The 288358-nt window shown below is 45.0% G+C and overlaps 3 protein-coding genes across 5 annotated transcripts in view; 1 reads left to right on the forward strand and 2 right to left on the reverse strand.

Moving 5' to 3' along the window:
• Positions 1–15109: 15109 nt before the first annotated feature.
• On the reverse strand, positions 15110–117169 carry LOC141130073 (uncharacterized). 3 transcript variants are annotated; one of them, XM_073618039.1, is made up of 5 exons: positions 117050–117169; positions 64837–65220; positions 35454–35555; positions 19599–19658; positions 15110–15295 (listed from the first exon to the last, which is right to left on the reverse strand). In XM_073618039.1, exons 1-5 carry the CDS (start codon positions 117132–117134, stop codon positions 15240–15242), a joined length of 687 nt encoding a protein of 228 aa, XP_073474140.1. In that variant the 5' UTR covers positions 117135–117169; the 3' UTR covers positions 15110–15239. The 3 variants fall into 3 exon arrangements, with proteins under 3 accessions (XP_073474140.1, XP_073474141.1, XP_073474142.1); XM_073618040.1 differs by lacking the exon at positions 117050–117169 and adding an exon at positions 92562–92704; XM_073618041.1 differs by lacking the exon at positions 35454–35555.
• Positions 117170–123051: 5882 nt separating this feature from the next.
• On the forward strand, positions 123052–224655 carry TTC19 (tetratricopeptide repeat domain 19). Its single transcript, XM_073616882.1, has 10 exons — positions 123052–123350; positions 132484–132572; positions 146262–146372; positions 147817–147855; positions 148532–148588; positions 148688–148749; positions 174489–174583; positions 214635–214789; positions 218648–218810; positions 224319–224655. The coding sequence occupies exons 1-10, from the start codon at positions 123122–123124 to the stop codon at positions 224468–224470; spliced, it is 1152 nt and encodes a 383-aa protein (XP_073472983.1). The 5' UTR covers positions 123052–123121; the 3' UTR covers positions 224471–224655.
• Positions 224656–253803: 29148 nt separating this feature from the next.
• Positions 253804–288358, reverse strand: part of NCOR1 (nuclear receptor corepressor 1) — a gene marked incomplete in the record, with an annotated part of 219411 nt that continues 184856 nt past the window's right edge. Inside the window, 8 exon segments of the mRNA XM_073616883.1 lie at positions 253804–254758; positions 257981–258184; positions 260214–260267; positions 262089–262231; positions 264750–264884; positions 265050–265267; positions 266802–266932; positions 286180–286305. Of these exon segments, the coding sequence (XP_073472984.1) occupies positions 254580–254758; positions 257981–258184; positions 260214–260267; positions 262089–262231; positions 264750–264884; positions 265050–265267; positions 266802–266932; positions 286180–286305 (1190 nt within the window).

Genomic DNA, 288358 nt, shown 5'->3' on the forward strand with positions numbered 1-288358 from the left:
AGTCAAAAATGCCTGGGTCTTTTTTTTGTCCCAGTCCCTGGGTGACACTATTAAGAAGGAAATGATATCTGACAGTGATGGTGTCACCCCCATCCGTGACAGTGCATGGATTGGCGCACTGGCATAAACCACAACATTTACAGGGCCGATTTGGGGTGGGTGATCGTGCACTGCCATCCCGAAACTAGCCTGCCCAGCGCCATGCAGAGCACTGTGGCAGGCTAGACAGAAGAGAGCCCGATGCACTAGCCTGCCCAGTGTCTGCTGCTCTGTTCTATTCCTGCAATCACTCCGCAGAATAGAGCATTGCGGCAGGCTAGAGGGGAGAGCTATGCTAATGCGCTAGCCTGCTCAGTGCCCCGGATTGCTCAGTGAATGGGGGGGTGGTGGCACCATATTTTACAGCACCAGGTGACACCAACCCTAGTGACGCCACTGTCCACAAGAATCTTTATTGGAGACTGCTCAGACAAAACATAGTTCTGCCATGGTGTTCTGTCTGAGCAATCTCCAATAAAGTTTCTTGTGGATGATACCAATGGTCTCCTTTTCAACCGGCATAGAATTGTATTATGCCGCGTACACACGGTCGGACTTTTCGTCTACAAAAGGCCGACGGACCAAATACAATCCGATCATGCGTGGGCTTCCCCGGACTTTCGGTGGACTTTTCCAGCCTTCAGATTTGGAACATGCTTCAAATCTTTACGTCGTAACTCCGCCGGACCCAGAAATCCGCTCGCCTGTATGCTAGTCCGACGGACAAAAACGGGCAGCTATTGGCTACTAGCTATCAACTTCCTTATTTTAGTCCGGTGTACGTCATCACATATGAATCCGTCGGACTTTTGTGTAATCGTATGTAGGCAAGTCCGTTCGTTAGAAAGTCCGCCGCAAGGCCGCCAAAAGTCCGTCAAAGTCTGTCGGACGGGCTGTCGGACTTTTGTAGCCAAAAAGTCAGACCGTGTGTACGCGGCATTATTCTCATAATAATTACAAGCAAAAGTCCAGAGCACTCCACCTCCCCCCCCCACATCAGATGTCAACAGCCCCCCACCATCCGAAGTCAAGAGTCCCCCACCCTCCTTTACGTTGCAGTGCACCTCCTTACCTTGTGCTACTGCTGGGAAGAAGCTGGGGGCGGAGCTGGATGGTGAGCCGTGACAATGCATGCATCAGCGCCATAATCCCTGTTGTATTCCTGCTGGAGCAGACTCTGCGTGACATTATGGACAGGGCACTTAAGGCAGAGCAGCGGGAGGAAGAGGAGGACTTCCTTTCCTCTTAAGGCTCACTTTATGTAGACACCATTGTTCCTATGCCACAGAACACACAAGAAGAGAGGGAGGAGGAGAAGGAGGAGGAGGAGGATTCTGTCAGTTTTGGAGGCATTGAAGCAGAGGAAGACATATGTCAAACAGTAATGCCCCGTACACAAGGTCGGATTTTCCGATGGAAAATGTCCGATCGGAGCGTGTTGTCGGAAATTCCGACCGTGTGTGAGCTCCATCGGACATTTTCCATCGGACACACAAAGTTGGAGAGCAGGAGATAAAATTTTCCGACAACAAAATCCGATCGCGTCAATTCCAACCGTGTGTGGCCTGTTCCGACGCACAAAGTGCCACGCATGCTCAGAAGAAATTCCAGCACGGAACAGCTCGTTCTGGTAAACTTAGCGTTCGCAATGGATACAGCACTTTTGTCACGCTGCAATGTTAAAAATGGTTTAATACAGCGCACTCTCTTCTTCTTTATAATGTGACAAGAATATAGTAGTTTTGCTGCTCATATTCACACACACTTCTCACAAACTTATTTCATTACTATTTATCAGGATTCCCTCAATATATTTTGATTTCTCATATCTGACAACTTTTTTTTTTTTTTTTTTTATTGGTTTTAATGTAGATTCTTTTTTTGTGTTTGTATTTTTTTGAAGGGTGTTTTTTTGGGGGGGGGGATTTTGATTTGTACTCCCGAAAATGTTTGTGTGTGTTTTTTGTGACAAGTTCCCACAACGCCATTGATATGTTGTTCTATTTAATCTGTAGGAGCTTGTTTGGTGTTGTTGTCCCTTGTTAATTTCACATTTTATGTTAGAAATGTACCTGAATCGTCACCAACAAACTGTCCTTTTTGGATGAAAACACACCCAGGAGAGTATACTTTCCCTAAAAAAATTTTATAAGGGCTCACAACTAAACAAAGAGGGAGGCAACGCTGGAGAAACTGCAGAAGTGGGTGAAGCCTTGGACCCCCAGGGCAGACATCAACTATTTCTAAGCAAAATTGATGGCCTGAGGAGTCCTTATCTAAGGGAGGGCAGTCTGGTCCAGAAGTCCCAGAGATCCGGAAAGCAGCAGATGACATCTGTGTCCCCAGGCTGTGGTCATACGAGAGACTGCATCTTCTGTCAGACCAGACTGAACCCAGGGCAATCACTCTCAGGTCTTCTTTCCACGCTTCCTTCCACGCGGTGGCTGTGGTGGTGTTGTGGCAGCAGGAGGAGGAGGATGGTCCAACTCAGCCACGTCGGTCTTGGGTGTTAGTTCCCCACTCACCCCCTTACGTAGGACTTTATACAGAAGGTCCTCACAGAGCTTGCGTTGATCCTCCTGCATCCCCTGCAGTTTGGTGGCAGCCATGCAGGCAAAGGCCTCTTCAGGAGTGGGTAAGGCTCGTAGGGACGCCGAAGCCTCCTGAATCAGCCTGAACGCAGAATCCTGCACGGAACTCGGAGTCGTCTTCCTGGCTCTTTTATATGGAAGGCAGAGGGGAGGAACCTAAAATTCAGTCAGGCTGCGACTTGTCCCAGGCTTCTCCTGGCTGACACTTAGCCCCGCCTCCTCCTGGCTGCCACTAATCACCGCCTCCTCCTGACTGCCACATTCCACAGCCTCCTGGCTGAGGTCTTCCTGGGTATGAAAAAGGGACATAGTTTTAGTATTTTATTCATCAATCACACACAATTTTCACCTCCTGACTGTTGCAAATTGAATGTTAACAAATATAACAGACTAGCATTCTGAGCCCAGCATTTTTCATTCTTGTCCCAATTATTTTTGACCACTACTGTCTATTGATATGTAAAACACTTTTTTCAATCAGCAATTAGTGATCAATAATAACATCTAGTAAACATCATTTATTTATTGACCAGAAATCTGTAGAAGAATGCTATACCTGACTCCAGCTGGGCTCCTCCATTTCTTCCTGGCTGGAAGGCCCAGGTTGGACATCGTAAGCCTCAGCTGGGGTGGAAGGAAGAGTGGAAGGAAGAGTGGAGAGGGATTCCCTGACTTCAGTGTGGTCTGTCAGAAATCGCAGTCTCTCATAGTACCACAGCCTGGGGACATAAACGTCATCTGCTGCAGCTCTGGATCTCTGGGAATCTGTGACCTTCTTGCGCTCCCTAAGATACGTGCTCCTCAGGCCACCAATTTTGGCTTTTAAATAAGGGATGGTTGCTGTGGGGACCACCGGCGTCACCAACTCCAGCAGTTTCTCCAGCGCTGCCTGCCTCTTTTGTTTATGGTTATAGTGGGGGTGTCTCACTTGCCACAGACAGGGCAGCTCCCTGTATTTGTCAATGAACAGGGGGAGGAAATTGTGGTCGTTGAACCCATCCATTTTCTCTGCAAGACACAACCCAAGACAAACCCTAATGTCAGGCCAAACTCCCCTAATCTTGTTACAATATAGGCTTCCATTTCGAAGCAGTATAGGCCCAAGTTTAGATCCTACCTTCGTTATCACGAATCTGTACGATCTTGCCAGCGCAAATGCTTCATCAGCAACGAACACAAATGGGAGTCCTTCCACATTGTCCTCTGGAGCTGGCAAGTCCAAGCTGCCATTCTGGAGACGCCTGTAGAACTGGGCAATGACTCCACCATCGGACATCCGGCCATTCTTCCCCACGTCCACATACAGGAAGTCGTAATTAGCCGACACCACTGCCAACATCACTATACTATTGAACCTCTTATAGTTGAAATAGTACGACCCCGAGTTGGGTGGTGGGACGATGTGGACGTGTTTCCTATCAATTGCCCCGCCGCAGTTAGGAAAGTCCCACCGCTGGGCAAAGTGGGAGGCCACAGTCTGCCATTCCTGTGGTGTGGAAGGAAACTGTTGAGGGAAAAAATAAAACATTTACTATTTTGGCTCAGAAACATGGCAAGCAGATTAGGCACAAACATTATGGGTCAACCTCCAGATAGCATTTATTAAGGGGAATTTAACAACGCCAAAGTATAAGGTACACCTATCATATTCCCCCTCCCCCCCTCTCATGGGCCATTTCTAACATTATAGGGGGGGGGGATCTTGGACAGGTAACCCTCTTCACTTCATTGAGAGATGAATGGCTAAATAATGGGTATTACTTGGAACAGCCCCTCCCTCCTTAGTTACACTATTGGCAGCCCACTGGACAGGTAAGAAGTGTAATAATACAAAGATATAAATACACATTGTACACATTTGAGGACATTTGGACATTCTGCTATTACCTATCAAGATAATAATAAGGATACAAAATCTTTAAACAGTACCATTTGAAAGTATACAGGCAGGCCCTTGCACTACATGCTTTGGGTAATTAATTCATCCATACATCTGACCACAAAAGAGGTGGGTATAGTGTGTATGGGTTTGGCAAAGTCAGCAAATAGATGATTGAGGATAGAGAATTGGGATCAGCTGACTTAGCAGTTGGGGAAGGGAGAGTTACTAAAAATTATTTGGGGACACCACCAAAAAAAAGCCTCTGCCACTCTGCCTGAAGTTAAAGCAAAAATAACATTTCTAAACATTTTAGGGGGTGTTTGGGGTAAAACACTACTATGGAGCAGAAAAAATACATTGTTAAGTGACTACATGAGGTGAATATAGGGCCAGGAGACACCATGCTGGGGAGGTTATTGAAGGGCAAATATGTATGAAGGACCAAAAATAATAATTACATAAAAATCCAGCATGCATGAGAACAAAGGGGACATTCACAGCATATTACAATCATGGTAATTAGGGAATGAGGAAAGAAATACAATATATTAGCAAACATTCAATACAATAAAATGTGATATTAAAGGATAAAAATCTTACCTTCCTATACTCCTTCTGCAGGACCTGAATGATGGCAGAACAGGTCTCTGGGATTATGATCCCCAGAGCCTTGGGGGAGATGCCTGTCGAGAACTTTAAGTCCTGCAGACTTCTCCCTGTCGCCAAATACCGCAGGGTAGCGACCAGCCTTTGCTCCGGAGTGATGGCTTGCCTCATGCAGGTATCCTGCCTGCTAATATAAGGGGTCAGCGAAGCCAACAGACGGTGAAACACGGGGTCCGTCATCCTGAGAAAGTTCCTGAAATCATCAGGATTATTCTCACGGATCTCACGGAGCAAAGGCATATGAGAGAACTGGTCACGCTGAAGCAACCAATTCTTGGTCCATGAACTCCTCCCCACCCTGTTCATGGACTGGACTTGTGTCAAGGTCAGGACCCCAACACCAAGCCCCCGCACAGCACGAACTCTACGAAGAGTACGCATACGCAACATGGCTAGAAAACGGTCGGCTGCTCAGAACGAAGTAACACAACGCACTGAAGAACAGCAAGGCCTGTGAAGAGCGACCTGAAAAACAGTAACGAACGAACAAGAATACAATGACTAATTAAAGTCACGCGGAACTTGCTTGCACGCACTGAAGAGCAGATACAAACCCACAAGCACAAACTGAACGGCAGAAAACGTTCTGAAAGCCACGAGTCTGAAAAAGCGCGAATCGTCTCTCAAACTTTTACTAACACGAGATTAGCAAAAGGAGCCCAAAGGGTGCCGCTCTTGGTTCTGAACCGGCCTTTTCTAGTCTCGTCGTACGTGGTGTACGTGACCGCGTGGTTGGCGATCGGAAATTCCGACAACTTTGTGCGACCGTGTGTAGACAAAACAAGTTTGAGCCAACATCCGTCTGAAAAAATCCTAGGATTTTGTTGTCGGAATGTCCGAACAAAGTCCGACCGTGTGTACGGGGCATAAGAGATGGTTTTCAATCCCCAGAATCCTTTGGAGTAGTACATAGACATGTGCAATTCGTTTAGTTCCCAATTTGTTTTTTAACAAATTTAGACAAATTTGTTAATTCGGAAATATCCAAATTTTCGAATTTCCGAATATTCGAAAATTCAGAAATTTGAAAAATTCGAAATTGCGAAAATCCGGAAATCAGAAAATTTGGAAATCCAAAAATAAGAATGAAAATCCGAAACTTCAAAAGAACAAAAATCCGAAAATAAGAATGAAAATCCGAAAATTCAAAAATCCGAAAATTCAAAAATCCGAAAATTCAAAAACCCGAAAATCGTAACGAACGTAACAAATCTATCCAAATTTTAAATTTTGAAAATCTGAAAATTCTAAAATTCGTAATTTGTAAATTCATAATTTCCGAATTTTCAAATTTATGAACTTTCGAATTTCCGAAAAATACTATATACGAATTAAATGAAAACGAACACATTTTTCGTCAGTGCACATGTCTAGCAGTACGTGGCTGGGAGGAGGCAGTTCCAGATACTATGAACCTCGGTGACCCTGAGGAGTCTGTTTCTCGTGCCTCTGAAAATTTGCGGTGCATGGGCTTGCTCACGCTTCAAAGCCTGCGAAAGGACCCAAGAATACGTGGTGCAAAGGAAGGGTCACTATTGGTTGGCAACCCTTGACCACTGGTACAAGGGGAAAGTCTTAGAACTCATCCCGTCCCCACAGAGAGTGCAGAAGATGAAATATCTTGAGGACACCTTAAAGAGCAGTTTATCTAATGTATTTCCCAGCTCTGGTAGGTTACAGTGTCGTGAAAAACATAGTTTTGAGGCTTACAAAAAACTATTCCTGAGAATTGACACCAAGGTGGGCAATCCAGGGATACAGACAGTTACTAATGGTCAGAGAGGGCAATGAGAGAAAGTTATGTAAAAACCAGTACTAAATTTTATTCTTAATTTACCAAAAACACATATTAAATAACAACCAATTGCTTCTCAAGGAAGCCAAAAAGGCATCAACGGTCTCCTGTCACCAACCATGAAATGATACACCACGGGGGGGGGGGGCACAGCAGGGCTGTGTTTTGGCCTAGGCCGTCAAGGCCTAGGCCTAGGGCGGCACTTTGCGGGGGGCGGCAAAAAGGGCCGCCCCCCCGCATGAGAGAAAGCCCCCCCACCCGTCTTGCCGATTCCCGGCTCCCGCTGCCGCCTCCCGCACACTTGCAGCCCACGGCGGCCGGCTTTCTGTAGCGGCGCCGTGGTGTATGGGCGTGCTTGGCAGAGGGTGGAGGCATGTATCTCACGCCCTCCTACTCTCTGACAAGCACGCCCATACACCACGGCGCCGCTACAGAAAGCCGGCCGCCGTGGGCTGCAAGTGTGCGGGAGGCGGCAGCGGGAGCCAGGAATCGGCAAGACGTGTGGGGGGGCTTTATCTCATGCGGGGGGGCGGCGTGTGTCACTCGCACCCCCATAAGCAGGAGGTGACAGGTGGAGCCTTAAGCTCCGCCTACTCTCCCCTGCACTGCTTTCCTGCAGTGAATCTTCTCCTCGGCCCTGGGGCGGGATCTGGCTGTGACGTCAGGAAGAGAGAGAGGAGCACGAGGGAAACCCCAGGACAGCAGGTACAATGATTGAAAAAAGTATATCAGTGTTATGGGCACTGGCAGAATTTGATGGGCACAGTGGCAGCATTTGATGGGCACAGTGGGAGCATTTGATGGGCACAGCGGCTGCATTTGATGGGCACAGCGGTTGCATTTGATGGGCACAGTGGCTGCAATTGATGGGCACAGTGGCTGCAATTGATGGGCACAGTGGCTGCGTTTGAGGGCACAATGGCTACGTTTGATGGCACAGTGGCTGCATTTGATGGGCACAGTGGCTGCGTTTGATGGGCACAGTGGCTGCGTTTGATGGGCACAGTGGCTGCGTTTGATGGGGCACAGTGGCTGCAATTGATGGGCACAGTGGCTGCGTTTGAGGGCACAGTGGCTGCATTTGATAGCACAATGGCAGCATTTGATGGGCACAGTGGCTGCGTTTGAGGGCACAGTGGCTGCATTTGATGGGCACAGTGGCTGCATTTGATAGCACAGTGGCTGCGTTTGAGGGCACAGTGGCAGCATTTGATGGGTACAGTGGCTGCGTTTGAGGGCACAGTGGCAGCATTTGATGGGTACAGTGGCTGCGTTTGAGGGCACAGTGGCTGCATTTGATGGGCACAGTGACTACGTTTGATGGGGCACAGTGAGGCTGCAATTGATGGGCACAGTGAGACCCCCCCCCATGATAGCATTAAAACTCAGCAGCTAAAAATACTGTAGCTGCTGACTTTTAATATTAGGACACTTACCTGTCCAGGGATCCAGCGATGTCGACACCTCAGCCGATTTTCGGATTGGCTCTCGGGTTTTGCCACTATCATTCATGGTAAGGGAAACCGACCGGTTCCCTACTGCACATGTGCGAAGCGCGTTGCACTTTCTGAATGGCCCAGTGGAGGAAGGAGGAGGGGGTGCAAACTTCAGAGGGGGCAGCGCAGTCTCCCGGAAGTGGGGAAGGGTACCTGTCAGAAACAGGTACCCGTTCCCCCCTGAAAGGTGCCAAATAAGCCTAAAGAGGAAGGGGTGTTGTTTACAGATGATAGGGTGGGTCTTAAACAGGAAGGGGTGGGTCGTATTTAAATTAGGGGGGTGCATGCGTTTAGTCAGGCCTAGACCCTAAATACACCACTGGGGCACAGACTCCCTCTGATAGTGTCCTGACAAAACAGACAGACTAACAAGGACAAACAAGACAAACCAACCACAATAAATAACACATAAGATGAGCATGCGGTGCAGGCGCCTGCAGTGATTCACACACACTTGGAAACCCCTAAGGCAAAAGGCCAATAAATCACAATAAAAAAATTTGAAAATTCAGGCATGTACAGGGGTAACCATGTGAGTGTGGTCCCCGGGGATAGCAAGGAGGCTAAAACTGCCTGATATGATGACACCATGTATGGTAAGGCCAAATAGATGGAATATTGTTGGTATAGTTGCTGTCACCAACTAAACGTCTATTCAATATGTGTTGCGATTTAGAAAGTCACAAGATTGATGTATTGGAGATGCACATCCTATGAATAGACAAGATCAAAAAATGAACGCTTTATCGTTATAATGTCCACACCAACTTTATCATGGGTCTCGTCAGTAATTAGGCAGTCTGTACCAATATCACAATATTTGTTGGATTGGTTGATAGAGTTACTAGGGTATAGGTGGTATCTTATCGCTCACTTTCCAGCCATCATCACCTAATGTTGTACCCTGATTGTACCCTGATTGTACGGCCAACAAAACAAACTGTCATGGGACTATAGATTTAAGTGCTAGTGACCTTCCTATGTGGGAGTGAAGAAAGATGTGTGTCCACACCGTCAAATAACATTACCGCCTTCCGTGCCGATATGGGAGTCCAGTTGAAGCTACGTAACGATATGTTGCGAAACGCATCAACGTAACTGCGGTGCTTTGATGCCGGTGCAGTGAATCCCCACACTATCCAGGAAACAGTGGAGTGGAGTACCTTCCATTGAGGTTCCTATCCATACCGCCGAAGCCGCCACGAGCAGGACTATTAGCGGCCGCTGGACTTGTCTGCAGCGTGGCTGCCTCTCGGATCGGCGGTGAGTGAACACCAGAGTCTGTGACATCCGCCGGCGTTGATCCATCCACTTCAAACAGACGGGTGGATATATGAGAAGCCTGATACTATTCTGAAACAACTCCCATATGGGCACGGAAGGCGGTAATGTTATTTGACGGTGTGGACACTTTCTAAATCGCAACACATATTGAATAGACGTTTAGTTGGTGACAGCAACTATACCAACAATATTCCATCTATTTCGCCTTACCATACATGGTGTCATCATATCAGGCAGTTTTAGCCTCCTTGCTATCCTCGGGGACCACACTCACATGGTTACCCCTGTACATGCCTGAATTTTTTTTATTGTGATTTATTGGCCTTTTGCCTTAGGGGTTTCCAAGTTTGTGTGAATCACTGCAGGCGCCTGCACCGCATGCTCATCTTGTGTGTTATTTATGGTGGTTGGTTTGTCTTGTTTGTCCTTGTTAGTCTGTCTGTTTTGTCGGGACACTATCAGAGGGGGTCTGTGCCCCCCCCCCTGTGGTGTATCATTTCATAGTTGGTGACAGGAGACCGTTGATGCCTTTTTGGCTTCCTTGAGAAGCAATTGGTTGTTATTTAATATGTGTTTTTGGTAAATTAAGAATAAAATTTGGTACTGGTTTTTACATAGCTTTCTCTCATTGCCCTCTCTGACCAATAGTAGCTTTCTGTATCCCTGGATTGCCCACCTTGGTGTCAATTCTCAGGAATAGTTTTTTGTATGCTTCATGTGGGCTACGGTTAGAGCCTCCTAACTTGAGGATTGGCAGGGAGTGAGCAACCACTACCTTTCAGAGGTGAGTATTATATGGTGTGGTCACTTTAGCAGTATCTTATTATAGTTTTGAGGCTCCCTTTAAGAGAGGAGTGGTGGAGAAGGCGGCCGCCTAATCAATGCATTTCACAATTTTTTTAGTCCTCGTCGCCCAGGGCTGTCAGCTTCCACATCCCATTGGCAGCGTCTGCATCACATGGTGGACGAATATCTAGGGGTGAAAACAGAGATGGAGAGCATTCCAGTCGACTATTCACTGGCTTACTGGGTCATGAGAATAGACCACAGGCCAGAACTTGCCCAGTATGCAATTGAGCTGCTGGGCTGCCCTGCATCCAGCGTGCTTTTTGAACGGGCATTCAGTGCTGCTGGAGGTTTTGTTACCGATAATAGAGTCTGTCCACAGACTCGGTGGACCGTCTGACATTTATCAAAATGAATCAGTCCTGGATTACCAGCAGCTATAAAGCCCCGATGCCAATGTCGCTGATTAAGTGTTTTTGGGATGTGGAATCTCTGCAGGACTTCTAGGCTTCCTAGCGTTGTGGGTGTTGATTTCAACTGGAAGAATTTTTTTTGGTGTAGGTTTCATGGGCACAATTAACACCCAAAGAAAGACCAAATTGTCTGCACCTGTTTGACAAGTGCATATCATTGCAATCTTTGAAAGCAAGGCCAATTCTTGCTTTCATCAAGAGCACCTCTATAGGGCTATGGTGTGAAGGCACCAACGACACCCAAAGACCAATTTTTCCACACCTGTTTTACAGGTGCATATCATTGCAATTTTTGACAGCAAGGTCAATTCTTGCTTTCATCAAAAGTACCTCAAAAGTACATCTGTAAGGTTACGGTGTGAAGGCACCACTGACCCCCAAAGACCAATTTTTCCATATCTGTTACTTCTATCCAAAGTCTGTGGAAAAGATATCAGAATTTATCCAAAAAATCTCTAATCTTGTTCCCAGTGCACTACATTGTGGCCTCGTCATACAGACTGGCTCCGCAAGCCGTTGCTTACAAAATAAAGAAAACTTTCAGGGAAAATGTCTTTTTTTTTGGCTTTAAAAATGCAATTATCACTGCAGCAGCTTCTATATACAGTACAGATGTGCCACTTTACAGGTAGACAAAGGGGACCCCCCTGCAATTTTTTATTTTAATGCTTTCACTTTAAGCATCAATAAATCATTGCTCATTTAAAAATTAAGTTTTTTACAAACTTTTTTTCATTGATATATTTCCCCCAGGGCAGTAGTTTGACCCCCATAACCATTGTATGTCCAATTACTTGCATATAAACCTTCAAAATGGGCATTTTTCGATATTTCACGTTCGGGTCCTATAGACTTCAGTGGGGTTCGTTATTCGGTTCACAACTTTCGCAATGTTCGAAAGTCCTGGTGCGAACCGAACAGGCCCATATCTACTAAAGAGATTACGGCATTGATTTTGAACAATACGCAACATCCACAATATGGATTGCATATAGTATAAAGGCAGAAAGTCATATGTTGTAACTGCATTAGTACAAAGCGAAAGACATATTACAACAATCCGCATTGGCAAAGGGCCATGCCCCCTGAGACAACTGTACTTGCATATATTTTAGAGGTATATAACCATAATCTGTAAAATTGATGCTCAGTTAACCGCTTCAGCCCCGGAAGATTTTACCCCCTTCCTGACCAGAGCACTTTTTGCAATTCGGCACTGCATCGCTTTAACTGACCATTGCGCGGTCATGCGATGTTTCACCCAAACAAAATTGACGTCCTTTTTTTCCCACAAATAGAGCTTTTTTTGGTGGTATTTGATCACCTCTGCAGTTTTTATTTTTTGCACTATAAACAAGAAAAGAGCGACAATTTTGAAAAAAAACGCAATATTTTTTACTTTTTGATATAATAAATATTCCCCAAAAATATATAAAAAAACTATTTTTTTCCTCAGTTTAGGCCGATATGGATTCTTCTACATATGTTTGGTAACAAAAATCATAATAAGCGTATATTGATTGGTTTGCGCAAAAGTTAAAGCGTCTAAAAAATAGGGGATAGTTTTATGGCATTTTTATTGTTAATTTTTTTTTTCTAGTAATGGTGGCAATCTGCGATTTTTATCGGGACTTCGACATTTGGGCGGACACGTCGGACAATTTTGACACATTTTTGGGACCATTGGCATTTTTACTGCGATCAGTGCTATAAAAATGCATTGATTACTGTAAAAAGGTCACTGGCAGGGAAGGGGTTAACACTAGGGGGCAATCAAGGGGTTAATGTGTACCCTATTGTGTGTTCTAACTGAAGGGGGGAGTGGACTGTGTAGGGGAAAAGATAGATCGCTGTTCATACTCTGTATGAACAGACAATCTCTCACTTCTCCTTTAGAGAAGCGGAAACTGTGTGTTTACACAGATGGCGGTTCACCATATGCCCCGAGTGATCGCGGGAGCCCGGCAGTGATCGCGTCCGCTGTGCACTCGCATCGGCTCTGTGGGTGAGCTGTGGGTGAGCAACCCCTAGTGGCCACAGGGCGAAGCGACATTACATAACGTCGTTTTGCCCAGGAGAGCCATTTTGCCGCAGTACAACTGCGGCGGCTGGTCGGCAAGTGGCTAAAAGAGAAGTATGGGAATTTTTTTTTACCATAATCATACTTACCTAGGTGGATGCAGCATCGGACTGATGTCTCTGCACTGAGAACCAAGCCATTGAACACCGCCGACAGCTCGGTTCTCTCGGCTCCGCGAGCAGAGAGCTGCTGCCTGTCATTCAGCAGTTCTCCTACTCTGCTCCTCCACGTTCACTGGATCGTTGAGCTGTGGAGGGGCGAGGAGCGGCCGTCTCGGCCTCTCAGCGGCTCGCTGAGAGGCTGGGACGGCCATCAGTCCAGGCACCTTTCGGATCCAGACTCCCAGAGTCAGGATGACACGGTGCCTGGACTGATCTGTGTGACGTCAGCAGAGAGTGGACTTCAGACCGCTCTCTGCTGAAAATGGGTCACAGGAGTGCAAAACGGGTTGCACTCCTGTGACCCTTAGGAGAAGTCCAGCCAAACGAGCTCAGGCTGGACTTCTCCTTTAACCACAGTCTAATTTTCTAGTTTACAAATAGACTGCAAAACAGACTAAAATTATTTATTGGGGTTCAGAGTACATCCTTCATGTTAGGGAACGCAAATCCCATCAACCAACTAGAAGAGCACGCTCTATCGCCCACAACTGCGGAATTGCACAGTCCGAATCCCTCAATCACAAAATAAAAAAAAAGAACCAAAAAGAACGAAAAAGGATGAAAAGAAGAGAAGGGAGGAGGGGAATGGGGAAAGGACTCCGCGCTCTGGTCCACTTCAGCCAGGAGGGAACCTAGTCAGGGATAGTCCAGGGATCATTAGTCAAATATTTGATCCAAGGGCCCCATACCTTTTCAAACACCTAAAATGTATCCTGTAGGGTTGCTGTCAGTCGTTCATTTAAAATAAGCAAGGAAACTTTGTGTTTAAGCTGGTTAAATTGTATAACAGCCGACTTTCAGTTTCTGGCTATAGTAATTTTAGCAGAAACAAATACAAGTAAGGAGTCATCTCTGGATTTTTGAGGCGGCCTCCACTCAGTAATGCATGTTTTGGAGACTTGGTCAGATTAATTTGAGTAACAGTTAAAATAAAATTCATTCATTTTTTAAATTAATCTCCTTGTGCCAATTTCCTAGAAAAAGAAGAGGTGTGATTCGAAAACATAGATATCAGTGCCCATCCCAAAATTCAGTTCAATCAAAAAAATAATGAGTGGCTGAGATTTTAAAGGGCACAAAACTCAAATGTTTTATATAAAAGCATATGACAAAACTTTATTGAATAAAGATTAAAAACACAGGCCTAAAACATTCCATCTCATATGATTGGTGATAATAGTGTGCCCTTTAAAAATCCCTGCCACCCATTATCCTTTTGATCGTATTGTACTAATTTTTTCAACATACAGTGCCTGGAAAGGTAAAATATAAAGATGGTGAAAGTTGGGATATGTTATTTATGCTATATGGCCTAAATGTATCATGTCATGGACAGATATGGTATTTGGTAGTTTCAAAAGTCCTTACTCTTGAAGCAGAAAAACATTCAATATGTTGTTGGGTTAGTGCTCCTACCATGTGGAGCAATCAGAAATGTTGCAAATGTTCCAAATGTTGCATTCACCATGTGGGCCACCATACAGCAACACCTCACCTATACAGAAACAACAGCCAGCCACAGCCCAAATGCCCAATTCAATGGTTAAGCCATCACAATTTCCCAATTGTGCCTTTCAATTCTTGACTCATCAGGGGGATTGGGGGATTCGAACAGAGTTTTTTCAAGGCAATTTTGGACTACAGTAATAATTTCAGAAGCAGCTTTAAAGCTGGGGGCTCCAATGCTGTGAGGAGATGGGGGTGTTTTTTTTCCATACAGTAAACTTAATTTGATACTCAACAGTCGAAACCACCCCACAGATGGAGCTGCCCATCATGAAGTACCCAAGAACAAAGCAAGAACCACAAGGAAGAGAAGATGACTCATCTGTTATTATTAGCAAGAAGACACAACATTCTGAAGTATCAATGTTGTTTTATTGTTGTACGTATAGTATAGTCCTTCATGTGTTACAAAGGGACAAATAGGCATTATACAATGTCCTTTTCTTTTTGCCAAGTTTTTTGCATAATTCACTGCAGTATTCAGTCATGCCAAATCTTGTCATAGATTTCATTTTCTTTCATTACTCTTTGATCATCTGTAATAAAATAACATTATATTTATTCATTGTGGAAGTATATTTGTACTTGGTAAAATAATGTTCAGCTGAAAGAATAAGTGTATTTTATTACAGTTTAGTTTCTTCAACCCTGTCACTGCCAGGTCCATGCAGCACTGCTTCCAGCTGACCAGGTCAGTGCAAAAAAAAAAAAAAAAAAACATCTCCCCCTCCTGCAATGCATTTGCAGCGCTTCCCCATTAATTTGAATGTGTAGCATTCAGCGGGTGCCATTTCTAAAAGTCAGGTCAACTTTGCTCTGGGCACAAAGCATCGTAGCCCCAGCATGTAAACCCCCCTGTCTGGTGCCTATTGCAGATGGATGGGTTTGGTTGGCGGGTTCCAGGAACACAGCTCAATCTTGCATTTTTGCTGCTCCCCACCCCCCCGACCATAAGTCTAAACAAAGCCTAATGCCGCATACACACGACCAGTTTAGCGGTCGCAATAAACTCAGACGGTTTCTCCGACGGAATTCCATTCAAGCGGTCTTGCCCACACACAGTCAACACAAAGTCCAACCAAAGTCTGACCATCCAGAATGCGGTGACGTACAACACTTACGATGGGACTAGAAAGAGGAAGTTCAATAGCCAGTAGCCAATAGCTTCCGTCTCGTACTTGCTCCAGAGCATGCGTCTTTTTTGGTCCGTCGGACCAGCATACAGACGATCGGTTTTCCCGATAGGAATTGGGTCCATCGGAAAGATTTAGAACATGTTCTATTTCTAGGTCCATCAGATTTTTCGAAAAAAAAAAAAGTCTGATGAGGCCTACACACGATCGGTATATACGATGTAAAGCATTCGTCTGACTTTTTCTGTCGGACAGTCCGCTCATGTGTACGCGGCATAAGGCCTCGTTCATGTTGGGCATATAACTACAGGGCTATGTTTAGCTGCAGAGGGATGCACAGGTGTTCCATACATCCCCATGCAGGCAGTCCCATTCATGTCAATTGGAACGCAGCAGCTGCAAGCACACAGCCACCGCTCCCAACTTGACATCCTGTCAGGAACCATAAATCAGATTGAGACAAAAGTGCAGTAAAAATCACACTATTTAATAAAATGGTAAAATGGTATAAACAGAGCAAACGTAGTCAAAACATAGCCAGATTTCGGTAACCAGGACGGGTAGTCAGAACAAGCCAGAGAAACAGGAGTCCAGAGATCAGTGAAGTAGGGTGCAGCAAACAGAATAAGGAACCAGAAGGGAAGTCAGTCAAGCAAAAGTCTTTCAAGGAAAACAGAGCAGAGAGAGTCCGGATATGTTGAGCAAGACAAAGGCACAGAAGATCTGATCCAAGGAGTTTATATAACCATCCGCTCTAGCTGGCGAGCAGGAAATGAAGGCCAGGTGAGTCACTTAACCAACAGCTGACCACAGAGCTCAGAGGACCACCAGATTTGAGGGGAAAACGTCAATGGAAGGTACGGAGGAGGACAGGAGCATGTACGTCCGAGGATGAGACCCCTTCTAATGAACCAGGTACTGTATTCACCCCCGGAAGCAACGTGTCAGAAACCATGAATCAGACCGAGACAGAAGTACAGTTAAATCATACTTGTTTAATAAAAAATAAATAAATAGAACAAACGTAGTCAAAACATAGCTAAAGTTCGGTAACCGGAACGGATAGTCAGACAAGTCAGGAAGCCAGAGAACAGCGTAGTTGAACAGCAACCAGGATCTGGAGCCAGAAGGAATGTCAGCCAAGCAAGTCTTTAACAGGAACGCAGGAGATAGTCTCTGTTATGTTGACCAAGGCGCAGGCAGAGATGCTGGACGGCTTAAGTAGGCAGGAGTGACGAGCAGGATATCATAAACAGGTGAGTCACTATGGAGAGATAGGAGCTGGCATTTAGCAGACAGCTGAGCGGCCAGCTCAGAGAAGCAAGGGCTGAGCCCAGCCCTGACAGTACCCCCTCCTCATGACCCCTCCCCCTTGGAGGACCACCAGGCTTAAGGGGAAAACGTCTTTGGAGGAGGACAGGGGCATGTACGTCCGAGGATAAGACCCAAAAGTGTTCCTCCGGACCGTATCCTTTCCAATGCACCAGGTACTGTATGCACCTACGGAACCTACGGGATTGGGACATCTGATGTAAAAGGGGGCTCTGATGAGGACACCTTATGTTAAGTGGTTTTATTTTCTTTTACTTGAAATGTGGATGTGATTGGCCTACTGTGATGGGCACAGTGAGGCTGCAATTGATTGGCACAGTGAGGCTACATATGATAGGCACAGTGAAGCTGCATATGATGGGCACAGTTTTATCTAGCAGTAATGATACATAATCACCTGATAAATGGCTATTTACAGTCCTGCATTACTTATGCCGTGCACACACGGGCGGACTTTGCGGCATCAAAGGTCCGACGGTCTTTCCGACGAATTTTCGACGGACTTTTGTAGTAACGGACTTGCCTGCACACGATCACACCAAAGTCCGACGGATTCCTACGTGATGACGTACGACCGGACTAAAATAAGAAAGTTGATAGCCAGTAGTCAATAGCTGCCCTAGCATCGGTTTTCGTCCGTCGGACTAGCATACAGACGAGCGGATTTTTCGACCGGACTCGAGTCCGTCGGAAAGATTTGAAACATGTTCCAAATTTAAAGTCCGTCTGATTTTCGATTGCAGGCTGCAGGCCTGATGAAGCCCACACACAGTCGGATTGTCCGACGGATTTGTCCCGTCGGACCAGTCTGGTTGAAAAGTCCGCCCATGTGTACACGGCATAACAGTTTAATTTTTCAGTTTTGTTTGCGCCACCCCAAAAAAATTTGGAGCACCAGATGCCACTGGTGTGGACATGGAGCGCCGCTGAAAGCTGGAGGATAACAGGTGTCTTTACTAGTTTTCAGAAAATAGGAGCAGGCATTAGGCATCAATTCAGAAGCGTGGACATATGTGGGGTAAGACGCCACAGCTCAAAACCGATTCAGTGCTTCAGATGTGGATATGGCTGTGTATGGCCTCAGCCAGCGCTGCTCCGGCCATGCCCCCTGACATTTTTCGCCCCACCTACCTGGGCTTGGTCACAGAGGTAAGCGGGGCAAAACATGACAGGGGGCATGGCTGCAGCAGCGCTGGCTGAGGCCATAAATAGCCATATCCACATCTGAAGCACTGGGTCAACAAAAGTGCAAAACAGTGTGAATGAGACATATGCATTTTCTTCTAACAAGGCAAAAACAGTCAGGGCCCATTCACACTATTGCGTTGTAGCAATGTGCCAGTTACAAGCGTTGGTGCAATGGGTTCCATTTATTCTGAATGGCACTCCCACACACCTTGCCGACAGATGTGTGTTGCAGCCCAGTGCAACACATGTCCAAGCACTAACATGCATTGCAGTACTTTGCGCTGAATAAAAACATACATGTGCCTTTTTGGTGCATGCGGAAACATTCTGCAACCTATTTAAATGAAAGGCCTGCTTTAAAGGAGAAGTACAGCCAAAGCTTGTTTGGATGTAACTCTCCTGTGGATCACAGGAGTGCAGTATGTTCAGCACTCCTGTGACCTGTTTTCAGCAGACAGCAGTCTGAAGTCTGCTGTTGGCTGACATCAGAGAGCAGGTCCAGGCTCAGGAAATATTGTGAAACTAAAGACAGGATCCGCCCACATGCCTTGACCGGCACCCAGCTCAGCCTCTCAGAGCCTGAGCTGGCCCCAGTAAGTGTGGGGGCAGGGCAGAGAGCCGGTGACTGACAGTCACCGGCTCTATGCTTATGGAACTGTGAGAACCTAGCGATTGGCAGTCTTTGATCGATGTTTTTTTTAGCCTTAGAGCTGGTGGAGGACAGATGCAGCATTGGACCAATGCTGCTACCCCACCTAGGTAAGTATGACTTTTGAAAAACAAAAGCCTAATTTCTCTTTTAACAAAATAGACCTTAGTGCATAATACAGACCTAAGCATAGTACAGGTCAATGTGAGTGAGTTTGTGCACTGCAGTAGTGTGAGTGCCCTCACTAGTACACGTAATGCCAACTCAGAGAGATAATTGTGGGTGGCTGACTAATTACAAAAGGTGAATAAACCTACTCTGCTAAGCCTCAGTTTGTGCAAAGGAAATGCTGCAACCACTGGTGAGGATGGTGACTCAGGGTAGAGCTGGGGCATTGCAATGCTGTAGTTCTGGTTACAGTTTCCACCAGGGCTGCCTTCATGGTTTCTCTATACTAGTGATATACAGCAAACTGTAATTTCCACAGGGACTGATTTAGTATTCTGATATATATGATTATTAAATAAATAAACTTACAGACTATTGTAGAATATGTAGCCGTATCTGTGCGTGTTTCACAGTTTTGAGCTCTGCGACCTGATGAGAAAAAAATAATCATCTACATTACAATAATTGTAAGTTCAAAGTGATTTATAATAATATGACAAGCCGTGCATCTTCACTTTTCAATTCTTCAATGCTGCCACCAAACATAGCTCCCAGCTGTCCCTGATTTCGAGGGACTGTCCCTGATTTGGAACAAAGTCCCTCTGTCCCTCTTTGACTCTCATTTGTCCCTCATTTTGGTCTGATCTATATAGTTGTATATAAAATGCATTTTTTTATCTTTCAAAAAGTTAAATTTCAAAAGTCAGTATAAAGGAATAGTAGTGGTAAAAAAAAAAAAAAAAAAAAAACACTTGTGGGTTTAACTAATTATTTTTTGTATAATTCTCCTTCAAAAGGGGTGTGGCAGGGGGTGTGTCCTATGCCTTCATACTTTTTCTCATAGTTGTCCCTCGTTCCCATCTCAAAAAGTTGAAAGGTATGCACCAAAGCATACCTTCCAACTTTTTGAGATGGGAACGAGGGACAACTATGAGAAAAGTTGGAAGGTATGCACCAAAGCACCCAAAGCTGAGATCACTTACCAGCTGGAAATTGCTCTGTGGGGAAGATTTACTAAATTTACTAAAACTGGGGAGTGCAAAATCTGGTGCAGCTCTGCATAGAAACCAATCAGCTTACAATTGTCAAAGCTTAATTAAACAAGCTGAAGCTAAAAGCTGATACATTTGTGCATATGTTAAGCTGATCCATACTTTTAAGCCTCGTACACACGCCTAGATTTTCGGACGACCGAACATCCGTTTTTTATGGCATGCTAGTCTCATGTCGAAAGTGAAGAGGTTACTCACAATATGAAAATTTTTATATGACAGAATACAACGTCAGAAGTGACGTCATGTGTTGAATAGTTTTGTATATATTCTTTTGTTTCTAAGCATGCGTAGTCATGCGAAGTTTTAGGCCCGTTTCAAACTGCTGCATCGGAAGTCGGAACCCATGCAGTGCAATGGAACCATTCGACTTAGAAAAATTTTCCTGCACTACTTTTGTTCCGACTTTGGTACAGCTTGCATTGACTTCTGTTAAAGAAGTCGCATGCAAGTTGTGCTGAAGTCGCAGCCAGTGTGAACTCGGGCTTAAAGTAGCATTTTCTCCGAGACAGGTGTTTTAGGGCTCCTAAAATTAAAGGGAGCAAGACGGAAGGGAGGGTTATTTGGCTTTACATCTGCTTTTTTACCTATTAATGCACACATAATTTCTGAAGCTCTAGTAATTGCAAAAATGAACAAAACTGAAGAATATGGGTGGGTTTTATTCAAACTGGTGTACACAGAGTCTGGTGCAGCAGTGCATAGTAACCAGCTTCTAGGTTTTATTGTCAAAGCTTAAGGCTCCATTTACACTTGTGCGACTTGTCATGTGACTTTGAACACATAAAGTCACATGACAAGTCACAGCTCATGTATTTCAATGGAAGTTCAAATCTATGCGACTTAAAGTCACAGCAACTTTAAAAAAGTTCCTGCACTACTTTGATGCAACTTGAGTCCCATAGACTGCAATGTAAACTCTCATAATTCACATCTTAATGTTATCAATGCGGCAGTTGTACAACAGTCAAAGCCAAAATCAACAGCCAAAGTCGCATCCAAGTCGCACCCATCTAAAGTTAAAACAAAGTTACATCAAAGTCGCAATAGAAATCCCACGACTTTGGAGTAGCACAAGTGTGAAAGGCGCCTAAGGGCACTTTCACACTGAGGTGTTGGCCTCGGTAGCGGTAAAGTGCCGCTAATTTTAGCGGCGCTTTACTGTCGTTTTAGCGGAGCTTTTTGGCCACTAGCGGGGCACTTTTAACCCCCGCTAGTGGCTGAAAAAGGGTTAAAAACGCCCTTTTAACCCCCGCTAGTGGCTGAAAAAGGGCACTTTAACCCCCGCTAGTGGCTGAAAAAGGGTTAAAAACGCAGGTACTTCGGCATCGCTGGCTATTGATTTCAATGACAGGGGCAGTTTAGAAGTGCTAAATACAGCGCTCCCAAAAGATGCTGCTTGCAGGACTTTGTTTCCTGTCCTGCAAGCGCACAGCTCCAGTGTGAAAGCATTCGGGCTTTCACACTGGGGCTGCAGAAGAGGCAGTTTACAGGTGCTTTTCAGGCGCTATTTTAGCGCAAAGCGCCTGTAAAATGCCTCATTGTGAAAGTAGCCTCAATGAACAAGCTTAACCCCTTTTACATCTAAGAGTAAATCAAACCTTAACGCCTAAGCACAATTTTGCAACTTTAACATGTTAGTAAAACTGTACATATCATCACAACTATTTTGTGCATCCAGGTGGATTATACCACTTTTTTTTTTTTCAGGACAAACTGGGCCTTCATTTGGTGGTAAATGGTAATGGATATTGCCTGATTTTTTTTTTTTTATCATCAAAGAAAAACTAGCCCAAAATAGAAGTAGTTAAATGTAGCTGTATTTTTCTTGTTACTACCATAACCTACTACTAAAGAACAACCCAAAATAAATTATCCTGCTCCGGACGATTGCAGCGATACAACATATGTGTATGTTATTTGTTTGTACCTGTAGTACAGACCAGAAACAATAATTCACTTTTTTTTTTTGTCCTACCTAACACACAAGACTAACTGACACTGATACTAATAAAAAAAAAATCCTACCCAAAACATACTGACCCTGACCTTGACCTTTGACCGGTGCATGACTCAACCACTAAACCTGGCACTGACTTAGATCAAAAGGTATTTTTTCTTTATTTTTTCTATGATTTTTATTATTTATTACACACACATTTTTTTCTCTCTGCGAGGAGAGAGAGAAAGATACAATGTATCTCTCTCCTCCATTCACAGAGAGAAAAACACAGGGGTGGACTTCACAGTGACTGATCACTGTGGTAGCCAATCAAACGCTACCACAGCGATCAGGTGACCCAAAATCGAAAGTTCCGGTCCCGATTGTTAGTACAGGGCCCAGGGCTCCCGGGCGAGACCCCTGTGTCTGTGCTGGGAGAATGCTATGTGCCACGATCTCAACACAAAGGAAGATGCGCATATATGCGCCCCCACGGAAAGAAGCTCACTTTTGTGAGGACGCATTTATGTGTTACGTCGGCGCGAAGGGGTTAAGTTAGAAGCTGATTGGTTACTATGCACAGCTGCACAAGCTTCCGTGTGCACCAGCTTTAATAAATGTCTCTCTATGCTTCTTTCAGTAACTTGGTATGTGTTTTTGTCCAGATGTGCATCCTTCACATTCTCTACAGTTACTTAAAAGAAAAGTAAAATAGAACGTGTAAAAAATGTATTTTAAATATATTTTAAACAATGCTACCATAACTACCTGAATGTTCCTTTAGCAACCTATGGATCTCTTTGCACACAATTCATATACTTAATCAGTTTTTCTTGCATTGCACAGTGATAAGTTGGCAATTGTGAGATTAGGCACTGATGTTGGATGAGAAGGCCTGGCTCGTAGTCTCCGCTCTAATTCATCCCTAAGGTGTTCTATCAGGTTGGGGTCAGGACTCTGTGCAGGCCAGTCAAGTTCCTCCACCCTTTATGGACCTTGCTTTGTGCACTGGTCCAAATCATTTGGCGGAGGGGGGATTGTGGTGTGAGGTTGTTTTTCAGGGGTTGGGCTTGGCCCCTTAGTTCTAGTGAAGGGAACTCTTAAAGAGTAAATCCACTTTTGTTGAGAGAAAAAAAAACATTTCTCTCTGGATGATCTATGTACATTACAAGGATTTTAACAAACTTGCAGATTCCTACCTTTTGATATTCTGAAGAAATCCATGTGTGTTTGTCTGTGTCCATGTGGGAAAGTGAATATAATGGGAGTGGTTTCCTAATTACCAACCAGCTGCAGCACCTGCAGGGCACGGATGAGGAAAATTGCAGGGCCTGCATCCCTTTAGATGTAATTTCCTATTGGGAGTATCTCACCAAAAATATATTATTTTTTCTTTTTTTGCTATTTTGCCATTTTTTTCCCCAATAAAGTGGAGTTACCCTTTAAGGCATCAGCATACCAAGACATTTTTGACAATTTCATGCTCCCAACTTTGTGGGAACAGTTTGGGGATGACCCCTTTCTGTTCCAACATGAATGTACACCAGTACAGAAAGCAAGGTCCATAAAGACATGGATGAGTGAGTTTGGGGTGGAGGAACTTGACTGGCCTGCACAGAGTCCTGACCTCAACCCAATAGAACACCTTTGGGATGAATTAGAGCGGAGACTGCGGGCCAGGCCTTCTTGTCCACATCAGTGTTAACCTCACAAATGCGCTTCTGAAAGAATGGTCAAACATTCCCATAGACACACTCCTAAACCTTGTGGACAGCCTTCCCAGAAGAGTTGAAGCTGTTAGAGCTGCAAAGGGTGGGCCAACGCAATATTGAACCATACAGACTAAGACTGGGATGCCAATAAAGTTCATGTGCGTGTAAAGGCAGGCGTCCCAATACTTTTGACAATATAGTATATATGTTTACATGTAGTTAAAATAAGACAATGAGTAATAAAAAATAAGTCCACAGAAAAAAAAGCCCTTGTAGGGCTTCTATCTTGAAAGGAAGGGGTTTTGGATTTTGGTGTCTCCTTTTCTCTCTCTCCTTTCCCTTTTCTATTCCCCTACACCCTTTTTTACGTCTTCCCAATTACTTATTCATTATTCTTTCCTTTCTTACAGACCATGCCTCTCCCATCCACAACGCCAGCACTTCCATTTACATTTCCCTACCAGATAACGGAAAATTGTATACTCACCTTTCCGTAATTTTCCTTTGTCGCATATTCATGGCAGCATACATTTGGGTTGTGACTCTGCCCCCACAACCTGATAGGACTGGATAGCTATAAATTGTAAGGGAGGACCCACCGCAGCACTCTCTGTATCTATCACCTCAGAAGGGTGGGCATTTGTATGCTGCCATGAAGATGCGACAGAAAAGGAAAATTACGGAAAGCTGAGTATACAATTTTCCATTTTCCTGTCACATCATAGCAGCATACATTTGGGAAATAACTCACCAAATGGGCAGGTTAAAAAAAAATATATGTTTATTTAACAAGCAACTGAGGTATTGGCTTGAATGATTGACCTTCTGAAATCCACAGTCGACAACTGTGCGGAATCTTTTTTGTAGTGGGTCATAAAGGTATTTTTGGATGACCAAGTTGTGGCTTTGCATATTGTTTCTGCAGATACTCTGCAGTATGCTGCCCATGAAGTTGCCTCTGCCCTGGTGGAGTGAGCTTTTAGGCCCTCAGGTACTGTACTCCTGGCAAGTTTGGTGTTATCGCTCTCATGCTCTCTTACTGGTCACTGGAAGTTCAGCATGGCACCTCATGGCAAAGAGCTCTCTGAGGATCTGAAAAAAAGAATTGTTGCTCTATATAAAGATGGCCTAGGCTATAAAAAGATTGGCAAGACCCGGAAACTGAGTTGCAGCACATGGCCAAGACCATACAGTGGTTTAACAGGACAGGTTCCACTCAGAACAGGCCTCAGCAAGGTCGACCAAAGAAATTGAGTGCACGTGCTCAGCGTCATATCCAGAGGTTGTCTTTGGGAAATAGACGTATAAGTGCTGCCAGCATTGCTGCAGAAGTTGAAAGGGTGAGGGGTCAGCCTATCAGTGCTCAGACCATATGCCACACACTGCATCAAATTGGTCTGTATGGCTGTCGTCCCAGAAGGAATTCTCTTCTAAAGATGATGTACAAGAAAGCCCGCAGACAGTTTGCTGAAGACAAGCAGATTAAGGACATGGATTACTACAACCATGTCCTATAGTCTGATGAGACCAAGATAAACTTATTTGGTTCAGATGGTGTCAAACGTGTGTGGCAGCAACCAGGTGAGGAGTACAAAGACAAGTGTGTCTTGCCTACAGTCAAGCATGGTGGTGGGAGTGTCATGATCTGGGGTTGCATGAGCGCTGCAGGCACTGGGGAGCTACAGTTCATTGAGGGAACCATGAATGCCAACATGTACTGTGACATACTGAAGCAAAGCATGATCCCCTCCCTTTGGAGACTGGGCCACAGGGCAGTATTCCAACATAACGACCCCAAACACACCTCCAAGACGACCACTGCCTTGCTAAAGAAGCTGAGGGTAAAGGTGATGGACTGGCCAAGCATGTCTCCAGACCTAAACCCTATTGAGCATCTGTGGGGCATCCTCAAACAGAAGGTAGAAGAGCGCAAGGTCATCTACCAGCTCCGTGATGTCATCATGGAGGAGTGGAAGAGGACTCCAGTGGCAACCTATGAAGCTCTGGTAAACTCCATGCCCAAGAAGGGTTAAGGCAGTGCTGGAAAATAATGGTGGCCACACAAAATATTGACACTTTGGGCCCAATTTGGACACTTTCACTTAGGGGTGTACTCACTTTTGTTGCCAGCGGTTTAGACATTAATGGTTGTTTGTTGAGTTCTTTTGAGGGGACAGCAAATTTCCACTGTTATACAAGCTGTAGACTCACTACATTGTAGCAAAGTGTAATTTCTTCAGTGTTGTCACATAAGATATAATAAAATATTTACAAAAATGTGAGGGGTGTACTCACTTTTGTGAGATCCTGTATGTTTATAATTTTATATTGTTACATTGTTAATCCTTTCCTGTTTTCCCCACCCATCCCAGTTTTTGCCAGAACACTCACTCTCATGTTTGAGAAATTTAAAGCGGGGTTCCACTCAAATTTTTAACTTAATCTTACCCCATTCAGTTAATTGCATAGATGTTCAAATGCCGCACAAAAATTTTTTTATCGCTGTAATTACCTTTATATTGTACTTTATTGTGGCACTTCCTGTCTCTCCTCCCATGGGAGTAGGCATGTTTATTGCCTTTCCCCGGCGCCGCACTGTCTCCTAGGAGCTTAGTGTCAGGCTTCCAAGAGTCAGTGCGGAAACAATGATCATGCGCATGAACAAGCTGTGAATGAACAGCATTCACCGAATCCCGGAAATCAATGCTTGTGGGTTTCACATGCCCACAAGCAAGATGGAAACAGCCAGCACCACATTTTTTAAGTTATTCTTCAGTACGAAAACAGACAGAGGCGGAAATATTACACCCAAACTGTGAGTATTATTTTGGGATTAGCAAAGTGTCTCAATGACCTAAAAAAAAAAAAAAAAAAAGAAGAAGATTGGTCGCCGGACTCCCGCTTTAACAGAAATAATTTTTCTGCAAACTCCGAGGCTTAGTTTTGTGGGCAGGGGGAGGATGTAGCACCCTGGAGTTTAGGCAGGGTTGCTCCTCACAAGTTTACTTGCCAGGAATAATAATCCTGGTTGATTGTTAGAGATCTATTGATTTCTCCTAAGTTTGGCCTTGTTGCACTTTTCTCTTCTACCACTAGGTGGCCGGGTACTAGATATGAGAAGGGCAACGCAAGGTCAGGTTATGGGTATATGGGGTATCTCAGCCAATGGGCAGGGTTTTTTTTTAAAAATCAACATGCAGTTGAGCATGAAAAAAAAGGATATGCATACAAGTACAAAGTGCAACATGCGCAGAAGGATGAAGCATTTGACATAACCTTTGCAAGTGCAGAGTATATAACAGGTCATATTATTTAGGATATTCCTAAGAACTTACCCAATTGAGCCTGTGGTGCCCAAGTGAGGAACTAACATATTACTTAAGAAAACCGCAGAGAGCGTAGCACAGATCATCACGTGGAGGCATACAAAATGAGAGCGAAGGGCGATATCATGAGCTACATCAGAGACCATACCTTATATAAGAGTTATTGCTCGTCTGTGCAAGTGGAGGAGTCCTCCAACCACCTGTCCCAAATTTTGTTATATTTAGTTGGCAGCCCCTGTGTGAATACACCACTTTTTTTTATGGGGAAGTGTAACGTTCACTGCCCTGATCCATTGTGAATGGTAGGGAGAGACACTTTGATCCAAGAACGGGCAATCTGCATTCTGTCCATAAAGAGAGACTCTTGCAAAAATATATTTAGGTACTTTTCCTCTTCTTCAGGGATCTTGAAGATGAGGACAAGTCCACAGTAGGTGGTAAAATGTACCCCTGGGGTCCCCACACTTGGGGCAGGCTGAACTGTAGCCACTGTAGCCAGGTTTATATTTAGATAGGTGAATCGGGGTAAGGTAAGATCTATCAAAGATATAGAGGAGTGTGAGTCAGTCTGATAGTTTAGGGGACACCACCCTACAGGAGGCCAGCACATCCTCCAATTCCTCATCTTCCACCACCCCCAGGTCAGTCTCCCACTTGGATTTCAATAGGTAAGCTTGTGAAGTGGCCGTAGGTAGCATGAGGTGGTTATAGAAAAAGGAGATCAGTTTCTTGGGGTCCTGACCAAGAACCACATCCACCAGGAATAACGACTCCAATTTGGGAACAAAGTCTCTGAATTGGGAGTTTAGGGCATGATGGAGATAGAGGTAGTGGAAAAACATGCGATTAGGTAGACCAAAATCATCCTTAATGGCTTGGCTTGGAATGACCTAACCGTACCATTGTCCAGGACCTGTGAGAGAAACAAGACCTCCTTGGCAATCCAAAGACTATGGTCAGGAACGGTAAGCAGTTCGGGCAATTGAGTCCCACAATGGTGTGTGGGTGTGGAATGTAGGGGCCTTGGTGATATCCATGGCAAGCTGCCATACCTTGCAGTGGTGGAACGCCATATGGCTTCTATTGCCCACATGTGGGGACCCGTGGGTGCCACTTAGTAGAACCTGAAATGGATGGGTAACCAGGCTAGCAACAGAGGAGCACACCAGAGTAGAATATCGATCTCTATCGACTTGATTATAGTAGTAAAAATGGGACAGTTGTGAGGCAGTATAATAGAAGGCAAGGTCGGGTAGGACAGTACCGCCCAAATAGACAGGGCATTTCAGAGCTCGCCATGAAAGTTTATGATTGGAGGAGCCCCATACAAACGTGTTAAGGATAGATTCCATAGACTTGAAGACACGAGAGGGAATATATAAAGGAGCGTGCCAGAACAGGTAGAGCAACTTGGGAAGGAGATTCATTTTTACTAAATTATTATGGCCCATAATTCCAAGGGGTAGTCGGGACCAGACCTGGGTCTTGGTTTTAAGAAGGTCAAAAAGGGGCTCTAAGTTTAGGCCTATGTAGTCCGTGAGGGTTCTCGGGTATTGCACACCCAGATATTTGATCCAGCTTGCTTTGACCAGGGGAGTGCTGCTTAATCTGCCGTAGGAATATTTACATCCAATGGAAGGATTTGGGATTTAGACCAGTTGATCTACAGTCCAGAGTATGCTCCAAACTGATTTATCAACTGTAGAGCCGCTGCAAGGGAAAGGCCGGCATCCTCTTAGTAGAGGAGCATATCGTCCGCATAGAGACTGAGGACCTCGGTCACCCGTCCCATGCGGAGGCCTTTGATGTGGGGGTGTGCCCTAATTGCAATGGCGAGAGGTTCCACGGCTAGGGCATACAATAGAGGGGATATAGGGCAACCCTGGCGAGTGCCTCTTGATAGTGCAAATGAGTCAGAGATTCTACCATTGACTTGGATCCGGGCAGCGGGGGCCTGGTAAAGAAGTTGGAGCCATTTGACAAATTTTGGGCCGAAGCCAAACCTGCGGAGACACTCCCACAGGTAGTTCCACTCTACGGAGTCAAATGCCTTGGCGGCGTCCAGTCTTACCACTATCCTGGATCCAATGGTGTCATGAGTGGCCTAAAGATTCATAAAGAGCCTCCAGAGATTGAATGCTGTGTTCTTACTGGGCATGAACCCGGTCTGATCCGGGTTTATTAAACTAAGTATCACTTTATTTAGCCGCAGGGTGAGAATTTTAGCAAGGATTTTGACATCTGATTGTAGAAGAAAGATAGGGCGGTATGATTCTGGGAAGAGAGGGTCTTCGGACAATGAGTGCTTCACCCATGGATGATGGGAGTGTAGCAGAATCGAAGATATGGGTGTACAGAGCTTGTAATTTTGGGATAAGGATTTTAGAGGCGAGGGTAGTTTGGCACAGGGAGACAGCCTCGAGGATTCTGGCAGTGAGGGTAGCTCTTCTACTTCCTGAATGGGAGCGGCACCATCTTCCTGCGCTTGTTCTCGCCCCTCATGGCGATATTTGTCCAGCTTGGCCAGAGCCTCAGAGACCCGCTTCGGCAGCAATATAAGTGTGGGAGTGCAAGGAGACACTGCGGGCAGTTTGTCAGTGTATTAAAGGGAGGATTACCCCACAGGATCGATGTTCCTCGGCCTGTTGTAGTACTAGCTTGGATGAGGCTTTATGTCTTTTAATGCGTGCGGATAGGACCATGCGGGCATATAGCTTAAAAGCCTCCCACACCACCCTGACCGACGCAGAACTCAGATTGGTGCGAAAAAAAAATAGATCTATTCCCGCTGGACAGCATCCAGGTCCAACATGATGGTGAACCAAAACGGATTCAGCGGCCTCATACGGACCGAGGGGACGGAGGGTAGGCATAGAGTCACCCAGTACAGGGAGCGATCAGAGAGCACCCTAACAGGGGAGATCAACAGCAGATCAATGCGGAACATGGCAGACTGTGAGGGGGTAAAGCAGGCGTAGGCTATTGTGGTTGGATGCTTGTGTCTCCAAGTGTCCATCATGGCAAACGCTGAAAGAAACCTCCTAAATATGGTGAAGGATGGCTGGGATGATATCTGGGCAGGTGAACTAAGTCTATCAAGGCTGGGGTTAATTGTCATATTAAAATCTCCCATCCAGATAGCAGGCACTGTAGGATGTTTGGCCATGAAGGCTATTCCCTCCTGCAGAACAACAAACTGAAACGGAAGTGGGATATAAAATGCCATAAGGAGAACCTCCAAGCCACCCATGGTGGTGTAGAGAAATAGAAACCGACCCTGCGGCTCCGACTGCAGGTAGTGGCGTTGGAACTGCACTGATTTAGCGATCAGAATAGCTACTCCGCAGGAATTAGAGGTGTAGGGGGCGTGATAGACCCAGCTGACCCAGGGTTTTTTGAGCGGCATCTGCATCTGTCCTGTGATGTGAGTCTCAACAAGGACAGAGACGTCCACGGGCAAAGATTTGAGGTGGGAAAGGACAGCCATGAGTTTGGTTTTAGCGCGTAGTCCACGCACATTCCATGTAACTAATTTGAGAGAAGCCATGGCAGTTTCGGGGGTATCTGGGCATGCAGTCAAACCCATAAGGAACAGCCTCCTATAGAGCAGTCAAACATTTCAAATACTGTGCAGAACAGCATGCAGTACAAAAAAAGTATTACTTATGTAAGCGCGGCAGGTCTGTGAAAGCAGATGCCAGGAGTCAGTGGTCTGTTAGTACTGGTTGCACAGAGGGCCAGGGAGGGTAGTAAATGACCATGAGAGTTCAGTATCCATTGAGTACAGTGAGGTTGAGTTACGAGGCAAGGCAAATGAAGGTAACCTAATACATATAACACAAGAACATTGCCTACACTGGACCAGCGTGGCAGAATAAACAAATGACTACCCACCAAAGCCATGGGGGTAACGGCTGGCCAGGGTAACAAAACTTGAAAGAGCGTCAGTGTTCACCAGGTCAGATAGAGGAACATGTGTTCAAGTGTGACCTTGGCAGCCTCAGGGGGATGGCTAGTAACTGTGCGGGGTGGAAAGTTTACGACAGTTCAGGTGGGTGCAGACGGTGCGTCTGAAAACAGTTAGGATCAATAAAGTGGGGAGCAGAAGGGGATAGGGTGGTGATCCGGGCTACAAAACTGGCACAAGGGGCATGGATAACTCCAGGACTGGCCGAGAGGGATAAAAATGGGTGAGGGGGGCAGAAATAACAGGCAATGCCTGACTCACGGTTTGTGGAAAATGGACTGGTCCAGAGCTGAAACTGTGGGGCCATAACCGAGAAGTGCCGTTCATATGCAGAGGAAGAAGGGAGTTGACTGGAGACTTAGGCAGGTGCAGGGCCAGCTGCATCGCAATGATCCAGCCATGACAGGACTGCAGAGGGATCCTCAAAGAATTGCGCCTTGCCATCACAGACCACGCGGAGCCTCAGTGGAAACAGCATTGCAAAGGTTATGTGGTGGATGCGGAGTTGTCGTTTAGCTTCGGTGAACTGTGCCCTTCTTTTGTACTTCGGTGTAAAAATCCGGGAACACAGCAACGTTTACATTGCCGAATGGGTTAGGCGCAGAACAATGTCCCGGTCCTGGTAATTTAGAAGCTTTGCAATAAAGGTGCATGGGGGGGTGCCAGCTGGCAGAGGGCGAGCAGCCAGGCGAAGAGCACACTCCACCATGAACGTTGTCGAGAAGGCCTCTCTGCTGAAAGTTTTTCTAAGCAGGTTCTCAAGAAATGTGGGGGGGGGGGGAGCCTTCTGCTCTCCTGGGCAGACCAACAAATCGGAGATTGCATCTGCGGAGTCTGTTCTCCATGTCGTCCTGCTTACTCAGAACGACACTGAGTTGATGTTGCAGCCATTCATTGGTTACTTGCAGTGGTGGGATTTCAGTCTCCATGTGACCTACCCTGCGTTCAGTCTCAGTGACTCTCTCCCTCAATTTATGGATGTCCTGTTGGATGAGAGAGATGTCGACCTTCACCTCCTCTATTTTAGATGTGAGGGTAGTTTGGCACAGGGAGACAGCCTCAAGGATTCTGGCGGTGTCTCCGGAGGGTAGCTCTTCTACTTCCTGAATGGGAGCTGTGCCATCTTCTTACGCTTGTTCTCGCCCCTCATGGCGATATTTGTCCATCTAGGCCAGAGCCTCTGGGACCCGCTTCGGCGGCCACATAAGTGCGGGAGTGCAGGGAGACAGTGCAGGCAGATTGTCAGTGTATTAACGGGAGGATTAACCCACAGTATCGGTGTAAAGGATACGTTCCCAGACGGAGCGCTCACACCCTACGCCATGCAGCTCCAGGCCATGCCTCATGGGCAGGGGTTTTCTTGAATCCCTTGGCCTGCTGGGAGGGCCTATATATTCCGGTGGAGTCAGGTGATCTAGGTTCTGTGCCACCTGGATGGCTGTCTGGGTGGACGTGTGTTGTATTGCCCGGGCTGCTAGGCCTGAGATTGGGCCTATCCCCGGCACATCTGGCTGCTAGGCTGTCTGAGGGCCTATCCAGAAGCAAGAGAGCAACGCAGAGTTGGGACTGCTTCTTGCAGTCCAACCAGAAGTGATGGTTCTGCTGGCCGGAGAACCTGTCGTGGTCGAAGGTAGAGGTGAAGCTGTCACCAGTAAGGGACTATCCGCCTTATTACCAGGGACCACAGTGATGAGAGAGAGAGAAAAAAAAGAGAGAGAAAAAAAAGAGAGAGAGAGAGAGAGAGAGAGAGAAAAGAGAGAGAGAGAGAGAGAGAGAAAGAGAGAGAGAAAAAAGAGAGAGAGAGAGAGAGAGAGAGAGAGAGAAAAGAGAGAGAGAGGAGAGAGGAGAGAAAGGACAGAGAGAGAGAGAGAGAGAGAGAGAGAGAGAGAAAGAGAGAAACCGACCAGCTTACCTTGATGGGGAAGAAGGAGCAAGGATGATATTATCCAGAAAAGGAGCTGACAGGTGTATCCCGGTTGGAATATAGTCTAATACTGCAGTATCAGGGAATACAGGCACTGGGGGGCTTTTAAAATCCCCGCCGTTGCGCCGAAAGTGATATCACGCTCGTGCATGCACAGACGTGCGCTGAGGAGTCCCTTGCCATATTGGAACCTGGAAAACGAATTCCTCACAGCGTCACTTCTGCTCGCGCATGCGCAGAAGCGGTTGGACGCTTGGGCGCCATCTTGGGATTGGCTGTATGGGACTACAGAGCCCAGAGAAGCCTAAGAAGTGTTGGAAAGCAAAAATGGAGATCGCTGTAGACAAACTAAGTCTGTTTAAGGCTTGTATGATGCCAGGCAACATACCCCTGAGACCATCAGAGTGTGGTTCCTTCCATCTAGCTTGTTTAGAGGTTGTACAGCCAAGGACTTCCACCCAGGAGAGGTTTGAACCTGGCTGGGGTGAGAGCGGCAAGGGATGCTGAGCGTTCCATCCAGTTCCTGGACAGGTGAGAAACAAAAAGGAGAATGCTGCGGTGGGTCCTCCCTTACAGTTTATAGTTATCCAGTCCTATCAGGTTGTGGGGGCGGCGGCGCAACCCAAATGGTTGCTGCCATGATGATGCGTCAGGAAATTTATTTGCTAAAATGTACATTCTCATAAATTTCTAAAAAGACACATGGACCTAAGATAAATCAACGTGCACTTTAGCACATCACAAATATCATTAAAATTAGCCTGTATGCTAAAAATTGCATGTCTGTTGACCTACTATGGCTGCTAAATTACTACCCATGTTGTAAAGGCCATCGTTCAATTAAAGTTTTGCTAGATCCGATAACCCACTTTCCTTTATTCTCTTTTGAAAATATGTCACTGAGTGTGGTTGTCATAAATTGTGGTAAAAGAGTAGCTATATGCTGTTTTATGAAGCTTCACGATAACCCTATTTGGCTTGAGTGATATAATACTTTCAGGATTACAAATATTACACCAAACTGATTTCAGCTACAATTATCTGCCAAACAAATCAGATGATGAAGCAAACCGAAAATGTTAAAACAGTAATGTGTAACCGCAGTGCTGCTAGGTTGGGTTCATAAGCAGAGAAGGAAGGAAGTGTGTTAAAGTGGAACTCCAGGTTTGGAATGTGGAAAGATGGAAAAATGGAAGCCACTATTAGGTTTTTGCTGCAATATGTGTACCCATTAGGGAAATTTTCCCTCAGTTCCTTTTGTGTTGCTGGGACAATATGTGAATAGACTCTTTTTGATAACACATACAACAATAAAATTACTTTTACAGTGAGAAATGGTTAGAACCTTTGTCTGGCTTTTTTCTGTGACCTAGTTTAAGAACTAAATGCTGATTTGTCTATAGTTCCTCTTTAAAATTACACTAAACTCTGGTTTTAAAAAAAGCATGTATGTAACTCAGTATAGTCCCTTCTATTGCTCTCAGCCTCCTCCAAAACTCTAAATTCCTTTATTTTTGCTAATGTGATTTGGCTTCTTGTTAGAGGGTGGCCACCTTCCCTTGCTCCCTCCATAGATGGACTAGAGACTAGGGACTATGGGATTTATGGTGTGCATAACACAGTGCATATGACTGCAGTTAACCACTGCTCATTCCAAATTTGTAAATTTACACATTTTAAATTTGTAAGCAAAAAAGAATGTTACATGTTTGTCAAAATTATTTAACTTTTCTTAAGGCGCTTTTGGAAATCATTCATGTGTAGAGTAAACAATTGAATTGGCCGGCAAACTATTATGCCACGTACACACGACCGGTTTTGCCGTCAGAATTAACTCCAAAGGTTTCTCCGACGGAACTCCGACGGAATTCCATTCAAGCGGTCTTGCCTACACACGGTCAACCCAAAGTCCGACCAAATTCCGACCGTCCAGAACGCGGTGACGTACAACACTTACGACAGGACTAGAAAAAGGAAGTTCAATAGCCAGTAGCCAATAGCTTCCGTCTCGTACTTGCTTCACAGCATGCGTCGTTTTTGGTCTGTCGGAAAAGCATACAGACGAGCGGTTTTCCCGATAGGAATTGGTTCCGTCGGAAATATTTAGAACATATTTCATTTCTAGGTCAGTCAGAATTTTCAAAAAAAGAAGTCCAATGAGGCCTACACACGATCGGAATTGAGGATGAAAAGCTTCCGTCTGACTTTTTCTGTCGGACATTCTGCTCGTGTGTACGCGGCTTTAGTGGCAGTAAAACAAGGTTGCTTTCAAGTGTGTGAGTAATGTCAGGAAATTCTTACCACTGATCTTCAAAACACAAACCACAACCACAGCAACCAGTATAAACAAGAGGCCACCGCCGATGGTGAGAGGTAACAGCAAGTCTTCTGCAAGACCCTTTTCTGAGATAAAAGACATAAGGGTTAATATACGAGCTTTTGGCTTTTGGGTGTAACTAGATTCTCATATGATGAAGTCTGAACCCATGCTTACAGTACAACCAATATTACCACATAGATATACTGCATATACTATATATATATATATATATATATATACATACAAACACACACACACAAATGTTGAGGGTGAAGTGCACTTGATCCAGCGTTGCAGTGCTGAGCGCAATCAGGCCCTTCCACAGGCCATATATACTGTAGAAAAATGAACAAATGAGATTGCTAGACTTAAAAAATGTATTGTAGAAAAGACATCAATTCATGTTCTGTTCAGTGTCAAATGCATGACAGTTTCGTGCTATATAGATAATGCCCACGCCCTTCTTCAGAGCAAGACAGCTATGTGTCTTGCTATATAGCTAGCCCGAAACTGTCATTGATTCATTAAATTGATGATATATATATATATATATATATATATATATATCTATATATATATAGAGATATATATATAGATATATATATATATATATATATCTCTATATATATATATATATATCTATATATATATATATATATATATATATATAGATATATAGATATATATATCTATATATCTATATCTATATATATACCGTATATATAGATATAGATATATAGATATATATATATATATATATATATATATATATATATATAGTTGAAGCCCTATGGCCGATACGGATATGAACAAGATAGACTTACCATGAGACTTTACTTTACAACATGAAATGGACCTGAAGTGTGCCCTGGTCTAATGGACGGTATACCAAAATAAGGGGGCATACTTAAGATTAGAAATTAATATTTTGTGAAGAGAAATGATTTTGAGAAATGCCCTGAAAAGGGGATGGGAGGGTGGGTATCGCGCACAGGAAACCGACAAAGACCACAGGCGAGCGGGCTGGTTAAATACCACCCCCCCCGGCTCCTCCCATAAATTCAGGCCACCATAATGGCCTTCTTACTTATGGTTGAAGCCCTATGGCCCATACGGATATGAACAAGATAGACTTACCATGAGACTTTACAACATGAAATGGACCTTAAGTGTGCCCTGGTCTAATGGACGGTATACCAAAATAAGGGGGCAAAAACATTCAGGTAGGGGTGAAGTTTCTATTAGTTTTTGGTCTTATTCATTGAGCAAGTTTGGTGAATGCTTGTGACATTTCCACCTGAGGATTGGGGATGTACCGGGCGAAGCAGGCAGACTTCCACCTGCCTAGTCTCTTAATAACATGTTCTGGGACCCCATGCCGAGATGCGGTCGAGGCTGCTCCGATACTGAAAGAGTGACCGGAGTACTGACTGGGGTTGAGGTGTAGGTTGCAAAGAAGAATCCTCACGTTTCACGAACTGGCAACCGCTCAAAGGTTTGACCAGAAATGGTAGAAGGGGACTAGAGTCTGACTGTACGGGCAGAAGTGACAGTAGATGATTGAGCACAGTAACTGGACACCAGATATTGTTAGTCTTATAGAGATGGATGTCTACCCCAGAGCCTGATTGCTGGGTCTTAGATACCGTGAGGTGAAGAATGAAATGGTCTTGATAGCGAGCCAAGTGACGTCTATGTGGGACTTGGCCGGCGGTGTTGTTGCCGGTGAACTCACTAGGCCGCAAGAACCCGTAGTAGGCTAGATAGATGCTTGTATGACCAGGCTGGGGAGAAGACCAAATGGAGAACTGGCAAGATTAGTAGACATATCTCTGAAGATGGCACTTGTAATAGGTAAATGTTTGGCCTTGACTATCGGCTGTTGTTTCTGGATGCCGCCTAGGATGGCTCGGATCGCATGGGATGCGAACACGGATGGTTTTGCGGGATCTCGTAGAGCCAGAAAGTGTTGGACGCCGGCTAAGTATAGCTGGATAGTATTATGGTATGTGCTTGGCGTCTGTTGGTGTTCCCACTGTGTAGGTTGCTAGGAATTTGTTAAACACTTTCCAAGTTGTATGGTAAGCTTTGAGCGTGTTGTGGGACAGAGACTGGTTGATGAGCTGGGTCGCTCCGTGCAGATGCTGTTTTAGTCCAGGGTCAGCTGAGACCAAACTGGGATAGGGGCTGATACTGGATCGGCTCTGGGAACCTGCTGAAAGAAGGAGGTGAAATTAAAGCGTGACAGTGCATCTGCTGCACGGTTGTACTTGCCCGGGATGAATGTACAGTGGACATTAAATTGATGCTGCAGAGATAGCTGTACCAGCCTGCATAGGAAGGACATAACCGAGAGCGACTTGGACCTGCCTTTATTAATAATATCGTCCGTGGCCTGATTGTCGGTGGTGAAGGCTATTGTTTGTCCTGTCCAGATATGACCCCAGAGCTGGGCGGCTGCCACGATCAGGTAGAGCTCGAAGAGGGAGGAAGTCTGGGTAAACTCAGGGATTAAAAGTCTCTCTGAAGGCCAGGGTCCTGCAAACCAATGGTGGCCAAAAATTGCAGCAAAGCCTGTGGAGGCTGCGGCATCTGTCACTACCTGTGGTGATAGGGATGATATAGAAGGTATAAACAAGGATATACCATTCCAGGTGCGAAGGAACTCCTCCCACATTGATAAGTCCGCTATTGCCGCGGTGTCCAGTTTGAGGATCTGATCGGGGTTCTGTGCCTGTGAGAGATAGACCAGGAGGCGTGACATGAAGGATCGACCCCGGGGAATGATGTGCATGGCAAAATTAAACATGCCCAACAGAGACTGGAGCTGCTTTTTAGTTCACCCTCTTGTATGGGTGAAATCTTGGAGGACTGACCTGATGCGGGTCAGTTTGTCGAGGGGGAGGCTGGCCTGCATGGAGCAAGTGTCTAGGTTGACTCCGAGGAAGGTGATGGAGTGTGTTGGTCCGTCAACCTTGTGTTTGGCAATGGGGATTCCCAAAGACGACTCTCAATTTATTGAGGTCTCCTGGGGGCACAACGGGCTGTTCGATTAACAAGAAGTCATCCAGGTAATGGATAACTTCTTGACACTGAGCTTTATGTAACAGTATCCAAAGTGAGGGATTGTGCAAAAGTGTCGAAGAGCCGGGGCTGCTCTTAGAGTCAAAGGTCTGCTCTTAGAGCCAAAGGTCAGCTTGGTAGCGAAGTAGTACGCTTCTTTCCATTTAATACCATGCCAGCACCAGAGGGACGGGTGGATAGGCAAAAGTTTAAAGGCATCCTGAATTGCCATGTCTACGGAGGCATACTTCAGGGAGAACTCTTTGGAGGGAATTAGGGAATTTAGGCTGGGAATGTGGGAAGAATGAGGCGCAGACAGGTCGTACACAAAACGGACTTTATTCGAGAACTTGCCCTTGACAAGCCCAATAGGGCTAACTCCCCAAGTGTTGAAAGGGGGCTGAGTGAAGGGACAAAGCCGCGCTCTAGTTCGGCCTGTAACAGCTGGTCTATGGCCTGCTCGTTGGTGGCTGCTGAGCGGAGGTTCCTGCATTCAGGTTGTGTGGGGCAGAGAGATGAGGCCGGTGTGAAACCCTGCTGTAAATCCTTGAATAAGGAAGGTGACCAGTGAGGGAGAGGGGTGTGAGGTGAGGTAGAGTCCCAACCACAGGACATTTACGCGGCCTAGTCATGACTTCTTCTGTTTGACCTCACATAAATTTCTCGGATACGCCCTGTGGCATATGATACAGAAATGGAGCAGGCGACATTGGCTAAAATTGCATGAGCCATATTTGAAGCTGTTGCAGATAGCTGCTCCTCCTACGGTCCGAACAGAGCGTCTGAACTTGTCCACCTGGGGCGTCTGTACCGGGGCCGACGGGCCTTGAACTGCACCGGAGGTGGAGGGGAACTCAAAGGAGCAACTGACTGCCGCGTTGGCGCACCAGGTGGCAGTGTGGGTGGAGGACTGGCAGATAGCGCACAGTGGTGAGCGCAAGCCGGCAAAGTGACGGCAGAACAATTCAGTGTCCATGAGGCTCCAATCCATGCCTATCTTAAATTGTGCAAGCCTGACAGCTGCCTTGACAGAGAAGGAACGATGGTAATCGTAGAATGAAAACCCTCCGAATTTATAGCCCTGGTCCACCACGGTGTGGAGATATAAGTCCAGCTCTTCCCTCCTGCTGGGGGGAGGCTGAGCATAAGACATCCCTCAGCATCCTGAAGGCTAATGTAAACTCTGGGACGGACAACTTGCGGTTGAGCCTAGGATCTTTAGCCTTGAGGAACACTGACACATCTCCCCAGGTATAAGCTTTGTTCTCTGCCAGGTCGTGGACCGAAATGAGGAGGGAGGCAAGGTTGATATCTTTGCCGTCCAGGATGTCCTTCCTAATGCTGGCTGGAGCCAAATGTGCTGGGCAGACAGTGGGACTTGTCCCTGTGGTACCTGCAGGATAGGGTGTCAGAACCTGAATTGTGGCTGGGTCAGGGATAATCATGGCCGGGCGAGCCTCCAAGAGTGCTTGGATGTCCGTGACCGTGGTTGACAAAGATGACACCATGGAGTGGAGTTGAGATATAGCGGCGGAAATTGATTGGAGGGAGGCCGGTTGGGTACTGGGCCCAGCTGTGGCTGGCGGGGGGAAGAGGAGCCTAAAAAGCTATGCCTTCCTGGCTGTAGCAGGGAAAGGCACACCCCTGCACCTCAGTTCTGCCGTCAATTTGGGAATGGTCCATCCCCTAAGGGACTGCACACTGCCACTCTCTGACACTGGAGAAGGTAACAGAGGGGCGATGAAGTCTTCACTGTCAGCTTGAGACATGGCTCTAGGTGGCTTGTGCCCTAGATGTGATGTCCTGTCTTTTGGGGTCACAAGATGGTCGACTGGAACCTACTGAGGGTGACATGAAGTCAAGATTGTTTCTTTTTCCTATATCAGCATACGTACCCAGCTCCTGTCCTTTTAGGGGTTTTTTCTACCTGGAGAAATACCGTCCAACCTGGTGCAGGGTGGACCTGTTGAACTTGACTGACCTGGGGAGAGAAATGACAGATGACAACTGGTGAGGGGTTTGAGTCTGAGTTGAAAAGGTGACTTAAGTGACTGACTTGTGTAACATTGCAGTGCGTTTAGGTGACTTTGTTGGTTGAAGTGGTTTTGACTTGACGCGACAGGTGCATGAAATGAAATGGGTGAAATTAGTTTATGCCATGATGTAGGCACGAATCGGTGCCGCGACTGCAACAAGCAATGAGTCGGACTGTGGAGCATGAAATGAAATGAAATGAGGCCAAGCCAACTGGGGCACGCCGAGACGAATCGATGCATCGCGGATGCCACTGGATTCGAATTGGAGCGCGGTACGTGACAGTGAAATTAATGAAATGTTTTGCCATGACAGAGGCACAAATCAGTCGTGCCGCGACTGCGACTGACAACGAACTGGACTCTGGAGCATGTACTGCAATGAGGCCAAAACAACTGGGGCACACCAGAACGAATCGGTGCATCACGGATGCGACAGGATTCGAATTGGAGAGCGGCATGTGACAGGGAAATGAATGAAAAATGATTCGCCATGACAGAGGCATGAATCGGGGTCAGCCGCAACTGCGACTGACAGGGAACCAGACTCTGGAGCATGTACTGAAATGAGGCCAAAAAACACCTGGGGCACGCTGGAACGAATCTGTGCATCACGGATGCGACTGGATTCGAATCGGAATGTGATACGTGACAGTGAAATGATTTGCCATGACAGAGACTCAAATCGGTGAGCCGAAAACTGCGACTGACAACGAAGCGGGCTCTGGAGCATGTACTGAAATGAGGCCAAAAAACAAACTGGGGCACGCCAGGACAAATCGGTGCATAAGGATGCGACTGGATTCTAATCAGGACGTGATGCGTGATAGTGAAATGATTTGCCATGACAGAGGCATGAATCGGTGAGCTGAAAACTGCGACTGACAACGAACCAGACTCTGGAGCATGTACTAGAATGAGGTCGAGAAAACAACTGGGGCACACCGGGATGAATCGGTGCATCGCGGATGCGACAGGATTCGAATCGGAGCGCGGCATGTGACAGTGAAATTAATGAAAAATGATTCGCCATGACAGAGGCATGAATCGGGGTCAGCCGCAACTGCGACTGACAGGGAAACAGACTCTGGAGCATGTACTGAAATGAGGCCAAAAAACACCTGGGGCACGCTGGAACGAATCTGTGCATCACGGATGCGACTGGATTCGAATCGGAATGTGATACGTGACAGTGAAATGATTTGCCATGACAGAGACTCAAATCGGTGAGCCGAAAACTGCGACTGACAATGAAGCGGGCTCTGGAGCATGTACTGAAATGAGGCCAAAAAACAAACTGGGGCACGCCAGGACAAATCGGTGCATAAGGATGCGACTGGATTCTAATCAGGACGTGATGCGTGATAGTGAAATGATTTGCCATGACAGAGGCATGAATCGGTGAGCTGAAAACTGCGACTGACAACGAACCAGACTCTGGAGCATGTACTAGAATGAGGTCGAGAAAACAACTGGGGCACACCGGGATGAATCGGTGCATCGCGGATGCCACTAGATTCGAATCGGAGCGCGGTAGGTGACAGAGAAATGAGTGAAACGATTGAAATGATTTATCCATGACAGAGGCACGAATCTGTGTGCCGCGATTCACGACTGGCAACGACCTGTCTGTGGCGCATTGTACAGGGATGAAAATACATTTGAGACAGGCCTGAACAAAGCGGTGCGATGCTATTGGGTTCGAATCGGAGTGAGGTACGTAAACTGAAGAAATGTTTGTTATGATAGCGGTGCGAGTGAGTGGCTAATGCTACGGCTACGTGTAGGGTTTCTAACAAATTACTCGTAGTTTCGATATCGAGGTTGGGTGACAAGATATCTAACAGAAACGCATGAAATGAAAGGTCAAACGAAAAACCCTACCTGCGACAACCGAGCCAGACACGTTGTACAAAAACCAAGAACGGGAACAAAAGCCTAAAGAACTTCGAAGACTGAACTCACGGACGCTAACGAGATTCGAATAATCGGCCTAGTGACATAGTATCGCGCACAGGAAACCGACAAAGACAAAGCGGGCTGGTTAAATACCCCCCCCGGGCTCCTCCCATAAATATCAGGCCACCATACTGGCCTTCTTACATATATATATATATATATATATAGATATATATATATAGATATCTATATATAGATATCTATATCTATAGATATCTATATATAGATATCTATAGATATATATCTATCTCTCTCTCTCTCTCTCTCTCTCTATACAGTATCTCACAAAAGTGAGTAGACCCCTCACATTTTTGTAAATATTTTATTATATCTTTTCATGTGACAACACTGAAGAAATTACACTTTGCTACAATGTAAAGTAGTGAGTGTACAGCTTGTAAAACAGTGTAAATTTGCTGTCCCCTCAAAATAACTCAACACACAGCCATTAATGTCTAAACCGCTGGCAACAAAAGTGAGTACACCCTAAGTGAAAATGTCCAAATTGGGCCCAAGGTGTCAATATTTTGTGTGGCCACCATTATTTTCCAGCACTGCCTTAACCCTCTTGGGCATGGAGTACACCAGAGCTTCACAGGTTACCACTGGAGTACTCTTCCACTCCTCCAATGACGACATCATGGAGCTGGTGGATGTTAGAGACCTTGCGCTCCTCCACCTTCCGTTTGAGGATGCCCCACAGAAGCTCAATAGGGTTTAGTTCTGGAGACATGCTTGGCAAGTCCATCACCTTTACCTTCAGCTTCTTTAGCAAGGCAGTGGTCATCTTGGAGGTGTGTTTGGGGTTGTTATCATATTGGAATACTGCCCTGCGGCCCAGTCTCTAAAGGGGGGGGTTCTTGCTCTGCTTCAGTATGTCACTGTACATGTTGGCATTCATGGTTCCCTCAATGAATTGTAGCTCCCCAGTGTCAGCAGCACTCATTCAGCCCCAGACCATGACACTCCCACCATGCTTGACTGTAGGCAAGACACACTTGTCTTTGTACTCTTCAAATGGTTGCCACCACACACGCTTGACACCATCTGAACCAAATAAGTTTAGCTTGGTCTCATCAGACCACAGGACATGGCTCCAGTAATCCATGTCCTTAACGTGCTTGTCTTCAGCAAACTGTTTGTGGACTTTCTAGTGCATCATCTTTAGAAGAGGCTTCCCTCTGGGCCAACAGCCATGCAGACCAATTTGATGCAGTGTGCGGTGTATGGTCTGAGCACTGATAGGCTGACCCCCCACCCTTTCAACCTCTGCAGTGATGCTGGCAGCACTCATACGTCTATTTCCCAAAGTTAACCTCTGGATATGACGCTGAGCACATGCACTCAACCACTTTGGTTGACCATGATGAGACCTGTTCTGAGTGGAACCTGTCCTGTTAAACCGCTGTATGGTCTTGGACACCATACTGCAGCTCAGTTTCAGGGTCTTGGCAATCTTCTTATAGCCTAGGCCATCTTTATGTAGAGCAAAAACGATTTTTTTCAGATCCTCAGAGAGTTCTTTGCCATGAGGTGCCATGTTGAACTTCCAGTGACCAGTATGAGAGACTGAGAGCGATAACACCAAATTTAACACACCTGTTCCTCATTCATCTGAGACCTTGTAACACTAACAAATCACATGACACCAGGGAGGGGAAATGGTTAATTGGGCCCAATTTGGACATTTTCACTTAGGGGTGTACTGACATTTGTTGCCAGCAGTTTTGACATTAATAGCTGTGTGTTGCGTTATTTTGAGGGGGCAGCAAATTTACACTATTATACAAGCTGTACACTCACTACTTTACATTGTAGCAAAGTGTTATTTCTTCAGTGTTGTCACATGAAAAGATATAAAAAATTTTTACAAAAATGTGAGGGGTGTACTTACTTCTGTGAGATACTGTGTATGTATGTATATATATATATATATATATATATATATATATATATATATATATACACACACACACACACACACACACACACACACACATATACACATACACATATATACATACACACAGTATGTACTGTCTCTTGAAAAGTTATTCTCTGGTAAGAGTACAGCCTTTATTTTGGTGGTGGTTATCACAGGGTGGAGGAATTGAATGAACAATCATTCGTGCACTTTTTATCAAAGTGAAGGCATTACACTAAAGTCAGTTGGAAGACACACAGACTCATTGTTTTACATTTATATTTATTAATATTTTTGTACAGCGCAACACTTTTGCTATACATTCATTATTTATGTGATCATATTTCACATCAGTGGTGTTGCTATACACAAGTGCAGTTTACTTTCATTTTAACACATGAATATACTTTGATCAAAACCATTCCTTTGTAGCTCTGGTTGTATGTTTAGGGTCGTTATCCTGCTGGGAGGTAAACTTCACCCCAGTCTCAAGTCTTTTGTATACTCCAACAGGTTTTCTTCTAAGATTGCCCTGTATTTGGCTTCATCCACCTTCTCATCAACTCTGACCAGCTTCCCTGTCCCCGCTGAAAAAAAGCATCTCCACAACATGATGCTGCCAACACCATGTTTCATGTGGTGATGGTGTGTTCAGCGTGATATGCAGTGTTAGTTTTCCACCACACATAGTGTTTTGCTTTTAGGCCAAAAAGTTAACTTTTGGTCTCATGTGACCAAAGCACCTTCTTCCATGTTAGCTGTGTCCTCCACATGGCTTCTCTCAAACTGCAAATGGGACTTCTTATGGCTTTATTTCAACAATAGATTTCTTCTTGTAACTCTTCCATAAAGGCCAGATTTGTGGAGTACATGACTAATAGTTGTCTTGTGGACATATTCTCCCACCTGAGCTGTGGGCCTGCTTACCATGGGCCTACTTCTCTGATTAATGCTCTCCTTGCCCGGTCTGTCAGTTTAGGTGGACGGCCATGTCTTGGTAGGTTTGCAGTTGTGCCATACTCTTTCCATTTTCGGATGATGGATTGAATAGTGCTCCGTGAGATGTTCAAAGCTTGGGATCTGGTAGGTTAGTTGGCTTCTGCCTATATTGGCCCTAGTATGTATTATCGGAAATTTATTCGTAACTTCTTGTCTCTGGTCAAGCCCCTGACTGATATGACCAGAAAGGACGGTAACCCACAGAGTTGGTCTCCGGAGTCCAATAAGGCCTTTGAGAGTCTGAAGGCTGCCTTTGTTTCTGCTCCTGTGTTGGCACATCCTGATCCTATGTTACCTTTTATCCTTGAGGTTGATGCTTCTGAGACTGGAGTTGGCACCTTACTTTCTAAACATTCTACCTCTGAGAGTGCTATGCGTCCTTGTGGCTACTTTTCCAAGAAATTGTCACAAGTGCAATTATGAGATTGGTGACAGAGAGCTGTTAGCGATCATTTTAGCCCTAAAAGTATGGAGACATCTCCTTGAAGGTACCACTGTACGGATTCTCATTCTTACTTACCATAAGAATCTCACATTCTTGTCTGAGGCTAAACACCTCTCTCCCAGAAGGGTGCGATGGGCTCTTTTCTTGTCAAGCTTCAATTACATTGTCTCATTCTTACCCGGTACTAAGAATGTAAGGGCTGACACGACAATTTTCCTCCACTTCCAACATGGAGTCAGTTACGATTCTTGTGATTCCTCCTGATCGTATTCTGGCTACAGTTCGCACCAGTCTCACTTCTCCTTTGGGTGACAAAATTCTTGCTGCTCAGGTCCATGCTCTTCCTGAGAAACCTTGTGACCGCTGCTTTGTCTCAGAGAGTCTCAATACTGCCGTGCTCCAGACTTACCATTCTCCCGAGGCTCCTGGCCACCCTGGGAAGAATCAACTCTTTTGGGCCATTTCACAACAATTCTGGTGTCCTAGTCTACGTGCTGATGTAACCGCCTTCGTAGCTGCTTGTTCCGTGTGTGCTCAGAGTAAGACTCCACGACACCTTCCAGTGGGCCTCCTACAACCCATACCCAGTGGAGAGAGGCCCTGGATCCACTTGTCTATGGATTTCATTGTGGAGTTGCCCAACTACCAGGGCAACAGTTATCCTTATGGTGGTTGATCGGTTCTTGAAAATGTCTCATTGTATTCCACTTAAGAAGTTGCCCACTTCTAAGGAACTGGCCTCCATTTTTGCTTGGGAGATCTTTCACTTACATGGGCTACCCAAGGTGATAGTCTCGGACAGGGGTAGTCAGTTTGTGTCCCGGTTCTGGCGAGCCTTTTGTGCACAGTTGGGAATTCAGCTTGCTTTCTCTTCTGCGTATCACCCGCAGTCTAATGGGGCCGTGCAAATCAGTCCTTGGAGAAATTCTTACGTTGCTATATTGTCCCTGTTTATGGCGAACTATGGTTTCCAACCTTCCATGTTGCCAAACTCTTTTGTTCCACAGAGTATTCCTGCGTTAGAGGAGCATCTCCGTGGTCTTCGTTTCACTTAGGCACAAGTCCAGGAGGCTTTGCGACATGCTAATGATAGGTACAGACTCCATGCTGACCACAGACGCCTGCCTGCGCCTTCCTACCAGGTTGGGGACAGGGTCTGGCTGTCATCTTGCAACCTCCAACTTCGTGTTCCCTCTCTGAAGTTCGCAGCTCGGTTTATTGGGCCTTTCCATATTCTTCGCAGGATTAACCCAGTGGCTTAGACATTAGACCTTCCTTCTAATATGCATATCTCAAATGTATTTCATGTCTCCTTTTGTCCTCCTCTAGATTTTCATAGATGTTTTCCCCTCAAGCCTGGTGGTCCTCTGAGGGGAAGGGGTCGTTGAGGAGGGGGTACTGTCAGGGCTGGGCTCAGCCCTTCTTTCTCTGAGCTGGTCGCTCAGCTGTCGGCTAATTGTCAGCTCCTATCTCTCCACAGTGACTCACCTGCTGATGATATCCTGCTCGTCAGTCCTGCCTACTTAAGCCGCCCAGCCCAGATGATCTCTGCCTTCGCCTTGGTCAACATCACAAAGACTATCTCCTGCATTCCTGTTAAAGACTTGCTTGGCTGACATTCCTTCTGGCTCCCGATCCTGCTTGCTGTTCCACTACGCTGATCCCTGGCTCCCTGACTATGTGTGTTCTATTTACTTTTATTATTAAACAAGTGTGATTTAACTGTACTTCTGTCTTGGTCTGATTCATGGTTTCTGACACCATTGACATTGACGCGTTGTATTTGTGCATCCCCCATAAGAAGGGTGCGGACGGATCATTATACACTACTCTCTATCGAAAAGAAACAGTCGGAAACACTATATTGCATTATACTAGTGCCCATTCTCGCTCTCTGGTACGCTGTATACCATTCAGCCAATATTTGAGGCTGCGTAGAAACTGCACCAGAGAGGAGGACTTTGAGACAGAGGCTAAAGCCCCTTATAGTCGATTGTTAGCCCATGGCTATAGTAAGAACGTTCTAAAACGTGCTTAACAAAAAGCAAAATCTAATAAGAGAGAACACCTAATTTTTACCTCTAAAACTTGTAAAAACATCAACACTACCAAAGTCATTACTACATTTAGGGCTCAGCACAGCACAGCAGCAAGAACAATTTTGAGATATCTTGGCTCGAAATTGGCATTTCCTGGATGAGGATAACATAATTTCCAAGTATGTACAGAACCGCCCAGAGATAGTGTTTCGTAGATCTCGTTCAGTCAGGGATAAATTTGGTCCACAGTCATTATTCATCCTCAGAGATGGTGAAGGGTGCTGTGGGAGGTATGGGCACCTACCAGTGTGGAGGATGTGACCAATGCCCTTGGATTATGGAAGGTGGCACGATCCCACTTCTGAGAGGTGGCAAGCATATATTAAAATATACAGGGGGCTGCACATACAGAGGGTTCTTCCAAAGAAGTGCGGTTCTTTAAATAAGTGGCACTTCCGCTCTTAAACCATCCATCTGAACATTTTCTTCTCTCTTCGCAGGTAAATCTGTGTTTATACTCCCATCTCATTCAAACTGAATATTGACTGACTGCTCACATGCATATTTGGTAAATCTGTTTGTCACCGCTGTTTCAACTCCATCTGTAGCCATGCTCACATTATTTCAATGTTTATTTAGCTATTAAGTCTTACCTAAATTATGGGTTCCCTTATCTTTACAATTTCGCCTTTTAGTCCCCTTGCAGTTTGATTGTGGTGTGAAAGTTTTGCTCTGCTAGCTGTGTGCCTAATATCATGTCCTGATTGATTAACTGCCAGATTCTATCTGTGACAGACTCACCCGGGATAGAGGCTTTTGGAGGGGACTGAATGTGAGCCTCTTGCCTACAGATTATAGGCCCTGGCATTTGGGGTTGTTACTTTGGCTTCGGGTCCTTGTCCCCCAGGACACACAGACTCTGGGGACCCTGTATTTGCCATAGTAGCAATAGTGACTGAGTCATACTGTTGGGACTCATACTGTGAGAAGATGCTAATGTCATCAACTCCACTCACCTGTCTGATGTCAGCTATAATGTGTTTAATGTAAATGAGTTTAGTCTGGCTTACCACAGGTCGGATTTTCCGACGGAAAATGTGTGATAGGACCTTGTTGTCAGAAATTCCGACCGTGTGGGGGCTCCATCACACATTTTCCATCGGATTTTCCGACACACAAAGTTTGAGAGCAGGATATAAAATTTTCCAACAACAAAATCCGTTGTCGGAATTTCCGATCGTGTGTACACAAATCCGACGGACAAAGTGCCACGCATGCTCAGAATAAATAAAGAGATGAAAGCTATTGGCCACTGCCCCGTTTATAGTCCCGACGTATGTGTTTTACGTCACCGCGTTTAGAACGATCGGATTTTCCGACAACTTTGTGTGACCGTGTGTATGCAAAACAAGTTTGAGCCAACATCCGTCGGAAAAAATCCATGGATTTTGTTGTCGGAATGTCCGAACAAAGTCCGACCGTGTGTACGGGGCATAAGGGTATTCAACTCATTGTTGTTTGTTCTAATTAACCCTGTGTTGATGTTTATGGTAATGTGTGTTGAATAGTCAATGAGCTAGGAGACGTAGTCACTTAGTCTGGGTAAAAGGATTAGTTAATTAGCTCATGTTAATTAGGTTAATTAGGTTACATTTGTATTGTTAGAGTAATATGAGCAGGAGGGGGGAACCTCATCTTCTCCTGTATATAAGACTGTATTTTGATTCTAAATAAAGTCAGTTCATGTTAGCATCTAAGCAAGTGTCGCCTTGTTTTGTGCTTGGAAGCATTTGGAATATCTGATATCTGTATACAGACTGGGAGGAAGTGGTATATGACGGAAGCACTCAAGTGGAGTGTGGGACGTTCCGTGACACTATCCACACCCAATACAGTATAAAAACAAGGCCTTCTTTAGGGGGGAACACATACAGGGGGCTGGACATACAGGGGGTTCTTCCAAAAAAGTGGGGTTCTTTAAATAAGTGGCACTTCCGCTCTTGCACTTCAGCGATTTGCACATATCAAACCAAAGCAGACTGCAGGTGACCTCATTTTCATATTATCTCACCTTCCTCTCGGAAACATGCCCTCTTTGCCTCTCCTCCTTTTCACAATTGCAGCCTCTCTCCTCAAACTCTCTTTTCTTCACCCCACAATCTGTAGATATCACCCTAACTTCTCCCCTCCCCCTATTACTGCACTCATCACCTCTTTCTAACTCTAAGGCCACTTGCTAACAAACCCCGAAGGAGACTGAAGCATGTCCCCTCATACAAATCATATTCTCATATTACTTCCCTTACTCTTCTGCTTCTCCTAACCACTGGAGATATTTCCCCAAACCCTGGGCCTCCCTTATTTAACTGTACCCAACACACCCATCCCCACCATCCTACACCCTCTGGCAGTAGTTGCAATCTACGCAATTTAGTCTCCATTCCTCCTCTTCCCAATGCCAGCCTCCCCCTCTCCTGTGCCCTCTGGAACGTTTGCTCTGTCTGCAACAAACTCACCGCTGTTCATGACCTCTTTGTCACTAATTCCTTTAATATACTTGCTCTCACCGAAACCTGGCTCCACGAATCTGACACCCCTTCTCCTGCTTCCCTGGCCTTCACTGGACTCACTCCCCTAGGCCTAATGGACGCAAGGGAGGTGGAGTGGGATTCCTTCTATCCCCCCAGAGCACTTTCCAGGTTATTCACTCTCCTCTCTCTTATCATTTGAAGCCCACTGTATACGTCTATTCTCTCTAGCTTCCCTAAGAATTGCTGTGATCTACCGGCCCCCTGGACCATTATCGACTTTCCTTGATGAGTTTTCTGCCTGGCTACCCTACTTTCTCTCTTCGGAAATTCCCACAATCCTTCTTGGTGATTTCAACATCCCTGCTAATACAAACACTCCTGCTAATTCTAAACTTCTTAGTCTAACCTCTTCATTTGACCTGAAGCAATAGGTACAGGCTTCTACTTACTCTGATGGCAACACCCTTGACCTTGTATTCTCCTAGCTATGCACTCCATGCAACTTCTCAAACAATCCTTTTCCTCTCTCCGACCACCACCTTATTATTAGTTTCTCTCCCCCCCCTCCTCCACCACCTTTCCCTCCAATCGCCTAACCATCACCCATAGAAACTTTCGTAACTTCAACTCCTCTCTCCTCTATTCTGCTACTGACCACCTCTATGACAAAATCTCTCCCTTGTTCTGCCCCAACCAAGCCACGTCCATCTACAATAAATCCCTGTCCTCCACCCTGGACAAGCTCACTCCCCTCACTACACGCAGAATATGGCCTTGACCCCTACAATCCTGGCAAACAGATGACACTAAAATTCTCAAAAAACATAGTCGCGCTCTTGAGCGTCTGTGGCACAAGACGAAGTCTCTCAAAGACTTCAACCAATACAAATCTACCCTCCAAAAATACTATTCTTTCCTCCACACTGCCAAGCAAACCTATTTTACAACTCTTATTAACACTTTCTCATCCAATTCCTGTAAAATCTTCTCTACCTTCAACTCTCTACTTCGTCCTCCACCGCCTGCATCCACTCACTCACTGCCCAGGAGATCGCTAATCACTTCAAAAACAAGATTGATACAATCCGTGATGAAATCTCCACTCTACAGGTATCTCCCCCAGTTGAGACCCCATGTCAACAGGTACAACTGACACTCCCCTTATTCAAATCTGCTACTACAGACGAAGTTGCTAAACTCCTTTCTATCGCCCACCTATCCACCTGTCCCCTAGACCCTATTCCCTCTCAAATGCTACCATCGCCCTCAGACTCCATCCTACAATCTCTAACCCACATCTTCAATCCCTCCCTCACCTCTGGCATCTTCCCCAATGCTCTAAAACATGCACTGGTCACCCCCATACTTAAAAAGCCATCCTTGGGGGGGCGCATGTGCGAGGCTTTACATGGCGGACGTCTCCCTGTGAAGCTCCGCACTCCCCGCCGCACACTTGGGACCATAAAGCACCTTTAACGCAGCGATCCGGCTCCCGTTTTCCAGGGATTACCTCCCCCGAACATCAGTACCTCCTCCGGTATGGTACTCACTGATCATCGCGGCAAAACAAAGCCGAAACCCATAAAAGAAGCGCTGGCCCGCGCTTCTTCCAAGATGGCGGCGAAGGCCTGAGCCCTTGCTGATCAAGCAGCGTCCTCTCCTGCACACTCAGAGATGCTGGAGAGTGAAGACGAGACAGACATGCAATCTAATTCAGGCGGCTCCCCCCCCTTACCGCAAGCAGGTATGTCACAGACAGCTTTCATAAGGCTGATGGAAACCATGCTCCATAAGGCGCTGAAAACAACCTCAGATCAAATCACTAACAATTTGACACGAGAGATCCGTGAAATAGGCCAACGCACAGCAGACCTTGAGACCAGGGTCGACGACATGGAACTCACATTGCAGGAACAGGCCCATGAACATATTGCCCTCCGTGAGGAAAATGCTATACTGTTATCGCGTCTGGAAGACGCAGAAAACCGCTCTCGCAGGTCCAATTTGCGTCTCAGGGGTATACCGGAGGCGATTGACGATCTACAATCATTTACCACTGCTTTATTTCAAGAGCTTGAACCCTCCATACCCATCGAACGTCTGGAGTTTGACAATTCACAGGGCACTAACCCGCCGTCAAGCAGACGGGCCACCGCGAGATATCATAGTCAAACTACACTTTTTCCGCACGAAGGAACAACTACTAACAGCAGCACGGAATAAGAACTCCCTTCAGTTTCAGAATCACGACTACCATCTGTTCACGGACTTGGCGCCCCTCACTATCGCTAAACGGCGTGCTATGAAACCGCAGCTGCAAATATTACAACAGCACCAACTCAAGTACACATGGAGATTCCCATTTGCCTTGCAATTCTCCTATCAAGGACAACAACATACCTGCACCACCCCTGAGTTGCTGCAACGCTTGCTAGAATCTCTGCACCTGTCGCCCCAGACGCGTCAACCTGAAACGTCCCTGCCTCGCACACCAGCCAGATCAACCTCCCAGCCATACACCATGACCCCGAAGAGGAATAACCCCGATCCACAGTCCATCCGGAAAGGAACCCCAGCACGATCATCTGGAAACTACCACCCCAGCCCGAAATCTCAAGCCCTCCGCTGAAAGCTTGACAGACATATATTCTTTTTTCTCCCCCTTTTTTTTTTTTTCCTTCTCCCCTTGTCTCTTCCAGCATTCAGCTCCTCGGTTGCATCTTCCATGACTCTCTTCGCATAGAACGCTTCAGTGACCAGAAGCTGCTGGACGACATCGGTTGGTTTAGGAACTAATACAGCTTCCTGCAAGCCTTCTCTGCAGGGCTTCTAGGCCTTTTAAGGCCTACTCAGGTTCAGTTACTTTACCCTTTTCAAAGGTTTTCTTTAGGGGTTTTTTTTTCCTTTTCTTTTTGTTTTCTCTTTTCGTTGAATTGAAATGTTTAACCTTAACACTATATTTCTACCTGCCTGTATAATGTATAATATATACACATACTGTATTATGGCTCATACGCTTAAACTGGTATACACAAAGTGTGCCAGGTTAACCCTAGTATCCTGCCATTCCTACTCCTATACCATCATAATATAGCAACCATAATTCCACGAGACTTTACCCTGGATACAAGTCATGTCAGGGGTAGAAAAAAGAGAAAAATTGACTGATTATATTGTATGTCCCAATTCCCTTACTTCCCTTATTCCCCCCCCTTCCCCCTTTCCCATCCCCCCTCCCTCCATTCCCAATTCCCCCCCCCCCCTCCCTCATGTTCTGTGTTGGGTTTATGCCTTAATATATGTTGCAACATTGTGGGCTTTGACTTTAAACTGTTTTGATTAATCCCGACTGCGGCGGGGAGCTGTCATTGCGCTCCCTCTCTATGGTGCACCCGCTCTCTGATTGGTCTTCTGATCGCAGAGATGGCGCACTTACTGGTCGGGCGCCACTGACCGTTTGCCTCCCTGATAGGGGGCGATCTCGGTGGCGTACCCTACACCATATGCCCTCTCCCCCTTTTTTTATTCCCTTTCTTTCTCTTCTCTCAAACTCTCTCCCTCTACTTTTCTCCATTTCCTTTGTCGGTCGGCTCGCACGGGCTCGGTATCCCATGCTAATAATTCTCCACATACCTAACCATGGCACCACTTAATGTACTTACCCTAAACGTTAAAGGGCTTAACTCTCCACATAAGTGGGTCAAAGCCTTTCAAACGTTCGCATCCCTAAAAGCCAACGTAGTGGCTCTTCAGGAAACCCACTATTCAAAGCGCCACACCCCCAACTTCTTTAGCTCTAAATATCCACAAGTTTTTACCGCCTCAGCAGACACTAAACATCGAGGGGTCCTTCTAGCTTTTCATCACACCACACCAATCACCCCCTTAACTGAAATAAAAGATCCGGAAGGTCGTTACCTGCTTCTTGTAGGTCTGTTGCAAGATGTTACAACAACTTTTGTTTCTTATTACGCCCCAAACTCAAACCCAAACCCCTTTTTCTCACATTTATTACAAATAGTGAAAACCCACTGTAAAGGAACCCTGTTCCTATGTGGTGACTCCAACTCTGTACTACAACCACATACTGATAAATCCCCCTATGCCCCTGAACATCACACCCCCTCTATCCAATTCCGCAAACAAATACTTAAGGCCTCCCTTTTAGACACATGGAGAGAATCCAACCCCACTAAGAAAAATTTTACGTTCTATTCACACCCCCATAAATCTTTCTCTAGAATTGACCACATTTTTATTCCTATAGCATCCGCCCCGCTCCTCCTCCATTCACATATCCACCCAATCACATGGACAGACCATTGTGCTGTTATCACTACAGTATCTTCTTTATTACCACAGGCCTCTCAAAGGTGGTGGTCCATGAATGACTCCCTCCTAATCAACCAATCATACTGCTTAGATATCCAGACAGCTCTCAAAGATTACCTAACTCACAATGCCACTCCCGATATCTCCCCTATACTACTCTGGGAAGCCCATAAGCCAGTCATACGAGGCACATGCATTTCAGTGGCATCACACCTCAATAGAGATAAAAATCTCTGACTACACCAACTTGAATCAGAATACCAGAACCACTTCCTAAAATTTCAAACTAACCCAACTGAAGCCCATAAAATAACTCTAGAAAAGACTAAACTCGAACTTGACCTACTTTTGGCTGAAGCGGCTGATAAGACTATCCGCAGGTCTAGTCACACGATCTACACCAAAGCCAACAAACCTGACACATATCTGGCCTTACGCCTTCGTAGGCCGGACCGTGTTCGTGTCCCTATCAGACTTAGACTGTCTAAAGATAATGTGATTAGCAATCCGGTTAAAATTCTCGCTGAATTCCGCAAACAACTAGCAAACTTGTACGAGCCTAAAACGGCATTTTCGCCGAATCAAGCGGAAAAGCTTTTTAGCAATCTTCCTATTCCTACATTATCTAATGCTAGTGGTGAACTTATGGAGAGCACGATCACCACGGAGGAAGTCTTATCAGCCATCAAGTCACTCAAACCCCATAAACGTCCAGGCCCGGACGGTCTACCGAGCCTTTATTATAAAAAATTTGCAACTGAATTAGCCCCCCTCCTTACCAACTCCTTTAACGCTATACTTAAACAACACTCCTTCGGAGATACATTGACGGCACTTATATCGATGATCCCGAAACCAAACACGGACACCACCTCGTGGTCTAACTACAGACCAATTTCACTCTTAAATGTCGACATCAAGATTCTAGCCAAAATTTTAGCCCTACGTCTCAACCCTATAATTGGAGGATTGATTCATAAAGACCAAGTAGGTTTTATACCTAAACGACAGGCGAGTGACAACATTCGCCGAGTAATTCTCCTCCAACATTTAGCCCGCTCCCGTAAAATCCCGATGCATCTCCTTTCTTTAGATATCCGGAAAGCTTTCGATACTGTCTCCTGGCCCTACCTATTTTATATTCTCCAACGTTGAGGCTTCGGCCCAGATTTTCTGGGGTGGGTCAACGCACTGTACAATCAACCACAAGCATACGTGCATTACTCAGGCTTCCGTTCAGACCCCTTTCCCATTTTACGAGGAACTAGGCAAGGTTGTCCTTTATCCCCCATTTTATTTTCACTCGTGATTGAACCTTTAGCTGCCCTGATAAGGAGTAACCCTGATATTCAGGGCTTGGAGATTGCTTCTACCTCACATAAACTTTGCCTCTTTGCTGATGATGCTCTCATGTTCATCACATCTCCCCATACTACCATCCCGATCCTATTGCACACCCTAGATAGATTTGCCAGGGTCTCGGGGCTCGAAATCAACCAAACTAAATCGAGGGCTCTTAATGTGTCTTTGCCGCAAGCTGACTTAGTTAAGATACGCCAAAACTTTCCCTTTCAATGGTCCACTACATCTATTCCCTATTTAGGGATTAAACTGACGAATGACCCATCGCACTTGTTCCAAAACAATTACCTCCCAATGCTAACCCAAATAACTTCCCTTCTTAACCTTTGGTTACCCTTATGTATCTCCTGGCTCGGCCGCATTGCGGCTGTTAAGATGTCTTTGCTTCCGAAACTATTATACCTATACAGAGTTCTCCCTGTCACAGTCCCTTCATATTACCATAGGATCATACAAAGTAAAGTTTTTAAATTTATCTGGGGCTCTACAAGACCCAGAGTGGCTAGATCCGTTCTTCTACGTAACAAGCCCAATGGAGGCCTTGGCATCCCAAAATTTCAACACTATTACCAAGCTGCAAGGCTGGCCCAGACGGCTCTCTACCACTCGAAACTCGAAATACCACTCTGGGTTAGCCTTGAAGCTATTGACTCATTCCCGCTTACTATAACTAATTTGCTATGGCTTTCCCCAGCATCACGTGGTCCCATATCTAACCCAATCACACAACACACTCTCAGACTTTGGGATAAACTGAAAACACCCTTCAAACTGATTTCCCCGCACTCCCCCCTCTTGTCATTTCTAGGTCACCCACAATTCTACCCAGCCTATACTGAACCATTATCATTTCAGTCCTGGGAGCGAGCGGGCCTGACTCGCATATGTGACATAGTCAATACTGACGCTATTAAATCATTTGCCAGTATCCAAGCACAAACACAACTCCCCAATAGAGAATGCTTCCGTTATCTCCAAATTGCGCACTTCACTCAATCAATAATAAAATCTCTCTCTGGATTGGATACTTTGACAGAGTACGAGACTATGTGTGACTCGGACCCGCACGCTCCAGGCATTATCTCCCGACTTTACGCCCATTTCACTACACCATCCTCGCGCCTTCCCGCGTATGCGCAGAGATGGTCAAATGATCTAGATATTAATATTGAAGCGGAGGACTGGGTGACTATCTGGACCAACACAAAAAATTCTTCCCAAAACGTGATTGCCTCAGAGGCAAACTACAAGGTGTTGATGCGGTGGTACCTAGTCCCAGCTAGAATTGCTAAATTCTTACCTGAATTTTCCCCAAACTGTTTTAGGGGATGTAGCGACAGAGGTACACATCTACACATCTGGTGGACATGTCCACTGGTGCAACGCTTTTGGAAAACTATATTCCAAATGGCGTCCACCCTACACCAAGTCACCCTAAAACCCAGCCCAACGATAGCCCTGCTCAGTTTAATTCCCCAGGACTACACAAGAGCACAGCTTCGTCTCCTCCTCCAGCTATTCACCGCAGCTAAGCAAACAATCGCTAAGGCTTGGAAAACACCCACGCTCAGTATAACCGAAACTAAAAACCGGATCACACAAGCAATGGTACATAGCAAGATCGAGGCGAAAATTTTGGATAAGGTCCCCCAACATGTCAGAATCTGGCAACCATGGATGGATCACTTCCTCCCGGCTGGTATTGATGAACATTTGTTGGGACTCTGAATCTATTCGGTCCTAAACCTGAGACAACGATACCACACCTCTGCCCGTGCGACCCGGCTGACCCACACACTCCCTTGCTCCTCTCTTCTCTATCTACTTTTACTCTCCCCTTCCCCCCCTTTTTTTCTCTCCTCTCTTTCTCCCTTCTTCTACCATTAATATCTATTGGTATTGTACTCGGTCTTAAACAATGGTCCTGGTGACTCCCAGGTTTGTTTTCTGGGGAGAAACCCGGCACCTTTACATACTTATTTTGGGGACCCAGTTCCCTCTAAATTTCTAGCTACCCAACCTTATCCGTTTAAACTCACGATTTGACTGAGTATTCACTTGTTGGTATAATCCACTATATTCCATTTTGTTAATGATGTAATCTATGACAATGAAAAGCACTGTCTTATGCCACCCTGCTATCTCCAATGTAATATATGGAACAGTCGCTTGTTAATTACCAATAAAATATTTGAAAAGAAAAAGCCATCCTTGGACCCTACCAATCTTAACCTACGCCCTATCTCCTTGCTCCCCTGGTTTACAACCAAGTGATTGACCACCTCATTAAGAACAACCTTCCTGATCCCCTTCAATCTGGATTTCGCCCTCAACGCTCCACAGAGACTGCTCTTTTAAATCTCACAAATGACCTACTAACTTCAAAAAACAACGGACACTATTCTGTACTCCTACTTGTGGACCTTTCAGCTGCCTTTGACACAGTTGACCACCCCCTCCTCCTCAAAAAACTTTACTCCCTCAGTCTCTGTGCTCTTCAGTGGCTCTCATCCTACTTATCCCAACGCACCTTCAGGGTCACTTACAATTCTACTTCCTCCACTCCTCTTCCCTTCTCCGTCGGGGTCCCCAAGGTTCTGTTCTTGGACTTTTTTTATATTCAATCTATACCTCTTCCCTGGGTCAGCTGATAGCCTCTCATGGCTTTCAATATAATTTCTACGCTGACGACAGACAAATCTATCTCTCCATCCCTCAACTCATGCCATCAGTCTCCTCTCGCATCACTAACTTACTAACCGACATATCTGTATGAATGTCACACCACTTCCTCAAACTCAACTTGTCCAAAACTGAGCTTATATTTCCTCCCCCACGTGCCTCTTCCCCTGACTTGTCTGTCAAGAGCAATGGCACAACCATCCACCCATCCCCACGTCAGGGTGCTAGGTGTTATCCTGGATTCTGAACTCTCCTTTCAGCCCCACATCCAATCACTTTCCAAAGCTTGCCGCCTCAACCTCCGCAACATCTCTAAACGATGTCCCTTTCTAACCAATGAAACCACAAAGCTCCTGAATCACTCCCTGGTTATCTCTCACTTCGACTACTGCAACTCCCTCCTCATTGGCTTATCTTTAAATAGACTTTCCCCCCTTCAGTCCATCATGAATGCTGCTGCCACACTCATCCACCTTACAAACCACTCAGTGTCTGCTACCCCTCTCTGGCAATCCCTCCATTGGCTGCCACTGGCCCAACGAATTAAATTCAAAATACTAACAATAAGTTACAAAGCCATCCACAACTCTGCCCCCAGCCACATCACTAGCCTAGTCTCAAAATACCAACCTAATCGCCCTCTCCATTCCTCCCAAGACCTCCTGCTCTCTAGCTCCCTCATCACCTCCTCCCATATCTGCCTCCAGGACTTCTCCTGAGCTTTGCCCATCTTCTGGAAATCCCTACCCCAATCTGTCAGACTGTCTCCAAATGTATCCACTTTTAGGCGATCCCTGAAAACTTTCCTCTTCAGAGAAGCCTATCCTGCCTCCATCTAACAACTGCACAATTTTCTCCATTAGCTCATCCCCCACAGCTATTACCCTTTTGTATAACTTGACCCTCCCTCCTAGATTGTAAGCTCTAACGAGCAGAGCTCTCTGATTCCTCCTGTATTGAAATTGTACTGTCTGCCCTAAGGTTGTAAAGCGCTGCGTAAACTGTCGGCGCTATATAAATCCTGTATAATAATAATAATAAATAATAATAAAAATCATATGTCAATTGCCAGACAATACGAGTGGTGTATATAGCACTATGCAAATGTGGAGCATTCTATATTGGAAAGACTAAATGTACCTTTGGCAGGCCTATTCAGGATCACTTATACTATATAGATGTAGGTCTCCTGTATATGCCTATGTGCAAATATGTAGGCTTGAAACATAGCTTTGATCCTACAGTGATTTCCTTTTTTGCCTTGGAAAAAATTTTTCAAAACCTATTTTGGGGGGTTTTGATAAAACTATTCTTAAACAGGAAGCTAAATGGATCTATAATCAAAAAGCGACAGTACCGCCTGGGTTAAATACAGCATTTACTTTCAAGCCGTTTCTATAAAAGAACAGAAAATAAATATGGGGTAGGAATTCCTAGATGGGGCGACCAAATAATGACATTAACATGTTAATGATATAGATTTCAGCAAAAATTTTGTATATAGATATTTACCACATTAATGTTATCAGAGATATGATCATCCAAAATTTGCACATAGGGATGCTCTGTTTGTGTTCATAATATATGTGTGTTCACATTTTTTCAGCATTGGTGGAGGCCTGACCATTTGCCTGATCCAGTCTTTTGGCAGACGTTCGGGCGCCCCTGATAGACGGGGAGTCCCATCGGGTTTTCTTGTTTAAATCCTGCTGTATTTCGTTGTTCAGTGGGATGAGGGCACTGTGCGGGTCCTCTCGCTCCTTTGGATGCCTCTGGCTTTCTGGAGGGGCGGTGATGATATTGTGTTACGCATGCGCCTTACAGGGGCACCCGCATCGGACATGACGTCAGGGGGCTGAGCGCGGCCCAGTCATTTCCGGTGGGGACCATATTTAGGATGGTGGCGGTTGGGCACTGTCCAGCTGTCATCCTCGGCAGGCGTTCGGTGGTGCTGGACGGTGCTGTGTGATTGCGGTTAGGACCTGGTGAGTCCATACTATACGTCATACCATGTGAGTATCTGATGATTGGCCCTGACTGGGCCTGGGAGGAAATGTGGGAACTTTGGAGTGCCTGGCAGGGGGTAACTTTGTTGTTGTGTGGGGAGGGGGGGGCTCCATTGGAGGCGGTCAATGCTTCTGATGGTGTTTGTGGTTGTGTGAATATTTGTTAATTTTTTGGCACGTGTGCGAGCTTGTATGTTGGTTGCATGATATGTAATTTCTTGGCATTACATATGTGTGTGTGTTGTGGGGGGTGTGTGTGGGAGGTGGGGAGAGAGGGGTTGTGTTGCATGTAAATGTGTTGATTGTGTGTTGGCATTTGGCAGCCCTGCCCCCACCTTGGTACAGGAGCTGTTGGTGTGGCTGGGATGGATGGGATGCTGGGATTCTGCTCCAGTGTCACGTCTGTGTGGCTGGTGTATGTGAATATGCGGCCCCAGGGGGAGATCATCTCCTTTCCTTGGGGGGGGTTTGAGTGTAGTATGTCCCCACTCCGTGTGTATGTGGGGTAATGTCAGTTTAAAGGTTATGGATGTACTATTGGGCTAGTGATTGAGCACCTTCTGTCCCTATAACCTACACTTAATATGTGTGGGTGAATCTGAAGTATAACCCATATCTAGGATAAAGAGGAATACTAACTAATTATGTAGATAAATAATGTAGGCTGTTTGTACATTCTGTGCAAATGATATTACAGTAATGTCAGAATTGCTGAGACAGGTTCCCTGTTTTTCAATATCCTGGACTTGCCAATGCTATCTGCCCGAATCCATCTAAAGTGTGGTCCAGTGTCTGCCAGACTATTCCTTTAGGTTCTGACATCATGGAACATAGGGTTGGGCCCCGGTCTGACCTTTTTCAATGTTGGAAACTATGCACAGCTATTGTTTGATGAAATTGATGAGCACAATACTGATGTAATCATTTCTTTAGAATTATTTTTGCTATTGTAAAATGAAGAAAAATTATATGGGTGATTGCAATTATATCTCTTTGAATTTAAAGCTTAGATGCATAGTGAGTTTCCCTGAAGAAGCGGGGATTGAGCTCTGCGAAACACCATGGACAACTCTATGCTCAAGAACTTCCTTGTTAATTGGGACTTCACACGTACTTCAGGCCATGTGCCATATGTTAAAGCATACATCAATATGTTTTTATTGATGTTTATATTATAATAAAATTAACTTTTGTATATAACTTGGTTCTCACCTCAGTGACAGCCTCATATCCTCTAAAATCCTAATCCTTCATATGGGAGGGAACTCCCACCCAATTTTTCTTCAAATTCAATGTAATACTAGGATGTGGATGTGATTGTCTGTCCCTAGAACTGGTCAAGCCTCAATTAAAAAGTATTGTATTTATCACCGATTTTTGATTGTACGCCTCAATTAAAAAGTATTGTATTTATCACTGATTTTTGATTGTTTTATAGTAAGTCAAAGTGCACACTTTTGTGGTTACTTAGCGTGGTGATGGTATGGAATAACATTTAAGGATTACTTATATATTTCACACCATAAAGAGCACATATAATTTAATATTTATTTATTAGCACTGCCATCTCACTCAGGTTTCACCAAATTATTTTAATTTTTTTCTTCATTCACTATGGATTGCCCCAACATATCCATGCTAATCAGGAAAGAGAGTCGACTCATCAAGAAATTGCTGGATGCATTTGGTTTTCAGAAGTCAAGAATGACCCCCTACCACCCACAAAGGGATCCACAGCCTAAGAGGTTCAACCACATCTTCTCGATATGCTTGGGACTCTTACAAGGGAGATGCTCATGTTTGGGAGAGAAGCCCAACTGCCTGATGGCTTAACTTTTGGCATGCCGCTTGATCAGAAACCTGTTACATCCCACAGAGGGTATGAGGGTCATATCAGAAAACATTTCAACGTGGCTTATGAGAAGGCCCAAGTGCTACAATAACAGACACCCAAATACAGTAATTACAATCTTCGGCGTCTATTCCAAACATAAGGGATGCCTGAACTGCTGAACTGTAGGAACATGTAGCCTACCACTACTGACCTCTTACTCTAAAAATGTTAGTTGCTTGGCTTGCATACTGATGTCGCATTTTGCTTCACTGACAGGGAACAACTATGCAAATTCTGAGTTTTGACTTACTTACTGTCCGCTTGTTCCTGGTCAGTGGCTCAGAGGGGTGTTTGATGGATGCCGGTACTGAGGCTGAGTAGATCAGCCATTACTGCTGCCTTGCTTCCGAGCCCCTGTAACCCAGTGATTATATGCTCCAAGCCCACCCAGTTACTAGCCGCAACTCATTGTAGGCTGGTAAGAAACCTAAGAAGAGCAGACACAAGTACTGTATATATACCCCTGGGGACAATCCCCCTTCCTCATTTGCATAGAGACACAGGGCAGGGTAAACATTCAGGTACAAATATTTCCACAAATCTTATAAACAAAAACTGGGCATACAGCCAACTTTGTCAGTGGGAAGGACACTTGTGGAAACTTTCCCTTTTCTTACTCTACCTCTGGTCTTCATGCTTGGAACATGCGTAATACAAACAGTAAAGAGGGTGGGGTAGCGTTATTGACTGGCATTAACCCCTTGGCTCTGCTGGAAGAAGTGTGACTGCCTGGTACCTTATGAACATGGTACAGCGGTCACACTTTATATCTGAGAAACTTAATGCTGTATGGCCAGTGACTGCAATGTTATGTCCAATGTCAGTGTTCTAAGAATAGACAACCTGGCTGGTTCAGGGGGTCGGTATCCCGGTGAAGAAAAGGGAGTTGGGACAGATGCTAAATGTACCTGGTACTGTCACAATATTATGGATACATTTTACTGTCCCAAGTGAAGGAGCCTCACAAACTTTCAACACAAACCACACATATAAGACCCAGGATAACAGGGGTAAAATTAAATGCAGAGTCCGGTGTGGTTGTACGATTAGTCTGGTTAGGGCAGACCAGACTTGGCTTCTCGGTCACCCTGTGCCCCTAATAGACACAGGGTAACTTACACATAAGAGGGGCCTGGGGAGCTGAAAAAGGAGTTTCCTGACCTCTCTAAGGTAAGCTGGGTTCCACGGGCCCCCCACCCAAAGTGACGCCCGTCGCAGGGTGTATGTTTAAAAAAAAAAAGCTGCATAGCAATTCACACAGTGAAAGTTTGTGTACATTTAATGGGGCGAAAAATGAATGTGGTTAGGCTATTCCCTGTGTTGGATGAATCTTTTTTTAATGATTTAAAATGGAAAAGGTGTCAATAGATGTGTTTCCATAACCCCTCCCCCCTGTGCACCTCCTGCGGCATGGATCGGGCACACACTGTGGCCGCTGTGTCCTTTGGACAAAGCTAATCACAGATCGGGGTAAAGGGCCAATCACAGCGCCCCTTTACCATGTGATCAGCTGTGTCCATTCACAGCTGATCACCTGTAAACAGACTTGCCGGTTATCGGCAGTCCTTTCCTCCCACGTTGTGTCTGTGGGAGTAAAGGAGAGCCATTAACAGGCAAGCCTGTCAGTACATCGTTTACACTGATAATCGGAGCACTGATCATCAGTGCTCCGGTTATCAGTGCAGCCACATCAGTGCCAACCAGTGCCCATCAGTGCTGCCTATCAAGGACTCTTCATCAGTGCCCACCAGTGCCACCTATTAGTATCGCGTATCAGTGCCCATCAGTGAAGCCCCATCAGTGAAGAAGAAAAATTACTTATTTGCAAGAGTTTATAACAGAAACTAAGAAAAACATTATCCAGGAATGGGGTAAAAGTGCCCAGTCGGCAAGTGGTTAAATCAAGGAAAAACATTCGTCTAGCACTTGAAATATCCTTTCAACATTCATCACAGAAAGGATGTACATGCAATTTCACAGGGCAAATTGCTATGCAAGCTTTATTTAAATTGTGTTTTCAAAACTATAAAAAATAACCACTTTCATTACCGTTAAATTAATTAGCACTATTGTGTTATACTGTGTGCAAATTTACCTTTGATGAGCACTTGCAGTATTCTCTTTGCCATTATATAGTTAATTCCATCATATAAGGCGCATGATATATTTCCAGTGATCTCTAAATCCACATTTGAAATTATTATAGAAAAGTTCCCGCTTTGGATTTTATTGTACTTTATACGCTGTTTCCAATTTCCCCAGGTTTCCACATTAGATGATTGGAGTTTAAATTCCAGTAGGTATTTATTTGTGTTCAGATAACTCCAGATTACAGATGTATCATTGCATTCTGCCTGGGATATCAGTGTTATATTGAAAAAGCAGGGGAGAAATATATCACTGGCTATGTAAACTTCAATGGTAGTATATTGTACATCCTTGTCATCAGGTGTATGTGAAGAGTTACAGGTGGAATTTGCTGGAGGAAATAAAAAAAAAACAGTAGTTAATATCCATAATCTAACAATCTCAACCTTCATACATACAGTAAACACACAGGGCCCTAAAACGCAGGTACCACGTATTAAAATCCAACCATAGACTGTCTTAAACTTTGACAGGCTTTTTGTAGTGGGGCTGGATGCTGCACTCGTCCCTCCTGGGTGCACTAAAATGGCAGGAGGGTTGCACTGCAGAAGGGGCCTTATATAATAGGAGGAGTTAAAGTGTTACTAAACCCCGGGCGCAGCATTGAGAGGGGCGCTGAAGCTGGTTCTGATCCTCCTGCAGCAGCTGAAGGGCCGCTTCTCCTCCTCTACTTCCCACTAGCATTCAGCTGCTGCAGAAGGAAAATACTGGGTACCTGTAAAAGCTGACCCAGCTGCCATTCCTGTTCCTGCCCCTTCTTCAGCTGATGCCCTCCTCCACTCCTCTGCCCCCCCCCCTTCTTTGGTACCCTCGCAGTGCTCACCTCCTCTCCCTGGCTAGTTGTGCAGTGCGGGCTGAATACAGACATGATCCTCAGTACGAAGAAGCTCATCATACGATCCAGAAGACAGCCACACAAAGTTATAATATAACCTTCCTTGGCACTTGTTCTCCTGGTCTTTCCTTCCCATCTAGATTCTCCGTGGCAGCAGACAGGATGGAGAGAGGAGAAAGGAAAGACCAAGAGAACGAGTGCTAAGGAAGACTGTGATAACTTTGTGTGGCTGTCTTCCGGATCATATGACAATCTTCTCCGTGCTCAGGATCATGTCTGTATTCAGCCCGCATTTCACAACTAGCCAGGGAGAGGGGGTAAGCACTGCGGGGGTACCAGAGGAGGAGGGGGTACAAAGGAGCACAGGGGACCAGAGCAGCAGGGGGGACCAGAGGAGCTGGGGGGGGACTAGAGAAGTACAGGGGACCAGAGGAACACAGGGGGAACCAGAGGAGCACAGGGGGCCAGAGGAGCACAGGGGGGAACCAGAAGAGCACGGGGGAGACCAGAGGAGCATGGGGGGCACCAGAGGAGTTTGGGTGGGGACCAGAGGAACATGGGGGTAACCAGTAGAGCACAGGATGGCAGAAGAGCGGGGGGGGGGCAGAGGAACAGCGGGGAAACAGGAGCACAGGGGGGACCAGAGGAAAACGGGGGGAACCAGAACACGGGGGGAACCAGAGGAACATGAGGGGGGGACTAGAGTAGCATGGGGGACCAAAGGAGCACAGGGGGGAACAGAGGAGCAGGAGGGGGGACCAGAAGAACATGGTGGGACCAGAGGAGCAGGAAAGGAACGAGAGGAACACGGGGTGGACCAGAGGAGCAGGGGGGGAACTAGAGGAGCGGGGGGGCTAGAGGAGCACGGGGGACCAGAGGAACATGGGGGACGGAACAGACAACTGACTCAACAGCTATGGCCTAGGATTTTCCCACTTTCCTGCCTAATCCCCCTGTCTATTGTATCCGCTGCCCTGCTTGCATCATCTCTTTCACACGGGTGGGCGGACTTCGCCAGCAGATCCCCCTGCTCACCATGGGATCTTTCCGCTGATCCCAGCTGAACAGGTGGATGACAGGTCAGTGACCACTCCGCCTATAGAGAGCGGGACACAGACACAGCCCGCTTTCATCTATGGGAAGTCAGATGCAAACGGACTGCCTGTCCGTTTACATCCAACTGTCATCTGATCCTGTGCATCCAACTGTGCATTGTGTAAAAAGGCGATTTGATCCTGTCTTCTGTGATCCTCCCCTTCTTTTACTGTTCCCAATCCATCTGTTAGAACCGCCCACATCTCCTCACTGACGCCATCACCCTCGTGTGTTCCAGAGTGAACCCGGAACACAGGCTGCCTTGCTGCTTCCTCGCTCCTGCACGGATAGGAAACATCTGACAGCTGCTGGACGGCTCAACCCTGCTCTCCATCATCATGCTGAGGATGGATAAAGACAACAGATGAGGACTACCCATTTTATTTTGCTTTTAACACTCTACAATCTTGTAAATAAGAAGTGCAGCGCTGAAAAACTAGATTTTTTTCTACTCACCGTAAAATCCCTTTCTCTGAGTTCATTGACGGACACAGCACTTCCAATCTTGACCTTAGGGTTATATCACCACCTTCAGGAGTAGGACTAGGCAGAAACAAAAAAACAAGCACAGCACCGCCTAGGGGCGGTCCTTACTGGAAGTAAACGCCCACTCTGATACAGGCAGTTCAGTTCCTTGCAAAGCAGTACAAAACACAAACAGGAGGGGTGGGTGCTGTGTCCGTCAATTAACTCAGAGAAAGGGATTTTACGGTGAGTAGAAAAAAAAACAGTTTTCTCTTTCGTTCATTGACGGACACAGCACTTCCAATCTTGACCTTTGGGACGTCCCAAAGCAGTGCCACAACGAGGCGTGGGAACACAAAAAAAAAAAAAGGAAAAAAAATAACCTCCACCCAAACAGGACCCCCCGTAAGGGAAGCCAAAACCTCAGATGGCCGCCTGCAAAACCTTGCAGCCGAAACACGCATCCGAAGATGCCCAAACATCCATCTTGTAAAACTTGGTGAAAGTGTGTACTGATGACCAGGTAGCCACCTTACACACTAGAGAAATGGACGCTTGATGCCGGGAGGCCCAGGAAGACCCCTAATGGCATAAGTCTGGACAATAACCTGTCTGATCCAACGAGAAATAGTGGCTGAAGAGGCCGCCAGGCCCTTCCTCGGACCATCCACAGTTACAAACAGCAAATCCGACTTCCACAAAGGAGCCGTAACCGACAAATACACACGGAGAGGCCGAACCACATCCAAAGAGTGCAAGGCAACCTCCTTGGGGTGAGACGGTCGAGGACAAGGAAGGAAGGACAATGTCCTCATTTAGATGAAAGGCAGATACCACTTTAGGGAGAAACGAGGGATGCGGACGCAGCACTGCCTTATCCTTGTGTAGAACCAAATAAGGAGACTTACACAACAAGGCTACCAGCTCAGAAACTCGCCGAGCGGACGTAAAAGCCTCTAGAAATACAACCTTCTGAGAGACCACGAGTAAGGGGATCTCCCTAATATTCTCAAATGGTGACTTCTGAAGTACTGAGAGCACCAGGTTTAGATCCCACGGAGGCAGCGGCGGGCGTGCCGGGGGAGCCACATGCCGAACCCCCTGAATAAAAGTACGCACCAACGAGTGAGCAGCCAATGGTCGCTGAAAAAAGATAGCCAGAGCCAATTTTTGCCCCTTGATAGTGCTCATAGCAAGCTTCTGATCAACCCCACGCTGCAGAAACACAAGGATCTTAGATACTGAAAAGGAATGCGGATGCCACCCCACAGCCTCGCACAAAGAGATGCAAGCCATCCAGGTGCGATGATAAATCTTCCGTGAAATGGACTTATGCACCCTCAACAAATAGTGGGAATCACAGAAGCCGGCAACCCCTGGTCTCTCAGAACCTGGCTTTGAATAGCCAGGCCATTAAAGCCAGAGACGGTAAAGCAGGGTGGAATATCGGACCCCGAGACAGGAGGTTCTCCCACACCTGCAGCCGCCAGGGGACGTCCGCCACCATCCATACCACGTCAGCGTACCATGGACGCCGAGGCCAATCCGGAGTGACTAGAATCACCGGAATTCCCTCGGCCTCTACCCTGCCCAGCAGACAAGGAAGGAGCTTGAGAGAAGGGAAGGCATAAATGAGCTGATAATTCTCCCACGGCGCCACCAGCGCGTCTGACGCATCCGCCAAGGGATCCCTTGTTCTGGCCACAAATCTCTGCACCTTCCAATTGAGACGAGAGGCCAGAAGATTCACGTCCGGCGTGCCCCATCGCAGGCAAATGAGATCCAGCAACTGATCCAGCAACTGACGAGTGAGGTAGTCTGCTTGCCAGTTTTCTACCCATTTGGAAAAGATCTCCCTCTGCAAGACCCGAGTGTGAAGCTGGGCATAAGGAACTGCGTTGAAGGTGGATACCATGAGGCCCAGAACCTGCATGCAAAAAACGTTGAGACAACCACTTGCGGGACAGCAGCAATCGCACTGCGGAGTGCAGTTTGATCGGCGGAAGAAAAAGAATTAGTTTGCGGACCCACTGGTCAGAAAAAAGGCAAACCACCGAAGGCGACCCCCCACCCGCAAGTCGGGCGGGGGTAAACCTTCATGTGGAAGAGGACTTGTCCTCGGGCTTGTTTGGCCTGCAAAGCCAAGGACGCCTTTGCCCATCCGCAGGAGCCTTAGTGGGCTGGGAACGCCTGCCCGCAGAACCGGACGGACGAAAAAGACGCTTGTAAGAGGAAAAAGAGGTGTCCTGCCTACGATGGGTCCAGAGAGGCTCCAAATAGCCTCCCACCCTGGAAAGGCAAATTCGCCAGAGCCTTCTTAGATGTTTGGTCCGCCAACCAGCACTTGAGCCAAAGCAGCCGGCGAAGAACCACGGCCAACACTGAGACTTTGGAAAGTAACGGGGCCATGTCCAAGGCCGCATCACAAACATACTTGAGCCCCTGCACTAACTGGACTGCCAGTTCCACACAGACTGGAGATGCTTGCTCATTACTCAACTCGCGGGGTAATAGCTTAGCCCATTCGGTAAGTGTCTGACACCAGAGCCGTGGCTAGCAATGGACGAAAAGCCGACCCTGCCATTGTAAACATAGCCCGAGCGACCACCTCTGCCTTTCTGTCGGCAGGGTCCTTGAAAGAAGGGGACCCCTCCACCAGAATCATGGTCGCCTTATTTAACCTGGACACTGGAGGATCAATGACTGGAGGGGAAGCCCATTCCTTCAACACACTCTCCTCAAAAGGGTAACGCACCGAAAAACGTCTCGGAACTGAAAAGGACCTCTGCGGGCATTCCCAATCCTTGTAAATAAACCTATCAAAATAAGACAGGTAAGGAAACACCTTAGCTGTGCGGACCAGCTTGTGAGACCCAAAGGGGACTGACACCTCTGCAGACGCCCCTGCCGGATCCTCAGTTTTTAAAGTATTGTGCACCGCCGTAATGAGTGCGCCCACCAGTGCTTTTTCATGCGCAAAAGAAAGGAGCGGTAAATGAAGAGATTGAACGCCAAGAGACGTTTTGAATGTGTCCCAGATGGATAAAGAATGTTTTGTGATAGGATTGTGAATAAAAGTATGATTAGTTGGTCTTAACCATAACATGTTAGATCCTGAAATAGGGTCACAGTCAATAGACTCAATTGTTACCCATAAAAGAATTTCTTTGATCGCATGATATTTTGGTAAATGTGCAAGGTGTGTAGCTTGATAGTAAACAGAAACATTTGGGAGACCTAAACCTCCACAGCAATGTGGGAGACAGAGTGGATTTAGAGGTTTGAGGTTTCGTTTTACCCCAAATAAAGGAGATAATTCTGAGGTGTATTATCAGAAACCATGAATCAGACCGAGACAGAAGTACAGTTAAATCTCACTTATTTAATAATAATAAAAAAAGCTGAACAGAGTAAACGTAGTCAAAACATAGCCAGAGTTCAGGAACCAGAACGGATAGTCAGACAAGCCAAAACGTCAGGGAGCCAGAGATGAGCATAGTAGAACAGCAAGCAGGATCTGGAGCCAGAAGGAATGTCAGCCAACCAAGTTTTTAACAGGAATACAGGAGAGCATCTCTAGAGATGTGACCAAGGGGAGGGCAGAGATCATCTGGGCTGGTGTCATAAACCAGATGTGACCAGAACTGTGTGACTGCAACAGAGTGAACCAGACATAAATAGGTGAAAGTAAGTTTATTTAAGGAAAATGCATATGTGAACACACCACAAATACAAATGAACAACCAAACAATCAGTGATATAAAACCAACCAGCATATGTAGCAAGAGGGAGTACCAGAATCGTAGTCAAGCCAGGCCGGGGTCATAAACACGGAATCAGTAGCTGGGAAGGGAGATAAATAGGACAAGAGAGGATGGATGGATACAGGAGGGACGGGTCAGGTACAAGGCTCAGAGTCCAGAGTCCAGGGTTCAGGGTTCAGGTAACGGACAGGAAACAGGATCAACAGGTTCCAGGAATCAGGGTTCAGGTTACAGGATCAGGGTAACAGGATGCAGGTCAGGGCTCAAGGACAATACCAGGGCAACATAAGTGTGCAATTGCCGGGTATTTATACTGCAGCTCTGCTAATAAACGTCAGGTGACACCTGTCTGCAGAGGGGAATACCTGCTCCATACTGCCAGGATCCTTCCGCTGGTGGACGCCAGTACTGCGGCCCAAAGATGACATAACATTAACAGGGAAAAGCTCTCCTGACAGTTCCAAACTGCCAGGAGACACCTGCTGGTGGACCTCAGGCAGGTACCGAGACGTCAGGCTGGGAGGCAGGCACCGAGACGTCAGGCTGGGAGGCAGGCACCGAGACGTCAGGCTGGGAGGCAGGCACCAAGACGTCAGGCTGGAAGGCAGGCACCGAGACATCAGGCTGGAAGGCAGACACATCTGACTGGAAGGTAGGCACGTCAGGCTGGAAGGCAGGTACATCAGGCTGGAAGGCAGGCACCGAGACGTCAGGCTGGGAGGCAGGCACCGAGACGTCAGGCTGGGAGGCAGGCACCGAGACGTCAGGCTGGGAGGCAGGCACCGAGACGTCAGGCTGGGAGGCAGGCACCGAGACGTCAGGCTGGGAGGCAGGCACCGAGACGTCAGGCTGGGAGGCAGGCACCGAGAAGTCAGGCTGGGAGGCAGGCACCGAGACGTCAGGCTGGAAGGCAGGCACCGAGACGTCAGGCTGGATTGGATTAGCTGGTGCGGAGGCAGGTTGGGTTACTGGCAGGATTGTCTTGGTTGGAAAAAACTTTCGTTTTTTCTTTGGCTTAGCCACTGAAGCTCTGTAGGTGAAGGGTGCAGCAGACTGGAAAGGAGGATTGGGATATGGCAGAGAAGAGGTAACAGTAGCTGGGGGAAGTTCCTGTGGGTTTGTAGGCAGCTGAGAAGAGGCAGGTGGGTTGAATGCAGGGTAGGTACAGGGAGCAGAGACTGGATATGAGTATTTGGTTGGGAGCAGCGTACACTGAGCTGCAACTGCGGTTGACACGGGTGATGGGGAAACGTACATTTGGGTAGGCTGGTGTTTGGTGGCAGAGGTGGTTTGTTTGGCTGGAGCTGCTTGCATCATGTCAGACCATGCTGAAAGTATAGGTTGTACAAACTGTGCTTTTAACTCTCCCTGTCTAACAAAAGACTGAGCAGACACAATGCACTCCGCAATCACCTGTGGGGAACAGGCTGAATAGTGCTCACAAAAATCAGCTGGATCATCTTCAAAAAGCCAGACTAGGGATACAACCTGATTCAAATCAAAAGGAGGAGTGAAATCATCACGGCCCTCTGGAATACAGGGCAGGGCCAGCTCAGTACAGATCTTGATCAAAGGCCGCACCTCCCCAAACAATATATAACCCTGATCGACCAGGGAGTGAGCCAAACGTATAGTGGCAAACAACTGGTCACTAGACAATCCTTTCAAAGCCTGGTGGCAATAATCACCACTTTCAGATGCCAGCAGAGAAAAATAAATAACCTCATCGGCATTCATTGCAACCAACTGAATCAAAATGGTTCCCCAGTGCAGCCACTTCTGGTCAGGGATGGCCCTGGTATTCTGTCATAAACCAGATGTGACCAGAACTGTGTGACTGCAACAGAGTGAACCAGACATAAATAGGTGAAAGTAAGTTTATTTAAGGAAAATGCATATGTGAACACACCACAAATACAAGTGAACAACCAAACAATCAGTGATATAAAACCAACCAGCATATGTAGCAAGAGGGAGTACCAGAATTGTAGTCAAGCCAGGCCGGGGTCATAAACACGGAATCAGTAGCTGGGAAGGGAGATAAACAGGACAAGAGAGGATGGATGGATACAGGAGGGACGGGTCAGGTACAAGGCTCAGAGTCCAGAGTCCAGGGTTCAGGTAACGGACAGGAAACAGGATCAACAGGTTCCAGGAATCAGGGTTCAGGTTACAGGATCAGGGTAACAGGATGCAGGTCAGGGCTCAAGGACAATACCAGGACAACATAAGTGTGCAATTGCCAGGTATTTATACTGCAGCTCTGCTAATTAACGTCAGGTGACACCTGTCTGCAGAGGGGAATACCGCTCCATACTGCCAGGATCCATCCGCTGGTGGACGCCAGTACTGCGGCCCAAAGATGACATAACATTAACAGGGAAAAGCTCTCCTGACAGTTCCAAACTGCCAGGAGACACCTGCTGGTGGACCTCAGTACTGCATGCCGAATAACAGATATTACCAGCGGATGGAACATTTCCTGACAGCTGGATGGCCTAAGTAGGCAGGACTGACGAGCTGGCAATTAGCCAACAGCTGAGCAGCCAGCTCAGAGAAGGAAGGACTGAGCCCAGCCTTGACATGTATAAGCTGTAAAAAATTAGATGGAACTGGGGTGGGCAAGACTCTAAAAAAGATATAAAAATGTGGGCAATATAGCCATCTTAATTACATTCATTTTGCCTATCCAAGATAGAGGGATAGAGGACCTGCATTTGTTTTTTCAACCACAGTGACGAGAAAATTTGAAGAAAAAGAATGGAAAATTTTCTTGAATTAACAAATTTTTAACAATGTGTGTGGTTTTCACTCTTAATTACATTCCAACTGCCTTCATGATGTCTCTGCCTAAAAACCACCATTCTTTTGCGTCCGATCTATGGTGATCTGCAAAATGCTTGTCTGCATTAGTATTCTTATGTGTCTTTGTATTTGATAGTTAATCTCTCATACAATCACACAGCTTCCTAGTGGTTTTTTGGCCTTTCCAGCGTATTGCTTCCTGCAGATCACACAGGATATGACATACATAAAATGACAAACTTAGTTTAACAGCTAACTAATTGTTTAATCAAGGCTAATTGAAAGGTATTACCTGTTGAGAATGATGTATCCCCATGCGGATTCCCTAAAAGGCTGCAACTTGAACGACACGAGGCACAGCATTTACATAGACCTGTTATACTGAACAAAGATTTTTTTACTAATTCTGGATTGAAATAAACTAGGGGACAACATATCCCCCTATGTGGGAGCTCTCTTGGTGACAAAATAAACACCTTTGGAAAGGGCTTCCCAAAAATCGAAGACGCTCCATAAGATTGGTAAGTATCTCAGTATGATACACTTAATATTCTCAAACTCTGGACTATACTGAGTGCTGAAGACCACAAAGTGATCTTCTTATGCTCTGTCATAAATTGGCTCTGCGGCAGCCCCGATAGAGGAACCTCCCATTCATATTGAGAGCTTCTTTTGTAAAGCTCTCCAAGGTAGAACAATTTCTTCCTCTCCTGACAAGCTTTTCACTAGGTATTGCCCTTCTCACATGTGGGGGGTGACAGATATCTGCTCAAAGAAGGGAATTATTCAAATAGGAATTTTAATAGGCCTGAGTATGAATTTTACCATCCAAAACGCGCCCTATTAGGAGTTCAATCCAAATAATTAATTTGTTCCAGTTGTTCATCGTGAATTTCAAATTTTAATTGTTCATGTCTAGGTACCTCTGAAACCTCGATGGACAAATCCCAATGCACAATTAAAAAGACCAGATCATCAATATACCAGTAATAAAGTCTGATCTGGTCTCTGTGGGAGTTAGTATCCCCAAACACATGGGCCTTTTCTCACCACCCCATTTATGAATTGACATATGTGAGAGCAAGCTTAGCTCCCATAGAGGCACTAAGTCTCTAATGGTAGTAACTCCCATCAAATAAAAAACAATTATGTGTTAATATTTGTGGGCCTTTGTTTTTTTGTTGTCCCCTAGTTTATTTCAATCCAGAATTAGTATAAATTTTTTTTTTTTTTTTAACAAGAAAGAATTTGGATAAAATCTTGGTTGAGAATAATAGGTCTTTATACTATAAATGCTGTGCCTAATGTTGTTCTAGTTGCATCTTTCTAGGGGATCCACGTGTGGTTACATCATTCTCAACAGGTAATACCTTGTAAATAAAACAATTACAGTGCCTTAAAAAAGTATTCATACCCCTTGAAATTTTCCATATTTTGTCATGTTACAACTAAAAACGTAAATGTATTTTATGTTATATACCAACACAAAGTGGCACATACAGTATCTCACAAAAGTGAATACACACTTCACATTTTTGTAAATATTTTATTATATCTTTTCACATGACAACACTGAAAAAATGACACTTTGCTACAATGTAAAGTAGGGAGTGTACAGCTTGTATAACAATGTAAATTTGCTGTCCCCTCAAAATAATTCAACACACAACCATCAACGTTTAAACTGCTGGCAACAAAAGTGAGTACACCCCTAAGTGAGAATGTCCACATTGGGCCCAATTAGCTATTTTCCCTCCCTGGTGTCATGTGACTTGTTAGTGTTACAAGGTCTCAGGTGTAAATGGGGAGCAGTTGTGTTAAATGTATCGCTCTCACTCTCTCATACTGGTAATTGGAAGTTCAACATAGCACCTCAAGGCAAAGAACTCTGAGGATATGAAAAAAAGAATTGTTGCTCGAATAGGATGTTGGCCTAAGAAGATTACCAAGACTCTGAAACTGAGCTGCAGCACGGTGGCCAAGACCATACAGCAGTTTAACAGGACAGGTTCCACTCAGAACAGGCCTCGCCATGGTCAAGCACAGAAGTTGAGTGCACGTGCTCAGTGTCATATCCAGAGGTTGTCTTTGGGAAATAGACACATGAGTGCTGCCAGCACTGCTGCAGAGGTTATGGAAAAAGCATAACAGTGCTGCGTATGGTGTAGGTAAAACAGCAGCCAACACAGCTATAGACCCAAGCAATAAGTGTAGATGTGAAAGTGTAGCGCTATAAAACCTAAACAAACTGAAAATGAAAAAAATCAGCGTCTTCAACCTGAATTGAAAAAAAAAAAAAAAAATGAAATATATAAAGATATAATAAAATAGAAATTACGGTGAGAAAATTCACAGTATAGAAATTCCTATAGGTGTGGCATGACCATATCCTGTGCAAAATATACTGTGCAAATACATTAAATACATGCAGAACAGGTGAGACAATGTTAAGAGAAGAAATCACCAAAGTGAATAAAAATACCCAACTAAAAATGTACATATATAAGCAGCAGTCCAAACACAATTTGGTGAAAACCAATATATATTAAAGTCCAAAAACACACATATAGGTAGAAGCCACGGAAGTCTGTATAGATGTTGGAGACCACCAGCGTTGCAGGAAAGGTTGGAATGGTGAAGAGGCCGCCACCAAGGGTCTTAGGGGGCTTACCAGATGTTGTTGACTTGGGGAGACTTATGCCATCCAAGTCACAAAGGGCTTTGAGACCAACTGTTCAAAAGGGTACATCTCTTTAAACAGCCACAATGGATCCCAGGTCAGGGCGGCAGCTTGGCACCCACAATCACCCGCGATGGCTCAAGAATAGTTATCCAATAGGGGGCCACAAACGGGTGTTCACATACCATGTGAAGAATGAATGAAAAACTCACATAGCGTGATATCGTAAACACTAGTTTATTAAAAACATAGGAAACAGACTCACATATTTGTAGATCATCAAGGACATGTAAAAGCAAGTAGCAGTAATTGTAATGGGTCCATTTCTATTTTATTATATTTTTATATATTTCATTCTTATTTTTATTTCAATTCAGGTTTAAGACACTGATTTTTTTCATTTTCAGTTTGTTTAGGTTTTATATTGCTACACTTTCTATTGCTGCAGAGGTTGAAGGGGTGGGAGGTCAGCCTGTCAGTGCTCGGACCGTACGCCGCACACTGTATCAAATTGGTCTGCATGGCTGTCATCCCAGAAGGAAGCCTCTTCTAAAGATGATGCACACGAAAGCCCACAAACAGTTTGCTGAAGACAAGCAGACTAAGGACATGGATTACTGGAACCATGTCCTGTGGTCTGATGAGACCAAGATAAACGTATTTGGTTCAGATGGTGTCAAGCGCGTGTGGAGACAACCAGGTGAGGAGTACAAAGACAAGTGTGTCTTGCCTACAGTCAAGCATGGTGGTGGGAGTGTCATGGTCTGGGGCTGGATGAATGCTGCCGGCACTGGGGAGCTACAGTTCATTGAGGGAACCATGAATGCCAACATGTACTGTGACATACTGAAGCAGAGCATGAACCCCTCCCTTCAGAGACTGGGCAGCAGGGCAGTATTCCAACATGATAACAACCCCAAACACACCTCCAAGCCGACCACCCTTGCTAAAGAAGCTGAGGGTAAAGGTGATGGACTGGCCAAGCATGTCTCCAGACCTAAACCCTATTGAACATCTGTGGGGCATCCTCAAACGGAAGGTGGAGGAGCGCAAGGTCTCCAACAACAACCAGCTCCGTGATGTCGTCATGGAGGAGTGGAAGAGGACTCCAGTGGCAACCTGTAAAGCTCTGGTGAACTCCATGCCCAAGAGGTTTAAGGCAGTGCTGGAAAATAATGGTGGCCACACAAAATATTGACACTTTGGGCCCAATTTGGACATTTTCACTTAGGGGTGTATTCACTTTTGTTGCCAGCGGTTTAGACATTAATGGCTGTGTGTTGAGTTATTTTGAGGGGACAGCAAATTTACACTGTTATACAAGCTGTACATTCGCTACTTTACATTGTAGCAAAGTGTCATTTCTTCAGTGTTGTCACATGAAAAGATATAATAAAATATTTACAAAAATGTGAGGGGTGTACTCAGTTTTGTGAGATACTGTAATTGTGAAGTGAAAGGAAAATGATAAATGGTTTTCAAAATATTTTACAAATAAATATCTGAAAAGTGTGGGGAACATTTGTATTCAGTCCCCCTGAGTCAATACTTTGTTTAACTACCTTTCGCTGCAATTACAGCTGAAAGTCCTTTTGGGTGTGTCTTTACCAGCTTTGCACATCTAGAGAGTGCCATTTTTGCCCATTCTTCATTGCAAAATGGCTCAAGCTCTGTCAGATTGGATGTAGAGCATCTGTGAACAGCAATTTGCAAGCCTTGCCACAGATTCTCAATTTAATTTAGGTCTGGACTTTTTCTGGGCCATTATAACACATGAATATGCTTTTATCTAATCCATTCCATTGTAGCCCTGGCTGTATGTTTAGGGTCGTTGTCCTGCTGGTAGGTGAGCATCCGCCCCAGTCTCAAGTCTATTGCAGACGCCAACAGGTTTTCTTCTAAGATTGTCCTGTATTTGGCTCTATCCATCTTCCCATCAACTCTAACCAATTTCCCTGTCCCTGCTGAGGAAAAGCATCCCCACAACATGATGCTGTCACCACCATGTTTCACGGTGGGGATGATGTGTTCAAATTTTGGTCTCATCTGACCAGAGCACCTTCCTCCACGTTTGCTGTGTCCTTCATATGGCTTCTCGCAATCTGCAAATGTGACTTCTTATGGCTTTCTTTCAACAATGGCTTTCTTCTTCCCACTCTTCCATAAAGGCCAGATTTGTGGAGTGCACGACTAATAGTTGTCCTGTGGCCAGATTCTCCTACCTGAGCTGTGGATCTCTGCAGCTACTCCAGAGTTACCATGTGCCTCTTGGCTGCTTCTATCATTAATGTTCTCTTTGCCTGGCCTGTCAATTTAGAGCAGAACTCAGGGATTTTCAAAAAATCCCCCAATAGTACACCCCCCACACAAAACACTAAACAGTACACACATTACATTTGTGAAATTTCTTACCGTTTAAGAGATATGACTGATTTCATTTTCAGGAAGTCAGCTTTGTGAGCATCATCTTTTCTGGCAGGGAGGATCTCTTAGAACAGTGATTGCATCATATCTTCCTCTCTCTCTAAGACCCCTTTCACACTGAGGGCGTTTTGCAGGCGCTACAGTGTTAAAAATAGCGCCTGCAATCCGCCCTCAAACAGCTGCTCCATTGTTTCCAGTGTGAAAGCCCGAGGGCTTTTACACCGGAGCGGTGCGCTGGCAGGACATCAGGAAAAGTCCTGCCAGCAGCTTCTTTGGAGCGGTGAAGGAGCGGTGTGTTTACCGCTCCTCCACCGCTGCTCCCCATTGAAATCAATGGGGCAGCGCTGGGATACCGCTGGCAAAACGCCGCTATTGCGGCGCATTGCGGGCAGTTTTAACCCTTTCTTGGCCACTAGCGGGGGGGGGTAAAAGCGGCGTTTTACCGCCGACGCTATAGGCGGCTTGGTGTGAAAGGGGTCTTACTGTAATCAGCCTACATTTTCCATGAATCCTTGGGATGGGAGTAAATGTGGGAAGTACACTAGGCTTGTCCATGTAAATGTGAACTCGCCCACTTCAACATAAATCACACCCCTCATTCTGTAGCCAGCAAGCCATACATAACACACGGTATGATAGGTTACAGCCTTATAAATACAAAACATTTTAATATACATGCAAACCAGTGCAACGTGCCAGTGTCCACCAGAGCCAAATGTCAGGGACCACCACCAGTGCCGAATGTCAGGGACCACCACCAGTGCCGAATGTCAGGGACCACCAGAGCCGAATGTCAGGGACCACCAGAGCCGAATGTCAGGGACCACCACCAGTGCCGAATGTCAGGGACCACCAGAGCCAAATGTCAGAGACCCCACCTGAGCCAAATGTCAGGGACCACCACCAGTGCCAAATGTCCGGGACCACCACCAGTGCCAAATGTCCGGGACCACCACCAGTGCCAAATGTCAGGGACCACCACCAGTGCCAAATGTCCGGGACCACCACCAGTGCCAAATGTCAGGGACCACCACCAGTGCCAAATGTCAGGGACCACCACCAGTGCTGAATGTCAGCGACCACCACCAGTGCCGAATGTCAGCGACCACCACCAGTGCCGAATGTCAGCGACCACCACCAGTGCCGAATGTCAGGGACCACCAGAGCCAAATGTCAGGGACCACCACCAGTGCCAAATGTCAGGGACCATCACCAGTGCCAAATGTCAGGTACCACCACCAGTGCCAAATGTCAGGAACAGTGGCGGCTGGTGCTCAAATTTTTTGGGGGGCGCAAACAAACTGAAAAAAAAACAATTGCAGCCTCACTGTGCCCATCAAACGCAGCCACTGTGCCATCAAACGCAGCCACTGTGCCATCAAACGCAGCCACTACGTGGGGACAGCGGAAGGACGGATTGCAGATAGGGAGGAGGAGGAGAAGGGAGGAGAGAGGAGAAGGAGGACACCTCCTCCATGGGCGGCACAGACCGGGGGCTGTGAGACCCCTTCCGCTCACAACAACATGTCTACTTCCTCCCTGCTCTTTTAGAGGACTACAAGGGGGTGTGTCAGACCGCTGGCTGAGCTTAGGAGAGGGATAGAAGCCAGCGGTCTTACAAACAGGAAGTGAGCAGGTAATAGTGGTTTTTCAGCAAGTTCTGCAGCTTATTACAGAGGAACTACAGAGCTCAGAAAAACATGGATGGCAAACTTGGTGAAGGTAGGAGATCAGCAACATGGACATGGAAAAAAAATTTGCCCTGAGTTCTGCTTTAAGTGGATGGCCATGTCTTGGTAGGTTTGCAGTTGTGCCGTACTCTTTCCATTTTGGATGATGGATTGAACAGTGCTCCGTGAGATGTTCAAAGCTTGGGATATTTTTTTTATATTATCCATGACCTGTCTGGTGTGTTACTTGGCCTTCATGATGCTGTTTGTTCACTAAGGTTCTCTAACAAACCTCTGAGGGCTTCACAGAACAGCTGTATTTATACTGAGATTAAACTATGCATAGGACTCTATTTACTTATTACGTGACTTCTGGAGGCAATTTATTCCACTAGATTTTAGTTTGGGGTATCAGAGTAAAGGGGGCTAGATACAAATGCAGGCCACACTTTTCAGATATTTATTTGTAAAAAAATTGAAAACCATTTATCATTTTCCTTCCACTTCACAATTATGTGCCACTTTGTGTTGGTCTATCACATAAACCCCCCCAAAAAAATACATTTACATTTTTGGTTGTGACATAACAAAATGTGGAAAATTTCAAGGGGTGTGAATACTTTTTTAAGGCACTGTAGTTAACTGTCGAACTAGGTCTGTTATATGTAGCCAACCATTTCGCAGATAACCATGGACTGGACACAAAGTAATGGTGGTTTCCAGGTGGAGACATTAATGATGCAGTTGCTCTATTGACAGCTGAATAAAAATGTCTGGAAGAGCAGATATTGGACTGCGGATTTCATTTATCTATATCTTCTATTTGTGTGCAAAGTCAAGACCTGGCATCCACCGCCCTGGTTGTACACAGGTATAGAGGGGTGCTATGGATTTTTGGATGTCTTAACTACATGTACGTATGTACATGATTGTATTGAAATTTTCATACTAGAGTATGGCCAGCTTACGTAATGAATTGGTGTATACCACTTTTGTTTTAATTAATGTTCGTATTTGCCAACACACTGCGGATGGTAATTGATGATCCACGGTGTGATGTACATCGACTTGTGATTTCTCCAGTCTCCAGAAGGCTGTTGCTGCAGCACCTGCTACTTTTGAACCCGCTTTATTAACCACTTGCCGACCGCCTAACGTAGATATACGTCGGCAGAGTGGCACGGGCAGGCAGAATCACGTATATATACGTGATCTGCCTCCCGCGGGCGGGGGGTCCGATCGGACCCCCCCCCGGTGCCAGCGGCGGTCGGCATCTGACTGGGAGCGTCGGGAGGCGAGGGGGAGACCATCCGATCGTGGCCCCCCCCTCGCGATCGCTCCCAGCCAATGGGAATCCTCCTCTGCCTGTGTGTAGTTTCACACAGGCAGAGGATGTGATGTCATCTCTCCTCGGTCTGGCAGTTTCCGTCCAGCGCCGAGGAGAGAAGACATGTAAGTCCACACAACACAAACACACACAGTAGAACATGCCAGGCATACCTTACACCCCCGATCCCCCCCCGATCGCCCCCCGATCCCCCCCCAATCACCCCCCCCCCTGTCACAAACTGACATTAGCAGTATTTTTTTTTTTTTTTTTTTCTGATTACTGCATAGTGTCAGTTTGTGACAGTTACAGTGTTAGGGCAGTGAGTGTTAGGCCCCCTTTAGGTCTAGGATACCCCCCTAACCCCCCCTAATAAAGTTTTAACCCCTTGATCACCCCCTGTCACCAGTGTTGCTAAGCGATCATTTTTCTGATCGCTGTATTAGTGTCGCTGGTGATGCTAGTTAGTGAGGTAAATATTTAGGTTTACCGTCAGCGTTTTATAGCGACATGGACCCCCATATACTACCTAATAAATGTTTTAACCCCTTGATTGCCCCCTAGTTAACCCTTTCACCACTGATCACCGTATAACTGTTACGGGTGACGCTGGTTAGTTCGTTTATTTTTTATAGTGTCAGGGCACCCGCCGTTTATTACCGAATAAAAGTTTAGCCCCCTGATCGCCCGGCGGTGATATGCGTCGCCCCAGGCAGCGTCAGATTAGCGCCAGTACCGCTAACACCCACGCACGCAGCATACGCCTCCCTTAGTGGTATAGTATCTGTACGGATCAATATCTGATCCGATCAGATCTATACTAGCGTCCCCAGCAGTTTAGGGTTCCCAAAAACGCAGTGTTAGCGGGATCAGCCCAGATACCCGCTAGCACCTGCGTTTTGCCCCTCTGCCCGGCCCACCCAAGTGCAGTATCGATCGATCACTGTCACTTACAAAACACTAAACGCATAACTGCAGCGTTCGCAGAGTCAGGCCTGATCCCTGCGATCGCTAACAGTTTTTTTGGTAGCGTTTTGGTGAACTGGCAAGCACCAGCCCCAAGCAGTGTCAGGTTAGCGCCAGTACCGCTAACACCCACGCACGCAGCATACGCCTCCCTTAGTGGTATAGTATCTGATCGGATCAATATCTGATCCGATCAGATCTATACTAGCGTCCCCAGCAGTTTAGGGTTCCCACAAACGCAGTGTTAGCGGGATCAGCCCAGATACCTGCTAGCACCTGCGTTTTGCCCCTCCGCCCGGCCCAGCCCAGCCCACCCAAGTGCAGTATCGATCGATCACTGACACTTACAAAACACTAAACGCATAACTGCAGCGTTCGCAGAGTCAGGCCTGATCCTTGCGATCGCTAACAGTTTTTTTGGTAGCGTTTTGGTGAACTGGCAAGCACCAGCGGAATAGTACACCCCGGTCGTAGTCAAACCAGCACTGCAGTAACACTTGGTGACGTGGCGAGTCCCATAAGTGCAGTTCAAGCTGGTGAGGTGGCAAGCACAAGTAGTGTCCCGCTGCCACCAAGAAGACAAACACAGGCCCGTCGTGCCCATAATGCCCTTCCTGCTGCATTCGCCAATCCTAATTGGGAACCCACCGCTTCTGCAGCGCCCGTACTTCCCCCATTCACATCCCCAACCAAATGCAGTCGGCTGCATGAGAGGCATTTTCTTTATGTCCTCCCGAGTACCCCTACCCAACGAACCCCCCCAAAAAAGATGTTGTGTCTGCAGCAAGCGCGGATATAGGCGTGACACCCTCTATTATTGTCCCTCCTGTCCTGACAATCCTGGTCTTTGCATTGGTGAATGTTTTGAACGCTACCATTCACTAGTTGAGTATTAGCGTAGGGTACAGCATTCCACAGACTAGGCACACTTTCACAGGGTCTCCCAAGATGCCATCGCATTTTGAGAGACCCGAACCTGGAACTGGTTACAGTTATAAAAGTTAGTTACAAAAAAAAGTGTAAAAAAAAAAAAAAAAAAAAACACATACAAAAATATAAAATAAAAAAAAATAGTTGTCGTTTTATTGTTCTCTCTCTCTCTATTCTCTCTCTATTGTTCTGCTCTTTTTTACTGTATTCTATTCTGCAATGTTTTATTGTTATTATGTTTTATCATGTTTGCTTTTCAGGTATGCAATTTTTTATACCTTACCGTTTACTGTGCTTTATTGTTAACCATTTTTTTGTCTTCAGGTACGCCATTCACGACTTTGAGTGGTTATACCAGAATGATGCCTGCAGGTTTAGGTATCATCTTGGTATCATTCTTTTCAGCCAGCGGTCGGCTTTCATGTAAAAGCAATCCTAGCGGCTAATTAGCCTCTAGACTGCTTTTACAAGCAGTGGGAGGGAATGCCCCTCCCCCCCAACGTCTTCCGTGTTTTTCTCTGGCTCTCCTGTCTCAACAGGGAACCTGAAAATGCAGCCGGTGATTCAGCCAGCTGACCATAGAGCTGATCAGAGACCAGAGTGGCTCCAAACATCTCTATGGCCTAAGAAACCGGAAGCTACGAGCATTTTATGACTTAGATTTCGCCGGATGTAAACAGCGCCATTGGGAAATTGGGAAAGCATTTTATCACACCGATCTTGGTGTGGTCAGATGCTTTGAGGGCAGAGGAGAAATCTAGGGTCTAATAGACCCCAATTTTTGCAAAAAAGAGTACCTGTCACTACCTATTGCTATGATAGGGGATATTTACATTCCCTGAGATAACAATAAAAATGATTAAAAAAAAAAAAATGAAAGGAACAGTTTAAAAATAAGATAAAAAAATAATAATAATAAAGAAAAAAAAAAAAAAAAAAAAAAAAAAGCACCCCTGTCCCCCCTGCTCTCGCGCTAAGGCGAACGCAAGCGTCGGTCTGGCGTCAAATGTAAACAGCAATTGCACCATGCATGTGAGGTATCGCCGCGAAGGTCAGATCGAGGGCAGTAAGTTTAGCAGTAGACCTCCTCTGTAAATCTAAAGTGGTAACCTGTAAAGGCTTTTAAAGGCTTTTAAAAATGTATTTAGTTTGTCGCCACTGCACGTTTGTGCGCAATTTTAAAGCATGTCATGTTTGGTATCCATGTACTCGGCCTAAGATCATCTTTTTTATTTCATCAAACATTTGGGCAATATAGTGTGTTTTAGTGCATTAAAATGTAAAAAAGTGTGTTTTTTCCCCAAAAAATGCGTTTGAAAAATCGCTGCGCAAATACTGTGTGAAAAAAAAAAATGAAACACCCACCATTTTAATCTGTAGGGCATTTGCTTTAAAAAAAATATATAATGTTTGGGGGTTCAAAGTAATTTTCTTGCAAAAAAAAATTATTTTTTTATGTAAACAATAAGTGTCAGAAAGGCCTTTGTCTTCAAGTGGTTAGAAGTGTGGGTGATGTGTGACATAAGCTTCTAGATGTTGTGCATAAAATGCCAGGACAGTTCAAAACCCCCCCAAATGACCCCATTTTGGAAAGTAGACACCCCAAGCTATTTGCTGAGAGTCATGTTGAGTCCATGGAATAATTTATATTGTGACACAAGTTGCGGGAAAGAGACAATTTTTTATTTTTTTTATTTTTTTTTGCGCAAAGTTGTCACTAAATGATATATTGCTCAAACATGCCATGGGAATATGTGAAATTACACCCCAAAATACATTCTGCTGCTTCTCCTGAGTATGGGGATACCACATGTGTGAGACTTTTTGGGAGCCTAGCCGCGTACGGGACCCCGAAAACCAAGCACCGCCTTCAGGCTTTCTAAGGCCGTAAATTTTTGATTTCACTCTTCACTGCCTATCACAGTTTCGGAGGCCATGGAATGCCCAGGTGGCAAAAAAACCCCCCAAATGACCCCATTTTGGAAAGTAGACACCCCAAGCTATTTGATGAGAGGTATAGTGAGTATTTTGCAGACCTCACTTTTTGTCACAAAGTTTTGAAAATTGAAAAAAGAAAAAAAAAAAATTTTTTTTCTCGTCTTTCTTTATTTTCAAAAACAAATGAGAGCTGCAAAATACTCACCATGCCTCTCAGCAAATAGCTTGGGGTGTCTACTTTCCAAAATGGGGTCATTTGGGGGGGTTTGTGCCACCTGGGCATTCCATGGCCTCCGAAACTGTGATAGGCAGCGAGGAGTAAAATCAAAAATGTACGCCCTTAGAAATCCTGAAGGCAGTGCTTGGTTTTCGGGGCCCCGTACGCGGCTAGGCTCCCAAAAAGTCCCACACATGTGGTATCCCCATACTCAGGAGAAGCAGCTAAATGTATTTTGGGGTGCAATTCCACATATGCCCATGGCCTGTGTGAGCAATATATCATTTAGTGACAACTTTGTGCAAAAAAAAAAAAAAAAAAAAAAAATTTGTCACTTTCCCGCAACTTGTGTCAAAATATAAAACATTCCATGGACTCAACATGCCTCAAAGCAAATAGCTTGGGGTGTCTACTTTCCAAAATGGGGTCATTTGGGGGGGTTTTATGTCATCTGGGCATTTTATGGCCTTCAAAACTGTGATAGGTAGTGAGGAGTAAAATCAAAAATGTACGCCCTTAGAAATCCTGAAGGCAGTGATTGGTTTTCGGGGCCCCGTACGCGGCTAGGCTCCCAAAAAGTCCCACACATGTGGTATCCCCATACTCAGGAGAAGCAGCTAAATGTATTTTGGGGTGCAATTCCACATATGCCCATGGCCTGTGTGAGCAATATATCATTTAGTGACAACTTTTTGTAATTTTTTTTTTTTTTTTGTCATTGTTCAATCACTTGGGACAAAAAAAATGAATATTCAATGGGCTCAACATGCCTCTCAGCAAATTCCTTGGGGTGTCTACTTTCCAAAATGGGGTCATTTGTGGGGGTTTTGTACTGCCCTGCCATTTTAGCACCTCAAGAAACGACATAGGCAGTCATAAATTAAAGGCTGTGTAAATTCCAGAAAATGTACCCTAGTTTGTAGACGCTATAACTTTTGCGCAAACCAATAAATATACACTTATTGACATTTTTTTTACCAAAGACATGTGGCCGAATACATTTTGGCCTAAATGTATGACTAAAATTGAGTTTATTGGATTTTTTTTAGAACAAAAAGTAGAAAATATCATTTTTTTTCAAAATTTTCGGTCTTTTTCCGTGTATAGCGCAAAAAATAAAAACGGCAGAGGTGATCAAATACTATCAAAAGAAAGCTCTATTTGTGGGAAGAAAAGGACGCAAATTTCGTTTGGGTACAGCATTGCATGACCGCGCAATTAGCAGTTAAAACGCAGTGCCGAATTGTAAAAAGTGCTCTGGTCAGGAAGGGGGTAAAACCTTCCGGGGCTGAAGTGGTTAATTTGCCACAGGAAGTGCTATTTAGGTAGGCATTCTTTTTTTTTTTTTTTTTTTTTTTTTTTGGAACAAAGGGAAAAAAAAAAATTATACAAATAAGGCATAAATGTTGAGATCATGGGAAGACCTCCCATAATGGCATTACTTTGGTACTGTACACCCGATCAAGAGTACCTCGTGCAAATAATCATATAGAGATCCACAAAACATTATACTATGATGGCAATCATAATTTTCATAAACATTCAAATAATAACAGAGGATTTTTACAAGATTGAATGTTCCAGAGGAGTTACTCCATACTGGGCAGAATAAAAAAGGGGGGGGGGGGGGGAGAAGGAAGAATGGGGGGAAAAGCACTTTAAACAACTTTCCGCCTGTATACGTAGGTTATATAAGCAAAATAGATAATATATGAGTTGCTCCTATTTAGATGCAAGGATGAACTCACAATATGGCCATGTGAAAGAGGTAATCTGGTATGCTCAACAGGACTAGATTCAACAATGCAACAACCTGAAGGAAATTGGGGAGAAGGGGGCCTGTCCAGGAACTGCTAGCCATGGCTCCCACAATTTAGAGAATTTGCTTGGTGCATTATTTGCAGCATCATTTTTACAAGGCCAAAAATGAAAGTGCCAGCACAGTATATAAAACAGAAGACAGCACACCACTACTTTTTTTCTAGATAGCAATATTTGTGCATACAATATTTTCTACTATTCTACACACTAAATTCTGTTTCAGTAACTTGTTTTTGTCTTATAGGATCATTTATTCTTCTTCTCCTTTACCTGATATTGCTCCTTCCCCCCTTTCACACACACACACACACACGCAAATTTGTATTTATTTTTTTACAAATACCTGGGCAAGAATGTTAAAGGGGGCACAATTCTTTGGGCACACCTCCATGGGAATGTGGCTGCTATCCCCCTCTATTAAATTTGCAGTAAGTGCATGGTCCTTTAAGAATTTCAGTGGTATCCCAGGTGGGCTATAAAAGCTATTGGAACACCTGGGATTATTATGGGATGCTGGTCCAAAGGTATTTAAGGCAGCTGGATCGGGTTCTGGCCCTCTTTGAACCTTCAGGCAAAAGGAGGTCCCTCCCGCCCACCTGTCGCTGTACTTTATGTGGTTTCTGCCATCCAGGTGTGGATCCGGGGGGGGGGGGGGGGAGATGGGGGCGAGTTCTGATAGCTGGGCAATGAAGTGGAATCTGTATTGTAGTATTTGATTTGAATTTTAATATGCTTGAAATAAATTTGTGTTATTTTGGTAAACCAATAAATATACAGCGGCCTTTCCATGTCAATTTCCTGTGTGAAGTGTTTTCCTTTATTATGAGTAAGGTTGGTGTTTGTATGTGGGGGGGGGGGGGGGTTGCGGCCTACAGTCCCATGACATAGCCCTAGCAGCCTGCAGCCTCCTAGGACACCCACATCACGCATCCCTATATTTAAGTATATTTATGCAGCATAGAAAGGAGACCAGAGGTAAAGGGCGCATAATACTTTTTCTTTTGGGGGGGGGAGTGGGGGGGTTCCTCTTTAAATCTAGCACAGAATGAGATATTTAAATATAACCATGCTTAGTAACATCATCACAGAATATGAAGATCACACGTTATATCCACTAAAAAAAAAAAATTTGTTTGAATTCACAGCCTAATTAAACAGATACAGTATATCACATGTGTATCAACTAATTCAATACAAAATTCACCTTGCTATGTACAGTATGTGTAATGCATTTGTGTTCCTATGTTGTCAATATATAATTAAGTCACTACACTATGTGAACTGTATAAAATAACATATTGCTAATATTAATTTTGTGTTGCACACATTCTTTTTTTAATATAAGAACGTAGGAGGGGATATTATTTATTTCTATGGCTAATAGTGCATGATCTGCATATTTTTTTTTTTCATAGAGGGACACATTATATATGTAGTTCTATATCTAGCCATCACTTTGTGGTCTATATATTCTTTTTTATAGAAGGACACAGGGTGTGACATTATATATCTCTATGTCTAGCAATCAAAATGTGTTGTGCATATTCATTTTTTATAGAATGACTGAGCCCCTAGCACTTATGTGGGGCTCCATGGGACAGTACAGAGGGCTGTCTCCCTTCCCTGGTTCTCCCCCCCCCCCCCTCCTCTCTTTTAGGTTGCTCCAGATGATGGCAGAATATAGAGCAGCATAGAAACAGGTCCTGATTGGTTCGTTCACCGCCTGAGGAGATCCCGCTGAAGACGGAGTTCCGTGCTGCTCCCACCCACATACATTATATATATATATATATATATATTTATTTATTTTAATTTTGTCATGGCGTTTGTTAATGGGGGTTTGTCATCCAGTTCAGTTCCGGATGGACTACGTGATAGTATTAATAAATTAAATAAATTTATGGTTTTGTAATTTTAGGATTAAATATTTTGCTGTTATGGATGATTATTGTTCATTTTGGGTAACTCCTTAATAAACGCTGTGGCCATTATTGCCAACATGAAATAAACTGTGTTATGTCTCTTTATTTAGTTATCCTTGAGTCCTTTGTACTGCCCCATGACATTGGATGTGATATTATGCATTTCTATATCCAACACTCATTTTGGTGCATCATTTTTTTTCACTATAAGGATGCGGGATGTGACATCATATATTTCAATATTTTGACAATAATTTTTGGTGTGCACGTTCATTTTGGGCACAGGATGTTACACTATATATTTCTCTATCACAACTAAAGCCTATAGGTTGGATAAGGGGAACTATAGTGTGCAGATTGATTATTATATAGCACTCTGATGTGAACATTTCCTTTTTTTAAACAAATAGAAACAGTGATTTCATATACTGTATACAAACAAGATGACCATAGCTTGCAAAATGTAATTCAGCATATGGGTTTAAATGATTGGCATGATGTGGAAGAGGAGCATTCAGTAGATAGAAAGACTCCCCTGGGACTGTCCTAGAAATCACAGATGGCCAGAACATTTTTGCACATTTAGCATTTGTGGCTTTTGTTATGTTCAATTATAGTTTCCAGCTCATCTGAAAAAAAAAAAAAAAATAATAATACTATGGTTAAATCTGATTTTAACTGGCTGTTTGCCAAAAATGCATGCAGTTGATTTTTCTAGCCTGGTCACACTGTCTATGTGTTATGTCTCCTCCACCACTGGTAGTATACCTTGTGGCTCTGAAAGCAGTCTTGCTTAATAAAGATAACAATATGGGTGGGTGACAATAATAAAAATGGGCACCAACATCCCTGTAGATAAATGTGGAAAGGGAGATTATTTAGCGGGACTTTAAGGGTGCCAAGGAAGTAAAAACAAAAACAAATTAAAAAAAAAAAAACCATACTGGGTATAGAAATTGAAAGTTTATTATTATTATGTACAAAACATAATAAAAGGTTTGGTATAAATTATGTGCACAAATACAGGGTTACATCAAAAATTCTAAGTAGATGACAAGTAAATTCACTCTGAGATGACATTGAAGTGATAATCCTGACATGTTTCGCCCCTCTGGGCTCATCAGGAGATAATTTAAAGACAGTTACATGTAACACTGTAAAAACCAAACCAAAGTTTGGACTGGAAATACAACAATAGAAAAAAATTTGAAAAAATTGGAATAATGATAGGAATAATTTATTGAAATGGACTGTTGACTGACATGCTCATCATCAAAAGCTCACCCAAATGAAGATCTTATAATTGCGACTCAGGGTCAAGTCACGAAAAACCGTCAATGGGTAGTACACATGTAAGAACGCCAGGTGAAATTGGGGGAAGTTGAAGGCTGAAATCTAGCCTGCAATATGGTGCACAAAATAAATAAAAGTGGAATTAAAAGAACTAAAAATACAAAAGAAGTGTAATGGTAAAGGTGAATACATATAGTGAGAATACATTGCAGGGAGGAGAGATTATCTGCTTACATAAATAATGCAATGATTGCAAAAAAAAAAAAAAAAGTGCCTGAACTGGAGTTAGAGGTGTGTTAAAAAGATTATTAACATGAGTAGCTTGCAAAAGATAAAGTGAATGATGTTAAATTGGATATAGATATAAAATTAATAATAATGCAAAGGGACATAGTTCATGTTAGTACTTAGTATAAAAAGAAAATAGGTCATCCTATATATAAGGATGACCAAATACCTGCTGCAGATCACCTGCCCCCTCAGGTCGGGAGGTTAATTCTCCAAACACAGGCAGCAGCGGGTAAAGTAATTTAAAAGGTGAACTATGGTTTAAGTCATGAAAAGGGAACTGATACTATACCAAAGGGCACAAAAAGCAGGTTTTATGTGCGGTATTATCTTAGCACTAGCGGTATCACAGTTTGGCTACCCTTGAAAAGATCTAGCAGTGTGACGTGGTGAAGGGAGGATATATATATATATATAGGGGAACCGAAGCTAAATAATTGGTATCTGACATCATGCATGGGCCACCAGTGTGAAGACCGCACAGCGCATGCGCGAAAGGTCCGGGAAAGTGAGAAAACTACACTTCCTATGCTGCATAGCGGCCCGCGATCAGGAAGGGGGAGGACGCGGGAGGAGCTGACATGTCCCAATTAGTGGGCTTGCATCTACTCTCCCCTCCGTACACAGGATCAGTAGCAGCATGGGAGGGAATGGGATGACAGTGATAGGCTAAACAGAACACAAACAGATATTAAACTAAGGGATAGAAAGAGTGGGTGGTAACATGTATATGAAGGTGAATGTGTATTTGAAGACCAGTGCACTACACCATAGACATGTGAATCAATGAGTAGACAAAGAGAGATCGCAAGTTTACATATTGGGGGAGACAGTATGACGGGACAATGCAGTCAACAGGCATAGCCGTAATTAGAGCAAAGTAAGGGGAAAAAAAAAAAACGGAATAAAAATTAATACAGCATTTTTAAAACAAAAAATTCATGAACAATATTCATTTGTATTTAAAATAATAAATTCATACATAAAACACTAATTGCCACAAGGCATATATATTATTTCATAAATATTTTAAATATTTTTAATACTCTTGGACTTGTAGAACTATTCAAGGACAAAAAAAAAAAAATGAAAAAACAAAAAACAAAAATTGGAAATGAAAGGCAATGTCACCCATCCATAGGGGGGGGGGGGGGGGGTCTTGCTTAATATTCACCTGTAAGAGCAAGCTTCACATAGTTAGATCTGTTATAATAGTGTTACTATATACTCACAAGCAAGAGATAAGCCTGCCAACATAAGGATCAGAAGCGGAGCAGCGCTGTCCATTCTTCGTGTACAAAAAAGCAATATACTGCTATAATGTAGTTTCAGTAACTGAATTGTCTACTGCATGCGTTTCCACTTCCTTTCAAGTGGTGAGAAATTTTTTTGTGAAATGTGTATAAACATAACACTTTTAAGATATTATCTGAAATATCATGCAATGCTAACAAGCCCAAGTTCCAATTTCACACCTTTCTACTCAGTGGCGACTGGGGTTTTTTTTTGGGGGGGGGGGGGGGGGGGGGGGGGGGGGAGTGCAAACAAACTGAAAAATTTTGAAAAAAAAAAAACCCCATCAATTGCAGCCTCACTGTACCATTAATCACAGCCACTGTGCCCATCAATTGTCGCCACTGTGCCATCAAACGCAGCCCCTGGCTATCAAACGCAGCCACTGTCCCATCAAATGCCGCCACTGTGCCATCAAACACAGCCACTGTCCCATCAAACGCAGCCACTGTCCCATCAAACGCAGCCACTGTGCCATCAAACGCAGCCACTGTGCCCATCAATTGCCACCACTGTGCCCATCAAACGCAGCCACTGTGCCATATCAAATGCTGCCAAATGCATCCCTGCCCAGCCCGCCACCCAGCACTTACAATTCAAAGGCACGGCGCCACTCCGATTGTCTCGTCTGATTCCATCCATCGACTCCAGTCCACCCCCACTGTGGCCGGGACCCGGAAGTGACGAGTGCTCAGTGTCCTCTCCTCCGGTCCCAGAGTCAACTCCACCCCCACATGATGATGTCAGTGAATGAGGATTCAGACAGACACACTCACCACCCACTGTCCTCTCCTCCTTCCCCACTGCGCCAATCCTAGCCAGTTAATCTGGCATATTAGCAAATGAGAGAATAGTGGGGGTGCTTGCGGGTGCAGAGATTGTGCCCCGATCACACTCTAAACACGGGCAAACCAGCTACACACATACATTAATTAAATATATATATATATATATATATATATATATATATATATATATATATATATACATACATATATATACATATATATACATATACACACACACACACACACATACATATATACATATATACAGAAAAAAAACATGCAGAAAAGCAAACCTTATAGTCCAACACCCAGAGCTCCTCTCACTCAGGTTCCTTCCTGAGTTTCAAAACCAAAGCGACCTGCTGAGCTCTCTTCCTGGATATTTAAAGTCCAGCTGACTGTGGACTCCAGTGGACCCGAACATCCGGACCGGAAACCAGCCTGCCACAGAGGCTGGAAAAACCGGGCCGGATTCCGGTTCAGTCCCTTACAATGGAACGAATGCGAGGTAAAATGCACCTATTATCGTGTATCTCATCTTCGCATACCGTCACATATCCTCCCCCTCTGCTCAAGCCCCTGTGGCTGAGCACTTGACCCAACCATACAGTGCACGCGAGAGAGGGCATCTGCTTTATTTCGGAATTTTCCCGGGCTTTGCTCCACCGTAAACCGAAAGGGCTGTAAAGCCAGGAACCACCTTGTGACACGGCCATTTTTCTCCCTGTTGTCACACATCCACTTTAGGGGAGCATGGTCGGTGACCAGTTTAAATGACCTCCCCAGTAAGTAATACCTTAGGGAGTCTAAGGCCCATTTAATGGTGAGACACTCCTTTTCTACGATGGCATAGTTCTTTTCGTGCTTGTTCAGCTTCCGGCTCAGGTATACAACTGGGTGCTCCTCACCATCCCTGTTCTGTGACAGTACAGCCCCTAGGCCCACCTCAGAAGTGTCCAGAAGTGTCCGTCTGTACGACAAACTCCTTGCTGAAGTCCGGGGCCACTAGTACTGGTAACCCACAAAGGGTCTGCTTTAAATTCTGAAATGCCTCCTCGGCTTCGGGATTCCACTTGACCATTACCGACCCTCTACACTTCATCAGGTCAGTCAGAGGGGCGGCCATGGTGGCAAAGTTGGGTATGAACCGTCTGTAATACCCCGTAATGGCCAGGAAGGCCCTCACTTGTTTTTTATTGATCGGTTGGGGCCATTTTTGAATTGTCTCAACCTTATTGGTCTGCGGCTTGAACACTCCCCAGCCAATAATGTACCCAAGGTATTTGGCCTCCTCCAGGCCTATGGAACTTTTTTTGGGTTAGATTCCCCTAAGGGAATCTATTACTGTTTGTACACGGAGCAGGTGTGATTCCCAATGGGCTGTGGATGACCACATCATCCAAATGTGCAGCTGCATACGGGCGATGTGGTCTCAAGGCTTTGTCCATCATTTGCTGGAATGAAGCAGGGGCTGCGTGCAGACCAAAAGGCATCCGCTTATACTGAAACGAGCCCTTAGGAGTGGAAAAGGCAGTCTTCTCCTTTGCCGATTCAGTTAGCGGTATTTGCCAATAGCCTTTCGATAGGTCTAGGGTCGTTATGTAGTGAGCCTGTCCTAACCTGTCCACGAGTTCGCCGACCCGGGGCATCAGGTACGTATCGAACTTGGACACACTGTTGAGTTTCCTGAAGTCGTTACAAAACCTGATAGTACCGTCGAGTTTTGGGACCAGCACTACGGGGCTCGACCACTCACTGTGGGAATCTTCTATCACGTCCAACTCTAACATATTTTTTATTGCCTTTGCGACTGCCTCTCGTCTGGCCTCTGGGATTCTGTATGGTTTTACATTTACGTGAACCCCTGGTTCCATCACTATGTCATGTTGGATCATGTTGGTCAGTCCGGGTAAGGGGGAGAAAAAGTCTCTATTTTTATGCACAAACGTCCTAACATCACTTTGTTGTGCCACGGACAGGGTATCTGTTATGGGGGCGTCAGGTGTCACCGGTATCCGGTCTGTTAGAAGCGTGGACATGGCCAGTAAAGTCTCTCTGTCCTTCCAGGGCTTTAAGAGATTCACATGGTAAATTTGGTGTGGTTTCCTTTTCCCTGGCTGGTAGACTTTGTAGTTTACCTTCCCCACCCTTTCGACAACGTCAAAGGGACACTGCCACTTGGCTAGGAACTTACTTTCCACCGTGGGAACCAGTACTAACACTCTGTCCCTGGGGCTGAAAGTACGGACCTTGGCACCCGGGTCATAGACCCTCCTCTGGGCCTCCTGGGCTCGCTCCATATGTTCTCGCACCAGGGCAGGACAGCTGCAGTTCGATCCTGCATCAAGGAGACATGCTCTATGATGCTTCAATATGGGGTGGCCTCCCCTTCCCACGTTTCTTTGGTGGCATCTAGCAGCCCCCTGGAATGTCTACCATACAAAAGCTCAAAGGAGGAATAGCCTGTGGAACCTCACGTATGGCAAACATGAGCTATGATAGCAAAAAATCCCAGTTTCCCATCTTTGTCGACCACCTATTTCAGCATACTTTTCAAAGTTTTATTAAATCTTTCAACCAGACCATCCGTTTGGGGGTGGTAGACAGAGGTGCGGAGATGGGACATTTTGTATAGTCTACACAGTTCCTTGGTAACCCTAGACATAAATGGGGTGCCCTGATCGGTTGAGAACACTTTAGGGATCCCCACTCGACTAAACACCTGAACCAATTCCTTGGAGATAGTCTTAGCGGAGGTGTTGCACAAGGGTATGGCCTCAGGATAGCGTGTTGAATAGTCTAGGATCACCAGAATATGCTGGTGACCCCGGGCAGATTTCACAACCGGCCCCACCAGGTCCATGCCAATCCTCTCAAAGGGGACCTTGATTATTGGTAGAGGGACAAGAGGGCTGCGAAAATGGGGTAACGGTGCCGACATTTGGCTCTCGGACGATTCGCAGTACTCCTTGATATCTGCATGCAACCCTGGCCAGAAAAACCTTTGGGCGATTCCCTCCCTGTTTTTTTCGATACCGAGATGTCCCCCTATAAAATGACCATGGGCCAAGTCTAGAACCACCCTACAGAAGGGTTTGGGAACCAGTAGCTGCTCTACCTCGTCCCCTCCGTGTTTTATCACTCGACACAATAAATTGTTTCTAACGGCCATGTAGGGGAAAGACACCACCCAATCAGGATCCACCGGTTCCCCGTCCAACATCTTAACGTTTTTCCTGGTTCTCACGAGGGTGGTCTCTCGCAGTTGCTCGGTACAGAAATCCTCTCTCCTGACCTCCAAGTCGGGTATGACATTTTGGCTACTCTCAATGTCAGGGACAGAGGGGGTCTCCTGTTTGTTACCCTCAGCCTGAGAGCTAGCTTCTAGGTCCTCCGGCTCCCCAGCCATGACAGGGAAAGGAAGAGGATCTCTGGCTTCCTCGATCCCACCAACAGCATCCCCTTTCCTTTGGCAAAAAGGGTCTGGTGAGAGTTCCAGTGCTTCCCAGGCAGGGGGAGCTCTATCCACCTTTGTTCTCCCATAAATTCCAAAAATGAGGAAAATCTCTCTCCACTAAAGCTTCATGAAGCAGTGAAGGTACCACCCCCACTGAATGTGTTACACTGCCCCAGGAGGTATCAACCTCAACCACCGCTGTCTGGTAGTCCCGAGTGTCCCCAAATTACCCCAATAGTACTGGGGTGTAGTTTTGTGGGGTTCACACAATCATTCCTGACTAGGGTCACCACACTACCAGAGTCTAGCAAGGCTGTGAGTGGCTTTCCATCCACTGAAATAACACACATCTGTTTTTCAATGCGGCTCTGACATGATGCAGTACATGCGACCTGTGCAAACAGACAAATGCGTCTTTTTATAAAAGTATAATCACATTGCATAGGTTCATCATCTATATGACAGTTTGCAGCAATTTGCCCTAATGCATGGCAACGAAAACACCGTATGTGGCCTACCCCCAGTCCTCTTAACAGCCCCAAAGACCTTCCTGGCTTCTTTGGCCAGTCTCCAAGTCTAGAACCCACAGCCTCATCAGCTGTAACAGTCTTATCCACCTATCCCATGCTCTTGAACCCCGGAACAGTCTTACCAGAACCGCTGGGCGATCTTGCACCCCTAGAGACACCGAAGTGGGGCAAGTCCTCAGCGGCAGTGTACCTCTCCACTAGGTCCCCCAACTGGGTTGCAGTTTTGTGGTTCCCCTGTCCGACCCACTTCCTCAGGGCAACAGGGAGCGCACGCAGATACCGATCCATCACCACACGCTCCACAATCTGAGGGCTTGTCAGGGTCTTTGGCTGCAACCACTTCCTGGTGAGGTGGACCAGGTCAAACATTTGTGAACGGGGTGGCTTGTTGCTGGAGTAGGACCACTTATGCACACGCTGGGCCCGGACTGCCATGGTGACACCCAAGCGTGTGAGTATCTCTGTCTTTAGAGTCTCATAGTCCTGGTCCTTATCTGGTTCTAGATCAAAATAGGCCTTTTGGGGTTCTCCTGTTAGAAATGGGGCCAACAAACCCGCCCACTGCTCTTTTGGCCATCCCTTGAGGACAGCGACTCGAAAACATCATCCGCAGGTGTCATCTTTTGCAGGTGGCAGGAGGCACGTACCATCTTTGGTTCCGCTGACACAGGAGGTGCGGACCCCTTTTTCAGTTACACCAGGGTCTCTGTGAACTGCCAGTTCATTTCCTGCTGGTCCGCTTGTTGTGCTGCAGCGGCCTCTGCGACTTGGCGGTTGGTTTTCCGCTGAGCTGCATTGGCCTGTAGCAGAGCCTTTATCATTTCCTCCATCTTCAGAAATTGCCTGCTGAATCCACCACGTGTGGGGAAATTAGCTTGTGGAGATCACCTTTATGAATGACAGTCCGCAAAACGGGCACTTTCTTCAAAATCTGCCAGATGCCAGGTTTATTTGCAGGAGGTTTGCAAAATAAAAAGAAAACAAACAAACAGTAAATTAAATCTTTGCCGTCCAGCACTAAATAAACAAATAGTCTCCTCTCTATACAGTGCGGGGCTGGTCCCCGTCACCCACAAAAAACATGCAGAAAAGCAAAACTTATAGTCCAAAACCCAGAGCTCCTCTCACTCAGGTTCCTTCCTGAGTCTCAAAACCAGAGTGACCTGCTGTGCTCTCTTCCTGGATATTTAAAGTCCAGCTGACTGTGGACTCCAGTGGACCCGAACATCCGGACCGGAACCCAGCCTGCCGCAGAGGCTAGAAAAACTGGGCCGGATTCCGGTTCAGTCCCTTACAATGGAACGAATGCGAGGTGAAATGTACCTATTATCGTGTATCTCATCTCGCATACCATTACATATCCTCCCCCTCTGCTCAAGCCCCTGTGGCTGAGCACTTGACCCAACCATACAGTGCACGCGAAAGAGGGCATCTGCGTTATTTTGGAATTTTCACGGCTTGTGCTCCACCGTAAACCGAAAGGGCTGTACAGCCAGGAACCACCTTGTCACACGGCCATTTTTCTCCCTGTTTCAGTCCGTTACAATGGAACAATGGGAGGTGAAATGTACCTATTATTGTGTATCTCACCTTGCATACCGTCACAATATACTATATATATATATATATATATATATATATATATATATATATATATATACATACATACATACATACACACACACACGGGCGTGTGGTTAGAGTCTGACATGAATGAGAGATGGAGAAAGAAAGGGGAAAAGAAGGAGGGAGAGAGAAAAAAGGAAAGAAGGAGGGAAGGCGAGAGAAGGAAGGAAAGAGGGATGGAGGGACAGCAGGCCCAGATCCTACATCACACTAGAAATGTGTATTCCAGAGTTTAACAAATCAGCAGATAAAGATACTCCAAACACCTGGTGTTAGCGCTTCCATCATCTCAGTACCATGGTTGTTGTGGTGTCAGGATGATTGAAGCGCATTATCACTATTATTACATTGTAATATAGAATGAAATCATTCAACTCACCATAATCCAGAATCAGTGGGACCCCTGAGAGCGTCACCTGCCGCCAGATGCCATCAGGTGCCCCCAGCAGAGTCTGTCCTTACATCAGGTGTCCCCAGCAGAGTGCCTCTTACATCAGGTGTCCCAAGCGGAGTGCCTCTTGAATCAGTGCCCCCAGCGGAGTGCCTTTTAAATCAGTGCCCCCAGCGAGGTGCCTCTTCAATCAGTGCCCCCAGCGAGGTGCCTCTTAAATCAGTGCACCCAGGGGAGTGCTGGCTGCAAACGGAGTGTTGGCTGCAGTCTAGCTACACCTCCTCTCATTCCTCATGCTCAGTGGAGAGGGGAGGGACCGATCCATGCAGCTAATCCCTGGTGGAGAATTGTGAAGAGAGAAGCCGATTTATTGTCTGCACGGATCGGCCCCTCCCCTCCACCGAACACGAGGAACGAGAGGAGATGTAGCTGAACACAAGGGGAAAGCTCTCGTGGTGGCGCCGGAGGCCATTTTGTTGGAGCCAGGAGCCAGAACTGCTGCAGAGCCAAACATTCCCATTTTTCCATGGACAAAAGGCAAAATCCAGAATTGGGACGGCCTCAGATCGGGACGAGGGTCCCAAAATCGGTATTGTCCCAGGAAAAATCGGGACTGTTGGCAACTATGTATATATATGTATACACATAAATATGACAGGGGGACATGGTTACTGTCTTGGGGGGTCTGAACGAGGTATAAGGAAGTTAATAAGCTTCCTCTTTCCTCCTCAGATCCCCCCCAGATCCTCTCTTCACTCCCTGATACTCCACCTCTGAGCTGGTGAATCGGGGAGGGTGAATTCTGACACAAATCACCAGTGAAGTGCTGAGATCGCAGCTTCATAAACTGTGTTTCTGTGTCAGTCAATGAGGATTCTCAATGTGCGGAGATCATCGGCGGGAGAACATGTTCAAACATGTTCTCCCCCATCATCTCTGTTTCATAAACCGTCTATGGACTGTGATCAGTGGCGATGCTCAGGATCACCGCTGTTCACTGCTTCATAAACGGACACCTAAATTAGTAAATTGACTCTCCTGGAGAAGTCAAAGTTCAAATTCTTTTAACAGAAAAACACAGCATGTAAACATTTAATGTATAGTAGTAGTTAAGTTAAATGTAACGGACTTCTGTCATTTTGAAGACTCTTCATAGCTTATCCTCGGCTCTGCCAATGATTCGCAGCTCTGCTGGTCTCAGTCCTGTATGGTATACTGGACTGAAACCGATGGTGTTCTGAACGGTTGGCAGAGTAAGAACACGACAGTAATGTGCAGAACCCTTCTTCCTGTGCGCTGTCCTGCTCAGCCTCCCTCTACATTGCAGTACTTCGAAAATAAACAGTTTACCCGAGGTACCGAACATAAAAGTGAAAGTCAGCCAAGCAAGAAGGTGTCTGGATCAGCCAGCTCAGTAGAACTGATTTTTTTTAAAGGCCATATGTATGTGTTAGCACGTGTGTGTATGTATGTATGTATGTATGTATGCATGCAGGTGTATGTACTATATGTACAGTGGAGACGGAAAGTATTCAGACCCCCTTTAAATTTTTCACTCTGTTATATTGCAGCCATTTGCTAAAATCATTTAAGTTCATTTTTTTTCCTCATTAATATTAGTGCACACGGCACCCCATATTGACAGAAAAACACAGAATTGTTGACATTTTTGCAGATTTATTAACCACTTACCAACCGGCCCATAGCCAAATGACGGCTGCAGGGCGGTTGGATAACTCTGGGTGGACGTACTATGACGTCCTCCCAGAATTCCCCTCTCGCGCGCCCCCTGGGGCGCGCACCCGAACACATCCGTGACCGCCGGGTCCAGAGGACCCGGCGCATCACGGATCCCGGTAAATGGCCGCTGATCGCGGCCATTTACCATGTGATCGCGCCGTCAAATGACGGCGCGATCACATGTAAACAGACCGGCGTCATCTGATGACGCCGGTTCCTCTCCTCCCCTCCTGTGTACCGATCGGTACACAGTGAGCGGAGAGGGGGATGGATGGATGTCTGCAGTGCTGTGGGCTGTATGTGTAGTGCCCACAGCGCTGCACAGAGACATCCATCCATCCATGCTCAGCCATCCCTCACTACTATGCAATGCAATACTCTGCAATACCCCCACAATACTCTGCAATGCCCCCACAATACTCTGTAATGCTGTGCAATACTCTGCAATACCCCCACAATACTCTGCAATACCCCCACAATACTCTGCAATGCTGTGCAATACTCTGCAATACCCCCACAATACTCTGCAATGCTGTGCAATACTCTGCAATGCCCCCACAATACTCTGCAATACCCCCACAATACTCTGCAATGCTGTGCAATACTCTGCAATGCCCCCACAATATTCTGCAATGCTGTGCAATACTCTGCAATGCTGTGCAATACTCTGCAATGCCCCCACAATACTCTGCAATGCCCCCACAATACTCTGCAATGCTGTGCAATACTCTGCAATGCCCCCACAATACTCTGCAATGCCCCCACAATACTCTGCAATGCCCCCACAATACTCTGTAATGCTGTGCAATACTCTGCAATACCCCCACAATACTCTGCAATACCCCCACAATACTCTGCAATGCTGTGCAATACTCTGCAATACCCCCACAATACTCTGCAATGCTGTGCAATACTCTGCAATGCCCCCACAATACTCTGCAATACCCCCACAATACTCTGCAATGCTGTGCAATACTCTGCAATGCCCCCACAATATTCTGCAATGCTGTGCAATACTCTGCAATGCTGTGCAATACTCTGCAATGCCCCCACAATACTCTGCAATGCCCCCACAATACTCTGCAATGCTGTGCAATACTCTGCAATGCCCCCACAATACTCTGCAATGCCCCCACAATACTCTGCAATGCCCCCACAATACTCTGCAATGCTGTGCAATACTCTGCAATGCCCCCACAATACTCTGCAATGCTGTGCAATACTCTGCAATGCCCCCACAATACTCTGCAATGCTGTGCAATACTCTGCAATGCCCCCACAATACTCTGCAATGCCCCCACAATACTCTGCCATGCCCCCGCCATACTCTGCCATGCCCCCGCCATACTCCGCAATACCCCGCCATACCCTGCCATGCTGAGCCATGCTCGGCTGTACTCGGCCTCTGTATGTGGCCAGGCTGTGGAAGTCTCACACATGTGGTATCGCCGTACTCAGGAGGAGTAGGAGAATCTATTTTGGGGTGTCATTTTTGGTATGTACATGCTATGTGTTAGAAATATTGTATAAATGGACAACTTTGTGTTAAAAAAAAAAAAAAGCGTTTTAACCACTTCCCGCCCGCCGGCCATCATACAACATCCTTGACTTTGTGCGGGGATATCTGAATGATGGTTGCAGCTACAGGCATCATTCAGATATCAGCTTTTTCAGCCAGCGATTCCCTACACCATGAGAATGATCATAGCAGCTGTTCCACTGCTTGATCGTTCTTACGGGAGGCGAGAGGGGATGTCCCCCCCTCCCGCGTTTCTACCGACTCACCACTACGATCGAAGCCAGGATCGTTTTTTTTTTTTTTTTTTTTTTATTTCAGGCTTCCCAGCCTAGAGGTGAGATGTGGGGTCTTATTGACCCCATATCTCACTGTAAAGAGGACCTGTCATGCCATATTCCTATTACAAGGATGTTTATATTCCTTGTAATAGGAATAAAAGTAGTCAAAATTTATTTTTTTTGGAAAAAAGCATCAAACTAAAATAAATAAAGTAAAATGAACAATAAAAAAAAAAAAAAAAATTTTTAAAGCGCCCCTGTCCCTGTGTGCTTGCATGCAGAAGCGAACGCATACGTAAGTCCCGCTCACATATGAAAACGGTGTTCAAACCACACATGTGAGGTATCGCTGCGATCGGTAGAGTGAGAGCAATAATTTTGGCCCTAGACCTCCTCTGTAACTCAAAACATGTAACCAGTAAAAAATTTTAAAACGTCGCCTATGGGGATTTTTGAGTAGCAAAGTTTGGCGCCATTCCACAAGCGCGTGCAATTTTGAAAGGTGACATGTTGGGTATCTATTTACTCGGCGTAACTTCATCTTTCACATTATGCAAAAACATTAGGCTAACTTTACTGTTTTGGTTTTTGTAAAGCACAAAACAGTTTTTTTTCCCAAAAAAACGCGTTAAAAAAATTGCTGCGCAAATACCGTGCGAGATAAAAAGTTGCAACGACCGCCATTGTATTCTCTAGGGTCTTTGCTAAAAAAACATATATAATGTTTTGGGGTTCTATGTAATTTTCTAGCTAATAAATGATGATTTTTACATGTAGGAGACAAATGTCAGAATTGGCCTGGGTGCTCCAGAACGCCTGAAGGTGCTCCCCTGCATGTTGGGCCTCTGTATGTGGCCACGCTGTGTAAAAGTCTCACACATGTAGTATCACCATACTCTGGAGTAATAGCAGAATGTGTTTTGGGGTGTAATCTGTGGTATGCATATGCAGTGTGTGAGAAATAACCTGCTAATATGACAATTTTGTGGGAAAAAAAAAAAAGTAAAAAAAAAACCTTGATTTTGCAAAGAATTGTGGGAAAAAATGACAACTTCAAAAAACTCACCATGCATCTTTCTAAATACCTTGGAATGTCTTCTTTCCAAAAAGGGGTCATTTGGGGGGTATTTGTACTTTTCTGGCATGTTAGGGTCTCAAGAAATGAGATAGGCCGTCAGTACTTCAGGTGTGATCAATTTTCAGATATTGGCACCATAGCTTTTGGACTCTATAACTTTCACAAAGACCAAATAATATCCACCGATTTGGGTTAATTTTACCAAAGATATGTAGCGGTATAAATTTTGGCCAAAATATATGAAGAAAAATTACTAATTTGCAAAATATTATAACAGAAATGAAGAAAAATGTATTTTTTTACAGATTTTTCGGTCTTTTTTCTTTTACGGCGCAAAAAATAAAGAACCCAGCGGTGATTAAATACCACCAAAAGAAAGCTCCATTTGTGTGAAAAAAAAGGACAAAAATTTCATATAGATACAGTGTTGCATGACTGAGTAATTGTCATTCAAAATGTGAGAGCACCAAAAGCTGAAAATTGGTCTGGTTAGGAAGGGGGTTTAAGTGCCCAGTTGTCAAGTGGTTAAAAAAGAAAAACTGAAATATCACATGGTCCTAAGTAAACAGACCCTTCTGCTGTGACACTCATATATTTAACTCAGGTGCTGTCCATTTCTTTTGATCATCCTTGAGATGGTTCTACACCTTCATTTGAGTGCAGCTGTGTTTGATTATACTGATTGGACTTGATTAGGAAAGCCACACACCTGTCTATATAAGACTTTACAGCTCACAGTGCATGTCAGAGCAAATGAGAATCATGGAGGTCAAAGGAACTGCCTGAGGAGCTCAGAGACAGAATTGTGGCAAGGCACAGATCTGGCCAAGGTTACGAAAAAATTTCTGCTGCACTTAACCACTTCAGCCCCGGAAGAATTTACCCCCTTCCTGACCAGAGCACTTTTTGCGATTCGGCACTGCATCGCTTTAACTGACAATTGCGCAGTCGTGCAACGTGGCTCCCAAACAAAATCGACGTCCTTTTTTTCCCACAAATAGAGCTTTCTTTTGGTGCTATTTGATCACCTCTGCGGTTTTTATTTTTTGTGCTATAAACAAAAAAAATAGCGACAATTTTGAAAAAACAAACGCATTATTTTTTACTTTTTGCTATAATAAATATCCCCAAAAAATAATTAAAAAACCATTTTTTTCCCTCAGTTTAGGCCGATACGTATTCTTCTACATATTTTTGGTAAAAAAAAAAAAAAAATAGCAATAAGCGATTGATTGGTTTGCGCAAAAGTTATAGCGTTTACAAAATAGGGGATAGTTAAGGCATTTTTATTAATAATTTTTTTTTTTTTTTTTACTAGTAATGGTGCTAAAAAAAAAATGCGGAAAGATGAATGCGGCCAAGTACAGGGATATCCTGGACGAAAACCTTCTCCAGAATGCTCAGGACCTCAGACTGGGCCGAAGGTTTACCTTCCAACAAGACAATGACCCTAAGCACACAGGTAAAATAATGAAGGAGTGGCTTCACAACAAGTCCGTGACTGTTCTTGAATGGCCCAGCCAGAGCCCTGACTTAAAACCCAATTGAGCATCTCTGGAGAGACCTAAAAATGGCTGTCCACCAATGTTTACCATCCAACCTGACAGAAATGGAGAGGATCTGCAAGGAGGAATGGCAGAGGATCCCCAAATCCAGGTGTGAAAAACTTGTTGCATCTTTCCCAAAAAGACTCATGGCTGTATTAGATCAAAAGGGTGCTTCTACTAAATACTGAGCAAAGGGTCTGAATACTTAGGACCATGTGATATTTCAGTTTTTCTTTTTTAATAAATCTGCAAAAATGTCAACAAGTCTGTGTTTTTCTGTCAATATGGGGTGCTGTGTGTACATTAATGAGGAAAAAAAATAAACTTAAATGATTTTAGCAATTGGCTGCAATATAACAAAGAGTGAAAAATTTAAGGGGGTCTGAATACTTTGTCCCCACTGTATATGTATGTGTTTGTATGTATATGTGGGAGTATGTATGAATGCATGTATGTGTATGTATGCGTGTGTGAATATATGTATGTGGGTGTGTGTATGTATGTTTATATGTATGAGTGTGCGTATGTACAGTATGTCTGTGTGTTACTTTTGATCCTGACTCCTACGCTCTGTATGATCACAACTGCTTTTCAAAGCTAGTGGGACTGCTTTTTAGGGCTTACACTAGAGGCAAGGAAAGCCGTATTACTTATAAAATATAGGAGCACAGAAGGTAGTGAAAAGCAGTAATAATTATGTGGCAAAGCTGTATACATCTCAGGACTGTATGGTCAGAAATACTAGAACTTAGGCAGGTAAAATAGCTCTCATCTATCTATTTTATCAGTGTAGTCAGCAGTTGTTTGCCTCAAATTCAGCTTTCAAACAAGAACCCAGGAAGTGGGCACGCCTACAGCAGCCAACAACCACAAGTATGTGTAAAAAAAATAGATCGATAAAAAAAAAAAAAAAAAAAAGCTGTTGGGATTTGGTTGCTATAAGAAAGAACATTTCCAATGCATATACCCTTTAAAAATATAAGATTGAGACTAGATGATGAGACTAAAGATGAATTATTTGGCCTCAACGCCAAACGATATGTCTGGAGGAAATCCAATACAGCTCACCATCCAAATAACACCATTCCTACAGTAAAGCGTGGATGTGGTAATATCCTGTTGTAGGGGTGTTTCTTTGCAGCAGGGACTGGAGCACTTGTCAAGATAGAAGGAAAAATGGATGGGGCAAAATACCGTCAAATTCTTGAGGGAAAATCTGTGGCCCTCTGCCAGAAAGTTGTCAATGGGAAAAAGGTTTACTTTCCAACATGACAATGACCCAAAGCACACAGCAAAAACGACCAGGTTGAAGGAGGAAAAAGTGAATGTCCTTGCATGGCCTAGTCAGAGCTCAGACTTAAACCCCATTGAAAATCTCTAGAATGACTTGAAGACTACAGTCCACAAACGGTCACCATCAAATTTAACTGAACTTGAGCAATTTTGCAAAGAAGAACGGGCAAATATTGCAAAGTCTAGAAGTGCAAAGTTAGAAGAGACAAATCCCAACAGACTAAAGGCTGTAATTAAAGCAAAATGTGGTACAACAAAATACTGATATAAGGGGGGTGTTCCTTTTTCCAACTCAGTGATTCTGTTTTTGAATTTGTTTTATTTTTTTCTGACATGTTGGTGTTATATCTTTCACTTGGAAGTTATAAGTTGCACTAATAGATACAGCTGGATAAAACAAAGACTGTCTGTCTTCATTTCAGGCTGCAAAGCAACAAAATGTGATTATCTTAAAAGGGGGTGATTCTTTTCTATGCCCACTGTATCTGTGTTTTTTTTATCCCAAGTGCGTGGCTTGTGGTTGCAACGTGCTAACATTGACCTCAATAACTGAGTCAAACAGGCGGCAGGCCGAGTTAAAATAGCCTTGGTCGCAAAACAAAGTAAACATTGCAGCCACAGCTGCAAACTATTGCTTAACCAACTGATTTACCACCCTCTGGCCACCTGTGTAACAGAGTCCTTATTGTGTGCGGATTCTGTAGCAAGGGTTTGTTCACACTTGTGTGACGATCAGTGATTTTCTACATTAGATGCAGATATCTGCAAGGGCACACAGAAGACAACCGATTTCTATATGCACTCAGTTTACATGCGAGAGAAGACAGCAGGCAGGTAGGTGCATCTTATGCAGTAGAGACATTGCATGTCTATTCTGCAATAACAAGCCTGCCTGCTTGGAGTTTGTGACAATGGAACTTTAGTTCTCCCCTAAAACAACCCACTAAAAAACCTAAAGTGAAAACACTTTGAAAACTAATCAGAAAAGCATATCATGCACAAAGGAAATGCATGTTGACACATGACAACACACCTTCTTCATACTAAAAAAAAAAAAAGCACACCACCAGCCACATATATACAGTATCTCACAAACGTGAGTACACCCCTCACATTTTTGTAAATATTTTATTATATATCTTTTCATGTGACAACACTGAAGAAATTACACTTTGCTACAATGTAAAGTAGTGAGTGTACAGCTTGTAAAACAGTGTTAATTTTCAGTTCCCTCAGAATAACTCAACACACAGCCATTAATGTCTAAACCGCTGGCAACAAAAGTGAGTACACCCCTAAGTGAAATGTCCAAATTGGGCCCAAAGTGTCAATATTTTGTGTGTCCACCATTATTTTCTAGCACTGCCTTAACCCTCTTGGGCATGGAGTTCACCAGAGCTTCACAGGTTGCCACTGGAGTCCTCTTCCACTCCTACATGACGACATCACGGAGCTGGTGGATGTTAGAGACCTTGGGCTCATCCACCTTCCAATTGATGATGATCCACAGATGCTCAATAGGGTTTAGGTCTGGAGACATGCTTGGCCAGTCCATAAGCTTTACCCTCAGCTTCTTTAGCAAGGCAGTGGTCGTCTTGAAGGTGTGTGTTGGGGTCGTTATGTTGGAATACTGCCCTGCGGCCCAGTCTCTGAAGGGAGGGGATCATGCTCTGCTTCAGTATGTCACAGTGTTGGCATTCATGGTTCCCTCAATGAACTGTAGCTCCCCAGTGGCAGCAGCACTCATGCAGCCCCAGACCATGACTCTCCCACCAACATGCTTGACTGTAGACAAGACACACTTGTCTTTGCACTCCTCACCTGGTTGCCGCCACACATGCTTGACACCATCTGAACCAAATAAGTTTATCTTGGTCTCATCAGACCACAGAACATGGTTCCAGTAATCCATGTCCTTAGTCTGCTTGTCTTCAAACTGTTTGCAGGCTCTCTTGTGCATCATCTATAGAAGAGGCTTCCTTCTGGGATGACAGCCATGCAGACCAATTTGATGCAGTGTGCGGCGTATGGTTTGAGCACTGACAGGCTGACCCCCACCCCTTCAACCTCTGCAGCAATGCTGCCAGGACTCATACATCTATTTCCCAAAGACAACCTCTGGATATGACACTGAGCATGTGCACTCAACTTCTTTGGTCGACCATGGCGAGGCCTGTTCTGAGTGGAACCTGTCCTGTTAAATCGCTGTATGGTCTTGACCACCGTGCTGCAGCTAAGTTTCAGGGTCTTGGCAATCTTCTTATAGCCTAGGCCATCTTTATGTCAACCATTCTTTTTTTCAGATTCTCAGAGAGTTCTTTGCCATGAGGTGTCATGTTGAACTTCCAGTGACCAGTTGTCAGGGCTGGGCTCAGCCCTTCCTTCTCTGAGCTGGCCGCTCAGCTGTCGGCTAATTGCCCACTCCCATCTCTCGACAGTGACTCACCTGTTGATGATATCCTGCTCATCAGTCCTGCTTACTTAAGCTGTCCAGCCCAGATGATCTCTGCCTTCACCTTGGTCAACATAACAGAGACTTTCTCCTGCGCTCCTGTTAAAGACATGCTTTTCTGACATTCCTTCTAGCTCCAGATCCTGCTTGTTGTTCCACTACGCAGATTCCTGGCTTCCTGACTATCTGTTCCGGTTACCGATATTATTATTATCATAATTAAAATAACACTTACAATATCCTCCCAGGGAGGAGCTGACGTGCTGACATCATCGCGTGTGCTGTCCAAGGGACGGGTGTTCGTACAAGCCGGCTGGCTGCTATGTTGTTTTACTTCCTGGATATTGTGTTATTTTAATTATGAATAAATGATGGTCCGTCAGAATTACACTATGGTGAACCTTTTTATTTTCGGGAACATCTGAACGGCAAATTTATTTGACCACCTGTATCTGAATCCGGGACTCGGGTGACTTGGGATGTATGCTGACCACTTCCTTATGGGGCGTACACACGGTCGGACTTTTCAGCTACAAAAGTCCGACAGCCTGTCCGACAGACTTTCGACGGACTTTCGACGGACTTGCGGCGGACTTTCTAATGAACAGACTTGCCTACACACGATCACACAAAAGTCCGTCGAATTCTTACGTGATGACGTACACCGGACTAAAATAAGGAAGTTGATAGCCAGTAGCCAATAGCTGCCCTAGCGTGGGTTTTTGTCCGTCAGACTAGCATACAGACGAGCGGATTTTTCGACCGGACTCGAGTCCGTCGGAAAGATTTGAAGCATGTTTCAAATCTAAAGTCCGTCGGATTTGAGGCTGAAAAAGTCAGTTGAAAGTCCGGAGAAGCCCACACACGATCGGATTACCAGCCAGCTTTAGTCCATCAGCGTCCGTTGGACTTTTGTAGACGAAAAGTCCGACCGTGTGTACGCGGCATAAGAATCTGCTGGAGCATCGGTCTCCCTAAATCTCCCCCGGATAAAAGGCCCTGGCCGGGTAATTGGTCGCAGGCTTATATAGCTTGCCTTGGGGTAAGCGTGCATTCTGTGTGGTGTCATCACTGTGGTTGCGGTGGAGGATTCATTTTAATCTAACAATCATTTATTTACACCTTGGTTATTGGATTGGAGCACGACCAGCTACACACTGAAGAATATCTTCACCTTTGTTAAACTTCAATATATCTTTATGAACTTTATACCAATATCATTGTCAATCACTACCAGTTTATTTGTCACATCTTTTTAGCGCTGCTACATTTTTTCTATTTTTACATTTTTTCTATTTTATTTGTGTATGTATCCCACTTTAGCAGCTGCTTTTAGTATCTATTTCATTTAATGCATTTAAAGTAATCGTTCTATAGCGCGGTATTTGCTTTACCTTTTGTATGTTTTGACTACGTTTGTTCTATTTACTATTATTATTAAACAAGTGTGATTTAACTGTACTTCTGTCTTGGTCTGATTCATGGTTTCTGACACCATTATGAGAGAGTGAGAGCGAAAACACCCAATTTAAACACACCTGCTCCCCATTCAGAAGATGCAGTCAATCCACTTGTTGGTAATATTTTTTCCAGATTGAATGAGCAGGATCACCGCATGGATCAGTTTGCCATGGTGTTACAAATGCTCCCGAGTCACACGGCTCACCTGGAATCTCCCACTGTGGCTGCTCTGGTACAACCTGTGTTGCAGGCCATCCCTGCTGCTGCTCCAGTCTCTGTGCAGGCATCCACCTCGAGTATTGGCTCTATAAGAGGTATGTCTGGTTCCGCTCCGCTTCCCCAGCGATTTGGGGGTGATCCAGTCCAATGCACAGGGTTTCTGAACCAGGTTGAGATATACTTTGAGATGCTGCCCAAGGTGTTTCCCACAGACAGAAGCAAAGTAGGTTTTGTGATATCTGTGCTTTCTGAGAGAGCTTTAGCCTGGGCAAAAGCTCTATGGGAGACGCAAAAACCCATTGTCCTGCGTTACCCAGAGTTTGTGGCTTCCTTTAGGTCAGAAACCATGAATCAGACTGAGACAGAAGTACAGTTAAAGAAGAAGTAAACCCTGATGGGTTTTACTTCCTCTTTTGCTCCCCGCAAGGCCTGCGAATAAAAGCATAATAATAAATAAATTATATGACACTTCCCTGCAAACGAAGCCCGCACTGTCCAATCTGCAGGCCGCGTCCATCTTCGCTCCCCTTCTTTCCGGGGCAGAGGACTCCAGCTCTGTGACTGGCCAGAGCCGCGTGACGACACGGCATGCGCAGGAGCCGACAGTGACGGCACGCGCTGGAGGAAGAAAGGGCACGTCGGTCCATTTCTTCACAGCGCATGCGCCGATGACGACATTGGCGCACTACAAGTGAAATATCTCCTAAACTGCGCACCTTTAGGAGATATTTCCACTACCACTAGGTAAATGTCACACAAAAGGGTTTACAACCACTTTAAATCACACTTGTTTAATAATAATAAAAAGGTAAACAGAGTAAAACATAGCCAGAGTTCAGGAACCGGAACGGATAGTCAGACAAGCCAAAACATCAAGGAGCCAGAGATGAACGTAGTAGAACAGCAAGCAGGATCTGGAGCCAGAAGGAATGTCAGGCAAGCAATTCTTTAACAGGAACACTGGAGAGCGTCTCTAGAGATGTGACCAAGGCGAAGGCAGCCAACATCTGGACTGGACGGCTTAAGTAGGCAGGACTGACGAGCAGGATATCATCAAGGTGAGTCACTGTGGAGAGATAGGTGAGTCAGGTGAGTCACTGTGGGGAGATAGGAGCTGGCAATTAACCGACAGTTGAGCGGCCAGCTTTGAGAAGGAAGGGCTGAGCCGAGCCCTGACACTTTAAAAGGGTATTTGATGTTCCCGCACAGTCTGCTTCTTCTGCCAAGTGCTTCATGTCCATCAGAGTACGAGAACTATTGCCAATTACGCCATTGAATTCCGTACTCTGGCAGCAGAGGTTGCTTGGAACAATGAGGCCCTCGTGGCTGCTTTTTCTCATGGTCTTTCGGATACCATCAAGGATGAGGTAGCACCCGGAGATATACCCACTGATCTGGAGAAGTTGATCACGTTTGCCATCCTCACTGACTCCAGACTCAGAGAAAGACTCTCTTTTAAAGGAGTGCTTGCGGAAGCCTCCTGTACATTTTTCTCCGAGCTTTGCCGTCCCACCCTTGCCTCCCTCACCTCCCATGCCTCCTCCTGGTACCGAGTCGGTCAGTAAAGGTGAACCCATGCACTTGGGTTTCACACGTCTCTCTGCGGATGAGAGAGCCCTTATGTGGAGGCAGAGATTATGCCTTTATTGTAGCCAGGCAGGTCCTACCCATCCAGGGAACGCCCGAACCTTGAGGTCCTGTCATGGACAGACCTTAGGTGGCGTTGTTTTGTCCCCAATTATACAGAAGGATAAGCCCCTGGTTCCGGTTACCCTTTCTTCAGGGTAAGGAGGCTTTGCGACATGCTAGGTACAGACTCCATGCTGACCGCAGACGCCTGTCTGCGCCTTCCTACCAGGTTGGGGACAGCCTCCATTCCATAACTGTTAAAGGAAACTTTTAGCACTTTCGTTAAACACTGTCTTTTTCTTTCTTTTTGCTAGCGGATTTTACTATAACAAGCATTTAACACACCAAACCTAACACTAACTGTTTTCCCTTCCCCTCTCCTTTCAACCCCTCCCTCCATTTGCTTCACACTTTTCTTTATTAAAGTCCTAGCAATCTATCCATTACTAATTGTGGGGGGGGCAAGAGCTGGATCAGACATCCATGGCTGCCAGACAGCTTCAAAATTTTTCACGGCATTTCTATGGCGATATGCCAGTTGTTCCCTGATCAAGAGTGAGTTCACATATACAATCCATTGCTTCCCCGTTGGTACAGTAGGCACCATCCAATGTCTGGCTATAAGTTTTCTAGCCAGGTATATCAGTCTAGTGATCATAGTGTACATTCCACTCTGGTACATCTCCTCATCAATCAAACTCAATAGACACACCAGAGGGGTGGAGGGCACCGGTACCTGCTCCAACCGGGATACGGTCTGTGTGACCTCAGTCCAATACCTATTGAGCTTTGGACATCGCTACAGCATGTGGATGAGGTCCCCCTGGTGAATTTTTACATTTTGGGCATAGGGGTGTATCCATCAAGTCCCATGCAAACAGTTTTGTTTTCATCCAGAATAAACAGCTGCAATAACCTGTGGGAGGCCGAAATGAAGACAATCGGGATTGATTCCAATGCCATGTCCCATTGATCACCATCAATCTCTCCGATGTCTGTGGCCTACATTTAGCTCTACATTGCAAGGATGCATGGTCCTGAATGGAGAGCAACAATGCTGAATAGATTGTGGAAATCTGTCCTTTTCTGACGGTCGCATGAAATAGTTCCGTTAGAAGCGGGGAGGAGGTCACCGACAGGGAGGTCACCTGACCCTGAGCCAGTAGGGCGTGTCGGAATTGTAAATCCTGAAAGAAACATCTAGTGGAGAGTGTAAATTTTAAGCAAAGTTGTACAAAAGATTTCAATACATTTCCTACATATACCTGTGAGAAAAACCAAATCCTTTTACGTTTCCATAGGGTGAATCCCTCTAGTTTATTGAGTTCTGGGTATCTTGGATTATCCCACAGAGGGGTGAATCCTAAGGAGCCCTCAACCTTCAGTGCCTCCCGGACTGCCCCCCACACTTTTCTAAGGAGACCCGCCGTCGGTGAGTTCGGGGGCAAATCAGGAAGATCCATTTCCAGATGGGAGCTGGCTTTCAAGTCAGGGTTGGTTCGGACCACTAGACGGACTATGGGATTATCCAAGACTTCATCACTCTCCCACCCTGTGAGCTGCTGCATTTGAGAGGCCAAAAATATAGTTTGGGATGCGGTACCGCTAGACCTCCTCTACCTTTACTATATTGTAGGGTAGTTAAACTAATTCTGGCTCCTTTCCGTTTCCAAATGAGGTCTCGCTTCTGTGTATCTATTCTCTTGAACCATTTATTAGAGATCCACATGGGGGAATTCTTAAAGACATACAGCAGTTGTGGGGTCCAGATCATTTTTATTAAGTTTACTCTCCCGATGACCGATAGGGGGAGCTTGCACCAGCTAAGGGACTTTTCTCTTCGTATATCCAATAAGGAACTCAAATTTAGTTCAATGTGTTTGGAAGTGTCTGGAGTCACCACGACCCCCAAATATCTAAATGATTCGGCAATAGTAATTTGTCCTGCCTCCTATAAACCCGGATTGGTCTTTGTGCAAGAGTCCCCCAATCACTTTGGACAGTCTGTTCGCCAGTACCAGTGCCAGGAGTTTAACATCCAAATTCAAGAGGGATATGGGTCTGTATGATTCCGGTAGGAGCTTGTCCTTCCCCGGTTTGAGTATCACAACTATGATGGCCTCTTGCATACTATCAGGTAGACACCCCTCCTCTGCCGCAGAAAAAGCCTGCAGCAGCTGTAGAAGGAGGATGCCAGATAAACCTCATCGGGTAAGCCGTCCGAGCCCGGAGATTTATGTTTCTTAGCCCCCTGAAGGGCCTCTGTCAAGTCCTCCATGGTGATCGGAACACTCCGCATGGTCCTATCAGCTTCTGAGACTTGAGGGAAGGTACAGTCCCGTAGGAATGACTCCAGCTCAAAGGAGCTGGCCGCAACCCTAGAGGAGTATAAATCTGTGTAAAATTGATGAAATACCTGCAGTATGTCCGCCCCAAGGGTGTGAGTCTCCCCTGTCCCCGACTTAATGGCCAGAATGGACGCCGTGTCTCTTTGTTCCCTAGCTAACAATGCAAGAAGGTGGCCCGTATTCTCTCCCTCCTCATAATACTCTTGTTGTAAGAAAAATCTCCTCTTCTCAGCTGCCGATAACAGCACAGAATTGTATAATGATTGGGCCTCAATCCATGCCTCTCTATTCTTTTGGGAGGGGTCTGTGACCACTTCCCTGATTCTGGATTCCCATTCTCCTGACCTCCTCTTCACACCAGTAATCTCTCGAATTAGACATCCCCTCAGGAACGCTTTGAGAGAATCCCAGACAACAGCCACCCTCGCAGAGCCCCTGTTGAAACTTAGGAACCCCCCCCCCAAGGCACTAGCAATCCCATCCAATGTTGGCATCAGTGTCAGCCAGAATGGATTAATCTTCCAGAGGGGACGAACCTCCTGAGCCATGACATCTATCTGTACCCAAAAGGGAGAATGGTCAGAAAGCAATCGGGGTTCATAAGCTGCATCTAGCACCCTCTGCATAAGGGGGACATTACCCAAGCCCAGGTCTATGCGCGAAAGGCCTCCATGAGAGGCTGCGTGACATGAATAGCATTTGACCGCTGGATGTCTCTCCCTCCACACATCTCTCAAACCAAGTTCAACCAACAAGGATGCAAATCTGGTTCTACCAGTGGACTGACCAGTCGGTCGAGGGTTTAAGGATAATCTGTCCAGTTGTGTGTCTAGGACATTATTGAAGTCCCCCAGGGCGAGGACAGGTACATTGGGGTTAGGGCTGCGCATCTTCACTGGTCTCACGATTCGATTACGATTATCTGGTCAACGATTCGATTCGATTCGATTCCGCAATGCATCACGATGCATCACGATTACCGACGAGCTCCCACTTCCGCTTGGGCTGCCTAGGCGGCCCTTCTTCCCTGCAATCTTCTGGGACACATCACAGTTCCCAGAAGATTGCCCGCACCCGGCTGTGAAGCTGCAAGCTGTCACAGCCGGATGCCCACAGTAGTATTGCCAGCGCCGTGGACAGGCAGGGGAGAGAATGGAGGGTTTGGGTGGCCACGTCGCTGGATTGTGGGACAGGTGAGTGTCTTTTTATTAAAAGTCAGAAGATACACTTTTTTTGTAGCTGCTGACTTTTAATAAACAATAAATTTACTAGGCGGCCCCTCCCTGCCAGCGATCTTCTGGGTCCCAGAAGATGGGCTGGCCAATGGCAGAGCGCAGTGCGGCTCGTGCAGTCTGCGCCCGGCTGTGAAGCCATAAGCTGTCACAGGCGGGTGTCACTGCCCACAGTAGATATGACGGCGCCGAGGAGAGGGAGAGGAGCGAGGCTCCGTGCGGCCGCATCGATGGACCATGGGACAGGTGAATGTCTGATTATTAAAAGTCAGCAGCTACACTTTTTGTAGCTGCTGACTTTTAATAAACTAAAAAAACGGGTGGAACTCCACTTTACGTAGTGCACTAATCTGGTGCACAACAAGGTACAGGAATTCACACACACGGCTGCTGGAAGGTCAGGAGGGATTACAATCCACAACTGACAAACAGCCCCGTGAAGTTCCTCTACTGTCTCTGTGACATTTCTCTGGGCTCCCCTGTTTGCACCTTCCAGCACACTAGGAGTTAACACAGTGGAATGTGCAAACTGGGAGGGGGGCAGAGAAATAATGTCACACAGCACATGTAGGAGACAGTGTAAGTAGAATACAAACACACTTGTACTCTACATACAGCTGATAAAATACCTGTGTGGTAAAAAAAATGCAGTTAAAATCCATTAAGTGCCCACTGCTGTATCTGCATTTTAAAATTTATGCAGCTGCATATCTTATTTTTGTCTGTGTAAATATAAATAACTGTGTCTTTGTCAAAATGGCTTTTGTTAATAAATACAATTGTAATCCATTAAGTGGTGATCGCTGTGTGTGTTTTTTTTTTAAATATATGCATCATACCTCGTTTTTTTAGTCTGTGTGTAAAACTGTATAAGCCGGTCATGTGACTGCTCAGTCCGGTCCGCATCTCTCTCCTCTGTCTCATGTCTCTCTGATTCTCCTGATGTCAGTGGGAGTTCTCAGCCCCGCCCACCAACTGTAGCTATCAGATCATAAGAGAGGCGGGTGGGGCTGCGGTCAGGAGGGACAGAGAGGAGAGGGGCGGGCCGGACCGAGCAGTCACATGTACGCCGGATATACAGTTATATACACAACTAAAAACGAGGTATGAAGCTACATATATTTTTAAAAAAAACACATACAGCGATCACCACTGAATGGATTACTATTGAATTTAATAGCAAAAGCCATTTTGACAAAAAACGCTTGGAGTACACTTCCGGGAGGGGCGGGGCAAGTCGGGATGACGTCACACCCGACATCGATGTTTAGGGGGGCTTGCATCGATGCCGCATCGGGGACCCCCGAATCGCGATGCATCGATGCAGCGATTAAATTCCACACCCCTAATTGGGGTATAGGGCCATGAACTGGGCCAATTTCTTGAGAGGGTCCGAGGAGTATGGGGGAGGAACATACATGGCTGCCACAATACACAAAAATTCATTAAGCTTACATAATAAAAACACAAATCTGCTGTCCCCGTCAATCCTCCGCAAGCACTCAAAAGAGATCCCCCCAGAAACCAGCACACTAACCCCCCCCTGGAATAGGAGGAGTGCACTGAGTGGAACTGTGTAGGATATTTGTGCAATCGCAACAGACGGATCGAATCAGGCCGCAGATGCGTCTCCTGGAGACAGATCAAGTGTGGCTGCAGCCTAGAGAAATTTAAACATTGCACTCCAATTGGTTTTGTCCCCTAGTCCCCTTATATTCCATGAGAGGAGCATTAGCCCTTTAGCACCTTGATTCGCCATTCCCAGTCAGTTTGAGATGTAAAGCTAAGGGCCGAGGGGCCCACCATCACACAAGGTATCACCAGTCTGCTACTCATGTTATACACGAATACCCTTCGTATATAGCATGCATCCCAGCCTGCCCATGTTGCCACAAATACCAAACCCTGCACTTTACACCATCTTTTGGAGGATACAGGTAATAATATCAGTAAACATTCAGAAAAATGTCCCACCTGAAGGAAGAAGAGGGTTATACTTGCAGAGGGAAAAAGAAAAATGTGTATCCTTAAAGTAAACAAACAGGGCCACACATAACCAAAGTAGTCCCCAACCTCTCGGGGGTTTCAGTCCTCTCAGGACTCCGTGCCGGGGGCTCTTGTGTAGCCTGAGGGGCATGAAGTTTGTTCAAACTTTGCACCAGTAGAAATGACATCAGTATCCCACTGATGCCAGGGTACAGGCGTGCAAAGGTGACGTGCAGAAGGGGAGAAACAAATAGTATGGAAAACCATCTCCGCCATGATGAAAAGAGATTATATCTCAACAGAGCACCACTTGAACAAAGTGCAACAAAAGAGGAATAATATTTGACCTATGCAGGGCATTGTGCTAGGGCTCGCTCTTCTCTATCCAGCCAGTGCATAGCCGCAGAAGGATTTTCAAAGAAATGCGAAGTGCCATTGGCAATCACTTTCAGCTTTGCAGGATACAACATAAAATATTGAACATTAAGGGCCCTCAGCCCTTTCCGGCTGTTCTAGCATTACTCAGGATGGCATCCCGGTCCTTGTAGTTCAGCAAACGAAATAGGAAGGGACACGGTAGGGCTCCCTGTGACGGTGGCCACGAGGGGACTCAGTGGGCCCTTTCAACCGCAAACATAGGAGAAAATGCATCACTGGCGAATGTGTCCTTTAGCCAGGTTTCAATAAAAGCCACTGGGTTCTTGCCCTCTGCTCTTTCAGGGATACCCACCGCCCGCAGGTTATTTCTGCGCAGGCGGTTCTCCATGTCCTCTAAGCAGGCTGCGTTAGCGGACGCCACTGAAGTTACATGCTGGACATCTCTCTGAATGGGCTGCCATTCATTCTCCAATGTACTCAGACGGCCCTCTAAAGCAGAAGTGCGTTCTCGCAGCTTTTGCATGTCATGCCGTATGAGAGAGATGTCTTCTTTCATGCCTTTCACTTTCCCCGTTAGTGCTGCTATGAAAGAACTGCATAATGTGACCACAGCAAGAATATCTCTCAGCCTGGGCTCAGGATCAGTGTCATTCTGTTGAGATGTGGGCACCATATTAGATGTATGTGGGAGTGTACTCACAGTTGTGGAGGCCATGATGCCTGCAAGCTGGGGAGGGATCCCATCCAGCGATCCCATGGCCTCCTCCATCAGTGTTTCCTCAGGATCAGGCATCAGGAGTGATCTCTGTGGACCAGATTAATGCCGAAGAGGCGTTGGGCTGCCTCCTTTGCTGTGCGGGGCGGCAGGCCACCATCATGGCCGGGGATGTCCGGCGCCGTTCGTGAGGCCGGGCTGCGTCTGGACATCATGGGCCTGGAAATATCTACCTCCGTGGATAGCAGGTAGGTAGGGGAAAACAATGCGCTAGGACCCAGGTCTCTGTGAGGCAGGATTGTGGTGATGTGAGAAGGATTCGTCAGGATACTCGGTGGAGCTAGCTTCTGCATGTCCTATTCCATTCCCTGCTTGGCCACGCCCCCTGAGCCCAGATGATCTCTGCCTTAGCCTTGGTCAACATAACAGAGACTTTCTCCTGCGCTCCTTTTAAAGATTTGCTTTGCTGAAATTCCTTCTGGCTCCAGATCCTGCTTGCTGTTCCACTACGCTGATTCCTTGGTTCCTGACTTTCTGGCTTGTCTGACTATCCGTCCCAGTTACCGAACTTTGACTATGTGTGTTCTATTTATTATTATTAGTGTGTTTTAACTGTACTTCTGTCTCGGTCTGATTCATGGTTTCTGACACCATTATGAGAGAGTGAGAGCGATAACACCCAATTTAACACACCTGCTCCCCATTCACACCTGAGACCTTGTAACACTAATGAGTCATATGGCACCAGGGAGGGAAAATGGCTAATTGGTCCCAATTTGGACATTTTCACATAGGGGTGTGCTCACTTTTGTTGCCAGCGGTTTAGACATTAATGGCTGTCTGTTGAGTTATTTTGAGGGGACAGCAAATTTACACTGTTATACAAGCTGTACACTCACTACTTTACATTGTAGCAAAGTGTCATTTCTTCAGTGTTGTCACATGAAAAGATATAATAAAATATTTACAAAAATGTGAGAGGTGTACTTTTGTGAGATACTGTAGCTCTAAATGGGCAATTAAGGCCCCTTTCACACTGAGGCGCTTTGCAGGCGCTATAGCGCTAAAAATAGGGCCTGCAAAGCACCCTGAAACAGCGGCTCCTGTCTCTCCAGGGCGTCAGAAAAAGTCCTGCCAGCAGCTTCTTTGGAGCGCATTAGCAGCGGTGAACTCACCGCTCTATTGAAAACAATGGGGCAGCACTGCTATACCACCGGCAAAGCGCAGCTGCAGCAGCGTTTTGAGGACGGATTTAACCCCTTTTCAGCCGCTAGCGGGGGGGGGGGGTTGAAACGCCCCGTTAGCGACCAAACAGCGCCGCTAAAAATAGCGCTGTTTTACCGCTGATGCCCAGGGCGGCTCAGTGTGAAAGGGTCTAAAGCAGAATTCCAGGTATGGCAATTTTTACACGGTTACATTGGTCCAACATACAGTACGTATGTGCCATACCTGTGGGATCCCCATGGAAGCTGGAAACCTCTGTAGTAGACATCATTACTACAGTGATTGTCCCTGGCTTCCAAATCCCATGCATTGTGAACAATGGAGGTTGGCTGCTCGGCACTGGAGCCATTCAGAGATCCGTTAGTATTTTCTCACTGGCTGCAAAGTTTTCTCTGATTGGATGAATTGGAGATTTTGATGTCACTACCCACCTTGTCCAATCAGAAAACACTTTCTATCCATTGAGGAAATGCAAAGTGTTTCCTGAATGGCGCCCGGTCTGAGCGAGTGGTCACCTGTGTTCAGAATGTAGAAAGGCAGCCGCTTGGCATGGGACCTGGATGACCGTGAGGATCACTGTATTAGCACTGTCTACTACAGTGATTTCCGGCTTCCACTAGGATCCCACATACATACTTACATTGGGCTAAGCTGGATCAATGTAACTATGTAAAGGCTGCCATACCTAAAATTCAGCTTTAACCACTTGCCAACAACACTATAGTCGATGTATAGCTACAGCAGCTAGTTCTGGGAGGGAGTCCTATGATGTCCTCCCGTGATCGCACTCGCCATGTGCCCGCTACGGCGCGCACTGTGATCACTGTGTCCTACGGACATAGTTGATCACAGATCGGGGTAAAGAGACAATCAGCGGCTCTTTACCACATGATCAGCTGTGTCCAATCACAGCTGATCACAATGTAAACACAAGCCGGTTAACAGCATTCCCTTCCTTGTGCTGACAGCGTGGGAAGAGGAAAGCTGATAACTGGCTTGTGTGAAAGAGACATCTACACTGATAATCTGGGCACTGATTATCCATGTCCTGATTATCAGTGCAGTCCCAACAGTGCTGCCTATCAGTGCCCACCCATTCTGCCAATTAGTGCCCACCAGTGCTGCCAATCAGTGCCTCCTCGTCAGAGTCACCTATCAGTGCCCACTAGTGCCCATCAGTGCCATATAATCAGTGTCCATCAGTGCCGCCTCATCAGCAGACATCAGTGAGAAAAATTACCTGTTTGCAAAATTGTATAACAAACTATGAAAAACATTACGTTTTTTCAAAATTTTTTGTCTTTTTTCATTTGTTTAGCAAAGAAATAAAAAACCCAGTGGTGATTAAATATCATTAAAAGAAAGCTCTATTTGTGTAAAAAAAAAATAAAAAAAATTCATATGGGCACAGTGTAGCATGACCGCGCACTTGTCATTCAAAGTGCGACACTGCTGAAAGCTGAAAATTGGCCTGAGCAGGAAGGGGGTGAAAGTGCCCTGTAGACAAGTGGTTAAAGGATTAGTTCACCTTTACTAAAAAACTGCCTATGCAGGTAAGGGGTGTCTGTAGATAAAACACAAACTGTGCAGCTGCGACTAAAATTGAATAATGCCCTTGCTATAAGTGTAGGCCATTTACGTACCTCCTGAAGTCTGACTGGAAATCTCCTGGGATGTTACCAAGACAGTCCCAGCTGTTACTGCTCAGAGCTACTGCATCAGAGGAGAAAGAGCATGTGAGGGGGTTTGAATCAAGAGAAAGAGCTCACTCCTGTGATGGTGAACAGCAACAGCTAAGTGCATACCTCCCAACATTTTGTGATGGGAATGAGGGGCAACTGCTAGCAAATGTATGTAGGCATAGGACACACCCCCTGCCACACACCCTTAAAGGAGAATTAACAAAAAAAAAGTTAATCAAATGCACAAGAGACTTTTTTTTTACCACTACAATTCCTTTATTTTGGCTTTTAACATTTACAAATGCAGCAATTTAGAAATTGGATGAAATGTTTAGCACTGGAAATCACTTTTTGAAAGATAAAAAGTGCATTGTATATACAACTATATAGATCAGACCAAAATGAGGGACAAATGAGGGGGAAAGAGGGACATTGCTCCAAATCAGGGACAGTCCCCCAAAATCAGGGACAGTTGGGAGCTATGTAAATGTCTTTTAACAACGCCCTGGGAGTTTTCCAGTCAGGCTTCAGGAGGTACATAAATGGCCTACACCTTTAGCAGGTGCATTATTCAACTTTGGTCAAAGCTGCCCAGTTTGTTTTTATCTACATTTCTTCGGCAGTTGTTTGATGAAGGTGAACCGTGCCTGCAATGTTTTCTGGCTAACACCATGATATCTGAATGCAGAAATAAAGCACACAGGTACAATGAATCTGCCCTTGTCATGTTTCTCAGTGAAGCCAATGCACAGGTCTGGACACTTTTCTGCGCCAGATAATTAAAATGATATGTTCCATGGTGTGAGCCTGAGACCTTTCCCTGACTCAAGATGGCCGCATGCGCATCGCTTATGCAGAACTTTGCATTGGCTCCCTGATCACATGACTAGTCTGGTGGTCACGTGCAACCAGAAGCGTCCAGGACGATGAGTGTCAGAACGGTGTGGAGTTTGGGGAATTTGTCCAGGACTGCCATACGGGGAGCAGCTCTGCGCTGTGTACAGACTGCCAGCAGGAGATGGGGAGGAACGCGAGCACGGGGTGTACCAAGCTGGTACAGCAAGGGCTCACCTCTGTGTGCGATGAGCGCAGGTAGACGGGCAGGATCACGTGACAGCAGCCTGCGCCCTCCCTTCATCCTAATGAGTGCCGCAGGTGAGCGCGGTCTGGGTGTGGCCCTCTGCTGACCATAATTGTATATGACAGGCTGCTGTAAAATGAATTGGAGTTACGTTTGTGTAGGGCCCCTGTATACAGGAAGTCAATGGGAATACAGTGCAGGCTATGTATGTCATTTATACCATGGAGACAGCATTGTCCTGCTATGTGCAAGCTGCATAGAACGTTCATAGATAGGAGAACTGTCACATGACCTGTTCAAGGTCATGTGACCACCTCCATCATCAGAAGCCGGTCGTTCTGTTGAGAAAGTTCCCCCGGCGAATAAGGACATCCCCTGTACTGCGCAGGCGCAGTGCTTGCGCAGTACGAGCCGCCGAAAATAGCCGGAGCTGAACAGCTGTGAGTCAGCTGTACACGGCGCCTGTAACAGGGCCCCTCGCGGGCTCGCCACGCTTCGGGCACGGCCTTGCTTCGCTTGGCATAGTTTTATTCTAATTCTATGTCCACTTGGATGGTGGGGCTTGAACCTGGACTCAGTGCGCAGGCGCCGTGTAGAGCTGACGATCAGCTGTTCAAGTTCGGAGACTTTTGGAGGCTCCGTAGTCGTTTGTACTGCACAAGCGCAGCGCATGCGCTGTACAGGGGGGTCCTTGTCCACCAGGGGAACTTTCTCGGCAAGACACTGGCTGGTCTCTGCTGTGCCCAGGCATCCAGCCCCTGATCACACTTGTTATGTACACTTATTGGTTGGTGTAAGTCCTACTCCTGCATCCTCCTGGGATATTACAGGCGTACCCTGCTTTATGTACAGTCACTTTACGTACACTCGCATGTACGGACACATTGGGGTCTATGGGAAATCTTGGTCAGCTTGACATGGCGCTGCTCCCGGTTTATCTGATTTTGGGGTCGGCCAGCTTGCCTAGGTAATCAGTTATGACTATTGCAATGCAGTACATGCATTAAGAAGTGATAAAAGGTATTGCTTCACATTAAGTACATTTTCGTTTTACATACATGCTCTGGTCCCATTGTGTACCTAAAAGTGGGGTATGCCTGGGCGTGGCCTGACACAGCATGGAGTAGGACGTGCATCTCCTGAGCTCCGTCCATTACTCCTGCTGTAATTAATCCTGGACATCCCATACCACACCATATACTGGATTAACATCCCCAGAACATCCACCACACGCTGAGCTGTCCATTTCAGCAGCGGGACGAACGGCGGCCCGAACGGAGCGGCGATCTTCTACACGGCGGCCGGCCTCAGGCAAGTCCGCGGCTTCGGCCTACTCCCGGAGGTCCGCGGCCATCTTGGTACACCTCTACACCCAGCCCCCACTGAAATAGCTGTGCCTGCCGCTGCTTGATTAAGGAAAAAACCTCCTGGGGGATCTACACTATATCAATCCCCTCATATACAGACTTCCTCTGGCCCCGAATACCCCTGCAGGAGCGGCGGCCGCATTTAGGCAAGACTGAGGCTTCGGCCTACACACTGAGGCCGGCGGCCATCTTAGCACACTCACAGACCCGGCCTGTGCTACACTTCCATACTGCTGCCTTTTCAATTCGTTCTGGGGGGGAAAAACTTTCCCCTTGGGGAACCCCTACAATCTGCACTGTGCATCTGGACCACTGCTACCCCATATAGTACCGCAACCCAGTCCGCACTTGCCACACAGAAGCAGACTTCCTTCCCGGGTGCCTTGGGGGCTCTGTGACGCTAGCCAGCACTCCTTCCTCTCTCACAGGCTACTAAATCCGCCGTAACAATATTGGGGACCCATCTAGTAATTCACTGGACCCCCCAAGTATGTCACCAACCAAAGCACAGAAGGCAGCGGCGGCGAAACTCGACCAATACCGCCGATATGATAAAGAAGATATGGAGGAAGATGGGGCCTCCGGGAAGGCAGAGGGGAGCGAACGAACAACCAGTGATACTGACAAATTACTTGAAGCAATCACCCTCTGTAGAACTTCCCTCACAGCACAAATTGAGGAAGTCAAGATGGATATTTCCCTCATCAGGCAAGATTTTCAAAAGCTCAGAGATAGAGTGAGGGAAGCTGAGACCAGACTTAGCACGGTTGAAGATGCCATTCCACCTCTACAAACATCCTCAGACCGCGTACAAAGGCAAATACACCAACTCCTCACCAAACAGGATGATATGGAGAATAGGCTGAGAAGATGTAACATACGCCTGATCGGTCTGCCCGAGGGGACTGAGGGCAAAGACACAACCACGTTCCTCGAACAACTACTGATCAACACCTACGGGAGAGAGGCCTTTTCCACTATGTTTGCGGTGGAGCGGCCACATCGTATGCCAGCCAGACCCCCGCTGCAGGGAGCCCCTCCTCGCACTTTCATAGCGAAACTTCTCAATTACAAAGATCGAGATACAGCCCTGAGGATGGCAAGAGAGAAAGGCAATATCCCAGTAGGTAATGTCAAAGTTGCCATTTTTCCAGATTTTTCAGCGGAGGTACAGCGCCGTCGGCAGAGCTTTACAGAGGCCAAGCGCAGGCTGAGGAATTTACAATACAAATACTCCATGCTCTTTCCAGCCCGCCTCCGTATAGAACATGACGGACGTGCGCTCTTTTTTGAAGATCCTGAAGAGGTGATCTCCTGGTTGGAACCACGCGCCATTCCTGAAAGAGTTGATTGACCACAGTCATATGACTGCATTGTCCCCTGCTGCCGTATGAAACCCTTTTCTGTTGCCGCCTACTTGGGAATGTAAACAGTTCCTTACTACCCGCAAAAAAAAGAAAGTTTTGAACAAGATAAGGAATCCTTCACAAGCTAGCGTGGATATAAAACACAAGTTCTGGACTTTATAGTATGGGAGTCCACTTACTTTCCGGGGCTCCGGAAGAGCAGAAGTCCTACCAGTAACATGCATCGTGCAGCGAGACTTTACCCCACACACCACTGGGAAGCAGCACCATGATAACTGGAACTATTTCTGGAACATACTAGATACATTCAATTGGAAACAAGGAGATGGAGAAACCGTACTATATCTAGTATTAATACTATGGATGACATCTCTTACTTTACTCCAAACCCGGAGCTTTAGCCAATTGTACTGCATTTCCCATGTAACCTCACAGTTGGAATGTTTCCCAGTTGGATACAAGTTGAGGGAATATGCCCACACCAGTTTGGGACAGTGTAGGGCAGGGAGGGGGGGGGGAGTTCATCTGTTTATAACTTGGTTTAATTTGATTGTGCACACTGATTGTAGACAACAGGTAATGCTTCGAATGCTGCACTCATATGAGTATTTATATGTAATATGTGCTATAGGGTTAATGCAACAGGATTTACATGCTAGTAACCTACATGTTTCATACATAAGGAATAAATTACTTAACATAACTGTTTTCTTAGATTCCAAAAGGTTCTATCAATGGCATCCCTAAAATTTCTTACATGGAATGTGAGGGGCATGCGCGAGAAATTTAAGCGCGCGGCAGTCTTCACATTCCTTAAGAAACAGCGTGCTGATGTGACAGTCTTGGTAGAGACCCATGTTGAGGGGAGCATCCAGATGGCACTTCGCCGACCATGGGTGGGGTGGGCATACCATTCTACCCATACATCCCATTCCAGGGGAGTCTCAATCTTGATAGCCAAATCGGTTCATTTTGAATTGTGTGAATTAACCACTGATCCACAGGGGCGTTATATATTTATTCTAGCTAAATTATATGGAGAACCCATACTTATATTGGCTTTCTATGTATCACCCCCATTTAACATCTCCATAATTAAAGAAGGATTTTCATTCATGACCCGCCACCCTGATATATCTGCAGTTTGGCTAGGTGATTTTAATACCACACTAAACCCGACCTTGGATAGACTACAGCTCGCTCCGCTCACCCCTAACACTCCCAATGAAACTAGGTTTTCTAAGCTTATATCCACCTTCCACTTAACAGATACATGGCGTCACAAGTTCCCACAGACTAAATCATACTCGTGTTTCTCATCCTCTCACAATACCATGTCCCGCATAGACTTTATATTCATTTCCCATAGACTAATACCAAGACTGTTAGAGGCGGTATTCTGCCCCAGAACACTCTCAGATCACAGTCCTTATTGGATAACGTTAAGTATCCCTATAGAAAAACCAACACGGTCTTGGCGTTTAAACCCATTTTGGCTCTCTCTTCTACCAGAGGATGATGAGCTCACGGATAAATGGAAACTTTACTTTATAGAGAACGATAAGTCAGCATCACCCTCTGCAGTCTGGGACTCCTTTAAACTATTCGCTCGCTCCACGTTAATTAGTACTATTAATAAAATCAAGACAACTTCCTCCAGTGCCCTCGGTAAAGCGCTGGAGGACTTATCCTCTGCTGAAAAAGACTTTGCTACCACTCCAACCCCTGTAAATGCGGATCTGCTAAAATTACAAACCAGAGTAGTTACCCAGTTACAATATCAGAAAGCCAGACAAAAACTCTTTTTCTCCAGACAAAAAATGTTTGAGTACGGGGAAAAGGCGGGCAAGTTGTTGGCTTACTTAGTGCACAGTGAAGATAGGCCCCCTGTGGTGATCACGCTGCATGGCAATGGAGGGGGACAAATTACAGACCCACCTAGTGTTACATCTATCTTCAGGGATTTCTTTACTGACTTGTATAAAAGGACAGCTCCTACTGAAACACAATCAATGTCCACCTTTCTTGAGAAGGTGGTTTTCCCACAGCTAACAGAGGAACAGATAGACCTGTTAGAGGCACCCCTCACTACAGACAAAATTACAATTGCCATTGCCAGTTTTGCCAGGTCTAAATCCCCAGGATCAGACGGACTCCCAATTGAGTTTTATTCGCAATACAGCAAAATCTTAACACCCAAATTGTTAACCTTTTAAAATCACCTTTTTGAGACTGGGACTTTACCCCCATCTATGACTGAGGCAATAATAGTCCTCATCCCCAAACCAGGAAAAGATCCAGGATACCCGGAGTCCTATCGCCCAATATCCCTTTTACAGGTTGATATTAAAATACTCGCCAAAGTGCTATCTATTAGGCTTAATCAGGTTATTTTATCACTAATACATACAGACCAGGCAGGTTTTATGCCTGGTCGCAACACCTCGTTTAATCTCAGAAAACTTTATATAAACTTACAGGCTACACACGAGGAGGTTGGCACACGATTAGTGGTAACCTTAGACACAGCAAAAGCCTTCGACTCGGTGGAGTGGAGGTACCTTTGGAGATGTCTGGAGGGCTATGGTTTTGGTCCGAAATTTATCAAATGGGTTCAATTGCTATACCAGGCACCTAGGGCCAGTGTGGTGGCTAATGGATGGTCATCTCAGACGTTTGACCTCAGCAGGGGTACGAGACAGGGTTGCCCCTTGTCCCCATTATTGTATGCCCTTGCAGCAGAACCCCTGGCGATAGCCATTCGAATGAACCCAGAGATTAGAGGCCTAAGACTGGGCTCTCTAATCGAAAAAATCAGCATGTATGCCGACGACACGCTATTGTATTTGGCGAATCCGGGCCCATCTCTATGTACCGCACTCCATACGATCGAACAATTTGAAACATTTTCGGGATTGAAAATCAATTGGGATAAGTCGCAAATTCTACCAATTGATAGCTTCCCACCCCCAGAATCCCAGGCTAGACTACCACTTCAGAGAGTTGATGTTATCAAATATTTAGGGATCCGTATATCCAGATCCCCTGCAGATTACGTATCCCTAAACATAGACCCTCTAATCTCCATGGTTAAAAACAAAATCCGGGTTTGGTCCAAACTCCCACTTGGGACTTGGGGCCGCATAAATTTAATAAAAATGATCTTACTCCCTAAAATTCTATATGTTCTATGGCACTCTCCGGTTTACCTACCCTTGAAGCACTTTAAATCTTTAGAGTCCCTCCTTAAGCCATTCGTGTGGGGCGTTGGCAGACATAAACTGGCATGGCAAACTCTCAAAAATCAGACTGACCTCGGTGGCACAGCTGTCCCAGACTTTAACCTATATTACATTGCATCACAGTTGTCACAACTTTTTCATTTGGATAAAACGGATAGTGAGAGGTTTCTCACGCTCCAATGTCCAAGGTGGGCACAACAAACTAAGGACTCGATATATGCAATAGCATCAGGCTCGGGAGGGTCGGAATTAGGGGACAATAGATTCTCTATGTTATATCACTACAGGAAAATTTGGGACTTGGCTACCTCTAAACTTGAAATCCCACAGTTCAATGATTACACGCCAGTATGGCACAATAAGAATCTTCCTGAATTCAACAAAATACAAGACACATTCATATGGTCTATACAGGGAATATTTTATCTGCACCACTTATTAAAAGACGGACATCTAAAAACTTTTGATTCACTTAAAGCAGAATTCACAATTCCAAATCAGATGTTCTTTAGATTCCTACAAGTCCGCCATGCGGCAAAATCACAGTTTCCTGATTCCCTCCCAAGCCCTACACCTAATATTCTAATGGCAGTAATCAAGAATACAGACCCACAGAAATTGATTTAAGCTTTTTATAACATGCTCTTAACCCCTGTGTGTACTAGAATAGCATATGCCCTTAAACCAAGATGGGAAAGAGATGTGGGACCAATAGAGGATGAGGAGTGGGGTGAGGCACTGGAGTCTTGTAGGGAGGTGTCCCCCAAATTATCAGATCGCCTGTCGCAGCTTTATATCATTCATAGGGCATATTTTACACCCCTCAGAGTGGCAAGATATAAACGCACACAATCCACCACATGCCTGATGTGTGGGAAGGAGACTGGCACCTTTTTCCACCTGATATGGACATGTCCTAAGATTCAAGGTCTGTGGGAACAAATTGTGACATTCCTTCATGATACAATGGGCTCACCCCTAGCACTAGATCCAAAACAGTGTCTTTTAGGTATAATCTCAGATACAATTGACAAATACACAAAAACATTTCTCCATGAAACACTCTTTGCAGCAAGAAAGATTATAGCCAAAAAATGGATGAGACAAACATCTCCTAAACTAGTGGAATGGAAGGTCGAAGTGAATAACACCCTGCCGTATAAGAAATGTATATATATTAATAGAGGCTGTCCTACTAAGTACAATAAGATATGGGATCGCTGGCTTCAAGAACCTGATACCTGTGTATAATGCAACCAATTTTAGTTTGGAATGTTTCCTCGAAAATATATCTTATTGCATAGCCACTAAAATTCTATGTATGAATACTGAATATTTTCGCAGAATAAGCACAATGTACTATTCAGCATACGTATAGATTGTGGAATAATATATGTACATGTTGTCAAGTTTGTATGTTACAGCAAGTATTGCATGTATGCACCAGTTAATCAATAAAACATTGTTAATTAAAAAAAAAAAGTGGGGTATGCCTGAACACAAGTAATCCCGACGGAGAATGGCAGAAGAGCTGGACAAAGAAAAGGAATTAGGCTCCATTCACATTTGGCGTTTTTAGGGTCTCGGGCAGAATCGCTGCAAATTGCCTGCGATCTAAAATTGCACTGCAGTTTCAAAACGCATGTTCGGGTACCATTTATTTCAATGGCACCTAAATGTGTTGCAGTTTTTCCTCACAATTATTGTGGCAGGCCGCAACACATGAAGGTTGTTGCCCAAAAAGGAGCAGGACTAAAAATGAATGGCACCTGAACACGAGTTTTGCGATTGCAGTGCAATTTGATTCGCATTGATTCTGCCCGAAATCCCAAAATGACAAATGCGAATGGAACTTTAACTTCGTTAGGACCATCTGTTAGGGTTGCCATCTCATCTCTTTGGCCCCTTTCACACGATCGGACCGTTTAGGTCCGCCTGTCAGTTTTGACGGTGGACCTGAACGGGCGCTCCATGTTAGCCTATGGAGCGACGGATGTCATCCGACCCGGTTCGATCTGCAAAAAGCAGACGGATGGCCCTACGTCCAGATCCGTCGCTATCGGATCGGGTGAGATCTGATGAAAACGGACATGCTGTCCGTTTTCATCCGATCCCTCCATAGGCAGCAGCGGCGCCTGACAAGTGCCTCCCCACTCAGTGAGCAGAGAGGGACCTGTCATCCGCTGGCTCAGGGGAGATCAAAGGAGAGACCTCCCGCTGAGCCGGCGGACTCCGTGGAAGCGGAGTCCGCCTCGTGTGAATGAGGGCTTTAAACGCCTTAATCAGCCACAGAATCTGTGTAATTAATATGTGTTTGGGTTTAAAGGGAAGAGGTGGCAATCCTATCATCTGCCCACATTGTACTGCGGACGGGTGGCTCCTACAGGCACAGCGACGTACCTGTACATTTCTGGCAAAGCAGGGAGAAAAAACAAAGAGATTTTAAGTAAAAAGTGGCACATAATAAACACATTGAGCCCTCATTCACATTGAACACGGCTTTGAAATCATGCAACTTCATCTGAAATCGCAGAATTTCAGTGCGACTTCAGGTATGTCTTGAAAGGCATTTGTGCGGTTTCATGCACAGATGTCTACTGAAGTCACCAAAAGTAGTGCTGGAACTACTTTTGCAAATCAGTTCAGCGCCGCAAAGTTGTCTTACACCAATTGGAACGGTGCTATTGCCAGCAGTAGGCTGCAACTTGTCATGCAATTTGACCTGTCAAATCGCATGACAAATCGCTCCAATGTGAACGAGGGCTAACACTTGTTACGCACACATTTAACCCTTTGATTACAGAGATGTTAACCCATTTCCAGCCGGTGTCATTAGTACAGTGACAGTGTATAGTATTATCACTGTATTAGTGTTATTGGTGATGTTAGTGTCAGATCGGAGTAATTGGGCCTCATTCTTAGTCTCATTGGGAGGAATTGTGTTCCATCGTTGGTGTTCTTGGGAAGAATTGTGCCCGGCCATTGGTGTCATTGGGAGAAATTGTGCCCCTTGATTGCTGTTAGTGAGGGGAATTATGCCCCATTGTTGGTATCAGTGGATGAAATGGTGCCCCAAGGACCGGATAAAAGCAAGCAAAGAGCTGCATTTTGGAGACCACTGGACTAAAGGAAGAACCACTCATTATTTTTTTAGCATGAAGATATAAGGAGCAGATAAAGAATTTCCATGTGATTCCAATCCTAACTGTTGGTTTTACTTCTGACTTTCAGCATTTTCTATTTTCTCTAAACTTCACGAGGAGGATGAAGACCTTTCCGAGTCGGAACAACAGATAGTTTACCTGTTGAAGAAGGCCAAGGTAAGATTGAATTTAGGGGTAGCAGACCTTATATTTTGACTACAATATACCTGTATGTGATTGTGATACATGTTAATTTATGTATGCACACTTTCATGCATCCACACTTCCCTGAGTTATACACATGAAAGGGAAATCATCAGGACACAATATTATCGTGTTTTTTAAAAATGTTTTTTGGGACTGAAGATAGGTAGTAAAATCGGCTACACATTGGGGTTGATTTATTAAAACGGGAGTGCAAAATCTGGTGCAGCTGTGCATGATAGCAAATTGGCCTTCAGGCTTTTACGAATGATTCCCATAAAGGATGAGCTCAGGGAAATGTCTCACTGCCTGTGACTAACGCTGTGCAGTGCCGACTTCCTGGCGGGCTCTGCACATGCTGTTTGCGAACACTCCTGAGCTCATCTTAAATTCCCATTAATATCAACTCTGCTTTGGGGGCGTGGCCTGGACAGCAATGAGATAGGACATGAGTGATCAGAGCTCCGCTCGTGGTAGATCCTGCACACGATATCCTGAGACCTAAAAACTGTCTTTTAGCCCTACATTTGTGCGACCGAAGTCTGCTACAACCGCTGCGGTATGTCTCCGCCAAAGAGTAACAACACAGCCTCCTCGTCCCTGGATAGATACCGGAGAACGGAGCGGGACCTCGAGGGGCAAGATGGCGCCTCTTCACCAGCGCACACAGCTCCTTATACAGAACATGAGGCAGCAGACACAGCGAAGGTATTGGAAGCTATATCTCTGTGTCAATCCACCCTGACGACTAAGCTGGAGGAAGTGAAGGTGGATATTTCTCTAATAAGGCATGACATGACTAAACTCCGGGAGCGGGTCACCGAGACGGAGACAAGAATTAGTCGGGCGGAGTATACACTATATCCCCTACAGCACTCCCAGGAGGATTTAAAGCGCCAAATAGAACAACTGGCACAGAAGCACGATGACCTGGAAAACCGTGCCCGCAGATCCAACTTTTGCTTCATTGGCCTGCCAGAGGGCTCAGAAGGCCACCCGGCCACTTTTTTGGAAAAACTCCTGATAACTACGTATGGCAGAGAGGCCTTCTCTGACACATTCGTGGTGGAACGTGCTCACCGTATGCCCGCATGCCGCCCGCCTGAAGGAGCTCCGCCACACACGTTCATCGCGAAGTTACTAAACTTCAGAGACCGAGACGCGGACCTCCCACTAGCCAGAATCAAGGGAAATATTCCGTTCCAAACAGGATTTGTTTCAGCATTTCCAGACTTCTCCGCGGAGGTTTAGAAACAAAGTGCCCGGTTCACGGAGGTCAAACGGCGCCTAAGAGCTCACCATATAAAATACGCCATGCTTTTCCCGGCCCGTCTTCGCGTAGTGGGAGAGGATCGAGCTTATTTTTTTGAAGATCCGGTGCCTGGATCAGCGGGATGCAGAAAAAAGTCGACCCTCCTGAAGGTGATTTCTGCACATCGAAATGTATAGGTGAGACTCTGTGCCCCCTTCCACACTTTGACACTCAGCCTGCAGAATGTACCCCTTTTAGAACCTCCATCTCCCGAAAGGGATGCAGGTTAACAGTTGCTGAATCTACGTTGTTTTAGATCCCCTGCAAGACTTATTGTGGAGCATGGTGCGGTGTACATTGTACTCTTTGGGGTCCAGAGCAACTCACTTATGAATCCTCCGAGCGGGGTATATTCTTTAGACTCCGTTGCACAGATCGTCATGACCTGTTTTGTGTCACCTCAAAACCAGATCTTCTGCAATCAGTGACTTTATGTCACTAAAAGAGGCCTACTGTTAACCTGCCTTCCTCCCCATTTCAACATATCCCAAGTACTGACACAGCCCAAAAAGGGGGAAGGGGGGTGAGTGGAGTTATCATTCGGTTGCCAATTGTTTGTTGACTTTAGTATTTCCATAGGATGTTTATAACTGCTATTTACCACACCTGGGCCATCGACTGGGCTTATATAGCCAATAAGTGGTATCAAATTGTAACGTCTATATCTCTCATTGCTGGGCTTATCTCCAGCGATTGTTCGCCCCCACCAGTAGTATGTTTTACTATCACTGGTGTAGCCCGATAGGCCTCTGCTTGTGACGGTACGTTTAGTGCGCACAACTTTTGTTTATAAAGTTAATATGGTATCTAAAAATAGTCGCACAGGTTTTGGGTATAATGCCCCAGCCAAGTTTGGGAGGCTGAGGGCTGGGAGGGGGGAAAGGGAAAAGTTCAAGTTAAGTTCAAAGAACATGAGTTATAATTCACTGAAATGCATTAGTGATAAGTATATGCGATATCACCTAAAGTTGAGATGCAATACTCTATATACTACTGTATGGAACATAGATGAACCTGTCCTGGGAAGTGGTTGCGAGCCGTTTCCTCATAAGCATCTACCTGATAAATATGGCTGACATCAAGTTCCTAACTTGGAACGTCAGGGGAATCCGCGACGAGTTTAAACACACCGCAATTTTTGGATGTCTTAAGTCCTACCGTGCAGGCATAATTAGTACTGTTTGAAACACATATTACAGGCCAGCTTCAACTTGCGTTGAAGCGCCCATGGATAGGATGGGCGTATCATACCACGCACACTTCCTACTCAAGGGGCGTGTCTATATTGATTGCTAAAACAGCCCTATTTGGACTTATTTCGGTGCGGACGGACCCCCAGGGCAGGTTCATTTTTTTGCATTGCACTATTTGTGGCTCACAATACCTAATTATGGCGTTCTATATTCCCCCGCCTTACAACTTCAACTTGGTCACCGAGGGCTTGTTGTACATGGCACAATACCCCACAATCCCTGCTATTTGGTTAGGAGATTTTAATGTGGTCCTAAACCCTACAATAGACAGATTACAGCTGAGTCAGAGAGGTCAAATCCCTGATACCACTCGTTTTGGGCGTTTACTGAACTAATTTTCTTTCTGATACGTGGCGATACAAACACCCGAACACTCAGATTTTTTCATGCTTTTCGGCGACACACTCCACTATGTCCCGAATAGATTTTATATTAATTTCAGATGTGTTGCTACCAATGTTATCGGACTCTGGTTACCATACTAGATCCCTATCTGACCACGCTCCTTGTTGGGCTACCTTGCGTATTGCCCCACACACAGGACCCCATACATGGCGTCTCCATCCCTTTTGGCTATCTGCCTTAAAAGACCAGGAGGACATTCAGGGGGAATAGCAGTTTTATTTCAACACTAATAGGGGCACAGCTTCAGTGGGCATGGTCTGGGAGGCATTTAAACTACAAGTCCGCATCGTTCTCTCCTCACGCATAAACAGACTGAAAGCTTCATCGAAAGCCATACTTTAACAAGCTTCTGAAAAACTAGATTCAGATACAAGTGAATTTAGGCTAGATCCCACACTGGCCAAAGCATCAGTACTTAAGCTCCAAACGCGAATTCTAGACCAATTACATTTTGAACAGGCCAAATAACAGCTCTGCTTCCTATACCAGTGAGCTGTGATTGGCCCATAGCTATCACATGGTACCTGGGCCAATCACAACATCCTGTACCAGGTGATTAGCTGTAGCCTCACAGATCACTAAGTAATCGCAGCTGTCATAAATGTAACTTATTCATGACAGTTGAAAACATTTGCTGTTACAATGTTAAAGTATGTTTTAAAAATAAATGAAAAATTAGTAAAAATTTTTCATATATATTTTTTTTTTAACATACTGTCACCAGTCAGTGTCCCAGATCACTGCTACACCAGTCATATGATGATGTTGTACTGCGCTGGTGACAGTATGTAATAGAAAAAAATAAAATCATGAAAGGAAGAAAAACGTTTTTTATTTATTTTTTCATTTTCCAAAAAATTACAACTTCAAAAACTTGCAATGCCTCATACTGTCTACTTTCCAAAAAGGGGTCATTTGTATTGTGCTGGCATTTTAACAACTTGAAGATCATGCTTTTTCTGGAACTTATTGTTTGCAAGTTTAAATTGGTATTTTTTTTCTAGAAAATTACTTAGAACTAGAAAGGCACCGAAGATTCAGCCACTGAAACATATCAGCCGAAAATGGTGTTATCGGCATTTTGGAGATAAGAGAAAAAGGTGCTAAAAATGGAGCAGAAAATGCACGCAATTTTGCTGCAATTTTGCAGCGATTTTACTGTGCTCATGGTGTGTTCTTCATAGGTCACGTGACTCAAAAACTACATAAAAAATGTAACGGGTGCGTTCTTGCTGCGTTTTCAATGCATTTCAACAGGAAGGTGTTTTCGGTTTTCAGCCAAGTGAATCCTGCATCTTCGATTTCGGCACCAAAATTTCCATACGGTGCACCTCTACTTAGAACCCCCAAACATATATATATATATATATATATATATATATATATATATTTATATATATATATATTTTTTAGCAGAGACCCTAGAGCATAAAATGGCGATCGTTGCAATATTTTATGTCACACTGTTTTTGCAAAAAATACACTTTAATGCATTAAAAAAAAACAAAAGAAAGATGATGTTGCGCCGTGTAAATTGATACCTAACATGCCATGATTTAAAGCATGGCGACAAACTACGGCAAAGCTTTAATATTTTTTAAGGTTACCTGTTCAGAGTTAGAGGCGGTCTTCCGCTAGAATTATTGCTCTCACGCTAACGATCGCGGCGATACCTCACGTGTGGTTTTAACACTGTTTACATATATGGGCGTGACTTGCATATGCATTCGCTTCTGCACGCAAGCACGGAGGGATGGGGCGCTTAAATTATTATTATTTTTTTTTTTTCTTAATTATTTTCCTTTTTTTACGCTGTCCCTTTATTTATTTAATTTTATCACTTTCATTCCTATTATAAGGAATGTAAACATCCAGTGTAATAGAAATAAGCATGACAGTCCTCTTTATTGAGGGATATGGGGTCAAAAAAAACCCAGATCTCTCATTTACCTTTTAAAGGTAAAAAAAGAAGACATTTTGACTTTAAAGGGGTTGTAAAGGCAGAAGGTTTTTTTATCTTAATGCATTTTTATGCATTAACCACTTCAGCCCCGGAAGGCTGGGACCACTTTTTTTATCTTGTAGAGAAACGATAAGTAAATGATACCTGGGTTATGGCAGCTATCTGTTGCCATAAAACGGGTATTTAATGCCTAAGTAATGGCGTATATTTACTGTGGGCGGTCGTTAAGTGGTTAAGGGTCCCAAGAAATGAGATTGGCCGTCACTACATCAAAATTGATGTACACTCTCTATATCTATCTATCTATCTATCTATCTATCTATCTATCTATCTATCTATCTATCTATCTATCTATCTATCTATATTAATTATAGATAGATAGATATAGCATCGTTTGTAGACGTTATAACTTTCACACAAACCAATCAATATACACTTATTGGGATTTTTTTTTTTTTTTTTTTACAGACATGTAGCAGAATACATTCTGGCCTAAATTTATGCCGAAATGTGATTTTAGTGGATATTTCTGCAAGCGTCTTCCAGGACAGCCCATGAGACCTTGGGCTCCTCCTACCAGGACAGGAAACACGTCACCCCCACCAGATAAAAGGGCGGTCCTCCAGGCCCATGTCAGTTATTTGTGTTTCCTCCGGACGGGGGGTAACATGTTCATGGAACCTGCTCCCATAGGCCTTATAAGCAGGGGCTTTGTATGGCCTTTTTCTGGGGCATATCACTTACCTCTTCCTCTGCCAGAAGCAGCACACCGCTGGGGAGGTTGGCTGTGTTGCTGTTCTCTGTCCTCAGTGCCTGGAGAGGGCCAGGACCGGTGTGAGGTCGTGCCCCTAGCGCAGTGCATTGCACTCTAGCTCAGCTGAGCTTCGGTTGTCCTTCCCTGCCGACAGCCTGGCTGATCTGAGCAAGGAATGGAGGAAGCCACAGCGTTCGAGGGGGCGGAGCTATTGCGCTCCAAGCTGGCCCACAGGAAGTGCCTGGAGAGGGTTACTTCCGGGGCATATGACATCATCATCGGGCGCCGGAGACGAGGTTCCAGTCTTCATAAACGGCGCGAACAGAGAACGCTGGCTGCTGGTGTTTCTTGGTGTTAAGCAGCCAGGCTGTGGATGACCAAGAGGGGCAGAATGGATCCTCCTGCAGTACCTGCACAGGCAGCGGATGCAGTTCCCAACACCAGCACCTCACAGGTAAGCCTGGGGTGTTCTGTCACCACCTTACTATCCCTGTGAGTGTTCCCTCCCCCTCCCCCCTCTGTAGTAGTGGGTGTAAGGGGACACATTTCCTCCCTCCTGCACGTGGTGTTACGGAGTGATTGTGTGGCTTTAATTACATTGTGGGGCATTTATTTTGTCTTGCAGACCAAGACTCAGGACAAGGCCCAAGCGCAGCCACTTAAAAGGAAATGTGCGGTTTGCGCAAACAAATTGAGCTCCTCATGGAGCAAAGCAGTTTGTCGCACCTGTATAGAAGGCCTAGTAAAGGATGACCCGGTTGCCTCTTGCCAGAAGATGCTTACTTCTGTTAGGGATGAGCTTGCGTCCACCTTCAGTTCCTTTAGAACGCTTATTGACAAGCTCCAGACTCCAGCAGAGAGTCCGTCTTCACTGAAGGCGTCAGTAAGCACTCCGCAGAAGGCAGAGAGTGAAGACTCTGAGGCTGAGGTCAGATCTACCCGTTCTTCTCTGGAAGAACCAGGGTCAGATACAGAGCCCAGAGATAGAGAATCCACTCGAGGCTCAAGATTTAAGTTATCTGTGGAGGATGTAGATGACTTATTAAAGGCTATCTATACTACCCTTGAATTAAAAGAGGAAGAGGTTCAGTTATCCAAACATGATCTTATGTATAAAGGATTACATAAGAGAAAATCAAGAGTGTTTCCAGTTCATAGTTCTTTGGTTGATACTATTAAACTGGAATGGGATAATCCTGAGAGAAAACCATTCTTCTCCAGTAACCTAAAAAGGAGGTTTCCTTTTGATGAGGACACTGCGCAGCCATGGAATAAGAATCCCAAGTTAGACGCACCTCTTTCAAAGGTTTCAAAAAACTCGGACCTGGCGTTTGATGATATGGGTACGCTTAAGGATCCGATGGACAAGAGGGGGGATATCCTTCTCCACAGAGCCTGGGACTCAGCAGTTGGAAACCTGAAACCAGCTTTGGCTTCCACTTGTGTGGCCAGAAATCTGGAGGTTTGGTTGACTCAGATTCAGTCACATCTGTCAGCAGGTACCTCCAGAGAGCAAATTTTAAAGTCTTTTCCTCTCCTATTTCAGGCAGTGGGTTTTTTGGCAGATTCTTCCGCTGAGTCGGTAAGAATGTCAGCCAGGACTTCGGCTCTAGTGAACTCGGCCAGGAGAAGCCTTTGGCTTAAGACCTGGTCAGGGGACTCGGCCTCCAAGTTGCGCCTTTGTGGCCTTCCTTTAACTGGCGATCATTTATTTGGCCCAGGTCTACAGGAGGCACTGGAACGCACGGCTGATAAGAAAAAGGCGTTTCCAGAGAAAAAGAGAGTTCAGACAGCCAGAAAATTTTTTCGTGGCCAAAACAAGCAACAGAGTCCTAGAGAAAAAGACAGCAGGCCGAAAAAGCATTGGACTGGGCACAAAGGCAGAGGCAAAGGGGGAGTGCTATTTAACCCTCCTCAACAGCCCGCCAAGCCGCAGTGACTTGTGTTCCCCGGTGGGAGGGAGATTGAGGACCTTCATCCCACAGTGGGCAGCAGTCACTCTGAGCCCCTTCGTCCTGGACCTAGTGACCAACGGGTACAGGCTGGAGTTTGTTCACCAACCACCAGAACGTTTGTTGGTCACATTTCCTCCACAAGATCGGGAGAAAGCAAGGGCTCTGGGTCTCCAGATCGGAGACTTATTAGATCAAAAAGTCATGATTCCTGTTCCTCGATCGGAGCGGGGCAAGGGATTCTATTCCCATGTATTTGTGGTCAGAAAGCCAGCAGGAAAGTTTCGACTTATCCTGAATCTCCGGACCTTAAACAAGTCCATCAGATACAAGCATTTCCGTATGGAGACGGTTTTTACAATCAAAAACCTACTATACCCAAACTGCTTTATGGCCACGTTGGACTTAAGGGATGCTTATCTTCACATCCCTATCCATCCAGCCTTCCAAAAGTTTTTGAGATTGGCAGTGAAGACGGGTATGGGGACCCGACATTTTCAATTTCAGGCCCTCCCCTTCGGTCTTTCCTCAGCCCCACGCATCTTTACGAAGGTGTTGGGGGAAGTGCTGGCTCCTCTAAGATTAAAGGCAATAACGGTTATCCCTTACTTAGACGACCTCCTGATAGTGGCAAAATCATACCAAAGGCTGTTGGAAGATCTCCAGGCTGTACAGGACTTCTTACAGTCCCTAGGCTGGCTAATAAACAAAGGAAAATCGTCCTTGATTCCGGCCCAGAAAGTAACTTATCTGGGTTACGATTTTTGCTCCGTGAACCAAAAAGTTTTTCTTCCTCAGGAGAAGATTACCAAAGTGTTCCAGACTATGTCTACATTGCAGACCAACCAGTCGGTCTCTCTGAGACAGGTGTCGAGGGCAGTGGGTCTTATGACCTCATGTTTTCCCGCAGTACCATGGGCGAGACTCCGTCAGCGTCCGTTACAAAGGTTTCTTTTAAGAAACTGGGACGGGGACGTAAGGTCCCTGGAGTCAAGGATCTGGCTTCCCGACAGGATAAAAAGAAGCCTGTGGTGGTGGAGAGCTGGTCAGCACCTAGCAGGAGGTCTCCCATGGTCCTTTCCCATTTCCCGAAGGATTACCACGGATGCGAGTTCCTGGGGATGGGGGGCCCACCTCAGCAATGCAGTAGCACAAGGAGAGTGGTCCCCAGAGGAGGCAAGGGCCTCATCCAATCAAAGAGAGCTGCTTGCAGTCCAGAGAGCCCTCCAGTCTTTTCAGATGGAGATCAGGGGTCACAACCTCCAAATCCTGTCAGACAATATAGCGACAGTCGCGTATATCAACAAGCAGGGAGGCACGAGAAGCCGGAGGCTTCAGTCCATTGCCCAGGAGATCCTTTCATGGGCAGAGGGGAATCTAGCCTCCATTTCTGCTGTACACCTGAAGGGGAAAAACAATTGCCTGGCAGATTATCTCAGCCGTCACAGGATAGACCGAGACAACTGGTCCCTTCATCCCGAAGTCTTTGCAGACCTCACCAAGAGATGGGGTTATCCGGTAGCGGATTTGTTCGCAAACCGAAACAACCGCAAGACGGAGATATTCTTTTCCATGAACCCGGCAGACCAAGCCTTGGGGATCTATGCTCTGGCGAACCCGTGGCCTCCAGGCCTATGTTATGCCTTTCCGCCAATCAGGCTGATTCCAGAAGTCCTCCGGAAGTTTCGGCTGGAAGAGACAGATCTGATTCTAATTGCCCCGTTTTGGCCCAAGAGGCCATGGTTTTCCCTGCTACAGTCTCTGGTTTCAGAGCCTCCGTGGAGTCTTCCGAAAAGGGAAGACCTATTATTGCAGGGTCCAGTATCACACCCTCAGGTGGTTTCCTTAAACTTGACGGCCTGGTATCTGAAGAAAAGATACTGAGCGCCCAAGGGTTCTCTGACAAAGTAGTCAGGACTCTAGTTAATTGCAGGAAGCCAGTTACTAGAGCCATATATTCCAAAGTTTGGAAAAGGTTTAACTCATGGTTATCTGAAAATGATAGATTAACTCATGATATTCCGTCTATTTTGGAATTTTTCCAAGAGGGTGTCGACAAAGGTCTTTCTGTTAGTACCCTAAAGGTACAGGCGGCAGCTATTAGTGTGTTCCTCCAGTTTTCTCTCCTGGAAAATCCCACTATAGCCAGATTTTTCAAATCTATCTCTAGGGCCAGACCAGTAGTAGTGAGAAGTTGTCCAACGTGGGATCTGTCCCTAGTACTTCAAACTCAGGTAGAATTTCCGTTTGAACCTCTGGAAAGTATGTCAGTTAAATTACTTACATTAAAAACTGTGTTCCTTATAGCTGTTACCTCAGCTCGTAGGGTAAGTGAGTTGCAGGCCCTATCAGTTAGGGAGCCCTTCCTCACGATTTTTGAGGATCGAGTTGTGTTACGAACCGATCCAGGTTTTTTGCCCAAGGTGGCAAGTACATTCCACCGATCTCAAAACATTGTATTGCCAACCTTTTGTAGTTCGCCACAGGGCAACTTAGAAAGAAAATTTAGTTTTCTAGATGTAAGAAGGATTCTCTTGGTCTATCTTGAGGTCACGAAGACCTTTAGGAAAACTGATGCCTTGTTTGTCCTCTTTTCTGGAGTTCACAAGGGGAATAGTGCATCTAAAGCCACATTGGCTAGATGGATAAAGCAAGCCATCTTGGAAGCTTACAAAATTAGGGAGGTCCCTACACCTTTTGTTACTGCGCACTCAACTAGAGCCTTGTCTACGTCTTGGGCTGAGAGGGCTGGTGCCTCACCGGAACAAATTTGCAGGGCTGCCACTTGGTCCAGTTACTCGACCTTCATTAAACATTATCGCCTGGATCTCCTATCAGCTCAGGAGCAGGCGTTTGGTGGTAAGGTCCTTCAGGCAGTTGTCTCTCCCTAGACTGGTAAGTTCTGGCTCATCGTCTCATGGGCTGTCCTGGAAGACGCTTGGAGAAAAGCTGAGTTAGACTTACCGGTAACTCCTTTTCTGAGAGTCTTCCAGGACAGCCGGATTCCCACCCGGTATTGTCTGAAGTTATGTGTATTATGCATATGTTTTGCAGGATCCTACGGTTCTTGAGAATACTGACATGGGCCTGGAGGACCGCCCTTTTATCTGGTGGGGGTGACGTGTTTCCTGTCCTGGTAGGAGGAGCCCAAGGTCTCATGGGCTGTCCTGGAAGACTCTCAGAAAAGGAGTTACCGGTAAGTCTAACTCAGCTTTTTTTATAACAGAAAATATCTTTTTTTTAATGTTTTTGTTTATATATGTAATAAAAAATTAAAAAAAACAAGGGTGATCAGATACCACCAAAAGAAAGCTCTATTTGTGTGAAATTTTTTTATATATAATTCATTTGCGTACATTATTGCATGACCGTGCAATTGCCAGTTAAAGTAGCGCAGTGACGAATTGCACAAAATGGCCTGGTCATGAAGGGGTAAAATCTTCCGGAGGTCAAGCTTTGACAAAAAAAAAACAGAAAGCTGATTGGTTTCTTTGCAGAGCTGCACCAAATTTTGCACTCTCCAGTTTTAGTAAATCGACCCTATTATTGGGTCAGCTGTCACCCTACATTTCTAGAAGATGTCATGTGGTTTTTAATCCTGAAGCTAGTTTACAGATTTTTCTGGTTTACTGAAAAAGCTTAAAGCTAAAGGTTAGCTAAAACAAAAATTCTACAGCTTTAGTAACATTTCTTACCTGTAATGAAGTATATCCCACGCTGTGCAGGCAGCTGGATCCTGGAGGAATCTTCTGTGCAGGGATGCCTGTCCTCTTCCTGTCTCTAAACTCCTGGAGCTGCAATGGTTAGTAACTTCGCTGGTCAGACTGGGGACCATCTGCACTGCTGCAGTGAATTCAGGGACTGATCAAGCTCTCCCCACTCACAGATTGTGTTACAGGCAGTGTAATCAATGACTTAACTTTTATAAAAAGAAGAAGGAAAGAGAGGATGATCATCTGTACTGCTGTTCTGCCTGAAGACCCAGAGCTGACATTCAGATACAGGAAGAGAATAGGCATCCCTGCACAGACAATTTCACCTGGATCCAACTGCCTGCACATTAGACATCCTGCATTACTGGTAAGTAAGGTTATTATTATTATTATGCAGGATTTATATAGCGCCAACAGTTTACGTAGCGCTTTACAACTTGAGGGTAGACCGTACAAATACAATACACTTTAATACAGTAGGAATCAGAGGGCCCTGCTCCTTAGAGCTTACAATCTAAGAAGGTTGCAGTAATACCGATATCGGTGGTGATACTAAGCATTTACACGAGTACCGATACTTTCAGGCTTGGTTCTTTCAATGGTCAGTGGAATTCCCCCACTGACAGCTGAAATGTAAACAAAAAAAAAATAGCTGGCAATTACCGGTTGTTTAGGAGCAGGGCTGCTGCTTGCTTAACAACCAATGATTCATTCAGCTGTTAGTGGGGTCCCCCTTTGACAGCTGAAGTGTAAACAAAGTCCCAGCATGTTGGCTATCAAAAAAAAGAAAGCAGCTAGGCAATGTTTATAAACAACATTGCTCAGCTGCTAAAACGGAAGGATAAAAAGAAACATTGTTTAATTTTGTATCCTACTGTTTATTCAGTTTATCTACAGATCAAATTGATGAACTTCAATCTGCAGATGAAGTCAGTTTAAAGCAACTTATCCAGTAAAGTAACATTTGCTAAATGTTTCTCTTATTAACCCTTAATTTACTCCTTATTCTCCTTCTCCATTTAATTATTTCCCTACTTTTTTTTTTCACTTCTATTTTATTAATAAAACTATTCATCATTTATTTATTTCAGTTACTTATTTCAGGTACTTATATAGCGCTGTCAATTTACGCAGCGCTTTACATATACATTGTACATTCACATCAGTCCCTACACCCTCAAGGAGCTTACAATCTGGGGTCCCTAACTCACATTCATACATACTAGGGACAATTTAGACAGGATCCAATTAATAATTAAAACTTTTTTTGTTTGCTTTTGTTTGTTAATATTTTTACACCTTTAACATATATTTACACGTTTTACATTGGAAAAAAAGCGCAAAAAAATGTATTTCATTTTTAAATAACTTTTCAATGCTTTGTACCATTGCTGACAGCTAAAGTGTAAACAAAACTGTTGCGGTAGGTATTGGTAATTGGTATTGGCGAGTACTAAAAAAAATGTTCCTGTACTCGTACTCGCTATAAAAAAAAATGCTATTAGTGCATCACTACTGGTAAGTGATGTGACTAAAGCTTTAGAGAGATTTTTTTTTTTTGCTAAACTTAAGCTTCAACACAATCTACCCATGCTTTGCCTATGTTAAGCAAAGCAATAGGTTTACTTTACTGCCCTCTCCACAGCAGCACATACTCACTCTCCTTTACCTGTTATAATAGCGCTGGTTCTTGTTTTTTAGCCCAGTGCTGTCACATCTGAGGGTCCTCTGCCTTGTGTTTGCTCAGTTAAAGTGACTCAGAACTTACACTGAGCTCTCTTTTCTTACTTCTGACAGCTAAAGAAGCAGTAAGGAAATTAAAGGATAGTTGACATATGTTGCTGGAGAATGGGGCATTTCCAAGGTTCTGTTAGTTGGTCCGATGACATGGGTCTCCTCCTATTTCAGTGGCTGCTGGGATGGGGGGAGATCCATTCTCATGCACTAAATGGTGCTCAGACATTGATATGTGAGTGCCCTTCAGTGCGGTAATATTCTGAGCACAGGCCAGTGAGATGATGTCCCCCGGGGGGCAGGTCCATGACAGCCTGGGCTCAGAAGTAGGTTGAACAATGCTGTCTGTCATACAGCCTGGGAAGTGGTAAAATAGTAATATTGCTGAGGTCATCTCCAGACTAAAGGGGAGTATTGCAGCAAAAGCTGCTTTAATTTTATGTATTTTTTTTAAATACTGTCTGAGTTTTAAATAATAAAAAAAAGTTCTGCTATAAAGTGAATCTGTTGCTTTGCCTTGCTGCAAAATAACCAAAAATGATTATATTGTTTTACTTTCTCTGTGTTTTGATTTAGCTCAGCATTATGAAAGGCGAGATGGATGAAGCAGAAGAGATTTTACATAGGACTCTTCATCTGGCTCAGGAAAACAAAAGCAAGCGCGCCATTATTTACACTTATGATCTGGTACGTCTCTGTTTTCTTTATACAGCTAGCTTAAAAAATAAAATATGATATCCCTAGTACTAGGAGGTCTCATTGTGTGAATGCAGGCTGGTGCAGATCATCTTGCTCACTTGTATGCAGTGTCACCTATGTGCTTACACCAGATTCCAGAAGACCTCTAGCACTTTGGTTGAGAAAAAAAAATCCTCTAGGTAGGTAATATACACCGCAGTTGATTTAGCTGACCTTTTTTCTAGATCTTCCTCTGTTCTAAGGGTTCTTTCAGACAGGTTGTGCCCACAGTCCATTCACACTTTCTCTAGCTTTCAACAAGAAAACCCTGTATGGAGGTACAGGCAAAAAGCTGGAGGGTGAGTTGCAGGAGCCTGACATTGCACTCTTGATCCGCTGATCGTGGGTGCAATACTCTGCATTCTCCTGTAGAAAAAAATAATAAATGCATATTTTTTTTTACCTGGAAGATCTGTGCATTTATTTTATCATTATTATTATTATTATTATTATTATTATTATTATTATTATTTTGTTAAAGGTAAACTCTAATTTTTAAGATGAATGCAATCGGTGACTCAAATCCTTCAAAGAAAAAAAACATTTATTTAATGTAGCCTGAAAAGAGGTATAACAAATCCAGAAAACAAGCAGCTTACATGTTTCAGCCCCCAGGGGGCTTTAGTCATAGCTTCCTTTCATTTTAGTTTAGACCAGGGGTAGGCAACCTGGGGCCCTCCAGCTGTTGTGGAACTACATTTCCCATCAGACAGGCTGGCAGTTACATTTACTCCGAAAGGTATGATGGGACTTGTAGTTCTGCAACAGCTGGAGGGCCCCAGGTTGCCTACCCCTGGTTTACACCATCCTTAGTCGTTGAGTGTGTCTTTAGGCTGCTGTGATCAGAACGCAGTCCTTTTTGTGAGGCTGAATTTTTTGATGAAAGGAATCCACCTAATATCTGAAGACAGACATTCGATTTAACAAAAAATCAATGCAGTTCCATATTCTTTGGTACATCATCATTGAATGTATTTTTATAAATGCAAGCAGTGTAAGTACCTGGATTTGTCTTGGTACCAGCATTTTGCAATTCTCTGTAAGTCAGTACACCTACTGGGAAAAGAAGAAGCAGCATAAGGAGCCATTCAGCTTTGTTGCAGTACGCTTTTTCTAACCACAGAGTGACAGAGCTAATCCATCTGCTGCTTCTCCCTTCCCTGTCCAATTACTGGCTTGGGAATGGCAAAGACCTGCTTGTTGGCATGTTACTTAACTGGAGCAGGGGAAAAAAATCAGGTCTTCTGCCCTGCCAGACAGGTCTGTACAGTGTGGCATAGTTGTTTAAATCTCAGAACTGGATGGGTAGGAATACTATTTAGCTTTTTGGCCCAGGGTTTAGTTTAAATCAGAAATTATATGATGGGTTTTATCTCTATGTTCTCTTCTTTAGATGGCAAATGTGGCATTACTAAGGGGCCAGTATGACAATGTAAGTATACAGACCACTTTTTTTTTTTTTTTTTACAAACACCCATTCATACACATTGTGGTATCATATTTTTTCGCTACAAAACCTGAGTGGAAAACAAAACCAAAGAAAATTCCCAGCTCAACTCACCAGCCAGTCTGCAACCAACCAAATTATCCTAACCGTTTGCATTAAAAACAGGAGTTTAGAAGCACATGCGTTCTAATGAATAGATAGAGGGCAGGGGAGCCCACCCCTCCTCCTCTTTTAAGGCCCAGGGACACACTGGACACCCCTCTCTCCAATATTACGTCAGTAATAAACAACTGGCCCCTGCCCCCACCTATAACTGGCCTTCACAGCAAAGAGCACATGGTAGGGCAATGCATGCAAAACAAACCCAAAGAAAATTCCCAGCTCAACTCACCAGCCAGTCTGCAACCAAACCTGTGAGTGGAGCTGTTGCTTAGGACCCATTCTTCTCTTTTTTTTTTTTTTGACATTTATAGTTCACAAAGTAACACAGAGGGGCTCTGTGGTGTCATACAGTGTAATATGTTACAGTTGGGTCATTTTATGTTTTACTACACTTTACTTACCATCTCAACTATCCTAAAAATAAACACCCATTCCTATCTGGTGGTTAACTGAATGAATTGTTAGATTTTCTTTTATTTGTTTTTTGTTTATTTTTAAGGCTGAAAAGTTGTTTAAGACCACCATGGTGTACATGCTTGAAAGTGGAATCAAACAGGTAAACTTTGGCTGTCTTTTTTTTTCCTTAAATCTCTTCTCGTCTATCTTGATCGATTTTATCAGTATTTAGTATATTTTTTTTATGTTTCTTTGCCAGGATGACAATTCATTTCTTGAGATCTCACTGAAACTCGCCAGTATCTACGCTTCTCAAAACCAGTAGGTAACTCCCAGTCTGCTACAATAAAAAAGCAAAAAAAAGTGTTAAAAGTGTTAAGTGATTTCACATCAGCATGCTGGGATGAATGCTGGTGTGAAATATAGGGAAAGGGGTGAAAGGTCCGCTCTAACTGGGTTATACTTACTACTTGTGGACCTGGGAAGTATATTTAATGATTTATTACAGGTACTTCTGTAGTGCTAACAATTTACACAGCGTTTTACATTCACATCTGTCCCTGCCCTCAAGGAGCTGATTGTCTGGGAGGAACCTTAGTGTGAAAATAGCGAAAATAAATTTGCTATGCCACACAACAGGGTGGGATCGGGACGCAGTGCTCTGCGCCCCGAGCCCACCCTATTTTGAAGCCTATTAGAGTCTCTGGCTCTAATCACGTGCTTCAAAATACACCCCCCCACCTATCCTCGCCATAGTATTTCATGTGTCCGGCATCCTGAAAGGGGCCAGGCACATGTATAGGGAGGGCAGAGGAGGTGTCGGGGGGTGGGGGCGCCCACAATGCATGGGCCGCCACTGTTGGGCATACCAACCTTAATTTTTGGCAATAAAATTACTTAAACCCCCAGACCATTATATATTTTCTGAAAGCAGAGGCCCTGTAGAATAAAAAGGTGCTAGTTACAAATTTTTATGTCACCTGATAATTGCGCAACAGTTTTTTCAGGAAAAAATATAATAAAATTAATTTTACTGCCAAAACACACAATATAATACCTATTTTTGGTTAAAATATAGCCATAGGTGATGCTTTAAAAGCATTTACAGGGGGGGGGGCGGCGTGGCTACCATCGACATGACCGGACATGTCTGAGGAGACCTCTGCCAGCCTCCCATAGAATCTGCATCAATCCTGCATATTACTAGTAGCTCTCGCTCCACAAATTGCTTCCTTGAGGTGCCCAGACATTATACAAGCACCGCAGGCTTCTATTATGAGTACGGCTACCCCCTCTACCCCAGCAGATTGTCTTAAAGAATTTCCCCACATGGATAGACAAGATGGCGTCAGCGGCCCTCCTCACACACGGAGCAGCGCGGCGGCAGCTACCGGAGCTTCCCCCGAAAGTCGGCACATCGGCGGTGGAGAAGACTGGTAAGCTGACCCTGGAGCAAGTACATGCCCAGCTTCTTGAGGCCATCACCTCCAGTAGCACCTCCCTGACAGGCAAGAAAGAGGAGATCATAGGCCTTATGAGACATGACTTGCAGCATGTTAGGGAGAGGGTGGCAGAAACTGAGAGGAGAATTTCCACCTTGGAAGATGATTTCTCTCCTTTCCCTGGTCGGGTGACAGCTGCTGAGAAACAAATTTCTTTCTGGTCGCAAAAAGCTGACGACCTTGGAAATCGCCTTAGACGCAACAATCTCTGGATAGTGGGGCTCCTTGAAAAGGCTGAGGGCCAGAACGTGGCTCAAAACTACCTTTCCTGGAGCCAAGTTTTATGCTGCCTTTGACGTTGAGAGGGCACACAGAGTCCCAGCAAAACCCCCCTATCCCTGGTGCAGCTCCCAGGCCACTGCTGGCCAGAATGCTCAACTGTATAGATCGTGATCTGGTGCTTCGTAAGGCCCAACAGAAAAGCACGATCAACTTTGAAAATGTGCAGATCTCTATCTTTCTGGATTTCTCGATCGAATTGCAGAAGCAAGAGCCACGTTCAGAGGTTAAACGGAAGATGAGGGAAGGTGGGATCATCTACTCAATGTCTTTCCCTGCTCGGGTTGAGAGTGATTGATGGTGGTCGTGTGCTCTTCTTTACTACCCCTGATGCAGCTCAAGAATGGTTGAATGCCAAACGGTGTCCGTCATGATTATTCTGGAATAGCATCGTTGTTGGGGAGAATCCTTTACCTTACATGCCCTAGCTCTACATTTTTCCTGCAACAAGTGCTTGATAGCAATCCTATTACATGCAAGCTCCCTTTTTGTTTTCAAGTAAATGCCTTTTCTGGACTGGCAGCCAATGTCTGCAGTTTTTCGATTTCCTTTTTCCACTGTTTGGAGCAACGCAATACTGAACTACACAGACTACCATTTCAATTTAACACTGGGTTCTTATTTTTTTCACCACTTTTTTTTTCTGCATTGCCTTTTTCTCAGTAGGTTTTCTGAGTTTCAGACTTATTCTAGTCATACCTGGTGTGTTGCTGCCCTCTTCTGGACGAACCTGGAACTCCTTATCCAAATTGCTTCTGTTGTCTACCTATTAACCATTGAGGGTGAAGGCTCTGAACTGGTAGTGTTATACACACTGCAATACGGGTATTATGTGCATTTAAGACTGTTCAGTCTGACACTGTTTATTTCATTGAACAATAGCAATGTAGAAGGTACCCCCCTTTTTTTTATTTTGTGAGAGCTTAAGGGGGTGGCTACTACCACGAATTACCTTCACATATGCTGTTGCAATGTGCAGGTAATGCCCCGTTGATACTTATCTACATAATCAGTCAACAGTTACTAGCTACATCAGTTATTTATGGTTTGGGTTTTGGCTGCAATTGTTACACCACTTGCCGTTTTGTTCATTGGTACATATATAGTTTTACTGTCATGCATTTTATCTCATTACGTGCCTTCTCATTCTTATTTCCTGATATGCTGAACATCATTTTTCGATTGTATGATGGCTAATCTCGGTACCTTTTTGTCATGGACTTTGAGGGGTCTAGGTACCCCCCACAAGTGTTCCCAAGTGTTTACCACAATACTTAAATCCAATGCTCACCTGATATGCCTTCAGGAGATGCATTTGACTCCCGAACACATTGATCACCTCAAGAAGCCTTGGCTGCAGTGGATGGGCCATTCCTGTCATTCCTCTTATTCTAGGGGGGTATTGGTATTGGTGCACTGCTCGGTCTCATGGGAGTGTGTGAAGGTTCAGGCAGAACCCCATAGGAGGTATGTCATTTGTGATTATGGGCATTTACAACCCCCTCTCCTGCTAACCTACAGGTTGTTAAAGAGGCAGTGTTTTTTGCTGCAATGTAACCAGAAACCTGTTTTATGTTTAGGTGATTTCAACTTGCTCTTGGACCCAGTCATGGATAGACATGGTGACCCTCCAGCCATGCAGTCCCAGACATTGTCTGCTTTCGGTTCCTTGGTCTGAGTTTGGTTGGAGTGACTTATGGTGGGTTTCGAATCCCAATACCAGGGCATGTTCATGGTCCATTCCCAGCAGAGGCCGTCTCTCAAGAATTGATTTGGCATTAGGTAATGATAAGTTTCTCACCAAATTGTCCTCTATTACATATCTGCCTAGGGGAGTGTCGGACCATTCGCCTTTGTCATTGTCGATTGATACTGGGGCCACTGGAATCCGCAGACTCTGGCGAGTTCAGCCCTTTTGGCTGTCCCTGATTGAGTCCAATGACAGGATACCAGATCAACTAGCGGCTTTCTTGGAAGCCCACAGCTCTGAACGTGGTTTAATGTTTTGGGACGCCTTGAAGGAGTATTGGAGAGGGGCTCTTAAGTCCACTATATCATTTATTAAACGTTCTTCCTGACAGGACGAGCAAGATCTAGCAAAAAAACACCAAACAGAAGAGACTTATTTGACAGCCCCAACTAACTCTAATCGTATCCATTAGGTGTTTATGTCTCATTTATAGTCAGACCATATGTCTGCTGCTGCAAAAAGGAAATCATTCTATACCCAGCAGAAATATTTTGAATGTGGGAACCAGTCCAGTCAGTTACTAGCCCATATTGCTCGACAGCAGTCGGGTAGCTCTGTAGTGAATGAAATAACATGTCCTGATGGTACGGAGGCCTGTTTGGCTGGAGATATACTTGCTTTCACGACTTCTATATAATTATGTATGACTCTACCCTTACATTTACCAGTAAAGACATTGAGGCATACCTTTCCGATTTGATATTCCCTACATTAACTCAGGAACAGGGGGAGGACTTGGATGCAGATATCACGGAGGATGAGGTCAGGGAGGCAGTAGCGTCTATGGCTAAGGGAAAGGCCTCGGGTCCTGATGGTCTACCTTTGGAAATATATTGCAGATACCTGGACACTCTTGCGCCTGTTCTGGCAAAAATCTATTCTACAGCATTTCGAGAGGGGAGACTGCCACCATCTATATACTCTGCCACGGTGGTCCATATTCCTAAACCTGAGAAGGACCCGACTGACTGTGCGTCGTATCGGCCAATTTCTTTATTGAATATTGACTATAAAATACTAGCAAAGATCCTGGCCAAACATCTCAATGCAGTCATTCTTAGTATAATTCATCCAGACCAAACTGGCTTTATGCTAGGAAAGTCTACCTCTATTAACATACGTAGGACGTAACTAATAACGCAACTTAGAAAATTTCTGCCTGAGTCTTGTGCGCTGGCTTCGCTAGACACCGCGAAAGCCTTCTACTCAACAGAATGGCCCTTTCTTATGGCTGCGTTGCGCTCATTTGGCTTTGGCGCTAAATTCCAACAGTGGGTCACTATACTTTATAGGGATCCCTCATCTAACCTTTTAGTCAGTGGTCTGCTACCCCATCTATACAGCTTCGAAGAGGTACCAGGCAGGGGTGCCCTCTGTCTTTGCTGTTTGCGGTCGCTATCGAGACGCTGGCACTAAGATTTCAGCACTCTCCCCTCTTTAAAGGCATCACTATGGGTGAGAGAGTAGACACTATAGGACTATACGCAGATGACATTATTTTATATATGCAGGATACCTCTGCCTCATTAGGAATAGCGATGCAAATCATAGACAATTTTGGCACATATTAGAGCCTTAAAATTAACTGGCAGAAGTCAGCCCTGATGCCCTTTTCCTTGCAGGCCATTCCATGTAGTGATCTTCCATGCCTTCTTCAGGTAGTGACCTTTTTTAAATATTTGGCAATCATTATTACCCTGTCTCCTTCAGAGGCTTCCCTAGCGAATCTGTACCCTCTGGTTACCATGATTAAAGGATTTGTAAAGCTACATTTATTTTTACATATATCTGATCTATATGCTGCATAGATCGTGAATCTATCTATTATGCCAAAATTTTTGTTTTACCAGTTATATTGATAACGTTTTTCGGCAGTTCCTCCTTTACAGTATGTTCGATTGCCGTAGCTTCCGGTTTTTAGAGCACGCTCCTTGCCGCTACGTCATATGTTAATGGGAACTACAATTCCCGTTATGCTTAGCGGCATCGTGCATGTGCAGTGCCGATTTTTTTACTGACTGAAAGAACGAGAACGAGCCTTGTTCTCAAAGTGTATTACAGCCTTCAGTGCACAGACACCTCCCAGCAGCCATGCCCATTCCCGCCTCCCCAGCACGCCCATATTCTAAAAAAAACACTTATTTACTATGACTACTACTGGCATTCTATGAAAGTCTGCAGCTGACGAACTGGAGACTAGAGACACTTTCACTTCTACGAAAAAGGGGGCAGAGTAAAGGCGGGGCTGTGCTGTTGAGATCCTGATTCTCATTTCAATAACATGGCATGGGAGGCAGAGCTACAGCGTCTTAGAGACGCCCGCGGCTCCCGTGCCTCCCGTGGCTGTGAACGCAGACAGCGTCTCCCCGCAGGGATGTAGTCCCAAGGGAGGGGGAGCGCACGCCTTGTAAACCCCATGCAGAACGGCTCTGATGATGGGGCAACCTTATAGAAGAAGAACAGAAAGTGACAAAATCAAAAACCAAAAAGAAGCATTTAAAAAAGAAAATTAAGGAAAAGGTAAGTGAACACACAGTACACTACCTTAAAGGAACATGATTAGAAGAAAAAAAACGAACCTTTAGTATCACTTTAAAGCTAAACTTGCTGTCTGGGCCAAACTTCCCCTGTCTGTAGCAGGTAGGATTAATCTCATTAAGATGATCCTTCTGCCCAAGTGTATGTGACTTCTCACATGCCTAAATCATTTTTTAAAACCCTGGACATGCTACTTATCACCTTTTTTTATTTGGGCCACCCATAAGCGGAAACTTAAATTCTCCACTCTGCAGCGCCCGAAGTCTGATGCTGGCATTGCCTAACTTATATTATGATTATTTGGCTGGGCCGCTATGCCATCTGACAGACTGGTTGGGACCGGCTACGCCGTTGGTGGTTGAGTCATATCTCGCCTATGTCCTTAAAATGAAACATCTGCTGATAGCACTGGAGGCACCTATGGCCGCACTAGGAGAAAGGCATATACCAATGCTGACACTGACCCGTACGGTGTGGAGGGAGACCAAGAAAATTACAAATTTTCAGGGTACTAACGAGATGCTACCACTCTGGCACAATCCAATGTTCCCCCTTTTAAAGCAATTTGTGGATACTGGGAGCGTAGGGGAATGGTTTCGCTGGACAACATCTATTATGGAAATATATTGGCTTCTTTTGAGGGATTGCAAAGGAAATATGAATTGCCCCAATGTACCTTTAATAGGTATTTCCAACTTCGACATGTGCTACAATTTGGTACTCGTGACACTGACTTCTGTGAATACCCACTGATAGGAGTGCTTCGATCTCAGGGTCCTAGGGGACTTATCTCAACGCAGTATCTACATTTACTCTCTGCCACGACTAGTGGGGCTCCACTTGAGGTGTGCATCAAGTGGCAACAACTTGTCCCCAATTTGTCTTATGAGGATTGGGAGGAGGCTTGCTCTGCCCACCTATCTGTATCTCCTGCAGTCAACAATAAATCCACCTTTTATATGCTACATCAAACATACCTGACCCCGGTCAGACTGCAGGCAATGCACCGTATACAGGGCCGGACTTACCATGGGCTTGACAAGCCCATGGGCCCCGGCCAATAGGGGGCTCCGCGGGCCCCGCCCATTTCGAAATGCCGGTGAGAGCGGGCGAAAGCCACCGAGATACACAGGACATCCGGCTCTGTATCTCGGCGGCGCCATTTTTAAACTGAAAGGCTGCGATGACAAGGCAGCAATTACACTGAAGCAAGGCTACACTGACAAGTCTGCAAATGACACTGGGGCAAGGCTACACTGACACTGACAAGGCTGCAATGACACTGACAAGGCTACAGATGGACACTGATAAGGCTGCATTGATGGGCATTTAAATGCAAGTTTTTTTCCTTAAACTTCCCTCCTAAACTTAGGGTTCGTGTTATACGCCGATAAATACGGTAATTATCATTTTATTCATTTTTATTGCTTTTATTAATCGTGGACCCAGGACGAATACCAGTACAGTATCCCCCACTTATACCCTTATATATTATCTACTTTTGTAAGTAGCCATTTGGCTGTTTTGTCTTGTCCATTTAAACAGAAGTTCTTTAATACTGCACTGAGTCTGGCGCACCTTGTCCTTTTCTATTGTTTTATAGAGCTGTGCATATGTATAGAAGGTAGGGCCCGAAAGTGACTCAAGCCCAGGGGCCCCCACCACCCTAGGTCCTGCCCTGACCGTATACCTACCTCTGCCTGCACTAGGTGCACCTGTCCGTGCGCAGATTTTGTGCATGTTATTTGGCTCTGTCCAGTTATAGTGAGATACTGGCAACAGGTAACTGAGATATTGTCTGCGGTCTTATCAATTCCTGTTCCATGTACCCCACTGGTGTGTCTGATGGGGGTCCACAATGAGGAGCAATGGCCAGGACATATTTGGACCATGCTACTGGAGACATTTATGGCCCGTAAAGCTGTAGCACTTAAGTGGATCCAGCCCACAGCTCCATACATACATACATACATACATACATGGCTTTGGTTAGTGAATCAGGTATTACCCTATGAAAAACTCATATTTGAACACAGGGATTGCCCAACTAAGTATAATAAATTGTGGGATGCTTGGTGTTCTTCTGCCCTTACTTTAAACAATGTATAACTATATCACTAGAAGTTTTGAGAAATAGCTATTGTACTTTTGTGTTTCTATGGTGTTTTCTATAACGTGTATCGGGATCAATATGCTGAGAAATGCAGTGTACTTGTAAAGACATAGAAATTTTTGCACTGTAAGATGTACTATACTGTTTTGTTCGCTCATGTTGAGGGCATTTGATAACTGTCGTTGTCATGTACCTTTTTCAATAAAAACGGAAAACTGTATGCTCACCTTTCCGTAATTTTCCTTTCCTGTCGTATCTTCATGGCAGCATACACTTTGGGTTGTGACTCCGCCCCTCACAACCTGATAGGACCACATAGCTATAAGTTATAAAGATGGCCCCCGCCCCAGTATTCTCCGTATATATCACCTTAGACGGGTGGGAGATTGTATGCTGCCATGAAGATACGACAGGAAAGGAAAATAACGGAAAGGTGAGTATACAATTTTCCGTTTTCCTGTTGCATCATGGCAGCATACACTTTGGGGAGTAACTTGCAAAGACTGGGTGGGAATTCAAACTAAGTTTATTAACAAAGAATAGAAGAATTGGCCTGGATAACGGATCTTCCGAAATCCACTGTGGATAAGCAGGCGGAATCCACCTTGTAATGGGACATAAAGGTGTTCCTGGAAGACCAGGTGGCCGCTCTGCAAATTGTCTCCGCGGAGACTTTACAATATGCTGCCCAGGAGGTTGCCACTGCCCTGGTGGAGTGTGCCCTTAAGCCCTCAGGTACTTGATGACTACTCAGTGAATAGGCCTTTTTGATGGTTTTCACCAGCCATGACGCAATGGTGCGTGAGGATGCTGCTTGACCTCTCCTGAATCCATGCGGAATGATTAGGAGACTTTCCGTTTTCCTGATGGATCTGGTAGCTGAGAGATACTCCAGGACATTACCCTTGACGTCCAGTGGGTGAGGATCGCCTTGTTCCGTACTGAGCACCGGAAGGTTAATCTCCTGGTTGAAGTGAAAGGACGAGGATACCTTGGGGATGAACCGGTCCGAAGGTCTTAAGACTAATCTGTCTGGGAGTACAACCAGATATGGATCACTGACCATTAAAGCTTGCATCTCTGACACCCTCTTAGCCGAAGTTATGGCTATCAGGAATGAGATTTTCAGCATCAGATCCCATAAGGATATGTTCTTGTTAGGAAAGAAGGGCTCCTTATATAGGGCTTCCAGTACGACTGAGAGGTCCCAGACAGGGAAGGAAGGTTTCCTAGGAGGCCTCAACTTCAGACAGGCCCGCTGGAACTGGACCACAAGGGGATCTTGTGCCCATCTGATTCCTGTCAAGGCGGACAGGGCCGAGACTTGCACCTTTAGGGTACTTGATCTAAGACCTTTCTCTAGGCCTAGTTGAAGGAACTCCAGGACTTGTGACACCGTTGGTGGGGATGAGTCCCAACCTTGCTGTTGAGCGAAGGCGATAAACTTCTCCCAGACTCGCCTGTACGTGTTATTCGTGGTAGGCCTCCTGGCCTGGAGAAGGGTATCCACCACCCTCTGGGAACAGCCTTGCTCTAGGTACCTAGCCCTTTCAGTCTCCAAGCCATCAAATGTAGCTTGTCCGGGTTCGGGTGAAGAAGATGACCCTGGGAGAGTAGGTCTGGTGACAACGGAAGGGGCAGGGGATCTGCCGTATTCAGCTGCATCAGGGTGGTAAACCATGGCCTCCTCGGCCAGAAGGGAATCACTGCCACCACCAGTGCCGATGACTCCTTGAGTCTCAGGAGAAACCTTGCTATGAGTGGAGTTGGAGGGAAGATGTATCCTAGATGGAAATTCCAGGGGTGCAGGAGACAATCCGTCCCCTCCGCCAAAGGGAGTGGTATTCTTGATAGGAATCTCCGACATTTCGCATTCTCCGAGGTTGCCGCCAGGTCTATCTCTGGTGAACCCCAAGTCTGGGATATGAGGGCGTAGGCTTGTGGGTTCAAAGACCACTCGTGGTTGGAGGTGAAATTCCTGCTCAGCGAGTCGGCTAACACGTTCTGGACTCCCGGAACATGGACTGCCCTTAAGCTTAACAGGTTCAGTTGTGCCCACTCTAGAACAGGACGGACCACCTGCATCATGGACCTGCTTCTGGTGCCCCCCTGCCTGTTGATATAGGCAACCGCAACCTTGTTGTCCATTCTCAGAAGAACATGCTTCTCTCTCAAGAGGGAGCTGAAGGACAGGAGCCCCTGGAGTGCTGCTCTCATCTCTAACACATTTGACACTGCATCCTGTGCTCTGAATGGCCAGCGGCCTTGAGCTGCAAGGTCCTGATAATGGGCTCCCCACCCCTGCAGACTGGCATCTGAGGTCACCGTCTCCTGGTGAGGAGTGATTATGTGTTTGCACCTTCTCAAATTGCGAGGCCGTGTCCACCACAGCAATGATTGCTTCACCTCCTGAGGGATGTGAATCGACTGAGACATTGAAATACCGTTCCACTGGCGCAGGAAGGAAATTTGGAAAGGCCTCGAGTTCCATTGCGCCCACTCAACCATCGGAATGGTGGATGCCAAGGAGCCTAGGATACTGAGGCATGTTCTGGCTGGTAGCCCCTTGGCCGAGATAGCCTTCTTCACCTTCTGAATTAGGGGAGGAATCTTCTCCCTTGGAAGCTCCACCGTGTTCTCTCTCGTGTCTAGTTCGGCCCCCAAAAAAAACATTCTCTGAGTGGGGTGGATACTGCTTTTCTTCCAGTTTATCAGCCACCCCAGGGCCTGTAAAGTGGAGACCAGGATTTCCCGATGCTGGATGAGAGACTCCTTGTTGTCCGAGAGAAGCAGGATGTCGTCCAGGTAATGGTGGACTCTCAATCCTCTCTCTCTCAAGTGGGCTATCACGGGCAATAGGACCTTCGTGAATGTCCTGGGTGCGGTGGAGATTCCGAACAGAAGACTTCGAAATTGGAAGTGCCAGCTGTCTATAGTGAAACGGAGGAATCTCTGGAACTCTGCGTGGATCGGGATATGTAAGTATGCGTCTTGAAGATCGATCGAGAGCATCCAATCTCCCCGATTTATCGCTTGGAGGATTGATTGAAGGCTTTCCATCCTGAACGTTTCTACCCAGATTGACCGGTTGAGGTTCTTTAGGTCCAAGACAGGACGAAAGTCCTCTGACTTCTTTCTTACTAGGAAGAGTGGGGAATAGAAACCCTGACCTCTTTGGGATGGTGAGACCTCCACTATTGCTTGCTTCCTTAACAGATCCTGGATATACTGGACCAAGGACAGCCTTTTCTCTCTGGAAGGAGGAAGCTTGGTTGCGCAGAAGTGACCCCTTGGGGGGCGGTTCTTGAATGACCACCTGTGCCCGACCCGGATGGTGGATACTGTCCATGGGTCTTTTATCAATTCCGCCCAAACCAACTTGAATCTTGTGAGCCTGGCACCCACTACCGCTGGTTGGGCGGGCGTACCTTCAAAAAGGTTTCTGTTCATTGGAGGCAGGAGTTTTGGCTTTTTGGAATTTGAGGAAGGACGTCTGAGGGTTCTTCCAAGTTCTCCTGTACTCCTTCCCAGGCCTATAGGACTTTGCATCCCTGTATCTTTCCGGGAGATTGCACTTGAAGGGAGGCGCTCTTTGTTGTTTTGGTCTTCTGTCTGAAGGGATAAGACCTGACTTCCCGCCTGTCACTTTGGATATTGCTGTATCCAGCTTTGCACCAAAGAGGTTAACTCCATCATATGGAATCCGGCACCAGTTGGATTTTGAGGCCGGGTTTAAGCCATAACGCCCTCCTGGCCATTACAGTAGCTAACATAGATCTTGAAGCGGACCTAATGGTATCCACAGAGGCTTCCGCCACAAAGTCTCCTGTGAGACTGAGTTCCTGTAGGGCTTTAATGATCTGGTCTTGATCTGCGCCTTCGGCAACGAGTTTTGCGGTGTTTGATGACCAACGGGAAATAGCTTTCCCGACGGCGGCCAATGCCACTGCTGGTCTGCAGGCGCCTCCTGCAAAATGTAAGCTCTCTTCAGGTCCGTATTCACCTTTCTGTCCAGAACATCCCTGAACGTCACTGTGTCCTCAATGGGGAGCGTCACATGCCTGGCTAGGCGCATCAAAGAGGCGTCCACCACTGGAGGGGAAACCAGGGGAGATACCCTGGGCTCTTTTAGAGGATATAATTTGGTAAGTCTTTCTAACAGACTTAACTTTCTTCTCTGGATTCTGCCATTCTCCCTAATAAGCTCATCCAGTTCCTCTATAAATGGAAAGGCTTCAGGCACTTTCTTGAGATTCGGGAAATACTTCCTCGGTTTCTGCTGTACCTCCTCAGGTTCCTCCCAGTTTATCACTTCCTTGACCGATTTCGCAAAGGTCCCTATGAGCGAAAAATCAAACCCTGCTGCCGCCTCTAGTTCTTCCTCGTCTGACGGGAATTCTTGTTCCCTTGACGTACTGGGATGGGATGGTGAGGCGCTCAGGGCTGTAGCCTCCACATCTGGAGTTGAGACATGCGTAGCAGGGACTCCGGTAGGTTCTACAGTGACCAGCTCTTTTTCCCTGGTGGCTTCATCCATACATCTGCGGCAGGCCAATCTGTCTGGTAGGGCTGTGGCCCCGCAAACCCAGCAAGCATTCCCCGCTGGACGGAAAGGATGTGCAGGAGACTGACGCCTACGAGCAGGGGATCTTCTGTAATGGGAATGTCTATGCCTAGAGTAGGAACGGCTCCTCCTACGGCTTCCCCTGTGGGCTGAGCGACTTCTGCCGCGTGAGCGGCTTCGCCTATGACTGGAGCGGCTTCTCCTGCGTGAGGTCTCTCTTCGCCTTGATTTAGACGACCTTGATGACCTGGTAGGGCTGACCAATTAGGCAATTAGTACGATCCTGCTCTCTTTTTCAATCTTCACTACTTACTATGAACATCCCCCCCCCCCCTTACCTATTGGGCTGATGGTGATCTGCTGGGGCAGCGGTCTCCATGGAAAGGATAACTGTGATACACTTGGAGGGACACAGGCAGGTATAAACATGCAAGCAAACAATCAGAGGTACTAGGGGAAGAGAGAAACACTTACCCCAAGGAGGGAGCGTCAGAGGTAAAGCAGAGCTGATAGCAGAGTTGATAGCACCGTCAGAAAATGACAGTTTGAGCCTTTTAAAAGAACCGCCATGGCCGCCGGGGTCACGTCCCGCACGCACATGCGCAGTAGCACTGAGCCGCGCTCGGCGCCATCTTGGAACCTGGCAAACGTGCCAGGACGCCCTAAGAGCGCGCACTGCGCATGCGCGGAAGCGCCGGGACACCCGTCCGCACAGGGGAGAGACGGGGAGAACCACAATGCTCAGAAAGCCACACCACAGAATGGAAAAGGCAGATGGAGACCGCTGCACACAACTAAGCCTGTTTAAGGCTTATACTGGAGCCGCACATACCCCTGAGATCACCAGAGTGGGGTTCCTTCCATCTAGCTCATTTAGAGGCTGTACAGGCAAGGACTTCCACCCAGGAGAGGCTAGAACCTGGCTGGGGCGAATTCGGTAAGGGGGTGCTTCTGACATCTTCAGTCCTTCAGGTGAGGAAAAATAAGAGAATACTGGGACGGGGGCCCTCTTTACAACTTATAGCTATGTGGTCCTATCAGGTTGTGAGGGGCGGAGTCACAACCCAAAGTATATGCTGCCATGATGCGACAGGAAAAAGAGTTTAACCACTTCAATACAGTGCATTTTCACCCCCTTCCTGCCCAAGCCATTTTTCAGCTTTCAGTGCAGTCGCACTTTGAATGACAATTGCGCGGTCATACAACACTGTACCCATATGGAATTGTTATTATTTTTTCCCCACAAATAGAGCTTTCTTTTGGTGGTATTTGATCACCTCTGCGGTTTTTATTTTTTGCGCTATAAATAAAAGTGACAAGTTTGAAAAAAAACACATTATTTTTTACTTTTTGCGATAATAAATATCCAATTTTTTTTTCTTTAAAACAAATTTTTTTTAGGCCGATATGTATTCTTCTACATATTTTTGGTAAAAAAAATCGCAATAAGCGTATATTGATTGGTTTGCGCAAAAGTTAAAGCGTCTACAAAATAGGGGATAGATTTATAGCATTTTTATTATTTTTTTTTTTATTATTTTTATTTATTTATTTTTTTTACTAGTAATGGCGGCGATCTGTGATTTTTATCAAGACTGCGATATTGCGGCGGACACATCGGACGCTTTTGACACATTTTTGGGACCATTCACATTTATACAGCGATCCGTGCTATAAAAAAGCACTGATTACTGTATAAATGTGACTGGCATGGAAGGGGTTAACACTAGGTGGTGATCGAGGGGTTAACTGTGTTGCTAGGGAGTGTTTCTAACTGTAGGGGGCGGGGACTCACTAGGGGAGAAGACCGATCGGTGTTCCTCTGTACTGGGAACATACCATCGGTCTCCTCTCCTCTGACAGGATCGTGGATCTGTGTGTTTACACACACAGATCCACGGTCTTGCTGTGTCACCGGCAATCGCGGGTGCCCGGCAGACATCGCGGCTGCCGGGCACGCGCACCGGGTGCCCAGTGACACGGCACGCGATCGCCGTCAGCGGCGCGCGCCCCCTGGTGGGCCGGGAAAGTAAGGCCGTCATATGACGCCTGCCCGCAATGAGAGCTGCGCCGCCTGGCCGTCAATTGACAGCCGGCGGTCAGCAAGCAGTTAAAAAAAAAAAAAAAAAAAAAAAAGCATTTACAGCTCATCAGTTTAGAGTTAACTAGGAGCTCATTCGACGATATGTCACACGTATAGTGTGACCGCAGTTTACATACAGGTGCACACAGTAGGCTTGCATTTGTGCAGGTGTGTGGGGCAACAGGGGTTATGGCATTGTTTTTTTTTCAATTTTAATGTATTTCATTTTTTATTTTTAAGCTGTTTTTACTTTATTTTTACTCGATTGCTATCACAAGAGGTTAATAAATCCTTTGTGATGGCATTGGGCAGGTGACAGGTACTCTTTATAGAGACATTAGGGGTCATTGTTTGCTTGTGAGATTGAGGCATGGATTTGCCTTGGTCCCACAGCAATCTCCCTCCCATAGCCGATGGTTGTGTTCCCGGGCTCCAGTAAGGATGGGAGAGCCTAGGATCCGTGGGAGGGGGGGTGGTGAGGCACCACGCTGCCGGCTCTGTGAAAGTGATCAGCAGTTTTGGAACTGCTGCGTCAATTTCACTTTCAAGCCGTAAGTCGGGTAAACACAACCCAGGCAAGCTGATGGCTGCTACTGCAACCATCAGCTTGTGAGTAAAGGTTCACTCCTTGGATATACATGGTACATCCCAAAGGCCTGAACTGGATACTGTACATGCACACAGATACTAGGGCCAGTTTAGACATGAGTCAGTTTACATGGCTACCCAGAAGAAACTATGCATAGGAAAAGCATACAAACTTCATGCAGTTAGTGTTCTGGCCGGGATTAAAACCAATGACCCTAATGTTTCAGGGCAGAAATGCTAACCACAAAGCCACTGGTTTTATTGATTACAAGTAACCCTTCCAATGCTGTGTACACACACAGACTAAATATTGATTTGAAAACTGCTTCCAGTTACTGGGAATGTATGCTCTGGCCACATTCAGCATTGGATCAGCAGCAATTTCTTGTACCTTTCCCTAGCTAGTTTTTCACTTTTTGTTTTAGGTGCCTTGATTAAGATTTTGCTTTTTTGCCGTGTTCTTTTAAAAAAAAGAGCAGAATGAAAAAAACAATGTTTTCATTAGTCAGTAACTTGACAATTAGTTGCACCAGCAGCAGAAGCTTAGTAATGTTAGAAACGGGGCTAACCCTAGAATAAAATTTGTACTATGTATTCACGTCAGGAGCGGCTGATCCATAAGGGGCGCTGTCCCCCTAGTTTGCATGCGGGGCGCTGCACTCATAATTTTCTATGAGGTTTTTTGTTTTGTTTCAAGCCACATGATTAGAGCCTGAGGCTCTAATTGGCTTGAAAAAAGTTTGGGCTCGTGCGCAGTGCTCTGCTTGTGACACTAGCAAATCAATATTTGCTATCATCTTCCGGCTTCTCCTTCTGGCCAATCAGGACAGGAGGTGGATCGGGTTGGCCAGGAGGAGAAGCTGAGGAAGCCAGGGCGCTGCCACGATGGAGGGGTAAGTGTTGACGGGGGGGGGGGGGGGGAGTTGTTTGTAGCCCCCCCCCCCCCGCCACCAAAAGAAAGTTTAGCACTAGCCGCCACTGATTCTTGTGTACTATTATACCAGTTGTTTTCTGGTCATCATTAGGGATGAGCTGAATTGCTCTAGTCCTGGTTCACGCAGCATTTAGCAAACTTCAAAGAACTTTGGATGTGAACCAGGAGCCCATTGAAATCAACGGGAGCCAAAACTATCAAACAATAAGTGCTCTTTGCATGGGCAATACATGTCATACATTTCTAGGCTCTCGCTCAAGTTACTGGCACCACATGGCTTAATACCACCTCTCTTTCAACTTCCCCCCAGTACTTTACTTTGTTTCTTCTTTGCTACTCTCTTTTTCCTGGGTAAACATGTCTCTCCCTTTCTCACACTTCCTTTGCTTCCCTCTTGTCCCCATAACAGGTTTCACAGCATTTACTACACACTGAATGCAAATGCTATGACGCATCAATAGCTGCATTGTTTTTTATCCTACCAATTGCATGACGTTGCCTGTCCCCGTTTGGTGGGACCTTCAAACGCTTTGAAAAGTGTTCACATGGGGTGTCTTCATTATTCCAGCTTTGTTGTTTTGTACCTTTTTTATATGGTTACATGGATCGTCATACACTTTTTGAAATACTGTTGGTATTCTATGTACGAAAAAACAATATATTTTATTGTGCTTCTGGCTCTTATGTATGCTTGTCCGTTTCCAATAAAAAAATCGAAATAAACATTTGAACAAAAAAACACATCTTCTAGCACACCAAGTTAAAGATTTGAATCTCTTCCTCAGTCAGAAAAATGCAGAGGAAACAAAAAAGAAATGAATGGGACTTTTTGTGTCCATATTGACAACGTATAACAAACATTTGTATGTAGAACTGGCAACAACAACAAATTGATACATTGTATAAAAAATATATGACCGCTGCATCAAGATAATATTGTATGAGATATATATGACAACCATCCTAGATGACATGGACAACTTCAGGAACAAAGTATAAAGATAAAATATGCATATAGAAAACTGGTTGAACCATCTAACGAAGATGAGATGCATCAAATAAGCCCTACTCATTTTGTGGATGTATTCCACTCTTCAGGGGCAAATGCATTAAAAATTTGTGGGGAAAAAAAAAAAAAAAATTAGATTTTATCTTTATACTTTGTTCCTGAGGTGGTCGATGTCATCTAGGATATATATCATATATCATATATTTCTCATACAATGTATTATCTTGATGCAGCGGTCATATATTTATTATTAGAGATGCACCAAAATTTTCCGGCCGCCAAAACATATCGGCCGAAAATGGTCTTTTCGGCAATTTGCTGAAAGAGAAATCTTGCCAATAATGGCGCCGAAAATTGCGCATGCGCAGTAGCGGTGGGAGAACCATTGGGTGACGTCACTCATTGTGTGGGTGGCGTGCACATTCCTCGGGGTTAAGACGCCGCACTCGCGTAAGCATGTTCCCTGCTGAGACGCTGGAGTTGGAAGCATCTTCCCTGCGGACGCTCCTCGTGGTTGTGAGATGCTGCTGGGACCCGAGATATGCTGCTGGGACCCAAGAGACGGCTTCATAGAGGACTGCACATAGCATACTCAAGTACAAGAGTGGGCACTGTCCCTGCTGGATGGCTACCATTACTACTATTCGCCGGTGAGCATTGCTGCTTTTGCCTTACTTAAACTGACAAATGACAAACAATCCAACTACAGTAGTAGTAGTAGTAGTAGTAGTAGTAGTAGTAGTAGTATTTTATTATAGTACTGAAACTGAAATGATGATCTTTCTGTCTATAACAGTCAAACAACATGTATTACTTACTACTTGGCCTTTAACAACAAGCCAGCACTCTTGCCACGCAATATTAGTATTTAAAATGTCTGCACTGCAGTACATCTGACTTGTACCAAAAATATTTTATATAATTGAACTCATTAAATATGATTTGAAATTTAATGGATTGCAACTGCATGCTATATTTATTTTTTTAGCTATTCTGTAGTATACTATAAATTAAAAATCATCTGCTTGTTGTCATTGAATTTATCACTTTGTCAGCGTAGTGTAAGTTATACTACACTGACATGACAGCAAGCACATGAATTTTTTTAAACATGACAGTGTGCAATAATTCTAATATATATTAAATAATATTTAATAAATATATTTATTTCGTACTGTCATGTTTAAAAAATTGCTTGTGCTTGCTGTCATGTCAGTGTAGTATAACTTATACTACGCTGACAAAGTGACAAATTCAATGACAACAGGCGGATGAATTTTATAGTATACTACAGAATAGCTCAAAAAAATAAAATAGCATGCAATTGCAATCCATTCCATTCCATTTCAAATCAATTTTATTTAATCAGTTCAGTTATATAAAATCCTTTTGGTACAAGTCAGATGTACTGCAGTGCAGACATAACTACCTTGCATGGCAAGAGCTGCACCGTAAAAAAAAAAAAAAAAAAAAAAAAGATTGGTTAGTTTTATTCTTTTTTTTTAAAGCTGCCTCCTGGGGTTTAGCTTTTAAATTGATTTTGTCCCCCCCATCCCCCCCCCCCCCCCCATTACCTTTTCCCCAAGGTGAATATAGCAACTTTTTAAACTATTTATCCATTATATATTGTTTCAGACAAATACCCATAACTTCCATCTGTCTCCTGAGTACATCCCTTCAATTGGCTTCTAGGCATTTCCCCTTCATCAACAAATCTGTTTTTAAATTGTGAGTTTTTTGAGGCTATGATGCCCTATTTTGATGTAGGGCATTTGACCCCACTCATGTCTAAGAAATTAAGCGCTCTACATATTTGTTTAGCTTCTATGGCTATATACACCTTTTAATTTTTAATAAATTTGATTGCCAGGTCATTTGTATGCCCCCTGCAGACATAGATACGGTCCAGCCCAGTCCTCCTCCAGCTGGGGTGTTCCCTGCCGGGCCTTCCCCTGGCTGTTTGGTCTTCAGGTATGTTCGGGGCCTTGGGGAACCGCTTACCCCCCTTTCGGATATGCGCATAGGATAAGACCCCTAAATAAGGGGACTTATATACCCCCCATTATAATGGGACTTTGTAGGCGAACCATGCGATTAAATTAAGTAAAAAATCTTTTATTTATTTAGAAAAGCATAAAAACAGAATACATTGAACATAAATCTCAGCAAAAGTGCTTATGCAGTAGATTTTGCTTTCATATAGTTTTTGTATACTACCATTTATAGACAAAATATTTTCTCTAGAAGCCTGACATGTTTCAGGACGATGTCCCTTCTTCAGAGGCGTATTGCAGAGAGAAAAATTGTATATGTAGAAGATACATTCTGAAACAACAAATGAGAACAATTTGCATAATGTAACATTATGAACACAAGAAAGTTTCGCAGCCCAGCACCCCACAGTGTCCACCATACATACCAGTAAAGAGTTTTCAAGAATGAAAAGCACATGCATAAGATATGTGCATGCATCCACTTTTGGATGAGACGACAAAGTACATATTTTAAATAAAAGCACACTGGCTGTCAGCTGACCAACCAGCGTAAGTAATGGTTATCCCCCGGCTTCAGAAATAGCTCCGCAAAGGCCCCCAAGTGAAAGGACGACCCTGCTGGATCCCCAAAATTACCTTAAAAAGAAAGGAAAAGGAAGTTTTTTAGGTAACTTATCAAAATATATGGGTTTGTTTGCATGCATTTTATTTCCTGTTTGCCATAAAAGGCTTTCTCTTTAATTTTCAACAACATATTTGGCCAGTATCCCATATTTACAAGGCCATTCATTTCAGGACTTCTAATTTCAAAAAGAAGGCATTCAAAAAGGACTACTGAGTTTAGGACATTAGCAATGCCGCCGTCTCACAATGCAAAGAAAAAAGCCTTTTTCCTGTATGTAAATGCGAAATGATCATGCAGCTGAGCCGCTTTTAAATATAAGTACAAAGTGAGAAAAGTGATAAGATTTGCTTGCCTCTATCTCTCAGAGAACGTATCATGCATAAAGATATATCTCACATTAAAAAAAGGGGAGAAGTATTTGGAATTACTTATTAGATGAAAAAGTAGCGCGCGGACAGCTGGGGCATGGAGAGCTTTGGTGGTGGAATAACACACTGGACAGGACACCAAAGAGCAGCTTAAATAGCCGCCGGCGGCTGCGCAGTGAGGTTCACATGAGAAGTGTCAGCAGAGGTAGGAAGAGTGCCGCTCTACGTGACGCGCATGCGTCGAGCGGAGCGACACATACAGGGAAGCCGGACAAACAGGGGCCCAAAAAAGAAGGCCCCTGAATTTTACCTGCTTATCTGACCGAGATGGAATTTCCTTTGTAATATGTTCCTCTAAAAGATTTTCAATATCGATTGTATCGATGAGGTCGCTGGGGTCCTGTTCCTCAAGGAGGGTTAAAAGGTCCTCGAGCGCCTCATTTGATCTTTTAGTCGCTATTTGGGAAATGTTTTTATCTTTCTCTTTGGAAATAGTACTTGTATAGTAAAGTTTTCTGGCAAAAAGATGTAGGTCTTTTATGACTTCAAAAGAATCTAAATCTGCATCTGGGCAGAAGCTAAGGTCCTTGTGTAACAAGTCATTTTCAGCTTGTGTGAGTGAATGGTTGTAAAGGTTTATGATGTTTAGAGTGTTGGGTGACAAAGAAGTAGGTGAAGACTTGGTAGATTCGGAGACAAAGTCTCTGTTAATGGACTAAAAAATCTTGATCAGAACGAAGAAGTGTAGTAGTAATCGAGGATAGAGAGGTATCACCCATAGATGTGGATATAGTAGACCTTGCACCAGTAGGCCCTACTGAGGAGAGCTGATTTTCACCACGTGTGTTACCTTTACCAGTAGGAAGAAGATTAGTGGTAGAAAGGGTGCTGGCCGTGTCTGTAATTCTCTTCTTGGTGTGCGTAGGGTCATCTCCGGATGGTGGTCTTTTGTTTTTTCGTGGTTTGCGATTCCTTTGTCTATTGTGAAAAGAAGATGAGACAAGAGTTTAACGAGGAATTGGATTCAGAATCTCTGGAAGTTCTATTCATATTACCCCTGTATGGGCGATGAGTTGCGGAAGTTTGATGCCATTTATAAGCAGTGCCTTCCTGGAAGGCTCTTTTATCTCTCCAAAGTTTTTTATCCCTAGTTATTAACCTTTCTTGGGATTTTTGATTCAAGCGAATTTTGATTTTTTTTCTTCATATTCTTTAAAGATGGGCGTATCTTTAAATGGGAGTAATTTAACATAAAGCGCGTCAATAGTTTTATCCAAATTGGCAATTCTCTTTTTGTATTCTTCACTTAATAATGCCATCTTGGTTTGAGTGCATAGTTGTAGATTATTTTCCCATTTGCTTTTAAAGCTGGGATCAACATCTTCCAACATTGGAAAAATTTGGATTTGTAATCCTAGGGGGTTAATTCCCTCCTGGATGTATTTATCAAATGTATCTGCATGCCAGAAACATGCTACTTTTTTGTCAACAATTTTTCCGAGTTGGAAAAATAGGGAAGAGATTTCCGATTGAGAAGATGTTTTCTGATTATGGTCTTTGGAAAGACCTGCCATTAAATTATCCCATTCTTTGCCTTGAAACATTCTAAAATGATTTTTTGGAAAAGGTTATGCAATCAAATGTTACTTAACAGAAAATCTTCGAATTTCACATTACAAACATTGCTGTTTGCAGAGTGACATATCAATTTTATATAGACAGTCTATAAAGAAGGATATAGGCGTTAAGACAAGGCCATAGACAAAAAGACAAAAAGGATATAGGCGTTAAGACAAGGCCATAGACAAAAAGACAAAGAAGCGTTTTTCGTTAATGGACGTGGTTCAAAAAACCAAAAAACCGCCCCCTCAGCTGCCATAGTGATGGGTGTCTTTTTCTCCCCTTTCCATGCATTGTTTTGTCCGACCCTACGTTGCAGCAGGTATTAGTTTGGCAGCACGTCGCTGCGCCTTACGTCATACGCGGTGACGCACCTTGCGTGATACGCGGTGACGCAATCATTCAGGGACGGCGCAGCCTCGGCCTTCTTTTTTGGGCCCCTGTTTGTCCAGCTTCCCTGTATGTGTCGCTCCGCTCGCACATGCGCGTCACGTAGAGCGGCACTCTTCCTACCTCTGCTGACACTTCTCATGTGAACCTCACTGTGCAGCTGCCGGCGGCTATTTAAGCCGCTCTTTGGCGTCCTGTCCAGTGTGTTATTCCACCACCAAGGCTCTCCATGCCCCAGCTGTCCGTGCGCTACTTTTTCATCTAATAAGTAAGTAATTCCAAATACTTCTCCCCTTTTTTTAATGTGAGATATATCTTTATGCATGATACGTTCTCTGAGAGATAGAGGCAAGCAAATCTTATCACTTTTCTCACTTTGTACTTATATTTAAAAGCGGCTCAGCTGCATGATCATTTTGCATTTACATACAGGAAAAAGGCTTTCACTTGGGGGCCTTTGCGGAGCCATTTCTGAAGCCGGGGGATAACCATTACTTACGCTGGTTGGTCAACTGACATCCAGTGTGCTTTTATTTAAAATATGTACTTTGTCGTCTCATCCAAAAGTGGATGCATGCGCATATCTTATGCATGTGCTTTTCATTCTTGAAAACTCTTTACTGGTATGTATGGTGGACACTGTGGGGTGCTGGGCTGCGAAAATTTCTTATGTTCATAATGTTACATTATGCAAATTGTTCTCATTTGTTGTTTCAGAATGTATCTTCTACATATACAATTTTTCTCTCTGCAATACGCCTCTGAAGAAGGGACATCGTCCTGAAACATGTCAGGCTTCTAGAGAAAATATTTTGTCTATAAATGGAAGTATACAAAAACTATATGAAAGCAAAATCTACTGCATAAGCACTTTTGTTGAGATTTATGTTCAATGTATTCTGTTTTTATGCTTTTCTAAATAAATAAAAGATTTTTTACTTAATTTAATCGCATGGTTCGCCTACAAAGTCCCATTATACTGGGGGGTATATAAGTCCCCTTATTTAGGGGTCTTATCCTATGCACTTATCTGGGATGTTGGCAACTCTTTGAAGGCAATATAGTTGACCTTCGGTGGTTCACCTTACTATACACCCCTTTCGGATATAGTCCAGCCACGTATTCATTTGTATATTATATGTCTTTTCTTAACTGTGTACCTCTCAATGTCTACTTACCTTAGTTTCTCATTTGATGTTTTTGTATCTCTGTGCATAGATTTACTTTATTGCAACAAGCTCATACCATTCCCTGAAGAAGCCAATGTCTTGGTGAAACATGTAGGAAGTGAGCTCTTGCCTTGAAGGCCACCTCCACCTGGCCCATTCCATTGCATTGTGGTTTTGTACAATATATATGTTAACTGGACCTAAGATTTTATTGATTCATATATTTATTTATGTGTTAAAAATCGTGGAATGGCGACAAACTACGGTACCTAAAAAATCTCCAAAGCGTCGCCTTTGGAGATTTTTTAGGTACCGTAGTTTGTCGCCATTCCACGAGTGCGTGCAATTATAAAGCATGACATGTTTGGTATCTATTTACTCGGCGTAACATCATCTTTCACATTATACAAAAAAATTGGGCTAACTTTACTGTTTCGTTTTTTTTAAATTCATGAAAGTGTCCCTTTTCCCAAAAAGTTGCGTTTAAAACAGCGCTGCACAAATACCGTTTGACATAAAATGTTGCAACAATCGCCATTTTATTCTCTAGGGTCTCTGCTAAAAAATATATATATATAATGTTTGGGGGTTCTAAGTAATTTTCCAGCAAAAAATATGGATCTTAACTTGTAAACACCAAATGTCAGAAATAGGCTTAGGCGTGAAAGGGATATTATACAGAGTTTGTTGTTGTTGGGCCAAACTATGTCATTGTCTCTCCCTAAGCTGTCAGCCCGCTGCATGTGCAAAACTGTATGTTCTGCATCTGTGGCTGTCTACATACTCCAGTACTATACACTATACCGCACTGTGTTCCGGCTATGGGCGGTGACTTCCAGAAACACAGACTAGTCTACATTGCTTGCTGTGGTTGGCTGAGCACCGCTGCTGTAGACTAGTCTGTGTTACGGGAAGTCTTGGCCCATACCTGTGGCCCGGAACACAGTGCAGTCTACTGTATGACTATGTATGTAACTCGCAGATACATACATACACTTTTATCGCACATGCAGCCGCTGACACCTTAGGGAGAGAACTTAGGGGAAAAAAAATACTAGTTCTCAAGTTGAAAATATTAAAATAAAAATTTTATTATAGCATTAGCATATGTTAAACTTATATTTACAGAAACTGTGAAACAGAAAAATGGCCTTCTGCCATATTTCTGTTTATGGTTAGTTGTTCTTTATAGTTATACATAGTTTGTTGTTGTTGGGCCAAACTATATCAGTCATTGTCTTTCCCTAAGCTGTCAGCCCGCTCCATGTGCAAAACTGTATGTTCTGTATCTGTGACTGGCTACAAACTACAGTACTATACACACTATACCTCACTGTGTTCCGGGTATGGGCGGAGACTTCCAGAAACACAGACTACTCTACATTGCTTGCTGTGATTGGCTGACCACTGCTGCTAGACCAGACTGTAGACTAGTGTTCCGGGAAGTCTCCTCACATACATGGGGGCCGGAACACAGTGCGGTCTACTGTATGACTATGTATGTAACCCGCAGCTACATACAAATTGCAAACAGACTAACGCATTTTCAGATAGGAACTTTTTCCGACCAAAAAATAGAGAACCTGCCCTCAATCTTTTGCTGTCTGGAATTCTGCAAGCAAAAGTCTGAGGGAGCATACACACGGTCGGAATTTCTGACCAAAAGCTCACATCTGACTTTTGCTGGCGGAATTTCTGATCGTATGTACGGGGCATAAGTCTTAGGCATTTTTATATTATTTATTTAATATTTTATGCCTGTTTTGTTTTGTTTTTATTTTATTATGTTATTATGGTACAATGTGCACTGACTGCAGTCTGCACTGCAGGATATGCTGTAGTAACTTTAATTTATTTATTATAATTTTGTATTTTATTTGATTATCTTCTGTGTCCACTATCCAATTTATGTGGGTTGCTTTTTATTAAAGCACTTATGAATAATATAACGAATATAACACAATTTTTATATATCAAATAATTTTTTTGTTTAATATATGAAAAAAAGCCAGTTTCAGTATCGGTTTTCGGCCTAGTGTATTTTTCATTTTCGGTACTGGTTTCGGCACTAAAAAACCCATTCGGTGCACCCCTATTTATTATACAATGTATCATTTTGTTGTTGCTAGTTGTACATTCAAATGTTTGCTATATGTTGTCAATATGGACACAAACCAATGAATGTATTTTTCTAACATGTTATGTAATTATTACTAAGCAATAAACACAACACTGTGTTTCTACACTGACTGATTTTCTGTTGCTGCAAAGTCCCATTCATTTCTTTTTTGTTTCTACTGAATCAGGGATAAAGACATATTCACATACGTTTCATTTAAATTCCCACAGTCGCCCCCCCCCCCCCCCCCTTTTTTTTTCAGAAAACCGCAGAAGATGCAGGAAAACTTGATTCATAAATCTTGATTTTGAAACTCTTTGATGCTTGTCTCTCCTTCCTTCTGTATCATTTATTGAATACAGAGTTGGCATTTCACTTATTCTACTTTTTTTTTTCTGTCCTTCATCCAATACAGGAAGGATTTGGCAGTGGCAGGATATCAGTTCTGTATCTTAAGTTTGGAGGAAAAGACTAAGATGGAAAAAGATCTGTCACAGGACATATTGACAGGTAAAGTGATTTTGTCATACAATAGCAAACAAAACAGTATAAGACTGCATTGTATAATTTATCAAATGCTCTTCTGTAATAAGTTACTGTTTCCTACCAGTACCTGTATAGGGGTCAAGAGGTGCTTTCTTACTTTATCGCTGTCATCTTAGATTAACTGTAAGTTGGTCCAGTAATAAGCAGTGCTCACAATTTAGAGCTTGAGCGCCCCCCCCCCCCCCCCTTTTTATTTTTTAGCTTAGAAAGAAAACTGGGGGGAAGATTTACTAAAACTGGTGCCCTTGGAATGCAGCTTTGCATGGTAGCCAGTCTGCTTCTACCTTCAACTTGTTCAAATGGACTTTGACAATAGAATTTGGAAGCTGATTGATTCTTTGCAGAGCTGCACCAGATTTTGCACCATGCAGTTTTAGTAAATAACCCCCACTGCGACTTGTTCTCAGATAGCCTTCTAGTATCCAACTACTGTACATGCTTTTTAACAGAAGTGTACATAGACATGTAGGTGTTTGTATCATATGCACCTGTACCCAGCGTATTCTCAGTGCTGCTTTTGCTCCCAATAGTCTACCAAGGAAATCCAAACCAGCCAATAGATCCCACCCTCACTCCAAAACCAGTAGGAGAAATTAGGTGCTTATGTGTGCTGGTTACAGTCAGTATCAAGTAGAAAAAATGGGATACTTGCCAGGATTAATGAGGTTAAATGGATGGAAGACTTGACTGCAACAATCAAAGGCAAGGAAGAGACCTTCCACTGCAAGTGGTTTTACTGGAACACATTTATCTACTCTGAATATACCAAAATTCTCGGTGGGCCTTGAACTATACGGTTGAAACATCCCATGCGTATTACTGCGGGTACATCATGGGTTGTTACCTCTCCACTACTCTTTCCTATGCTTTCCCCATACCATTCCTCTTATTTATCCCTTTTGGCCCCAAGTTTCTTCTTTCTTTTCACTTCTTTTTCTTCAAGTCTTACTTTTTGCCCAATAGGTTCTGTATACAACATTATAAATGTATTGGAGATAATCACTCTCTCCACTGGGGAAGCTGTTGCTAGATTATTACTCTTTCTTTATTGTTCTTAAAGTCAAACTTCAGTCATTTTTTCATCTTTCCATCTATTAAATCTTCTCCCCTTGTCGTTTTAACTTTGGATAGTAAACTTTTTTTCTGCCAGTAAATACCTTATACAGCCCACTTCCTGTTTCTTGTCTGGTAAAAAGTCTAGGCTTATGACATCATACACAGCTCCAGGGGTGGCTCCAGCCAAAATTTTTGGGGGTGCTGTGCAAGTGCTGTAACAAAAATAGAGGGTGCTGACGTGGCGAGCGAAGCGCGCCGCAAAATGTGTGTGTGTGGATGTGGCTAAATTGAGTGTGGCCAAATGTCAGTGATTCTTCCCAATCTATAGCTTGTAGTGTGCCACCTTTCCCTCTTTGTATAGGCTAAAAAGAGCCTGGAGGTACACTCAAGAGATTGTGAAGTAAAATAAGCTCAATTGAGGCCGACAATTATACCCCCCAGCATATGTCAGGGCCAGCAATAACCTCAAGTCAGTGGGTAGTAGTTGGGTATTAAAATTCAACAGCCACAAAGAAGCCAGAGAACCATCTAAAAACTCAGTTACACTTTGATAACAGGCCATGCAGTCGGGCACGTTGTCCCATATCCAAAAAAAACTACAAAATGTCCTAAAGGTAATCACCTCAATATACGCCACAATAATTCAAAGAAAGTAGTAAAAGCATTAAAAGTATCAATAAATATATAAATTAAATATGTGCTAAAAACAATAAAAGTGTAATCTGTGCATGCATATAAAGTGCAATGTGCAACACAAGTGACCCCTATTAGAATTTCATATCAACAAAGTTCATTAGAATTGTCTACAAGCATATTGAATCCTCTGCAAGCTATTAGCAGCTACTTCCGTGCACCATCACCCACTGGGTGAAAACTCACCAGAGGTTAAGGTAAGGTAGTGCAGCATCATGTTATTTGGCACAGTGCATTTTTGAAAAGTAGTGCATGCACTATTTTTTGTGCAGTCTGGTGCGATTTGCAGCCATTCAAATAATAGGCTGCAAAATCGCACCACACTGAATTGCACAGAAACTTGGAGCAAGCTCCTTTGAAAACTGATTCACGCGCATTTTGCTTTTCAGAGGTGTTTGGCAGGTGGTGAGGAGGCGATATATTACTTCTTTACCGCCTGGTTTACACCTACAATGGTTGTACTTTCAAACTGCAATTGCATGCATAGCAGTTATAGCTTTAAACCACCTTTTTCACAACCTGTCAAACAGAACAGAAAGTCGCAAGCCCAGGACCTACCAGTCACCTGGATGCGATCGACTGGTAGATTGTGGTCCACGGGTTGCCAACCTGGGCTCCAGTGGCGGTGCGTCCATTAGGGGTGCTCGGGCGCCGCCGCTCCCCCCCCTGTGTACTATGGATAGATTCATGCATTGCATGAATCTATCCATGGCCGCTGTAGCCACCTCCTATTCAGGAGTGTGCTGTGAGTGTAACAGGGGGACAGTGGGCTGGACAGAGGGACAGTGGGCTGGACAGAGGGACAGTGGGCTGGACAGGGGGACCGTGGGCTGGACAGGGGGACCGTGGGCTGGACAGGGGGACCGTGGGCTGGACAGGGGGACCGTGGGCTGGACAGGGGGACAGAGGGATGGACAGGGGGACAGTCGGGTGGACAGTGCTATTGGTATCACTCCACCTGAACTATGGACAAAGAATTGGCTCATGAGGCAGGCTTGATGTCCCCAAGGCCATCTGCAACCTCCAGCCCTGCCTCTCTTGTTCTGTGGCCGGCTGCAGCCTTTATCCACAATCAGTGACAGAAAGTCGGCAAGCCCAGGACCTACCAGTCACCTGGATGCGATCAACTGGTAGATCGTGGTCCACGGGTTGCCAACCTGGGCTCCAGTGGCGGAGCGTCCATTAGGGGCGCTCGGGCGCCGCCCCCCCCCCCCCCCTGTGTACTATGGATAGATTCATGCATTGCATGAATCTATCCATGGCCGCTGTAGCCACCTCCTATTCAGGGGGACAGTGGGATGGACGGGGACAGTGGGATGGACAGGGGGACAGTCGGGTGGACAGGGGGACAGTCGGGTGGACAGGGGGACAGTCGGGATGGACAGGGGGACAGTCGGGATGGACAGGGGGACAGTCGGGATGGACAGGGGGACAGTCGGATGGACAAGGGGACAGTGGGATGGACAGGGGGAAAGTGGGATGGACAGGGGGACCGTGGGATGGACAGGGGGACAGTCGGGATGGACAGGGGGACAGTCGGGATGGACAGGGGGACAGTCGGGATGGACAGGGGGACAGTCGGATGGACAGGGGGATGGACAGAGGGGTGGACAGAGGGATGGACAGGGGGACAGTGGGATGCACAGAGGGATGGACAGGGGGACAGTCGGGATGGACAGGGGGACCGTGGGATGGACAAGGGGACCGTGGGATGAACAGGGGGACCGTGGGATGGACAGGGGGACCGTGGGATGGACAGGGGGACCGTGGGATGGACAGGGGGACCGTGGGATGGACGGGGGACCGTCGGGTGGACAGGGGGACAGTCGGGATGGACAGGGGGACCGTGGGATGGACAAGGGGACAGTGGGATGGACAAGGGGACAGTGGGATGGACAGGGGGACCGTGGGATGGACAGGGGGACCGTGGGATGGACAAGGGGACCATGGGATGGACAAGGGGATGGACAGAGGGGTGGACAGGGGGACCGTGGGATGGACAAGGGGACCGTGGGATGGACAGGGGGACCGTGGGATGGACAGGGGGATGGACAAGGGGACAGAGGGATGGACAGAGGGGGGACAGAGGGATGGACAGAGGGGGGGACAGTCGGGTGGACAGCGGAGGGATGGACAGGGGGACTGAGGGATGGACAGGGGGACAGGAGGACCGTGAGGGGGACCGTGGGATGGACAGGGGGAAAGTGGGATGGACAGGAGGATGGACAAGGGGACCGTGGGATGGACAGGGGGACTGTGGGATAGACAGGGGGACAGTCAGGATGGACAGGGGGACAGTCGGGATGGACAGGGGGACAGTGGGATGGACAGTGGGATGGACAGTCGGATGGACAGTGGGATGGACAGGGGGATGGACAGTGGGATGGACAGTGGGATGGACAGTGGGATGGACAGGGGGATGGACAGGGGGATGGACAGGGGGATGGACAGGGGGATGGACAGGGGGATGGACAGGGGGATGGACAGAGGGATGGACAGGGGGGCAGTGGGATGCACAGAGGGATGGACAGGGGGACAGTCGGGATGGACAGGGGGACCGTGGGATGGACAAGGGGACCGTGGGATGGACAAGGGGACCGTGGGATGAACAGGGGGACCGCGGGATGGACAGGAGGACCGTCGGGTGGACAGGGGGACAGTCGGGTGGACAGTCGGGTGGACAGGGGGACAGTCGGGATGGACAGGGGGACAGTTGGGATGGACAAGGGGACAGTGGGATGGACAAGGGGACAGTGGGATGGACAGGGGGACCGTGGGATGGACAAGGGGATGGACAGGGGGGTGGACAGGGGGGTGGACAGAGGGGTGGACAGGGGGACCGTGGGATGGACAGGGGGACCGTGGGATGGACAGGGGGACCGTGGGATGGACAGGGGGACCGTGGGATGGACAAGGGGACCGTGGGATGGACAAGGGGACCGTGGGATGGACAGGGGGGTGGACAGAGGGGGGACAGAGGGATGGACAGAGGGGGGGACAGTCGGGTGGACAGGGGAGGGATGGACAGGGGGACTGAGGGATGGACAGGGGGACAGGAGGACCGTGAGGGGGACCGTGGGATGGACAGGGGGACCGTGGGATGGACAGGGGGACCGTCGGGTGGACAGGGGGACAGTCGGGTGGACAGTCGGGATGGACAGGGGGACAGTCGGGATGGACAGGGGGACAGTCAGGATGGACAGGGGGACAGTCGGGATGGACAAGGGGACAGTGGGATGGACAAGGGGACAGTGGGATGGACAGGGGGACCGTGGGATGGACAAGGGGATGGACAGGGGGGTGGACAGGGGGGTGGACCGTGGGATGGACAGGGGGACCGTGGGATGGACAGGGGGACCGTGGGATGGACAGGGGGACCGTGGGATGGACAAGGGGACCGTGGGATGGACAGGGGGATGGACAAGGGGACAGAGGGATGGACAGAGGGGGGGACAGTCGGGTGGACAGGGGAGGGATGGACAGGGGGACTGAGGGATGGACAGGGGGACAGGAGGACCGTGAGGGGGACCGTGGGATGGACAGGGGGACCGTGGGATGGACAGGGGGACCGTGGGATGGACAAGGGGACCGTGGGATGGACAGGGGGACCGTGGGATGGACAGGGGGACAGAGGGATGGACAGGGGGACAGTGGGATGGACAGGGGGACAGTGGGATGGACAGGGGGACAGTGGGATGGACAGGGGGATGGACAGAGGGGACAGTGGGATGGACAGGGGGGTGGACAGGGAGATGGACAGGCTCCCCAGGCTCAGCAATCAGCAGCAGCTCCCTTATAAAAAGAACAGCCATCAACCATCCTAATTCCTCCTCGGACCACAACCTGCCTGCATAACAGGAACCCCCCCCCCTTCTTCCCCCTTCTCCTGTCAGATGAGGAGCACTGCAGACTCACTCAGCTCTCTGCCTACAGCAGCTCTGCTCCCTCCCCAGCGGTCTATCTAGAAAACAACCAGCAGCTCAGCAGTCATCATACCTTCATTGCTTCTGGGCTCTCTCTCTGCTCCACCCCTCTTCTTTCATCTTTCTTGCGCCAGATGTAGAGGCACCATGTGACACAGAGGCTTTTAAAAGGTAGCACCTCTGCACAGCATTCTGAATCAATCTGCCCCCCTCTCTGCCAGGACTAACTAAACATCAGCGGCTTATGCGGCTGTATCCCTCCTCTTCAAAAAGAGTCCCCAGCCAAGTAGCAGACAAGATTCACAGCAGGTACAATATTATTTTAAAAAATAGTGTGAATTTTATGCCAATACCTCAGTGGAATTTTTGGGGGTGCTATGAGGGTGCTTGAAAAATTTTGGGGGGGCTTCAGCACACCCAAGCACCCACCTGGCGCTGCCCCTGCACAGCTCTCACTCTCCTGAGAGTTTGCCAGGAAGGGAGGGGGATGAGTCAATGAGAGCTGCAGAGCTGGAGGTGTGTGTCTGTCTAAATAGTAGCTTCAGCTGCCCACAGTTAAAATGGCTGCAGCCAGACTTGGTGGAGGGAGATTTCTGCAGCATATTTGGCAAGAAAAGAATCACAGTATATATAAAATAATGTGCAAAGTGGTTGGAGGGAAACTTCAGAATGGCAAAGATGTTTTTATTACAAATTATGTGAGTAGACTGCAGTTCCTCTTTAATGTTTAATGGAAAAATTGCACCATTGCAAGGTAGGAGAAAAGCAGTTAGAATATTCTATGTGTTATGAACAATCTTATAGATTTATCTGTACCCAAAAGATAGTTATCTGTTGTTACCAACAGAAACGGCTTGTGCATTTCATGTTAACATATGTGTTTTATAGCATTGCTATTTCATATGCCATGTACAGTACATGTAACACAAAATAACATATATTTTCATCTCTCTTGCAATTTAAAACAAATTGAAAAAAAAATAAAAAATTGGCTACTTGACAATGTAAAGATTTCAGTGTCTCCCGTGTTTTATACTGTATATGGTGAAGCAAAAGGAATGCGTATGTTTCACTCTTTCGGATGGACATTGGGTCCAATGCCCTACACTGAGATAATCTTTATGAAGTTGATTAATAGTCTAAGGAAAGCCAATGGGGTTGATTTACTGAAGAGTGCAACATATAAACCAGTCAGCTTCCATTTTTTTTTTTGTCAAAGCTTAACCACATAAGCCCCGGACCATTTAGCTGGCCAAAGACCAGAGCACTTTTTGCGATTCGGCACTGCGTCGCTTTAACTGACAATTGCGCGGTCGTGCAACGTGGCTCCCAAACAAAACTGACATCCTTTTTTTCCCACAAATAGAGCTTTATTTTGGTGGTATTTGATCACCTTTTCGGTTTTTATTTTTTGCGCTATAAACAAAAAAAAGAGCGACAATTTTGAAGAAGAAAAAAGCAATCTTTTTTACTTTTTGCTATAATAAATTTCCCCCAAAAAAATATAAAAAAACATTCTTTACCTCAGTTTAGGCCGATACATATTCTTCTACATATTTTTGGTAAAAAAAATCTCAATAAGCGTTTATTGATTGTTTGCGCAAAAGTTATAGCGTCTACATAATAGGGTATAGTTTATGGCATTTTTATTATTATTTTTTTTTTTTTACTAGTAATGGTGGTGATCAGGGATTTTTATCGTGACTGCGACATTATGGCGGACACATCGGACACTTTTGGCGCTATTTTGAGACCATTCACATTTATACAGCGATCAGTGCGATTAAAAATGCATTGATTACAGTGTAAATGTGACTGGCAGTGAAGGGGTTAACCTCTAGGTGGCGCTGTAGGGGTTAAGTGTGTCCTAGGGATGTGTTCTAACTGTGGGGGGGGAGGGGCTACGCGTGACACTACACTGATCCCGATTACAGGGAGCTGTGATCAGTGACAGTGTCACTAGGCAGAACGGGGAAATGCTTGTTTACATTAGCATTTCCCCAAGATTTTACATGTGAGTGTATATTTTATTTGTGTTTTTAATAAAGCCTACGATTTTACACTATTGCAGCCCCCCTCTTTTTCCATACATGGTCACATCACTCTGCTGAGAGCTTGACTCCCCGCTGATCCATCCATCTATACCAAGGTCCCTGATGTTCCATCCCAGTGTTCAACCTTGGTTTTTCAGTGGTCTGGAGCGATTAGATCTGACAGCTCACCCAGACCCTCTGTAACGGGGGGTCATGGGTTTCTGGTAAGAGGCCAGTCACTCTATATGTGGTGGTGGACCCAAGCACTTTGTCCTAATCCAACAGGACCTTCATTCCTATTTTATTCAACACTCGGGTGTTCTAATTTTTCACATTTGGACTCACATTAATTAATAATTATACATTTTCTTTATTGCTGCACATGAAGACTGCACTTTTGATGATAGATTTATTGATTATTTATACATGCTAATTTATATGTGTTATGATTTCTATATCTATGCACTTATTTGGACTTTATTTTAAAGGCGATTTGATTATGACTTGTATGCACATTTGTTTTTTAATAGCGCGATTCAAATGTTTGTGATAAACTTTTAGACTTTGTTCACATGAAGCCTAAAGCCAGGGGGCAGTAAAACCAGGTGGTTGAGCTGCAGTTTTACTGCTCCCCAACCTCCCGGGTACACTAACATACAGTGGCTCACGGCTGCATACATGCTGCAGCTGAATACATGCCGCGCTTTACGTTCGTGGCAAAACTTAAACAGCATTTCACTTATGGCGGGCTGCGCCGCCACCCGAATGTAGTTCTATGGATCTGCACTGCAAGTAATGCATGCAATTGCGGCGTGATAGGAAATCAAGTACGGGATTAAATCAGGCAGTGAGAAGGCAACATGTCACCTGTCAAACACCTCTAAAAAGCAATCTGCTGCATTTGTGAATGAGCCCTTACAGGCCTACAACACAAATACACTCCATTAGTTGCCAGCGTCCTAGCAGCAAAAGGACTCTAAGCAGAAGTGGCTACATGTGTTGTGAATACAACCTTAGGGTCACCATACACATTACAATCTGACCGTACAATCTCTGTATAACCAACACACAGGGATCTGTACAACAATCAGTGTCTGTTTCTTTCCAAGCTGATCTTTAGTAAAAAGCAGCACATATTATACACATTAACGCTTGTTAGGCTCACACTGAACCCCTTGATTACTCCAAGATGTTAACCCCTTCCCAGCCAGTGTCATTAGTACAGTGACAAGTGTATAGTATTATCACTGATCACTGTATTAGTGTTGCTGGTAATGGCAGTGTCAGTCAGTTCCCACCTAGTGTCAGTTAATGTCAGATTGTCTGCCGCACTATCACAGTCCCATTATAAGTCGCTGATCACCACCATTACTAGTTTAAAAATTACAGTATATATACCATAGATTGTTGTTGGCACTAACTTTCACACAAATCATTCAATGTACACTTATTGAGATTTTTTTGTTACACCTAGCAGAATACATTTTGGCCCTTATCTATCAAGATGTTTTATTTTTTTTATTGGATGTGTTTTATAGAAGAAAGTAAAAAATATATTTTTTCAAAATTGCCGGTCTTTTTTTGTTTATGTAATAAAAATAAGAAAAACCGTGGTGATCAAATACCACCATTTGTGTGGAAAAAAAAATTATACAAATGATATTTGGGTACTGTACAGCATTGTATGACCACACAATTACTAGTTAACCACTTGCCGCCCGTCCTATTACCAAATGATGGCGGCAAAGTGGTTTGATATTCCTGACCGGACGTCATATGACGTGATCAGGAATATCGAGCCGCTGCGCGCCCCCGGGGGTGCGCATCGCAGCGATCGTTGTTGCGGGGTGTCAGTCTGACACCCTGCAACACCGATCTAGGTAAAGAGTCTCTGACGGAGACTCTTTACCACGTGATCAGCCGTGTCCAATCATGGCTAATCACGATGTAAATAGAAAGAGCCGGTGATCGGCTTTTCCTCACTCGCGTCTGACAGACGCGAGTAGAGGAGAGCCGATCGGCTGCTCTCCTGACAGGGCGGGTCTGTGCTGATTGTTTATCAGCACAGCCCCCCCTCGGATCCTACCCAAGACCACCAGGGAAGCCGCCCACACTGGACCACCAGGTATGCCCCTAGACTCCCAGGGAAATGCCACTATGTGCCCAGGCAGCTGCCAATCTGTGCCCAGGCAGCTGCCAATCAGTGCCCACTCCAATGCCTACCACTGCCAGTGCCACCAGGGATGCCCATCAGTGCCACGTATCAGTGCCCATTAGTGCCCATCAGTGCCGCCTATCAGTGCCCAGCAGTGCCCCCTTTCAGTGCCCATCAGTGCCAACCAGTACCACCCAGTGCCACCCAAAAGTGCCCATCAGTGCCGCCTATCAATGCCCATCGGTGCTGCATATCAGTGCCACCCATCAATGCCGCCTACCAGTGCCCATCAGTGCCCATCGTCAGTGCCCGCTCATTGGTGCCACCTCATCGGTGCCGCCGTATCAGTGCCACCTTATCAGTGCCCATCAGTGAAAGAGAAAACTTACTTATTTACAAATTTTTTTAACAGAAACAAAAGCAAAACTTTTTATTTTTTTTCAAAATTTTCGGTCTTTTTTTATTTGTTTAGCAAAAAATAAAAACCGCAGAGGTGATCAAATACCACCAAAAGAAAGCTCTATTTGTGGGAACAAAATGATAAAAATTTAGTTTGGGTACAGTGTAGCATGACCGCGCAATTGTCATTCAAACTGCGACAGCACTGAAAGCTGAAAATTGGTCTGGGCAGGAAGGTGTCTAAGTGCCCTGTATTGAAGTGGTTAAAGTAGCACAGTGCTAAATAGCAAAAAATAGCCTGGTCATGGGGGGGGGGTAAAACCTTCTGAAGCTCAAGTTGTCAAGTCTACCAAAACACGAGGACCTACTTAACCATTTAAGGACCAAGCCTCTTTCTGAGATTTGTTGTTTACAAGTTAAAAACAGTTTTGTTTGCTAGAAAATTACTTAGAACCCCTAAACATTATACTTTTTTTTTTCTAACATCCTAGAGCAGGGATATGCAATTGGCGGACCTCCAGCTGTTGCAGAACTACAAATCCCGTGAGGCATAGCAAGACTCTGACAGCCACAAGCATGACACCCAGAGGCAGAGCATGATGGAACTTGTAGTTTTGCAACAGCTGGAGGTTCGCTAATTGCATATCACTGCCCTAGAGAATAAAATGGCGGTCATTGCAATACTTTCTGTCACACCATATGTGCGCAGCGGTCTTACAAGCGCACTTTTTTTGGAAAAAATTCACTTTTTTAATTAAAAAATAGGACAACAGTAAAGTTAGCCTTATTTTTTTTTATATTGTGAAAGATAATGTTACGCTGAGTAAATTGATACCCAACATGTCACGCTTCAAAATTGTGCCCGCTCGTAAAATGGCAACAAAATTTTACCCTTAAAAATCTCCATAGGCGACGTTCAAAAAATTCTACAGGTTGCATGTTTTGAGTTACAGAGCAATTATTGCTCTCACTCTACCGATCGCAGCGATACCTCACATGTGTGGTTTGAACTCAGTTTTCATATGCGGGCGCTACTCACGTATACGTTCGCTTCTGCACGCAAGCTTGTCGGGACGGGGCGCATTTAAAAAACTTTTTTTTTTCTTATTTATTTTACCTTTTTATTTTTTATTTTTACACTGTTTTTTTTTTTTTTTTTTTAATGTGTCACTTTTATTCCTATTACAAGGAATGTAAACATCGCTTGTAATAGAAAAAAAACATGGCAGGACCTCTTAAATATGAGATCTGGGGTCAAAAAGACCTCAGATCTCATATTTTGCCCTAAAATGCAATAAAAAAATTTAAAAAACATATAGAATTTTGTCATTTCAAAAAATGATTTAAAAAAAAATGGCCCTTGCAAAATTATTGCATACGATGTTTGTATATGTACTGGGATGTATCTGTAGCTTCGGTATGTGTTTATATGTGTTCTTTAATAAACTTTTTTTCTGGATAAGAAAAAAAAAAATGGCCCTTTAAGAGCGATGGGCAGAAGTGACGTTTTGACGTTGCTTCCGCCCTGGAATTGTTATGGAGACGGGTGGGGGCCATCTTCCCCTCACTCGTCTCCATGCCCAGCAAGGGTGAAGATCCGATCGCTTACCGGAATCGTCGGCAGCGACGGAGGGCACCGGAGCACGGCAGGAGGGCCCTCTCCCGCTGCTGATAAAAGTGATCTTGCGGCAAATCGCCAACAGAGACCACTTTTATCTGAAACCGGACCTCTCACTGAAGAAGAGGTTACTGGGGTTATGGCAGCTAGCTGCTGCCATAACAACAATATTCCTCTTCAAAGTACTGACTTATAACGACGGTGGGCAATCCGAAAGTGGTTAAACCATCCAATCGATCTGTATACAGTCAGGCAGAATCTTGCATTAAATACTTGATGGTAGATCCAAAGAGGATTGCACAATCGGATTGTAAGGGTTGTGGGGAGCTTTGGTATGAGGTCAGCTTTCATACCATGTACACCATAGAGCAGGGCTCTCCAAACTTTTTGAATAATGGGCCCGTTTCATTCCCTTCAGACTTTGAGGAGGGACTGTGGCCAGTGTGCGTAGAAAATGCCATTGGTATTAGTGGAAGAATAGTGCCCCATTGTTGGTATCAGGGGAAGGAATAGTGCCCCATCATTGGTGTCAGTGGGAAGAATGGGGCTCTGCAGTTGGTGTCAGTGACAGGAATAGAGTTGAACAATAGAGGTATCAAACTTATTTATGAGATGAGCCAAAGAGATATCCACTTTTTAGAGTAGAAGGTCATTTGACAACTTCTACATTCTTTAATCAATGGATAGGAATGCCTACATATCAAGGGATATCTGTCACCATAAACCATGGCTGGAAGGAGTCCCCAAGGGACAGTTCCTTCGTATTAGACTAGACTGTACTTCCTTGGCAGACTTGGAACGACAAGCAGGAATTTTAACTCAAAGATTTGTGGAAAAGGACTATTACCCTACTTCTTTAGAGACCGTACTGAATCAGGAGTGTAGATAGGGATGTATTACTTGGAGATAAGGTGGATGAATCTAATGGTAGCAATTATCGGACCAATATTTCTCTGATCACCTCTTTTTCCACACATTACATTCCACACATTAGGCGTTTAACACCTAACCATTAAACGCATACAGCAAAAACATTGGCATATATTACAAAATGACAGACTACTTGCTCCAGCCTTACCCCCTCCCTTGGTTGTATACAGAGGGGTTCCATCTTTAAAAAATAGGTTGGTACATAACATTCTAGCCCCCCCCCTCCCCCAAGATCTCCTCTCTTCCATAACCTTACTGGATTTTACAAATGTAGATGTTGTCAAGTTTGTGGCCCTAACAAGTGTAAAAAGAAAAAAATTATAGAATTCTCCTCTAAAGCTACCGCTAAGAAATATTTAGTGAAATCTTTCATTACTTGCAGAACTATGTTTGTTGTTTACGTCAGTGCCCGTGTGGGTTACAGTATGTGGGCCGTACCACCCGGGCGCTGGGTGTGAGGCTCAACGAACATATAACAAATATTCGCAAAGGATAAAAAAAAACCATAGTGTCTCCAGACACTATGATTTGGCCCACGGGAGAGATCCTGCAGGAACCCTGTTCATGGGTATAGACAGCTTCACACCACACTGGAGGGGCAGTCTTAAAGTTAGGGAATTGTCTAAGATTGAAACCAAATTCATCTATCTCCTTTAAAAGTTACATGCCACATGGTTTAAACGTGGACTGGGATATTAATTGTTTTTTAGATAACTCTTGATGTTAATGTATTTGTTTTATAATTCAAAAATTTTTGATTTTTTTTGTTCAAGTGCCAACATATTGAGTATAATTTTATGTGGTGTATATAATGTACATTATTCAGGTCCGGTCTCATTTCCATCCATGCGTTTGGAGCCCCTGATGCCGTGTCACCACACATTAAGACCCATATTGTTAGATTGGGGCCATGATCTCTGACATCTGGGAACTTGGATTGCGCTATTGGGAGTGCTCTGTGAGTGAAGACACATGATCTGAGGGGGGCAGGGTTCCATTAGATACTGCAATGATGAATAGACCAGATAAGTTCTGCGCTGCTCCCAGTGTTTTAGCAGTTAACACAACACATTGAAAAAATGGTAAGTAAAACTAAAATAACAAAGTGTAGCGCTGAAAATTTATGTGCCCTAGTACAATCCAGGCAAAAATCAAAATTGACACTAAAATAACAACATGTAGACATTCCAAGGTATTTAGTAAGAGGCATGAATTACGCTATGGTCCTTTTTCCTTTCCTTTTCGATACTCTCCACATGTCTATGGATTTTTGAGCTTTCGGTTTGCCTGTGGTGCCATTCCCCCCATGATTCCACCTGGCTGCTACCCGCATACATCTGTTTGACGGGATCTACCCATGGTCCATCCATCTCATAACAAGCCTGTTTGACACACAGAGCGTACGCTCTAGTGTGTTCAAACGATCTGGTAAGCCTTCCCTTTATCCGGTGGTGGTCTTTTTCACGAGTGTATATATCCACTATTTGCAAGACTCCTCTGCACCTGATTGTGAACAGATTCACATCTACCTTTACTTATGGACTCATTTTATTGATTGTGTATATTATTATTTTTATTATATACATGTTGTGCATGACTGTGCACAGGGCTGGACTGGGACAAAAATTTGGCCCTGGACTTCATCCAGACCGGCCCACTTTAATTTTGCAAACACACACAAAAACAGTATATAAACTATACGCAATTGCGCAAAAAAATAAGTAAAAACATTCCACTGTATGTATAAACAGAGACCAGTGGCATTAAATTAATCATTTACCGTGACCAGTGACATTAAATTATTAATCAGTTACCATAACTAGTGATATTAAATTATTAATCAGTTACATCACCAGTGACATAACATTACTAGTTACCGCAGTTACCGTGACCAGTGGCATTAAATTATTCATCAATTACCATGACCAGTGACATTAAATTACTAATCAGTTATCGTGACCAGTGGCATTAAATTATTCATCAATTACCGTGACCAGTGACATTAAATTATTCATCAATTACCATGACCAGTGACCTTAAATTACTAATCAGTTATCGTGACCAGTGGCATTAAATTATCCATCAATTACCATGACCAGTGGCATTAAATTACTAATCAGTTATCGTGACCAGTGGCATTAAATTATTCATCAATTACCGTGACCAGTGACATTAAATTATTCATCGATTACCATGACCAGTGACATTAAATTACTAATCAGTTATCGTGACCAGTGGCATTAAATTATCCATCAATTACCATGACCAGTGGCATTAAATTACTAATCAGTTATCGTGACCAGTGGCTATAAATTATTCATCAATTACCGTGACCAGTGACATTAAATTATTCATCAGTTACCATGACCAGTGACATTAAATTACTAATCAGTTATCGTGACCAGTGGCATTAAATTATCCATCAATTACCATGACCAGTGACATTAAATTACTAATCAGTTACCGTGACCAGTGGCATTAAATTATCCATCAATTACCATGACCAGTGGCATTAAATTATTCATCAGTTACCGTGGCCAGTGGCATTAAATTAATAATTGACCAGTGGCATTAAATTAATAATTGACCAGTGGCATTAAATTTAATAATTGACCAGTGGCATTAAATTATTTATCAGTTACTGTGGCCAGTGGCATTAAATTAATAATTGACCAGTGGCATTAAATTAATAATTGACCAGTGGCAATAAATTATTGATCAGTTACCGTGGTCAGCGGCATTAAATTAATAATTGACCAGTGGCATTAAATTAATATTAATGCCACTGTGGCATTAATATTAATTTAATGCCACTGGTCAATTATTAATTCAATGCCACAGGTCAATTATTAATTTAATGCCACTGGCCATGGTAACTGATGAATAATTTAACCATGACCAGTGGCAGTACATTTACAGTACAGATTTACCCCTCCCCCCCGCCATGCTGCATATTCAGTTACTTACTATTATTATTAGTAAAGTTATTAGTATAGTGCTGCTTACTTGAATGATGAATCACAATTCACACTATAGACTTGGTCTCTGACACTGTACTCTGTACTCTGTACTTGCTGGTGGCTGCCTGCAACTTGGTCTGGTATTATGGTTCCGATCCGATTCCGAATCCTCCTCCTCGGCCTCGGCTCCTCTAGGTTGCAGTCTTGCAGGCTTGCTTTGCTACGCCCTGGCTCCGCCTCCTCCTATGTCCCCGGGCCGCCTCCGGCCGTGAGTGACGTCACGGCGCCGGGACAAAGAGGCCGCCCAACTGGCTATAATGTTAGGGGGAGTGCCTGGGGGAGTGATGATGCCTGTGTTTGTGTGACGCCGGCGCCGCCCGCCGAGTGCAGGAGCGGAGCTGCCCGGCGACGCTCGGACGGAGAGAGACACTGACAGTCAGAGTCATTGAAGTGTAGTGGCCCGCTGCCAATCGGCCCACCAGGAAACTCCCGGTAGTCCCGATGGCCAGCACAGGCCTGACTGTGCATACTATTATTTTCATTATATACATGTTGTTATTTTAGTGTCAATTTGATTTTTGCCTGGATTGTACTAGGGCACATCAATTTTCAGCGCTACACTTTGTTATTTTAGATACTGCAATGATGGCTTCATTCATAACGAGGCTTGGTTTCACATTATGAGCCGCACGTAGTGGGAAATGAGAATGAGTCTCGGATACTGCAGTGACGGCTCCGTTCAGAGTGAGGCTTGGAGGCTTGGTTTATTACTGTGAGCTGCACTGATTGGAAAATGAAAACGAGGCTCAGAGGAACTTGATGATTATTTAATATTGATGACGGGGGGAGATACCCGTGCGCCGGAAGAAGTCCTTGTAGCAATGAAACCGGTCAGGCTGAGGTATCCCTTCCTGTCATTATGTCCAGAGAGCACATGGACGCTTCTGTGCTCATATACACACGCTGTTTTTTTATGCTTGCATGTAAGTGAATTACTTTTTTAATAAAGGCACTCTTATTGAGATTTTACATTATTGTGGCGTTTTATCTCTTGCTGGGGTATGCCATTTGGTGCATCCACTGGGAGCAAGAGGACCTGTGATTTACTTATTGGCTGCCTGGAATGATCTTCCCCGTCTTCCGTATGTTGACCTACAAATGGAGATGGAGCATTTGAGATACTAAGCCTTCTTTGAACCCCCCTGTCACAGACCTAGCCGGGACAGAGGCTGTTGGAGAGGACTGTATGCAAGCCTGTTGCCTTTTGATTATGGGCCCTGGATTTTCAATGGATTCATTCTGTTGGGACACATCCTGTGAGGAGATGCTGGTGTCATCAACCTGTGTTTATGTTAATTGAATGAGCTAATGACATTGTCCTCTATACAATGTAGGAGACGGGACGACTGCATTGTGTTGATATAACTGTGTGAAACTCGGTGCCCACAAGTCTGGGCGAAAGGTCATGTCTCAGTCACCTAGGCTGTATAAAGGATTAGATAATTAGCTCATGTTAATTAGGTTACATTTGTATTGTTAGAGTAATCTTCTCCTGTGCATATAAGACTGTATTCTGGTTCTGAATAAAGTGAGTCCATGTTAGCAGTGAAGCAAGTGTCGCCTTGTTTTCTGCTCAGAGAGGTTGGAATATCTGATATCTGTATACAGACTGGGAGGAAGTGGTATATGACGGAAGCACTCAAGCGGAGTGTGGGACGTTCTGTGACATTGGTGGCAAGCAGCGGGAAAGCTTCCTGCAGTCTGGGACATCCAAACTTCCATCTGGATCCAAGGTCCAGATAGCAGGAGAGGAAAGGAGAGGTACAGATACCAGCCGCCATGGATGAGGAATTCAGAAGGAGGTTGCGAGAGATGCAGATACAGCACAGAGGACCAGTATCGGAGCAGGTCCTGCTGGGATGGTGTGATTCTTTTCGCTGCAAACTCTGGAAGGAAGCGCTAGCCTGTGAGCAGCGACACCAGGGAAAAGTTCTCCCCTCCATCGAGGAAAGGTACTGGTCGCAGTACGGACTGCGGGTGCGGTTTTTGGGAGAAAAACTACACAAGAAGCAGACAGCTGAATTAAGCAGGCTGGTCTGGGCAGAGATAAAGCTGGATGATAGCTACAGAGCCCTCCGGTGGCATGTATCCCAAGCATGTCCCTGGATAGCGGATGACAGCCCAACGGAAGGCTTAAGCTACGGCGGCTTGGGACTGTTGTTTGTGAAGCTGACAGGGGACCCTAACTTTGGGAGTGATTTGGAGCGGCGGGTGGACGAAATCATGGATTTCAGAGAAGGGCTACTGAACATTTCGGAAGTGCACTGGGCACAGGAAGATTTGGAGTTTCTGGCCGTTCAGGAATGGGAGCTAGAGATCGCCTACAGACGGCTGCTAGACATTGCTCAGTGCCAGGGCTGGGCTCCCTTTGCCTGGGACTATCAGGAAATACCAGCTGACAACCCTGAAATCCTGGCTGAAGAGTCGGCAATGTGGCAGAGCAATAGTGTGCTTTGCCAACCTGCCCCCACAGCTATGGAGGCGGAGGTCTTATGGCGGATGCAGAGAGTGCTGACTGACCTTGATGATCCTGTTTCTGCATGGGATGATCTTGGATGGAGGAATGTGCCTGTCCAGCAGCATGCCAGAGAATCTGCAGTGGAAAATCTGGAAATTGCCATCCCCAAAGCTGAAGTGCTGACAACAGGGCAGAGCTCTGCTAACCTCTGCCCAGCACTGATAACATCTTCTGGGTTCCATGGACAGGAGATGGTGAACCTCCATCCCCAGACACCAGTTGCAGAGACAGGGGATTTGATAGACTTTTCTGCTGAGGAAGAACCATCGGGTGAGCCCCCAACAGAAGAGTTGGGATTAGGGCCAAACTTCATTGCGCTCTGCTCAGCACTGATGGCATCTTCTGAGTTCCACGGACAGGAGATGGTGAACCTCTATCCACAGACACCAGTTATAGAGGTAGGGGATTTAATAGACCTTTCTGCTGAGGAAGAACAACCTGATGAGCCTCCAGCAGAAGAGCTGCTATTGGGGCCAAACTTCACTGTGCTCTGCCCCACACCAACAGCAGTATCTGTGGAGTTACAGGGAACTTCCCCAGTTGAAGCACCGGCAACCGGGCAGAGTGCTACCAACCTCTGGCCATCACCTGCAACAACTACAGAGTTCCAGGGAGGTGGGGCAGTCGGCCTCCCTCCCCAACAGGTAGCCAGAGCAGATGGTGTGGGGTTTCCAGCAGAAGGGCTGGCAACAGGGCTGAGGACTGCTGGACTCTGCCCTCAACTAACAGAGGATGGATTTCCTGTGAAGGTGGATGGGACTTCAGTCTCCACCTGTATACCCCAGGGATGCTGGGCAGTGGGCCCCGATCCCCAACAGCATGACAGAGTGAGCCCAGACACCCTGTCTTCTCTCCAGCGGCAGAAAGGATTCCAGGGAGAAGAGCCAGTCCAGGCCTCTCCCCAGCGGCAGATATGTTCTCTGAGAGAGGCAGAGGTTGGCTGGGTGAGTAATACTCTGTTTGGAACAATTTGTTTGGGGTACTGTGTGGGTACAGGCAGTAGAGGACTGGAACTATGGACTAACTTCGGAGTCAACCCGTCTGGGGTCTCCTCCTGTGTTAGTCTCCTGCCGAAAGGGGAGAAATGTCACAGACCTAGCCGGGACAGAGGCTGTTGGAGAGGACTGTATGCAAGCCTGTTGCCTTTTGATTATGGGCCCTGGATTTTCAATGGATTCATTCTGTTGGGACACATCCTGTGAGGAGATGCTGGTGTCATCAACCTGTGTTTATGTTAATTGAATGAGCTAATGACATTGTCCTCTATACAATGTAGGAGACGGGACGACTGCATTGTGTTGATATAACTGCGTGAAACTCGGTGCCCACAAGTCTGGGCGAAAGGTCATGTCTCAGTCACCTAGGCTGTATAAAGGATTAGATAATTAGCTCATGTTAATTAGGTTACATTTGTATTGTTAGAGTAATCTTCTCCTGTGTATATAAGACTGTATTCTGGTTCTGAATAAAGTGAGTCCATGTTAGCAGTGAAGCAAGTGTCGCCTTGTTTTCTGCTCAGAGAGGTTGGAATATCTGATATCTGTATACAGACTGGGAGGAAGTGGTATATGACGGAAGCACTCAAGCGGAGTGTGGGACGTTCCGTGACACCCCCCACCCCGTAATAGGTGGTCAATGCTCTCTGGTAAGAGCATGCCCTTTATTGGTGGTGGTTTATCACATGATGGAAGATTTCAGTCAGTCAACAATCAAGACACTCATCTATATTTGTGTCACCTGTGTGACTCAGGCCCCCTTTTGTTTATTTTTTTGTTTCACTTAGGGCCCTTTCACACTGAGGCGGGGGTGGCGACGGCGGTAAAACGCCGCTATTGTAAGCGGCGCTTTACCGTCAGTATTCAACCACTAGCGGGGGTGGTTTTACCCCCCCGCTAGCGGCCGAGAAAGGGTTAAAAACCACCGCAAAGCACCTCTGCAGAGGCGCTTTGCCGGCGGTATAGCCGCGCTGTCCCATTGATTTCAATGGGCAGGAGCGGTGAAGGAGCGGTATACACTCCGCTCCTTCACCGCTCTGAAGATGCTGCTAGCAGGACTTTTTTTCCCGTCCTGCTAGCGCAACGCTCCAGTGTGAAAGCCCTTGGGGCTTTCACACTGGAGAGACTGCAGCGGCTGTTTCGGGTCAGTTTGCAGGCGCTATTATTAGCGCAATAGCGCCTGCAAACCGCCCCAGTGTGAAAGAGCCCTTAGCGCAACATTATTTTTATTATGAATAGAGTTGCATTGTTGGTGTCAGCAGGAAGAAAAGAACAAAATATTACAGCGCACACATGCAAAAAAGACATTTACCTCCTGCAGGGCTATTTAAAACACCTAGACATTTTCAAAAAACATTATCAAAAGATATGGGGATTTGGTCACACCATATTGCTATATGGTGCTTAAGCCCACTTACTGTGACAAAGTACCCCATGATTAGTGGGTTCTACACTATCCATAGACGAGGAGATCCTGCTTCTCTGAACCATGGGAGCCATACACTCCTCTATATGGAAAAACTAAAGGTCTCCACCCATGATACAGGTGGACACTAATGAGAGGCACTTTTAGGGTGTGCCCCCCAAATATCTTGTTTGTCTATTGTATGGATTTTGACCAAATCCTTTTGGGCAGGAGCACCCCACTCCCTCATCAGTGCCTCTCATTAGTGTCCACCTGTGTCATAGGTGGCAACCTTTAGTTCTCCCATATAGAGGAGTGTATGGCTCCCATGGTTCAGAGAAGCAGGATCTCCCAGTGTATGGATAGTGTAGGACCCACTAATCATGGGGTACTTTGTCGCAGTAAGTGGGCTTAAGCACCATATAGCAATATGGTGTGACCAAATCCCCATATTTTTTGAAAATGTGTTTTAAATAGCCCTGCAGGAGGTAAATGTCTTTTTTGCTTGTGTGCGCTGTAATATTTTGTTCTGTTGTATGGTCTTATGGCTGCACCATCTTTAATGCATCTTTTAGGGTGTGCCCCCAAATAGCTTGTTTAGCAGGAAGAAAAGAACCCTGCAATTGGTATCAGTGGGAAGAATAGTGCCCCATTGTTGGGCTCGGTGGTAGGACTAGTTCCCCATTGTTGGGCTCGGTGGTAGGAATAGTGCCCCATTGTTGGGCTCGGTGGTAGGAATAGTGCCCCATTGTTGGGCACAGTGGTAGGAATATTGCCCCATTGTTGGACTCAGTGGTAGGAATAGTGCCCCATTGTTGGGCTCAGTGGAAGAATAGTGCCCTATTGTTGGGCTGAGTGGTAGGAATAGTGCCCTATTGGTATTAGTGACAAGAATTATGCCCCATTGTTAGTGTAGAAGGAATAGTGCCTTGTATCTGTGGGGGGAATAGTGTCCCAAGGGCCTGATAAAGGCAAGCAAAGGGCACATCTGGCCTCCTGGGCCGCAATTTGAAGACCACTGCCATAGAGGAAAGATATAACAAAATACACCAAACTCCATCCTGTGCTCTCTCCTCCTTGCCTTCACCCCTACTTGTCCTGTGTTCTATGAATCCCTACACTGCACCATGCTTGTCATTCTTGTTCCCCCAAAAGCTGTCCATACACCTTACAATTTGATTGTACAATATCTTTTAGATCTACCTTCAACTGTGCAGTGCAAGGGCCTTCCTGATTGGATACAAATATAGTTTTGGTAAATCTACAGGCGGTTATACAGAAATTCTACAATATGATTGTATAGTGTGTGGCCAGTTTAAAAGAGATTACACAATCAGGGTACACAGCGAGTGTATGATGGGATTGTATAGTGTATGGCCAGCTTATCACACATCCTCCCCCTTTCCATCCTTATAAGGTTAACAGTCTCCTCTGAAGCCCCCTCCACCTTTATACGATTTGCATTTAATCAGTACAGTTTTGTTCTGAAAATACAACACATTACATCACTTCTGAATTTTTATACTGTGGTACGAGAATTTTCAAACTTTAGTAAACTCTCAATTTTTGATATGGAGACTCAGGGGTGTATCATGAAATGAGTGGGGCCACATGTAAGAGAAAAAGGTGGGTCCTAGGCATTGACTGAAAAAATGTGGCGTGCGTATCGTGCTGCAGCGAAATGTGGGCATGGCTTAAATTGCACTAAATATTGAGCGTAGCTTAAAGGGGTGTTGTTTAATAGTTTAAAATGACTTACAGTACCTTGAAAAAGTATTCATATCCCTTGAAATTTTCCATATTTTATTGGGATTGTATGTGATAGATCAAAACAAAGTGGCACACAATTGTGAAGTGGAAGGAAAATGAAAAATGTTTTTCAAAAATATTTACAAATACAGTCCCTGACAAAAGTCTTGTCGCTTGTGTACAAATTGACCTGAAGTGCCGCTAAAATATATTTCTAATCAAGATTTTGTTACAAGAAATGGGTCATTCTAATCCCAACAGTTTTTGTAATAATGTTTCAGTGCAAAACGAAACTGACAAAAAGTATTCTAATATTCACAGCTTGGTAAAGCCCATTGAGTCAATTTTTGCCAAGACATAAGTGTTGTCGCCTTGTTATATGAGCTTCACCTGTGACTAATAATGGATCAATTAGGTCTCAGGTGTGTATAAAAAGAACACCAGTACACTAGACCTTCTCAACTGCAACTAGACCTCTGCAAACATGCCTAAGATTCACCCTGAGACTAAAGTGTTGATTATCAAGAGGCTGAAGACCAGATCCACTGCTGATGTGGCAGACACCTTCAATGTGTCTCAGCGTCAAGTTCAGAGGATAAAAAAAGTTTTGAAGAGACTGGAGACGTTTTGGACAAGGCCAGGTTAGGCCGACCCCGCAAGACAACTGCTCGAGAGGACCGTTTGTTGGCTTGAAATTCCAAGGCCAGCCCATTTTCCACTGCAGCAGAGCTCCACGAGACCTGGTCACCTGAAGTCCCTGTGTCAACCAGAACAGTTTGTCAGATTCTGTCTCGAAATGGCCTCCATGGTCGAATCAGTGCCCATAAGCCAGCACTAAACAAAAGACAATTGAAAAACCGTGTGGCATTTGCCAAGGGCCACAGCCTGCTAAAAGGATGGACTCTGGAAAAGTGGCAGAAGGTGGATTTTTCAGATGAATCTTCTGTTGAATTACACCACAGTCGCCGCAAATATTGCAGGAGACCTACTGGAACCCACATGGAGCCAAGATTTACCCAGAAAACAGTGAAGTCAAAATCAAATGGAGGCAAAATCATGGTCTGGGGTTACATCCAGTATGGGGGTGTGCGAGGGATCTGCAGGGTAGAAGGCAACATCAATAGTCAAAAATACCAAGAAATCTTAGCTACCTCTTATATTCCCAACCATAAAAAAGGCAAAATTTTGCAGCAGGATGGTGCTCCATTGCATACTTCCATCTCCACATCAAAGTTCCTTAAGGCAAAGAAGATCAAGATGCTCCAGGATTGGCCAGCCCAGTCACCAGACATGAACATCATTGAGCGTATGTGGTGTAGGATGAAAGATGAAGCATGGAAGACGAAACCAAAGAATATTGATGAACTCTGGGAGGCATGCAAGACTATTTTCTTTGCTATTCCTGATGACTTCATCAATAAATTTTATGAATCCTTGCCAAACCGCATGGATGCTATCCTTCAAGCTCATGGAAGTCATACAAGATATTAAATTTGGATCTCACAGCACCACTACTTAATTTACTGACATATTTTTGGATTTTCAGTAAAGTTGTTCAATTTCTGTATAGGCGACAAAACTTTTGTCTTGTCAAAATTTGACCTGTCTGTCTTGATTAACTTAAAAAAGATTTATCATTTAAACTAATTTATTTCAGTGCATTAAACATCATTTGGGAGGGCTTTAGCTTTTCATATGAGCTATTTCTAACACCAATTGATGAATTAAAAGTCAGGTTAATAGCAGGAGTTTCTACAAAATAGAGAAGCGACAAGACTTTTCTCAGGGACTGTAAATATCTGAAAAGTTTGGTGTGCATTTGTATTCAACCCCCTTTACTCTGATACCCCAAACTAAAATCTAGTGGCACCAATTGCCTTCAGAAGTCACCTAATTAGTAAATAGAGTCCACCTGTGTGTAATTTAATCTCAGTATAAAAACAGCTGTTCTGTGAAGCCCTCAGAGGTTTGTTAGAGAACCTTAGTGAACAAACAGCATCATGAAGGCCAAGGAATACACCAGACAGATCAGGGATAACGTTGTGGAGAAGTTTTTTAAAGCAGGGTTAGGTTATAAAAAAAAATATCCCAAGCCTTCAACATCTCACAGAGGACCATTCAATCCATCATCTGAAAATGGAAAGAGTATGGCACAACTGCAAACCTACCAAGACATGGCCGTCCACCTAAACTGACAGGCTGGGCTAGGAGAGCATTAATCGGAAAAGCAGCCAAAGAGGCTCATGGTAACTCTGAAGGAGCTGCAGCGATCCACAGCTCAGGTGGGAGACTCTGTCCGCAGGACAACTATTAGTCGTGCACTCCACAAATCTGGCCTTTATGGAATAGTGGCAAGAAGAAAGCCATTGTTGAAAGAAAGTCATAAGAAGTCTTGTTTGCAGTTTGTGAGAAGCCATGCGGGCGACACAGCAAATGTGGAAGAAGGTGCTCTGGTCAGATGAGACCAAAATTGAACTTTTTGGCCTAAAAGCAAAACGCTATGTGTGGTGGAAAAATAACACTGCACATCACCCTGAACACCCCATCCCCACTGTGAAACATGGTGGTGGCAGCATCATGTTGTGGGGATGCTTTTCTTCAGCAGGAACAGGGAAGCTGGTCAGAGTTGATGGAAAGATGGATGGAGCCAAATACAGGGCAATCTTAGAAGAAAACCTGTTAGTCTGCATAAGACATGAGACTGGGGCAGGGGTTCACCTTACAGCAGGACAACAACCCTAAACATACAGCCAGAGCTGCAATGGAATTGCATAGTTACATAGTAGGTGAGGTTAAAAATACACAAGTCCATCAAGTCCAACCTATGTGTGTGATTATATGTCAGTATTACGTTGTATATCCCTGTATGTTGCGGTCGTTCAGCTGCTTATCTAATAGATTTTTGAAACTATCGATGTCCCCCGCTGAGACCACCGCATGTGGAAGGGAATTCCACATCCTTGCCGCTATTACAGTAAAGAACCCTCTACGTAGTTTAAGGTTAAACCTCTTTTCTTCTAATTTTAACGAGTGGCCACGTGCCTTGTTAAACTCCCTTCCGCAAAAAAGTTTTATCCCTATTGTGGGGTCACCAGTACGGTATATGTCATTGAAATCATATCCCCTCTCAAGCGTCTCTTCTCCAGAGAGAATAAGTTCAGTGCTTGCAACCCATCTTTATAACTAATGTCCTCCAGACCCTTTATTAGCTTTGTTGCCCTTCTTTGTACTCGCTCCATTTCCAGTACATCCTTCCTGAGGACTGGTGCCCAGAACTGGACAGCATACTCCAGGTGCGGCCGGACCCAGGTCCTTTTCCATCCTAGATTCCCCCAGAGGTTCTCCCCCCCCCAGTGTATAGATTGCATTCATATTTTTGCCACCCAAATGCATTATTTTAAATTTTTCTACATTGAACCTCATTTGCCATGTAGTTGCCCACCCCACTAATTTGTTCAGATCTTCTTGCAAGGTTTCCACATCCTGCGGTGAAGAAGATATTGCCCTGCTTAGCTTAGTATCATCCGCAATTACAGAGATTGAACTGTTTACCTCATCCTCCAGGTCATTTATGAACAAATTAAATAGGATTGGTCCCAGCACAGGACCTTGTGGGACCCCACTACCCACCCCTGACCTTTCCGAGTATTTCCCATTTATCACCACTCCCTGAACTCTGACTTGTAGCCAGTTTTCAATCCATGTACTCACCCTGTGGTCCATGCCAACGGACCTTATTTTGTACAGTAAACATTTATGGGTAACTGTCAAATGCTTTTGCAAAATCCAGATACACCATGTCTACGGGCCTTCCTTTATTTAGATGGCAACTCTCCTCCTCATAGAAGGTTAATAGATTGATTTGGCAAGAACGATTCTTCATGAATCCATGCTTATTACTGCTAATGATACCATTTTCATTACTAAAATCTTGTATATAGTCCCTTTATCATCCCCTCCAAAAGCTTGCATATTATTGATGTTAGGCTAACTGGTCTGTAATTCCCAGGGATGTATTTTGGGCCCTTTTTTAAATATTGATGCTACATTGGCTTTTCTCCAATCCACTGGTACCATTCCAGTCAGTAGACTGTCAGTAAAAATTAGGAACAATGGTCTGGCAATTACTTGACTGAGTTCCCTAAGTACCCTCTGGTGCAAGCCATCCGGTCCCGGTGATTTATTAATATTAAGTTTCCCAAGTCTAATTCTAATTCTGTCCTCTTTTAGCCATGCGGGTGCTTCCTGTGATGTGTCATGAGGATGAACACTGCAGTTTTGGTTACTGAAGCCCCCCCGATTCCCTCGTGAAGACTAAGGAGAAGAATAACTTCAATACCTCGCCATCTCCCCATTTTTTGTAACCAGATGTCCCTCCTCATTCTTTATGGGGCCAATATGGTCTCTCCTCCCTTTTTTACTGTTACTACATTCTTAAAGAATTTCTTGGGATTTTTTTTTTTGCTCTCCTCCACTATGTGTCTTTCGTGTTCTATCTTAGCCGCCCTGATTGCACCCTTACATATCTTGTTGCATTCTTTATAAAGTTCTTCTTTATAAAGTTTGAATGCTGATGATGATCCCTCAACCTTGTATTTTTTTAAGGCCCTCTCTCTTTTGCTTTTTATATGCATTTTTACATTGGCGTTAAGCCATCCAGGACTTTTGTTCGCTCTTTTAAATTTATTACCCAATGGGATGGACTGGCTAATGCCCTTATTTAATATGCTCTTAAAGTGAAACCATCTCTCCTCCGTGTTCTTTGTTCCTAAGATTTTATCCCAATTTATATCTTCTAGCAGGGTTCATAGTTTACGGAAGTTGGCTCTTTTGAAATTCAGTGTCTTTGTATTTCCCTTATGTTTCCTATTTGTGTGATTTATACTGAAGCCAATTGACCTGTGATTGTTAAATTTCCCCATATTTCCACATCCGTGATCAGGTCTGTATTGTTGGTAATCAGTAGATCTAGTAACGCTTTATTTAGATCAAAGCATAATAGTGTTAGAATGGCCCAGTCAAAGTCCAGACCTAAATCCTATTGAGAATCTGTGGCAAAACTTGAAAATTGCTGTTCACAGATGCTCTCCATCCAATCTGACGGAGCTTGAGCTATTTTGTAAAGAAGAATGGGAAAACATTTCACTCTCTCTAGAAGTGCAAAGCTGGTAGAGACATACAATTTTAAATTTTTTTTTATATTTATTGCAATTTTTTTTTTAATCAGCCCTGTTGGTAGGCATTGGTGAGATATCAGAGGTCTAAACAGACCTCTGACATCTCCCCTTTGAGACAGAGAAAGGGAGACAGAGAAAGGGACAGGGCCGGTAATTACATATTTACTGGCCCCTTCCTCCGCTCTCCATCCTGAAACATTCCCCACAGTAGCCGGCAGGAGAGGAGGGAAGCTGGCTGCGGGGGGATGAGGGGGGTGGAAGAGGAGCAAACATGAGGCTGGAGCAGTGGCTGACGGAGCACACGGAAGGGGCATAGACGAGGAGGAGGACACAGGGAACAGCCGGGGATGATCGGTGCTGCCGGAGGGACAGCTGTGAGCACCGATCTCCCTGCATGGCATTTCAGCTCACAGCCGCGGGAGGGAGAGGAGAAGTGGCTGTCCTGCTATACAGGGAGATTGGTGCTTGCACCTGTCTCTTCCACTGCAATGATCATCCCCAGCTGTGAACCAGGGGACCATCCATGTGTGCAGTGTGGGTCACAGTGAACACCTTGCACACATTGATGATACGCCGCTGTGGAGACTAGTATGCAAAAAAAAACCTGTGTTTGCAGCATCCCCCCCACTGACACCAATGTTGGGGGTTAATAGTGCGTTCACTGACACCAATATTGGGGGTCAGTATTGCATTCACTGACATCAATGTTGGGGGTTAGTATTGCGTTCACTGACAACAATGCTGGGGGTTAATATAGCATCCGCTGACACCAATGTTGGGGGTTTTATTGTGTCAACTGGCACCAATGCTGAGAGTTATTATTGCATTCACTGACAACAATGTTGGGTGGATTAATATTGTGTCCACATCAATGTTGGGCTTTAATATTGAGTTCAGTGACACCCATGTAGAGGGCTTTTTTTTTTTTTTGCATCCACTGACCCCAAAGTCAGGGTTATTATTGCGTCCACTGATGCAAATGGCAGGGCTTATTATTACCACTAACACCAATGTCTCCTGTGGGTATTCAGCTCCAGGTTATTATTGTGTCCACTGACACCAATGTTAGGTTTATTATTGTGTCAAATGACAACAATGCTGAGAGTTATTACTATGTCCACTGACACCAATGTTGGAGGTTAATAGTGTGTCAACTGGCACAAATGCTGAGTTATTAACGCTCATTTGGTTGATGGAGGAGCCTTACTTCCCCATGATTAAGCTCTGGAGGCAGAGTTAAATGCATTGGGGACGTAGCCGGGCTGAGGCCGGCATATACCTCCTTACAGGGTTTTGCTGTGATGTGTGACTTTTAGGACTTTCTTTGCCTACTGGATGTTTTGAGCTGGGACGAGCTCTGTCCTTGTCAGCAATCCTAGCGGTTTGTCATGCAAAAAGACTTGGTGGAGCCTTGAGGGATACCTGTAATTTTTGTTGTGGGTCACATAGATGAAGGAGCGTTCTACTACCTAACTGTATCTCATATGTTGTGATGAGATGTCTGGAACTGAGATCCCTTACTCCAACCATTACATGGGGGGCTAATCTATCCCAACTCATTGGATGGTGCATGCAACAGATGAAATGGGAGCACCTCGTTGTGGGCAGGAACAAAGCAAGAGACTATTGTAAGGTGATACTACAGCAGACATAAGAAGCCAGTGGGAGACTAAGCCCAGCAGACTCCACTTATAACTGAAATATCACTTTTGGATGAACTGGCCCTTTAACTGTACAGGTGATACAGAGGACATGGTGGAGGGAGTGTGTGTGTGTGTGTGTAAAACCCCCCAGTGTTGCTGATGTATGGAATACACCACTGGGTTAAAGGGTATGTAAACCCTATGTAGTCCAAAACACTTTAGCACTAAACCCAAGGGGAATCTTTGGTCCCACTTCTTTTCACAATGCCCCTCAAGGGTCCAGCCCTCCACTGACCAGGAAGTCTTTTACACGTTTACATGTTTTATGCAAAAACATAAAGGAGGACGCAACTTCCTTGTGCATTACCGTTGATAAATTTTATTAAATCTACATAGACAAATGGATACTCACATGGAAATAAAAACATCAAGTGAACATGATCTGCTCCAACTTGAACGGAAAAGTATCCCGTCCTAGGTACAGATGGTTGGCCAGCTGACGTGTTTCGGGGGTCATGCCCCTTTCCTCAGAGCTCATATGTATGTAAACCCTAACAATGAACATCTCCTATTTCGTCCCATTTAAAAAAATGCCTGCCAAAAAATCCATTAAGATTGTAAGTTCTTGTGCTCTGTGCCTGTGCTGCACTGAAACCTCAAGCAGTATTGTCAGCCCTGAGTTCTTCTCTATAGACTACAGAACACCTGCCCCTTATGTTATGAAGATCAGGAGGGGCGTGTCCTATAGTCCTAACACACTTTATGCCCAAGAGTGGCTATGATGCTTTCCCATACATACAGTAAGGTGAATGAGCTTTGTCACCCTAGGACAGGAAATATGTTACTGGCAGGATCATCAAATGAAAACAAAGGAAAAAAAGAACTCATGCAGCCACCACATCTTAGGACTAGTAAACTGTAATATATTACATTTTGTAGATGCATTTTTACTGCCGCCCTCTTCAAGTGCACATATTCACCTTCCTTTCACTCTCCTGCCACTCCATTAAAACCCAAATGAACCTTTATTCGCTTTAAATCAGCTAAATACAGTACGTTCCAAGTGCATCATGACAAAAAGGCGTTCAGTGTATTGCAGTTGGGAAAAACAGCCACAGCCTGCCAGCAGCTGCAAAGTGGGGCCCTTGCTTTCTGTGTGGAAGCAATCATCTCTCTGCAAAGGTCCAACATGCCCCCTGCTGAGTCTGAGCTATGGCACTGCAATCAATGCAGCTCATGCTCCCTGTTGTTGGGGAGCTCTAGCTCTGACCCTTCAAGGAGCAAGCTGGATCTCTGCAGAGAGACTGCTGCTTCCCCATATAGAGCAAGGGACCTTTCCTGTAGCATACTGGCATCGCACAGGCTTTTCTAGTCGGGTTGTGGCTGATGTTTAAAGATAACAAACTGTATGGCTTTACATTTTTTATTTCTTTTTTTTTTTTTTTTTTTTTTTTATGCCTCCAGTTTGTACTGAGCTGATTTAAAAAAATAAGTTTGGTTTGGCTTTAGGGTCAGGGGTTAAAGTGAGCCTGTGGTGTGCCTATAGAGAGCAGTTAAATCTGTCAGCAGCTAACAAATTTACTCAGTTGTGTAGTAGAGATCGATCGCTAAACAGAAGCCACACAAGATTAGAATGTAATGCTACAGCTGTCCATCTTGTTGCGTTGTGTTCAAGCACAGGCTGTGTTGATGTGCACTGTGGTGCACTGCAACACATATGATTTGGAAGTGCGCTGGGTCAATGTGCTGAGGTATCATTGACAATGAATGGCACTGCAACACACTAATGCATGTAACATGTGATAACATACATTGCAATAACACACAAAAGTGTGATTCAGTGCTTAAGCATGGCAGTTCACAGAACCATATGATACACAGAATTTACTAGAACACTTGCCAGTCAGCAAAATTTAAAAATCTAAATTGTTTGAACAGTTTGTGTTTGGTTTACGTTGGATTCATTTTGCAAATCTATGTAAAGCCGCACTGCCACGTCAAGGCCCCTATGCAACATGCGGTCCCTAACGCTACTTTAACATAATTTCCAAATGGAGACATGCATAGCAAGAAATACATTGAGTCTTAACTAGTTCAACAATTTCATTAAAAAACAGGTTTTGGTTGCAGATATTTGCAATAATATGTGAAATCCCCTTCCATTATAGCAATAAAAGGTCCAAAACACACCTGAAAAAAACTACTGGCCTCCTCTTGATCCAGGACTTGAAGACCACCATTGTCACCATAATCCTCACTAACCGTCTTTTGCCACACGTCACGAATATGCACCTGGACGAGGTAGGATTTCTCCCCACTAGGGAGGCCAGGGACAATGTCATTAAGGTGACCAACCTCCTCTATGTTACCTCCTCCACCAAGACCTCATGCCTCTTCCTATCAACCGTTGCCAAAAAGGCTTTTGATCAGGTAAATTGGCAATTCCTCTTCACCGCACAAAGACCTATAGGCCTAGGCCACAATTTCTGCCAATGGACTAACACAATTTATTCTACCCCCTGTGCAGTAGTCAAGACGAATGGTATTCTGTCTTACCCATTTCCTATCACAAATGGGACCAGACAGGGTTGCCTTTGTCTCCACTTCCCTATCCTTCTAAAGCACTTGATTCTCGATGGAGACCTCACATTCTTTAAAATTAATATACAAATATCCAAGGCCATGACTGTAGCCATGCCCCGTACTAATTCGCGAGCCATCCATCCAAACAAGCTTCAAGTTCCACTAGGCAACTAAAGCTCTGAAATACCTTGGTACTCACATTCCTGTGGATCTAAAACACACTTTTGAGCTCAACTTCCCTCCTCTCCTTTACAGGGACCGTCAACTTCTACAAAAATGAAACACTAGCCCCTTTTCCTGGTTAGGGCTCTGCAATATCCTTTAAAATGACAATCCTCCCAAAATTCCTCTACTTTCCTATGACCCTCCCAATCTACATCCCTCCCTCCTTCCTTTAAGCAGTGAACTCTTTTTTTTTTCTAAATTCATGTGGGCCCAAAAACTCCCCAGACCTAAATCAATTACCCTGGCCCTCCTCAAAAGGTATGAAGGCCTGGCGTTCCCTGCCCTCTACAAAAACCAAGCCGCAGCACACGTTACATGACTATTGGACTGGCACTAACACGGAGACCCGAAAGAGAGTCCCTCTGCAACAATCCACAACTAGCTCCCTTCTGAGCCACCTACCCTGGTGCATCCCTAACATTCTTCCTCTCTCGCATCCTTGAAAGCCCATCCTCTGCTTGACCCCACAATCTCTTGCTCTGCCAGGGCATTCCAGAAATCCAAACTCTCCCTGGCCCCATTCCCTCTGTACCCAACTTTGGGTAACCCATTGTTTTACCCAGGTACCAACCCAGGTGTTTTCAGGGACCTTGCCGGTCCAACAAATATCTGCAAAAAAGTCTACTGGCTTCCAACCTCCCCTAATAACTGGTCCAACGCACACCTGCCAAAATGACTACCAGCGCCAACCTCCTCTCACAGCTGACCCAATGCACGCCTGCAAGAAAAGACTACCAACCTCCAAACTCCCCTCATAGCTCATCCAACAATTGGCCGGAAGAAAATAAAAAAGTCTACTGGCCTCCAACCTCCTTTCACAGCTGGTCCAACACACACCTGCGGAAAAGAGAGAAGTCTACCGACCTCCAATCTCCCCCCATAGCCGGTTAAACACCAGCCTACACAAAAAGACTACTGGCCTCCAACCTCCCCTCATAGCTGGTCCAACACAGACCTGCAAATAATGGCTACTGGCCTCCAACCTCCTCTCACAGCTGGACATACACATGCTTGCAGAAGTCTATCGCCCTGCAACCTCCCATCACAGCTGGCCAAGCACACGCTTGCAGAAAAAAGAAAAGTCTACTGGCCTCCAACGTCCCCTCACAGAGGTCCAACACATGCCTGCAGAAAAGAGAAAAATCTACCAGCCTCCAATCTCCCCTTATAGCCACTCCAATGCACACTTTCAGAAAAAGGAAAAGTCTTCCAGCCTCCAACCTCCCCTCACTGCCGGTCCAATGCACACTTGCAAAAAAGTGTTAGGATTCTCCTGACTCCTGTGGTCACCAATAAGTGTGCCATCTCCTGTTCGTAAAGAGAGCTGGTGGTATTGCTCTCTTGGTCACAGGTACCTTAGCTTCTTTTAATTTTTTTTCTATTTCTGTTTCTCTTTTTTGTTTTTTTCTTTTGTTTTGGTGCTGTGATGATCAAGGGTTTTTCTGCAGGGGGCGCTGATGTCACCTTTTCATGGAGTCTCACTGTCAGCGTCACTTTCTGAAGGAAGCATAAAGTGAACACGACGTTTTGGTGGAGTCTTAATGTGAAAGTCCCTATTTGCTGGAGTCTCAAAGTGAATGTGATGTTCTGGTGGAGTGTCAATGTGAATGTCACTTTTTGGCGGTGTCTTAGTGTGAAGGTCACATTCTGGTGGAGTCTCAATTTGAACGTCACTTTCTGGTGGAGTCTCCATGTGAAGGTCACACTCTGGTGGAGTCTCCATGTGAAGGTTACACTCTGGTGGAGTTTGTGTGAATGCCATGTTCTAGTGAAGTCTCGATGTGAAGGTCACTCTCTGGTGGAGGTTGAATGCGACGGTCAGTCTGGTGGAGCATCAAAGTCAACCCAAGGAGTTTGCAAAGTTTTCGTGGAATGTTATAGTGAACATCACTTATTGGTGGAATCTGAAAGCAAACGCAATGTTTTCATGGAGTCTCCATGTCAGCGTCACTTTCTGAAGGAAGCGTAAAGCGAACACAATGTTTTGGTGGAGTCTGAATGTGAACGCCACTTTTTGCTGGAGTCTCACAGTGGATGGGACATTCTGGTGGATCATCAATGTGAATGTCACTTTTTGGCAGTCTCAATGTGAAGTTCACATTCTGGTGGACCCTGAATGTGAAGGTCACACTCTGGTGGAGTCTCCTTGTGAAGGTCACACTCTGGTGGAGTCTCCTTGTGAAGGTTACACTCTGGTGGAGCGTTGAAATCTGTTGGAGTTTCAATGTGAAATTCACATTGCCACACAGTGGCACTAATATAGTGACCAGTGCTAAAATATGCACTGTCACTGTACTAATGGCTGGGAAGGGGTTAACATCTGGGGTGATCAAAGAAATAAATGTGTGCCTGACCAGTGCTTTACTAGTGTGGGGGAGGTGCTTTTACTAATGGAAGACATAGATCATTTTTTCTACTTTTACAGGAACACAGGATCTATGTCTTCTGCACTAACAGCATCACAATCTGCCTTTTTTACATAGACTTACTGCCATTCTGTCAGTGTACCGAATGATCGGTGGGTCTCAGCAGACATCGCGTCTGCTGGACCCCCTGTGTAAAATCACAGTGGTAGCGAGCCGGCGGCGGGGCGCTCTTGCCCAAAATTTTGCTCTATATATATATATATATATATATATATATATATATATGATTCTGCACAGCGCGGCCGCCCTGTAGCAGTAAATCTGCTATGGGGTGGTCGGCAAGCGGTAAATATTTTAATTTCATCATTGTACCCCAAAATCTACTTTTTTACATTTTTTTTTTTTTTTTTTTTTCATGATCCTTCTGGTATTAGTTTGGGAGGCTCAAACCTCGCATTCTCACATTACCATGAGTTATTTTTGAACCCTTTGTGCGGTCTAGGCCCAAAACAAAGCTACAATAATTACTAACAGTATGTGTAATATGACACTATCAGAGCTACAGACAAGAGAGGCTGCTAATGTCATGTTGCATCAATCATTTTTCTCTGTATTTTCTCTCTCTCTCTTGCTGAGAGTTGGTGCAGGCATTTGCAGTCTTCCTGATTTTAACTTGCAGCTGGTATGCAGGGGAATGGGGCCCCATTCACACTGCTGCATCGCATTTGTTGCACCTTTTTTCCACGTTTTATTTGGTGCATTTTTTACACCACAGCATAGGGCAGCCCATTGCTTTTGAATGAGTTTCCCCACATGCGACAAAAGAAGCTCCAGGACCTTTTCCGGTATGGAACTTTTGTGTGTTTTTTGGTAAAACGTGTCTGCTAGCCTCATTTGAGGTGCCATTAAAAATTGACGGCACTGCGCGTTCTTTGCGCAGTTTTCTTGCATTCCAGGAAAGCACGTGGAAACACACATTTCCGCAGATGTGAATGGGGCCTTAATATAAAAGAGGGTGCAGCAGATGCACAGGGCTCAGCAGGGGAGCAGTGATGTCCGCAGACATGAGTTGGAGGCGTGATCGCCAGTTTTATTCGACTTTATGGCCGTTTTAACCCTTTCACGGCCAACTCATTTTTTTTTCTTTTTCCGCTCACATGTTAAAGTACAAAAGGCAAATCTTTTATCTTTAGTTATGGATGGAGTGGAGAGGGATTAGAACATTTGTCAGGTTTTTATTGCTGTCTGTGCCCCTGTTAAGGAGATTCACCCCCCTCTATTTGTCATGTTTACTGTTACCACCAAAAGTGAAAAAAAAATCCCAAATTTTGGGTTGCCACCAGAACAGGAATAGAGAGAAATCCTAGTTTTGGTGACAGACAGGGGTTCTGACAGTTTGTGGGCTTTCTCTCACTTTCTGTTTTGACTATGAGGCAGGAAGTGAAAGGAAATCTCCTCCCCAATGGGGACAAAAAAATTGCATTTAGTTCTGTTTACAGAATAGATTTACTAAAGGAAATAAGTTTGTGCACTGCAAGGGCAGTTGCTCTAGATCTGAGGGGAACATACAAGGAAATGAAATCAGCATTTTGCTTGCACGTGATTGAATGATAGAAGTCAGCAGAGCTTTCCCTCATTTCAGAGCTTTCCCTCATTTCAGAGCTTTCCTTCAGATCTGCTGTGCACAGTATATTTGCCTTTAGTAAATCAACCTCATAATATTTACTAATTATATATAAGCATATAACTAAACAAATAGTGTACCCATAGGGCAAGACAAATATAAAACAATTATTCACAATACTTAACCACTTCAGCCCCGGAAGAATTTACCCCCTTCCTGACCAGAGCGTTTTTTGCGACTCGGCACTGACAATTGTGAGGTCGTGCAACGTGGCTCCCAAACAAAATTGACGTCCTTTTTTCCCCACAAATAGAGCTTTCTTTTGGTGGTATTTGATCACCTCTGCGGTTTTTATTTTTTGCACTATAAACAAAAAAAGCGACAATTTTGAAAAAACGCATTATTTTTTACTTTTTGCTATAATAAATATCCCCAAAAAATAATTAAAAAAAACATTTTTTTTCCTCAGTTTAGGCCGATACGTATTCTTCTACATATTTTTGGTAAAAAAATCTCAATAAGCGTTTGTTGATTGCTTTGCGCAAAAGTTATAGCGTTTACAAAATAGGGGATAGTTTTATGGCATTTTTATTAATAATTTTTTTTTTTTACTAGTAATGGCGGTGATCAGCGATTTTTATTGGGACTGCGACATTATGGCGGACACGTCAGACATTTTTGGGACCATTGTCATACAGCAATCAGTGCTATAAAAATGCACTAATTCCTGTGTAAATGACACTGGTAGTGAAGGGGTTAACCACTAGGGGGCAGGGGAGGGGTTAAGTCAGTACTAGGGAGTGTTTTCTAACTGTAGGGGGGATGGGCTAGCTGTGACACGTCACCGATCTCTGCTCCCAATGACAGGGAGCAGAGATCAGTGACACTGTCACTAGGCAGAACGGGGAGATGCTGTTTACATCAGCATCTCCCCGTTTGTCCTCTCCGTGAGGCGATCGCGGGTTTCTCCGTGGAGATCGAGTCCGCGGGACCCGCGACCCGACTCACTGAGCTGCCGGCGCATGGCGCCAGCGGCGCATATGCAATGGCACGGCGGGGCATTCAATGGGACTTAACCTGTACGCCCATTTGCCCAGCCGTGCCATTCTGCCGACGTACATCGGCGTGCGACGGTCGGGAAGTGGTTAAAGAAGAAGTCCAGCTTGAGCTTGTTTGGCTGGGCTTCTCCTGTGGGTCAAAGGAGTGCAATTAGTTTTGCACTCCTGTGACCCGTTTTCAGCAGAGAACGGTCTGAAGTCCGCTCTCCGCTGACGTCTCTGGAATCAGTCCAGGCAGCCTGTCATCCCAACTTTGGGAGTCTGGATCCACCAGGTGCCTGGACTGATGGCAGTCTCAGCCTCTCAGCGAGCCGAGTGAGCGTGGAGAAGCAGAGCCGGAGAGCTGCTGACTGACAGACAGCATTTCTCCGCTCAGGGAGCTGAGAGAACTGAGCCATCGGCGATGTTCAGTGGTTCAGTTCTCAGTGAAGAGACAGCGGGAGGACAGATGCAGCATCTGTCTGATGCTGCATCCACCTAGTTAAGTATGAATCTATAAAAAAAACATACTTCTCTTTTAATAATAGACAATACCGTAGTGAAAATGGCATAATTTTAAGTAAATATCTAATGTTTATATATTCTTCAGTTGACCAATATCTATATACTTTTTAAATTAGTGTTTATAAAAAACAATCATAATATTTTCACCATGTTTGTGTATGCGTGAAATGTAAGAAAAAGGTCAGATCAGACTGTTCACCACACAATATCAGTCTGCTGAGAGTTGGGAAGCCCATGGACATGCCAATTTTCACCTGAGATTTTCTCTGCAGTGTTTGTGTGTGTGTGTGTTTGTTTTTGTTTTCTTTTCTTTCTTCAGTTAGATGTGCTTAGTCTGTTAGTCAGCATTGACCAACCCACTTTCTCTGAGCACAGTTCATCTTGGACCCCCTGGCTTGTGACTGGACAGTGAACAGAGAAGCAGCTTAGTGATGAGCTCATCTCTCGTCGCTCTGCTTTCTCCAGAATGCTTCTTTCGCTCATACTCCAGTCCTGCTGTAAGAAGCTGATACCAGGTCAGCTTCAAATACTTACAATGTTTGCATTTACCAATATACATTTACTGATGTATTAATAAATACAGAGCTACGTTAAAGTGTTTTACCCCAGCATTTAAAATGCCTGATATGTGTATGTTGTACCATGTACTTGTAAAAAACTTATCACATTCTCTTTTTTTTTTTTTGCTTCCTTTGTGTGAAATCCCTGGTGTTCCTGCCAGTCCCTCTACTTTTATGTTAAAAACAGACCACACTAGGCAGGAGAGCTCATAAATGGTCAGTTCCCTAGCTGTGCTGGGAACTCGGTCTGCTTTCCTCCAATGATCAGACTTGTACTGACATGCCTAACTTGTCTACCAATATTTTCCTAGAGTTCAGCTTTAGTCTGGGTTCACACATGTGTGGTGCGAATTGAAGCTCAGGTTTCCCTGGGAAGATAAAAATCAGTTGTTCAAAGGTTTCACTGCGTTGTAGCTGCGGATCAGTGAGCAGGGAGAGGGGGGGGGAGGTGTAGTGAAGAGAAGGAGAAAATCCTTGTTCAGAACGAAATGCATCTGCGAATCAGATGCGCTCCCATAGGAGATAATGGGCTTGTAATTCGCACCGCAATGCCCAAAAAACGCACACGTTTTTGTGCAATGCGCAGTGCGAATGCAACACACATACGTGAACCAGATACATTCAAATGAATGTATTTTAAAATGTCCTGCGAATTGGATGCGGTGTAAGCCGCATCCAATTCGCATAGGTGTGAACGGGGGCTTAAAGGAGTTGTAACGGCAGAAGGTTTTTTATCGTAATGCATTCTATGCATTACGATAAAAAAAACCTTCTGTGTGTAGCAGCCTCTCCAGCACCCCCTAATACTTACCTGAGCCTCATCTCTGTCCAGCGATGTCCACGAGTGTCTTAGCCATTGGGGACTCTCCTCCTGATTGGCTGAGACACAGCAAAGTAGCGCCATTGGCTCCTGCGGCTGTCAGTCAAGTGAGTTAGCCAATCAGGAGATGGGGGGCGTGGCCCCATGTCTGAATGGACACAGGGAGCTGTGACTCGGCTCGGGTGCCCCCATAGCAAGCTGTTTGCTGTATGTGCACTTGACAGGAGGGAGGGGCCAGGAGCAGCGAAGAGGGACCCAAGAAGAGGATGATCCGGGCTGCTCTGTGCAAATCCACTGCCACAGAGCAAGTAAGTATGACATGTTTGTTATTTATTCTTATTTTTTTCAACGAGACTTTACAATTTACTTTAAAATACAGCTCTGAACCCAGACATGTTGGCTGTGTGAAAACTATCTTCACCTAGATTAGAAAAAAAAAAAAAACAGGCTGGAAACACACAAAACGCACCTTTCTGTGTTTGTTGCATTTTTTCCTTGATGTGTTTTCCATTGCTATAAAAGAAAACTGCATCAAAACGCATGTCATTGTTTGTCGCTGTACATCTTAGCACCTGTTGCAATGCATTTTCCATTGGGTATCACCATGCATCATGATGTGTATTGACATTTGTTTGAATGCACCTTACAGTATGTGTGTTGACATGCATTTTGATGCATTTTATTTTCATTTAAAAAAAAATTTAAAAACTTAGGTGTGTTTCTGGCCTTAGTGTCTCATATTAAAATTGTAAGCCTTAGGAGACTAAATAGGAAAATGAGAACAAAAGAGTTGTTGTTCTCAGGTTTCCTCTTGGTTTTTTTTTTTTTTTCTGGAAAATTGAAACACGTTTCCTGATTGGTAAGTCTTGGTAGTGTTTTCTTTCCCCCAATTTTTAATAAATATGTCTGCACTTGTACTTTGTACGCTCCATTTTTAAAAAAACTTATTTTGTGCTTACAGCAGAGGAAAAGACAAACACGCGGCTTCTCCTGGGTCTGAGTCTGGATTCATACGCACGTTACCTAGTGAGCCAATCACAGCTTTTACATGCACAGGTCATGTTGGAGAGAGCACTCCACATCTGTAAGGAGGAGCAAGGAGATCTTCACCCGCAGGTCAGTAGAAAACCAGACTTGGGTCACAGGTTGCACAGTTAGGCTAGCCATACATTATACAAGGGAAATCTAAAGGAATCTGTACACTACAGTAAATTGTAGAAGAAAATTGTATAATGTATGCCCAGCTTTACCTGAACAAAATTGATTGTAAAATGCTGTCTGTGGCATATGTGTGGAAAACCCCACAGGTACATTGCTAATGAATTCCCTTGCATTGGGATTGGGAATCCAGGATCCCATGAAAAGATTCTTAAAGTGTAAGTTTATCTTTACAGAAAATCTGTAAGGTGAACTTACACTGAACCCCCTGCCCATCCCCTCTGGTCCTACTGTACCTGAGGCCGGCGATCACCCGCTAGGAGACATTGGGTCGCCGCTTTACCGATCCAGGGATTTGAAATCCCTGTGGTTTTCTCTCTTCTCCCCCAGCTGACAGGACTGGCTAGGCAGGTTCTGATTGGTCGGTGCCATCCATGTGATGGTACCGACTAATTAGAATGCCTCCTATACGTACCCTTACGAGGTACGTTTAGGAGATTAAGCCACAGGGAATTTCAGTTGCGACCCAATGTCTCCTAGCGGGCGATCGCCGGCCTCAGGTACAGCGTGACCATGGGGAGGGGGTCCAGTGTAAGATCACCTTACAGATTTTCGTTAAAGGTGAACTTACCCTTTAACTAAATCTTCACTGACATGCACATACAATTTATTGATACAGAATAATATGAACTTTTGCTGTTAGTAAACGTATGTTTTTGGTGAGATTAATTTAAGATTAACAACTTGCATTAAAAACCTTGTAAAATTGTGTTTCGGAATATTTTACAGTCTTCCACATGTTGTATTGTTGGTTGAATTATTCTGATAACAGCTCCTGGGTCATAACATTGGAATCATCACTTTCCTAACTTTCATGTGGTTTCTTTTATTTTTTTTTTTTTTACTTTTTGCTTTCTTTCCTCGTTTGGGGCACTTAAAGCAGATGTAAAATATAAATGTAAGGCTAGTTTTACACGGGTGATCTGATCAGGTCTGCCTGTCAGTTTTTCAAGTGGACCTGATCGGAACCTCTATTGTCCTCTATGAAGCGGACATGTGTCTGCTGACACCCACTGGCATCCGATCCTGTCTGCCAAAAACAGATGGATGGGGGATACATTCTACCATCTGGCGGATCGGATGACAGTCAGATGGAAACGGTCAGGCGGACTGTTTCAATCCAACCTTCCCTTAGAGAACAGTGGGCTGTGTCCATGTCTGCTCTGCATAGTGGAGTGGACACGGACCTGTCATCTGCCTGTTCAGTGGGGAATCAGCGGAAAGATCCCCTGCTGAGCAGGCGGAAGAGCTTTACAGAGTTTGCCCCGTGTGAAAGGGACCTAGCTCTGCTTTTTTCAGTCCACCACCCCATCCTCTATCCTAACATCTCATGTGCCAAATAATATATATATATAAAAAAAAAAAAAAAAAAGTACAGTATGTGTACCTACCCAACACCTACTCAGTCTGTACTGGTGTCAGATTTAGCCACTGATGTGGAGCTACTTAAAAGATAAGTTCACCTTCGGGAACATGTAACATGTTCCTAGCGCTGCCCATTGCTGATCGCTGGTGCAATGCTTTCCAGGCTCCTGCAACAAAAAATAATAAATGCATGTTTTTTTTTACCTACAAAAAAAGTGCATTTATTTTTTTTAAGTGAATTTATTCTTTAAAAGATGTTACCATCCAAGACATATTTTCAGGAAGAGTCTCTGATTGGCTGGTTAGACAGAGCTTGGCTGAACTGAGCCTGGAAAGGTGTTGGGTGAATGCAACAAAGTCATTTTATTAATGCAGATTATGTGTTAGGACAGAAAAAGGGAGTGAAGAAGCGTAACTAAAATGTTGTTTTTCAGCTTTCTGTACCAGACCAAGCTGTCCAGCAAAAGAGGCAGTTAGAGGGTTGAGACAAACCGTTTAACACTGACAAAAGTGCTTACAATGGTTAGCTTTTATTCATTTATGTAAAACCTTTAACCTAAAATGAAAGAAAAAATATTTGCTGTAACTGCTTAAAATGTTAGCTGGAGTTCAGTTTTGTTAGTCAAGTCCATCAAAATCTGCTAGTGCATCTAACACTACCCTCTCCCCTGACAATGCTGCTGTCCAAAAATGTTTCCATTTCTCCTCCATCCAGAATGCAGACACACCCTATGACAGGACTGGCTGGATCACCAGGTGAAAAAAAGGAAAGGGAGTCTAAAAAAAAGTTTAACAAGCCAATGCAGCCAGCACATTAATGATTGTTAATCTATAAAATTTTTGTTTTGAAGTTAAATAACGCTTTAATTTACTTCCTTAAACAAGTCCCAGATGTAGCACTTCTCTTCAGAATAGTGGTGACCTTGCTTTCTGAAGCATGTACATTTGAAGGGATGTCAGATGTTATCCTTCAAACAACCCTTTATGTAAAGAGACTTGTGCATGCAAATGGCTTAATGATGATACATTAACTTTCAGTGTTGGTAAATTGGCACTGATAGTTGTCCATGCAAGGAGTGAAGTCCTACCCTCTGACCACCCCCTTTTTAATCTTCCCTGTAACGCTAACACAGTGGTCTTCAAACTGCGGCCCTTTGCTTGCTTTTATCTGGCCCTTTGGACATTCCCCTCACTGTCGAACAGTGAGGTGCTATTCCTCCCAGTGACATCAATGATGGGATGCTATTCCTCCCCCTAATACCGATGATGGGATGCTATTTCTCCCACTGACACCAATGATGGGACGATATTTCTCCCACTGACACCGATGATGGGACGCTATTCCTCCCACTGACACCAAGACATTTTCTACTCCTGCTGGCCAAAGTCTGCCCCCCCCCCCCCCCCCCCCCTTGAAGAACAGTAAACTGGACCTTTGTTTAGAAAGTTTGGAGATCCCCACTCTAACACTAATCCCCCCTTATGCAACCTTAAAAATTGATTGCATACTTGCCCCTTATAATAGTCCAGTGGCAGCTGGTGTTTTCTGGGGGGGGGGCGGCAAACAACCCCGAGCCCCCCCCCCCGAGCGGCACCATGTGGTGGGTGGCAGGCAGCGTGGTGCAGCGGCTCGGCTCCGAGTCCTCTCCTCCATGGCGGCTTCCAGCGCCTCCCCTCCTCCTCCTAGGCATCCAATAAGATTGCCTGACCTTTCAGCCATTCGGGTGACTGGTGTCAAAACCCACTTCCTGATTGGCTGGGAGGAGGATCAGTGTTACAAGAGCGAATATTCATTCACTGTTGTAACACACCTGGGTGGGCTGAGAGCGCACTCTCTGTGACCCAACCCACCCTATATTGAAGCCTATTAGAGCCTCTGGCTCTAATTGGTGCTTCAAAAAAACAGCCATTCCCCATTGGAATTCATGAGCCGATGTCCTGAAAGGGGCCGGACACTCTAATAGTCCAATTATTTCTGCATGAAAATAGAACATCATTGAAGTCACATTGCCTGAATCTACTGCTTTGTTCATCAGGAAGCAAAAGGAAACTGAAATGACCCTTGATGACTTATCCATGAAAATATTTGTATAGCTTTGTACTTTGAGTCACTGACTTGTAACAAGTATACTAATTCTGGGTTAGTAAGGCAAAGTCAGAAATGGCAGCCTCCATGTCTCTCTCGGGAAAATGTTCCTTTAATAATTGAAGCTTGTAAAATGCATATAAAGGCATGAAACGCATATCTGGATCCCGTATCTTCACCTATATTATGTTGAGAAGACACAACTTGGCTTTCTTAGGATTCACCGCTTGTTTAGTAATTGTTGAATAAGACTATAACTGTGTAGTAAGCGTTTTTCCTTTTCAGTCATGTTTTATGTCATTCAGACCATCACCCTGCTCAATGACCTGGCCACAGTGATGGAAGCACAGGGCCGCTATGATGAAGCTTATGCCTTTGTCAGCCAAGCACTTCCCCTAGCTGAAAAGGCAGACCATCCAGATCACCATATCTTGCTCACCAACATGGCAACGATTCTCATGCATCAAGGTAAACAATAGAAATCTTGGTGTGTTATATTGGAGCAGAAAGTACATTTTGTAGTCTTTTTTTAATGTGCTCCAGTATCAGGTATTTGCTTTCTTTGACTATGAAAGAGACCCTGTCATGAACTGAAAAAACTTCAGGTAAAGGCACAGAAAAATCCAGTATTTTTAATGTTTTTAGTTTTTATGTTTGCAATGGTTTCCTTTCCATTATTGATCTTTTATTCTCTTGCAATTTGAACTTGCTGGAATATTTGACTGCACCAAGAAAAGTCAGTTCCCTAGCACAGCCCCCTCATTCTTGACATCCTAGCCCTTTTCTCTTCTGGGAGTGTCTAATCTTTGCTGGCCCAGCTCCTCTGCCCCTTCCTTTACTAGCCTACATAAACTTTTATGTAGCTGCAGGGGAACTTTAGGATATTATCATTATGCTGTGATCTTTTTTTATATTTATATATCTCTGTATTATATATTGTGTGATAGTATTATATATTAGAGTATTTTTTTCAGGGAATACATTGTAATCATTTTCAAAAAAGCCAAGGTTTCTGTTAGGAGCACCACATCCCATAATTCATTAAATCAATGGCTGTCTCCCAAGGCAGCCAAAAAGATACTAAGGGACACTTTTGGTGCATTATTACTCAAGAAAAGACAAACATGCATCCAGTAAAAACTAATTTTATTAATGTCATTTCAACCCAACAAACCAGGTTGATTGATACTAAAATCCAAATCCAACAGAAAAATTAAAAAATGTGTACATTTTATTGTTCATAGCTCCAGCCACAGCATGTACATACCAATAGAAAGGGCCATAGTATTAGCCCACCAGATGTACAGTGCCTTGAAAAAGTATTCACACCCCCTTTCAATGTTCCACATTTTGTCATATTACAACCAAAAATGTAAATGTATTTTATTGGGATTTTATGTGATAGACCAACACAAAGTGGCACATAATTGTGAAGTGGAAGGAAAATGATAAATGGTTTTCAACATTTTTTACAAATATATATCTGAAAAGTGTGGCGTGCATTTGTATTCAGTCCCCGAGTCAATACTTTGTAGAACCACCTTTAGCTGCAATTACAGCTGCAAATCTTTTTGGGGATGTCTCTACCAGCTTTGCACATCTAGAGAGTGACATTTTTCCTCATTCTTCTTTGCAAAATAGCTCAAGCTGTCAGATTGGATGCAGAGCATCTGTGAACAGCAATTTTCAAGTCTTAAAAAAATGAATAAAAACCAAGCGCTGATGTGGATAAATATGTGTGATATAAATAAATTGTGCTAAAAAATATATATAAACCAATATAGTTAGTGCTATAATAAAATCAGTAAATTAAAGCTGCTATCAATATAGGGCGATCAGATAACCAAACAAATAGTACTAAGTATAAAATTGATGCGCTTTAAATAAATAGTGCACAATATGCTGCTGCGACTAAGCTTAAATCCAGGAATAAAAAAATGCATACATGTGAATAAAATAGATAAATAATTATGGTGCTAATACATGTGTTAAAATAGCCAAAATAAATCTTCAAATTGGTGATGTGACGGTGAATATAAATAAATAATAATGACACTCTGAGTACAATGTCCAGATAGAGATAAATAGTGGGGAAAAGTAAAAATAATTAAACAGTTCCTTCCCTTAATCCAGATTGATTGACTCACTGGGTTAGATCGTTTGTATCAGGATATTTAGTTTTTCTCGCATCCCACTTTAGCCATAATACTGCTGATGATTCGGCTCTCAGGATAAAGGTTTTATGCAAAGCAAGCAAAGAAAAAATAGATCATTGTGCAGTGAACTTACTAGATAGTGCACAAGCAAAACAGGGACAAGAGATATACTCACAAACTCCCGGTCTATTAGAAGCATTCAACTATGCAGATTGCAGTCAGCCGCTGTGGACGAAGTTTCCCATAGAGAAACAGCTGCTGTTAACCTTCAGGTGTATTGCAGCACTGAACGTCCTAAGCTCCTCCCAGGCGTTACATCACTGACACGTGACTTTTTCAAGGAACGTGTCAGTGATGTAACGCGTGGGAGGAGCTTAGGACGTTCAGTGCTGCAATACACCTGAAGGTTAACAGCAGCTGTTTCTCTATGGCAGTGGTTCTCAACTCCTGTCCTCAGGACCCACCAACAGGCCAGGTTTGCAAGATAGCTGAAATACATCACAGGTGATATCACTTGCTTCTCAGTGATTGCAGTATTCTAGTCTGCAACTCCCCAAGGTAATACTTAAAATCTGGCCTGTTGGTGGGTCCCGAGGACTGGAGTTGAGAACCACTGCTCTATGGGAAACTTCGACCACAGCGGCTGACTGCAATCTGCATAGTTGAATGCTTCTAATAGACCTGGAGTTTGTTAGTGTATCTCTTGTCCCTGTTTTGCTTGTGCACTATCTAGTAAGTTCACTGCACAATGATCTATTTTTTCTTTGCTTGCTTTGCATAAAACCTTTATCCTGAGAGCCGAATCATCAGCAGTATTATGGCTAAAGTGGGATGCGAGAAAAACTAAATATCCTGATACAAACGATCTAACCCAGTGAGTTAATCAATCTGGATTAAGGGAAGGAACTGTTTAATTATTTTTACTTTCCCCCACTATTTATCTCTATCTGGACATTTTACTCTGAGTTTCATTATTATTTATTTATATTCACCGTCACATCACCAATTTGAAGATTTATTTTGGCTATTTTAACACATGTATTAGCACCATAATTATTTATCTATTTTATTCACATGTATGCATTTTTTATTCCTGGATTTAAGCTTAGTCGCAGCAGCATATTATGCACTATTTATTTAAAGCGCATCAATTTTCAAGTCTTGCCACAGATTCTCAATTAGATTTAGGTCTGGACTGTGACTGGGCCATTCTAGCACATGAATATGCTTTGATCTAAACTATTCCATTGTAGCTCTGGCTATATGTTTAGGTTTGTTGTCGTGCTGGAAGGTGAACCTCCGCCCCAGTCTCAAGTCTTTTGCAGACTCTAACAGGTTTTCTTCTAAGATTGCCCTGCATTTTGCTCCATCCATCTTCCTGTCATCTCTGACCCACTTCCTTGTAACCCTGCTGAAGAAAAGCAACCCCACAACATGATGCTGCCACCACTATGTTTCACAGGGGGATGGTGTGTTCAGGGTGATGTGCAGTGTTAATTTTTTTTCCCACACATAGCGTTTTGCTTTTAGGCCAAAAAGTTCATCTGACCAGAGCACCTTCTTCCCCCATGTGTCCCCCACATGGCTTCTCGCAAATGGAGCTTCTAATGGCTTTCTTCTCGCCACTCTTCCATAAAGGCCAGATTTGTGGAGCGCACGACTAATAGTTGTCCTGTGGACAGATTCTCTGCAGCTCCTCCAGAGTTACCATGGTTCTCTTGGCTGCTTCTCTGATTAATGCTCTCCTTGCCCAGCCTGCCAGTTTTGGTGGATGGCCATGTCTTGGTAGGTTTGCAGTTATGCCATATTCTTTGCATTGTCAGATGATGGATTGAACAGTGCTCCATGAGATGTTCAATGCTTGGGATTTTTTTTTTATAACATAACCCTGCTTTAAACTTCTCCACAACTTTATCCCTGACCTGTCTGGTGTGTTCCTTGGCCTTCAAGATGCTGTTTGTTTACTAAGGTTTTCTAATAAATCTCTGTGGGCTTCACAGAACAGCGATATTTATACTGAGATTAAATTACACACAGGTGGACTCTATTTACTAATTAGGTGACTTCTGAAGGCAATTGGCTCCATTAGATTTTAATTAGGGGTATCAGAGTACGGGGGGGGGGGGGGGGGGGTGAATACAAATGCACACCACACTTTTCAGATATTTATTTGTAAAAAAATTGGAAAATAATTTTCCTTCCACTTCAAAATTATGTGCCACTTTGTGTTGGTCTATCACATAAAATCCCAATAAAATACATTTATGTTTTTGGTTGTAACATGACAAAATGTGGAAAATTTCAAGGGGTATGAATACTTTTTCAAGGCACTGTACACTGGTTCAATATCACACATATGGAATAGTTGAAACAGAAGTAGGCTGTGGAGAGGTTACAATAGCTCAACACATTTCTCAGATTTACTTCTTCCGGAGCGGGGCGTTCTAATAAGGAACAAATTCAGTACATAATAAAGACATTCTACAATACATATGAGAATTGTAATGATATCCTAATATAAGTAAAATACGTCTGGAATATATTTACAGGATATGTTGTTACTAAATATGTTTCCAAAACATTATTTTTCGTAAATTTACCAGAAGAATATGTTGAAAATTCTTCCATAAAAATCCATACAAATCCTGAACAGAGACCATCATCAGAAGCCACAGGAATGAGGGACAGGGAAGTGCGAGGCAGGTGCAAAATCTTTAAGAAAAGGGGGAAAAAAAAGAGTATACACAAAAACTGCAGCATAAAATTTAAATCTGAAACTTGCATGTATATAGCAAGTACACCTTATCCCCATCCATAGCAGCAGGACAAACAAAAGCACAGTTTATGGGAAGCAGGCCTTCAAAGGAATAATATCCAAAATATTCCTTTCCACGCAGCTGTAATGATGGGTATACTAAGTACAAAATAACACTTGCAAAAATCTATATAGAATACATATACAGTAAATATGGCCCTTTTTGAAAGGCATATAAGTACCTGGTGTAGGATGAGGGACCATGTGCCTTCCCATATGTGTGCAGCATGCTAAGAGGAAAAGACAAGCTGGATGGACTGTTTAAATATATGGCTCCTGTCAACTGTGCCACATCCTTCCTCACCCACCCACGCTCTCCCCAACCATATAGTTTGGAAAGGAAGGAGGTGGTGAGATGAAAACTGCCTTACCACTGGACATGCGTAACCACTATCCAGAGGGTGGCCCCACACGCGTAGATTAATCCCAGCCACCAAACACAAGACGCTGAGTTACATACGCCGACCAACCCACCAGGATGGACAAGGTCAGGCATGCCCAGTATGGTGGGAGATATCCCCTGGAGGAGACCGCACATCAGCTCCACATCCGGAAGTAATCTGAAGCACTAGGGACACACAGCCACAACCATCCTCCCCACATGTTCATCATACACCAGCTCCAACCACGATAAATCGCCCGCAGTGGGGAAAAAGGGTAGAGCAAAGTGGTATCCCTCAAGTCCTGCCAAAAATATTGGTTGGCTTTGGGTTAACCTACAAGGATGAAACTATTTTATGTTTAAAAGATGCAGCTTTGATGCAGTTATCCTTACTACAGCTTCACTACTTTGAGTCACTGGCCTAGAATCAGCATGCTGCCATTAAAGCCTGAAGGCGTGTTCTGAATCAATTACTGACAGCATGGCCTGAGACCCAGAAAAAGTGTGGTACAATCTTTGCAGATAAGGTTCCTGTAAAGTGATTTTAGAAAGTGTAATCACTATTACGGTAAAAGTGGACTTTCCTCTATGTGATTTTTGTATGTTTTGTGGCCTTTATAAAGGAGGGATAGAACACCTGGCAGATGCTGAACGGATCTTCAGGGAGGCGCTGAAAAAGGCAGAGGAGAAGAAGGATGCCATATCTGTTCGGTATATCCAAGAAGGACTTTCTAAACTCACTATGCGGAAGGAGGAAAAAAGCCAAAAGATCTGAGTGTCCATTTTATTAAAAATGCAGACTTCTGTACTACCTTCTGCCAGAATGCTGGATCTTTTGTTAATTATGATAAAGAATGCAGGTTGGCTGTACATGGACTTTTTTTTTTTTATTGCTAAACTGTAGATCACATTTTTAATGTGAAACTGTAAATAAAATGTTTTAAATATTTTTAAACTCTACCTTCAACCGTTTCTTGTAAATTTCCTGCATCTATAATGGCAGTTCTGTTTCTTTAATCACGTCAGCCCTGGAAGATTTGACCCCCAGAGCATTTTTTGCGATATGGCACTGCGTCGCTTTAACTAAAAATTGCGCGGTCGTGCGACGATGTACCCAAACAAAATTGATGTCCTTTTTTTCCCACAAATAGATCTTATAGACGTATATATTGATTGGTTTGCGCAAAAGTTATCGTGTCTACAAACTACGGGATAGATTTAGGGACTTTTATTTATTTAATTCATATTTTTACTGGTAATGGCAGCGACTGCGACATTGCGGTGGACAAATCTGACCCCAAATGACACTTTTTGGGGACCAGTGACATTATTACATTGATCAGTGCTAAAAAAAATGCACTAATCAATGTAAAAATGACACTGGCAGGGAAGGTTTTAACACTAGGGGGCAATCAAGGGGTTAAGTGTGTTCTAACTGTAGGGGGGGTGGGCTTACTAAAACATGAGAGATCACGGTTCCCGATGACAGTGAACAGAAGATCTCTGTCATGTCACTAGGCATAACCGAGAAATGCCTTGTTTACATAGGTAGTTCCCTGTTCTCCCTCTCCTCGCCACAATCGCAGGCTGCTGGTGGACATTGAGTCCGCGGAACCCACTATCTTGTTTTTGCTGACTGACTTATAGGTACGTCGGTTTGCGCAGGAGAGTCATTCTGCTGACGTATATCTGCGTGAGCAGGTCAGAAAGTGTGTAAAGCAAACATGTGGCATCTCTCACATAAGTTGACCCTTACATAAGGCACAGGTGCCTGGATATATTTTCAGTTGATTAGTGGGGTGCAATGGGAGCCCCCAACCCTGCAGAGTTCTTGTTGATCAAATTTTGACCAGAACTTGCATGGCTGTGCTCTGTCCTGTGCCTCCCTTTTTGGGTCATCTGGCCTGCCCATCGCACTTATGGCTAGTTCACATCAATAGTGCAGCAGCTGCTGTGTGGTGCGATCCAGCTGACATCAGCGCAGTGATGATGCACCGAGCTTGGCAGATCGCACTGTTTACTTGCTGTGGTGTGAACTGGGCACATAGGAGACCAGGCATTTTGCCATGTCCATGCGGTGGGACTGCGCTGGAATAGCTACCCAACTCAGTCCCACTACATCTGGTGTCAACCAGCCCTTACTAGCTGATGAGAGGGGTATGGGGGGAGTTTCTACTAATCTTTGTTCAATATTGTTTCCAAGGTAGTGGTAAATTTTATTAAATTTGAAAACTAGGCATCTAACTATAAACTGATGGAGCAAAAATGCATTTGCCTCACCCCCTAAAAAAAAAAAAAATCATTCCTCGATTCATTGCAGAGTTCTCTGCTCAAGCCGACAGCTGTCAAAAAAAAAAAAAAAAAATAGGCAGCCTGACAAGTTTATCACACATCACTCAGGCTAGATAAAGAGAAACATTGTAACATTTACTTCTTTTAGATCAAAGGTATGAACTTCGGTCTGTAAATTAGTTTAGTTTAACCAATTAAAGTGGTTAAGCCACTCTAACCTGTATACACCATCAGCACTACCTCCTATTGTAGTTTCCCCCTCTGTGTGTGATTTATAAAAAAAAAAAAAAAAAAAATGCTGCAAATACCTAATTTCACTGCCGAGATTGCGATCACATGACTGTCCAGCTTTCTCCTTTCCTCCTCTGAGAGATGCAGCGGGCAGGGCTGAGATTCCTCCCCTGATGTCAGTCTGGAGGAGAGAGCTGATTGCAATCTTGGCTCTTAAATTAGGTATTCACAGCATTTATATTTCTAAATCATTCACAGAGGGGGACACTGCAATAGGAGGCAGAGCTGATGGTGTATACAGGTTAGTGTTATGAGAGCAGCAGGAGGGGCGGCTCACACACAGACAGAGGGGAGGAAGACACAGGCGCAGAGAGGAGAGCAGATAGCAGGCTGCTTATGACAGAAGCATATAAACTGACCAGTGTCAGGGCTCAGCAGCCATGATACACCATGGTCAGTTTACAGAGAGGTGGGGAGAAACTGGCAGGATCAGCCAGGTTTTTTCTAGGTGTTACAGGGGACCAAATGACACAGGACTAGCACTGTGTCATATAACATGCTTTAAAGGAGCAGGATCCATTTTTTTTTGTGTTAACAAATGCTGTAAAGACTAAACCTTTTTCTGACACTTGTTGCTTACAAGTTAAAATCAGTATTTTTTGCTAGAACTATTACTTAAAACCCCCAAACATTACATATATTTTAGCAGAGACCCTAGAGAATAAAATGGTGGTTGTTGCAATATTTTATGTTACACTGTATTTGCACAGCGGTCTTTCACACGCAATATATTTGGAAAAATACACTACAAAAAAAAAAGGGACAGTAAAGGTAGCCCAATTTTTCAGTATAATGTTAAATATGATTGTGCAGCTCTAATATATACACACACAGTACAATACAATCCTTCCTTCCACATGTCAGACAAATAAAACTGTCAATTGTCACGAATCTCCTGGGAGACACTGTTTAGTAAACTTGCAGACCACACAATAAGTGACATATGAATGAACCCAGTATTCCTTATATGCATGGAGAAGATGATCTATGTGTACTCATGCAGTATCCAGTTCTAGTAGATAACAATCTATCTTTACAAATGACAACACCGTAGATCAATCTTTCTCACCAGTGATCCAGTCCAACAAATCGCAAGCACCCTACATGCAGAAATGATGGCCACAAGGACGTCCACTGTTTGTGATAAAGTCAAGAGGGGAATCGCTCAGATATTTTCAAAGAGTTTTTTGTAAAGGCAACAAAAAAAGATTCAAGTCATATGGCAGCAGAGAAGGAACTACCTGAGGTGATCCCCTGGATGAAGGTACAAACCTGGGAAAGAGAGGCCAAGAGACGTGGAAAAAAAAACAGCCAAGGGAAAAACCCGCTCTTTCACAGAATACAAACTCACCAGAGATATGCCAACTGAGAATATATAATGTCCCCTTAAGGCTTTGTTCCAGGTTTTTATTGCTGTCTGCAGGGGCGTAACTAGAAATAGCAGGGCCCCATAGCAAAATGTTGTATGGGGCCCCCCTGCATACATCCCCCCCCCCCCACAGCTGCCCTAGTGTTAATGCAGCGTGACCTGTGCCCAATACAGCGTGACCTGTGCCCAATACAGCCTGGTCTGCCTGTGCCCCATACAGCCCCACCTATGCAGAGGAAGAGGCAAGCCACCCGGATTAGCAGAGAGCGGGATTGCCCGCTGTAATAGCTTTCATTTGAATTTCCTGTCTTCCCGGGGCTCATCGTCACATAGCCCCACCTCTTGGCCCGACGCCTTTGATGACGTCTCATGTCCCACATTGAATCGGCGTTTGTCTATCAAAGGCACCGGGCCAAAAGGTGGAGCTATGTGACGTGAACCCCGGGAACACTGGAAGTTCTAACGAAAGCTCTTACATCGGGCAATTCAGCTCTTTGCTGATACGGACAGCTCGCCTGTCAGAGAGGTTACCTGGTTGGGCGTCGTTGCGTGCCGGGGCGCGTTGGTGCACGCATTCCTGTGGGTGCTCGGGCGCCTGCCTCTATGGGCACTGATGTTAGCATTCCAGCTGGCCGTGGTGGACGCGGTGGTGCCCGGGCGCGCGTGTTCGCGTTTTAGCGCGCGTCCGCCTATGGGCGCTGCTATGCGTTTGCCTGGTGGTGCTGGTGGGTGCGCCGCTGTCCGGGGGCGCACTCGGGCGGGCGCCTGGGCGTAACGGCGCGCACACGGGCGCGGCGTTTGGCGCTAATCAGCCTATTTAGGCCTTCCTCCCCCTCTGATCGGTGCTGCCTGATCAACAGCTCTGTGCCTAGTTCCCGTTGCCTGTTCCTTGTTCCTGTGTTCCAGTTTTCCGATCTGTTGATGACCCGGTTTGCCCTTGGACTCTCCTGACTTCCGCCTGCATCCGACCCCGGCTTGTTTGACCCCGCTTCTGCCTGCTCCTCCTGCACCTCTGCTGCCCGTTTGTTGCCTAACCCTGCCTGTGTATTGACCTGTCTATAGCTCCTGCTCAGCACCTGTTGCCTGTGCCTTGTTTACCATCTGCTGTTTGGAGACTTCTAGCTTCTGGAATCCGGACTCCTGCACAGGCTCTCATACCACTTCGTACTCGTGTGCTTCCTGTCTGTTCTACAAGGGGCCGCGAGTCGGATACGTAAGGGAGCCTACCCTCTGCCCAAGCGGACTCACCGGTCTGGTGAGTGAGAGACCTGACATCGCCTCTTTCCTCTTTCTTCCCCTGGCTGGGAGACTGTGCCGGTGGTGCTCTTATCCTCACTGGGCCCCACTCGGCTGCGGGCCCCATAGCGCCCGCATGGGTCGCTATGGTGGTAGTTACGCCCCTGGCTGTCTGTGAACCTGCTGGGTAGACTCACCCACTATTTGTCCGGGTGACCAATGTCACCCGGACAAATAGATATTTTTAATATTGTATGTAATGTTTTTGTCTTTCGCACTTGTGTTTCTCTTTTTCATATGTATAATTCCCTGTAAGGAGGTTTTTTTCCACCTATTCAATGGTTAATCTGCAGGTTTGATGTTCACAGATGTTTCCGATTTGACAATTAATGTTCTACATGTTTTGCCTGTTTGTCTAGATTATGCAGATGTGTATGTGTGTGTATATATGTGTGTATATATATATATATATATATATATATATGTGTATGTGTATGTGTGTGTGTGTGTGTGTGTGTATATATATATATATGTATGTATATATGTGTGTGTGTGTGTGTGTGTATATATGTATATATATATATATCTATATATATATATATATGTGTGTGTGTGTGTGTGTGTATGTGTGTATATATATATATATATATATATATATATATATATATATATATATATATAATCTGTGTATGTGTGGCACTCTAGCTATGATTAAGCATCATATATGGTGTGAAACGCGTTAGCTGTGCAGTTGGTCTGTATCTACATATGATGCTTTGATTCCATTTTTTATAAATAAAGGTGAATATTTGGAGTGTGGCTATCCAGCATCTATTTTTATTTCTATGTCTCTGTTGCACGGCTGATCCCAGGAGAGGTAATTGCCTTGGAGCGGTGAACTCACATGACCAATGTCACCTTGACTTACATGGGCTGGCTATATATGATTCCTCCAATATAATCAGAGTCCTCCCATCACAGAGCTCCCCAATCAAAGAGCCCCATCCCATAGCCTCCAACATCATAGAGCACCCCACTCACACAGTCCCCTCTTCACATCAGAGCCCTACTTTTTGCCTCCAGTAGCGTTTTGGGGGGCGAGAGGAGGAGGTCTGGACGAGGCAGACTTCCCTCATCCCCTGAATGCTAGGGGCAGCTTTGTATGTTGCCTGCTCTAAATCAGAATCATGCACATGGGCGTGTCGCCATCAACATAGAAACAAATGTGTCCTAGAATTAGACCGTTACTGGTTGTTACAGTGCTGGAAACCGGCCCGTCTGCACTGCGCCAACTTATGATGCAGATTCAAGACAAACTGAGTCCCATGCTCGCGGCACCCCAGGGGAACCCAGATGACACCCCGGTTAAGAAACACTGGACTAGAGTTCTGCTTTGATACCTCTATTGATAGATGGGGAATCTACAGTTTCAGAGCTGTGATAACGAATTATAACATTTTTTTTAAATGTTATATGAGTGTTCTGTAACCCAAAAGTGTTATAGCCAGATAAAGCCAGGCAACTAGTATTTTCCAGAAGGACGCCAGTACTCTTGGTTCCCAAACTTTTCATAAAACAGACTTCCAAGAGGTTTAGTATTTATACAAGGGTGCCATCTAGTGGAATATATTGTGTATGACAGCCATTGAAAAAAATAAAAAAAATATCTTCTTGCGAACACAATAGCACTGGAAAATATGTACTATATTTGAAGCAGCATTAAAACAGGACTATTACCAATGATTTTTTTCTAATCCAGCACTGCCTATGCACCTTCAGAAATCAGATTTTTTTTCATTTAAATCTGATTTTTTTTTTTTTTTTTATCAACTTTATTTTAATAAAATGCTTTTGGAGTAAAAATCTATCTAAAGATAGTTTTCTATTTAAGATATATTAATAAGTGAATTTATTGAGCATGAAATGGAGCTTAGTTATGTAGCATGACGCTGTATATTCTGTAATATTTACATTTTTGGTAAATTCATTCAATGAATCCAAGCTCTGCCAGCTAAGATAACATGCACTGCATTGATGCATTTACACAATTTCACAGTAACCATGAAATAAAACAAAGTTCGGGAATATTCCTTTATCCCATTGTTTTCCAAATCTATGTACACTACAAACTGTGTGATTGTTTGAAGAGAAATGCACCTGTACCAGGCTCTAAGTGTGAGGAGGAAGGGCAAGTAGTAAAAAATCAAAGTGAAACCTTCTAAGAGGCTTATAAACCTTGTGATCTTCCTGCACATAGCTTGAAGTGCTTTATTCCTCCTTTGAGGAGCAAAATGGCAGCAGGCCATAATAGAGACCCATTTTGGGAATATTTAGATGAAGTTCCTCTACCTATGGGTAAAGCAGGTATGCGTGCAAAATGCAACAAAAGAGATGCAAGGCCTGGTGGCCTGAATGAAACGTCATGAGAAGACGTGCTGTGATAAAAGGACTGTTTTTGAATTTTTTTTATGTGGACCCAGCTGATATATTCAGTTTAAAGAGGAACTGCAGTCTGCTCACATAATTTGTAATAAAAACATCTTTGCCATTCTGAAGCTTCCCTCCAACCACTTTGCATATTATTTTATATATACTGTGATTCTGTACTTGCCAAATATGCTGCAGAAATCTCCCTCCACTAAGTCTGGCTGCAGCCATTTAACTGTGGGCAGCTGAAGCTGCTGCCTATTCACTTCTTAGATTTACACAGACACACAGAGGCATGCCTCCAGCTCTGCAGCTCACGAGAGTGAGGGAGAGGGCTGTACATGTCGTCATAAGCCTAGGCTAATGACCAGACAAGAAATAGGAAGTGGGCTGTGTAAGGCATTTACTGGCAGAAAAAAATTGTTTTACTATCCAAAGTTAAAACAACAAGGGCAGAAGATTTAATAGATAAGTTTTTTCAAGAAAGTTGAAAAAATGACTGAAGGTCTGCTTTTGTTTGTTTTTTTCAAAGATGTTTTGTTTATGCACTTCAGTTACTAAACATTGATGTTTAAGCAAATACAAGAATATGTAATAGAATGTTATAGTTTTAATTGAATAAGAGTTTGAGTAGTTCTCCAACTATGTGTGATAGTTACTTATCATTCTAAATAGGAAACCTTAATTTTGTTTGCAAAAAAAATAAGATTCTAACTACCAGCAAGAATAAGTCCTTACATTTAAAGAGCACCTGTCATTTCAGATCCATTATGGCATTGCCTGTTATCGGGCATCCACTCACCTGTTGCTCGCTACCTTGTTGTGTCACTGCCGCATCACCAGACATCCCATTAAAGTGAATGAGACTGTTGGTGAGTCAAAAGCAGGTCAGAGGAGGAGCTGCTGCGGGACAGAGATGAAAGTTGCTCTTTAAAAAATATGATTTAAATCAAGTTGATTTAAATCAAGTCCACCCTGTTTACTACTGTTTGTGATCTGTGATTGTCATCAGTGATCACATGGTATCTGGGCCATTTACAGCACCCTGCACCATGTGATAGCTGTGGCCAATCAAGACATCACAATTAGTAAACAAATGAGCTTTATTTACTAAAGCTAGAGAGTGCAAAATCAAATGAATAAAAACCAATCCGCTTCTAACCTCAGCTTGTTAAATTAAGTTAAAAAAAACAGAAGCTGATTAGTTTCTATGCACAAGATTTTGCACTATCCAACTTTAGTAAAGAAACCCCAATGAGTCATGAATGAAAGCCATTCATGACAGTTCAAACCATTGCTGTTACAATGATCATCACTTTGACAAGCAATTGCAGTGTAAAAAGAAAAACAAATCCCTGATCACCCCCCCAGAGAGGTACAGTATCACTATGGTAACACTCAACTATTCTGATGACAGTATATATAAAAAAAAAAACATTAAAAAAATTAAAAACAAATGTTAAAGAAAAATTTTATAAAATTTAAAAAATTGAACAAAAAAAAAAGTATAGTTTTGGGGGTTTTTCTTCTACATATTGTCACCAGTCAGTATCCCTGATCACTACTACACCAGTCATATGATGATGCTGTACTGCACTGGCGACAGTATGTAAAAAAAAAAAAAAAAAAAAAAAAAAGTGTAAAAAAAAAAAAAATGTAATTTCTTAATTTCCAAAAAATTGTGACACAAAATTACAACTTCAAAAAACTCCCCATGCCTCTTACTAAATTACTTAGCCATTAGGAAGTATTTGTATTGTCCTGGCATTTTAAGGCCTCAAGAAATGAGCTAGGCTGTTAGTACATCAGGCTTGATCAATTTCAGATATACAGTATCTCACAAAAGTGAGTACAGTCCTCACATTTTTGTAAATATTTTATTATATATTTTTCATGTGACAACATTGAAGAATTGACACTTTGCTACAATGTAAAGTAGTGAGCGTACAGCTTGTATAACAGTGTAAATTTGCTGTCCCCTCAAAATAACTCAATACACAGCCATTAATGTCTAAACCGCTGGCAACAAAAGTGAGTACACCCCCCTAAGTGAAAATGTCAAAACTTGGCCCAATTAGCCATTTTCCCTCCCTGGTGTCATGTGACTTGTTAGTGTTACAAGGTCTCAGGTGTGAATGGGGAGCAGGTGTGTTAAATTTGATGTTATCGCTCTTATGCCATGTACACACGATCGGACATTCTGAGAACAAAATCCATGGATTTTTTCCGACGGATGTTGGCTCAAACTTGTCTTGCATACACACGGTCACACAAATCTTCGGAAATTCCGAACGTCAAGAACGCAATGATGTACAACACGTACGACGAGCCGAGAAAAATGAAGTTCAATAGCCAGTGCGACTCTTCTCGATTCTGAGCATGCGTGGAACTATGTACGTCGGAATTGTGTACACACGATCGGAATTTACGAGAACGGATTTTGTTGCCGGAAAATTTGAGATCCAGATCTCAAATTTTGTGTGTTGGAAATTCTGACGGAAAATGTCCGATGGAGCCTACACACGGTCGGACGGAAGATCCCATCGAATATTTTCCGTCTGACCGTGTGTACGCAGCATTACTCTCTCTCATACTGGTCGCTGGAAGTTCAACATGGCACCTCATGTCAAAGAACTCCCTGAGGATCTGAAAAAAAGAATTGTTGCTCTACATAAAGCTGGCCTAGGCTATAAGAAGATTGCCAAGACCCTGAAACTGAGCTGCAGCACAGTGGCCAAGACCATACAGGTCTCGCCATGGTTGACCAAAGAAGTTGAGTGCACGTGCAGCGTCATATCCAGAGGCTGTCTTTGGGAAATAGACATATGAGTGGTCATATGTCTGACCCCACCGGTGGGGGGGTCAGCCTGTCAGTGCTCAGACCACACTCCGCACACTGCATCAAATTGGTCTGCATGGCTGTCATCCCAGAAGGAAGCCTCTTCTAAAGATGATGCACAAGAAAGACAGGCAGACTAAGGACATGGATTACTGGAACCATGTCCTGTGGTCTGATGAGACCAAGATAAACGTATTTGGTTCAAATGGTGTCAAGCGTGTGTGGCGGCAACCAGGTGAGGAGTACAAAGATAAGTGTCTCTTGCCTACAGTCAACCATGGTGGTGGGAATTTCATGGTCTGGGGCTGCATGAGTACTGACAGCACTGGGGAGCTACAGTTCATTGAGGGAACCATGAATGCCAACATGTACTGTGACATATTGAAGCAGAGCATGATCCCCTCCCTTAGGAGACTGGGCCGAAGGGCAGTATTCCAACATAATAACGACCCCAAACACACCTCCAAGATGACCACTGCCTTGCTAAAGAAGCTGAGGGTAAAGGTGATGGACTGGCCAAGCATGTCTCCAGACCTAAACCCTATTGAGCATCTGTGGGCAGGGGTGGACTGGGCCCGGGGGCAGGGTGGCAATCTCCCCCCAGGCCGCTCTGATGCCTGGGAAAAGGGCTGCACTCATGGCTGGGTTAACAAGGGGCCAGAGACACTATGTACAGCCACCGGCCGCCGCTACCAAATACTGTGTTTGCAGAGCTGCAGCGCAGCGGTAGGAATATGCACTCCTGCATTCGGCCGGCAAGTGTACCATCATTCCCTCCCTGTCAGGGATCTCAGCCCGATAGGAGCTTCCTAGGTCCCGCCCATCATGACGTCAATCAGAGGCCGGAAGGCAGGATGGAAAAGGAGGAGTGCTCCTGCGACCTGTGGAGACATCCACTACTGTGGGTGAGTGAGTGGCTGAAAATTGCTGCACTGCTTTGATCATACTGAAGTGGTTAATTATTATTTTTATTTTTTTGGGTGGGGGGCTAATTAATCTACAATGCTATTTGGAATATGCAGCATGGAGGGGGTTAATGTGTTGCCATTGGTCACTGATGCCTAGCATTCTAGATTAAAGTGGTTGTAAACGTTCATTTTTGTTTTTTGTTATAAAAATAACAAACTTGTCATACTTACCTGCTCTGTGCAAGGGTTTTGCACAGAGCAGCCCAGACTCTTCTTCTGGGGTCCCCCACTGGCACTCCAGGCCCCTTCTCTTCATACCACCTCCTGTCACCCTAAAAATCATCACATAGGGACTATGTGATGAAAAAAAATATCTTAAGGAAAAAAAAAGTTACACCCAAGCACATAAACCCTACTCCCCCCAAAAATTTTGAAGTCCCCCACCCCCACATATACACATGTACGAATGTAAATGCATGTGTCAGGGGTGACTACCCGTGAAAATGTCGATTGCGATACAAATGTTACATATAACCATGCACACCAGAATGAGAGCAACACAAGATCTCCTCCATAACCCTAAACTGATACCTATAGGGGGCTTTTGAAGTGTTGCCTATAGAAAATATAGGGTACTGAAGTTTGTCGCCCTTTCACACAAAATTAAGGTTTAATATGTTGGATCAATTTACTCAGTGCAACCTTGTCTTTTATATATTACCAAAAATATGGGTAGTTTATTGCGTTTGCCCTAAAATTCACTTTAGATTGTTTTTTTTACAGAAATTTCGCATTTCCTAGACCTTTTGCGGTAATAACATGTGACAAAAAAAATTGGAACTACCACTATTTTATTGTTTAGGGCAGTGGTCATCAACCCTGTCCTCAAAGGCCCATTAACAGGCCAGGTTTGCAAGATAACTGAAATACATCACAGGTGATATCATTTGCTGCTCAGTGATTGCAGTATTCTAGTCTACATCTCCCCAAGGTAATACATAAAACCTGCCCTGTTAGGGGGCCCTGAGGACAGGGTTGATGACCAGGGCCGGTACAAGGGGTGGGTAGAAGGGGGCGGATGCCCTGGGCGGGGCCATTTACTGGAGGAAGGGGGGCGCTTGGGGCCGCTTTGATCTGTGGCTGCAGTGCTCCCCTTCCACCTTCTCCTCTTGTTTGTCACACAGCACCGGGAGCGCTGTATGTCAGGGAGCTGGGTCTGTGTGTGTGTTCGGCGGCGCCGTAACAAGGTCCCGTCCCCCTAGTCCGGCTCATGTGATAGCAGATTGAACCAGTGTTCCGCCTATCACACGAGCCAGTTTAGGGGGGCGGGACCTTGTTACGGCGCCCCCGAACACATACACAGATCCAGCTATGTGACACACAGCGCTGTGGGAAATGTCCGCTGTGTGATCCAGGGCAGGCTATGGTGAGTCTGCATTCATAGACACAGAGAGGCTGCTATTGGCACAAAGAGGCTGATATTATGGGCACAGAGTGTCTGCGATTATGAGCACAGAGAGGCTGCAATTATGGGCACCTAGAGGCTGCGATTATGGGCAGAGAGGCTGCGATTATGGGCACCAAAAGGATGCGATTATACGCAGAGAGGCTGCGATTATGGGCACAGTGAGGCATTGATGGGCACAGTGAGGCGGCATTGATGGGCACAGTGAGGCGGCATTGATGGGCACAGAGAGGCTGCAATTATGGGCACAGTGAGGCGGCATTGATGGGCACAGTGAGGCTGCATTGATGGGCACAGAGAGGTTGCAATTATGGGCACAGTGAGGCGGCATTAATGGGCACAGAGAGGTGGCAATTATGGGCACAGTGAGGCGGCATTGATGGCCACAGTGAGGCAGCATTGATGGGCACAGTGAGGCGGCATTGATGGGCACAGTGAGGCGGCATTGATGGGCACAGTGAGACGGCATTGATGGGTACAGTGAGGCGGCATTGATGGGTACAGTGAGGCTGCGATTATGGGCACAGAGTGGCTGCGATTATGGGCACAGTGAGGCGGCATTGATGGGCACAGAGGTTGCGATTATGGGCACAGTGAGGCGGCATTGATGGGCAAAGCGGTAGGCTGCATTTGATGGGCACTGGTGAGACTGCATTGATCACTTTTATCATGTCTGCAGTCTCTGACTATCGCCTGCATCATGTCCTCAGTCTCTAACCATCTCTTGTCTTATATCATGTCTGCAGTCTCTGAGGAGAGTTTGCTTAATTAGTAATGGTATTGGTAATATGCAGCAGGAAGGGGGTTAATGCACTGTCACTGATGCAATAGTATAGATCCCATCGTCTGTAGGCACTGTAGCTTTTCACGGCGGGAGGGGGCGCAGTTTTTCATCTTCGCCCTGGGCACCGAATGACCTTGTCCCGGCACTGTTGATGACCACTGGTGTCAGCTTTCAGGAAATATACAGTCAGGTCCATAAATATTGGGACATCGCGACACAATTCTAATCTTTTTGGCTCTATACACCACTTTAACTGCAGACTTTCAGCTTTAATTTGAAGGTATTTACATCCAAATCAGGTGAACAGTGTAGGAATTACAACAGTTTGTATATGTGCCTCCCACTTTTTAAGGGACCAAAAGTAATGGGACAGATTAACAATCATCCATCAAACTTTCACTTTTTAATACTTGGTTGCAAATCCTAGAGCCTGAAGTCTGGAACTCATAGACCTCACCAGACGCTGGGTTTCATCCCTGGTGATGCTCTGCCAGGCCTCTACTGCAACTGTCTTCAGTTCCTGCTTGTTCTTGGGGCATTTCCCTTCAGTTTTGTCTTCAGCAAGTGAAATACATGCTCAATCAGATTCAGGTCAGGTGATTGACTTGGCCATTGCATAACATTCCACTTCTTTCCCTTAAAAAACTCTTTGGTTGCTTTCGTAGTATGCTTCAGGTCATTGTCCATCTGCACTGTGAAGCGCCGTCCAATGAGTTCTGAAGTATTTTGCTGAATATGAGCAGATAATATTGCCCGAAACACTTCAGAATTCATCCGGCTGCTTTTGTCAGCAGTCACATCATCAATAAATACAAGAGAACAAGTTCCATCGGCAGCCATACATGCCCACGCCATGACACTACCACCACCATGCTCACTGATGAGGTGGTATGCTTTCGATCATGAGCGGTTCCTTTCCTTCTCCATACTCTTCTCTTCCCATCACTCTGGTACAAGTTGATCTTGGGCTCATCTGTCCATAGGATGTTGTTCCAGAACTGTGAAGGCTTTTTTAGATGTTGTTTGGCAAACTCTAATCTGGCCTTCCTGTTTTTGAGGCTCACCAATTGCTTACATCTTGTGGTGAACCCTCTTTATTCACTCTGGTGAAGTCTTCTCTTGATTGTTGACTTTGACACACATATACCTACCTCCTGGAGAGTGTTCTTGAACTGGCCAACTGTTGTGAAGGGTGTTTTCTTCACCAGGGAAATAATTCTTCAGTCACACACCATAGTTGTTTTCTGTGGTCTTCCGGGTCTTTTGGTGCTGCTGAGCTAACTGGTGCGTTCTTTCTTTTTAAGGATGTTCCAAACAGTTGATTTGGCCACACCTAATGTTTTTGCTATCTCTCTGATGGGTTTGTTTTGTTTTTTCAGCCTAATAGTGGCTTGCTTCACTGATAGTGACAGCTCTTTGGATCTCATATTGAGAGTGAAATGAACTCTGGACCTGCTCCTTGTAAATGGGATAATGAGGGAATAACACACCCCTGGTCATGGAACAGCTGAGCAGCCAATTGTCCCATTACTTTTGGTCCCTTAAAAAGTGTGAGGCACATATACAAACTGTTGTAATTCCTACACCGTTCATCTGATTTGGATGTAAATACCCTCAAATTAAAGCTGAACGTCTGCAGTTAAAGCATTTCTTGTTCGTTTCATTTCAAATCCATTGTGGTGGCGTACAGAGCCAAAAAGTTTAGAATTGTGTGGCTGTCCCAATATTTAGGGCTGTTCCCCTCGAAACGCGTCAGCCAGCACTGATTCTTGTGAGCTCCTCCGGCACCTCTGCTGGGCTCTGTTGCTCCTCGACTGCATGCTGTGATTTGAAGACTGTTTTATACATTTGAGATCTTCCACTACTGTTTGTAAGTAGTCCCTTTTTATCATTAGTTTTAATAAATTTTATCTGAAGGATAATGCACATGGCTGGTGCGCCCTTTCTTTCCTTTTTCTCGTTGTCTGCTAGGATCACCCATCCTTGAGGGCAGCAAGGCCTGTGTTTTTACACCGCTTGTTCGGCTATCCACTTGTGCGCAGGAGCATTTTTCTTCGTTACCAATATTTAGGGACCTGACTGTATAATGTTTGGAGGTTTCGTGTAATCTTCAGGTCTAAAATGATTTTTTAAACGTGTGCAAAAAACCCAAAAACGGCTCTGGCAATGAAAAGGTAGATGACAAAAGTGGCAGGTGGGAGTGCGGCCGAGTCGCTCCACCATGGGCCTCTGGGTTATACTTGCCCCAGTCCAAAAGTTGCCAATCAGCCCCTGCCAGGGGCTCTGGAGGGCCACATTGTCCTCCCCCCACCTTTGTGATCATGGAAAATCTTAGACTGTTTTCCCTGATCCATCACTTTTCCACCACCAGCTCTTGGGCCACTTGACTGGACTTGCCCCCTAGGCCTAAGGCTGCCAGCCCTCCCCTGTCTGTGGGGCATCCTCAAATGGAGTGCAGGGTCTCTAACATCCACCAGCTCTGTCATGGAGGGGTGGAAGAGGACTCCAGTGGCAACCTGTGAAGTTTTGGTAACTCCATGCCCAAGGGGGTTAAGGCAGTGCTGGAAAATAATGGTGGCCATACAAAATATTAACACTTTGGGCCCAATTTGGACATTTTCACTTAGGGGTGTACTCACTTTTATTGCCAGCGGTTTAGACATTAATGGCTGTGTGTTGAGTTATTTTGAGGGGACAGCAATTTTACACTGTTATACAAGCTGTACACTCACTACTTTACATTGTAGCAAAGTGTAATTTCTTCCATGTTGTTACATGGAAAGATATAATTAAATATTTACAAAAATGTGAGGGGTGTACTCACTTTTGTGAGATACTGTATATACCATAGTTTGTAGACAATATAAAACTTTCACACAGACTAAATAATATACACTGATTTGGGGGTACTTTTATCAAAGAAATGTAGCAGAATATATTTTGGCCTAATTTTATGAAGAAAGATTATTTTTTACAAAATGTTATAACAGGAACTAAGAAAAACATGTTTTTTTTCAAAAATGTTAAGTATTTTTTCGTTTATATAGCAAAAAATAAAAACCCAGTGGCTCTGAAAGGTTTTACCCCCTTCATGACCAGGCCATTTTTTGCTATTTAGCACTGCGCTACTTTAACTGGTAAATGCGTGGTCATGCAACGCTGTACCTAAAGGATTTTTTTTTTTTCACACAAATAGAGCTTTCTTTTGGTGGTATTTGATCACCACTGGGTTTTTTTCTAAACAAAAAAAGACCGAACATTTTGAAAAAAAAAACAAAAAACAATATTTTCTACTTTCTGCCGTAAAACATATCCAATAAAAAATGTAAAAAAAATCTAATTTGTTCGTAAATTTAGGCCAAAATGTATTCTGCTACATGTGCTTGGTGAAAAAAAATTCCAGAGGAGCTGAGACACACAAGAACGAGTGAGAAAAAACAAAACTCCCAGCTGAACAGCAAAACAGCAGGAAATTTTGTCAGGAAGCAGTGCAGACTGGGGTACCTGGGGTCCACCAGAGGAAATAGTAGCAAGAGCACCCCTTCACATGTTGAATTATTGCAAGATGTTCTCGCTCTTGGAGGATCCAAGATCCAAGGTAGAGTATCCAATGAATCCAGGGGTTGACTCCCCCATCAAAATTGACCTTTAAAGTGTACCTAAGGTCAAAACTTTCTTTTTAGTTTTGAATAGATTGTGAAAGGACACGTACTGCTGTTTTTGTGTCTGTCTCCTGCCCTGAAGAAGGTGGAGATCTTTGAAGCCACCAAAACACGTTGGATATTTCGTGTTCTCTCAATATTAAAGGCAACTCCATCTTCCTCACCTCCCTTTCCAAGGCCAAATAGTGTCAGACAGCTGTACACAATAAAGCTCACACAACAGAGCAATACAAAGGGACTGTAGTGTAGTATAGTTAAAAACAGTTGCTCTTTATACCTCAATGAAATACTCCAAAAATGACCAAAATGAAATAAAACTGCAGCATTGTACAAGTAACCAGCCGATCCAAAGGTAAACTGCTCAGCACTTAGAGTGGATATAGAAAAGAATAACCCCTTTTTAAAATAATCACATTTTGTTGCTTTGCAGCCTGAAATGAAGACACTGTTTTTGTTTCATCTTTTTTCAGCTTTATTCACTGGGATATTATAAGTTGCACTGAGTAAATACAGCTGGATAAAACAAAAACTATGTCTGTCTTCATTTCAGGCTGCAAAGCAACAAAATGTGATTATTTTAAAGTGGGGTGATTCTTTTCTATACCCACTGTACACCAGCAGCTGCCACACTAGTTCTGATATGGCTGCATGACCTCAGACACAAAACTCCACCCAAGGTATTTCATGCAAGTGCACATCCTCAGGAGTCTTCAGGGTGCAGGTGAGGGACCTTATTTATGTAGCCTACTCCCGAAACTTTCTGTTCCTCCGTCATCTTAGATGTCATCATTCCCTGACATTTAACTAACACCTCTGATCCGATATTGATCTGGGTCATGTCAGCTGAGGCAGAAGGACCCAGTCCGACAGCTGCAGGCATCTGCTGAGGGGTCCCACCACTTCAGGCCACTATGCAGAACAGAGTTTTATCAGGGATCTGCATGCACTCAATGGCAGTGCTGGGGGCGGGGGGTGGTCCTGAATCTATAATATCCAGCCCGTCATCCAGCATTGCAGCTGATTGAAGATAAAAATTTGCATTGGCGGGAACAAAATCTATTGAGAAGAATCGTACAAAAAAAAATATTAGGTTCTAACTCCTGAGATGCTAGGCAAAAACAGAGTTGCAGATGGGAGCTTGGCTACCCTTTGGCCATATTATTTAACCTTAGTTCCGCCTAGTGTCCTACTCCTGAAGGTGGCAATAAAAACTCAACCCCTTAATGAAGAATTGCTGTGTCCTTCAAGGCACAGAAGAGAAAAAAAGCCTCATTGAGTGTATGGGATTAAGCTTCGTTTATCCTATGAAACCAATCACTATTAGACCCATCTAATGCCTAATATTTTGATAGTACAACTATATTTCATTTAAAAAAAAAAGCCTCAATTTCACCTCCTTAGTCTTTGTTCTTGTAATAAAATAGTATCAAAATTCCACCTTCAAGGGCTAATTTGTAGCGAATAAATCCTTCTCACCTTTATGCTCTTTTGGTGACACCACTTCCATGATGTTCCACAAAATGGTCATCTACAGCCACCAGCCACACAGGCATTAAATCTATCACTCTACTCCAGGAATAATTGATTAATGTAACAAGTGTTAGTTCCATCAGAGGATGGAAATCTATTTCCTTGTTCTACATACTTGCAGATATCACCTCACTCCTCATTTATATATACTTGTAAGATTACCTCGTGCTCACTCACTTTTTTATTCAGTGGAGCCTGGAAATCAGTTTTTACAAGCACATCCCTCAGACTCTCTTTGCTGTTTTACTTGGAAACAAGTACCACAATCTTACAGGGTCCATCTGCAAGGAGACGGAAACTTAAGCTTCGCAACACACAATCAGATTTTCGGACAACTGCTTGTCCGTTTTTTGTTGCATGCTAGTCTTATGTGGAAAAGAAGAAGAGGTGGAAGAGGTTACTCACCATACCTCTCATACGAAGAGGTTACTCACCATACGAAAATTCTTGTACGACAGAATTTAACTTCAGAAGTGACGTAATGTGTTGAATAGTTTTGTATGTGTTCTTTCCTTACATCCAGCTTTTATCGGACGAATAACCAGAATCAGTTATTGAAAGCACCATACTAACGATCCGAAAAGCTGAAGATCATTTGTCGGACTAAATTTTACTTCTGATTTTTGTATCGCGTGTACGCACCTTTACACTATTGTGGTGAGGCTCTGTCTGCAGAACCCATAGCTAGAGCCAAGTTTGTCATCTTTAACCCCTTGGCGTCAGTGCCTCCCAGCCCTTAAAGGGGTTTGGGGATGCCGGGAGGTGGGGCGAGGTTTATGCTCATGTGACAACCATGATTGGCTGTCATATGATTGGAAAGCTCCTGATCGCATGCGAGCTTTCCGCTAGCCGATGTTAACTGCGCCGGCAGCACATATGGTGTGTACTCTTGGCACAGCTGTTGCATGCAAATATGCAGCCGCTCGGCCCCAAGACCCACCAACCGAGAGGCCATTTATTTGCGTGCGGCCGGAGCCAATAGGTTAAAGGCAAAGTTCACCTTTGGAACACGTTATATGTTCCACTCATATTTAAGGTGGAATATGTAACATGGTCCTGCCCATTTTGAATCTCCCACCAATCCCCCCCTCCTTGTGACAGCGGGCATTCTCCCCGCACCCACTTACTTTTTAAAAACAACATGTCATCATAGGCGCGCGCAGCCTAATGCATTAGGGTATGCACCCCAAAGCTCAAACACACATACATGTTTGTATATATATGTGTGTGTATATATATATATATATATATATATATATATATATATATATATATATACACACACACACACATATATATATACATATATATATACAACCCTTGGCAAAAATTATGGAATCACCAGTCCCTGAGGATGTTCCTTCAGTTGTTTATTGTTGGAGAGAAAAAAGCAGATCACAGACATGGCCAAAAACTAAAGGCATTTCAAATGGCAACTTTCTGGCTTTAAGAAACACTAAAAGAAATCAAGAAAAATAATTGTGGTGGCCAGTAACAGTTAGATTTATAGAACAAGCACAGGGAATAAATTATGGAATCACTCAATTCTGAGGAAAAAATTATGGAATCACCCTGTAAATTTTCATTACAAACACTAACACCTGCATCAGATTAAATCTGCTTTTAGTATGTAGGTAAAAAGGAGTGATCACACACAAATGGGAGGAAACTGGAGTCAACATCTGTGACCGAACTGTAAGAAACCGCCTAAAGGAAATGGGATTTACATACAGAAAAGCTCTCTAACACCTAAACACAAAAAAACAAGGTTACAATGGGCTAAGGAAAGGCAATCGTGGACTGTGGATGATTGGATGAAAGTCATATTCAGTGATGAATCTCGAATTTGCATTGGGCAAGGTGATGATGCTGGAACTTTTGTTTGGTGCCGTTCCAATGAGATTTATGCAGACGACTGTCTGAAGAAAACATGCAAATTTCCACAGTCAATTATGATATGGGGCTGCATGTCAGGTAAAGGCACTGGGGAGATGGCTGTCATTAAATCTTCAATAAATGCACAGGTTTACATTGAAATTTTGGACACTTTTCTTATCCCATCTATTGAAAGGATGTTTGGGGATGATGAAATCATTTAGCAAGATGACAATGCATCTTGCCATAGAGCAAAAACCGTGAAAAAATTCCTTGAAGAAAAACACATAAGGTCAATGTCATGGTCTGCAAACAGTCCGGATCTCAATCCAATTGAAAATCTGTGGTGGAATTTAAAGAAAATGGTCCATGACAAGGCTCCAACCTGAAAAGATGATTTGGCAACAGCAATCAGAGAAGGCTGGAGCCAGATTGATGAAGAGTACTGTTTATCACTCATTAAGTCAATGCCTCAGAGACTGCAAGAAGTTATAAAAGCCAGAGGTGGTGCAACAAAGTACTAGTGATGTGTTGGAGTGTTATTTTGTTTTTCATGATTCCATAATTTTTTCCTCAGAGTTGAGTGATTCCATAATTTATTCCCTGTGCTTGTTCTATAAATCTAACTGTTACTGGCCACCACAATTATGTTTCTTGATTTCTTTTAGTGTTTCTTAAAGCCAGAAAGTTGCCATTTGAAATGCCTTGGGACACCTGCCTTTACACGCACATGAACTTTAATGGCATCCCAAGTCTGTAGGGTTCAATATCTACTTGGTCCACCCTTTGCAGCTTATAACAGCTTCAACTCTTCTGGGAAGGCTGTCCACAAGGTTTAGGAGTGTGTCTATGGGAGTGTTTGACCATTCTTCTAGCAGCACATTTGTGAGGTCAGGCACTGATGTGGACAAGAAGGCCTGGTTTGCAGTCTCCATTCTAATTCATCCCAAATGTGTTCTATCAGGTTGAGGTCAGGACTCTGTGCAAGCCAGTCAAGTTCCTCCATCCCAAACTTACTCATCCATGTCTTAATGGACCTTGCTTTGTGCACTGGTCCAAATCATTTGGTGGAGGGGGGATTATGGTGTGGGGGTTGTTTTTCAGGGATAGGGGTTGGGCTTGCCCCTTAGTTCCAGTGAAGGGAACTCTTAAGGCGTCAGCATACCAAGACAATTTCATGCTCCCAACTTTATGGGAACAGTTTTGGGATGGCCCCTTCCTGTTCCAACATGACTGTGCACCAGTGCACAAAGCAAGGTCCATGAAGACATGGACTTAGCTGGGGTGGTGGAAAATTAACTTCAAGTGCAATAATTCACATTATAATAGTAACTAAAACATAAAATGTAGTGTAACAATCGAAAATATAAAAATTACAAAGTGCTATAATGATGTGAACCTCCCAACTAAAAAAAAGTTGTTGCACTGAAGTTAATTTGTATTGCAATTATCTGTAGAGGGGTTTCTACCATCCTTGCTACGTTTTAATTGTTATAAAACAAACAAATCAATCGGCGCAAAAAACATACCATAAAACAGCAGCTTAACACTGAGGGCCAAAATATCAAATCCCAATAAGTAAATATAATAAAAGCAGTGCAGCGCAGCGCATAGACAAACAAACAAAAAAAAAAAGAGAAAATTTTGCTCTCTGTGTATGTCTTTGGTATGTGTCACCTCAACCACATCTTCCACCGTTAAATGAAATTGGGATCTGCTTGCTCTCTCCATGTATGTGTCTTTAGCCTCATACACACGATAGGACTTTGTACAAACTTTCCCTTGGATTTTTGTACAAAGGGCGTCGGCCATAAGTTTGTATTGCATACACACGTGGTTTTTCAGCTCTTTACCACCACCCTTTGGTCAACATCTGTATTGTTGTCTGATATTGTGTCAATCTCGCCACTTTTATCGGCAAGGTTGACGCCTTGCGAGCCGGGTTCATACTGGTGCAGGGATCCGACTTGGATCCCCGCCAATGCCAGGCACTGTGTTTGGTATGAATCTTGATGGGGAACTCCACGCCAAATTTTAAATAAAAAAACGGCATGGGTTCCCCTCCAGGGGCATACCAGGCCCTTAGGTCTGGTATGGATTTTAAGGGGAACCCCTACGCCGAAAAACCAGCATGGGGGTCCCCCCAAAATCCATACCAGTCCCTTATCCGAGCACGCAGGCCGGCCGGTTAGGAAAGGGGGTGGAGACAAGCGAGCGCGCCCCCCCTCCCGAGCCGTACCAGGCCACATGCCCTCAACATGGTGGGGTGCTTTGGGGGAGGGGGGCGTCCTGCGCCCCCCTCCCCCAAAGCACCTTGTCCCCATGTTGATGAGGACAAGGGCCTCTTCCCGACAACCCTGGCCATTGGTTATCGGGGTCTGCGGGCAGGGGGTTATCAGAATCTGGGAACCCTCTTTAATAAGGGGGCCCCCAGATCCCATCCCCCCACCCTATGTGAATGAGTATGGGATACGTCGTACCCCTACCCATTCACCTAGGGAAAAAGGTGTCAAAAAAAAAAAAACCCACGCTACACAGGTTTTTATAGTAATTTATTAGACAGCTCCTGGGGTCGTCTTCAGGGGTCTCTCCAGTTCTTCTCTCGCTCTCCGGCCTCTTCTGCCGGCTCCTCCACTATCTTCTGCCGCTCTTTTGCTAGCGGTGGCCCGAACTCCTGCGTCGTCTTCTTCCGATGTTGACACAACGCTCTCTCTCGCTGTAATGCTGTCCGAGCGCTCCGCAATGACTTATATAGGCGGTGACCCCGCCCCCTTATGACGTCACAGTCCTGGGGCATGCTGGGACTGACGTCATAAGGGGAGTGGTCATCGGATGACATGACCACACCCCCTTATGACATCACAGTCCCAGCATGCCCCGGGACTGTGACATCATAAGGGGCGGGGTCTCCGCCTATATAAGTCATTGCGGAGCGCTCAGACAGCATTACAGCGGGGGAGAGCGTCGTATCAACATCGGAAGAAAAGAAGAGGGAGGAAGACAGCATAGAAGACCGAGCCACCACTAGCAAAAGAGCGGCAGAAGATAGCGGAGGAGCCGGCGGAAGAACTGGATACCGGGAGAAGAACCGTACATCGGGAGAAGACGCCGGAGAGACTCCCAAAGTCGGAAGAAGACCCTGGAGCTGCCTAATAAATTACTTTAAAAACCTGTGTAGTGTTTTTTTGTTGACACTTTTTCCCTAGGTGAATGGGTAGGGGTACGATGTACCCTATACTCATTCACATAGGGTGGGGGGGGGGGGGGCAGGATCTGGGGGCCCCCGGATTCCGATAAGCCTCCTCGCTCGCAGACCCCGACAACCAACCGCCAGGGTTGCCGGGAAGAGGCCCTTGTCCTCATCAACATGGGGACAAGGTGCTTTAGAGTGGGGGGGCCACAGGGCGCCCCCCTTCTCCAAAGCATCCACCCCCTATGTTGAGGGCATGCGGCCTGGTATGGTTCAGGGGGGGGGGGGGGCGCTCGCTCGTCCCCACCCCCTTTCCTGACCGGCCTGCGTGCTCGGATACGGGTCTGGTATGGATTTGGGGGGGGGGGGCCACGCCGTTTTTTCGGCGTAGGGGGTTTCCCTTAAAATCCATAGCAGACCGAAGGGCCTGGTATTCCCCCAGAGGGGAATTCCCTCTCGCGCCCACCGCAGTAGGAAAATGTTTTTCCTATTGTAGCCAGCGCGAGATGTACAGTACCCTGTCGCCAAGAACCAGCGCGATGGGATTGCACAGGAAACATTCTCGCGGCTGCATACTGTAGTTTGTACAAAAGTCTGATGGTTTTGTGTACACACGATCGGACTTTGCTTCATCGGACTTTAGTTGCTGGAAAGTTTGTGCATTCACACAGCCAACAAAAGTCGGCTGTTGCTCCAAAACAGCTAATTTGCATGTTTGTTGTCAAAAAGTCCGATGGTGTGTACGGGCCTTCTCGATCTGTTGCCCTGTGTGCATAACCATGACGTCGTTTGTTGTTGCTCTGGACTATCTTACCTAAGTTTTATGTCTTGATCTTATCTTGGCCTCTTGCTATTCTGACTTTAGAAGCAAAAGGTCCACTTTGATTGTTAGGCATTCTTATATTCACTCATGATTAATTAACAAACTTCCACCCCACCCTCAACAGTATAAATTTGAGCATCCTTAAGGGGTCAGCACATTGCTGGGGGAGCACATTGCAGGGGCTTCTATCTCTTTTTTTTTTTTTTTTATACAAGAAAAGGGGCTTCTATCTCTAAGTGATTCTTTCTACAAGTGATATGCACTTCAGCGATTGCACGAAGCATACAAATATAGCAAACTGTACTGGAAAGCACCTAACAGACTGCAGGTGACCCTGTCTTTCTATTGAGCTCTCCTTCCACTCTAACATGCGCTCTCTACCACTGCTTCTGACACTCGTGTCCTCTCTCCTCAAACTCTTACCTTCACCCCTCTTTTCCACCCGCCTGCTTATACATATCACCCTGCCTTCTGTCCTCTTCCCTACTACTGCTCCTACCTTGCTCATTCTACATCCATATACTGATAAAACCTCCAGTACTCTGAGACATGCCCCTTCACATAAATCACATTCCCACATTACCTCCCTCACCCTCCTGCTTCTCCTAACCTCTGGTGACATAGCCCCAAACCCTGGGCCAACATCATCTGTCTTTGCCCAACGCTCCCATCCCTCTACACCCTCTGGCAGGAGCCGCAACCCACAGAACTTGGTCTCTATTCCTCCTCTTTCCAAAACCAGCCCCCCCTTTTCCTGTGCCCTTTGGAATGCACGCTCTGCCTGTAACAAACTCACCGCCCTCCATGACCTCTTTATCACAATTTCCTTTAACCTACTTACTGAAACCTGGCTTCATGAATCAGATACTACCTCTCCTGCTTCCCTCTCCCATGGGGGCCTTCTCTGGACTCACTCTCACAGACCAAGTGGACGGAAGGGAGCTGGAGTGGGAATCCTTCTAGCCCCATGCAGCACCTATCAGGTACTTCACCCACCTCCCTCTCTGACACACTATTATGAGGCACATTGCATTAAGTAAAACATTAACTCACAGAATCCTTCAATCTGTTTTAAACGAGCAAGAGAGAATATGTCAAGGAATGCAAGGGAGGGTGGCCTTTGTTCTGTCCTCCAAGATATGGAATTTGTAAGTCAAAATTCCTCTTAATCATAGTGCAGCACACAGGCAAAATATTAATATACCACGGGGTGTCCCCAAGCAATGAATAGTAAGGCTGGGTAATAACACAAAGAACTTTGCCAACAGGCTCCACATGGCTTGCTAACAGTGTTAGCAAGTTTCTTCTAATTTTTACTCAATATCCTCTATTTTCTTCTGTCTTCATCTTCTAAGACCAGCATATAATGACCTGACTTCATTGAGAAATGGGAGAAGAAGCTTGGCGTTTGAGTTCTGGACGAGGAAGGCTTTATTTAGGCATTGATCTGTCCCATAGAACAGGGCTCAAAACTTCAAGTCCTGACTACTAGCCAGGCCTTATGGGTCACTCACCACCAGTTTCCCCACCCAACCTCTAATCATACCATGCCCCGCCCCTAAACACACCCTCAAATTATCTCATGAAATGACACTTGTTTTATGCAGAATTAAGTTACAAAAATAATTAAAAACGTAACCAGTGCCCATCAGCGCAGCCTCACCAGTCCCATGACTGCGGCGTAACCAGTGCCCATCAATGCAGCGTAACCAGTGCCCATCAATGCAGCGTAACCAGTGCACACCAATAAAGAAAGACCAGTGGCCATCAATGCAGCCTCATCTGTGCAGAGGCGTGCTGGCCGGATCATCAGAGAGTGAGGATTGCCAGCTGTAACAGCTTTCATTTGAATTGCCCGATGTTCCCGAAGCTCAGGGTCACACCGTCCCGCCTCCTGGGCCGGCACCTTTGACGACGTCACACGTCCCGGCACTGTATGATGGTGATCTCCAGTAACACTGGCAATTCAAATGAAAGCTGTTACAGCAGGCAATCTACGCTCTCTGATGATCCGGCTGGCTCACCTCTTCCTCTCTTTCCCTGGCTGGGAGAACAGCCCCCATTCAACCCCCCCTGCCGATTTCCCTTACAAGGAATGGCGCAGCAGAACCCGAGAGCCGATTAAAAAATTGGTTGGGGTGCCAACATGGGATCCCTGGACAAGCAAGTGTCCTAATATTAAAAGTCAGCAGCTACAGTATTTATAGCTGCCGACTTTTCATTTCACACCTGAGCACCAATATGGTGGTTCCTACTAAGGATGGAAGCCGATAAAACAAATGATCTTAACCACTTGCCAACCAGCAATGTACCCGTAACTCCGCTGGACTTCAAGTGGGTATACCGAAATGATGCCTGCAGCTACAGGTGTCATCCCGGTACCGCTGTTTTAGAGCCGACGGTTAGCTCTCTTGTAAAAGCAATCCTAGTAGCTAACTATCCACCTTCTGTAGCTTACTCAGGCTCTCCCGTGCCATCAGGAGACCCCAGACAGCCAAACAAAGCCGGGATCAGCTTTAATCGGCTCTATGCTATGGTAACTCGGAAGTGATGACCTGACGACTTCTGGTTTACCCTAATGTCAACGGCACCATTTAAAAAAAATCAAAAGCATTCAAAAACAGATTTTGGTGTTTTAAATGCTTTTAAGGGCAGTGGAGGGATTTAGGATCTCCTAGATGCCAGATTTCTCCATAAAGAGTACCTGTCACATGCCTATTGCTGTCACAAGGATGTTTACATTCCTTGTGACAGCAATAAAAAGTGATCAAAAAATTAATTTAAAGCAACAGGGTAAAAAAAATTAAAAATGCTTCTGTTCCCCCGTGCTTGTGCGTAAATTCAAATGCGCGCAAACAGCGATCGTTCCACACGTTAGGTATCATTGTGAACATCAGATCATGGGCAGTAATTCTAGCACTAGGCCTCAGTAAATCTAAAGTGGCAACTTGTAAAGGCTTTTACAGTGCAGCCTATGCATAGTAAAATGTATGTAATTTGTCGCTGTTGCATGGACGTGTACAATTTTAAAGGGTGACATGTTTGGTATTTATTTACTCGGTAGTAACATCATCTTTAATATTTTACAACAAAATTGGGCTATGCATTGTGGGTTTTATTTTTTTTGCATTGAAATGAAAAAAGTGTATTTTTTACCCAAAAAATTGCATTTGAAAAACTGCTGTGCACACCGTGTGACATAAAATATTGAAAAACGCACCAATTTTCTAGCATAAAATACTGACTGTTACCTGTAAACAAAAAGTGTCAGAAAAGGTCTGGAGCTCAAGTGGTTAAAGTGCTGACCCCCAGGGCAACTATAAATGCTAGGGCAGCGATAGGCAACCTTTGAGATGTGGAGATCTACCTCGACAACATGAAAGAGATTAGAGATCACCGGTGTGCATCACCCTTAAAAAAAAAAAAAAGAAATAAAGAAATTTGCTAGTGTACAGGGGCCAGTAGCTTGTAGTAGTTGTCTCTAGGGTTGAGTATAGGGGTCATGAGTATGTAGGGAAGTGTACATGGGTCAGGAATTTGTAGGGCAAATTATAGGGCAGAGGGGGGGGGTTCAGTAGGGTGAAGGTCAATGGGGCAGTGTATAGGGGTCAACAGGGTGGCAGTCAGGTAGGTCAATGTACAAAGGGTCAGCAGAACAGCGATTTTACCCATATGCAGAGCAGGGACGTGGTGGTGACCTATTCTGCTCATGTGCTAAAACCTGCTAGCTCTCCTCCCGTGTCCTGTTAGGGGTTAATCCTCTGCATTGTGTAAAAAGGCTGTTTGATCCTGTCTTCCTCCCCTTCTTCCACAGTTCCCAAACCATGTCCTGATAGAACAGAGGCTAGGGCGCAATCTGAATATGCTCAATTTGGTGTGTATTGCTAGAGATTTATTTTTTTCTTGGGAGAGTGCATGTGATCAGCATATGGCCAACAGTACTGTCCAGACAGAGGGTCAGGGGCCCTGCAGCCTTATAGGACAGTCAGAGTAGAATGAAAACTCCTCCTACAAGCTTTAACCAGACTAACCACTGGTGAAAAAGGTATTTAGCAGTTTATATTTACTAAAACTATTACATTTCCATGCTCTATGTACTGTGGGAGACCAGATATAGTAAATGCTGGGTCTTGAGTTTAGTAACACTTTAGCTAAGGCTGGTTTGGACACAAGTCCAAACCAGCCACAGCCATCTTGACAGAAAGTTGTCAAATCCAACAGCCATTTATAGACAGGGAACGTCTCCGCCACCTGTGATTGGCTGTCCGCTTTGACAGATTCCAGGCAGGATAGCTCAGGTACCATCGACAAGTTGATGACCCCTACTGTAGAGGATCTCTATGGCAGAATTAAAACTATTTGGCATCTGTATGTCAGATTCAACTGGGGAAAGTGGTGAGGGACGTTTTACAGCTCTGATCAGAGGGCGCAACCAGTTGCTGAGAAGCAAGAAGGGAGAATGAACACCAGAGGGAAAACTGCAGCTATAAAATGATCACTCCCCCAGGAAATCTAGATGTGTGACCACTGTCACTGCAGGTGGAGGATACTATCCCACAATTGTGTTTGGTGTTACTCACTGTGAGATTGTCAGCAGAGAAGACTGTTGCATAAGAAAAGTAAAGCTGTCTGCCTGACATTTCTCCGCAGTGCTTCACAGCTGATTTCCACATCTCTGCCTTGCTGTGTAAGGCGACCTTCAAGCACTGCTCTGTTGTCTCTGCCAGAACTGTTGCGAGGGCAGCCGCTGGAGCACAGCAGGAACACAAGGCAGGCTTTCAAAGCCGACAGCCAAAGGCAGGGAAGCATCTGCCACCTGTGACTGACTGTCAGCTTCCATACGGCACAGCTCAGACAGGTTCAGACTAGTGTCTGAACCTTTCCTCAGCTCATCCCTGCGATCTGTCAACTATCCGCGGTCGACAGATAGATCGAGATTAATAGGTTGCCGGCCCCAGCTATAGGGGCTCTCAGATGGTCCTGAGCACAATCATGGGTTCATACAAAGCAAACACTGTTACTCGGATGTTAGTCATTTTTCAAGGCCCAGGGCTTGAAAGCTGTGTTTTTTAAATGTGACAACTCAAAAATCCACAAATACATGTAAAATAATGAACAGACATCTTGTTTTGCGCCAAAACATTTTATTACAATCCATGTATAGAATTAAATGAACGCTGTGAGGGAAAAAAAAAAAGCATCTAATGTACCAATCAGTCAGTCTTGAGATTGGCGACAATCCTGCCTATACACATACACCTATTTTCCCTGGAGAATATATTCCTACAAAGGATAAAAACAACCGGAAATTAAAATTCACAGACACAACTTTGCAATTGTCATTGCTAGTGCAGAAAAGCTTCTTCCATGTGGTAGGTCTGATAAAGGAAATATTAAAAAATGTTTTTTTTCATGGCTTTCTTTTCTTTTTTTTTTTTTAGACATTGAGTTGGTAACCTCACCAGTTTGCGTTCTAGACTGACTTATCAGATGCGTTTTGACACAAGTTAAAAATAAAAAGCTGGAAACTTTCCAACGGTTCCAAAAATGGTGCCATGATCTCACCTCAGATGACTATTTAAAAACAAGGTGTCTTTTCTGCTGTCTAGGTATGACCTGCTAGATGGACTTCAAATCTGAAGTGGGCAGTTATAAGGTGCAGGACAATTAATGTAATTAAAATTTTCTGTCTGCCATCTAGGAAGCAAGTCCAGAGAAAAAAAAAAAAAAACTTAAAAAAAACAAAAATTAAAAAAAAACAAAAAAGTTCCTTTTAGAGGGGAGGTATTGAATTAAACATACATACACCATACTAGAGCAAAGAAAAAATAACAAACCACTGCAAATATTTACAGAAGAGAATTAAAGACATTTTGTTTTTTTTTTTGCTTTTTTTTTTACAAATAGCTGTGAATTGGTAGGCATCAAATTATCCACTTTTCCTTTAAAACTTCTTTACATATTAACGTGGACCTTTAAATCTTTACTAATTACATTCTGCTAGTAGTTGGCCTGGGCGTGACAGGCTGATATCCATTTAGAATATTTTACACAGCTGTATGATTCCCTGTGTAGGAAGGTGGCCCCGTGCTCCTTAGCCTGTGGCTCCCATTAGAAAAAGTCTATCAGGCTATGAATATATAGACATTGCCATTGGAACCCTTAGTCGTACACATATTTAGTTCAAAGTGTTTCAGTCATCGCTGTCTGATAGGGTTTCGTACTGTGATGAGAGGAGTGGCGCTGGCTCCCGCTCCCATATCCTGCTTTGTTGGTGGGCAGAACTCTGTGTTATGGTGGAGGCCATTGAAGACGGAGGAGTGCTATTCAGCATCCCCATAGTCAGAGGGTTGAATGGAAACTGCGTGGACCCTGGAGGAAAAAAAAAAAAAAAACAGACAATCATTTAGCTGTACTTCAACCATTATCCATATTATTACAAAAAAAAAAAAAAAAGAATCCATCAGGGTACTGCTAGAAGACAGAATGCCAACAACTGCACAATATATAGATATATTTGAGTGTTCAGCTTGTAGCAGCCTTCTGTCCCAGATTGAGTCCAGGGGCAGGAACCATACCCATGTGACACTAATACTGGAATCCAGAGTATCAGCACTGGTTGTTTTTTGTGGTTTCAAATGATTCTGATGCTATACCTTTGAAATAGGGTTCACAAGAGACAATAAGCATCACTTAAAGTGATATTAAAGGGCTTTCTTAAAATTAAAAAACATATTATACTTACCTGTTGCCCTGTGCAGTGATTTTGCACAGAACAGCCCAGACCCTCCTCTTCTTGGGTGTCTCGCTTGTGCTCCTGGCCCCTTCCTCCTGCCCCCAGAGCAAGCAGTTTGCAATGGGGGCACCCAAGCAGGCTTGTTCCTGAGCCAAGGCTCTGCATGTCCATTCACACACAGTGTTGGGGCTCGGCCCTGCCTACCTGTTTGACTTATTGGCTCACTGGCTGTGATTGACAGCAGTGGGAGCCAATGGCGGTCTTAGCCAATGAGGAGGGAGAGTCCCTGGAGACCTGGGGCTCTCATGCATATCGCTGGATCGTGATGGTGCTCAGGTAAGTATGATGGGGGCTGCTGCATAGAGAAGATTTTTTATTTTCAGGAAAAGAATGCATGAAGGTAAAAAAAAAACTTAAAACTGTAGAACCACTTCCCTATCGCACATAGTCATATGACGGCGGCAGGAACCCTTTGTCCCTCCGGGTCGCCGTCATATGACGTCTTTTACTTTCTGTGCCTCTAGGGAGCGTGCGCTCCACCAAGTCACTAGGCACCTGATGCGCGTGCCCAGCGAAGTCGCCGGGCACCCGCGATTGCCCGTGAACACAGCAGGACCGTGGATCTGTGTGTGTAAACACACAGATCCACGTCCTGTCAGAGGAGAGGAGACTGATGGTGTGTTCCCAGTACAGTGGAACACTGATCGGTCTCCTCCCCTTGTGAGTCCCCTCCCCCTACAGATTGTATCCTAGGGAGTGATTCTTATTTAACCCATTCCTCACCCCTTAGTGTTAACCCCTTCCCTGACAGTCACATTTACACAGTAATCAGTGCATGTTTTACAGCTCTGATTGTTGTATAAATGTGAATGGTCCCAAAATAGTGTCAAAAGTGTCCGAAGTGTCTGCCGCAATATCGCAGTCACGATAAAAATCGCAGATCGCCGCCATTACTAGTAAAAACACAATAAAAATGCCATAAATTTATCCCCTATTTTGTAGACGCTATAACTTTTGCGCAAAACAATCAATATACGCTTATTGCGATTTTTTTTACCAAAAATATGTAGAAGAATACATATCGGCCTAAACTGAGGAAAAAATTTGTTGTTTTTTTAATGGGATATTTTTTATAGCAAAAAGTAAAAAATAGTGTTTTCTTCAAAACTGCAGAGGTGATCAAATACCACCAAAAGAAAGCTCTATTTGTGGGGAAAAAAATTATCAAAATTTCATATGGGTACAGAGTGTTGCATGACCGCACAATTGTCATTCAAAGTGTAAGCGCTGAAAATTGGTCTGGGCAGGAAGGGGGTGAAAATGCCCTGTATTAAAGTGGTTAAAAAAAAAATAAACGCACTTTTTTGCAGGTAAAAAAAAAAAAAAAAAAAAAAAAAAAAAATTGTATTTTTAGTTGCAGGAGCTTGTAAGGCATTGCGGATGCCATGCAGGTCTCCTGCAGATCTGTCAGTGTATCGGCTTGCTCGTACGAGCAAGCTTATACATGCCGACAGGAAGACTCAATGACCTACCACAGCGCCATGGTAGTTGACTGAAAACTACAAGCCAACAGCTGCAAAGGCTGTCGGACTTTGTCGTTTTCCCATTCACAGAGGACTGTGAATGAATAACGCAGCAGGGTGGGTGGAGCCCCGCATGTCTTTTTTGAATTGTGGCAGCAGATACGGGGAGAAGATCCTTGGTCTGCTGTCACAGCGGGGTGGGGGGAGGTTCGGTGCATTCACAACAGGTTACACCCTGAATATGGATGTAACATGTTATGAGAGCCCAGTCACACAGGGACGACTTGTCAGGCGAACTAGTCGCCTGACAAGTCGCCTCCCGTTCTGTGCTATGGAACCGTTCTAAGGGGAGCGACGCAAGTCGCTCCGACTTAGAAAAAGGTTCCTGTACGACTTCGGGGGCGACTTGCATAGACTTCTATACAGAAGTCGTTTTGCAAATCGCCCGGGCAGTCGTTTGCAGGTCGCCTCGCTGAGGCGACCTGCAAGTCGTGTTGCCCCTGTGTGAATGGGGTCTGAATGGTGAACTTATCCTTTAACCTATTCACCAATCAGCCATAACATTATGACCATTGACATGTAAAGCGAATAGCATTAATTATCTTGTTACAATGGTTTTTTGAAAGTGGGCGGAATATATTGGGCAGCATGTTGCCCCTGAAGATGTGTTGAAACCAGAAAAAACGGTCTCCACATTCTCCAGATCTCAATCCAATCGAGCATCTGTGGGATGTGCAGGAAAAAAAAAAAAACAAGTCTGATCCATGGAGGCCTCACCTCACAACTTTCAGGATCTGCTACAGATGGTACTGACAGATACACAAAGCATAACTGCAGAGATTCTAGTGGAGTCCATGCCTCAACAGGTCAGAGCTATTTTGGCAGCAAAAGGGGACCTACTCATTATTGGGTAGGTAGTCATATTGTCATGGCTAACTGGTCTATATCCAGAAAAATTATATTTTTTAGGTATGCATATTAGAATTATTGCAGAGTTAACCAACACATGCAGACGCTGCTAAATTTGGCCTAGGCAACGAGGCATTAATTAGCCTTGGGCATAAAAGGTTTTTAGTTTTGTTTTTTTATTTTTAACATAACTTATCTAACCAAAGCTTTTGCTTGGCATAATAGATGCCTGTCAAAAGAAACATGCATTGGTTTAGTTAAAATGTGTCTGGAAGCAAGAACCTCTAGTTAGAAAAACCTTTCAACAGAACCACAGGGCATGTCAAGAGAATGACCAGCCTAATGTGAGTTGCTCAACAGTTGGGTAATAGAAAATGGCAGATAAAATAGAACAGTTTGGTCTTCTTTTGAATCTTTAGTACTAACCTGAATTGGGTGAGGGATTTGCTTCCTCTCTACGAGGATCATTATTTGAGGACCCTGAAGTGCTGCCTTGCCCTACCCCCATCAGGACACCATGATCGTCTGACTTGTCATCAAAATTGCCCATTAAAGCTTTGCGGATAATATCCTCTAGACCGAGATTACTGGCTGGATCAGCAAAGGAATGACCTCGGGAGCTGATGGTACCTGCACATGACAGAAATATTAAAAGATAAATTCAGGAAGAAAAAAATACCAGTGTGATATACGCATCATCATCAAATATTCATCTCCAGGTAAATACAATTATGCCCTAAAGCATTAACAAAGTTAGAGATGTATGGATTTTCTATGTTTAAATTAATACATGCTGGATGGGATGTAATGTGGCAAATCGAACATGAACATGGGTTGCAGCATCATAGTCAATTTCCCCAGGGCGTTGCAGCCCTGGGGAGACTACAGGGGATGACTACAGGGGATGACTGAGGACACTCGTGTACAGGAGGGGGGGGGCGACTGAGGACACTCGTGTACAGGAGGGGGGGGGCGGCTGAGGACACTCGTGTACAGGAGGGGGGGGGGCGGCTGAGGACACTCGTGTACAGGAGGGGGGGGGGCGGCTGAGGACACTCGTGTACAGGAGGGGGGGGGGCGGCTGAGGACACTCGTGTACAGGAGGGGGGGGGCGGCTGAGGACACTCGTGTACAGGAGGGGGGGGGCGGCTGAGGACACTCGTGTACAGGAGGGGGGGGGCGGCTGAGGACACTCGTGTACAGGAGGGGGGTCGGCTGAGGACACTCCTGTACAGGAGGGGGGTCGGCTGAGGACACTCCTGTACAGGAGGGGGGGCGGCTGAGGACACTCCTGTACAGGAGGGGGGGCGGCTGAGGACACTCCTGTACAGGAGGGGGGGCGGCTGAGGACACTCCTGTACAGGAGGGGGGGCGGCTGAGGACACTCCTGTACAGGAGGGGGGGCGGCTGAGGACACTCCTGTACAGGAGGGGGGGCGGCTGAGGACACTCCTGTACAGGAGGGGGGGCGGCTGAGGACACTCCTGTACAGGAGGGGGGGCGGCTGAGGACACTCCTGTACAGGAGGGGGGGCGGCTGAGGACACTCCTGTACAGGAGGGGGGGCGGCTGAGGACACTCCTGTACAGGAGGGGGGGCGGCTGAGGACACTCCTGTACAGGAGGGGGGGCGGCTGAGGACACTCCTGTACAGGAGGGGGGGCGGCTGAGGACACTCCTGTACAGGAGGGGGGGCGGCTGAGGACACTCCTGTACAGGAGGGGGGGCGGCTGAGGACACTCCTGTACAGGAGGGGGGGCGGCTGAGGACACTCCTGTACAGGAGGGGGGGCGGCTGAGGACACTCCTGTACAGGAGGGGGGGCGGCTGAGGACACTCATGTACAGGAGGGGGGGCGGCTGAGGACACTCATGTACAGGAGGGGGGGCGGCTGAGGACACTCCTGTACAGGAGGGGGGGCGGCTGAGGACACTCCTGTACAGGAGGGGGGGCGGCTGAGGACACTCATGTACAGGAGGGGGGGCGGCTGAGGACACTCATGTACAGGAGGGGGGGCGGCTGAGGACACTCATGTACAGGAGGGGGGCGGCTGAGGACACTCATGTACAGGAGGGGGGGCGGCTGAGGACACTCATGTACAGGAGAAAGGGCGGCTGAGGACACTTATGTACAGGGGGGGGGGGGGAGAGGGTGGCTGAGGACACTCATGTACAGGAGAGGGGGGGGGGGGGGGGCGGGCGGCTGAGGACACTCATGTACAGGAGGGGGGGGGGGGCGGCTGAGGACACTCATGTACGGGGGGGGGTTGGTCGGCTGAGGACACCGATGTACGGGGGGCGGCGGCTGAGGAGACTGATGTCCCCGAGGGTGGGAAGATGGTGGGTTGGAGTGGCGGCTGAGGACACTGATGTACGGGGGGGAATTAAGGACACTTATGTATAGGGTGGGGGGGACTGAGGACACTGGTGTAAGAAGGGGACTTTAATGTAAAGGATCAGAGTCATTGCACAAACATGCAATTTGGACCTCTGCTGGAAAAAAAAAGTTACTGACTGGACCCCCATGAATTTTAATTCAATATCCCTTGATCCATATGGAAAGTGCTGAGGGAGGGGAGCAGAAAAGGATAAGTGCACCTATTTAAATCAGAGAACATTTGCTCAATAAGCTAAAAACACAGAATGGCATTTAACTGGTCTTACCCGAGGAAGTGACAGCTGGCAAGTTAAATATCTCTGTCCCTGGCTGAGCAGCTGCTGTAATATAAAAATTCAGATTTCATTAAAAACACTGAATTTCACTTGTGCTCAGACAGAAATATGTTGTAAAATATATGCAGAACAACATGGGTTTCGGTAAAGGGAAAGGACAGATCTTACCATTAAAGCAGGCAAAGCTTTGGAAAGCAGCATTATAACTTTAATATAAAACCAGATGGAAACCATATAAAAAACAGAAGTACAATGTTACCCGCACCAACATCCATATTTACATCTGCCAGTGATAACCATTTCACCTTACTTCATTTGTAAATAGCACAAAATCCAACTGATGTACTATATACTCCGCTCATTCAGGTCTCATACTCAACCTAACATGCTATTATGGTTTTCCTTTGTAAAGTAAAAAAAAAAAAAAAAAAAAAAAAAAAAAAAAAAAAAAAAAAAAAAAAAAAAGGAAGGAGGAGAGAACCATTCCTTCCTACTCCCCTATATAATGAACAGAACCTTTTTGGGCAGATGACGTTTAAGCCTACTATTTCAGCATGAACAATAATAGAATAGTATCTATGAACACTATTGCATAGTAATGGTAAGGGGAGAGACTGGGCTACATTTTGTCTTGCAAAGCAAAACCCCCCCTTTTTTTAACAAACTGAATGTTATCAGGCCTTAACTGTCCTGGAAATAGTGAGTGGGGCTGCTAGCAGACATTTAAAGTGGTTGTCAACCCTTACAGACCACTTTGACCTACAGGTAAGCCTAGATTAAGGCTTACCTGTAGGTCCAAGAAATATCTCCTACACGTTTTAGGAGATATTTGCAAAAAGACAGGCACGGCATGCGCGGGAGTGATGTCATCGCGGCTCTGGCCAATCACAGCACCAGAGCCACGATACCCGGAAAGAAAATGGATGCTCCGTAGCAGAGGGGACAGCAGTGACATCGCAGGCTCCTGTGTCAGGTAAGTGACACATAATGGGCTACTATGCTCTTTAAATTGATACTGCCAAAATGTCAAGATTCATTTCCTTTTCACTTCTCTCAACTAGCCAGAAAGTGGCAGTATTAGAATCCTATTATCCAATACTTGGATGAGAAACTGCTGCCATTCGCCAGTGGTAGCAGCCACCCCGACTGCTGGGTTGCACACTTCTACCCAACAGCAAGGTCTTCTCAGGGAAGCTGAATATGCTTGGCATCACTGCCAAAAGATAATATGTAGTAGACCATTAGGAGAGTGGTTATTCTCATCTGGAGGGCGTAAGCGACTTCAGAGTCGTGCAGTTTTCCTTATGACTTGAAACACCATTTACTGAGTGAAGGTGGGTCCGCAATTGTTTTAAAGTCTTGCATTTCCAATCTGTCCATAACCCTGATTCCCTTCTTGTCTGAATTTACCAAGTTGACCGATTGATCAGCTTGGGTACAACCAGCTTGCCGGATTTTACATGCGATTTTTGCTAGCAGCTGCTATCAATCACCCGTGGGGGGGGGGTGACGACTCCCTTGTCAACACCATGTTGATGGGGGAATCGAGCAAATTTCTCTCCTGCAACCTGTGGCTGCATAAGTTTGCTCCATGTATGATGGGCCCAACTGTTCTAAGTGTATAGCCTTCTATAGGATGGGCATTCATTCTAGACTCTGCTATGCTGCTACTGCCACCACCCCCCCAATCACGAACAATAAGAGAAATGGCATTTACTGGCAGATTCTGAGGAAGAAAGGTATTACTTTGTTTTTAACATCTTTGCCAACATTGACATTAAACCAGTCATTTCTGTATGTCCAATTACTGCCACCACAATTAAGGTTAGATCAGAAAGCAGAAAATGTCAGTCAAGTCCCACTTACCCATATCAGAGTCACCGCCACCAGAGGAGTTTAACTTACGAAAAATCTCTTGTTTCTTGAACATCACCATAGGGGAGGTATTCTCCAACTTGGTGAAGAAAGCAGGGAGATAATTCATATTTCCAGGTGATCGGGAATCATTCCTGCAGAAAAGGACAAAAAAAAAAAAAAGTGACGCTGTGAAGCAACATCATTTGAAAAAGCAATCAATGTTTGAAAAACAGATTCCCTCTAAGACATTAAGAATATTCCTGGATGAATATGTAAACAAGGACCACTCCAGCCTGTGATAGAATACTAAAAGAGCAGCAACATATTGATGGGGTCAACCTTCTGCTCAACCCTACAATTAGCCAGCTCCTTTTCTATAGCACAATGTAATCGCGTCTGCCTGGCTTGCAGTGTCCTTTTCACTTTGTCTGAATTTTGTTCTATAGGAAATATCTATATCAAGAGAGAACTGAAAATTGAGTTTTATAATCCAGTTTGCCATATTCTAGGCAACTGACAAAGTGGCAATAGCTAGGTGCAGGGCTGGATCTGCCAAAGCAAAGGAGGACTTCAAAAAGAGTCTCCAATCTGAGTTCTTAAAGGTGGGAATGCCCTCAATAGAAACAATGAAACAATAGATTGATTTTTTTAGGGCATGAATGGCCAGATACATACTATATCAAAGTTACCTATAAAGGCAGAATAAAGTGAGACAATAAAAGATAGGAAAAAACACACTCAAAGTGTAGATTACTCCATAACCTGTGCCTTCAAAACCACTTGTGTGCTTAGCACTGCAGGGTGTCTTGTAGGATACAAATATCTAATGTAGTGTATACTACAAATCCACATACTGATCCAACAAGTGTATAGCCCAGAACCGGTATGTAAAGGTACCGGAAACCCAGTTTACGTTGCTGGTCCAGTTCAGGGTCCTGGCTTCGCCCATTATAGTGGGCACACCCCCAAAGGAGTTTTCAGGATCTGGGTGCCATAGGAATAGACCATGACATGGACCTATATAGTACCCTGTGGCTAACGACAATCATTGCAACAAGTGCCAAGGTAAGCGCTGAACACCGGATCCAGTGCACAAAGCAACATTACAGGTTGGCCTTGCTGCAGCAGGTCTGGGTACGGTTCCCAAAGTATACACAGCGGGTAATCTGAAAACTGGTAGTGAGCCATAAGGCAGTGAGCTCATAAAAGTGTCAGTCAGGAAGGAAACTGGTGAAAAATACAAAAGAATCTTCTCCAACATGAGAGTTCTTTACCCAAGGACACGAGCAAAAAATGGAGCACCAGAGTGGATCATGTTATATGGATACACTAGGGGCAGTCCCAGAAAAGCTGTGTGGCAGTGACCAGTCACCTGTATCCTGTACTGTATGGTTAAGATAAAACATTAAATGATTTTTCAAATACATACATAACTGGGTACTATATAGCTGAATAAACTTAAGTATTCCAGAGACAGGATAAGTGGGATTATTATTTAAAAGATTATTTGACCTGTTAAGCATGTTTAGCACCTTATGTAGAGTTCTCTACCTGAGGCTTGGAACAGTCTAACCTCCTAACTTAATGGCTAAATTCACCTTAGGAGGAAAAAATAATAATTGCACATATTTTGTTTGTGGAAAAAAAAAAAAAAAAAAAAAAAAAAAAAAAAAAAAAAAAAAAAAAAGGTGCATTCATGCCCCCCCCGGTAGCCTGCAACGCATTGAACCCATGATCAGTGGAAAGCTGGAGGTCTTGTGAATAGACTGAGCATGTTGATCGGCATGCTCACAGCCCACAAACTACAAATCCATCTGCCACAGTGGCCGATGGGATATGTATTTTATTCAATCACAGATCTCTTTGAATGAATGACATGACTTTGGGGGCAGAACCCTGTACAGATGTGCCAAATTTAAAGCTGAACTTCATCTTTTGATATACGTTACATAGTTTTTTGGGCCAAGTTGGCCCAAACAATGTCCCTCACCAACATGTGAGGCCTCTGGATGTGCGGTATAAACTGTATGTAGCTGAGGCTACATACAGCATACCGCATTGTGTTCTGGGTTTGAGCAGAGTTTCTGTTTCATACTTGGAACACAACAGTGTCTGTCTTAGCGATGCTCAACCATTCATAGAAAGTGATGTATTCTAGCAATGAATACAAAGCTTCCTCTGATTGGCTGAGTCAGAGAGGCAGGCTAATTACATCACAACCTCTGACTCTGCCAATAAGAGGAAGCTTTGTACTCATTGCTAGAATACATTGCTTTCTCTGAATGGCTGAGCATCACTGTGATAGACTCTACTGTGATTTGGGTATGAAGCTCCAACCTGGAACACAGTGTGGTATGCTATATGTAGCCGCAGCTACATACAGTTTATACTACACATCCAGCGGTCTCGCATGCTAGTGAAGGAAATAGTTTGGGAAAGGTGAAATAGGCGCACCGTCTTTTTATTAATCTTTATTTTTTTTTTCTAAACATATAATTAAACATACAAATAGCACAAAAAAAAAAAGGAAACGCAAAACTAGCTCAACATCACAACAGCTTCTATCTAAAATCAGTAATATCGCCATTTTATAGGCTAAACGCAACTGAGCGCCAAACTGTAGTCTACTACAGCTCTAAATAAACGAACGCAGTCTGACATTATGCTTACCTTTGTTCAGCAGGCTCCGACCTCTGGGACATTAACATCATATTATCTTGTTTTGAGTGTACAATGGGAGCCTGTGGGGGAGATATAGGCTCATATGGCTCACTCATGTGCCCTCTTTCTGGTGACTTTCCAGGTCTGGATATAAAGCAGAAAACACAAGCAATTACTTTCAATAATGTAAAATTACAGTATTGGCTTAGAGGAACCCCACTTTATACAAGTCTCATCTACGTGACCTAAAAGAAAACTCATGGATTACTTGCTGTAAAAGGTAGAGATTTTTGGAAATTCTCTCATTACCTTCCTCTAGGTTTGTCAGGCATGTTTTCTGGAGACACCCTGGAGGCTGGCCGCTGGTGGTGCACAGGCTGGCCCTGTGAGTCTGGGCTGAACCTGTTGGATGGTTTGGATCGGACGGGTGCTGCTGGTGGGGCAGTGTTCTGGAATGTTGATGTAGGTGTCTGCTGAGAAGCTTGAGAAGTTGATTGATTCCTGGCAAAGTCTTGTGTAATAATATGCTGCAGGAAAGAAAAAAAATTGATGATACTCACAAACACACACAAAGCTTTAGTGGCTAAACACTAAGCCTAGTTGCTGGAATTCTTCCACGAGAAGAACATTTGTGTGCCTAACCTGTAATGCCGTGTACACGCGAGCGGACTTTTCGGCATCAAAGGTCCGACGGTCTTTCCAATATACTTTCGACGGACTTTCGAACAAACGGACTTGCCTACACATGATCATAGCAAAGTCTGACAGATTCATACGTGATGACGTACACCGGACTAAAACAAGAAAGTTCATAGCCAGCAGCCAATAGCTGCCCTAGCGTCGGTTTTCGTCCATCGGACTAGCATACAGACGAATGGATTTTTCGACCGGACTCGAATCCGTCGGAAAGACTTGAAACATGTTTTAAATCTAAAGTCCATCTGATTTTCGACCGAAAAAGTCCGCTGCAGGTCCGATGAAGCCCACACACCAGTCTGGTCGAAAAGTCCACACGTGTGTACACAGCATTAGAGTGGAAAGCACTGTGGTAACTAGGCAATAATTAGATGCCTTTTCCTGGCACAGAAACTGATAGCAAAGGAAGTGGCTGGCATCAAATCCACCAATCCGCATAGAATGGGAGGATGAGGTTAATAAAACAATAAGAAAGGAAAGATTTGTGTATAACAAAAAGGGGAAAAGCCAAAATGTTCAAAAAAATATGGGAATGCTGGATTAGTAGATATAAGGGAAGGGTGCGATGCAGATTTAAGATTATTGGGGCATTCTCTCTTGGATTCCAGGAATTTCTTTTTTGCTTCTTGGAATAATGTATAGTGAATAAATAGAAATGGTATATTATTTTTGATAGATAGGGGAAAAATTAAATACAGTGCTTTATATAAACAAATGTGTGCATGTTAAATGTTGGGGTGGTGGGTAAAAAGAGAACGTGAAAGATGTATAAGAATGCTTTCTACACAAATAAAAAAAAAACTACTTGATTGAAAAAAGAAAATACTAGTTAGAGTTTCTGAAATGGAAACCCAAGCAAGCAGATAAATACATGATTGAAATGAATAATGTGTGACCTCTTTTACATGCAAAAAAAAAAAAAAAAAAAAGAGTAAATCTGTTCAGCTAGTCTTGTGATTATTACACTGCATGATAATACTGCATATAAACCTGCAGGGCTAGGAAGAGGGCCTCACTATTTTCGGGTCTTTATTTGAGCTACCCATTTCACTTGTTAAGAAAAGAGTGATGATGATGTGCATCTGGCACATGCTTTAAACAAGTTAACATAGGGCTGCCTCGGGCAAGCCACTATTTTTCAATAGTAAGCTGATGTGCAATTGTACAAGAATTAGTCTGGAATGTTTCTCTCTCATACAAACACAACTTCTGTGTACCATAAAAAGATGTGCTGGTAAAAAAAAAAAAACAAAAAAAACAAAACAAAAACAAGACGTGCGTTTATTGCATACAGTTACAGAATTATAGGGATTGTCGTATACTACACTTTTCAACATAAAGCAGGTAACTGCAGGTAATGCTTACACATATGTGATCAGCTAGGGTAATGAGCCTGTGGGTCTGTGGCACATGGGTGGGAGTAGGCTGCTGTGGGGAAGGAGACTCTTGTGCCCTGTAGCGACTGGCTTGTGCTTCATATTGCCGACTGCTTTCACCTGAAACACAGGAATCAAATTGTCCATCAAGACATGAATCTGCATTATGGAATATAATCTAATTTTAATGTAAAGTCTTATATATAAAATTAAGCTTTTTTTGTTTACATGTAAAATTCTTTTTTTGGAGTATATGACAAGACACAGGGTAATTTTATAATCATGATTATTTGGATTATGCTGACACCTTTCCGGTGAATGGGCACTGGCTGAAAAAGGCAGGAATTCCCAAGCCATGGCATAACCCCTGCCAGCTCAGCTAAGCCTCAGTTTTCTAGCAAGCAATAAGGCACACAGTCAAGATGGAAGAAATCATAGAACCCACTTAAGATTTAACTACTTGCTGCCCGCCTGCCGTCATATGACGGTGGGACGGTGCAGCTGTTATCCTGGGCCGCCGTCATGACGGCGCAGCCTTCCAGCCTTCCAGGCAGCAGGACACACAGATCTACGTCCTGTCAGATGGGAGGAGACCGATGGTGTGTTCCTTGTACAGAGGAACACCGATCGGTCTCCTCCCCTTGTGAATCCCCTCCCCACACAGTTAGAATCACTTCCTAGCAACACATCAACCCCTACAGCGCCCCCTGCTGGTTAACCCCTTCATTGCCAGTCACATTTATACAGTAATCAATGCATTTTTATAGCACGGATCGCTGTATAAATGTGAATGGTCCCAAAAATGTGTCAAAATTGTCCGATGTGTCCGCTGCAATATCGCAGTCACAATAAAAATCGCAGATCGCCACCTTTACTAGTTAAAAAAAAAATAATAATAAAAATGCTATAAATCTATCCCCTCATTTTGTAGACGCTATAACTTTTGCGCAAACCAATAAATATACGCTTATTGCGATATTTTTTACCAAAAATATGTAAAAAATATTTTATCGGCCTAAAATGAGGAAAAAATTTGTTTAAAAAAAAATAAAAAATTGGATACTTATAGCAAAAAGTAAAAAATATTGTGTTTTTTCAAACTTGTCACTCTTGTTTTGTTTATAGCACAAGAAATAAAAACCGCAGGGGTGATCAAATACCACCAAAAGAAAGCTCTATTAGTGGGGAAAAAATGATAAAAATTTCATTTGGGTACAGTGTTGTATGACTGCGCAATTGTTATTCAAAGTGCGACAGCGCTGAAAGCTGAAAATTGGCTTGGGCAGGAAGGGGGTGAAAATGCCCTGTATGGAAGTAGTTAAAGAAAAAAAAAAAAAAAAAAAAAAAGCCAACTCTGAGACCCTGTGAGCAGAATTAAAGGCCATCAAAAAGACAACCTTGGACACAAGAAGCAACTTTTGCTCCTCTGATAAGTTTTCCTGAACCGAGAGGTTCTCCAGAACACCATTACAACCCAAAAGACTGGCATCCACCATCTAGACCAGGGATATGCAATTAGCAGGCCTCCAGCTGTTGCAGAACCACAAGTCTCTTGAGGCACAGCAAGACTGACAACCACAGGCATGACACCCAGAGGCATGACACCCAGAGGCAGAGGCATGATGGGACTTGTAGTTTTGCAAGAGCTGGAGGTCTGCTAATTGCATATCCCTGATCTAGACATTCTAATTCATTGGAAGGATCTTTCAACATCCAACAACCTACAGTGTATCTGGAAAGTATTCACAGCGCTTCACTTTTTCCATATTTTTTATGTTACAGCCTTATTCCAAAATGGATCAAATTATTTTCCTCAAACTTCTACCAATACCACCCCATAATAGCAACATGAAATAAGTTTGTTTGAAATCCTTGCAAATTTATAAAAAAAAAAAAATCACATGTATATAAAGTACACACAGCCTTTGCTTAATACTTTGTTGAAGCACCTTTGGCACCAATTACAGCCTCAAGTATTTTTTGAGTATGATGCTACAGGCTTGGCACACCTACAGTAGGTGACCGCGATATTGTGTCAATCTCGCCGCTGTTATCAGTGAGATCTGACACCTGCGAGCCCCGTCTCGGGAGCCAGCGCCAAGCTGGCTCGCTGATCAGGAAAAAAAAGTTTTCCTTTCCCTTCGCAATGAGCGACAAGCAGTGCTGACAGCTGTCTGGTATGAATCATGAGGGGGAACGCCGCGCCAAATTTTAAATAGAAAACCGGCCTGGGTCTCCCCCCCCCAGGGGCATACCAGGCCCTTCGGTCTGGTATGGATTGTAAGGGGAACCCCCTACGCCGAAAAATCGGCGTGGGGTTCCCCCCCAAAATCCATACCAAACCCTTATCCGAGAACGCAGCCCGTCCGGTCAGGAAAGGGGGTGGGGACGAGCGAGCGCACCGCACCCCCCCCGAACCGTACCAGGTCACATGCCCTCAACATGGGGGGTTGGGTGCTTTGGGGGAAGGGGGCGCCCTGCGGGCCCCCCACCCCAAATCACCTTGTCCCCATGTTGAGGACAAGGGCCTCTTCCCGACAACCCTGGCTGTTGGTTGTCGGGGTCTGCGGGCGGAGAGCTTATCGGAATCCGGGAGCCCCCCACCCAATGTGAATGAGTATGGGGTACATGGTACCCCTACCCATTCACCTAGGGAAAAAAGTGTCAATAAAAAAAAAAAAAAAAAAAAAACAAAAAACAAAAAAAACACACACTACACAGGTTTTAAAAGTAATTAGGCAGCTCCGGGGGGTCTTCTTCCGACTTCGGGGGTCTCTTCAGCCTCTTCTCCCGGTGCTCGGCCTATTCTGCCGGGCCCCTCCGCTATCTTCTGCCGCTCTTTTGCTAGCGGTGGCTCGGTCTTCTGCGCCGTCTTCTCCCCTCTTCTTCTGATGTTGACACGACGCTCTCTCCCGCTGGAATGCTGTGCAACCATTTATATAGGCGGTGACCCCACCCCCTTGTGACGTCACAGTCCCAGCATGCGCTGGGACTGTGGCGTCATAAGGGGGCAGGGTCACGCTGGAAACATAATCTCACGGTCAGGTACTGTATTTTTGGGCAGTTTATCCCATTCTTTGCAGGACCTCTCAAGCTCCATCAGGTTGGATGCGGAGCGTTGGTGCACAGCCATTTTTAGATCTCTCCAGAGATGTTCAATCGGGTTCAAGTCTGTGCTCTGGCTGGGCCACTCAAGGACATTCACAGAGTTGTCTTGTAGCCAAAGCGCTCTGGAGCAGGTTTCCATCAAGGATGTCTCTGTACATTGCGGCATTCAGCTTTCCCTCGATCCAGACTAGTCTCTCAGTTCCTGAAGCTGAAAAACATCCCCACAGCATGATGCTGCCACCACCAGGCTTTACTGAAGGGATGGTATTGGCGAGGTGATGATCGGTGTCCGTTTCCTCCAGACATGATGCTTACCATTCAGCCCAAAGAGTTCAATCTTTGTTTCATCAGACCAGAGAATTTTGTATCTCATGATTGGTGGAGTGCTGCAGAGATGTTTGTTCTTCTAGGTTCTCCTCTCTCAGAGAAACACTGGAGCTCTGTCAGAGTGACCATCGGTTTCTTGGTCACCTCCCTGACTAAAGCCCTTCTCCTATTGCGCAGTTTGGCCGGGTGGCCAGCTCTAGGAAGAGTCCTGGTGGTTCCAAACTAATTCCATTTACAGATGGAGGCCAGTGTGCTCATTGGGACCTTTAATGCTGCAGGAATTTTTCTGTACCCTTCCCCAGATCTGTGCCTCGATACAATCCTGTCTCAGAGGGCTACAGAAAATTCCGTGGACTTTATGGCTTGGTATGTGCTCTGACATGCACTATTAACTGTGGGACCTTCTATAGACAAGTGTGTGCCTTTCCAAATCATGTCCAAAGCAACTGAATTTACCACAGGTGGACTCCAATCACCTTGTAGTAATATCTCAAGGATGACCAGTGGAAACAGGATGCACCCAAGCTCAATTTCCAGTGTCATGGCAAAGGCTGTGTCTGTCAATGAACTCAGTGAAATTGATTTTACGGTAAGTCAAAAATCACATTTTCTCTTTGGTTCATTGACATACACAGCGCTCCATTATTCAGAACCATAGGGACTTCCCAAAGCAGTTCCAAACATGAGGGGTGGGACAACGAAAAATCACAAGGCTAACTCAAGAGCCAACCAGGTAACAGGAGCTCAACACAGAACTGGAGCCCAACCTGAATACACCCCCCAAGAGAGATTAGACCCCCTAAACAGCAGCCCGCAACACCTTGAGGCCAAAAGAAGCATCCTCAGATGCCAGCACATCCACGTTGTAGAATTTAGCGAAAGTGTACACCGACGACCAAGTGGCCGGCTTGCAAACCAGCACAGCTGACGCCTGATGATGGAAGGCCCAAGAATCAGTAAGCAGCCAAGAATGTGCCGTAACAGGGAAAGGAGGAACCCAACCCCTGACAAAATAGGCCAGAGTCATCGTCTGCTTCTTCTGCGACCTTTCTAGGTGGATCAGACAGACACAGTCTTTTTTGGCCCGTCCGTGATCACAAACAATGAGTCTGAGCTCTGAAAAGACCCTGTGACTGCCAAATACACCCGAATCGCCTGAACACATCCAGGGCATGCAAGGTAAAACCCTTAGGACATTTTGACCTGGGACACAAGGAAGGCAATACAATGTCCTTAGTCAAAAGGAATTAGAGGAGGGAACCACAGACAAGGGCGAAGAACCACTTCATCTTTGTGGATCACCAGGTAAGAAGTATGACATGGTAACACCTACAGTTCCGACACTCTGCGAGCAGAGGTGATAGCAACCGAAAAAGCCACCTTCTGGGACAGAGCAAGCAGAGGAACCTCCCGAATAATTTCAAAGGGAGGCGCCTGTAGAACCGAACGCACCAAGAGCAGTTCCCATGGTAGTAGAAGAAACCGCACCGGAGGAGGCAGAAGCCGAACCTCTTGATTAAGAGTACGCACAAGGGAGTGCGTGACCAGGGGACGCCAGAGAAAACCGCCAAGGCCGACACCTGGCCCTTGATGGTATTTAAAGGCCAGATTCTGCTCAACCCCCCCCCCCCCCCCCCCCCCCCCATGAAGGAAGGTCGTAATCCATGCCACTGAGAAAGAACAAGGGTAAACGTCAAGCGCCTCACACCAGGATATGTATGCTATTCACGTCTGGTGGTAAATCTTCCTAGAGGAAGGCTTCCTAGCCTTCAGCAGCGTTGTAACTTCAGCAACTGGCTCATAACAGCCCGGCCTTCAAAACCAGCGACTGAAGCAAGATGCAAAGAACTCAGGGGGGCTGCCGCCTGAGACCTCCGCCACCATAGGCCCCGCACAGGGGCGTCACTGAGGTCCCACACAGGGGAGTCAACCAAGGCCCCGCACAGGGGGCGCTGACCAAGGCTTCCCACAAAGGGCACCGGCTGAGACCCCGCACCGGGGGTGCCTACTGATACCCCGTACAGGGGACACCATTGGACAACTAGCAGGGGTACTGGCTGAGACACCGTACAGGGGGCACCGGCTGAACCCCTCTCACAGGGGGCACCGGCTGAACCCCTCTCACAGGGGGCAATGGCTGAGACTCCGCACAGGGGGCACCTACGGATGCCCCACACAGAGGGCACCACTAGACCCTTCACAGGGGGCACTGATGGAGACCCCTGACAGGGGGCATCATCCACTAAGACCCCACACAGGGGGCACCCACTGGCTGAGATCCTGCACAAGGGGCGCCTACAAAAATCCCGCACGGGGCACCACTGAACCCCTCACAGAGGGCGCCTATGAATGCCCCACAAAGGGGGCACCACTAGAGGCCCCTCACAGGGGGCATCCACTAAGGCCCCGCACAAGTGACGCCTAAGGAGGGCCCACTTAATCCCCCCAAAAAAGGTCGCCCCCAGAGCCCCCACAGCGCCGTCCCTCTGGAAGAAGGTGCCTGGCGTGGCCGTGCGGACTAGTAAGCCGCAACCTAAATTTTCGGCCGCCTGCCGCAAGTGCACAGGCCCGCGGGGGACCGGACCAGGTAGAGCTGAGGAAGGAGGGCGGATGCCCACAACGGAAAGCGGTGGCCTCCCCCGCCCGCTCTAGGGCCATCCCACATGCGCCTGGTCGGTAGGCCACAAAGCGGGGGGGCTTTCAGCCATGAGGAACGCTGTGACACAGGCCGACACCCGGTCAAATGCGACCTCGCGAGACGTTTAACTTGCAGGGCCAGCCCCCGTCCAGTGGGGCTAGGTCGCGGCCGACTTAGCGTGTAGCTGCGGTCTGCACATGTTTGCTGGCCAGACTGGGGAGACCACTGGATCCTAATGTCCAGCCCGTCGCCCAGTACGGCAGTTGATTGTAGATCTCTCAAGAGAAAAAAAAAAATAGGATTTTTATAACAGCTTACCTGTAAAATCCTTTTCTTGGCGTACATCATGGGACACAGAGCACCATAGTAATCACTATGTGGGCATATAGGCACCTTCAGGTGATGGACGCTGGTATACCCAATACAGGAAGTTCACTTCCTATATAACCCCTTCTCCTTCCAGGAGTACCTCAGTTTTTGTAGCAAAGCAATATATCTAAACCCCAAAAAGAGGGGAGGGACCCCTGTGTCCCATGAAGTACTCCAAGAAAAAGGATTTTACAGGTACGTAGTTATAAAAATACTATTTTCTTTATCGTACATCATGGGACAAAGAGCACGATAGTAATCACTATGTGGGACGTCCCATAGCAATGCTATTTGAAAGGAGGGAAAGACAACCCGTAGGGCACCCCTAGACTTGAGGAATTATACTGCTGCCTGCAGCACACTGCGCCCAAAGGCGATATCCTCATACCTCCTTCCATCCACCTGATAAAATTTGGTGAATGTATGTACTGAAGACCAAGTTGCGGCTTTACAGATCTGAGCCATGGAGGCCTGGTGACGCACTGCCCAAGAAGCACTAACCTCCCTGGTAGAGTGCGCTTTGACTCTTACTCCTTAAATCATAAGTCTGAATTATAACTTGCCGAATCCACTTAGCGACAGTGGATTTCAACGCTGCCTGTCCTTTCTTAGGACCTTCTGGCAGTATAAATAAGACATCAGTCTTTCGAATCTGAGCAGTTGTCTTTAAATAGACTTTCACTGTTCTCACCACATCAAGACAATGTAGTGACTTCTCTTGCCTGGAACATGGTTTTGGAAAAAAATGATGGCAGGACACTGGTTCAGGTGAAAACCTGAGACCACTTTTGGCAAAAAATCTGGGACGAGGGCGCAACACCACTGTCCTCATAAATAATCAAGTATGGCTCTTTACAAGAAAGAGCAGCCAATTCCGAAACCCTCCTTGCTGAGGATATAGCAACCAAGAACACCAGCTTCCTTGTCAGAAGGACTAAGAGAATATGCTGTATCAGTTCAAATGGTTGTTTTTGTAACACTGACAAAACTAAGTTCAAATACCAAGGGCTCAAAGGTGATTTAACTGGCGGTTTAATCCACATCACCCCTTGCATAAAACCCCAGACTAAAGAATGTGACGCAATCGGTCTTTGAAATAAGACCGATAAAGCTGAGACTTGGCCTTTAATAGTACTCAAGTTAATCTCTACCCCTAATTGTAGAAAGGCAAGAATTCTGCCTATGATATATCTCCGAGGGTGCCAACCCTTGGATTCATACCAGGTAACATAAGCCCTCCAGACTCTATAATACATAGTTCTGGAAGCTGGCTTCCTTGCATTAATCAAAGTAGAGATAACTGACCCGGAAAGCCCACGTTTCTTCAGAATATGGGTTTAAATAGCCAAGCCGTAAAATTTAGCGTTCATAAAGCAGGATGGAATATCGGCCCCTGTGAGAGTAGGTCTGGCCGTAGTGGAAGGGACCATGGATCCTCCACTGCCATCTTTACGATTTCTGCATACCATGACCTTCTGGGCCAATGCTGGGGCTACCAGAATTACCGGCTTTCTTTCCAGCTTGATCCTGCAAAGAAGTCGTGGCAGCAACTGAATAGGGGGAAATACACAAGTCAGTGAGAACTGATCCCACGAGGTTACCAGCGCATCTGTTACGTATGCGAGTGGATCCCTTGTCCTGGACACAAAGTTGACTAACTTCATGTTGAATCTGGACGCTAGAAGATCTACGTCCCGAGTCCCCCATTTTTGGCAAACAGCCCAAAAAATGTCGGGGTGAAGAGACCATTCCCCCGGGAATAACTGTTGGCGACTCAGGTAGTCCGCCTGCTTCCTGGAATTAACACTGCCGATAGGCACTGAACATTCCTTTCTGCCCAAGTTAGAATATGGTTCACCTCTGTCTGTGCTGCAAGACTCTTGGTGATTGATATAGGCAACAGCTGTGGCATTGTTGGATTGGATACTGACAGGACATACCCGCAATCTGAAAGTCCAGGCCTTCAGAGCCAGATGCACTGCCCAAATCTCTAGGGTGTTGATGGGCAAGGCTCTTTTGGTTCTTGACCACTGTCCTTGGACAGTTGTCTTTTCTAGTACTGCTCCCCAGCCTGAAATGCTGGCATCTGTCGTTACCGCTTTCCAGATAACTGGTCTGAAGGATTTTCCTTTCAGCAGATTCTGGGTTAGTAACCACCAACTGAGGCTTTGGGACACCCTTGGGGACAGCCGCATTGGCAAGTCTAAAGCCTGAATTGTTTTGTTTCAAGCAGATAGGATACTGTTTTGCAACAGTCTCGAATGGAACTGGGCATAGGGAACCGCCTCGAACAAAGCCACCATCTTTCCCAACAACCGCACGCAAAGGCGAATGGAGGGATCTCCTTTCGACTTGACCATCCAAACTAGCTCTCTTATGGAGTCTATGTGTCTATGATCAGGCCCAAATACTCCAGCTTTAACGGTTTTAAGGAAGACTTCTCTAGGTTGAGAATCCAACCCAGACTCTCCAGGTAACTGGTTGCAATGCGTACACTTTGCTCCAAACGAGCCACTGACTGGTCTATTAGCAATAGATCATCTAGGTACGCCAAGATGGTTTATGCCCTGTGCCCTTAACCTGGCTAGAGGTGGGGATAGCACTTTTGTGAACACCCGGGGTGCAGTAGCTGGCCCGATGGGCAAGGCTACAAACTGAAAATGCTGTTCTACTTCGAACCGCAGAAACTTTTGGTGAGCGGGAAATATAGGGACATGCAGAAATGCATCCCTGATGTTGACAGACGCCAGAAGTTCTCCTCCTTTTAGGATACTGACCTGATTGACTCCATGCGAAAGGAGCGGATCTTTAGGAACTAATTTAGATTCTTTAGATCTAGAATGGGTTTGACATCTCCATTCAGTTTTGGTACCGTAAAGAAGTTTGAATAAAACCCCAAACCTTGCTCTTCTGTGGGGATCTGAATGATCACCCCTTGAGCCAGTAATCGGTCTAATGCCGAAACAGAGATGGTCTTTTCCCTGGGTCTTTGGGAATATTTGAGCTCAGAAAACGAGACGGTAAAAACTCCTGAAATTCTAGTTTGTATCCTAGAGACACCCTGGAGATGACCCATCTGTCTTGAATTTACTCTTGCCAGACTTCTGAGTATTACAGGAGACTCCCCCCCCCACTCTGGCAGGGGTGGGCGCCTCTTCATAATGAGGCTTTAGAATTCTGCTTTGCAGATTTACGGCCCCAGGTCTTCTTCTGGGCCTGGGCCTGACCCTGAGGCTTTCCTCTAGAGTCTGACGGTGGAGGCCAATGCCTAGAGGCGGATGCCCCTGGCGCAGGGGAAGGAGTCAGTTTAAATGAAGGACGTTTATACTTTCTTTTGGGCAAAAAGAGTACTTTTCCCACTAGAAATCATTTGGATGCATTTGTCCAAATCCTCCCCAAATAGTTAAACCCCATGAAAAGGGAAACTAGTCAGAAGCCTTTTGCAAGGTGCTTCGGCTGACCAATTTTTTAACCACAGGGTCCTACGCATGTGTACTAGCACAAGCCAAAGGCGGGACGCCTGGTGAATAGAGTTTTTCATGGCGTCTTTGGCAAAACATAGCGCCTTTGGGAGTTCAACCAAATCGCGGGCCTGTTGTGCAGGGACCTCCTTAAGGGACTGTCTAAACTGGTCCTTTAAGGACTGACAAATGCCTATTGCAGAGACTGCAGGCTGAGTAATAGCCCCTGCCAAGGAAAAAAAAAAAAGAGGCTTTTAATAGGAATTCCAACCTCTTATCTGTTGGATCTTTAAGCATTTTTGCATTGTCTACTGGGCAAGTAAGACTATTAATCACACTGGAAATTGCAGCGTCAACTGCTGGTACATTCCATCTTCTGGTGAATTTCGCCTCCATGGGATAGAGTGCTGTGAATCTCTTTGGAGGGAGAAAATGCTTATCTGGGTGGTCCTACTCAGCATAAATAAGTTTTTCTAGTAATGTTTTAAGGAACATAAAGAAGAAACTGAAACTTTCAGCTGACTCTGTTAGAGGTAGCTTGAAAGAAGCACGAACCATCTCCATAAGAGAATGTATCAGCAATTTCTCAGAATGCGAAGCTGAAAAAGGTTCATCTACCGTTGATTCCTCCGCAGAGGAGTATTTGGTTTGTCTTTCCTCCTGATCGCCTGAGGGTAACACTTCATCCTCTACTCACTGTTCCCTTAGTAAGGGTCTGCGGTGGGAGAGGGGGATCTAACACGCTTTCTATCCTTTTGGATAGCGGATGCGATTAAAGCCGCTAATTTTCCTTCTAGGCGCTGCAGGGCGGAGGAAAGCGCATCATCAGTCACGTATACAGGGGTTGAAATGTGAGAAGCAGCTGCACCACCAATTGGTCCCAATGACTCACTCTGGCTTGTAATATCTGGTATCTCAGGCGAGGATGACAGTGTAGAGACACAACTGGAATTCCCAGCGACTGGGGGTGGAATTTTTGGTACCTTTGTGGTGTCTTTTTTTGGGAGCCATAGTGCTGAACACAAAAAAAACAGAGGCACTAAGTAAATGCACACTAGCTGAGCAAATACTCTAGCAAAAGACAATGTTAATAAAGGTCAGCTTTAGTGTTGTTTGTAAAGGTTATTTCCTGTACAGAAAATGCCTGTATCAACCTTACGTGCCCCCAGCGCTCCTGTGACCGCTCCAGCTGTTAGCTGTGAGCGTCTGTCTCTTGTCCCCAGCGCCTGCGATACGTGCTCCTCATGGACTTACATCCCGCACACAGCGCCACGCCTTTAAGCCCCGCCCCCTCCGTCAATCACACACACCCCCCCCCTCTGTATAACTAGCCCTGGTCTGCGCACGGACGGCATTTGTTACGTTCCTTGAGCGAGAGGGGAGGGAAGGGAGGGCTGGGAGGCGGGAAGTTTGAAAAACTGCTGTGGGGAAAAAATGAAAGACTAACAATAGGATTTTTTAAAACAGCTTACCTGTAAAATCCTTTTCTTTCGAAGGACATCACGGGACACAGAGCCACAGTAATTACTGATGGGTTATATAGGTATCACTGGTGATTGGACACTGGCACACCCTATCAGGAAGTTCAACCCCCTATATAATCCCTCCCCCTTGCAGGGATACCTCAGTTTTGTAGCCAAGCAATATAGTGTATTAGAAGAGGGGCGGGACCTCTGTGTCCCGTGATGTCCTTAGAAAGAAAAGGATTTTACAGGTAAGCTGTTTTAAAAAATCCTATTTTCTTTTTTGAACATCACGGGACACAGAGCCACAGTAATTACTGATGGGATGTCCCAGAGCAATGCTACCTGAGGGGGGGGGAACCACGACCAAGTAGGGTGCAATCAGACCTGAGGACCCTGTACCGCTGCCTGCAGCACACTACGCCCAAAGGCGATATCCTCATGCCTTCTCACATCCACCAGATAGAATCTGGTGAATGTATGAACTGAAGACCAGGTTGAGGCCTTGCAGATTTGAGCCATAGAGGCCCGGTGATGCACTGCCCAAGAAGCACCAATAGCCCTTGTGGAATGTGCCCTGATCTGAAACGGAGGAATCTTCTGTTTCAAACCGTAAGCTTGAATGATCAACTGTCGAATCCATTTAGAAATGGTAGCTTTTGACGCTGCCTGTCCTCTATTGGGACCCTCTGGCAGCACAAACAAAACATCCGTCTTGCGGATCTGAGTAGTTGCCCCTAGATAGGCCTTAACTGCTCTTACTACATCCAACGAATGTAGAGATCTCTCTTCCGGAGAACAGGGATCTGGAAAAAAGGAAGGTAGAACAATGTCTTGGTTTAAATGAAAATCAGAAACCACCTTCGGTAAAAAACTAGGATGAGGGCGTAGTACCACTCTATCCTTGTGTATAATCAAATAAGGCTCCTTACAGGAAAGAGCTGCTAATTCTGATACTCTTCTAGCAGAAGAGATGGCCACCAGAAAAATTAATTTCCTTGTCAACAAGACCAAAGGAATCTGACTTATTGGTTCAAAAGGCTGTTTCTGTAACACAGCCAGGACCAAATTCAAGTCCCAGGGGTTTAGGGGTGCTTTAACCGGAGGATTAAGACACTTCACCCCCTGCATAAAGTTTCGGACCAAAGAATGCGAAGCAAGTGGCCGCTGAAATAATACTGATAAAGCAGAAACCTGGCCCTTGATGGTACTCAAGGCCAGCTTCATCTCTAATCCCATTTGTAGAAAATCAAGGATTCTACCTATGACATATTTCCTGGGATGCCAACCTCTGGATTCACACCAGGTTATATAAGCCTTCCAGACTCTATGATAAATCATCCTGGAAGCTGGCTTCCTTGCATTAATCAAGGTAGATATGACAGGACCTGAGAGCCCACGACTCTTCAGAACGTGGGTCTCAATAGCCAAACCGTCAAATTTAGCGTTTGTAAGGCAGGATGGAACACTGGACCTTGAGATAACAGGTCTGGGCGTACCGGTAGGGTCCACGGGGAACCCACCGTCATCCTTACTATTTCTGCATACCAAGTCCTTCTGGGCCAAGCGGGGGCCACCAGAAGTACCGACTTCCTTTCCTGCCTGATCCTGCGAAGGAGTCGTGGTAGTAGCAGAATAGGCGGGAATGCGTAAATCAGTGAGAACCGATGCCACGGAATCACCAACGCATCCGTCCCGCATGCAAGAGGATCTTTTGTCCTTGCCACAAATCTGTCTTTTTGTTGAATCGGGATGCAAAGAGATCTACATCTGGAACCCCCCATCTTTGGCATATGGCCCAAAAGACGTCGGGATGCAGAGACCATTCCCCTGGAAGTAACTGCTGGCGACTTAGATAGTCCGCCTGCCAATTTTCTATTCCCGGGATGAAAACTGCCGATATGCATGGCACATGCATCTCTGCCCAGACTAAGATCTGGTTCACCTCTTTTTGAGCAGCTCGGCTCCGGGTGCCTCCCTGATGATTGACATAAGCCACTGCTGTGGCATTGTCGGACTGGATCCTGACCGGACAACCCTGTAGCCTGATAGTCCAGGCTTTTAGAGCGAGATGTATCGCCCGGATCTCCAGAATGTTGATGGGTAAGGCCCTCTCTGTCTTGGACCATACCCCTTGGACCGCAGCCTGTTCCAGAACTGCTCCCCAACCTGACAGACTGGCATCTGTTGTTACCACCGTCCAGGTAACCAGTAGAAAGGATTTCCTCTTCTGCAGGTTTTCGGGTATGAGCCACCAATTGAGGCTCTGACGCACCGCATGCGACAGGTGCATCGGAAAGTCTAATGCCTGAACCTTCTTGTTCCAGGTCGACAGAATACTGTGTTGCAGCATTCTTGAGTGAAACTGAGCATAGGGAACTGCTTCGAATGAAGACACCATCTTCCCTAGTAGCCTCATACAAAGGTGGACTGAGGGACCCTTCTTGGTCCTTACTGTCAGAATCAGCTCTCTCAAAGCAGTGATCTTTGCCTGGGGTAGAAATATTTTCTCCTGGCTTGTATCTATAATCAGACCTAAATACTCCAGTCTTCTTACTGGTTTTAGGAAAGACTTTTCTAAGTTGAGGATCCAACCCAGGTGTTCTAGATACCTGACCGTGGTCCTCAAGTTTCCCTTCAAAGAGGCTACCAACCGGTCTATCAAGAGCAGGTCGTCTAGGTATGCTATGACAGCTATACCCTGAGCCCTTAATCTGGCCAGAGGAGGAGCCAAGATCTTTGTGAACACTCGAGGTGCAGTGGCTATCCCGAAAGGCAGAGCCACAAACTGGAAATGGCGCCCTCCTACCTCGAAGCGCAGAAACTTCTGATGAGCAGGAAAAATGGGCACATGCAGATATGCATCTCTGATGTCTATTGATGCCAGAAATTCTCCTCCCTGCAGGGTGGGAACTACTGTTCGAATTGATTCCATGCGGAAGGATTGAATCCTTAGGAATTGGTTCAGATCCCTTAAGTCCAGAATGGGCCTGACATCCCCATTTGGCTTTTGGACCGTAAAAAGGTTGGAATAGAAGCCCAATCCCTGGTCCTTTGCGGGAACTATCATAATGACCTCCTGCGACAAAAGTCGCTCTAACGCTAGAAGGAGCGACTGCTTCGTCTCTGGGAACATTTGATCTGAGGAACCGAGGAGAGGGGAATTCCTGAAACTCCAGCTTGTACCCTAAGGTTACCGTGGAGATTACCCATCTGTCCTGGAAGTCCTCCTGCCAGAGCTCTGAGAACTGTCGCAGTCTTCCCCCCACTCGAGTGAGCGGGGGCGCCCCCTCATGCAGAGGTCTTAATGTTTTGCCTAGTAGGCTTCTTTCCCCAGGACTTCTTTTGTCCCTGGGGTTGACTCTTGTCCCTGGACCCCGATGGAGGCGGCCGTCGAGACTGCCTGGAGGCTGAAGCCCCCGGCGCTGGGGAAAGAGTCCGCTTGAAAGAGGGACGCTTACTCTTCTTCTTGACAGGTAAGAGAGAGTGCTTTTCCCACAAGAGATTCTCTTGATATAGTTATCCAAGTCCTCTCCAAACAACCTTGCACCACGAAATGGAAACCCAGCCAGTAGCTTCTTACATGGTGCTTCGGCTGACCAATTTTTCAACCATAGGATTCTACGTATATGCACCAACCCCAGTGAAAGACGGGAGGTTTGCACGATAGAATCTCTAATGGCGTCAACCACAAAGCATAAGGCCGCTGGAAGGTTAGCAAACCCCTGGGCCTGCTGTTCAGGTAATACTTTGATGACCTGCTTAACATGGTCTCTTAAGTATTGACAGACTCCAATCGCTGCTACTGCAGGTTGGGCCACTGATCCTGCTAAGGAGAAAACATCCTTCAATAGGGATTCCATCATTTTATCTACAGGATCCCTGAGCATCTGAGCATTGTCTACAGGACAAGTCAGGCTATTATTTACGGAGGAAATGGCGGCATCAATAGCCGGTATTCCCCACATTTTAATAAACTTTTCTTCCATCGGATAAAGTGTTGAAAACTTTCTCGGCGGAAAAAAACGTTTGTCTGGGTGATCCCACTCAGAATAAATAAGCTTTTCAAGTAAAGTATGAACAGGAAAAGCATGTGCTGCTTGGAAAGGTTTCAGTGACCCCAAGCAGAAGAGGATTCTTTAGCAGTTTCAGGTATGGTCAACTTAAATGTGGAGCGGACCAATCCAGTGAGGATCTGCACTAAGACTTTCTCCTCTTGGGAAGTCGCAGAGGGTCCCTCTCCACCTGAATCCTCCGAAGAGGAATCATCCATCCCATCCCGATCCTCTGAAAGGGATTCATCTCCTTTATCCCAGAGCTCCTCTGTCTGAGGGTCTTGGGGAACAGAGGAAAGCCTAGTGCGTTTTCTTCCACTGAGTGAAGACGTAATCACGGCCATTAATCTTTCCTCTAGACCAGTGTTTCTCAACTCCAGTCCTCAAGGCGCACCAACAGGTCATGTTTTCAGGATTTCCCTCAGATGAAATGGCTGTGGTAATTACTAAGGCAATGAAACTGATCAAATCACCTGTGCAAAATAGTGGAAATCCTGAAAACATGACCTGTTGGTGCGCCTTGAGGACTGGAGTTGAGAAACACTGCTCTAGACCATTAATGGTTGAGGAAAAAACCTCTTGTGTAATATATACAGGGGCTGAAGTGCCAGAAGCAGGTGTAGCCCCTGACCCCGATGGCTCTCCCTGGCTAGCCATCCCTGGCCCATCTTTAGGGGGGGAGGATGCTGCCGACAGGGGGCCCTCAGAACCTGAACGAGATCCCCTAGTGTCTCTGGTTCCTGGGGTGCTTGAACCTCTTCTACCCATAGTGCAAAGCAACAAGGTGTGAGTTATACAAATGAACACTGCCCGCTGAGCGATGTAGTCTGGCTAAAAGCCTTGCTACCCAATGCTCAGTCTGGTGTTACTTCAGTAAATGCTGCCTAGGAGAATGCCTGTGTCCCACCTTACATGCGACCGTCAGCTCTGTGTCTCTCAGAAGGCTGAGTGCACCTGTACAGAGTGCCTTTAATAGCCTGCAGCTGGCCTGAGTGGGAGTCTAAGCACTCTGTGCTGACATCCCGCCCCCCCCCCCCTCGAGTTTTGAAAAAAACGAGCGCTTCCCGCGCTGCCGACTCTCCTGTCATGCTTCCGGAGAAAGGCTGGGGATGGGGGGGGGGGAGGCTGGTAACAAGATCTGCCTGAACGGCTATCTTGAGAGATGGTGGCCATTAGGCCACAGAGCCCGGGTGGTATAACCACTTTCTAGACCCCTGTGGCCCCTCTCTAGCCTGGGGGGAACATTCAAACATGAGAAATCCCCCTTTCCACCTTACCTGCTTGCAGCCTGCTTGAGACGCTGGGACATAAACAGCGATTACAACACCTGAGACAGAGTCAGCATGTGTAGGTTTGTGCTCTTGGCAGCCCCCGGTGGTCACAATAAGCATAGCATGCATTTACCTTAAAGGAGAAAAGCCACTAGAACTCAAAAATTCTGTGGAATCTCCTCTTACCTTATCCAGCCGCAGGGTGCTGTTTACACAGACCCAATCTTCACCTCTCACGGTGGGCTCCGTTTGAAAAAACCGTCAGAGACTGGGGCCCCCATCAGTAGGGGGATCCAACAGTTCTGGGACCGTAAAGCACCTCGCCAGAAATTAGGAAGTTTAAAGCCATTTTCTGATCTGCGGGGTCCAGCTCTCTAAAAAGAGAAGCATTACGGGTAAAACCTCGTTTCTTTGGACACGAGGCCCGGGTACCATTCAATTCGGCCATGAAAAGACACTTTGAATGGATCCGGTTCGCCTGGCTTGCCCCAGTATAGGATCTTAGGATATTCCCTTTGGAGCTCAGCACAGGACATCTTTACACGTCCATCACCTAAGACACTGGCATAAAAACTGAGGTATCCCTGCAAGGGGGAGGGATTATATAGGGGGTTGAACTTCCTGATAGGGTGTGCCAGTGTCCAATCACCAGTGATACCTATATAACCCATCAGTAATTACTGTGGCTCTGTGTCCCGTGATGTTCGAGAAAGAAATATGAAAGTCGCTGCCGCCGGGGGCGGGGAGATACAAGCTACTGTTATATCTCCCTTCCCCCAGGGGGGAAATGTTCTGGATGAAGAATTCCCTCTGGCTTGCTGAGACCACACACATGCTGTTTAGCTGGGACTTCTGAGCTGACTGAGAAGCAACATACTAAAGGTATGCATTTACTCCCTCTAGTGGAGACTTTAGGCATAACAACATTTTACTTATGGAAGAAAAAAAAAGCATAGGTGGTCTTTTTACAGTTCCTAGGCTTCTTCCCTTACCTTTTCCTCGCTGCAGGATACTGCTGTAACAGACAGATCCAAACTTCACCCATCACGGCGGGCTGCATTAGCAAACCTTCAAGGACCGGGTCCCTATTATAGGTGTTCCACTCCTTTGGACCTGAATTAGCACCCCACCAGGCAAATGTAGCATAACCAAAAAGTCCTGGGTCCCAGGGTCCAGCCCCAAAAAGAGAGGCGTTACAGGCAAGACCTTGTTCTTCCTATGCAAGGCCCGGGTACCACTCACTTTGGCCTCAGTGGCTTGGATGGATCCGATCTGTGGAGGCTATTTAAATCCAGCATGGATCCCTCCAGTGGAGCTCTTCAGAGTACAATGTTCACTCGTGACCAACACCCTAAACATTGGCGAAAAAAAACTGAGGTATTCCTGGAGGGAGGAGTTATATAGGGAGTGAACTACCTGTATTGGGTATACCAGTGTCCATCACCTGAAGGTGCCTATATACCCACATAGTGATTACTATGGTGCTCTGTGTCCCATGATGTACGATAAAGAAAAAGTGGTTTTAAAAGCAAAAACAAAAAATTGCCATGCCCAGAGTTCCCAGCAGGGAACCAAGTCCTTACTCCTGACTAGGGAGAAAAAAAAAAACTGAAGACCTATAGCAGAGAGGGGGGGTGTATATCACCTAGGACTGCCCATATGTGTAGCCAAGTCTTTTTTTCTGCCTAGTGTCCTACTCTTGTAGGGGGCGATATAACCCTATGGTTCTGAATAATGGAGTGCTGTGTCTGTCAATGAACGAAAGAGAAATAATGACTGTTTTTTGGAATAAGGCTGTAACATAACAAAAATGTGGAAAAAGTGAAGCGCTGTGAATAACCTCCGGATGCACTGTATATACCATACCGCGGAGGACCATTGCCCTAATGCCAGCAGGAAGTCAGTAACTTCATACACATGGTCTGGTCCTGTAGTTATGCTAAACAGTTTTAGGTAGGAGTGGTTACAGATATTAATGCAATTAATGGTTTGACAGTTGCTGTCGATGCCTTACTCCTATTGATTGGCATTAATGATAATAAAGCCACGACTTTTCATAAAAGGTTGTTTCTATTCTATGCAAGAAAAGCCATTTTATCTAAGTGGAAATTGGCAGAACCTCCAACTGTTTTTGTATGGCGATCCATGGTAAATGCAGTTCTGCCCCTTTATAAATTTATCTTTATGGGATGCAATTGTCCCAAGAAATTTGATATATGGTTGGCTTGGGTAGAGGCCAGAGACCTAACCCTTTGATATGGTGTAGTCCATAAATCCTACCTTTAGATTGCCATGATTTGCTCTCTATGGACTCGGACTCTCCATATCATCATCTCCCGTTCCTGTTTTCCCCCCTTCTTCACCCTCCTTTGCTGATCCCCTCCTCATTTCTCCCCCTTCCTTATTGACCTTAGCTCTTGAGTGTTGGTGGCAAGACCCCACCTATCATTGCTTCTGTGTCACACTGTATACCTTCCAATAGTGGATACTGTGTATTGGATATACCCGATTGCTGATTTTAAAGAGTATAATTTGTTAAACTGACTACAAGACTCTGCTCATTGTAATGTACATGACATTGCGGTTATCCTACTTGAATATCATTGCCTACTTTGAATAAAATTTGCATCTGTTAAAAAATATATATATATTTGCAGTATATTTAGTGAACTTACTTTCAGACTGGCTTGGTCTAGGAACTTCCTGTGGGTAATTTTCCTTCTCTTGGACTTGCACTGGGGAGCTCGCTGGGCTGATAACTTCAATAGTGTCCCTGGGTGGCTCATAGCGGTGGGAAGACACTACGGAATAGACATATCAAGCATAAGATTAACAACCCATCCATATATAAATCCGATATAAGAAAACATTACCATACCAACTCAAGTGAAGCAGTAGCATATCCTTGCTATTTATGAAACCAAAAATAATCCAGATCAGTTACAAGGTAAAGGAAATTAAAGTGAATGTAAAAATTTGATTATAATAAAGTAAAAACAAATGTATTTATCTGTGCATAACAATTGCACAGAGCAGCCCAGAACCTCCTCTCCTGGCATTCCCCACCGGTGCCTCTAGCCCCTTCCCACATTGAGTGCCCACCATAGCAAGATGGTTGCTATGAGGGCACTCGTGCGGGTTTGCTCCCAGCTGGATCTCTGTGTCCATTGACACACACACACACACACACACACACACACATTGTGGTTTGGCCCCGCAACACTGGCTAGCTCTAAGGCAACAAGGAGTTATAGAGCCAAGAGACGCTGCTCTCGTGCATGTTGCTGGATCGAGCTCAAGTAAGTATAAGGGGAGGCTAGCTGTACTCAGAATGCATTAAAGTGTTTGTTAAGTCTATTTTATTCACTGCCAGCCCCTCTATTAGAAGCTGGCATACCACAATATGCAAGTCCTTTGTAAAAATGAGCGTTCTAAATACCTCTTTAGAGCGGTCTTCAGGACAGTTACATGACTCACGGCCGCTTCACAGCTCCGAGACATTGCTTCTGTGGAAGGGGCCATGATCTCCCTCTGACGTCAGCTGGGGAGATCACGTGACCTCCCGCAAAAGCAATGTATCAGAGCTGTAAAGCGGCCACAAGTCATGTGACCGGCCTGAAGCTCTAAAGAGGTATTTAGAATGCTCGTTTTTACAAAGATCTTGCATAGTGTGGTATGCCAGCCTCTAATAGAGGGGCTGGCAGTGACCAATGTAGGGTCTTTGTTTTTAATAGTAGCGGCAGGGCGGAGACAGGCACAGATAAGGTGCTGACAGGCAGGAAGGAGGGGGTGAGGGGGAGGGAGGAGCAGAGGGAGGACAGCTACATATGACGGAGGGATGCTGAGCAGCCCTGGGTAATATGGTCAGTATGGGTAGAGCATACAAGGCAGTGGCAGGATCAGGGAGGTTTTTTTTTTTTTTTTTTCACAGTTTAGAGGGGGGCAGATTACACAGCACAAGCACTGTGCTGTGTAATCTGCTTTAAGGGACCAGAATCTGAATTTTTTTTTTTTGGTTAAACACTTTAAGGTAAAAAAAACCTTCTGACATTAGTACCACTTTAATCTGTTACAATATTTTTGGATTAAAATATTTTACCGTGTGGTCAGCTCACTTAAACAAATTTGTGTCAATGCTTATGCTTTTTGTTCTAGTTACAGTTTGCAAAATTGCATTTAAAACACAAGGCAGCGCACACTACATATACATGCTGTACTTCCTGTTTCGTAGTGCTGCACAGTTACTGCTTTTTACTGTTCCACTTATCTTGTTCAAGTCTATCAGTCTGCCAGAACTGCCAGGGAATAAGCGGGTCATTAGGAAGCCATTCTTGTAATATAATTTTATTTTGGAAGTAAATTCCAAGTAGAAGAATGTACAAATGCAAGTATGAAACATGCCACACCAAAAATGACTTGCATGAAAAGGGCACAGTACCATTAAATATTCACTAAAAATACACTGAAGGGAACATCAAGTAGATGTTCATAGCAATCAGATACGTTTTTCCAACTCGGTGCTTTCAAAGGTGCAGGACTAGCATTATTGATGGTAATTATTATATTTCTTGTAGCAGGTATTTAGTAAGGGTCATTAGAAAGAGGGCCATTAGGAAAAATGTAAAAGGTAATAAAAGGAAAGTCTTGAGGGAGAGCATGCTTAAAGAGGAGCTCCAGTCATTATTGTAAGAATTTTAAGTCAGCAGCTACAAAAACTGTACCTGCTGACTTTTAATAAACACACACTTGCCTGTCCCAGGATCCAGAGCTGTATGCACCAGAGACCCTTTTCTCCACCCGTCTTTGGTACCCGGCATCTTATGTGAGGGCAACCGGCTGTGACAGCTTGCGGCT

Source organism: Aquarana catesbeiana, linkage group LG02, assembly GCF_042186555.1.
Source record: "Aquarana catesbeiana isolate 2022-GZ linkage group LG02, ASM4218655v1, whole genome shotgun sequence".
Lineage (NCBI taxonomy): Eukaryota > Metazoa > Chordata > Amphibia > Anura > Ranidae > Aquarana > Aquarana catesbeiana.

Bases quoted from the DNA above. Each gene is read 5' to 3' on its own strand.
- LOC141130073 (XM_073618039.1), bottom strand. From the start codon at position 117,134: ATGAGACAGAGGAGAGAGATGCGGACCGGACTGAGCAGTCACATGACC. The intron at 35,556-64,836 runs GTAAATTTGCAC...CTTTTATCTCAG, and splicing joins ACTGCAAGTGCTCATCAAAG to AAAAGGGTCTTGCAGAAGAC. The intron at 19,659-35,453 runs GTAAGAATTTCC...TTTTCTCATCAG, and splicing joins TTGTGTTTTGAAGATCAGTG to GTCGCAGAGCTCAAAACTGT.
- TTC19 (XM_073616882.1), top strand. From the start codon at position 123,122: ATGAGTGTCAGAACGGTGTGGAGTTTGGGGAATTTGTCCAGGACTGCC. The intron at 132,573-146,261 runs GTAAGATTGAAT...GTTTTGATTTAG, and splicing joins ACCTGTTGAAGAAGGCCAAG to CTCAGCATTATGAAAGGCGA. The intron at 148,589-148,687 runs GTAAACTTTGGC...TTTCTTTGCCAG, and splicing joins TTGAAAGTGGAATCAAACAG to GATGACAATTCATTTCTTGA.